Source organism: Rhipicephalus microplus, unplaced genomic scaffold, assembly GCF_043290135.1.
Source record: "Rhipicephalus microplus isolate Deutch F79 unplaced genomic scaffold, USDA_Rmic scaffold_22, whole genome shotgun sequence".
NCBI lineage: Eukaryota > Metazoa > Arthropoda > Arachnida > Ixodida > Ixodidae > Rhipicephalus > Rhipicephalus microplus.
Genome location: NW_027464595.1, coordinates 9,421,221 through 9,683,348, shown reverse-complemented (window position 1 = coordinate 9,683,348; position 262,128 = coordinate 9,421,221). Strand labels below are relative to the sequence as shown.

Sequence of the window (262,128 nt, the reverse complement as noted above, 5' to 3'; positions counted from 1 at the left end):
TTTGGAATTGGGGCATGCACAAAATGGTTGACTTTCTAGCACGGGCGCTTAAATGAATGATAAAATGAAGGTTAATATGGTCGTACAAACCAGCTGGGATTTTCATTTTTGAGCACTTTACAGCTGCGAAAATTTCCATCTCAGAGCAGATTAGAGCAGCTAATTTTGCATCTGGAAGCACATTAAAGCAGCCAACTTCACATCCTCATCAATATGACATACATGAAACTGGCTGCAAGTGCGAAGTCTCTTCCATGGACTTCCCCAAATAATGGTCTTTAGATTATCATACCTGAACACCCGAACCTGTAGATAGGCGGCCAAAACTGCACAAGCATTTTTCTGTCTCCCTCTACTTTCCCATCTCTCTCACTGCAAAAATGCATGCTCACCACAGGGCACAAACTATTTTCTGTGTCAGAGGCATGCGAAGGCCTGTCCTGTAAACAGTGCCCTTTGTTGGAGTCATCATATCTACGCTGCAACACATGCTTTGTTTTAGAAAGTTTACGTTTCACCATTTATCCATCCTGTATTCCCTTGCGATGAGAGACAATATTTGTACGTACGGCAAAATTCTAACTCGCTGTTGTAAAGCTTGCCAAGAAAAACGAGAACCGCACTTCCACCAAGCCCTTCATCATGAAGTTCTTAAGCGGCCCTGCAACACTTTTGGAGCATGGTCAGAAAAAGCTGCCAATTGGAAGTAGAGGCTTCCAAAAACACGCGAGCCAAATGTTCTAGCCCATCACGCGGCCTACAATTCTCAATTAATTAAAAAAGTCAGTTAAAAATTGCTTTCTCTTCCTTCGGCAAATTATGAAAGACGCTCGAAAATCACACATGGCAAGCCTATTTATTAGCCGTTGGCTGATTTGAACATGGCACACTCGGTCGTTATAGAGGTTGCAAACGGCCACGACTTGTCCACGGGTGCGCGCATGATCTCATTGAAAAACCCACAAAAAAAATTAAAAAGTGCTCAAAGTCACGAAGCGCGCGTGACATACTTTGTTTGCCGCTCACATTTTTGCGGCATTGAATTTCTGAGGCAATGAGCTCTTCCAGTGAATTAATTTCATGATGACTCAAAAAAGTGTTTCAGGGCCCCTCAAAAGAGTGATTTTGCATACGAGAGAAAGCAGAAGAATGAGTGCTTGCTAATACAAGTTTCCTACAACTAGACCTTTTCAACTATATGTGAAAGCTTAGGTCCTCTTGTGTCGCTGTGTCATTGGACCTGCTTTTTCCTAGCATTGTCAAGAAGAGCTTAAAAACAATGGGGCACACAAACATGTCTTACCAAACCAATAACGATGCACTTTGCACAGGCAGCTACAGCTGCCACGACGATTTTCAAAAAGGACCTTTGTCAGTGATTCAAACTAGGCCGTGCATAAGCAGGATTTCACTGGTTAAAGTGCGATTTATTTTAGATAAATTAAGAAGTACACTTTGTACAGCTCCAAATTCATTTTTATAAAGTATGTAACAGGTGCGGTAGGACAAAAAATGATTGTGAATTATTTCGAATGCATGTGCAAAGTCAGCGTAATTTTCACACCCCCTTATAGAAGGTCTAAAATTGCAAAAACAGTATGCAAATAAGTACAATGATTAACCTGTTTCTACTGACAATAAACATTAGGCTGACTTTAGCACTAATCGCACTGCACCTTCCTCGTTCAGCCAGCACTATTGACAGCTTCGCATTCAGTCAGTGTGAGGTCAAAATATGCCTACGTGGAGCAAGCAGAGCTCAGCATGCCCGACGAGGGTCTTGGGCCAAACACCGCAAGACGCTTCTGAAGCCTTGCGAGTTTTTCACGCCACAGCCGCCATGCGAGTGCGTCACGCCGCTGCCGCCGTGAGGGTGATCTACGCCGCAGAAAGACAATCGGATGACAAGGTTGTCAACCAATCTTCTCAAACAAAAGCCTTGCAGACTACATGACACTAACATAGCGAAATGGTTTATTCTATTTAGCAATCAGTACATTACCACTCCTGATAAGAAACAGTATGGTACAGTATTAAAGTAGTCAAAAAGTTAGCACATGCTAAAACACAGCTGAATCGTATTGAAAGAAGGGATTTGTGAGGCTTCATTTTTACTTTACCCAACCATTCTGAAAGCAAGCAAATCTCAGAGCAATAGAAGGTACAGAGAATGTTAACTGTACTGTGTAATGTTAAGTGTACTATGTTGACTGTACAGAGCTAGATAACATTCAGCATAACGAAACCAGATTTCTGTTCCTTCTACATACCTTCCCGCTCTCTCTTCTATTACACAGCTTGGCAAAAGCGATCCCTGCGCCACAGGTTTTATTTCTCTTCAAAAAGAATTGAAAGCAAATTTTTGTACATTAAATACTATGATTATACACTAAATCTCGTGAAAATAATTATGGACAAACAATTATAAAGAAAAGAAGCTTGATGAATTATTTGAAAATGCTTGGGAAAGTTCTCTCCTCGTGGTACTGTCAGCTCTAAAAAGGTGAGTATGAAGTAAGAAATGTTTCAATTGACATCAGCAAGCAGGTGGCGTGCAAGCACAGCAGGCCATTCATTACATTGCATGGCCACAAAAAGCCTTGATCGCCACGACAGATTTCATGTAGTCTATGCCCATGCTCCTTTCGTATGCTGTCTGCAAGCCGCTAATAGTGTCCAGTGTGTTTCTTTTTTTCCTGCTGATATACTGTCAGACACCAGCTGCTTGACCTTACACCTGTGTCCCTACATTCGCGAAATAGAAAGTGTCGGGGTACCAGCACACTCTGGAGACTACTCGCCTGAATGCTCGAGTTTTTTTTTTTGTCAATCGGACAGGTGAGCCATTCATTTCAGGGAGGCTTGCAAGAGATTAGCTGGTCTGTTTTCACGACATCCCCAATCATCATAAACTAGAGTGGAGGGCTTACTTCCCCCCTGCACAAATAAGTCAACCAAGGCACAGGAATGCATCGGAAGAAAACTGCAGATGCAATTTTTCCAGCCCATATGTGCTGAGCAACATATCACCGGAAGATATTAAGCCAAATGCAAATGGTGCCACGGCCGGATACTATGCGTGATTGTTTCCCCGGGCAGTGGGAAGTTGTTGACCAGCTCAGATCCAGTAAGACATGGGTCGTGGAATGGGCAACACAGGTTGCCATGAACAACATGGAATCATCTGCACCTACCTTCTAATGAAAATTTTCCGTCGAGCCTTCTTACACCAGCAGACCACTACGACACTAAAAGCAGCTGTTGTGGTACAAGTATAGCTTTGAACCACTTTCCTATATTCGAGCCACCCATGCACGCAAAGCCGCTCGTGGTCGCCTTCTGGCCTCCCAAGAAAACCAACAGCGTCGATAAGATCAAGGACACCGCTATGTGCACTTTTCGCCCGGTTCGTTGGTTCTGCTCTGGTCTCCCACCGGGCAGGTTGGCCTGTAAAACTGCTCCCTCAGTACACAGGACCATACAAAGTGCTTCGTGAGGTGACTCCCGTCACTTATGAAATCGCTCCTGCTGCCTCGTTTTCATCCACCCCTCGAAACAGCGAAATCATACATGTCACACATCTGAAGCAGTACCACTCTCCCACTGACGTCCAGATGCGCCGGTACGGCACCTTTACCGACGGTAGTTCTACATGTAGGCTGCCACTGTGCAAATTGTCAATGCACGTATGCATCCGACGAATGAAGGTCGCTTGCTGCTCGAGCGACGAGCCAGACTGGCCAGTGCTGCAACCACTCTTGCAAATATATTTTGCAAATATTGTGGGCATTTACAACACACTTCTTCATTACCTTTACATAACCATCATCACATGGTGTTCCTCATCTTCATCGTTGGTGCATATAACCTTTGAGTCTGTTCTGTGCCTCGATGTGACAGTTTTTGGCCACGTCTACCAGGCCTAAAAAGGCGTGTAAAGGACTACATCTCAAGTGATGGAGGTTACTCCTCGATTCCCTGTCCCCGCTCACCCGCTTTACTTCTTGGAGCTTCACTCAAGTCGTCGTTTGGGCTACGTGCCCACCAGCACGCCACAGGACGAACCCTCAGGTGCTTCTCCCTTTAACCCTCGGGCTACGACTGCCACAGCTACTCACTCTTGAATCGTCAGTGGACCCCCTTGCGAGCCCCCTCTGTTTTCTGGACTCTGAAATGAGGACACGGACTGGCTACACCAATATGACATAGTGAATGCAGCGAACTGTTGGGTCGATCCACACAATCTCCGCCACATCTCCTTTTTATCTTACTGGCATGACGAAGACTTGGTTTTTTAATTACCAGATCGACTTTCTCGACTGGGACGTCTTCAAAGAACATCTGCGACAAGACTTTGCTAGTCCAGCAGTTCGAGCCAGCCTGGCAAAGAGAACTCTTGATGGTCGCAAACAACTACGCGAGTCTTATACCGCATATATTGAGGATGTTCTCTCTCTTTGTCAACGTGTCAACACCTTCATGACCGAGACAAAGTGCACCATCTGCTCAAAGGCATAGGTTCTGTTGCCTTCAATGCTTTGGTCGCAAACGACCCAACTACCGTTGCTTGATTGATGTTTTATTTTATTTATTACATACTGCCAATACCTTTAGGAATTATTGCAGGAAGGACACAAACTATAAACAAATAAGGAAAAAAGACAAAACAAAAAACACTGCGAAATAACTTTTTTTTTCTTTTTTTCCCTTTTTTTGTACTGAATGGCAAAGTTAAGATAAACAGGAAAATGCACATCAGCTAAACATTTATACACAACTGTGAAATCTGTTTAGTGCTGACACATATCATTATACTTGCGATTATACAATCATAATTACACATTAGTACGTAAGCTTTACAAAAAATACGAAAAAAAAAAATACATTCTATGCACAGGTAGTGGAATGTAGGTAGCAGAATAAATACCAATAGTAGTATACATCGCTAAGGAAAAAGGCAAAAAATTTGTAGTTTTATGTTTGTGCATCATGTAAGTAACATTCAAGTAGTGATAAAAAGGTAGTTAGTGAGGTGGTATTGGTAATAGTAGAAGGTAAGTCATTCACTGTCATATGGCTAGTGGAAAGAAAGTATTTAAAGCAATTTGTATGAAAGCGATATTCATTTAGGGTGTATGAGTGCTTTAGTAGAGTTATTCTTGTGTCAGAAATAGAGATATACCGTATTTACTCGCATAATCCTCGCACTCGCATAATTCTCGCAACCCCCCACATCGCCCTAGAAAAATACGAAAAAATTTTTTCCTCGAGTAATTATCGCACCCCCGAAAACTGCCGCAATAATGTCTGCTCGTTCCAGCCACTGATGATGATAGCGCGCGCCATTTGGCGCCATCTCTTAAGCATCAAGCGTACTATTGCACGGAGATTCAAACCAATCCAAGCCAAACCGAAGTGGCCGGTGCGCGTTGCGGCGTGTTTTGTATGTTGCGTCGGTTATCTTGGCACGTTATGGGGCGATACTGAAGCCACACGGCTGCTTCAAGTTGCAAGTGATAGATCATACGCTAAACAACGGCAACAGGGCCGCCGGTAGGCCTTTCGGAGCCTACGAGTTTTGTGTTCGCTACTGGTGACGGCAGCTGAAAGCCACCAAGACGCGTTGGGCCTGCCGTGTGCCTAAAACTGGGTTTGATGGTAAATTAGAAGTGTGGCAGCTTGGGCTAGTTGGTATGGCATGACGATAGTTATAGCGCGAGAACAGAACGACGACGCAGAGACAAGAAGGACACGAGCGCTAACTTCCAACTGAGTTTATTGCGCAGAGCACGAAAATATATAGAGGAGACAGTAACCATGTGATAAAAACCATATGGCACAAAGAGCAGAACATGAATAAGAAAAAAACCAAAAACAAACGCAAAAACAAAGGCACTGAAAAACAGCAAAGAAAAATCTAGAAGAAAACGAAACAGAAAGGTAAAGATAATATAACTACCTGCCCGCACCGAAACCTTCGAGGAACCTGCGTTCCTTCTCGGACAAAGCCACGGAAGCCTTTCTAACACAAGGCACCTGTTCGCGTGCCATCTGCGCGGCCTCGACAATGACTCGGGTGCTTTCATCTCTGTGGTTGTACAGCGTCGCTGTGTCCCTCTACCTCTAGTCAGTGATCTTCTATTGGTAAAAATGGGCAAAAAACTGCAGCAAAAGTTAGAAGGCTCGCATGTCGTCAAAATATTCAGATACGTGGATGATTTCTTGGTTCTTGTAAATTGTAATTCTTCTATGTTTCACTCGTTTGCGACTCAAACTATAGGTGTGTTCGAAGATTGTTTAAAGCCTCTTGTGTTGACACATGAAATACCCGATAATGACAAGTTACGCTTTTTGGATTTAAATCTGGTTTTTAGCTCACAGCACATTTGTTGGTGTTATGAACCACGTGCGCAGAAACCTCTACTTCCCTTTTCTTCCGCTCACAGTAAGATAGTTAAGCGAGGCATAGCACGAACCTGCCTTGAGAATGCTTTAAATAGGTCGTGCGCCCACAATATCTCTGCGAGCTTCAAAGCTCAAGTTTCCCGGCTTAAGGCTTCAGGTTTCCCCGAGGCGTTTATCGCGTCTGTTGCAGAGACGATCCTGCGAACTAATAAGGCAGAACAGAGGAAGCGACGGAATCTGCGCAACACTGATACGAAACATGAAAGGATAGCCGTGATTCCATACATACACCAGATAACACACAGCCTCAAAAAAATTGGAAAAAGAGTTGGAGTTCGTGTCCTGTTCTCGGCACCATTCAAAATATTCAGCCTCACCAAATCTACAAAGCCCCTGAAAACGCAGTCATCAACGGAATGCAGAGTTCAACATCGAAAAACAGGTATGCGGCCTGCTCCTGGGAAGTTGTCTATAGGACCCCCCTTTCATGTGGTGCTTGTTATGTCGGAACGACCGGAAGGTGTCTGAACGATCCGCTGAGAGAACACGCGAACAGTGTTAGAAACAGGAAAGATGGTTTTCTTGCCCAGCACGGCACTGAGTGCAATTGTGTTCTCCTCTTCAAGGACCCAGCGACGCTGTACAAACAGAGACGAAAGCACCCGAGTCATTGTCGAGGCCGCGCAGATGGCACGCGAACAGGTGCCTTATATTAGCAAGCCCTCCGTAGCTTTGTCCGAGAAGGAACTCAGGTTCCTCGAAGGTTTCGGTGCGGGCAGGTAGTTATATTATCTTTACCTTTCTGTTTCGTTTTCTTCTAGATTTTTCCTTGCTGTTTTTCAGTGCTTTTTTTTTTTTTAACTGATGTTCTGCTCTTTGTGCCATACGGTTTTTATCACATGGTTACTGTCTCCTCTATATATTTTCGTGCTCTGCGCAATAAACTCAGTTGGAAGTTAGCGCTCGTGTCTTTCGTGTCCTTGTTTCTGTGTCGTCGTTTTGTTCTCGCGCTATAACTATCGTCATTGATGGTAAACTTTATTTCTTCAGAAGAAAACTTTTCAGAAGTATGCTTCAGCCTCGAGAGACTGTGGTTTCATTTTCAAACTATGAAAACACACCGTTTGGTGTAGAATAGTGGAAATAGAGCAGGCTGTAGCACTATCGATCATTCAGCACAGCTGTTACATCACTGCCTTCTGTCACAGCCCTTGCGCTAGATGGCAAATGAGCTGTAGCACTTGACGCATTATCGATAACAGATTTCTATAAAGAAAAACTATAGAATACCATTGAATGTTCAGATATCTCTAGCAAACACATGAAAAGTGAAGCAACATCACTGCAAAATAAAATAATTTAAAAACAATATGAAAGAATACATACGGAGAGTCCTGTACAGATGACTCTGGGCTGTAAAGGCGACGCCCACACCAGCGCGACGACGGCCGCCCTAAGAAAAAGTAAGACCGCAAGTTCAAGATGCTAAGCTGCACTGAATGACGAGAATGCTTTGACGACATGTAAAAAAAAAAATGTATTACATGATGTTCAAGCAGCCCACTTTTCTATTGTTTGAAGAGGTCAATTTCTTCGTTATTATACAGGCGACAACTTAGGTGCATTAGAGTTGCTGACCACAGGTGCCCTGTCTCTGCCTTGCTATTCCAGGAGAGAGCGAACAAAAAAAGGTAAGAAAGAAAAAAGGTCGTGAGTGTGTTCTACACTAGACTGTACAGACACAAGCAACACTGTAGTGTAGACCACAAATCATGCTGGTAATTGTCTACAGACATAACTTACAGCTACTAATGCACCATTCTAAAAAAATTATCAGTGAATTAACAAGGCACAAATACAGCCATAGTCTTCATGAGGCAAGCCGTCCTCATCGAAGTTGCTAGTTGCACCCGGACCACTGGTGGCACAGTGTTCTTTGCACGGCAGCCATTACGCTTAAGAAGGATCTGTAGCAATGGTGAATACAGAGTGAAATTTCAATGCAACAAATCTCAAAGAACCGCCAAATATTATCCTTTATTGTGAAGTTTTTTTTAATGAAAGTAATAAAACTTTGCACAAAAATAGTAAAGATTAACACATGAGCCGCATACCCATGCTGTGTATACATTATCGAGCAACCACATTATGCTCAAATAAGTGTGAAAAAACAAACTCGAAGTAATACAGAACCAGTGCACGTTTATTTGAAAAAGAGGGCAGTCTATCTTGATGTGAGCAGCTCGACTGCTGGAAAATAAACTATTACGGTAAGCAGGCGCGTCCTTCTTACACACTGCGAAATGTTAGCAGTTAATACGAATGCTTCACGTTGGTTTGCGTACACCGTTTCAACGTCGTCTTTACTCTCGTCGCAGTTTCCTTACCACAATGGATGATACGGATCTTATCGGTCATTAGCCAAGTTCACATGCACGCTTTGTTGAAGCACTGTAGGTTGTGTGAACGTTAGTACAGCATGAACGAGTTATCAGAGACTTCAACCAATAGGTCTCTCGTATTGCGTTTTTAACCGTCTAAGCATTCCTCTCATGCTGTTTCCGTAGCTCATCTTGAATGTTAAACCACCAACAAAAAGGCTAGAAACCAGCCCACATGTCAAGCTGCCTGACAAAAGCAAGGATGACGGGGCAAAGCCTAACTTGAAAAGCAAGTTCCAGACGATGATGATGACAACAGGGCTATCGCACAATTGAATAGTGCAGGCAAAGAGAAATATGTCAGCATTCTCATCATGACGAGAGTGGCAGCCACGGGACTGGGCATAATGTTTACAGCCGTGAATAGCTTCTTAAAGTCGTCATTCATTATTTTGGAGTGTTCTGAAAATGTAAGGGAGATAAAATTCGATAAATTATTCTGAAACATGCAATATTCTGAAATTTGTAGTAGTGAAACATTTTTACAATTAACCAATGAACATTTGGAGGGGAATTTTCGAAAAAAACCATTATATTGAGGATTGCTACAACGAGATTCGACTGCATAGTGTAGTACTTTCGGAGAAGTGCTAAAGGTTGATAATTTGAACAACCATGAAAATAAGAAGATTCAAATGAACAATCCACAAAATGAAAGTAAGCTCATGCTATGCAGACAAATAACAAAGAATTAAGGTAGATCCCCACCAAGGAGCCTTTGCAACAAGGTAATCAAGCCTGCCTCCCAACACACAAACAGCAGTATAATAAAAATTCAAAAGCTCAGTTATTACGAAGTTTTATAAGATGTCCATGGGCAATACAGTAATTTGACAATGAAAAGTGGCAAAGGACTTCATACTTTAGCCAACAGATGATTCATTGGCACAGTCATTTCCCTTCTTCCTTGTATAATGTGTTTTGCAAATTTTACTTGCTCTATTATCGCAGCAGCAGCGCAATATCTTCTTATTTTCCAGCATTGGTTTACACTTGCACTCTGAGCACTGGGTGGGTAGGTGCCCATTTGTATGCATTTCTTTTACTGAGAAATCATGTTCACGCGTGCACATGTTGGCACATCTTTCCATTTGTGCCACACAACTTTAGCCACATGACAAATGTATTTCATATACCCCTTTAGCACTGCATTCTGCATATGATTTCGTGTAGTGCTTCTTGCACCCTGTTTTCGTGGCCACCTATGAACGTGCACAAGACTGCAAGCTCCTTAAGCATCAAAAACTTCACCTCAACTCCATGTCGTTTCCCAACCTTCTTGTGGTGGTACAGCATTGTATACACATGGGCCACAACTATATATGTCTTATCGACCTTCACCCTTCGAGAAGGAACATTAGAGTTTCTGGCCTTCGACAAAGCCCCTGCACCCTCGTAGCACAAGCACAGCCAAACTTTTTGAACTGGGCATGCGCAAAGGGGCATTGTCTAATACTGCTACAACAAAATTTCCTCCACGATGAATAATTTGCGATTCCCTGTCAGCTGCCCATCAAGTGCACACCGGCGATGGGTCATCCTAACCCGCTTGACTTCTTCGCTACGCAGTTCTTCGTGCTGCCCTGGATCCTGATGCTACTGCAGAACTTCGACAAGCCTACTCGGTCTCCACTACCATGCGGCGCTGACCACCTGCATGTGAACGCGTCACCTCGCCATGACGGGGTGCGCCAGCCCGGCCTGTACTGTGCACTGGAATGCGCATCACCGCCAAACGCTATCACTACGGTTGCCTCGTGGTCATCAGCTGGCATCTTGGATTTCGGGCACGCTATCTTCTGACAGCGCCACCGTTCCTTGGAGCACCAATATAAACCCTGGGCAGACGCTCACTGTGCCTAGTGGGCTCGGCGGCACACCAGCGATGGGTCATCCTAACCCGCTTGACTTCACTACGCAGGTAACGAATGACCACTGCCTTTACGCTAAGCGAACTGGATGCCGATCATTACTTGTTCTGCTGAGCCCACGGCGCTCCATCTCTGTAGTTCTCGGTTGTGCCAAAATGCTGTTGAAATTGTTATTAGCAGGTGATATTGAGACTAATCCTGGACCTAGGAATGAACACTGTGTGGTGTCTAAGTGGTGCCTAGTGACATGCTTGATATACTGAAGACGTTGCAATCTGGGCAGTCTGAGATGCTTGAGCAGTTAAGTTCAATCAGATCAACCCTTGATGAACATGAAAAATGTTCAATGACCTGAGCTCGCAGTTGACCAAAATAGAATCCGACTTATAATCACTTTCAAGGGTTCAGTCTCAGTTTGAAATCATTGAAAGTGTTGCCACTAACAGCGGTGCTCAGGTAACTAGGCTGTCTGACCGGATTAGCCACATGGAAAGCACATCCCGAAGGCGCAACCTCATCTTTTACGGGTTCAGTGATGTGCGAAACGAGGCGTGGCGTGTTAGTGAAGAACTGGTTACTGATCTCTGTCACAAAAGCCTGGGCATGACTATTCAAAGTCGTGACACAGAAGGTGCCCATAGACTCTGAGCTTATCGTGAGGGGAAATGGCGTCCGATAATAGTAAAATTTGCCCACTTCAAGGATAAAGAAGCACTCCTTTCGTCTAGCAGTAAACTGAAAGGCACAGAATACCGCTTCAGTGAAGACTTTGCCCCGGAAATTCGTGTAGCCAGAAGGCGCCTTATCGAATTTGGAAAAGCACAGCACTCCCCGTTTAAGCTCCGTTATGACAAGCTTATCTGTGGCAGAAAAACGTATGTTTTTGATCAGGCTAAGCAGTTGGTTGTCGAACCTCAGGCCTAGCAACGGGCGCAAAAGCCACGAAGACCGAATCAGAGTGTTAAGCATGATCTCTCACTGCTTTACACTAACATTTGCAGCTTGATGCCAAAACGCGATCCGTTATGCACCTTGATCTCTTCTTCTAGCAACGTCATTCTGTTGACGGAAACGTGGCTAACCTCTAACATACTTGATTCTGAGATTCTTCTTGATCTGCCATATTTTGATATCTTTCGCAAGGACCACTTTGATGATAACCGTGGGGGCGGTGTGGCGATTGCCACACATCGCTTGCTTAAGTGCTCTGCTGTAAATGTTAAAAATTCTCTGGAAATGGTTTGGACGTGCTGCCACGCCACTTCACCGCACATGTTAATCGGCTGTTGCTACCGTCCACCAAGTGCCGATAGCTCCTTTTTTTCGTCTTTTCACGAAGCATTGTTAGAACTAACAACAACCTATCCCAACACTCTCGTCTTATTATTCGGTGATTTCAATTTTCCTTCAATAGATTGGAGTAATGTTGTGTCATGTCTTGCACAAAATAACATGGCTGCAGAATTTGTAAACATAAGTTTGCTTTTTCGCCTCTCACAGCTGGTCAATAAACCTACCCGAGTAACCCAACACTCGTCAACAAGTTCGGACCTCCTTTTCACGTCACACCCCGATAATGTGCCCCCCCCCCCTCTTACGTATATCCGTGGTTTTAGTGACCACAACGTCATTCATGCAACATTTCCTTGCAACGTCTTAAAAAGCAAGAAATCTAAAAAAGTACTCACGCTATACGACAAAGCCGATTATTCAAGCATCAATCGTGAACTTTCTGTTTTTCTCGAGAAACTTGCCCTTACATATCGGCAGCATTCAACTGAGAGCATTTGGATACTATTCAAAGCCGAAATGCTGCGTTTAATGAATCTCTACAGGCCAACTATCGCTATAAATGAAAAAGCCCGTTCCCCCTGGTTTAACAAGTCTTTAAAACGCCTACGTAATAAAAAAAGCGATTATTTCGAGTTGCTAAACGAACTGGGTCATCCTCGGCCTGGCAAAAGCATAATAAGGTCGTTAAAGAATACAAGTCATTAAAAGCACGCGCCAAGCGTGACTACTATTCGACTACCATACCAAATATGTTGCAATCTAACCCGCGCCATTTTCGGAAAATGATTAGGCCTGATAATAGAAGTGCCATTTCACTATGTGATAACATGGGGACACCCATTACTGATTCCGAAGTTCCCGACGCACTGAATCTAGCGTTTTGTTCAGTGTTCACAAAACAAGTACAGATGCATTACCACACTTTCCATATTTCAATTTTCCTCCAATGGAGGGTATTGAATTCAGGGCAGAGGGCATTGTCAAGGTCATTGACTCCCTGAAGTGTTCTTCATCCTGCGGTATTGATGGAATCAACGCTTAAGCACTAAAAAGTACAAAATATGCGTGCAGTGCGATTCTTTGTATTATCTTTCGGCACTCACTTGACACAGGTACAGTGCCAGATGATTGGAGGACAGGGAAGGTCATTCCAATCTTCAAAAAAGGTGACCGGTTTTCCCCTGGCAACTACCGTCCCATTTCCCTCACCAACATATGCTCCAAGATCATGGAACACGTCATCTACTCTTAAGGGGAGATGCGAGTCGAAAAATTGAGTTTTTAGCAAAATTTCTGGTATTTCTGATTTTTATTGCTTTGTAATCTTCAAACCTTCTTTCATCTGTGAAAATTTCAAAACTAAATTCGAACCGCAAAATGCAAAAAATGTATGAAGGCATCGCGGTGGCTCGAAATTTCGTGAATTTGCGCCGATATTGGCCATCTTTGACTGCGCGCTGCTCCCCGTCGCAGTGCCGCCCGCCATCGCGATCACTTGGGAAAGTTGCGTCCGGCCTTCTTCGTACAGCTCCGACGACCGCCAGTTTCGTACGTGGGCAAAAAAAAAAAAACGAGGCCTTTTTATTACGTGGTTTGAGCGGTTTGAAACGCGCGGCACCCTAAGCCGCATCGCCATTGGCTACCGAGTCGTTGTCAGCTGTGTTGGTGGCGGCCATTGGCATTTGGTCCGTCTGCTTCTCTGCGCGTCTACGCATACTTCCGGGATGACAAGCCCTAAAAAGTGCAACCTGAGACCGCAGAAGTTTCGAACAAAGCACAAGTTCAAGGGAAGGCGGGGTTTACGCCCAGAACGACGGCGACGAACGAGAACGCGCCTACGTGTGCTAGGCCTGACGGCGACAGCGACGAGTGCACGAGCGACAGTGGCTGCGATGAAGAAATTGACACTGCGCTTTCTTTCGTCAGTGCTTCGGAAAAGAAGCTCGGCTTCTTCGAAAAAGACGAAAGACAGCGCGATGAGGTTTGTGCAACGACAGTTTTGTGCGACACCCTCTTGCTGACGGCACTTGTGGCAGGTGGGGCATGCCCTGCTTGCGGTATTCAAAAACTTTTCGTTCGAGAGCCGGCAGAAAAGTGCAAGGGACTTTCCTCGCTCCTCAAACTTCATTGCGAAAACAGCTAATGCTCAGCGACTGTTCTTTCGCGCTCCTATACGTCACTGCGTGTTACGGCGGACGGCAGCAGCCCAGTGAGCCAACGGTACGACAGTGGGAACTCCCGAGATAGTTTCGCTGTAAATGTGAAGGCGGTGGTGGCTGCACGCAATGTCGGCATCGGTCATGAGCAATTGTCGAGATTTTGCTCTATTATTAAACTCCCAAAGCCAATGCACCACCGAGGATTTTTTTCGATAGCAAAGAAGGTGCACACCGCTGCCATGGCAGCTGTGAGTGAAAACTTGCGCCGATCCAGAGAGTTGACGAAAGAAGTAGCAGGCGAAACTGATGTGGCTGTTATGTTTGACGGCGCTTCGCAGAAGAGGGGCCACAAAAGCCACAACGGGATTGGTGCAGTTATCTCCTTAGATACTGGCCTCTGCTTAGACTTCGAGGTCATATCAAATTACTGCCTGACATGCAGTAGGCACAAGGATATGGGCCCAGACGAGGAACTGTGGCAGGCATTTCGAGGCCCAGTCTGTGAAAACAATGCAGACTGTTCCTCCCATGCCATGGAAACGGAGGCTGCGATGCGCATTTCGCAGAGAACATTGACTTATGACACGCCACTGCATTTCATGACATTCTTGAGTGACGGTGACAGCAAAGCATATAGTGCAGTTGCAGGGTCAAAAGTCTATGGTGCTGTCAATATAGAAAAAGAAGACTGCACTAATCATGTGGCCAAGAGACTTGGCACCGCGCTACGGAAGCTGCATGTGCCATTACCACGAGGGCAGAAAATGAAAGAGCCAGCCATGCAGAAGCTCCAAACATACTATCAGATTGCCATAACAAGCAACAGGGGGAGTGTACGGGATATGTACACTACAGTATGGGCTTCGTACTTCCACTCATGCTCTACCGACAATGCTGGCAGCCACAAGTTTTGCCCTGCAGGAACAGAGTCATGGTGCAAACATCAACGCGCTGAAGCGCTTGGTGAACCTGCACCACGTCACACACCTCTCCTGACAAAAGCACAGGGATTGGCTGTTTTGCCCATTTATAAGCGGCTAACGGATGAGAAGCTCCTCGCTCGATGCATCAAAGGGAAAACCCAGAACGCATCGGAATCCCTGAACAGCAAAATTTGGCTACTTTGCCCCCAAGTCTAAGTTTGTCTCCCGAACGGTTGTCGAGACTGCCGCAGCTATGGCAATCCTGTGATTCAACAAGGGTCATGCTACTTTCGAGCACATCCTGAAAGAGCTCAACATACTGCCATCTAGAGATATAGTTACTTTCAGTGATTCCCGCGATGCGAGGCGCATCAAGAAAATGTCTGAGTGTCTGACAGCAGAAGCAATGGCCCATTGTCGTCGAGGAGTGAAAAGGGCACGGCTAGAAGAGAGTGCTCGCAAGGACCGTGAGAGCACAACCTATGCTGCAGGACAGTTCTGTAACTTGCAGTGCTTTTCAAAGTTCTGTTGAACATTATGGCCAAAGATTATGCATTTCTAACAACTCTGTGATAAAAAAAAAAAAGGTTTCAAACTTTCAAATGCGTTTTTCTCCTTTTGCAGTTTTGTGTGATCTGTGCTTCTTATACACGCTAGTTTGTATACTTAGAATTGTCATACCTCTATGAAATTTTGCACATAGCATGATGAAGGTCCAGAGAGTGCAAGTATCTATTCAGATTGTCAGTGCTGCTTGATTATGTTTTTCAAAAATTACATAACATCGAAAGCCTTTGGCAACTAGAGCCATAGTAAATTTTTCTATTTTATTATTGTATTTCACCTTTTTACACACAAAATTAATATAGTTTTTTGCCCTCTACAGTTCCAAAGGATCATAGCTATATCTGCATGCTTTATCTCGAATTTTTATAGGTCAGAATTGTTGCATAACAATGGCCATAATTTTGCAGTATCTGACCTGCAGAAAGAAAACCAAGATATCTACATGAAAATAAATGACGTATTTGAAAAGAGGAGAAAAACTCTATTAGCATGCCATTTTGTGTTAAATTCAGACTCTTATTAAAGAAAATCGTATTTCGAGTAGCATCTCCCCTTAACACCAAGAAATGTACCTTTGCTAGCAAGACAATCAAGGTTCTCGGCTACCTTGTCAGTAAAGAAGGAATTCGGTCCGACCCCGAGAAGCTTGCCGCTGTCCTCGATTTTCCCCGTCCACTACGTCTAAGGACCTGCGCAGCTTTCTTGGGTTATCTTCTTACTTCCGGCGCTTCATACGTGGTTTTGCGGAACTTGCGTCTCCGCTTCATCAACTCCTCGCAAAGAACGTCCCCTTCATTTGGTCCAAAGACTGCGAAAGCGCTTTCACGGCATTGAAGCAAGCCCTCACGTCGGATCCGGTACTGTGCCACTTCGATTCCACCGCACCCACCATCTTTCACACCGACGCAAGTTGTCATGGTCTTGGTGTGGTACTCTTCCAGCGTGACAAAAACTCACGCGAACGCGTCGTTGCTTACGCAAGTCGTGCTCTTACCGCTCCAGAAAAGAACTACACTATCACCGAGCAGGAGTGCCTTGCTGTTGTTTGGGCAGTGCAAAGATTCTGACCATATCTTCACGGCCGTCATTTTACCGTCGTGACCGACCATAACGCTCTATGCTGGCTTTCATCGCTGGAAAACTTATCGGGTCGCCTTGGTCACTTCGCTTGCAGGAGTACGATTTCGATGTCGCCTACAGATCTGGGAAGAAGCATCAAGATGCTGATGCTCTATCGCGCTGTCCTTTGCCCAGCGGAAGCGATTCACCATTACTCCAAAACCACAGCACCTCTCCAATCGCAGCGCTAAGTTAATCACCTGCCACCCTATCCGTCCTTGTTTCACAACAACGTGTCGACCCATACTGCCGCACCATTGTTGACCGCTTGACCGGCTCTACTACTCCTCCACACGGCAGACTCCGTCGACAACTTAAACAATTTAAGCTTGTCGGTGATGCTTTATGTCGCTACATTTACCACATCGATGGCAACAAGTGGGTACCCGTCATCCCACATTCTCTGCAACGTGAAGTTCTGGAAGCCTTTCATGATGATCCAACCGCTGCTCATCTACGCTACCACAAGACTTACGACAAAATTCGAAGTCGTTTTTTTTGGCCTAGCTTCTCTTCAGCCGTCACTAAGTACGTCGCCTCCTGTGTCCATTGCCAACGGCAAAAACGACCGACAACTGCTCCGGCTGGCTTAATGCAACCTCTTCCTTGCCCGCCTCACCTTTTGAAGTCGTTGGAATTGACTTGTATGGCCCTCTTCCTATATCATCCAATGAGAATCGCTGGATTGTCACGGCAGTCGACCAGCTTACCCGCTACGCAGAAACAGCTTCTATACCATCTGGGACTGCCACTGAGATCGCCGATTTCTTTCTTCGCCACATCTTTTTGCGTCATGGAGCTCCACGCATTCTCCTCAGTGATCGTGGCAAAGTCTTCCTATCTTCCATTGTCGAGCAAGTTTTGCGTGCCTCGAACACTGTTCACAAGACCACTTTTAGCTACCACCCGCAGACCAACGGATTGACTGAAGGGTTTCATCGGGCCCTATCGGACTTGATCGCCATGTACATTCACCCCAACCACACCAACTGGGATGCAATTCGACACTGACCTTCGCCTATAATGCGGCTGCTCAACGCACTACCAGCTTTTCTCCCTTATTTCTAGTCCATGGTCGCTCGCCGAGTTTCGCTCTGAATGTCTCTATCCTTTCGGCCCCTGCACCCTCGACGGCTCCTTTCTCTGAAGAATTTCTATCTCGTCTCGCACACTGCCGTCACCACGCCCGTGTTAACACCGGCCTCTCTCAAGACACTCGAAAATCTCGCCACGACTCGTATGGCCGTGTTGTGAGTTTTTCACCTGAGCGCCAGTCCTGATCATCGTTGCCGAGAAACAGAGATAGTGCACGTATCTCCTTTAAAGCCTTATGCGCGATGCATTTCATAATACTGTCAAGCGACCAGGCAGCCGCTTTCACCGCGTGGGGGATTTAGTGTGAGCGCGACAAGCGAATGACTCTTTATTCTCTTTGTAATCATCATCACCTGTACATCTTTTTCATCTAAAAATATCACCAGCGTGATTTACCTCGAGCCTGGCCGAATAAACCGGTTTCTCACAATATTACTAAGTATTACGAAATTGGAATGTGACGATTGTTCAGCTGTGAAGGGACTAACTTTCACTTAGAAACAGGCCATATTTCGAGCTGCAATAAAGCCTGCAGCTGACAATATGCAGCTCGAATCAGGCTTATTGTCTGCTTTGTTGCTTGGAGGTGTGCTCCATGTTGGCGACTTACAAATCTGCTCATTGGTCCCACTGTAACTCGTATTACTAACTTATATTACTAAGTATTACAAAATTGGAATGCGACGATTGTTCAGCTGTGAAGGGACTAACTTTCAGTTAGAAACAGGCCGTATTTCAGCTGGTTCAAGCTGCAATAAAGCCTGCAGCTGACAATATGCAGCTCGAATTAGGCTTATTGCCTGCTTTGTTGCTTGGAGGTGTGCTTCATGTCGGCGAGCTACAAGTTGGCTGACTTCGCGCTTTTTCCGCGCCAAACTGTTGCTGTTACACACGAGCTATCGTGTTCATCTTGGTCTCGTTTGGAAGGGTCGTTTTTCATCTTTAATTTCCCGCCACCGCTGGCTCACCTTGCTCATTAGTTCTTTAGTGATAACGCATCATCAAAAGCACCAGCGCGTGATTCAATTGGCTGCTTGGGGCACGTGAGGCATCCGATTGGCCAAGGGGCGCTTTCGGCGTCTGCTTCACCATCGTGAGGCGCACAGACATGCGCCATTTTGTCATGATGCTACTGACTGCTTGCGGAAGTAAAGAAGTTCCGTGCTACAGTAATTTGTGACGCGGGTTTGGCGGTGGTTCGTTCGCTGTGAACTTCAGAAAGATCCCCGCTATGGCTCAGGACAACGAGGATAACGAACTCGACGCGGTAAACGGCGGTCGCCCAATCACCGGTGTAGGCCTAACGCACGTACGAGCCCGTTGGTTGCCGACAACGTTACTGAGAACACTTGTGTTTTGCAGCGTCATCAGTTAAAGGACGGCAAGTAAAAAGCAGAAGTGAAGCTACCAGAGATATCAATCTTTGTAGTGACAGAACGGAAGTGCAGTCTTATCGCTAAACCCGCCGATGTTGTGGTTCCCCCCCGCCTGACGAAAGGACCTTGAACTGCGCGACGGGTCGTCAGAGTGGAATACGCCGCGCGTCGACGAACAACAGAAAGTCAATCCGTTCGCAGTGATCATGCTCGCGGTCCTCGCAATGAAGGCTACTGGCAACAGGTAGACTGCTTTTAACAATGTGTTCGCAACGTTGTCGCAATCTCCGCCCGAAAATGCGGCAGTCTACCGTGAAAAGGAAACTAACACCTCGGCACTTGTGTAGCCTCAAAATTGATGAGCGAGGGAGCAACTTTGGTTCGCCACACTTACTCTGGACAAGCGGGAAAACATCGTTGAGTTATTCGACAGATCGTGGATGACGCACGCACATTTGTCGCACATCGCCGTCAGTACAGTCACCGAACTGATAAGCGGCCTCGCGGCAGACGAGCACACGGCGACAACTTGCTACAGGACTAGAAGAAACGACACGCTCGTACAATCAGTCCTATTACATTCCCGGTACATATTAACCGACTAAACGTATGTGTGCCATGATTTTTTTCCTTAAAACTGCGAAATTAAGTTTTAACAGCATTATTCTCGAAGCACAGATTTTGACCACTTTCTTTTGCATGTTCGGTAAAAATGGACCTAGGACAGCTCGAGCTGTAATTGTTTTTGCACAATGTAGCTAAATGTGCACAAAAAACATTGCTGGGAGCCTATTTTTAATGGGCAGCTACATTTTTTTTTATTTTATTATAAAAATTTCTGTATTCGGTTACATGCAATAAACTTTACTGTGCTGTAATTCGAGAAGTACTCGTTCAATTTTCGATCAACTTGCACCATTGCACTCCTTAGGCTTTCTAGCATTCATTTATATGTCAATGGCTGTGTAGTTACAAGCGCATACATTTTTACAGTTAAAAATGTTACAATTCTTTGTTTTCTTTATGTTCTCAAAATGGCGATTTTGTACACCCTGCATGAAAATTACTGCAATATATCTGAAACTATTACAGATAGCAGAATATATTATTTTGCAGATGAAGCTATATGTTTGGAGCACACAACATAGGAAGCAGATTTTCGATTTCTCTTGATGCAAATTTTTCAAACTAGTCTTTTGTATGCCCACACAATGGCCACATTCAGGGCTGTGAAGTTTAGTGTACTGTAAAGTAAGAAATATAGACCCATTCGAAAAAGTGCTTCTTATGTTGCATGTCTTATGCTTTCTACTGTCAATCCCTATGTTATTTATAAATTTTTGACAGGTGGTTATTTTTCCATTCTGGCAAGAATATAAATTGTTATCTTGATTATTTATTTAACTAATGAAGCTACAGAAAAAATAACTACATTTTTAGAAACCAGAGAACAAACTAAGTAAGCATGCCAACTTCTGTCACACTTGGCTCAAAAATAAATGAGAGAGCCCTAAGAACCTTGGTCCCCCCTTAAAAATGAACCAGACCGTTACACACGATAAAAAAGCATTTATTCTCAGAACAAGTGAAACTCCGCAAAATTCCACCATCTGAAAACATCATTTTAATTATATTCGAAATGAATGCACTAGAGCAACAGATGTGACCATGTAACTTTCATCATCCACTATACTTCTGCTTTGACCCCGGAGTCCTTCTTTCTGTAGTCTCCATCAAGTGTCACAGTTCGAGAGGAAGTTGCTGTGATTTCACGATGACAAGTCACAAGTCACCTCGAAGGTCAGGTTTGCCACTTGCATAAAACTTGCGACAGATGAGACGACCTCACCTGCTAAATTGTTGTATCGGAGCTTTGTGCCTTTCTGATGGCTCTTCAAGGCAAATTACCCAATTGTTGCGATACCAAACATCTTCTACAATACAGTGGAACCCTGATTACACAACTTTCAAGAGACCAAGTAGAACAGTCATATAACCCAGGCGTCATGTAATCGAAAAAGAAACCCGCCCGCATTTTCTTACGGGGGGAACTCCAGTAAGTGCGTTACAAAGTGGAGGGGGGGATCGCGTGAACATTGCGCAATTGGGTATAGTTTGTGAATGTTTAAAGGGGGACGCGGCTTTGGGATCGCGAAAAATGGCAAAAAAATCGATTTTTTGAAACTCAAGCTTTCAGTTTCTGGAACCCTTTTTCTATCTGGTTCCAAAATATCTACACTGAAAACCGCACAGAAGTGCTTCGGAAAATTCGTTTCACCCACCTAGGTAGCAAAACTTTTTTTGGAATTGGCAAGAAAACGGCGATTTTCAAAAAATTATAGCTTCGCGATGTTTGGGCCGGGAGCAGACTTCTTGGGCTCACAGGAAAGAGCATTTCTCAGTGTTTAACTTTCCTGCCTCACCTGGCTCCTTCCTTCAACAACAAGCGAGCCAAAAGCAAATGTTTGAAGGTCGTTTTGAGGCCCTTGATTGGCCGTGGCCGCCATGTTGCCTCAGCTCGCCTCGCCATTGGCCCGATGCTCGCTCCGGGAGATTGTCGTCTGCTGCTTGTGCGTCGCGAGGACATGGCTCTCGAAAATCACCACTTCGTGACGTGTTCACGGCTTGATAATCACTTAAGATATAACTACGCTTTAGTTACGAGCACCAAGCGGATGCGCGATCATGTTACTACGAGCGGGAGCGCAGTCTACGAGCGCCGCGCGTCATCGGAGTCGTCTTTAGCCCCAACTCCGCCGACAGCGAGACTGCGGGCAGGAACGACGCGCTAGCGCATTCGTGCCGACGTGCTTCTTTGCAAGCAATGAAGCTGAAAGCGGCGGCCCAATCTGATTGCTACGAGTGGCCGCACCGGATGCACGATCAGATTACTACGAGCGGGCGCGCGGCGGTCTACAAGTGCGGCGCGTCATCGGAGTCTGCTTTAGGCCTAACTCCTCTGACAGCGAGACTGCGAGCAGGAGCGGCGCGCAAGCGCACTCTTGGCGACGTGCTTCTTTGCAAGTAATGTACCACATCACTCGCTAGCTCCTCTGAATCACGTACGCATCGCGTACGTTTTACGCATCGGCAGCGGACAACACAGTCAAGCTCGTCAGCCCCCCCCCCCCCCCCCCCTCACTACCATGGATTGCTCGGAACAGCGGCTAGCAGTTTCGCGCGTCGTCATTCGAAAATGCGATGCCAATGCAGTGCGTGCCGATTTTTTGTCTTCGTAGTTACACATTTCGCACATCGTCATCGAACGCCGCCGGCAAGTGCATTACGCGCCGGCTGCACTGTCCGCGCGGCCGCGCACCCCACGGTCATATGGAGTGCTGTCAATAAGCTTTTGTGATGCGATTCAGACGTGCTTGGAGCCGTGCTTGATATCGCCACGAACGTCTATGAATGTTCCGAGGTTAATGAATTGCTGTAGATTAGAGTTTCCGCGACCGGCTGTACGATGATGCGTTTCACAGCTAGAGCGGCAAAAGAGCACGTATGAATCAGGGGAAAGAATTTTTATATGCCCGTTTTACGTCATTAAATATACTGCTAAAAATTCCTGTGCCACCAGTTTTCTGCCCATAACTGTTATTTGGAAAGAAGGCATGGGCTGTCATGGTGTGATCCATTTTTCTGATGCAATAAACCTCTCTCTAAATAAAGAAATGTTCAGTGGATATTTATAATCAAGAACGTAATTACACTAATTACAACTTCGGCACAAGAATATGTGTAATCAATTCAGTATATGGTCTCATTCAATTACAATCTTTTCTGTCATGCCTATCACACCACTCCTTCATACAAAGAACTTGGTTTGAAATCCATACTTGTTCTTTGTAAAACATGAAAAGGAAATTATGGGGGAAAAAAAAAGGGCAACCAAGGCACACTGGTCAGAGACCAGATACCTGGAAAGTCAAATATCACAAGACAAACCTAAGATCACAATCTTAAGGTGTTTTAGAGACGTAAAAAAAAGTTGAAACTTTAAATGCAGTTTTCTCAATACTGTTTTTTTGGCATTACACTCAGATCGTGGAGCAGATATCTGGGCAACCACTGTACGGATTTTGATTCCGTTTATTTTTGTAATGCTCCTTGAACTGTGCTTCAGGGGGCTGCGATCCTAGTTTTTCATTGTACTTCTTAAAGAATTTTTTATAGAGTTTCTTGTTTGTAGTGCAAGTGTGCTCATTGCAGTGTCGCTGGAGAAAACATAAACTACAAGTTTTAGTGTTGCAAATAAGTTATTTTGAGAACGCAGCCCCCTTCAACATACATTTGGCAGTGGATACAGCAATTACCAACTATTTTTGTCATTTTATAAATCCTCCAGCCCCTCCACAAGGTTCAATTGAAAAATAATTTGTCTCTCATTAAGTATTTGTGCTATCGCCTCGAAATTTTTTTGGATGCATGGTGAGGCCATTCTTAGTGTCTGTGCCGATTTTCATCATCATCCGACCAGAAACAAGAAAGTTCGTTCTCAGAGGCACGTCCCCCCTTAACCGTTATTACACCTTTGTTGTTCTTATTCATTAAATGAAGGAGAGTGGTATGACGCTGATGTTGGCTTGTGCCCCACTACTGATTGAAGGTAATGTTGCTTCCATCACATCTACTCGAGTCAAGGAAAGCATCAAGTCAAGCGAAAGCCAAGTAAAGACTCCCTTGTTTGAGTGAATTCCGAATGCACGATCCAGTGCCTAGACATACAGGGTGGCCAGCGAACGGTTTTGCAGGGCAAGCGGTCCATTTTTTACTAGCCGACACTGCCTGCGTTGGCCTTGTGAGAGGAGAGAAGGGGAAAGAAGCGAGTTTTGCGGAAGTCTTCCTGGGCCGGCACAAATTGTGTGCATGCGGCACGACACGCGAGCATGCGCAGTGGGGGTGTGGACGGTGCAGTTGCCAAAGCGCGACATTGTGTAATTAAGAAATGATCCGCATTTAAAACTAAGCTTTAGGCAGCGACACTCAGCCTTGCCCAAAAAACTGGTACAGACTAATTGTATGTTGCTAATTGTATGTAGGCTAATTGTATGTTGTTCAGCAGCGTTGGCGGCCACCCACCACGGAGCCCAACGAGGGGACGCTACAAGTTTGCGGATGCTGAAACCTGCAGACGCCAGCCGTACAACGCCACTATAACCCAATGCGCCTAGACCAAGGTAGGCTATTTGCACAGGGTTAACCCTAGCCGCCGGGAAGTTTGGAAGTAAGCGGAAGAGAGTAGAAGACAGGACAGATAAACACTAAGAGATAAAGACGAAGATGTAGGGAGAAATAGATAGGAAAAGGCGACTGCCGATTTTTCCTGGGTGGGTCAGCCCAGAGGTGCCGTCTACGTGAAGCCGGGGCCAAAGGGGTGTGTTGCCTCTGCCGGGGGGCCTTAAAGGTCCAATCACCCAGCGTCGGCTCAACCCCCAGGATCCCCTTTTCCCCGGACACGGCAAAGCCACGCACGGCTAGGCGTGGGAGGGAGCCGAAACCCCCCCGTTAGCTCGGGTCCGTGGTGTCACTACACACCAAACACTTACTTGCGCAGGCGCCCCTGCGGGCAACGATATTCAGTCAGCTGTGGTAAAAAAATATAGCATCTATCCTTACACGGTCCGCTCGATCACGCATACCTGCAGTAAGGGAGGCAGCGGCTGCAATCGCCGTCACGCTTTCTGCGGTTGCGAGGTCTTTCGCAGCAACAGCGTTGTCCGAAGTCAGAGTCACAAGGGGTGACATTGTTTCCTGGCTGATCATTGAAGTATTATAGTTGAGCCCGCTTATAACGAAACTAAGCATGACGCGGCATCCGTTTGTTGTATCCCTAAGTTTGTAGTAAATGAAACCCAGCTTTTAAAAAACGTTGCGAGTGAAAACACCAACGTTTTTTGGCTGAAAAAGTTCGTGATGCACGTGTTTCGAAGAGCAGAAGTGATAAGGACGGTCTCGAATTCATTCAAAATGGCAGTGTGCTCGTTCACTGAGGTCCGTGCCATAAGCTGCACGAGGCCCTGGCTCCAAAGTTGCGTGTTCTCACAATCCGATTCCTCCAAATCCCTCTCTCCACGTACTTCATTCACGATGCCCCAATCCATGCACGGTTCCGCAGTGTCGGCATCATCATCAACCGTAATTAAACAATCGCAACAGATGTCCAACCCGCTCTCCAAGGTCGGAGTCGACGACGCACTGCCACAAATTGCCGCCGTAGTTTGGAAGTTTCAGACTCGGCATCGGGCCCAATGTCGACGAAATCGGCCTCGCAAAAAAAGTTTCGCGCGCATGTAGTCGTCACCGCCGCACACGAAATGTTCACCATCTTCACAGCTGAATACCGAGACTCCCGAAACGACAAGTTGGTTGCTAGGTGGTCAACAGCTATGAGCAAACACTCCGCAACGTGGCACCTAACGTGCGGATCACGCTCAAGCCAAGTAGTCACACTTTTGACGTTTTGTTGAGCGGAGGAAAAAAGCGTGCTAGTGCTCCCAACGGCCATCATGACCACACACGCCCGACACACATGACGAAACGCGTGGAACAGCTCTGGGCTCGTTTCTAGTCAGAAAACGAAACTGATTCAAGCCAGTGTGGCAGGCGTCGCGGAGCGGCGGGAGGAGACGGGCAAAGGGGTTGTGTTCAAGAGAAAAGAGGAGAGCAGACTTGTGAGAGAAGGGCAAGAAGTTGCGATAAAGAGAGAGGAGGATGCGGCGGGAGGGTGACCTTGAAAATCAAAACACACGAGAAGGAGGCAGGTTGGGTAGCTTGCTTGAAAGGTCCGCGAAACTCGCACGTAGAAAAACTTGGAAAAAGTGCCTGCGCGTGCAGAAGTTAAAATAAAGCATGGCCGCCTGGATTGTGGGGCTCAGCAGTGTTCGAAGAATCGGCGGTCGTGCGTGGCCTCAAGAACTTCAATATTTCGCGATTTGCTCCGCACAAATTAACAGCAGTTTTCGCGCTTCCACACGCGAACGGAAGGCATGCTGAGTCGAGTGCGAAGTGAGGGAGAACAAGTCCTGAACACGAAACGAATCCGCTGTAACCGATCAGCGCCACTGATCTTGTTCCTAGTGGTACTTCAAACACTTTGTGGATGAAACCTTATCGAATTTTCTATCCACCCACAACGTGGCCTTAAAGGGACAGGTGCAGTAGTGTGTGTGCCTTTGTACCGATGAACCGGCTTTCAACCACGGAGCCATTACGATATTCACATATTCTGACGCCCATTGGCAATGGACGCTTGTATGATGCATTATTACTGCAATATTTCATGTTGCATTGTGAAGCATGTATACAGGATGCGTGTGTTTCTGAAGTACAAAAGCTACTTTCACTGCATTTCCAAGCAGAGGAAGTTCTTTTCAATGTTTTAACAAGCTAAGGTATGGCCGTGTGGCAGAACATCCGCTTGCCACGCAAACGACTCGGGTTGAATCCCCAGTTTAGCCCAAACAACCCTGGTTCGGTCTCCACTCTGCTCCAAAACTTTTTATCTTCATTTTTTTATTTGCATTGTTGTGGATTTTTCGGTCAGGCATAAGATTTTTCGCTCACAACCAATGACGCTGACACATATGCCAGAATTTCTGCAAAACAAGCTCTTTAACGCTGTCACGTTAAAATGTGTTCTGTCAAGTAGGAGCTTTGCTTGCCAAGAGATAAGCAGTGAAACACGATTCCCAGTACAAAACCATTATTAGAGGCAGTTGTTCTATTTCAGCAGTATTACAATTTGAAGAATTTCATTTAATGAGAGTCTACTGTATATCTCCATGCGTAGAAAACATTTTTCATCTCTCAGCTCACCCATTGGCTGTTTGCTCCCTCTTTATTTTCTTGTGATGTTCCTTTCTGTTCTGTCACACAACACACACAAAATAGCACCCGAACTAGCTAGACCAACTTGGTTTCAAAGAGCACGACTTGTGAAAAAAAAATGCACACCTCTGGTGTCTGTTGCAGCAAGTTTCCTGCAAGATAGCGTGGGAGAGAGCTCCTCTTGCAGGGTTGCACGACTGGCCTCGTCCAGCTCAGAAACGGCTTGATGGGGAGGTGTCCTACGGAGGAACCTCGAGCACCCTGAAGGTCCCGCCTGGTCGCCTATGTGGCTTGGCCTGCGGCCGAGGTAACCCTGCGGCACGGGTGCACCTTCGTAGCCCAGGCTGCAGCTGGAGGAACTGCCACCAGTGGTTGACAGTGAGGGACCTAATAAACCGTTGGTGTCTGCATGCAAAGAGTGGAATGAAGCGTTTGATGTATGCAGTCTTATCAATGCGGCCACTGCAATTTTACATACATGAAGTATAAAAACAAGCTGCTCAATAAGTTGCCCTTTTGTAGTGTTGTCTGGTTTTCGTGTTGTATCTCGATATTGACATAACGGTGGCGACGAGTGAACCACGCAAACATGAGTGCTGGGCAGCCACCCAAATTAGGAGGTGCGGATGGTATCTGGCCAACGTATCGTGTTCGCCTGGAGGTTTACTTTGAAAGGCATAACATCACAGATACTGTCGAGCCCACATATAACGGCCCCACTTAAAACAAACTTTTGCTTAAAACAAACAATATCCGCGTGACCGTAAAAATATACATTGGTTCAATGGCACAAAATCGCACTTACAACGAACGTCTCCCAGCGCCACTGATCGGTTACAGCGAACGGAGTCAGCGGTGTGCCGACTTCCCAAGAAACCAATTTCAACCAACGATCAGGCATCGGCGACGTGCCCATACATTCTTATTGTGAAACGCCGATTCTGCCTCCGCGCCCCTCTAGTTGCTGCTCTCCCCAACCGCTTTTTGTTACGCACCCCTCCGTCCTTTGTCCCCCCACTACTTTGAGCACCCTGCATCGCCGGACGAGGCCTGTGTTTTCACACTGCCACCAATCTTGGGAAGACCAGTCCGCCACGTACCCCATTTTTGATGGCTGGTACTGTCGTTGACATTGCCGGCCTGGAGTGACCAGACCATTTGCCGAAATTGTCGGCTACTGACTGTATCCGATAGTCTGCGTCTAGTGCACGTGCGTACGCTACCCCACAGATTCTGACAATTTGCTATCCGTTCCGTGTTTAGGATTTGTCCTCGCTCCCTTCACACTCGACTCGGCATTCCCTTCGCACGCGAGCGGAAGCGCAAAAATGGCTGTCCATTTGTGCGAAATGAATCGAAAAATATCGAAGATCGTGAGGCTACGCAAATCCGCCGGCGCAACAAGGCGATTTTTTTTATCACAGCCGCCGATTCTTTGAACGCCACCGCGCGCACCGAACGTGCCGACCATGCTTTGACGGCTGCGCACACTGGCACTCTTTTAAAGTTTTTCTACAGGCGAGTTTCGCGGACCTTTCAAGCGAACTACCCAACCTGCCTCCTTCCCGTGTCTTGGTTTTCAAGGTCGCCCGCCCGCCGCATCCTCCTCTCTCTTTATCGCACGGAGGAAGGAATTTTCATTCCCCCGTGCTTAATCGCAACTCCTTGCCCTTCTCTCGCAAGTCTGCTCTCCTCTCTTGATCACAACCCCTTCACCTGTCTCCACTGCTCTGCGACGCCCGCCACGCTGGCTCGAATTAGTTTCGTTTTCCGAATGGAAACGCGCCCAGAGCTGTTCCACGCGTGTGCGCGTCTTGCTCGCTCTTGGTGTGTGTGTGTGTGTGTGTGTGTGTGTGGTCATAATGGCCGGCGGGAGGACTAGCACACTTTTTCGTGCCGCTCAACAAAACGTCCAAAGTATGACCGCTAAGCTAGAGCGTAATCCGCGTGTTAGGTGCCGCGTTGCGAAGCGCTTGCTCATAGCTGTTGACCACCTGGCAGCCAACTTGCCGCTTCAAGAGTCCCGGTATTCAGCTGTGGAGATGGTGAATATTTAGTGCGGCTACATGTGCGCGTAACTATTTTCGCGAAGCCGACTTCGTCGATTGTCAGGCCCGATGCCAAGCCTGAAGCTTCCGAACAGGAGCACTACGGCGGCGATTTGTGGCAGCGCGTCGTCGACTCCGACCTGGGAGAGCTGATGGGACATGTGTTATAATGATTTGATTTCGGCCGATGATGATGCTGACACTGCGGAACCGTGCTCGAATTGGGGCATTGTGAATGAAGCACGTGGCGAGAGCGATTTGGAGGAATCTGATTGCGAGAACGACGAAGCTTTGAAGCCAGCGCCTCATGCAGCTTATGCCACGGGCACAGAGATAGTGCACGTATCTCATTTAAAGCATTATGCGCGATGCATTTCATAATACTGTCAAGCGACCAGGCAGCCGCTTTCACCGAGCGGGGGAATTAGTGTGAGCGCGACAAGCGAATGACTCTTTATTCTCTTTGTAATCATCACCACCTGTACATCTTCTTCGTCTAAGAATATCATCACCAGCGTGATTTAGCTCGAGCCTGGCCGAATAAACCGGTTCCTCACAATATTACTAAGTATTACGAAATTGGAATTTGACGATTGTTCAGCTGTGAAGGGACTAACTTTCACTTAGAAACAGGCTGTATTTCAGCTTGTTCGAGCTGCAATAAAGCCTGCAGCTGACAATATGCAGCTCGAGTCAGGCTTATTGTCTGCTTTGTTGCTTGGAGGTGTGCTCCATGTCGGCGAGTTACAAATCTGCTCATTGGTACCACTGTAACTCGTGTTACTAACTTATATTACTAAGTATTACAAAATTGGAATGTGACGATTGTTCAGCTGTGCAGGGACTAACTTTCAGTTAGAAACAGGCCGTATTTCAGCTGGTTAAAGCTGCAATAAAGCCTGCAGCTGACAATATGCAGCTCGAATTAGGCTTATTGCCTGCTTTGTTGCTTGGAGGTGTGCTTCATGTCGGCGAGTTACAAGTTGGCCGACAGCCTGCAACACTGCGCTGGAACCACCAGCTACTGGTTCCATCAGCTGCTGGTTCTATCATCTGCTGGTTTCAACACCTGCTGGAACCACCAGGTACTGGTTCCATCAGCTGCTGGTTTCAACACCCACTGCAACCACCAGCTACTGGTTCCGTCACCTGCTGGTTCCATTACCTCCTGGGAATGTTCTAATAGACCAGCACTGCTGGCAGCAATAGCCAATCAGCAGGAAAGTTTCACCTGTGTCCTGATGGTATGTGAAGCTCTGCAGGTGGTAACTGTCCAGAAGCTTCCACCAACCTTTACAGCAGAAATATTCGCATCACCGTACGAGATGCTTGCTGCGATTTCTAACCAAAATACAGCTGCTTGCACTAGTTCTGAAAAAGCTTGACAAGTTTTTAGAGCACGAAATTTGATGACATCAGAGCGAAAGCTCATTTATTTAAATTCAAAACGTGCTTCAGTGTTCCTCAAAAGCGAGCAGCCATTCTGATGACTTGCAGTGCAAAACATTTCAGCCGGTCATCGCTAGGAACATGGTTGACCAGAACGAATGTTATACGAAAGATGTCCTCTCACCATGAGGCGGTCCCTGGCTGCGACGCTGGCCAGGACTGGCTGCCTCGGGATCCTCGGCGGGCTTGGCCTGCTCGGGGGGGCTCTCCAGGCGCCCCCTCTTGCCACTGCTGTTCTCCTCACCGCTCGAGCCGCTGAGGCCCACCGCTGGGGCTGTGCTGTGGGAAATGAATGTGCACGTTTTTCTTTTTCTGCTTAACTCCGCTCGAGCAAGTGAAACTGCAATGGCAGAATTTTGCTCTTTATAAACAGGCTCTCTCTCTTGCACTGGGTTTACTTAGCGATAAAAGATAACAAGTTTAAGGTCCGACCCAGGTAAATGACCAGCTTTAGAAAAGTACAGACGTAACATTTTCTGGAAGGAGCAAGTTTAGCACAATTATGCTAGCATGGCTACCATGGTAGATAAGTTCCTACCACACAGACTAAAACAGCATCGACATAAAAATGCCGAATGTTTTTTCGATTTGAAAGCAAGGATTGCATCAGCTGCCCACTGCTGATGCAGAGTGCAAATGACTTCATTGCGATGGCAGTCCTCTCGTGAGAATCGATCTACTTAAATGGGAGGCTACCCGGGATACCTAACTTCTACGAGCTAAGCTCCCTAAGGCATGGATCTGTCCATCCCTTGTATGTACCCGACCACCTATAGTTCCACCTTTGCAAACTTCCCACTACTTCGTACTTGCAAAGATCCCACAACACCCCATCACCAATCGACCACTTCATCAACCATGAAGCCGTTATAATGAAGGCGGAACAAAAGCGACATATAGCTACCACTTACAAATATTAAGATTATTTGTATAAACATATACAGTGTGTCACGTCTTTTATGATGTAGTGGGCGATATTGGCGGATGGTTCATGGTTTAGCGAAGAAACCCTCCAGTACTTCACCCCACTCATCATTCACTCCTTGGATATGCGGTGATTTTTTTATTTGCTAAGATATCTTTATAAAGCTTTTGGGGTATGTTCATACATTAACACTAAAGAAAGTGCACCTTTTCATAAAATTCTGTTCATTGGTTGTAGAGTTACTGAAGTCTAGCCCAATGGTTCACAAGTGTGCCTGATAAAAAGCCGGCACAAATCCCTTAATGTAACAGCTTGCAAACTGGGCTAGATTCACAATGATAGGGCTACTTTCACAAAACTGGGCAAGTTTTGTGCTTTTTTACAATAAAACGTGACTGCAGATGCACTGCCATGGTCATATATAAGAACACAGCAATGTGCAACTTTAATATTGCTAACATCACACTGTGGTCCCAAACTCTAGACTCTAAAACACGGACACAAGCAGAGAAATCAGTAAAGTCTATGTTGCACAAAAAATTAGGACGACTGTGGCTCGCCGTATACCAGAGCTCCGATTGCAAAAAAAAAAAAGACTCTGTGAAAAGCTTTTTATCAGTGTTCCTCAGCAATCAAGCTAACACTGAAGAGACTCCTTGCAGCAGGAATTCTGTCGAGGAGAGCATGCCACTCATCATTGCTGATGACTAATGCGCATGTCTCAAACCCAACAACACCTCGCCCCCACTATACAGTAAAAAAGCTTTTATGTAGACAGGGCCACACACAACCTCGTGCCCACGAGTTGCCATTGATGGATTCATTAAGAGCGTGCTGTGGTGCTTTCCTAATTTGTATCTGCCAGCCCTATGATCACCTTTCCATTCAATCAGTGGGAATCCCAAAATGTGCTCACGGTGAGAAATACTGTCTTGGCACTGACTGGGCAGGTGGAGTTGCCTGTAGGGTGAACAGGTTCACGACACTACCCTGAATAGCAAACCATCTGGAAGAGCCTGGCCTTCCAGATGAGGCGCACGAGCCAGGCGAGGCATTCCTGTGCATGCATGATGGGCTGCAGAGGGCCAATTGCGTCACAGGACCGTCAAAACAACCTTTCTAAATAAAAACACTGCGAACTATGAGAGCACTAAGTTCACTGTTTCTTATACTGCGCAAACCAACACATACCGTACCATTTCCATTATTAACAATACGGAATGGCGATAAAGTGGTCAAAAAGTCAGCACAGGCTATTAGTTGCTATAAGTGGCTGGCCAGTGAAGAAAGGGCTAATTTCTTTCTGGAACTACATTCCTTCCATGCCAATAGCAGAAATGCCATAATGCAAGCCATCACACAGGATGAACATGCCTCTCAAGAACTCACGGTCAGGACAAGCTGGCAGGCAGCCTTACGATCCTTCCTCCAGAACGAACTCCCACCAAATGTATTCGTTTAGATCACTACTTATGGATACCATAATCTCGCTACATTAGTAGGGCAACTGCCAGACCCACGTTGAGGCTTCAGTACCTTTATGCTCACATACTTCCCAGGGTTGGCCTGTAACTTATCGGCCCACAGTGGACCACGCCGAATGACATCAGGAATGTAGGGCCAACCTGGAATCCCTCCAAATAGCCTGACAGGAGCTTCGTTAACTGCCTGAAGCTCTCTCTGAAAACCAATCGCACTCTTTAGGGAAGCACAAACACACTCCCTGCCGAATTACTTTACATTGCACAAAATACAACAAACTCCAAATAGACCTCATCGCCAAGCGTACGGTTCCATACCAACTGGCACTGTCCCAGAGCCAATGATCCACAACGTCAATCACTCCAGTCTAACATACATGGGAGGCCTCGGTTAAGAATCTGGGCTCCAAATAGACCTCATCGCCAAGCGTACGGTTCCATACCAACTCTAACTGGCACTGCCCCAGAGCCAATATTCCACAACGTCAATCACTCCAGTCTAACATACATGGGAGGCCTCGGTTGAGAATCTGGGCGAAAAAATCCTCTTTGACCATATACTAACCATCTAAGGGGAGGTCAGTAAAGCCTCACTCTAGACGTGTGGCGGGTTGAGCTGATTGGTATGACATGACGATAGTTATAGCGCGAGAACAGAACGACGGCAAATAGTCTACTTCTTGTCCCTTTGTCATTTTCCCGTTGCCACGCTATAACTATCCTCACTCTAGAACTCAAACCCAAACAAGGCTTTCAAAATATGTTTTTTCTCTCTCTCCACAAAAATCTGAAAATAATGAAGCCAGATATGGTATAGGGCACATTAATTGTACAGTCTAAATGTTGTTTCGCAATTGGGATATGAGTGTGCGGAAAGTAAAGTAGAGGAGAACATCAGTGACCATGCAACCATTGGCCTCGACAAACACTACCAGGCTTGCATGAACATAAATGCCATATAAAGTGGACAATTACAATCATGGCCAGCGCTTGTATTTTACCACACCGACTAAACTTTGGAATTAGGGCATGCACAAAATGGTTGACTTTCTAGCACGGGCGCTTAAATGAATGATAAAATGAAGGTTAATGTGGTCGTACAAACCAGCTGGGATTTTTCATTTTTGAGCACTTTACAGCTGCGAAAATTTCCATCTCAGAGCAGATTAGAGCAGCTAATTTTGCATCTGGAAGCACATTAAAGCAGCCAACTTCACATCCTCATCAATATGACATACATGAAACTGGCTGCAAGTGCGAAGTCTCTTCCATGGACTTCCCCAAATAATGGTCTTTAGATTATCATACCTGAACACCCGAACCTGTAGATAGGCGGCCAAAACTGCACAAGCATTTTTCTGTCTCTCTCTACTTTCCCATCTCTCTCACTGCAAAAATGCATGCTCACGACAGGGCACAAACTATTTTCTGTGTCAGAGGCATGCGAAGGCCTGTCCTGTAAACAGTGCCCTTTGTTGGAGTCATCATATCTACGCTGCAACACATGCTTTGTTTTAGAAAGTTTACGTTTCACCATTTATCCATCCTGTATTCCCTTGCGATGAGAGACAATATTTGTACGTACGGCAAAATTCTAACTCGCTGTTGTAAAGCTTGCCAAGAAAAACGAGAACCGCACTTCCACCAAGCCCTTCATCATGAAGTTCTTAAGCGGCCCTGCAACACTTTTGGAGCATGGTCAGAAAAAGCTGCCAATTGGAAGTAGAGGCTTCCAAAAACACGCGAGCCAAATGTTCTAGCCCATCACGCGGCCTACAATTCTCAATTAATTAAAAAAGTCAGTTAAAAATTGCTTTCTCTTCCTTCGGCAAATTATGAAAGACGCTCGAAAATCACACATGGCAAGCCTATTTATTAGCCGTTGGCTGATTTGAACATGGCACACTCGGTCGTTATAGAGGTCGCAAACGGCCACGACATGTCCACGGGTGCGCGCATGATCTCATTGAAAAACCCGCAAAAAAAATTAAAAAGTGCTCAAAGTCACGAAGCGCGCGTGACATACTTTGTTTGCCGCTCACATTTTTGCGGCATTGAATTTCTGAGGCAATGAGCTCTTCCAGTGAATTAATTTCATGATGACTCAAAAAAGTGTTTCAGGGCCCCTCAAAAGAGTGATTTTGCATACGAGAGAAAGCAGAAGAATGAGTGCTTGCTAATACAAGTTTCCTACAACTAGACCTTTTCAACTATATGTGAAAGCTTAGGTCCTCTTGTGTCGCTGTGTCATTGGACCTGCTTTTTCCTAGCATTGTCAAGAAGAGCTTAAAAACAATGGGGCACACAAACATGTCTTACCAAACCAATAACGATGCACTTTGCACAGGCAGCTACAGCTGCCACGACGATTTTCAAAAAGGACCTTTGTCAGTGATTCAAACTAGGCCGTGCATAAGCAGGATTTCACTGGTTAAAGTACGATTTATTTTAGATAAATTAAGAAGTACACTTTGTACAGCTCCAAATTCATTTTTTATAAAGTATGTAACAGGTGCGGTAGGACAAAAAATGATTGTGAATTATTTCGAATGCATGTGCAAAGTCAGCGTAATTTTCACACCCCCTTATAGAAGGTCTAAAATTGCAAAAACAGTATGCAAATAAGTACAATGATTAACCTGTTTCTACTGACAATAAACATTAGGCTGACTTTAGCACTAATCGCACTGCGCCTTCCTCGTTCAGCCAGCACTATTGACAGCTTCGCATTCAGTCAGTGTGAGGTCAAAATATGCCTACGTGGAGCAAGCAGAGCTCAGCATGCCCGACGAGGGTCTTGGGCCAAACACCGCAAGACGCTTCTGAAGCCTTGCGAGTTTTTCACGCCACAGCCGCCATGCGAGTGCGTCACGCCGCTGCCGCCGTGAGGGTGATCTACGCCGCAGAAAGACAATCGGATGACAAGGTTGTCAACCAATCTTCTCAAACAAAAGCCTTGCAGACTACATGACACTAACATAGCGAAATGGTTTATTCTATTTAGCAATCAGTACATTACCACTCCTGATAAGAAACAGTATGGTACAGTATTAAAGTAGTCAAAAAGTTAGCACATGCTAAAACACAGCTGAATCGTATTGAAAGAAGGGATTTGTGAGGGTTCATTTTTTACTTTACCCAACCATTCTGAAAGCAAGCAAATCTCAGAGCAATAGAAGGTACAGAGAATGTTAACTGTACTGTGTAATGTTAAGTGTACTATGTTGACTGTACAGAGCTAGATAACATTCAGCATAACGAAACCAGATTTCTGTTCCTTCTACATACCTTCCCGCTCTCTCTTCTATTACACAGCTTGGCAAAAGCGATCCCTGCGCCACAGGTTTTATTTCTCTTCAAAAAGAATTGAAAGCAAATTTTTGTACATTAAATACTATGATTATACACTAAATCTCGTGAAAATAATTTATGGACAAACAATTATAAAGAAAAGAAGCTTGATGAATTATTTGAAAATGCTTGGGAAAGTTCTCTCCTCGTGGTACTGTCAGCTCTAAAAAGGTGAGTATGAAGTAAGAAATGTTTCAATTGACATCAGCAAGCAGGTGGCGTGCAAGCACAGCAGGCCATTCATTACATTGCATGGCCACAAAAAGCCTTGATCGCCACGACAGATTTCATGTAGTCTATGCCCATGCTCCTTTCGTATGCTGTCTGCAAGCCGCTAATAGTGTCCAGTGTGTTTCTTTTTTTCCTGCTGATATACTGTCAGACACCAGCTGCTTGACCTTACACCTGTGTCCCTACATTCGCGAAATAGAAAGTGTCGGGGTACCAGCACACTCTGGAGACTACTCGCCTGAATGCTCGAGTTTTTTTTTTGTCAATCGGACAGGTGAGCCATTCATTTCAGGGAGGCTTGCAAGAGATTAGCTGGTCTGTTTTCACGACATCCCCAATCATCATAAACTAGAGTGGAGGGCTTACTTCCCCCCTGCACAAATAAGTCAACCAAGGCACAGGAATGCATCGGAAGAAAACTGCAGATGCAATTTTTTCCAGCCCATATGTGCTGAGCAACATATCACCGGAAGATATTAAGCCCAATGCAAATGGTGCCACGGCCGGATACTATGCGTGATTGTTTCCCCGGGCAGTGGGAAGTTGTTGACCAGCTCAGATCCAGTAAGACATGGGTCGTGGAATGGGCAACACAGGTTGCCATGAACAACATGGAATCATCTGCACCTACCTTCTAATGAAAATTTTCCGTCGAGCCTTACTTACACCAGCAGACCACTACGACACTAAAAGCAGCTGTTGTGGTACAAGTATAGCTTTGAACCACTTTCCTATATTCGAGCCACCCATGCACGCAAAGCCGCTCGTGGTCGCCTTCTGGCCTCCCAAGAAAACCAACAGCGTCGATAAGATCAAGGACACCGCTATGTGCACTTTTCGCCCGGTTCGTTGGTTCTGCTCTGGTCTCCCACCGGGCAGGTTGGCCTGTAAAACTGCTCCCTCAGTACACAGGACCATACAAAGTGCTTCGTGAGGTGACTCCCGTCACTTATGAAATCGCTCCTGCTGCCTCGTTTTCATCCACCCCTCGAAACAGCGAAATCATACATGTCACACATCTGAAGCAGTACCACTCTCCCACTGACGTCCAGATGCGCCGGTACGGCACCTTTACCGACGGTAGTTCTACATGTAGGCTGCCACTGTGCAAATTGTCAATGCACGTATGCATCCGACGAATGAAGGTCGCTTGCTGCTCGAGCGACGAGCCAGACTGGCCAGTGCTGCAACCACTCTTGCAAATATATTTTGCAAATATTGTGGGCATTTACAACACACTTCTTCATTACCTTTACATAACCATCATCACATGGTGTTCCTCATCTTCATCGTTGGTGCATATAACCTTTGAGTCTGTTCTGTGCCTCGATGTGACAGTTTTTGGCCACGTCTACCAGGCCTAAAAAGGCGTGTAAAGGACTACATCTCAAGTGATGGAGGTTACTCCTCGATTCCCTGTCCCCGCTCACCCGCTTTACTTCTTGGAGCTTCACTCAAGTCGTCGTTTGGGCTACGTGCCCACCAGCACGCCACAGGACGAACCCTCAGGTGCTTCTCCCTTTAACCCTCGGGCTACGACTGCCACAGCTACTCACTCTTGAATCGTCAGTGGACCCCCTTGCGAGCCCCCTCTGTTTTCTGGACTCTGAAATGAGGACACGGACTGGCTACACCAATATGACATAGTGAATGCAGCGAACTGTTGGGTCGATCCACACAATCTCCGCCACATCTCCTTTTTATCTTACTGGCATGACGAAGACTTGGTTTTTTAATTACCAGATCGACTTTCTCGACTGGGACGTCTTCAAAGAACATCTGCGACAAGACTTTGCTAGTCCAGCAGTTCGAGCCAGCCTGGCAAAGAGAACTCTTGATGGTCGCAAACAACTACGCGAGTCTTATACCGCATATATCGAGGATGTTCTCTCTCTTTGTCAACGTGTCAACACCTTCATGACCGAGACAAAGTGCACCATCTGCTCAAAGGCATAGGTTCTGTTGCCTTCAATGCTTTGGTCGCAAACGACCCAACTACCGTTGCTTGATTGATGTTTTATTTTATTTATTACATACTGCCAATACCTTTAGGAATTATTGCAGGAAGGACACAAACTATAAACAAATAAGGAAAAAAGACAAAAGAAAAAACACTGCGAAATAACTTTTTTTTTCTTTTTTTTCCCTTTTTTTGTACTGAATGGCAAAGTTAAGATAAACAGGAAAATGCACATCAGCTAAACATTTATACACAACTGTGAAATCTGTTTAGTGCTGACACATATCATTATACTTGCGATTATACAATCATAATTACACATTAGTACGTAAGCTTTACAAAAAATACGAAAAAAAAAATACATTCTATGCACAGGTAGTGGAATGTAGGTAGCAGAATAAATACCAATAGTAGTATACATCGCTAAGGAAAAAGGCAAAAAATTTGTAGTTTTATGTTTGTGCATCATGTAAGTAACATTCAAGTAGTGATAAAAAGGTAGTTAGTGAGGTGGTATTGGTAATAGTAGAAGGTAAGTCATTCACTGTCATATGGCTAGTGGAAAGAAAGTATTTAAAGCAATTTGTATGAAAGCGATATTCATTTAGGGTGTATGAGTGCTTTAGTAGAGTTATTCTTGTGTCAGAAATAGAGATATACCGTATTTACTCGCATAATCCTCGCACTCGCATAATTCTCGCAACCCCCCACATCGCCCTAGAAAAATACGAAAAAATTTTTTCCTCGAGTAATTATCGCACCCCCGAAAACTGCCGCAATAATGTCTGCTCGTTCCAGCCACTGATGATGATAGCGCGCGCCATTTGGCGCCATCTCTTAAGCATCAAGCGTACTATTGCACGGAGATTCAAACCAATCCAAGCCAAACCGAAGTGGCCAGTGCGCGTTGCGGCGTGTTTTGTATGTTGCGTCGGTTATCTTGGCACGTTATGGGGAGATACTGAAGCCACACGGCTGCTTCAAGTTGCAAGTGATAGATCATACGCTAAACAACGGCAACAGGGCCGCCGGTAGGCCTTTCGGAGCCTACGAGTTTTGTGTTCGCTACTGGTGACGGCAGCTGAAAGCCACCAAGACGCGTTGGGCCTGCCGTGTGCCTAAAACTGGGTTTGATGGTAAATTAGAAGTGTGGCAGCTTGGGCTAGTTGGTATGGCATGACGATAGTTATAGCGCGAGAACAGAACGACGACGCAGAGACAAGAAGGACACGAGCGCTAACTTCCAACTGAGTTTATTGCGCAGAGCACGAAAATATATAGAGGAGACAGTAACCATGTGATAAAAACCATATGGCACAAAGAGCAGAACATGAATAAGAAAAAAACCAAAAACAAACGCAAAAACAAAGGCACTGAAAAACAGCAAAGAAAAATCTAGAAGAAAACGAAACAGAAAGGTAAAGATAATATAACTACCTGCCCGCACCGAAACCTTCGAGGAACCTGCGTTCCTTCTCGGACAAAGCCACGGAAGCCTTTCTAACACAAGGCACCTGTTCGCGTGCCATCTGCGCGGCCTCGACAATGACTCGGGTGCTTTCATCTCTGTGGTTGTACAGCGTCGCTGTGTCCCTCTACCTCTAGTCAGTGATCTTCTATTGGTAAAAATGGGCAAAAAACTGCAGCAAAAGTTAGAAGGCTCGCATGTCGTCAAAATATTCAGATACGTGGATGATTTCTTGGTTCTTGTAAATTGTAATTCTTCTATGTTTCACTCGTTTGCGACTCAAACTATAGGTGTGTTCGAAGATTGTTTAAAGCCTCTTGTGTTGACACATGAAATACCCGATAATGACAAGTTACGCTTTTTGGATTTAAATCTGGTTTTTAGCTCACAGCACATTTGTTGGTGTTATGAACCACGTGCGCAGAAACCTCTACTTCCCTTTTCTTCCGCTCACAGTAAGATAGTTAAGCGAGGCATAGCACGAACCTGCCTTGAGAATGCTTTAAATAGGTCGTGCGCCCACAATATCTCTGCGAGCTTCAAAGCTCAAGTTTCCCGGCTTAAGGCTTCAGGTTTCCCCGAGGCGTTTATCGCATCTGTTGCAGAGACGATCCTGCGAACTAATAAGGCAGAACAGAGGAAGCGACGGAATCTGCGCAACACGGATACGAAACATGAAAGGATAGCCGTGATTCCATACATACACCAGATAACACACAGCCTCAAAAAAATTGGAAAAAGAGTTGGAGTTCGTGTCCTGTTCTCGGCACCATTCAAAATATTCAGCCTCACCAAATCTACAAAGCCCCTGGAAACGCAGTCATCAACGGAATGCAGAGTTCAACATCGAAAAACAGGTATGCGGCCTGCTCCTGGGAAGTTGTCTATAGGACCCCCCTTTCATGTGGTGCTTGTTATGTCGGAACGACCGGAAGGTGTCTGAACGATCCGCTGAGAGAACACGCGAACAGTGTTAGAAACAGGAAAGATGGTTTTCTTGCCCAGCACGGCACTGAGTGCAATTGTGTTCTCCTCTTCAAGGACCCAGCGACGCTGTACAAACAGAGACGAAAGCACCCGAGTCATTGTCGAGGCCGCGCAGATGGCACGCGAACAGGTGCCTTATATTAGCAAGCCCTCCGTAGCTTTGTCCGAGAAGGAACTCAGGTTCCTCGAAGGTTTCGGTGCGGGCAGGTAGTTATATTATCTTTACCTTTCTGTTTCGTTTTCTTCTAGATTTTTCCTTGCTGTTTTTCAGTGCTTTTTTTTTTTTTTTTAACTGATGTTCTGCTCTTTGTGCCATACGGTTTTTATCACATGGTTACTGTCTCCTCTATATATTTTCATGCTCTGCGCAATAAACTCAGTTGGAAGTTAGCGCTCGTGTCTTTCGTGTCCTTGTTTCTGTGTCGTCGTTTTGTTCTCGCGCTATAACTATCGTCATTGATGGTAAACTTTATTTCTTCAGAAGAAAACTTTTCAGAAGTATGCTTCAGCCTCGAGAGACTGTGGTTTCATTTTCAAACTATGAAAACACACCGTTTGGTGTAGAATAGTGGAAATAGAGCAGGCTGTAGCACTATCGATCATTCAGCACAGCTGCCACATCACTGCCTTCTGTCACAGCCCTTGCGCTAGATGGCAAATGAGCTGTAGCACTTGACGCATTATCGATAACACATTTCTATAAAGAAAAACTATAGAATACCATTGAATGTTCAGGTATCTCTAGCAAACACATGAAAAGTGAAGCAACATCACTGCAAAATAAAATAATTTAAAAACAATATGAAAGAATACATACGGAGAGTCCTGTACAGATGACTCTGGGCTGTAAAGGCGACGCCCACACCAGCGCGACGACGGCCGCCCTAAGAAAAAGTAAGACCGCAAGTTCAAGATGCTAAGCTGCACTGAATGACGAGAATGCTTTGACGACATGTAAAAAAAAAAATGTATTACATGAGGTTCAAGCAGCCCACTTTTCTATTGTTTGAAGAGGTCAATTTCTTCGTTATTATACAGGCGACAACTTAGGTGCATTAGAGTTGCTGACCACAGGTGCCCTGTCTCTGCCTTGCTATTCCAGGAGAGAGCGAACAAAAAAAGGCAAGAAAGAAAAAAGGTCGTGAGTGTGTTCTACACTAGACTGTACAGACACAAGCAACACTGTAGTGTAGACCACAAATCATGCTGGTAATTGTCTACAGACATAACTTACAGCTACTAATGCACCATTCTAAAAAAATTATCAGTGAATTAACAAGGCACAAATACAGCCATAGTCTTCATGAGGCAAGCCGTCCTCATCGAAGTTGCTAGTTGCACCCGGACCACTGGTGGCACAGTGTTCTTTGCACGGCAGCCATTACGCTTAAGAAGGATCTGTAGCAATGGTGAATACAGAGTGAAATTTCAATGCAACAAATCTCAAAGAACCGCGAAATATTATCCTTTATTGTGAAGTTTTTTTTAATGAAAGTAATAAAACTTTGCACAAAAATAGTAAAGATTAACACATGAGCCGCATACCCATGCTGTGTATACATTATCGAGCAACCACATTATGCTCAAATAAGTGCGAAAAAACAAACTCGAAGTAATACAGAACCAGTGCACGTTTATTTGAAAAAGAGGGCAGTCTATCTTGATGTGAGCAGCTCGACTGCTGGAAAATAAACTATTACGGTAAGCAGGCGCGTCCTTCTTACACACTGCGAAATGTTAGCAGTTAATACGAATGCTTCACGTTGGTTTGCGTACACTGTTTCAACGTCGTCTTTACTCTCGTCGCAGTGTCCTTACCACAATGGATGATACGGATCTTATCGGTCATTAGCCAAGTTCACATGCACGCTTTGTTGAAGCACTGTAGGTTGTGTGAACGTTGATACAGCATGAACGAGTTATCAGAGACTTCAACCAATAGGTCTCTCGTATTGCGTTTTTAACCGTCTAAGCATTCCTCTCGTGCTGTTTCCGTAACTCATCTTGAATGTTCAACCACCAACAAAAAGGCTAGAAACCAGCCCACATGTCAAGCTGCCTGACAAAAGCAAGGATGACGGGGCAAAGCCTAACTTGAAAAGCAAGTTCCAGACGATGATGATGACAACAGGGCTATCGCACAATTGAATAGTGCAGGCAAAGAGAAATATGTCAGCATTCTCATCATGACGAGAGTGGCAGCCACGGGACTGGGCATAATGTTTACAGCCGTGAATAGCTTCTTAAAGTCGTCATTCATTATTTTGGAGTGTTCTGAAAATGTAAGGGAGATAAAATTCGATAAATTATTCTGAAACATGCAATATTCTGAACAATTTGTAGTGGTGAAACATTTTTACAATAAACCAATGGACATTTGGAAGGGAATTTTCAAAAAAAAACATTATATTGAGGATTGCTATAACGAGATTCGACTGCATAGTGTAGTACTTTCGAAGAAGTGCTAAAGGTTGATAATTTGAACAACCATGAAAAAAAGAAGATTAAAATGAAGAATCCACAAAATGAAAGTAAGCTCATGCTATGGAGACAAATAACAAAGAAGTAAGGTAGATCCCCACCAAGGAGCCTTTGCAACAAGGTAATCAAGCCTGCCTCCCAACACACAAACAGCAGTATACAAAAATTCAAAAGCTCAGTTATTACGAAGTTTTATAAGATGTCCATGGGCAATACAGTAATTTGACAATGAAAAGTGGCAAAGGACTTCATACTTTAGCCAACAGATGATTCATTGGCACAGTCATTTCCTTTCTTCCTTGTATAATGTGTTTTGCAAATTTTACTTGCTCTATTATCGCAGCAGCAGCGCAATATCTTCTTATTTTCCAGCATTGGTTTACACTTGCAGTCTGAGCACTGGGTGGGTAGGTGCCCATTTGCATGCATTTCTTTTACTGAGAAATCATGTTCACACGTGCACATGTTGGCACATCTTTTCATTTGTGCCACACAACTTTAGCCACATGACAAATGTATTTCATATACCCCTTTAGCACTGCATTCTGCATATGATTTCGTGTAGTGCTTCTTGCACCCCGTTTTCGTGGCCACCTATGAACGTGCATAGGACTGCAAGCTCCTTAAGCATCAAAAACTTGACCTCAACTCCATGTCGTTTCCCAAACTTCTTGTGGTGGTACAGCATTGTATGCACATGGGGCACAACTATACATGTCTTATCGACCTTCACCCTTCGAGAAGGAACATTAGAATTTCTGGCCTTCAACAAAACCCCAGCACCCTCTAGGCACAAGCACAGCCAAACTTTTCGAACTGGGCATGCGCAAAGGGGCATTGTCTAATACTGCTACAACAAAATTTCCTCCACGATGAATAATTTGCGATTCCCTGTCAGCTGCCCATCAAGTGCACACCGGCGATGGGTCATCCTAACCCGCTTGACTTCTTCGCTACGCAGTTCTTCGTGCTGCCCTGGATCCTGATGCTACTGCAGAACTTCGACAAGCCTACTCGGTCTCCACTACCATGCGGCGCTGACCACCTGCATGTGAACGCGTCACCTCGCCATGACGGGGTGCGCCAGCCCGGCCTGTACTGTGCACTGGAATGCGCATCACCGCCAAACGCTATCACTACGGTTGCCTCGTGGTCATCAGCTGGCATCTTGGATTTCGGGCACGCTATCTTCTGACAGCGCCACCGTTCCTTGGAGCACCAATATAAACCCTGGGCAGACGCTCACTGTGCCTAGTGGGCTCGGCGGCACACCAGCGATGGGTCATCCTAACCCGCTTGACTTCACTACGCAGGTAACGAATGACCACTGCCTTTACGCTAAGCGAACTGGATGCCGATCATTACTTGTTCTGCTGAGCCCACGGCGCTCCATCTCTGTAGTTCTCGGTTGTGCCAAAATGCTGTTGAAATTGTTATTAGCAGGTGATATTGAGACTAATCCTGGACCTAGGAATGAACACTGTGTGGTGTCTAAGTGGTGCCTAGTGACATGCTTGATATACTGAAGACGTTGCAATCTGGGCAGTCTGAGATGCTTGAGCAGTTAAGTTCAATCAGATCAACCCTTGATGAACATGAAAAATGTTCAATGACCTGAGCTCGCAGTTGACCAAAATAGAATCCGACTTATAATCACTTTCAAGGGTTCAGTCTCAGTTTGAAATCATTGAAAGTGTTGCCACTAACAGCGGTGCTCAGGTAACTAGGCTGTCTGACCGGATTAGCCACATGGAAAGCACATCCCGAAGGCGCAACCTCATCTTTTACGGGTTCAGTGATGTGCGAAACGAGGCGTGGCGTGTTAGTGAAGAACTGGTTACTGATCTCTGTCACAAAAGCCTGGGCATGACTATTCAAAGTCGTGACACAGAAGGTGCCCATAGACTCTGAGCTTATCGTGAGGGGAAATGGCGTCCGATAATAGTAAAATTTGCCCACTTCAAGGATAAAGAAGCACTCCTTTCGTCTAGCAGTAAACTGAAAGGCACAGAATACCGCTTCAGTGAAGACTTTGCCCCGGAAATTCGTGTAGCCAGAAGGCGCCTTATCGAATTTGGAAAAGCACAGCACTCCCCGTTTAAGCTCCGTTATGACAAGCTTATCTGTGGCAGAAAAACGTATGTTTTTGATCAGGCTAAGCAGTTGGTTGTCGAACCTCAGGCCTAGCAACGGGCGCAAAAGCCACGAAGACCGAATCAGAGTGTTAAGCATGATCTCTCACTGCTTTACACTAACATTTGCAGCTTGATGCCAAAACGCGATCCGTTATGCACCTTGATCTCTTCTTCTAGCAACGTCATTCTGTTGACGGAAACGTGGCTAACCTCTAACATACTTGATTCTGAGATTCTTCTTGATCTGCCATATTTTGATATCTTTCGCAAGGACCACTTTGATGATAACCGTGGGGGCGGTGTGGCGATTGCCACACATCGCTTGCTTAAGTGCTCTGCTGTAAATGTTAAAAATTCTCTGGAAATGGTTTGGACGTGCTGCCACGCCACTTCACCGCACATGTTAATCGGCTGTTGCTACCGTCCACCAAGTGCCGATAGCTCCTTTTTTTCGTCTTTTCACGAAGCATTGTTAGAACTAACAACAACCTATCCCAACACTCTCGTCTTATTATTCGGTGATTTCAATTTTCCTTCAATAGATTGGAGTAATGTTGTGTCATGTCTTGCACAAAATAACATGGCTGCAGAATTTGTAAACATAAGTTTGCTTTTTCGCCTCTCACAGCTGGTCAATAAACCTACCCGAGTAACCCAACACTCGTCAACAAGTTCGGACCTCCTTTTCACGTCACACCCCGATAATGTGCCCCCCCCCCCTCTTACGTATATCCGTGGTTTTAGTGACCACAACGTCATTCATGCAACATTTCCTTGCAACGTCTTAAAAAGCAAGAAATCTAAAAAAGTACTCACGCTATACGACAAAGCCGATTATTCAAGCATCAATCGTGAACTTTCTGTTTTTCTCGAGAAACTTGCCCTTACATATCGGCAGCATTCAACTGAGAGCATTTGGATACTATTCAAAGCCGAAATGCTGCGTTTAATGAATCTCTACAGGCCAACTATCGCTATAAATGAAAAAGCCCGTTCCCCCTGGTTTAACAAGTCTTTAAAACGCCTACGTAATAAAAAAAGCGATTATTTCGAGTTGCTAAACGAACTGGGTCATCCTCGGCCTGGCAAAAGCATAATAAGGTCGTTAAAGAATACAAGTCATTAAAAGCACGCGCCAAGCGTGACTACTATTCGACTACCATACCAAATATGTTGCAATCTAACCCGCGCCATTTTCGGAAAATGATTAGGCCTGATAATAGAAGTGCCATTTCACTATGTGATAACATGGGGACACCCATTACTGATTCCGAAGTTCCCGACGCACTGAATCTAGCGTTTTGTTCAGTGTTCACAAAACAAGTACAGATGCATTACCACACTTTCCATATTTCAATTTTCCTCCAATGGAGGGTATTGAATTCAGGGCAGAGGGCATTGTCAAGGTCATTGACTCCCTGAAGTGTTCTTCATCCTGCGGTATTGATGGAATCAACGCTTAAGCACTAAAAAGTACAAAATATGCGTGCAGTGCGATTCTTTGTATTATCTTTCGGCACTCACTTGACACAGGTACAGTGCCAGATGATTGGAGGACAGGGAAGGTCATTCCAATCTTCAAAAAAGGTGACCGGTTTTCCCCTGGCAACTACCGTCCCATTTCCCTCACCAACATATGCTCCAAGATCATGGAACACGTCATCTACTCTTAAGGGGAGATGCGAGTCGAAAAATTGAGTTTTTAGCAAAATTTCTGGTATTTCTGATTTTTATTGCTTTGTAATCTTCAAACCTTCTTTCATCTGTGAAAATTTCAAAACTAAATTCGAACCGCAAAATGCAAAAAATGTATGAAGGCATCGCGGTGGCTCGAAATTTCGTGAATTTGCGCCGATATTGGCCATCTTTGACTGCGCGCTGCTCCCCGTCGCAGTGCCGCCCGCCATCGCGATCACTTGGGAAAGTTGCGTCCGGCCTTCTTCGTACAGCTCCGACGACCGCCAGTTTCGTACGTGGGCAAAAAAAAAAAAACGAGGCCTTTTTATTACGTGGTTTGAGCGGTTTGAAACGCGCGGCACCCTAAGCCGCATCGCCATTGGCTACCGAGTCGTTGTCAGCTGTGTTGGTGGCGGCCATTGGCATTTGGTCCGTCTGCTTCTCTGCGCGTCTACGCATACTTCCGGGATGACAAGCCCTAAAAAGTGCAACCTGAGACCGCAGAAGTTTCGAACAAAGCACAAGTTCAAGGGAAGGCGGGGTTTACGCCCAGAACGACGGCGACGAACGAGAACGCGCCTACGTGTGCTAGGCCTGACGGCGACAGCGACGAGTGCACGAGCGACAGTGGCTGCGATGAAGAAATTGACACTGCGCTTTCTTTCGTCAGTGCTTCGGAAAAGAAGCTCGGCTTCTTCGAAAAAGACGAAAGACAGCGCGATGAGGTTTGTGCAACGACAGTTTTGTGCGACACCCTCTTGCTGACGGCACTTGTGGCAGGTGGGGCATGCCCTGCTTGCGGTATTCAAAAACTTTTCGTTCGAGAGCCGGCAGAAAAGTGCAAGGGACTTTCCTCGCTCCTCAAACTTCATTGCGAAAACAGCTAATGCTCAGCGACTGTTCTTTCGCGCTCCTATACGTCACTGCGTGTTACGGCGGACGGCAGCAGCCCAGTGAGCCAACGGTACGACAGTGGGAACTCCCGAGATAGTTTCGCTGTAAATGTGAAGGCGGTGGTGGCTGCACGCAATGTCGGCATCGGTCATGAGCAATTGTCGAGATTTTGCTCTATTATTAAACTCCCAAAGCCAATGCACCACCGAGGATTTTTTTCGATAGCAAAGAAGGTGCACACCGCTGCCATGGCAGCTGTGAGTGAAAACTTGCGCCGATCCAGAGAGTTGACGAAAGAAGTAGCAGGCGAAACTGATGTGGCTGTTATGTTTGACGGCGCTTCGCAGAAGAGGGGCCACAAAAGCCACAACGGGATTGGTGCAGTTATCTCCTTAGATACTGGCCTCTGCTTAGACTTCGAGGTCATATCAAATTACTGCCTGACATGCAGTAGGCACAAGGATATGGGCCCAGACGAGGAACTGTGGCAGGCATTTCGAGGCCCAGTCTGTGAAAACAATGCAGACTGTTCCTCCCATGCCATGGAAACGGAGGCTGCGATGCGCATTTCGCAGAGAACATTGACTTATGACACGCCACTGCATTTCATGACATTCTTGAGTGACGGTGACAGCAAAGCATATAGTGCAGTTGCAGGGTCAAAAGTCTATGGTGCTGTCAATATAGAAAAAGAAGACTGCACTAATCATGTGGCCAAGAGACTTGGCACCGCGCTACGGAAGCTGCATGTGCCATTACCACGAGGGCAGAAAATGAAAGAGCCAGCCATGCAGAAGCTCCAAACATACTATCAGATTGCCATAACAAGCAACAGGGGGAGTGTACGGGATATGTACACTACAGTATGGGCTTCGTACTTCCACTCATGCTCTACCGACAATGCTGGCAGCCACAAGTTTTGCCCTGCAGGAACAGAGTCATGGTGCAAACATCAACGCGCTGAAGCGCTTGGTGAACCTGCACCACGTCACACACCTCTCCTGACAAAAGCACAGGGATTGGCTGTTTTGCCCATTTATAAGCGGCTAACGGATGAGAAGCTCCTCGCTCGATGCATCAAAGGGAAAACCCAGAACGCATCGGAATCCCTGAACAGCAAAATTTGGCTACTTTGCCCCCAAGTCTAAGTTTGTCTCCCGAACGGTTGTCGAGACTGCCGCAGCTATGGCAATCCTGTGATTCAACAAGGGTCATGCTACTTTCGAGCACATCCTGAAAGAGCTCAACATACTGCCATCTAGAGATATAGTTACTTTCAGTGATTCCCGCGATGCGAGGCGCATCAAGAAAATGTCTGAGTGTCTGACAGCAGAAGCAATGGCCCATTGTCGTCGAGGAGTGAAAAGGGCACGGCTAGAAGAGAGTGCTCGCAAGGACCGTGAGAGCACAACCTATGCTGCAGGACAGTTCTGTAACTTGCAGTGCTTTTCAAAGTTCTGTTGAACATTATGGCCAAAGATTATGCATTTCTAACAACTCTGTGATAAAAAAAAAAAAGGTTTCAAACTTTCAAATGCGTTTTTCTCCTTTTGCAGTTTTGTGTGATCTGTGCTTCTTATACACGCTAGTTTGTATACTTAGAATTGTCATACCTCTATGAAATTTTGCACATAGCATGATGAAGGTCCAGAGAGTGCAAGTATCTATTCAGATTGTCAGTGCTGCTTGATTATGTTTTTCAAAAATTACATAACATCGAAAGCCTTTGGCAACTAGAGCCATAGTAAATTTTTCTATTTTATTATTGTATTTCACCTTTTTACACACAAAATTAATATAGTTTTTTGCCCTCTACAGTTCCAAAGGATCATAGCTATATCTGCATGCTTTATCTCGAATTTTTATAGGTCAGAATTGTTGCATAACAATGGCCATAATTTTGCAGTATCTGACCTGCAGAAAGAAAACCAAGATATCTACATGAAAATAAATGACGTATTTGAAAAGAGGAGAAAAACTCTATTAGCATGCCATTTTGTGTTAAATTCAGACTCTTATTAAAGAAAATCGTATTTCGAGTAGCATCTCCCCTTAACACCAAGAAATGTACCTTTGCTAGCAAGACAATCAAGGTTCTCGGCTACCTTGTCAGTAAAGAAGGAATTCGGTCCGACCCCGAGAAGCTTGCCGCTGTCCTCGATTTTCCCCGTCCACTACGTCTAAGGACCTGCGCAGCTTTCTTGGGTTATCTTCTTACTTCCGGCGCTTCATACGTGGTTTTGCGGAACTTGCGTCTCCGCTTCATCAACTCCTCGCAAAGAACGTCCCCTTCATTTGGTCCGAAGACTGCGAAAGCGCTTTCACGGCATTGAAGCAAGCCCTCACGTCGGATCCGGTACTGTGCCACTTCGATTCCACCGCACCCACCATCTTTCACACCGACGCAAGTTGTCATGGTCTTGGTGTGGTACTCTTCCAGCGTGACAAAAACTCACGCGAACGCGTCGTTGCTTACGCAAGTCGTGCTCTTACCGCTCCAGAAAAGAACTACACTATCACCGAGCAGGAGTGCCTTACTGTTGTTTGGGCAGTGCAAAGATTCCGACCATATCTTCACGGCCATCATTTTACCGTTGTGACCGAACATAACGCCCTATGCTGGCTTTCATCGCTGAAAAACTTATCGGGTCGCCTTGGTCGCTTCGCTTGCAGGAGTACGATTTCGATGTCGCCTACAGATCTGGGAAGAAGCATCAAGATGCTGATGCTCTATCGCGCTATCTTTTGCCCAGCAGAAGCAATTCACCATCGATACTCCAAAACGACAGCACCTCTCCAATCGCAGCACTAAGTTCGCAGTGATCATGCACGCGGTCCTCGCAATGAAGGCTACTGGCAACAGGTAGACTGCTTTTAACAACGTGTTCGCAACGTTGTCGCAATCTTCGCTCGAAAATGCGGCAGTCTTACGAGAAAAGGAAACTAACACCTCGGCACTTGTGTAGCCTCAAAATTGATGAGCGAGGGAGCAACTTTGGTTCGCGACACTTACTCTGGACAAGCCGGAAAACATGGTTGCGTTATTCAACGGATCGTGGATGACGCACGCACATTTGTCGCACATCGCCGTCAGTACAGTCACCGGACTGATAAGCGGCCTCGCGGCAGACGAGCACACGGCGACAACTTGCTACAGGACTAGAAGAAACGACACGCTCGTACAAACAATCAGTCCTATTACATTCCCGGTGCATATTAATCGACTAAAAGTATGTGTGCCATGATTTTTTTTCCTCAAAACGGCAAAATTAAGTTTCAACAGCATTATTCTCGAAGCACAGATTTTCTCGAAGCACAGAAAACGGCGATTTTCAAAAAATTATAGCTTCGCGATGCGTGGGCCGGGAGCCGACTTCTTGGGCTCATAGGAAAGAGCATTTCTCCGTGTTTAACTTTCCCGCCTCAGCTGGCTCCTCCCTTCAACAACAAGCGAGCGAAAAAGCAAATGTTTGAAGGTCGTTTTGAGGCCCTTGATTGGCCGTGGCCGCCATGTTGCCTCAGCTCGCCTCGCCATTGGCCCGATGCTCGCTCCGGGAGATCGTCTGCTGCTTGTGCGTCGCGAGGACATGGCTCTCAAAAATCGCCACTTCGTGACGTGTTCAAGGCTCGATAATCACTCAAGATATAACAACGCTTTAGTTACGAGCACTAAGCGGATGCGCGATCATGTTACTCTGAGCGGGAGCGCAGTCTACGAGCGCCGCGCGTCATCGGAGTCGTCTTTAGCCCCAACTCCGCCGACAGCGAGACTGCGGGCAGGAACGACGCGCTAGCGCATTCGTGCCGACGTGCTTCTTTGCAAGCAATGAAGCTGAAAGCGGCGGCCCAATCTGATTGCTACGAGTGGCCGCACCGGATGCACGATCAGATTACTACGAGCGGGCGCGCGGCGGTCTACAAGTGCGGCGCGTCATCGGAGTCTGCTTTAGGCCTAACTCCTCTGACAGCGAGACTGCGAGCAGGAGCGGCGCGCAAGCGCACTCTTGGCGACGTGCTTCTTTGCAAGTAATGTACCACATCACTCGCTAGCTCCTCTGAATCACGTACGCATCGCGTACGTTTTACGCATCGGCAGCGGACAACACAGTCAAGCTCGTCAGCCCCCCCCCCCTCCCCTCACTACCATGGATTGCTCGGAACAGCGGCTAGCAGTTTCGCGCGTCGTCATTCGAAAATGCGATGCCAATGCAGTGCGTGCCGATTTTTTGTCTTCGTAGTTACACATTTCGCACATCGTCATCGAACGCCGCCGGCAAGTGCATTACGCGCCGGCTGCACTGTCCGCGCGGCCGCGCACCCCACGGTCATATGGAGTGCTGTCAATAAGCTTTTGTGATGCGATTCAGACGTGCTTAGAGCCGTGCTTGATATCGCCACGAACGTCTATGAATGTTCCGAGGTTAATGAATTGCTGTAGATTAGAGTTTCCGCGACCGGCTGTACGATGATGCGTTTCACAGCTAGAGCGGCAAAAGAGCACGTATGAATCAGGGGAAAGAATTTTTATATGCCCGTTTTACGTCATTAAATATACTGCTAAAAATTCCTGTGCCACCAGTTTTCTGCCCATAACTGTTATTTGGAAAGAAGGCATGGGCTGTCATGGTGTGATCCATTTTTCTGATGCAATAAACCTCTCTCTAAATAAAGAAATGTTCAGTGGATATTTATAATCAAGAACGTAATTACACTAATTACAACTTCGGCACAAGAATATGTGTAATCAATTCAGTATATGGTCTCATTCAATTACAATCTTTTCTGTCATGCCTATCACACCACTCCTTCATACAAAGAACTTGGTTTGAAATCCATACTTGTTCTTTGTAAAACATGAAAAGGAAATTATGGGGGAAAAAAAAAGGGCAACCAAGGCACACTGGTCAGAGACCAGATACCTGAAAAGTCAAATATCACAAGACAAACCTAAGATCACAATCTTAAGGTGTTTTAGAGACGTAAAAAAAAGTTGAAACTTTAAATGCAGTTTTCTCAATACTGTTTTTTTGGCATTACACTCAGATCGTGGAGCAGATATCTGGGCAACCACTGTACGGATTTTGATTCCGTTTATTTTTGTAATGCTCCTTGAACTGTGCTTCAGGGGGCTGCGATCCTAGTTTTTCATTGTACTTCTTAAAGAATTTTTTATAGAGTTTCTTGTTTGTAGTGCAAGTGTGCTCATTGCAGTGTCGCTGGAGAAAACATAAACTACAAGTTTTAGTGTTGCAAATAAGTTATTTTGAGAACGCAGCCCCCTTCAACATACATTTGGCAGTGGATACAGCAATTACCAACTATATTTGTCATTTTATAAATCCTCCAGCCCCTCCACAAGGTTCAATTGAAAAATAATTTGTCTCTCATTAAGTATTTGTGCTATCGCCTCGAAATTTTTTTGGATGCATGGTGAGGCCATTCTTAGTGTCTGTGCCGATTTTCATCATCATCCGACCAGAAACAAGAAAGTTCGTTCTCAGAGGCACGTCCCCCCTTAACCGTTATTACACCTTTGTTGTTCTTATTCATTAAATGAAGGAGAGTGGTATGACGCTGATGTTGGCTTGTGCCCCACTACTGATTGAAGGTAATGTTGCTTCCATCACATCTACTCGAGTCAAGGAAAGCATCAAGTCAAGCGAAAGCCAAGTAAAGACTCCCTTGTTTGAGTGAATTCCGAATGCACGATCCAGTGCCTAGACATACAGGGTGGCCAGCGAACGGTTTTGCAGGGCAAGCGGTCCATTTTTTACTAGCCGACACTGCCTGCGTTGGCCTTGTGAGAGGAGAGAAGGGGAAAGAAGCGAGTTTTGCGGAAGTCTTCCTGGGCCGGCACAAATTGTGTGCATGCGGCACGACACGCGAGCATGCGCAGTGGGGGTGTGGACGGTGCAGTTGCCAAAGCGCGACATTGTGTAATTAAGAAATGATCCGCATTTAAAACTAAGCTTTAGGCAGCGACACTCAGCCTTGCCCAAAAAACTGGTACAGACTAATTGTATGTTGCTAATTGTATGTAGGCTAATTGTATGTTGTTCAGCAGCGTTGGCGGCCACCCACCACGGAGCCCAACGAGGGGACGCTACAAGTTTGCGGATGCTGAAACCTGCAGACGCCAGCCGTACAACGCCACTATAACCCAATGCGCCTAGACCAAGGTAGGCTATTTGCACAGGGTTAACCCTAGCCGCCGGGAAGTTTGGAAGTAAGCGGAAGAGAGTAGAAGACAGGACAGATAAACAGTAAGAGATAAAGACGAAGATGTAGGGAGAAATAGATAGGAAAAGGCGACTGCCGATTTTTCCTGGGTGGGTCAGCCCAGAGGTGCCGTCTACGTGAAGCCGGGGCCAAAGGGGTGTGTTGCCTCTGCCGGGGGGCCTTAAAGGTCCAATCACCCAGCGTCGGCTCAACCCCCAGGATCCCCTTTTCCCCGGACACGGCAAAGCCACGCACGGCTAGGCGTGGGAGGGAGCCGAAACCCCCCCGTTAGCTCGGGTCCGTGGTGTCACTACACACCAAACACTTACTTGCGCAGGCGCCCCTGCGGGCAACGATATTCAGTCAGCTGTGGTAAAAAAATATAGCATCTATCCTTACACGGTCCGCTCGATCACGCATACCTGCAGTAAGGGAGGCAGCGGCTGCAATCGCCGTCACGCTTTCTGCGGTTGCGAGGTCTTTCGCAGCAACAGCGTTGTCCGAAGTCAGAGTCACAAGGGGCGACATTGTTTCCTGGCTGATCATTGAAGTATTATAGTTGAGCCCGCTTATAACGAAACTAAGCATGACGCGGCATCCGTTTGTTGTATCCCTAAGTTTGTAGTAAATGAAACCCAGCTTTTAAAAAACGTTGCGAGTGAAAACACCAACGTTTTTTGGCTGAAAAAGTTCGTGATGCACGTGTTTCGAAGAGCAGAAGTGATAAGGACGGTCTCGAATTCATTCAAAATGGCAGTGTGCTCGTTCACTGAGGTCCGTGCCATAAGCTGCACGAGGCCCTGGCTCCAAAGTTGCGTGTTCTCACAATCCGATTCCTCCAAATCCCTCTCTCCACGTACTTCATTCACGATGCCCCAATCCATGCACGGTTCCGCAGTGTCGGCATCATCATCAACCGTAATTAAACAATCGCAACAGATGTCCAACCCGCTCTCCAAGGTCGGAGTCGACGACGCACTGCCACAAATTGCCGCCGTAGTTTGGAAGTTTCAGACTCGGCATCGGGCCCAATGTCGACGAAATCGGCCTCGCAAAAAAAGTTTCGCGCGCATGTAGTCGTCACCGCCGCACACGAAATGTTCACCATCTTCACAGCTGAATACCGAGACTCCCGAAACGACAAGTTGGTTGCTAGGTGGTCAACAGCTATGAGCAAACACTCCGCAACGTGGCACCTAACGTGCGGATCACGCTCAAGCCAAGTAGTCACATTTTTGACGTTTTGTTGAGCGGCAGAAAAAAGCGTGCTAGTGCTCCCAACGGCCATCATGACCACACACGCCCGACACACATGACGAAACGCGTGGAACAGCTCTGGGCTCGTTTCTAGTCAGAAAACGAAACTGATTCAAGCCAGTGTGGCAGGCGTCGCGGAGCGGCGGGAGGAGACGGGCAAAGGGGTTGTGTTCAAGAGAAAAGAGGAGAGCAGACTTGTGAGAGAAGGGCAAGAAGTTGCGATAAAGAGAGAGGAGGATGCGGCGGGAGGGTGACCTTGAAAATCAAAACACACGAGAAGGAGGCAGGTTGGGTAGCTTGCTTGAAAGGTCCGCGAAACTCGCACGTAGAAAAACTTGGAAAAAGTGCTTGCGCGTGCAGAAGTTAAAATAAAGCATGGCCGCCTGGATTGTGGGGCTCAGCAGTGTTCGAAGAATCGGCGGTCGTGCGTGGCCTCAAGAACTTCAATATTTCGCGATTTGCTCCGCACAAATTAACAGCAGTTTTCGCGCTTCCACACGCGAACGGAAGGCATGCTGAGTCGAGTGCGAAGTGAGGGAGAACAAGTCCTGAACACGAAACGAATCCGCTGTAACCGATCAGCGCCACTGATCTTGTTCCTAGTGGTACTTCAAACACTTTGTGGATGAAACCTTATCGAATTTTCTATCCACCCACAACGTGGCCTTAAGGGGACAGGTGCAGTAGTGTGTGTGCCTTTTGTACCGATGAACCGGCTTTCAACCACGGAGCCATTACGATATTCACATATTCTGACGCCCATTGGCAATGGACGCTTGTATGATGCATTATTACTGCAATATTTCATGTTGCATTGTGAAGCATGTATACAGGATGCGTGTGTTTCTGAAGTACAAAAGCTACTTTCACTGCATTTCCAAGCAGAGGAAGTTCTTTTCAATGTTTTAACAAGCTAAGGTATGGCCGTGTGGCAGAACATCCGCTTGCCACGCAAACGACTCGGGTTGAATCCCCAGTTTAGCCCAAACAACCCTGGTTCGGTCTCCACTCTGCTCCAAAACTTTTTATCTTCATTTTTTTATTTGCATTGTTGTGGATTTTTCGGTCAGGCATAAGATTTTTCGCTCACAACCAATGACGCTGACACATATGCCAGAATTTCTGCAAAACAAGCTCTTTAACGCTGTCACGTTAAAATGTGTTCTGTCAAGTAGGAGCTTTGCTTGCCAAGAGATAAGCAGTGAAACACGATTCCCAGTACAAAACCATTATTAGAGGCAGTTGTTCTATTTCAGCAGTATTACAATTTGAAGAATTTCATTTAATGAGAGTCTACTGTATATCTCCATGCGTAGAAAACATTTTTCATCTCTCAGCTCACCCATTGGCTGTTTGCTCCCTCTTTATTTTCTTGTGATGTTCCTTTCTGTTCTGTCACACAACACACACAAAATAGCACCCGAACTAGCTAGACCAACTTGGTTTCAAAGAGCACGACTTGTGAAAAAAAAATGCACACCTCTGGTGTCTGTTGCAGCAAGTTTCCTGCAAGATAGCGTGGGAGAGAGCTCCTCTTGCAGGGTTGCACGACTGGCCTCGTCCAGCTCAGAAACGGCTTGATGGGGAGGTGTCCTACGGAGGAACCTCGAGCACCCTGAAGGTCCCGCCTGGTCGCCTATGTGGCTTGGCCTGCGGCCGAGGTAACCCTGCGGCACGGGTGCACCTTCGTAGCCCAGGCTGCAGCTGGAGGAACTGCCACCAGTGGTTGACAGTGAGGGACCTAATAAACCGTTGGTGTCTGCATGCAAAGAGTGGAATGAAGCGTTTGATGTATGCAGTCTTATCAATGCGGCCACTGCAATTTTACATACATGAAGTATAAAAACAAGCTGCTCAATAAGTTGCCCTTTTGTAGTGTTGTCTGGTTTTCGTGTTGTATCTCGATATTGACATAACGGTGGCGACGAGTGAACCACGCAAACATGAGTGCTGGGCAGCCACCCAAATTAGGAGGTGCGGATGGTATCTGGCCAACGTATCGTGTTCGCCTGGAGGTTTACTTTGAAAGGCATAACATCACAGATACTGTCGAGCCCACATATCACGGCCCCACTTAAAACAAACTTTTGCTTAAAACAAACAATATCCGCGTGACCGTAAAAATATACATTGGTTCAATGGCACAAAATCGCACTTACAACGAACGTCTCCCAGCGCCACTGATCGGTTACAGCGAACGGAGTCAGCGGTGTGCCGACTTCCCAAGAAACCAATTTCAACCAACGATCAGGCATCGGCGACGTGCCCATACATTCTTATTGTGAAACGCCGATTCTGCCTCCGCGCCCCTCTAGTTGCTGCTCTCCCCAACCGCTTTTTGTTACGCACCCCTCCGTCCTTTGTCCCCCCACTACTTTGAGCACCCTGCATCGCCGGACGAGGCCTGTGTTTTCACACTGCCACCAATCTTGGGAAGACCAGTCCGCCACGTACCCCATTTTTGATGGCTGGTACTGTCGTTGACATTGCCGGCCTGGAGTGACCAGACCATTTGCCGAAATTGTCGGCTACTGACTGTATCCGATAGTCTGCGTCTAGTGCACGTGCGTACGCTACCCCACAGATTCTGACAATTTGCTATCCGTTCCGTGTTTAGGATTTGTCCTCGCTCCCTTCACACTCGACTCGGCATTCCCTTCGCACGCGAGCGGAAGCGCAAAAATGGCTGTCCATTTGTGCGAAATGAATCGAAAAATATCGAAGATCGTGAGGCTACGCAAACCCGCCGGCGCAACAAGGCGATTTTTTTTATCACAGCCGCCGATTCTTTGAACGCCACCGCGCGCACCGAACGTGCCGACCATGCTTTGACGGCTGCGCACACTGGCACTCTTTTAAAGTTTTTCTACAGGCGAGTTTCGCGGACCTTTCAAGCGAACTACCCAACCTGCCTCCTTCCCGTGTCTTGGTTTTCAAGGTCGCCCGCCCGCCGCATCCTCCTCTCTCTTTATCGCACGGAGGAAGGAATTTTCATTCCCCCGTGCTTAATCGCAACTCCTTGCCCTTCTCTCGCAAGTCTGCTCTCCTCTCTTGATCACAACCCCTTCACCTGTCTCCACTGCTCTGCGACGCCCGCCACGCTGGCTCGAATTAGTTTCGTTTTCCGAATGGAAACGCGCCCAGAGCTGTTCCACGCGTGTGCGCGTCTTGCTCGCTCTTGGTGTGTGTGTGTGTGTGTGTGTGTGTGTGTGTGGTCATAATGGCCGGCGGGAGGACTAGCACACTTTTTCGTGCCGCTCAACAAAACGTCCAAAGTATGACCGCTAAGCTAGAGCGTAATCCGCGTGTTAGGTGCCGCGTTGCGAAGCGCTTGCTCATAGCTGTTGACCACCTGGCAGCCAACTTGCCGCTTCAAGAGTCCCGGTATTCAGCTGTGGAGATGGTGAATATTTAGTGCGGCTACATGTGCGCGTAACTATTTTCGCGAAGCCGACTTCGTCGATTGTCAGGCCCGATGCCAAGCCTGAAGCTTCCGAACAGGAGCACTACGGCGGCGATTTGTGGCAGCGCGTCGTCGACTCCGACCTGGGAGAGCTGATGGGACATGTGTTATAATGATTTGATTTCGGCCGATGATGATGCTGACACTGCGGAACCGTGCTCGAATTGGGGCATTGTGAATGAAGCACGTGGCGAGAGCGATTTGGAGGAATCTGATTGCGAGAACGACGAAGCTTTGAAGCCAGCGCCTCATGCAGCTTATGCCACGGGCACAGAGATAGTGCACGTATCTCATTTAAAGCATTATGCGCGATGCATTTCATAATACTGTCAAGCGACCAGGCAGCCGCTTTCACCGAGCGGGGGAATTAGTGTGAGCGCGACAAGCGAATGACTCTTTATTCTCTTTGTAATCATCACCACCTGTACATCTTCTTCGTCTAAGAATATCATCACCAGCGTGATTTAGCTCGAGCCTGGCCGAATAAACCGGTTCCTCACAATATTACTAAGTATTACGAAATTGGAATTTGACGATTGTTCAGCTGTGAAGGGACTAACTTTCACTTAGAAACAGGCTGTATTTCAGCTTGTTCGAGCTGCAATAAAGCCTGCAGCTGACAATATGCAGCTCGAGTCAGGCTTATTGTCTGCTTTGTTGCTTGGAGGTGTGCTCCATGTCGGCGAGTTACAAATCTGCTCATTGGTACCACTGTAACTCGTGTTACTAACTTATATTACTAAGTATTACAAAATTGGAATGTGACGATTGTTCAGCTGTGCAGGGACTAACTTTCAGTTAGAAACAGGCCGTATTTCAGCTGGTTAAAGCTGCAATAAAGCCTGCAGCTGACAATATGCAGCTCGAATTAGGCTTATTGCCTGCTTTGTTGCTTGGAGGTGTGCTTCATGTCGGCGAGTTACAAGTTGGCCGACAGCCTGCAACACTGCGCTGGAACCACCAGCTACTGGTTCCATCAGCTGCTGGTTCTATCATCTGCTGGTTTCAACACCTGCTGGAACCACCAGGTACTGGTTCCATCAGCTGCTGGTTTCAACACCCACTGCAACCACCAGCTACTGGTTCCGTCACCTGCTGGTTCCATTACCTCCTGGGAATGTTCTAATAGACCAGCACTGCTGGCAGCAATAGCCAATCAGCAGGAAAGTTTCACCTGTGTCCTGATGGTATGTGAAGCTCTGCAGGTGGTAACTGTCCAGAAGCTTCCACCAACCTTTACAGCAGAAATATTCGCATCACCGTACGAGATGCTTGCTGCGATTTCTAACCAAAATACAGCTGCTTGCACTAGTTCTGAAAAAGCTTGACAAGTTTTTAGAGCACGAAATTTGATGACATCAGAGCGAAAGCTCATTTATTTAAATTCAAAACGTGCTTCAGTGTTCCTCAAAAGCGAGCAGCCATTCTGATGACTTGCAGTGCAAAACATTTCAGCCGGTCATCGCTAGGAACATGGTTGACCAGAACGAATGTTATACGAAAGATGTCCTCTCACCATGAGGCGGTCCCTGGCTGCGACGCTGGCCAGGACTGGCTGCCTCGGGATCCTCGGCGGGCTTGGCCTGCTCGGGGGGGCTCTCCAGGCGCCCCCTCTTGCCACTGCTGTTCTCCTCACCGCTCGAGCCGCTGAGGCCCACCGCTGGGGCTGTGCTGTGGGAAATGAATGTGCACGTTTTTCTTTTTCTGCTTAACTCCGCTCGAGCAAGTGAAACTGCAATGGCAGAATTTTGCTCTTTATAAACAGGCTCTCTCTCTTGCACTGGGTTTACTTAGCGATAAAAGATAACAAGTTTAAGGTCCGACCCAGGTAAATGACCAGCTTTAGAAAAGTACAGACGTAACATTTTCTGGAAGGAGCAAGTTTAGCACAATTATGCTAGCATGGCTACCATGGTAGATAAGTTCCTACCACACAGACTAAAACAGCATCGACATAAAAATGCCGAATGTTTTTTCGATTTGAAAGCAAGGATTGCATCAGCTGCCCACTGCTGATGCAGAGTGCAAATGACTTCATTGCGATGGCAGTCCTCTCGTGAGAATCGATCTACTTAAATGGGAGGCTACCCGGGATACCTAACTTCTACGAGCTAAGCTCCCTAAGGCATGGATCTGTCCATCCCTTGTATGTACCCGACCACCTATAGTTCCACCTTTGCAAACTTCCCACTACTTCGTACTTGCAAAGATCCCACAACACCCCATCACCAATCGACCACTTCATCAACCATGAAGCCGTTATAATGAAGGCGGAACAAAAGCGACATATAGCTACCACTTACAAATATTAAGATTATTTGTATAAACATATACAGTGTGTCACGTCTTTTATGATGTAGTGGGCGATATTGGCGGATGGTTCATGGTTTAGCGAAGAAACCCTCCAGTACTTCACCCCACTCATCATTCACTCCTTGGATATGCGGTGATTTTTTTATTTGCTAAGATATCTTTATAAAGCTTTTGGGGTATGTTCATACATTAACACTAAAGAAAGTGCACCTTTTCATAAAATTCTGTTCATTGGTTGTAGAGTTACTGAAGTCTAGCCCAATGGTTCACAAGTGTGCCTGATAAAAAGCCGGCACAAATCCCTTAATGTAACAGCTTGCAAACTGGGCTAGATTCACAATGATAGGGCTACTTTCACAAAACTGGGCAAGTTTTGTGCTTTTTTACAATAAAACGTGACTGCAGATGCACTGCCATGGTCATATATAAGAACACAGCAATGTGCAACTTTAATATTGCTAACATCACACTGTGGTCCCAAACTCTAGACTCTAAAACACGGACACAAGCAGAGAAATCAGTAAAGTCTATGTTGCACAAAAAATTAGGACGACTGTGGCTCGCCGTATACCAGAGCTCCGATTGCAAAAAAAAAAAAGACTCTGTGAAAAGCTTTTTATCAGTGTTCCTCAGCAATCAAGCTAACACTGAAGAGACTCCTTGCAGCAGGAATTCTGTCGAGGAGAGCATGCCACTCATCATTGCTGATGACTAATGCGCATGTCTCAAACCCAACAACACCTCGCCCCCACTATACAGTAAAAAAGCTTTTATGTAGACAGGGCCACACACAACCTCGTGCCCACGAGTTGCCATTGATGGATTCATTAAGAGCGTGCTGTGGTGCTTTCCTAATTTGTATCTGCCAGCCCTATGATCACCTTTCCATTCAATCAGTGGGAATCCCAAAATGTGCTCACGGTGAGAAATACTGTCTTGGCACTGACTGGGCAGGTGGAGTTGCCTGTAGGGTGAACAGGTTCACGACACTACCCTGAATAGCAAACCATCTGGAAGAGCCTGGCCTTCCAGATGAGGCGCACGAGCCAGGCGAGGCATTCCTGTGCATGCATGATGGGCTGCAGAGGGCCAATTGCGTCACAGGACCGTCAAAACAACCTTTCTAAATAAAAACACTGCGAACTATGAGAGCACTAAGTTCACTGTTTCTTATACTGCGCAAACCAACACATACCGTACCATTTCCATTATTAACAATACGGAATGGCGATAAAGTGGTCAAAAAGTCAGCACAGGCTATTAGTTGCTATAAGTGGCTGGCCAGTGAAGAAAGGGCTAATTTCTTTCTGGAACTACATTCCTTCCATGCCAATAGCAGAAATGCCATAATGCAAGCCATCACACAGGATGAACATGCCTCTCAAGAACTCACGGTCAGGACAAGCTGGCAGGCAGCCTTACGATCCTTCCTCCAGAACGAACTCCCACCAAATGTATTCGTTTAGATCACTACTTATGGATACCATAATCTCGCTACATTAGTAGGGCAACTGCCAGACCCACGTTGAGGCTTCAGTACCTTTATGCTCACATACTTCCCAGGGTTGGCCTGTAACTTATCGGCCCACAGTGGACCACGCCGAATGACATCAGGAATGTAGGGCCAACCTGGAATCCCTCCAAATAGCCTGACAGGAGCTTCGTTAACTGCCTGAAGCTCTCTCTGAAAACCAATCGCACTCTTTAGGGAAGCACAAACACACTCCCTGCCGAATTACTTTACATTGCACAAAATACAACAAACTCCAAATAGACCTCATCGCCAAGCGTACGGTTCCATACCAACTGGCACTGTCCCAGAGCCAATGATCCACAACGTCAATCACTCCAGTCTAACATACATGGGAGGCCTCGGTTAAGAATCTGGGCTCCAAATAGACCTCATCGCCAAGCGTACGGTTCCATACCAACTCTAACTGGCACTGCCCCAGAGCCAATATTCCACAACGTCAATCACTCCAGTCTAACATACATGGGAGGCCTCGGTTGAGAATCTGGGCGAAAAAATCCTCTTTGACCATATACTAACCATCTAAGGGGAGGTCAGTAAAGCCTCACTCTAGACGTGTGGCGGGTTGAGCTGATTGGTATGACATGACGATAGTTATAGCGCGAGAACAGAACGACGGCAAATAGTCTACTTCTTGTCCCTTTGTCATTTTCCCGTTGCCACGCTATAACTATCCTCACTCTAGAACTCAAACCCAAACAAGGCTTTCAAAATATGTTTTTTCTCTCTCTCCACAAAAATCTGAAAATAATGAAGCCAGATATGGTATAGGGCACATTAATTGTACAGTCTAAATGTTGTTTCGCAATTGGGATATGAGTGTGCGGAAAGTAAAGTAGAGGAGAACATCAGTGACCATGCAACCATTGGCCTCGACAAACACTACCAGGCTTGCATGAACATAAATGCCATATAAAGTGGACAATTACAATCATGGCCAGCGCTTGTATTTTACCACACCGACTAAACTTTGGAATTAGGGCATGCACAAAATGGTTGACTTTCTAGCACGGGCGCTTAAATGAATGATAAAATGAAGGTTAATATGGTCGTACAAACCAGCTGGGATTTTTCATTTTTGAGCACTTTACAGCTGCGAAAATTTCCATCTCAGAGCAGATTAGAGCAGCTAATTTTGCATCTGGAAGCACATTAAAGCAGCCAACTTCCCATCCTCATCAATATGACATACATGAAACTGGCTGCAAGTGCGAAGTCTCTTCCATGGACTTCCCCAAATAATGGTCTTTAGATTATCATACCTGAACACCCGAACCTGTAGATAGGCGGCCAAAACTGCACAAGCATTTTTCTGTCTCCCTCTACTTTCCCATCTCTCTCACTGCAAAAATGCATGCTCACGACAGGGCACAAACTATTTTCTGTGTCAGAGGCATGCGAAGGCCTGTCCTGTAAACAGTGCCCTTTGTTGGAGTCATCATATCTACGCTGCAACACATGCTTTGTTTTAGAAAGTTTACGTTTCACCATTTATCCATCCTGTATTCCCTTGCGATGAGAGACAATATTTGTACGTACGGCAAAATTCTAACTCGCTGTTGTAAAGCTTGCCAAGAAAAACGAGAACCGCACTTCCACCAAGCCCTTCATCATGAAGTTCTTAAGCGGCCCTGCAACACTTTTGGAGCATGGTCAGAAAAAGCTGCCAATTGGAAGTAGAGGCTTCCAAAAACACGCGAGCCAAATGTTCTAGCCCATCACGCGGCCTACAATTCTCAATTAATTAAAAAAGTCAGTTAAAAATTGCTTTCTCTTCTTTCGGCAAATTATGAAAGACGCTCGAAAATCACACATGGCAAGCCTATTTATTAGCCGTTGGCTGATTTGAACATGGCACACTCGGTCGTTATAGAGGTCGCAAACGGCCACGACTTGTCCACGGGTGCGCGCATGATCTCATTGAAAAACCCACAAAAAAAATTAAAAAGTGCTCAAAGTCACGAAGCGCGCGTGACATACTTTGTTTGCCGCTCACATTTTTGCGGCATTGAATTTCTGAGGCAATGAGCTCTTCCAGTGAATTAATTTCATGATGACTCAAAAAAGTGTTTCAGGGCCCCTCAAAAGAGTGATTTTGCATACGAGAGAAAGCAGAAGAATGAGTGCTTGCTAATACAAGTTTCCTACAACTAGACCTTTTCAACTATATGTGAAAGCTTAGGTCCTCTTGTGTCGCTGTGTCATTGGACCTGCTTTTTCCTAGCATTGTCAAGAAGAGCTTAAAAACAATGGGGCACACAAACATGTCTTACCAAACCAATAACGATGCACTTTGCACAGGCAGCTACAGCTGCCACGACGATTTTCAAAAAGGACCTTTGTCAGTGATTCAAACTAGGCCGTGCATAAGCAGGATTTCACTGGTTAAAGTACGATTTATTTTAGATAAATTAAGAAGTACACTTTGTACAGCTCCAAATTCATTTTTATAAAGTATGTAACAGGTGCGGTAGGACAAAAAATGATTGTGAATTATTTCGAATGCATGTGCAAAGTCAGCGTAATTTTCACACCCCCTTATAGAAGGTCTAAAATTGCAAAAACAGTATGCAAATAAGTACAATGATTAACCTGTTTCTACTGACAATAAACATTAGGCTGACTTTAGCACTAATCGCACTGCGCCTTCCTCGTTCAGCCAGCACTATTGACAGCTTCGCATTCAGTCAGTGTGAGGTCAAAATATGCCTACGTGGAGCAAGCAGAGCTCAGCATGCCCGACGAGGGTCTTGGGCCAAACACCGCAAGACGCTTCTGAAGCCTTGCGAGTTTTTCACGCCACAGCCGCCATGCGAGTGCGTCACGCCGCTGCCGCCGTGAGGGTGATCTACGCCGCAGAAAGACAATCGGATGACAAGGTTGTCAACCAATCTTCTCAAACAAAAGCCTTGCAGACTACATGACACTAACATAGCGAAATGGTTTATTCTATTTAGCAATCAGTACATTACCACTCCTGATAAGAAACAGTATGGTACAGTATTAAAGTAGTCAAAAAGTTAGCACATGCTAAAACACAGCTGAATCGTATTGAAAGAAGGGATTTGTGAGGGTTCATTTTTACTTTACCCAACCATTCTGAAAGCAAGCAAATCTCAGAGCAATAGAAGGTACAGAGAATGTTAACTGTACTGTGTAATGTTATGTGTACTATGTTGACTGTACAGAGCTAGATAACATTCAGCATAACGAAACCAGATTTCTGTTCCTTCTACATACCTTCCCGCTCTCTCTTCTATTACACAGCTTGGCAAAAGCGATCCCTGCGCCACAGGTTTTATTTCTCTTCAAAAAGAATTGAAAGCAAATTTTTGTACATTAAATACTATGATTATACACTAAATCTCGTGAAAATAATTATGGACAAACAATTATAAAGAAAAGAAGCTTGATGAATTATTTGAAAATGCTTGGGAAAGTTCTCTCCTCGTGGTACTGTCAGCTCTAAAAAGGTGAGTATGAAGTAAGAAATGTTTCAATTGACATCAGCAAGCAGGTGGCGTGCAAGCACAGCAGGCCATTCATTACATTGCATGGCCACAAAAAGCCTTGATCGCCACGACAGATTTCATGTAGTCTATGCCCATGCTCCTTTCGTATGCTGTCTGCAAGCCGCTAATAGTGTCCAGTGTGTTTCTTTTTTCCTGCTGATATACTGTCAGACACCAGCTGCTTGACCTTACACCTGTGTCCCTACATTCGCGAAATAGAAAGTGTCGGGGTACCAGCACACTCTGGAGACTACTCGCCTGAATGCTCGAGTTTTTTTTTTGTCAATCGGACAGGTGAGCCATTCATTTCAGGGAGGCTTGCAAGAGATTAGCTGGTCTGTTTTCACGACATCCCCAATCATCATAAACTAGAGTGGAGGGCTTACTTCCCCCCTGCACAAGTAAGTCAACCAAGGCACAGGAATGCATCGGAAGAAAACTGCAGATGCAATTTTTCCAGCCCATATGTGCTGAGCAACATATCACCGGAAGATATTAAGCCAAATGCAAATGGTGCCACGGCCGGATACTATGCGTGATTGTTTCCCCGGGCAGTGGGAAGTTGTTGACCAGCTCAGATCCAGTAAGACATGGGTCGTGGAATGGGCAACACAGGTTGCCATGAACAACATGGAATCATCTGCACCTACCTTCTAATGAAAATTTTCCGTCGAGCCTTCTTACACCAGCAGACCACTACGACACTAAAAGCAGCTGTTGTGGTACAAGTATAGCTTTGAACCACTTTCCTATATTCGAGCCACCCATGCACGCAAAGCCGCTCGTGGTCGCCTTCTGGCCTCCCAAGAAAACCAACAGCGTCGATAAGATCAAGGACACCGCTATGTGCACTTTTCGCCCGGTTCGTTGGTTCTGCTCTGGTCTCCCACCGGGCAGGTTGGCCTGTAAAACTGCTCCCTCAGTACACAGGACCATACAAAGTGCTTCGTGAGGTGACTCCCGTCACTTATGAAATCGCTCCTGCTGCCTCGTTTTCATCCACCCCTCGAAACAGCGAAATCATACATGTCACACATCTGAAGCAGTACCACTCTCCCACTGACGTCCAGATGCGCCGGTACGGCACCTTTACCGACGGTAGTTCTACATGTAGGCTGCCACTGTGCAAATTGTCAATGCACGTATGCATCCGACGAATGAAGGTCGCTTGCTGCTCGAGCGACGAGCCAGACTGGCCAGTGCTGCAACCACTCTTGCAAATATATTTTGCAAATATTGTGGGCATTTACAACACACTTCTTCATTACCTTTACATAACCATCATCACATGGTGTTCCTCATCTTCATCGTTGGTGCATATAACCTTTGAGTCTGTTCTGTGCCTCGATGTGACAGTTTTTGGCCACGTCTACCAGGCCTAAAAAGGCGTGTAAAGGACTACATCTCAAGTGATGGAGGTTACTCCTCGATTCCCTGTCCCCGCTCACCCGCTTTACTTCTTGGAGCTTCACTCAAGTCGTCGTTTGGGCTACGTGCCCACCAGCACGCCACAGGACGAACCCTCAGGTGCTTCTCCCTTTAACCCTCGGGCTACGACTGCCACAGCTACTCACTCTTGAATCGTCAGTGGACCCCCTTGCGAGCCCCCTCTGTTTTCTGGACTCTGAAATGAGGACACGGACTGGCTACACCAATATGACATAGTGAATGCAGCGAACTGTTGGGTCGATCCACACAATCTCCGCCACATCTCCTTTTTATCTTACTGGCATGACGAAGACTTGGTTTTTTAATTACCAGATCGACTTTCTCGACTGGGACGTCTTCAAAGAACATCTGCGACAAGACTTTGCTAGTCCAGCAGTTCGAGCCAGCCTGGCAAAGAGAACTCTTGATGGTCGCAAACAACTACGCGAGTCTTATACCGCATATATCGAGGATGTTCTCTCTCTTTGTCAACGTGTCAACACCTTCATGACCGAGACAAAGTGCACCATCTGCTCAAAGGCATAGGTTCTGTTGCCTTCAATGCTTTGGTCGCAAACGACCCAACTACCGTTGCTTGATTGATGTTTTATTTTATTTATTACATACTGCCAATACCTTTAGGAATTATTGCAGGAAGGACACAAACTATAAACAAATAAGGAAAAAAGACAAAAGAAAAAACACTGCGAAATAACTTTTTTTTTCTTTTTTTTCCCTTTTTTTGTACTGAATGGCAAAGTTAAGATAAACAGGAAAATGCACATCAGCTAAACATTTATACACAACTGTGAAATCTGTTTAGTGCTGACACATATCATTATACTTGCGATTATACAATCATAATTACACATTAGTACGTAAGCTTTACAAAAAATACGAAAAAAAAAATACATTCTATGCACAGGTAGTGGAATGTAGGTAGCAGAATAAATACCAATAGTAGTATACATCGCTAAGGAAAAAGGCAAAAAATTTGTAGTTTTATGTTTGTGCATCATGTAAGTAACATTCAAGTAGTGATAAAAAGGTAGTTAGTGAGGTGGTATTGGTAATAGTAGAAGGTAAGTCATTCACTGTCATATGGCTAGTGGAAAGAAAGTATTTAAAGCAATTTGTATGGAAGCGATATTCATTTAGGGTGTATGAGTGCTTTAGTAGAGTTATTCTTGTGTCAGAAATAGAGATATACCGTATTTACTCGCATAATCCTCGCACTCGCATAATTCTCGCAACCCCCCACATCGCCCTAGAAAAAAACGAAAAAATTTTTTCCTCGAGTAATTATCGCACCCCCGAAAACTGCCGCAATAATGTCTGCTCGTTCCAGCCACTGATGATGATAGCGCGCGCCATTTGGCGCCATCTCTTAAGCATCAAGCGTACTATTGCACGGAGATTCAAACCAATCCAAGCCAAACCGAAGTGGCCGGTGCGCGTTGCGGCGTGTTTTGTATGTTGCGTCGGTTATCTTGGCACGTTATGGGGCGATACTGAAGCCACACGGCTGCTTCAAGTTGCAAGTGATAGATCATACGCTAAACAACGGCAACAGGGCCGCCGGTAGGCCTTTCGGAGCCTACGAGTTTTGTGTTCGCTACTGGTGACGGCAGCTGAAAGCCACCAAGACGCGTTGGGCCTGCCGTGTGCCTAAAACTGGGTTTGATGGTAAATTAGAAGTGTGGCAGCTTGGGCTAGTTGGTATGGCATGACGATAGTTATAGCGCGAGAACAGAACGACGACGCAGAGACAAGAAGGACACGAGCGCTAACTTCCAACTGAGTTTATTGCGCAGAGCACGAAAATATATAGAGGAGACAGTAACCATGTGATAAAAACCATATGGCACAAAGAGCAGAACATGAATAAGAAAAAAACCAAAAACAAACGCAAAAACAAAGGCACTGAAAAACAGCAAAGAAAAATCTAGAAGAAAACGAAACAGAAAGGTAAAGATAATATAACTACCTGCCCGCACCGAAACCTTCGAGGAACCTGCGTTCCTTCTCGGACAAAGCCACGGAAGCCTTTCTAACACAAGGCACCTGTTCGCGTGCCATCTGCGCGGCCTCGACAATGACTCGGGTGCTTTCATCTCTGTGGTTGTACAGCGTCGCTGTGTCCCTCTACCTCTAGTCAGTGATCTTCTATTGGTAAAAATGGGCAAAAAACTGCAGCAAAAGTTAGAAGGCTCGCATGTCGTCAAAATATTCAGATACGTGGATGATTTCTTGGTTCTTGTAAATTGTAATTCTTCTATGTTTCACTCGTTTGCGACTCAAACTATAGGTGTGTTCGAAGATTGTTTAAAGCCTCTTGTGTTGACACATGAAATACCCGATAATGACAAGTTACGCTTTTTGGATTTAAATCTGGTTTTTAGCTCACAGCACATTTGTTGGTGTTATGAACCACGTGCGCAGAAACCTCTACTTCCCTTTTCTTCCGCTCACAGTAAGATAGTTAAGCGAGGCATAGCACGAACCTGCCTTGAGAATGCTTTAAATAGGTCGTGCGCCCACAATATCTCTGCGAGCTTCAAAGCTCAAGTTTCCCGGCTTAAGGCTTCAGGTTTCCCCGAGGCGTTTATCGCATCTGTTGCAGAGACGATCCTGCGAACTAATAAGGCAGAACAGAGGAAGCGACGGAATCTGCGCAACACGGATACGAAACATGAAAGGATAGCCGTGATTCCATACATACACCAGATAACACACAGCCTCAAAAAAATTGGAAAAAGAGTTGGAGTTCGTGTCCTGTTCTCGGCACCATTCAAAATATTCAGCCTCACCAAATCTACAAAGCCCCTGGAAACGCAGTCATCAACGGAATGCAGAGTTCAACATCGAAAAACAGGTATGCGGCCTGCTCCTGGGAAGTTGTCTATAGGACCCCCCTTTCATGTGGTGCTTGTTATGTCGGAACGACCGGAAGGTGTCTGAACGATCCGCTGAGAGAACACGCGAACAGTGTTAGAAACAGGAAAGATGGTTTTCTTGCCCAGCACGGCACTGAGTGCAATTGTGTTCTCCTCTTCAAGGACCCAGCGACGCTGTACAAACAGAGACGAAAGCACCCGAGTCATTGTCGAGGCCGCGCAGATGGCACGCGAACAGGTGCCTTATATTAGCAAGCCCTCCGTAGCTTTGTCCGAGAAGGAACTCAGGTTCCTCGAAGGTTTCGGTGCGGGCAGGTAGTTATATTATCTTTACCTTTCTGTTTCGTTTTCTTCTAGATTTTTCCTTGCTGTTTTTCAGTGCTTTTTTTTTTTTTTAACTGATGTTCTGCTCTTTGTGCCATACGGTTTTTATCACATGGTTACTGTCTCCTCTATATATTTTCATGCTCTGCGCAATAAACTCAGTTGGAAGTTAGCGCTCGTGTCTTTCGTGTCCTTGTTTCTGTGTCGTCGTTTTGTTCTCGCGCTATAACTATCGTCATTGATGGTAAACTTTATTTCTTCAGAAGAAAACTTTTCAGAAGTATGCTTCAGCCTCGAGAGACTGTGGTTTCATTTTCAAACTATGAAAACACACCGTTTGGTGTAGAATAGTGGAAATAGAGCAGGCTGTAGCACTATCGATCATTCAGCACAGCTGTCACATCACTGCCTTCTGTCACAGCCCTTGCGCTAGATGGCAAATGAGCTGTAGCACTTGACGCATTATCGATAACACATTTCTATAAAGAAAAACTATAGAATACCATTGAATGTTCAGGTATCTCTAGCAAACACATGAAAAGTGAAGCAACATCACTGCAAAATAAAATAATTTAAAAACAATATGAAAGAATACATACGGAGAGTCCTGTACAGATGACTCTGGGCTGTAAAGGCGACGCCCACACCAGCGCGACGACGGCCGCCCTAAGAAAAAGTAAGACCGCAAGTTCAAGATGCTAAGCTGCACTGAATGACGAGAATGCTTTGACGACATGTAAAAAAAAAAATGTATTACATGAGGTTCAAGCAGCCCACTTTTCTATTGTTTGAAGAGGTCAATTTCTTCGTTATTATACAGGCGACAACTTAGGTGCATTAGAGTTGCTGACCACAGGTGCCCTGTCTCTGCCTTGCTATTCCAGGAGAGAGCGAACAAAAAAAGGCAAGAAAGAAAAAAGGTCGTGAGTGTGTTCTACACTAGACTGTACAGACACAAGCAACACTGTAGTGTAGACCACAAATCATGCTGGTAATTGTCTACAGACATAACTTACAGCTACTAATGCACCATTCTAAAAAAATTATCAGTGAATTAACAAGGCACAAATACAGCCATAGTCTTCATGAGGCAAGCCGTCCTCATCGAAGTTGCTAGTTGCACCCGGACCACTGGTGGCACAGTGTTCTTTGCACGGCAGCCATTACGCTTAAGAAGGATCTGTAGCAATGGTGAATACAGAGTGAAATTTCAATGCAACAAATCTCAAAGAACCGCGAAATATTATCCTTTATTGTGAAGTTTTTTTTAATGAAAGTAATAAAACTTTGCACAAAAATAGTAAAGATTAACACATGAGCCGCATACCCATGCTGTGTATACATTATCGAGCAACCACATTATGCTCAAATAAGTGCGAAAAAACAAACTCGAAGTAATACAGAACCAGTGCACGTTTATTTGAAAAAGAGGGCAGTCTATCTTGATGTGAGCAGCTCGACTGCTGGAAAATAAACTATTACGGTAAGCAGGCGCGTCCTTCTTACACACTGCGAAATGTTAGCAGTTAATACGAATGCTTCACGTTGGTTTGCGTACACTGTTTCAACGTCGTCTTTACTCTCGTCGCAGTGTCCTTACCACAATGGATGATACGGATCTTATCGGTCATTAGCCAAGTTCACATGCACGCTTTGTTGAAGCACTGTAGGTTGTGTGAACGTTGATACAGCATGAACGAGTTATCAGAGACTTCAACCAATAGGTCTCTCGTATTGCGTTTTTAACCGTCTAAGCATTCCTCTCGTGCTGTTTCCGTAACTCATCTTGAATGTTCAACCACCAACAAAAAGGCTAGAAACCAGCCCACATGTCAAGCTGCCTGACAAAAGCAAGGATGACGGGGCAAAGCCTAACTTGAAAAGCAAGTTCCAGACGATGATGATGACAACAGGGCTATCGCACAATTGAATAGTGCAGGCAAAGAGAAATATGTCAGCATTCTCATCATGACGAGAGTGGCAGCCACGGGACTGGGCATAATGTTTACAGCCGTGAATAGCTTCTTAAAGTCGTCATTCATTATTTTGGAGTGTTCTGAAAATGTAAGGGAGATAAAATTCGATAAATTATTCTGAAACATGCAATATTCTGAAATTTGTAGTAGTGAAACATTTTTACAATTAACCAATGAACATTTAGAGGGGAATTTTCGAAAAAAACCATTATATTGAGGATTGCTACAACGAGATTCGACTGCATAGTGTAGTACTTTCGGAGAAGTGCTAAAGGTTGATAATTTGAACAACCATGAAAAAAAAGAAGATTCAAATGAACAATCCACAAAATGAAAGTAAGCTCATGCTATGCAGACAAATAACAAAGAAGTAAGGTAGATCCCCACCAAGGAGCCTTTGCAACAAGGTAATCAAGCCTGCCTCCCAACACACAAACAGCAGTATACAAAAATTCAAAAGCTCAGTTATTACGAAGTTTTATAAGATGTCCATGGGCAATACAGTAATTTGACAATGAAAAGTGGCAAAGGACTTCATACTTTAGCCAACAGATGATTCATTGGCACAGTCATTTCCTTTCTTCCTTGTATAATGTGTTTTGCAAATTTTACTTGCTCTATTATCGCAGCAGCAGCGCAATATCTTCTTATTTTCCAGCATTGGTTTACACTTGCACTCTGAGCACTGGGTGGGTAGGTGCCCATTTGTATGCATTTCTTTTACTGAGAAATCATGTTCACACGTGCACATGTTGGCACATCTTTTCATTTGTGCCACACAACTTTAGCCACATGACAAATGTATTTCATATACCCCTTTAGCACTGCATTCTGCATATGATTTCGTGTAGTGCTTCTTGCACCCCGTTTTCGTGGCCACCTATGAACGTGCATAGGACTGCAAGCTCCTTAAGCATCAAAAACTTGACCTCAACTCCATGTCGTTTCCCAAACTTCTTGTGGTGGTACAGCATTGTATGCACATGGGGCACAACTATACATGTCTTATCGACCTTCACCCTTCGAGAAGGAACATTAGAATTTCTGGCCTTCAACAAAACCCCAGCACCCTCTAGGCACAAGCACAGCCAAACTTTTCGAACTGGGCATGCGCAAAGGGGCATTGTCTAATACTGCTACAACAAAATTTCCTCCACGATGAATAATTTGCGATTCCCTGTCAGCTGCCCATCAAGTGCACACCGGCGATGGGTCATCCTAACCCGCTTGACTTCTTCGCTACGCAGTTCTTCGTGCTGCCCTGGATCCTGATGCTACTGCAGAACTTCGACAAGCCTACTCGGTCTCCACTACCATGCGGCGCTGACCACCTGCATGTGAACGCGTCACCTCGCCATGACGGGGTGCGCCAGCCCGGCCTGTACTGTGCACTGGAATGCGCATCACCGCCAAACGCTATCACTACGGTTGCCTCGTGGTCATCAGCTGGCATCTTGGATTTCGGGCACGCTATCTTCTGACAGCGCCACCGTTCCTTGGAGCACCAATATAAACCCTGGGCAGACGCTCACTGTGCCTAGTGGGCTCGGCGGCACACCAGCGATGGGTCATCCTAACCCGCTTGACTTCACTACGCAGGTAACGAATGACCACTGCCTTTACGCTAAGCGAACTGGATGCCGATCATTACTTGTTCTGCTGAGCCCACGGCGCTCCATCTCTGTAGTTCTCGGTTGTGCCAAAATGCTGTTGAAATTGTTATTAGCAGGTGATATTGAGACTAATCCTGGACCTAGGAATGAACACTGTGTGGTGTCTAAGTGGTGCCTAGTGACATGCTTGATATACTGAAGACGTTGCAATCTGGGCAGTCTGAGATGCTTGAGCAGTTAAGTTCAATCAGATCAACCCTTGATGAACATGAAAAATGTTCAATGACCTGAGCTCGCAGTTGACCAAAATAGAATCCGACTTATAATCACTTTCAAGGGTTCAGTCTCAGTTTGAAATCATTGAAAGTGTTGCCACTAACAGCGGTGCTCAGGTAACTAGGCTGTCTGACCGGATTAGCCACATGGAAAGCACATCCCGAAGGCGCAACCTCATCTTTTACGGGTTCAGTGATGTGCGAAACGAGGCGTGGCGTGTTAGTGAAGAACTGGTTACTGATCTCTGTCACAAAAGCCTGGGCATGACTATTCAAAGTCGTGACACAGAAGGTGCCCATAGACTCTGAGCTTATCGTGAGGGGAAATGGCGTCCGATAATAGTAAAATTTGCCCACTTCAAGGATAAAGAAGCACTCCTTTCGTCTAGCAGTAAACTGAAAGGCACAGAATACCGCTTCAGTGAAGACTTTGCCCCGGAAATTCGTGTAGCCAGAAGGCGCCTTATCGAATTTGGAAAAGCACAGCACTCCCCGTTTAAGCTCCGTTATGACAAGCTTATCTGTGGCAGAAAAACGTATGTTTTTGATCAGGCTAAGCAGTTGGTTGTCGAACCTCAGGCCTAGCAACGGGCGCAAAAGCCACGAAGACCGAATCAGAGTGTTAAGCATGATCTCTCACTGCTTTACACTAACATTTGCAGCTTGATGCCAAAACGCGATCCGTTATGCACCTTGATCTCTTCTTCTAGCAACGTCATTCTGTTGACGGAAACGTGGCTAACCTCTAACATACTTGATTCTGAGATTCTTCTTGATCTGCCATATTTTGATATCTTTCGCAAGGACCACTTTGATGATAACCGTGGGGGCGGTGTGGCGATTGCCACACATCGCTTGCTTAAGTGCTCTGCTGTAAATGTTAAAAATTCTCTGGAAATGGTTTGGACGTGCTGCCACGCCACTTCACCGCACATGTTAATCGGCTGTTGCTACCGTCCACCAAGTGCCGATAGCTCCTTTTTTTCGTCTTTTCACGAAGCATTGTTAGAACTAACAACAACCTATCCCAACACTCTCGTCTTATTATTCGGTGATTTCAATTTTCCTTCAATAGATTGGAGTAATGTTGTGTCATGTCTTGCACAAAATAACATGGCTGCAGAATTTGTAAACATAAGTTTGCTTTTTCGCCTCTCACAGCTGGTCAATAAACCTACCCGAGTAACCCAACACTCGTCAACAAGTTCGGACCTCCTTTTCACGTCACACCCCGATAATGTGCCCCCCCCCCCTTACGTATATCCGTGGTTTTAGTGACCACAACGTCATTCATGCAACATTTCCTTGCAACGTCTTAAAAAGCAAGAAATCTAAAAAAGTACTCACGCTATACGACAAAGCCGATTATTCAAGCATCAATCGTGAACTTTCTGTTTTTCTCGAGAAACTTGCCCTTACATATCGGCAGCATTCAACCGAGAGCATTTGGATACTATTCAAAGCCGAAATGCTGCGTTTAATGAATCTCTACAGGCCAACTATCGCTATAAATGAAAAAGCCCGTTCCCCCTGGTTTAACAAGTCTTTAAAACGCCTACGTAATAAAAAAAGCGATTATTTCGAGTTGCTAAACGAACTGGGTCATCCTCGGCCTGGCAAAAGCATAATAAGGTCGTTAAAGAATACAAGTCATTAAAAGCACGCGCCAAGCGTGACTACTATTCGACTACCATACCAAATATGTTGACATCTAACCCGCGCCATTTTCGGAAAATGATTAGGCCTGATAATAGAAGTGCCATTTCACTATGTGATAACATGGGGACACCCATTACTGATTCCGAAGTTCCCGACGCACTGAATCTAGCGTTTTGTTCAGTGTTCACAAAACAAGTACAGATGCATTACCACACTTTCCATATTTCAATTTTCCTCCAATGGAGGGTATTGAATTCAGGGCAGAGGGCATTGCCAAGGTCATTGACTCCCTGAAGTGTTCTTCATCCTGCGGTATTGATGGAATCAACGCGAAAGCACTAAAAAGTACAAAATATGCGTGCAGTGCAATTCTTTGTATTAACTTTCAGCATTCACTTGACACAGGTACAGTGCCAAATGATTGGAGGACAGGGAAGGTCATTCCAGTCTTCAAAAAAGGTGACCGGTCTTCCCCTGGAAACTACCGTCCAATTTCCCTCTCCAGCATATACTCCAAGATCATGGAACACGTCATCTACTCTTAAGGGGAGATGCGAGTCGAAAAATTGCGTTTTTAGCGAAATTTCTCGTATTTCTGATTTTTATTGCATTTTAATCTTCAAACCTTCTTCCATCTGTGAAAATTTCAAAACTAAATTCGAACCGCAAAATGCAAAAAAAAAATGTGTATGAAGGCATCGCGGTGGCTCAAAATTTCGTGAATTTGCGCCGATATTGGCCATCTTTGACTGCGCGCTGCTCCCCGTCGCAGTGCCGCCCGCCATCGCGATCACTTGGGAAAGTTGCGTCCGGCCTTCTTCGTACAGCTCCGACGACCGCCAGTTTCGTACGTGGGCAAAAAAAAAAAAACGAGGCCTTTTTATTACGTGGTTTGAGCGGTTTGAAACGCGCGGCACCCTAAGCCGCATCGCCATTGGCTACCGAGTCGTTGTCAGCTGTGTTGGTGGCGGCCATTGGCATTTGGTCCGTCTGTTTTCTGTGCGTCTATGCATATTTCCGCGATGACAAGCCCGAAAAAGTGCAACGTGAGACTGCAGAAGTTTCGAACGAAGCACAAGTTCAAGGGAAGGCGGCGTAAAGCGCCCCGAACGATGGCGACGAACGAGAACGCGCCTACGTGTGCTAGGCCTGACGGCGGCATCGACGAGTGCACGAGCGACAGTGGCTGCGATGAAGGGATTGACGCTGCGCTTTCTTTCGTCAGCGCTTCGAAAAATAAGCTCGGCTTCTTCGAAAAAGACGAAAGACAGCGCGATGAGGTTTGTGCAACGACAGTTTTGTGTGACACCCTCTTGCTGACGGCACTTGTGGCAGGTGGGGCATGCCCTGCTTGCGGTATTCAAAAACTTTCCGTTCGAGAGCCGGCAGAAAAGCGCAAGGGACTTTCGTCGCTCCTCAAACTTCATTGCGAAAACAGCTAATGCTCGGCGACTGTTCTTTCGTGCTCCTATACGTCACTGCATGTTACGGCGGACGGCAGCAGCCCAGTGAGCCAACGGTACGACAGTGGGAACTCCCGAGATAGTTTCGCTGTAAATGTGAAGGCGGTGGTGGCTGCACGCAATGTCGGCATTGGGCATGAGCAGTTGTCGAGATTTTGTTCCATTATTGGACTCCCAAAGCCAATACACCACCGAGGATTTTTTTCGATAGCAAAGAAGGTGCACACCGCTGCCATGGCAGCTGTGAGTGATAACTTGCAGCCGATCCAGAGAGTTGACGAAAGAAGTAGCAGGCGAAACTGATGTGGCTGTTATGTTCGACGGCACTTCGCAGAAGAGGGGCCACAAAAGCCACAACGGGATTGGCGCAGTTATCTCCTTAGATACTGGCCTCTGCTTAGACTTCGAGGTCATATCAAATTACTGCCTGACATGCAGTAGGCACAAAGATATGGGCCCAGACGAGGAACTGTGGCAGGCATTCCGAGGCCCAGTCTGTGAAAACAATGCAGACTGTTCCTCCCATGCCATGGAAACGGAGGCTGCGATGCGCATTCGGCAGAGAAAAATGACTTATGACACCCCACTGCATTTCAAGACATTCTTGAGTGACTGTGACAGCAAAGCATATAGTGCAGTTGCAGAGTCAAAAGTCTATGGTGCTGTCAATATAGAAAAAGAAGACTGCACTAATCATGTGGCCAAGAGACTTGGCACCGCGCTACGGAAGCTGCATGTGCCATTACCACGAGGGCAGAAAATGAAAGAGCCAGCCATTCAGAAGCTCCAAACATACTATCAGATTGCCATAACAAGCAACAGGGGGAGTGTACGGGATATGTACACTACAGTATGGGCTTTGTACTTCCACTCATGCTCTACCGACAATGCTGGCAGCCACAAGTTTTGCCCTGCAGGAACAGAGTCGTGGTGCAAACATGAACGCGCTGAAGCACTTGGTGAACCTGCACCACGCCACACACCTCTTCTGACAAAAGCACAGGGATTGGCTGTTTTGCCCATTTATAAGCGGCTAACGGATGAGAAGCTCCTTGCTCGATGCATCAAAAGGAAAACCCAGAACACATTGGAATCCCTGAACAGCAAAATTTGGCTACTTTGTCCCAAGACTAAGTTTGTCTCCCGAACGGTTGTCGAGACTGCCGCAGCTATGGCAATCCTGTGGTTCAACAAGGGTCATGCTACTTTCGAGCACATCCTGGAAGAGCTCAACATACTGCAATCTAGAGATCTAGTTACTTTCAGTGATTCCCGCGATGCGAGGCGCATCAAGAGATTGTCCGAGCGTCTGCCAGCAGAAGCAAGGGCCCACCGTCGTCGTGGAGTGAAAAGGGCACGGCTAGAGGAGAGTGCTCGCAAGGACCGTGAGGGCACAATCTAAGCTGCAGGACAGTTCTAGTAACTTGCAGTGCTTTTCAAAGTTCTGTTGAACATTATGGCCAAAGATTATGCATTTCTAAGAACTCTGTGATAAAAAAAAAGGTTTCACACTTTCAAATGCGTTTTTCTCCTTTTGCAGTTTTGTGTGATCTGTGCTTATACACGCTAGTTCGTATACTTAGAATTGTCATACCTCTATGAAATTTTGCACATAGCATGATGAAGGCCCATAGAGTGCAAGTATCTAAACAGATTGTCAGTGCTGCTTGATTATGTTTTTCAAAAATTACATAACATTGAAAGCCCTTGGCAACTAGAGGCATAGTAAATTTTTCTATTTTATTATTGTATTTCACCTTTTTACACACAAAATTAATATAGTTTTTTGCACTCTACAGTTCCAAAGGATCATAGTCAGCTATATCTGCATGCTTTATCTCAAATTTTTATAGGTCACAATTGTTGCATAACAATGGCCATAATTTTGCAGTATCTGACCTGCAGAAAGAAAACCAAGCAACCTACATGAAAATAAATGACATATTCGTAAGGAGGAGAAAAAACTCTATTAGCATGCCAATTTGTGTTAAATTCAGACTCTTATTAAAGAAAATCGTTTTTCGAGTAGCATCTCCCCTTAACACCGAGAAATGTACCTTTGCTAGCAAGACAATCAAGGTTCACGGCCACCTTGTCAGCAAAGAAGGAATTCGGCCCGACCCCGAGAAGCTTGCCGCTGTCCTCGATTTTCCTCGTCCACTACGTCAAAAGGACCTGCGCAGCTTTCTTGGGTTATCTTCTTACTTCCGGCGTTTCATACGTGGTTTCGCGGAACTTGCGTCTCACCTCCATCAACTCCTCGCAAAGAACGTCCCCTTCATTTGGTCCGAAGACTGCGAAAGCGCTTTCACGGCATTGAAGCAAGCCCTCACGTCGGATCCGGTACTGTGCCACTTCGATTCCACCGCACCCACCATCTTTCACACCGACGCAAGTAGTCATGGTCTTGGTGCGGTACTCTTGCAGCGAGACAAAAACTCACGCGAACGTGTCGTTGCTTACGCAAATCGTGCTCTTACCGCTCCAGAAAAGAACTACACTATCACCGAGCAGGAGTGCCTTGCTGTTGTTTCGGCAGTGCAAAGATTCCGACCATATCTTCACGGCCGTCATTTTACCGTCGTGACCGACTATAACGCCCTATGCTGGCTTTCATCGCTGAAAAACTTATCGGGACGCCTTGGTCACTTCGCTTGCAGGAGTATGATATCGATGTAGCCTACAGATCTGGGAAGAAGCATCAAGATGCTGATGCTCTATCGCGCTATCTTTTGCCCAGCGGAAGCAATTCACCATCGATACTCCAAAACGACAGCACCTCTCCAATCGCAGCGCTAAGTTCATCACCTGCCACCCTATCCGTCCTTGTTTCACAACAACGTGTCGACCCATACTGCCACACCATTGTTGACCGCTTGCCCGGCTCTACTACTCTTCCAAACGCCAGACTCCGTCGACAACTTGAGCAATTTAAGCTCGTCGGTGATGCTTTATGTCGCTACATTTACCACATCGATGGCAACAAGTGGGTACCCGTCATCCCACGTTCTCTGCAACGTGAAGTTCTGGAAGCCTTTCATGATGATCCAACCGCTGCTCATCTAGGCTACCACAAGACTTATGACAAAATTCGAAGTCGTTTTTGGCCTGGCCTCTTTTCAGCCGTCGCTAAGTACGTCGCCTCCTGTGTCCATTGCCGACGGTGAAAACGACCGACAACTGCTCCGGCTGGCTTAATGCAACCTCTTCCTTGTCCCACCTCACCTTTTGAAGTCGTTGGAATCGACTTGTATGGCCCTCTCCCTATATCATCCAATGGGAATCGCTGGATTGTCAAGGCAGTCGACCACCTTACCCGCTACGCAGAAACAGCTTCTATACCATCTGGGACTGCCACTGAGATCGCCGATTTCTTTCTTCGCCACATCTTTTTGCGTCATGGAGCTCCACGCATTCTCCTCAGTGATCCTGGCAAAGTCTTCCTATCTTCCATTGTCGAGCAAGTTTTGCGTGCCTCGAACACTGTTCACAAGACCACTTTTAGCTACCACCCGCAGACCAACGGATTGACTGAAGGGTTTCATCGGGCCCTATCGGACTTGATCGCCATGTACATTCACCCCAACCACACCAACTGGGATGCAATTCGACACTGACCTTCGCCTATAATGCGGCTGCTCAACGCACTACCAGCTTTTCTCCCTTATTTCTAGTCCATGGTCGCTCGCCGAGTTTCGCTCTGAATGTCTCTATCCTTTCGGCCCCTGCACCCTCGACGGCTCCTTTCTCTGAAGAATTTCTATCTCATCTCGCACACTGCCGTCACCACGCCCGTGTTAACACCGGCCTCTCTCAAGACACTCGAAAATCTCGCCACGACTCGTCTCGCAGTGTTGCGAATTTTTCCCCTGGTGACGAAGTTCTTCTATGGACTCCACTACGCGTCCCCGGCCTATGCAACAAATTCATCAGTCGCTTCATTGGGCCATAAACGGTGGTCGAACAGACATCTCCTGTCAATTACCGCGTTTCTCCTCTTAGCGCTAGTCCCGATCATCATTGCCGAGGAACAGAGATAGTGCACGTATCTCATTTAAAGCCTTATGCGCGATGCATTTCATAATACTGTCAAGCGACCAGGCAGCCGCTTTCACCGAGCGGGGGAATTAGTGTGAGCGCGACAAGCGAATGACTCTTTATTCTCTTTGTAATCATCATCACCTGCACATCTTCATCTAAAAATATCATCACCAGCGTGATTTAGCTCGAGCCTGGCCGAATAAACCGGTTTCTCACAATATTACTAAGTATTACGAAATTGGAATGTGACGATAGTTCAGCTGTGAAAGGACTAACTCTCACTTAGAAACAGGCCGTATTTCAGCTTGTTCGAGCTGCAATAAAGCCTGCAGCTGACAATATGCACCTCGAATCGGGCTTATTGTCTGCTTTGTTGCTTGGAGGTGTGCTTCATGTCGGCGAGCTACAAGTTGGCTGACTTCGCGCTTTTTCCGCGCCAAACTGTTGCCGTTACACACGAGCTATCGTGTTCATCTTGGTCTCGTTTGGAAGGGTCGTTTTTCACCTTCAATTTCCCGCCACCGCTGGCTCACCTTGCTCATTAGTTTTTTAGCGAAAACGCGTCATCGAGAAGCACTAGCGCGTGATTCAATTGGCTGCTTGGGGCACGTGAGGCATCCGATTGGCCAAGGGGCGCTTTCGGCGTCTGCTTCACCATCGTGACACGCACAGACATGCGCAATTTTGTCATGGTGCTACTGACTGCTTGCGGAAGTAAAGAAGTTCCGTGCTAAAGTAATTTGTGAAGCGGGTTCGGCGGTGGTTCGTTCGCTGTGAACTTCAGAAAGATCCCCGCTATGGCTCAGGACAACGAGGATAACGAACTCGACGCGGTCAACGGCGGTCGCCCAATCACCGGTGTCGGCCTAAGTCACGTACGAGCCCATTGGTTGCCGACAACGTTACTGAGAACGGCTGTGTTTTGCAGCCTCATCAGTTAGAGCACGGCAAGTAAAAAAGCAGAAGTGAAGCTACCAGAGATATCAGTCTTCGTAGTGACAGAACGAAAGTGCAGTCTTATCGCTAAACCCGCCGATGTTGTGGTTCCCCCCGCTTGACGAAAGGACCTTGAACTGCGCGACGGGTCATCAGAGTGGAGTACGCCGCGCGTCGACCAACAACAGACAGTCAATCCGTTCGCAGTGAACATGCTCGCAATCCACAGGTAGACTGCTTTTAACAACATGTTCGCAACGTTGTCCCAATCTCCGCTCGAAAATGCAGCAGTCTTACGTGAAAAGGAAACTAACACCTCGGCATTTGTGTAGCCTCAAAATTGATGAGCAAGGGAGCAACTTTGGTCCGTGACACTTACGGGTAACTTATTCTGGACAAGCGGGAAAACATCGTTGCGTTATTCGACAGATCGTGGATGACGCACGCACATTTGTCGCACATCGCCGTCAGTACAGTCACCGAACTGATAAGCGGCCTCGCGGCAGACGAGCACACGGCGACAACTTCCTACAGGACTAGAAGAAACGACACGCTCGTACAATCAGTCCTATTACATTCCCGGTACATATTAACCGACTAAACGTATGTGTGCCATGATTTTTTTCCTTAAAACTGCGAAATTAAGTTTTAACAGCATTATTCTCGAAGCACAGATTTTGACCACTTTCTTTTGCTTGTTCGGTAAAAATGGACCTAGGACAGCTCGAGCTGTAATTGTTTTTGCACAATGTAGCTAAATGTGCACAAAAAACATTGCTGGGAGCCTATTTTTAATGGGCAGCTCCTTTTTTTTTTATTTTAATATAAAAATTTCTGTATTTGGTTACATGCAATGAACTTTACTGTGCTGTAATTCGAGAAGTACTCGTTCAATTTTTGATCAACTTGCAGCATTGCACTCCTTAGGCTTTCTAGCATTCATTTATATGTCAATGGCTGTGTAATTAAAAGCGCATACATTTTTACAGTTAAAAATGTTACAATTCTTTGTTTTCTTCATTTCCTCAAAATGGCAATTTTGTACACCCTGCATGAAAATTACTGCAATATATTTGAAACTATTACAGATAGCAGAATATTTTATTTTGCAGCATGAAACTATATGTTTGGAGCACACAACATAGGAAGCAGATTTTGATTTCTCTTGATGCAAATTTTTCAAACTAGTCTTTTGTATGCCCACGCAATGGCCACATTCAGGGCTGTGATGTTTAGTGTACTGTAAAGTGAGAAATATAGACGCATTCAAAAAAGTGCTTCTTATGTTGCATGTCTTATGCTTTCTACTGTCAATCCCTATGTTATTTCTAAATTTTTGACAGGTGGTTATTTTTCAATTCTGGCAAGAATATAAATTGTTATCTTGATTATTTATTTAACTAATGAAGCTACAGAAAAAATAACTACATTTTTAGAAACCAGAGAACAAACTAAGTAAGCATGCCAACTTCTGTCACACTTGGCTCAAAAATAAATGAGAGAGCCCTAAGAACCTTGGTCCCCCCTTAAAAATGAACCAGACCGTTGCACACGATAAAAAAGCATTTATTCTAAGAACAAGTGAAACTCCGCAAAATTTCACCATCTGAAAACATCATTTTAAATAAATTCAAAATGAATGCACTAGAGCAACAGATGTGACCATGTAATTTTCATCATCCACTATTTTTCTGCTTCGACCCCGGAGTCATTCTTTCTGTAGTCTCCATCAAGTGTCGCAGTTCGAGAGGAAGTTGCTGTGATTTCATGATGACAAGTCACCTCGAAGGTCAGGTTTGCCACTTGCATAAAACTTTCGACAGATGAGATGACCTCACCTGCTAAGGTTTTGTGTCGGAGCTTTGTGCCTTTCTGATGGCTCTTCAAGGCAAATTACCCTGTTGTTGCGATGCCAAACATCTTCTACAATACAGTGGAACCATGATTATACAACTTTCAGGGGACCAAGTAAAACAGTCATAAAACCCAGGCGTCATGTAATCGAAAAAGAAACCCGCCCGCATTTTCCTACGGGGGGAACTCCAGTAAATGCGTTACAAAGTGGAGGGGGTATCGCGTGAACATTGCGCAATTGGGTATAGTTTGTGAATGTTTAACCGTTATTACACCTTTATTGTTCTTATTCATTGAATGAAGGAGAGTGGTATGACGCTGATGTTGGGTTTGCCCCACTACTGAGTGAAGGTAATGTTGCTTCCATCACATCTACTCGAGTCAAGAAAAGCATCAAGTCAAGCGAAAGCCAAGTAAAGACTTTCTTGCTTGAGTATATTCCTAATGCACGATCCAGTGCCTAGACATACAGGGTGGCCAGCGAACGGTTTTGCAGGGCAAGCGGTCGATTTTTTACTAGCCGACACTCCCTGCGTTGGCCTTGTGAGATGAGAGAGAAAGAAGCGACAGTTTTGCGGGTGTCTTCCTGGGCCGGCACAAAATGTGTGCATGCGGCACGACACGCGAGCATGCGCAGTGGGGGTGTGGACGGCGCAGTTGCCAAAGCGCGACATTGTGTAATTAAGAAATGATCCGCATTTAAAACTAAGCTTTAGGCAGCGACACTCAGCCTTGCCCAAAAAACTGGAACAGACTGCCTGAATAGGCCCACGGCATGACCATGTGCCGATGCAAGGAAGGTATATTAAATTATTCTTGCCAAGTGGCAGCTAATGGCAGCATTGCTTAGTTCAAGGAGGTAAAAGGGAGTCCTTATTCTCAACCTTACAAAAAAAAACAAAAAATAGAATTCAACGCGTATATTTATATGATAAACAGTCCGAAAATCACCTGCCCATCAGAAGAGTGAGACACAATGTCATCACTATTACACAATAGTGATAGACCACAAGCTTGTCTAGAATGCCTTCGTGCGCGACTTGAGCTGTGTGCGTTGTAATTTGTTGCCCTGTGAGGTACTACTAGTGGTTTCTCCCTTTTATGAATGTTGACGTCGAGCGAAAGTGATTTTGCATCATGAAGACAGCTACGTCACACTCTTATGAGTGTACAAGCCTCTGACTGCGAGTGCGACGAAGACACGATATCAGTTGTATGTTGAGTAGGCAAAGTTTCTACAAACCGACAACGTGAAAATATCGGCTTTTTGGCTGGCTGAAACTACTCCGAGTCGCTGGACCTCAACCATGTAACGACCCCAGATACGTACGCATGTGATCGGGGCTCATGTAGCATGAACTTCCAGGAGAATAAATTTTCCATCTTAAGAAGACATCCTGTCTCACTCGCTACTTTTCCAATCATGAATCTAGGGAAATACAAGTTCATATTTTGCACTCGTGAATATCAGAGTCAATGTTTGATTCGAGTGAAGGTGTTTTTTTTTTCCCTTTCGGATGAAATCTGAGGGTTGCAAGATTTGAAGTTCGCATGAAACTGGGCTTTTGAATACTTCATTTCTATGGGGGATATTGTCGGGACTACACCGATTCGTCGTAAAGTGCCGGTCGTCGCCAGACCGGGGGACGTATAATTGACATTCGACTGTATTGTGATCTTGGTTGGATAAGGATCACTTGATTCCGATCGCACTAAGTTGCGATATACCGTATGATGAAGCCACGCAAGCTGGAACCAGAACTTTCCACCTGGAATTTTTTTTTAAAGAAAACGTACTATGTAGTAGGTGAAATTGCACACACAAGCCTGACAGACAAAGTACCACTCCCTAGTGTGCCCAGTGCAGGTGTCGTGATGGCACAGGGAGCGATGCCTGCCATCGTCAAGCGCTGTGCTATGAGGCCATGCCAGTCAATGGACAATCTTCAACGAGTCTCCTCTTTTTCCCCCGATTATGAATGAGATTCCCCCCCCCCTCACCCCCCCCCAAAAAAAGAACAGAGCAGAAATGAGTCTTCCATGTAGGAGCACAATATTAAAAAATTTAGACATGATGCGCCACTGATTCCGCGTGCACAACTTCTACGGCACTCGCTACAATGGATGGCAGCACCACCTTTACAGCTGTGGACATGGCCTAGCTCCAGAGTGCACAAAGATGGCAGCATATAGCCTATTTAGAAACCATGGCGCGACCAAGCAATATGACTGATTACATTTAATTTCCGATAGATAGACTTTGTCTAGTCTGTGATATTTCATGAACACCCTTTTGTCAACACAGCTTGCTTTCATTGTCATTCTTGAGCAAAAGGGGCGTTTGAAATGAGCTAGAGGTTGTTACACAGCATTTCCAAGAATTACAAGGAGTTCAGGGCATTCAACAAGTTTCAAGGGTCCTGGAACTAATATTGTCAATATCAATGATATTGAAGAATTTCAAGGGGCTGTGCGAACCCTGAGCAGAGCAAGCAAAAGTAAATCGACTACAGAAAGAAGGCTTAAAAAAAATGTAGTGTGTGTCACTGAGATGGCTTTACCAAAAAGAAAAAATAATAAACAGTGAAACTTCATCACGGTTCATTAAACAGTGTGTTATATAACTATGGATGCATATGAAGTGTTTAGTTCTTAAACAAAACTTATTGTAAATAGAAAAGGCTTCTTTGTCCCTCTCAAGGGTAGAACAGTGTACATAGGCTTGGGAGTAGTCCTAGGAGCAGGCAAATGTGCCTTTTGTAGCAAGCTTTGAGGAGCCACAATGGCCTTCTTGAGCAGTCAGAGAGAACAGTCAGAGCATATGTCGCCCCATTTCACAGCACATAATAAGCAACATTTGTCGAATGCTTCATTTTTTTTTGTAACACTAAGGTGAATTGTGCAATAACCTTATTGTTACAGCAATATCAACACACTCAACGGATTTCTGCAGTCGCTGCTACATCCCATGTCAAGCCAAAACTGATAACATGCCATCACCCATCGTATACACTACCCACAGAGAAATGCGCTCGTGCAGGGACGATGAACGCAGCTGAAACAAAGATATTACTAGCTGGCCCATCTTTAATGCTCAGAGGGCGCATGTAAACACCCCGCTTGGGAGGATTGCTGTCCAAGCAGAGGGGAAACAACCTGCCAGTCTTGAACAGACACGAAAAGACGAAAGGGAAGGGGTGAATTTTGCTTCTAAAGGCACTGGCGTGCGTCCTAGTTCAGCAGCCATCAGTGGGCAGCTCAAACACACTTCGAAGTAGAGTGTGCGAAAAGTGTTGCTCTTTCTGAAGTGGCTTTCTGAAGAGGCGAATGCCTCGCAGGTCTTAAACAAGTAGTAAGGGATATGGAGATTGGGCAGAGGTCTCGCTCCTGAAGCAATCGTGAATTTGAACTCTACGGGCATGCGTACTACCTCAACAGGCATCAGCAGTTGGCTCGTATACCCTGCTACGTGTTGCACTGTCTACACGGACGCATTGTGTAAAAAAAAGCATCTCTCCACGAAGAGCCTGCATTCGCTTACACTAGCACTTTCCGGTGTTTTGTGACATCACATTAAAAAGAGTTAGCTGCCAGCCTTACTTTGTACAGCATTTCGTTTCACTGCTATTACATTCAGTTCTTCACCCTTGAGGTAAAACTGAACTTTTTTGTTGCCAATTGATGACAACACTGATTGTTCTGATGGCATTCGGGAAGCGCATAAGAGTTCTTTGTTTGTGGCTGGCCATGTGGTCCACGGTGGCTTGCCACCTAAGTTATGCCAGCTTCACAATCAAGCCGCACGAAAAGTGCTTGGACGTGCTCAAGCAGACATTGCAACTCATCATACCAGATGAACTAAAAGTGGGCATCATTGCCTTGGCTTTATTATAGACATAATGAAGAACATTGCCCAGTGTGATAAAGAGACATGTACTTTTTTTTATATCATAAAAGCTTTTGAACACACGAGTCTCCAATGCCAATACCGTATTGACTCGCATAATAGGCACACTTTTTTTTCAGAAAATCCAGCTCGAAGTTAGGGGTGCGCCAATTACACGGGGTAAAATTTTCGAAAATTTTTTCAACTCGGTTCTCGCGCTTTAAATCTGCACAATTGTCAAGTAAAAGGCGACTTTATCGTTTACCAATTAATTCAGCATAAAACAAACATACCTACGTACCTTTTAATGAACAAGCGAGAGCCGTCAACTGCACACACACACACATAAAATTTATTTACACAAAAGTCGTAGCTGTTCCTTCTTTTCCCTATTCGGAGTCCGAGTCGGAGATCACACATTCATCCTCGCCGAGCGGGGATTCGTTTTCGGTGTCCGAATCATCCGCACCCCACAACATGTCATCCTCACTCGCATCCAGTGCGTTCGAGATACCCGTCTACTTGAAGCTTTTCCTGACGACTTCGTCGGAGATCGCCTGCCACGCTTCCACGATCTAAGCGCACAGCATTTCCACAGGCGGCCTCTTAATCTTACCACCTGGAGTCAGCTGATGTTGTCCTCCAGCCATCCAGGTGGTGTACAGCCTTCGAACATTGTCCTTGAAACGTTTATTCAAGGACACGTTCAAAGGCTGCAGTATCGATGTGAGGCCGCCCAGAATCACTGCCAGATCTGTGCGCAGCTCTTTGAGCTCATCTCGTACGCGGTCTACTAGGTGCCCACGAAAACTGTCCAGGACAAGCATGGATGGCAACAACAGACCACCCGGCCGCCGACCCCTGACTGTTTTCACCCAATCCACCATGAGTTCCGCGCTCATCCAGCCTTTTTCCTGGACTCTGACGTAGATGCCTTGAGGGAATTTCGCCTTTGGGAGCGTCTTACGTTTAAAAATAACGTAAGGTGGTAGCTTACGCCCATCCGCTGTCACCGCCAGCATTACGGTGCATCGTTGTTTATAAGCGCCAGACGTTCTGACGATGACGCTCCGTGCACCTTTCTCCTCCACTGTCGTGTTTCACGGCATATCAAACCAAAGGGGGGTCTGATCAGCGTTGCCGATCTGGGACAAAATGAAGTCTTTCTGCTGTCGGAGCTTTATAACGAAACTGTGGAAGTCCACCACTTTGTCCTCATATGCTGCGGGCAAGCGCTGGCACAAGGTAGTCTGCCTTCGCAGTGCGAGGCCATGGCGCCGCATGAAACGAGTTGTCCATCCGGAGCTGGCTTTGAACTCTTGCTTCAATGCCCTGCGCTTAGGCTATTCTGCGCGCCTCAGTCTGCACAATATCCAACGACACAGCACAGCCGTCTTGTCGTAGCTCCCGTATATGCCGGACCAGTTGCTCTTCGACGTTCGGATACCTGCCGGTCTTGGCACCGCGGAAAGCCCGTCGTGTCTTCTTCGTCACCTTACGTTTTTCTTCTTGGTCCCTCCAGTACCGAATACTGGTTTCTCCAATGCCGAAATGCCTGCTTGCAGCCCGGTTGCCGTGCTCCAGCGCGTACTGCACTGCCTTCAGTTTAAACCCAGCCGTGTAGCTCGCGTACTTCCCCATGGTGGAACCAAAGTTCAATACACGACCACAACATACGCACACCGCTTGCAAAATGGCGTTTCTTTTTCTCCGATGGTGGTGATGGCGATCGAGCCCCCGACGTTGTACACGTGACCTCCAAAAAGCGCGGCGATTTGGGGGGTATCAGTAATTGATGGAACAGCCGTTTTTTTTTTCGCTCATGGACGCCTTTTTTTTTTCAAGTTTTATTTCGACAAACATGTTGGTTAGGTCATTGCACTTCGAATTTTTTTTATTTGCTCGTCGATTTGCCTTCTTTTTTTCTTCAGGGTACGGGGACCGCGTTCCAACTGTACCGCTGGGGGGTAGAACCGTTTCTGATCACGGCCAAGTTCGGGGTGCGCCTATTATGCGCGGAATTAAAAAAAAATCGAATTTTCCGCGACCAAACTAGGGGTGCGCCTATTATGCAAGTGCGCCGATTATGCGAGTAAATACGATATGTATTTACTCGCGTAATAATCGCACTCGCATAATGACCGCACCCCTAAACTTTGTCGTCTAAATTCAACGTTTTTTTTTTTTTTTCCGTATAATGATCACAACCTGAACTTGCCGCATCGACATGTCATGTGCGAAGTCTAGCTGAACGCACCTATCATTGTTTCTGTGATCTGAAAGCGGGCATCACTATGCTAATGCCGTAAATTTACGTACTTAAATGAAAGCATTCCTGATTAAGATGGAAGAAACTGTTTTCACGCGTGTGACGTACTCACAACCTCCATAACTGACGCAAAGAAGAAAAATAATGCTGTGGCTTCGCTTCGTCAGCCGCCATGTTTGTTTTGACATCCCACTCTGTTACAGCGGCGGCCGCCTGTTGGTCGACCTGTGTTCATCCCGCAGCAATGTTTTTTGTTTCCTGAAACCACTTTTTTTTTGTGTGCTTTGTGATCATCTGTTGAAGCGTTGTTTCACCATGGGGCGGTATGCGAGCTTCACTGCGGCGTTCAAGCTGAAGGCGCTTGACTACGCGCTAGGGCACGGGGACCGCGCTGCCGGCAGACATTCCGGCGTAGACGAAATCCGGATCCGATATTGGAAAAAACAGCGCGACATGCTCATGGCTACCAACAGCACGCGATGGGCTTTCCGTGGACCCAAATCTGGCAAGTTCCCAGACATTGAAAAGGCAGTGCTCGAATATGTGAAGGACAAGCACAAGAACAGTTATGCAGTGTCATTAGACATGATACGGACGCAAGCGTGCAGTTTCCCGGAGGCTCGGAATAGCCACAAAGGACATCCGCGCCAGTTCCGGCTGGACGACAAGCTTTATGCGGCGGAATGGACTGTCGCTGGCTTTTACAACGCGCTCTACGGCATGGAAGATGACCCTCTGTGGGAGAGTGAAAACGGTGCCGGTTCCGACAGGTAACCGTGCGGCGACGACACTGACGCCAGTGATGCTTCAGAGTCTGAATGAACGTTAGGGGGGTAGGAGAGGTAAAAAATAAAAGGGAAGTGTGCCATGCATGTAGCTCCTGCGTAATGCGTGCATTTTATTACAATGTTAAGCCTTAATTTACTTTTATTTTTGGTTATGTTCATGATAGCTACTGTAAGCATTCTGATTAGCGACTTTTTCGCGTTTCCGGTGCTCAGAATACATTTTCACGGAAAATTTACCCCGCGTAACGATCGCATCCCGAAGTTGGAGTCAGTTTCTTGAAAAAAAAAAAAAAAAGTGCGATCATTATGCGAGTATATACGGTACCTGTTACTGCTTGTCTGTGATGGCTACATTATGGGACGCGAAGTGACTTGTGAACGATATGATCACTTCTCCACGCCTTAATGTCAGTTCGCTAACAAATATGTGCAATTGTTGACGGCATGTTCATCTTTCAACAATGGCGATGTATGCAGTGGCGAAGACTGATTAGGCTGAATATATTGTGACAAAAAGTGGATTGCTGAAATGGATTGAGCATCAGGGCACTTTGGAAAAGCTGCATAGTGTTTGTCGTGACAAGAAATATTTTTGGACTATAAATGGTCTACAATGTTGTGTAAACTAGAAGAGTTGGGGGACTTTTGTGCAGTTGGTGCAAGCTTTACTCGAATATGCGCAACAAGGCACAGGAAGATTGCACTGTACCTAAATGGCACAATTAGCACCACTGTTCTTTCCGATGTCATACAGTGGAAAACATTTTAGTTCAACATCACTAGCAACATGATTGACCAGAACAAATGTTATACGAAATATGTCCTCCCACCGTGAGGCAGTCCCTGGCTGCAATGCTGGCCGGGACTGGCTGACGCCGAATCCTCCGTGGGCTGGGCCTGCTCAGGGGGGCTCCACAGGCACCTCTTCTTGCCACTGCTCTTCCCCCTGGCCTCCAGCTTTCGCTTCTCGGCAACATGCTCGTGCGAGACCTGCCGAGCATGGCTTCGCAAGAAATAGCGAGGCGGCTCGCTATCTGCCCGAGCGTTCACTGGGGCTGGGCTGTGGGAAATTAATGTGCACATTTCTCTCTTTCTGCCTAACGTAAATTTGAGCAAGTAGAACTGCAATGCCAGAATTTCGCTCTTTACAAACAGGCTCTCTCTCTTGCACAATGTCAGCTTACTGAAAGAAATGACAAGTTTAAGCTTCAACCCCGGTAAATGATCAGCTTTGCAGAAGTACAGACATCACATTTTCAGAAAAGAACAAGTTCAGCACAAATGCTATACCAAGCTTGATAAATCTCAATGGCTAGGCGGGTGTGAATCAATGTATGCAGTTTCCTGGCATACTTTCTTTGGCATCTAAAGAGCAAACTGGAACTAATGAGCTACAAAGTGAGCCTAGTGCTCCGATGTATCTGATTTAACTGCCATATTGTAGGGCCACACCGAAAATATTTTCTTTGTAGAAGTGCACAAATATATGAAATACTTTTCTAACAATTTTTGCTACCCTGTTTGACTGGCACTAGAATTGTACTATTCGAAGTATTCGAAACACAGTCGAGCCCGCTTATAATGAACCTGAGCGTGACGTGGCATCCGTTCGCTGCATCCTGAAGTTCATAGTAAATGAAACAAAGCTTTTAAAAAAAGTTGCGAGTGAAAACACAAACTTTTCGGTTCAAAAAATGCGTGACGCTTGTGTATCGAAGAACAGAAGCGATAAGGGCGGTCTCGAGTTCATTTAAAACGGCAAATTGCTCGTTCGCCGAGGCCCGTGGCATAAGCTGCATGAGGCACTGGCTCCAAAGTTCAGTCGTTCTCGCAATCCGATTCCTACAAATCGCTCTCGCTACGTACTTCATTCACAATGCCCCAACTTGTGCACGGTTCCGCAGTGTCGGCATCATCATTGGCCGTAATTAAACCATCACAACAGACGTCCCCCCCCACTCTCGCAGGTCAGAAAATGCTAGAGGGAGCCGATTTATGCGGTCGTCTAAACATCGGCTCCTGCTTGTTCACCTTTTTTTTTCTGTGAAAGTTAGCTATGTGTTTGATTCCTTTTGCTCCAGTTGACGCCCGAAGTCTTGAAGACGTGTAAACAATTTTGTCACGGGGATGGATCTTTTACCGAATTTTGAAGGACTTTTTTGTTAGACCACACTGTGGCTTGCTAGGCCTAAAGTTAGGCTTAGCTAAGCCTAACGAACGGCTCAGCACATTTCAGCTTTCAAGATAGCTATGCAAGTCACTGTGCAAGGGGAGGACATTTCTCCTGAAGAATTCCAGTGTTCTGGATGGACAACGGCGCTTTGTAAGCGTAAGTCAACTAAAGCACTCAGGGCGGGCGCTGAAGTTCAAGGCCCACCATACAGCAAGAACGCTGACACCCGATCTGCCGCCAACGTGAAGAAATGCCTACCCAAAGCGTCAAGGCTGCCTCATCTACCAAGGAAGCATTTTCAAATCATTGTTAGGCCTTGGGGAGGCCTGAACGTCAAGAGTACCAGTAACGTCCGGATTTCTCAAGCCCTCTCGACAGCGGCGCATTTCCCAGCTGCGGATATCGCAGAATACATCGTTTGTCGTAACGCTGTGCAGAACATTGTTGTGATTAGTACGCCATCGCAAGCCAACGCTAAGGCCTACGCAAGTCTAGAGACCATCACCGTTATCAACGCAGGGTATGAGGTTAGCTCTTACATTGCTGCGCCCGACAACACATGCATGGACATTAGAAACATTGATAGGGAAATTGAGGACGAAGAGCTCAGAAGACTTCCTATTCAACCGAGGAATCTGTTCTCGAAGTGTGGCGAATCAAGAATTCTACCACAGTCGTTATCCTCTTTGAAGGACTTCCGAGTCCCAAATTACGTCATGTGTGGTTCCAGCATAGTCAAGTGCACCCTCTACCGACGGCATACTGACGTCTGCTACACCTGTGGTAGATTAGGCCACAGAGCTGAAGTGTGTCCCACTCCAGGAAATGTTATCTGTCGAGGTTGTGGAATCACCTCCCCTGGCGACCAGGACGTTTGCTCACCGAAGTGCGCCTTCTGTGGAGGGCCTCATCCAACGGCCGACAGAACCTATACACAAAGATTTGAGATACCTTAAGGGGGGACGCGGCTTTGGGATCGCGAAAAATGGCAAAAAAAATCGATTTTTTGAAACTCAAGTTTTCAGTTTCTGGAACCCTTTTTCTATCCGATTCCAAAATATCTACACTGAAAACCGTGCAGAAGTGCTTCGGAAAATTCGTTTCACCCACCTAGGTAGCAAAAATATTTCTGGAAATGGCGAGAAAACGGCGATTTTCACAAAATAATAGCTTCGCTATGCTTGGGCCGGGAGCCGGCTTCTTGGGCTCATCGGAAAGAGCATTTTTCCGTGTTTAACTTTCCCACCTCAGCTGGCTCCTCCCTTTGACAACAAGCGAGCAAAAAGCAAATGTTTGAAGGTCGTTTTGAGGCCCTTGATTGGCCGTGGCTGCCATGTTGCCTCAGCTTGCCTCGCCATTGGCCCGATGCTCGCTCCGGGAGATCGTCGTCTGCTGCTTGTGCGTCGCGAGGACATGGCTCTCGAAAATCGCCACTTCGTGACGTGTTCATGGCTTGATAATCACTTAATTTATAACTACGCTTTAGTTACGAGCAGTAAGCGGATGCGCGATCAGGTTACTACGAGCGTCAGCGCGGTCTACGAGCGCCGCGCGTCATTGAAGTCGTCTTTAGCCCTAACTTCGCCGACTGCGGGCAGGAACGACCCGCTAGCGCATTCGTGGCGACGTGTTTCTTCACAAGCAACGAAGCTGTAAGCGGCGGCACGACCTGATTACTACGAGTGGCCGCACCGGATGCACGATCGGATTACTACGAGCGGGCGCGCGGCGGTCTACGAGTGCGGCGCGTCATCGGAGTCTGCTTTAGGCCTAACTCCGCAGACAGCGAGACTGCGGGCAGGAACGACGCGCAAGCGCACTCTTGGTGACGTGCTTCTTCGCAAGGAATGTACCACATCACTCGCTAGCTCCTCCGAATATTGTACGGGCATTTTACGCATCGGCAGCGGACAACACAGTCAAGCTCGTCATCCCCCCCCCCCCCCCCCCTTCACTGCCAAGGATCGCTCGGAACAGCGGCTAGCAGTTTCGCGCGTCGTCATTCGAAAATGCGATGCCAAGTGCAGTGCGGGCCGATTTTTTGTCTTCGTAGTTACTCATTTCGCGGATCGTCATCGAACGCCGCCGGCAAGTGCATTACGCGCCGGCTGCACTGTCCACGCGGCCGCGCACCCCACGGTCATATGGAGTGCCGTCAGTAAGCTTTTGTGATGCGATTCAGACGTGCTTGGAGCCGTGCTTGATGTCTCCACGAACGTCTATGAATGTTCCAAGGTTAATGAATCGCTGTAGATTAGAATTTCCGCGACCGGCTGTAAGATGATGCGTTTCACGGCTAGAGCGGCGAAAGAGCATGTGTAAATCAGGGGCACGAATTTTTATATGCCCGTTTCGTGTCATTACTTATAGTGCTAGAAATTCCCGTGCCACCAGTCTTCTGCCCATAACTTTGTTATTTTGAAAGAAGGCATAGGCCGTCATGGTGTGATCCATTTTTCTGATGCAATAAAACCTCTCTCCAAATAAAAAAAAAAGTTCAGTGAATATTTGTAATCAAGTACTTAACTATGCTAATTACAACTTCAGCACAAAAAAGTATGTTTAATAATTTCAGTATATGGTTTTATTCAATTACAATCTTTTCTGTCATACTTATCACACCACTCCTTCATACAAAGAACTTTGTTTGAAATTCATACTTGTTCTTTGTAACTCATGAAAAGGAGTAAATCGTGAAAAGAAGTCAAATATCACAACACAAACCTGAGATCACAATTTTTAGGTGTCTTAGAGATGTAAAAAAAAGTTGAAACTTTAAACGCAGCTTTCTCAATACTGTTTTTTTTTTTTTTGACATTATGCTCAGCCCCTCCACATGGTTCAGTGAAGAAATAATTTGTTTCTCGTAAAGTATTTGTGGTATCGCTTCAAAATTTTTATGAAAGCACTGTGAGGTTATTCTTAGTGTCTGTGCCAATTTTCATCAATATCCAACGAGAAACAAAAAAGTTCATTGAAAAAAAGCCTGTCGAAAACTTCGACAGGCTTTTTCTCACAAGTGTGTTTTGGACATTGTGCATTGCTCGTGGAAAGAGTAGCACGAGAATGACTGGACCGATTTTGATTCTGTTTTTTTTCCCTGAATCCCTGAACACTGCTTGTGGGTACAGCAATCTTCAATTTCTGTTTTGTGGCCCTGTTATTTTTCTAGATGATTTGTCCGTGCCATTGTTTCTGACAATGTGTGTCGGCAGCCATGATGATCTCTAAAAAAAAAAAAACGAGAACTTATTAAAAAATTTTGAGAGTGTCATACCCTGTAGCTTTCTTTTGAGTAAAGATCAACATCATTCGCAGCTTCCTGGCATGTTTTGTTGCAGCGCTAGGCTTTCCACGAGCAGACCATGTAATTGGATTGTGTAGCATTATGTAACTTGAGAACTACTGAAGCTATCATGATGAAACTGCATATTTTCCTATTCTAGACACTTATGAGTATGCATGCCGAATTTCATTGCTGTAGGTCAACAAATAAAAAAGTTTTTTTTCAAAGCCACCTCCCCCCTTAAATCGTCAGACTGTGCAAGAGAGAGAGACGCGACTTTGCCAAGAACTTCCCACCGATACATGAGCTGTCCGAATCGACCAACAAGTCCAGGTCCCAGTGCAGGAGCTCGAGGGGGCGCTTCCGATACAGGAGTGGTCCCCGATCCACAAGCATTTCTCAGTCCCGGAGCTGTTCCCGATCACGGGGCCCGGCCGTCAGCATTCAGGTGCCTGCTGCTATAGCGACCGAGTGGGCTGATCGCGTCAAAAGCTCCCAGAAACAGGTGATGGGGGCATGCTGCCAGAGCAGAAATATGATATAATTTTTCAGCTGGAAAGGGAGAATGCTGCACTAAAGGAGGCGACCGCGCAACTTAGAGTCGAGATAGTCGCACTTAAGAATGCTAATAACGCCAAGAGTGAGGCTCCACAACCTCCTCAGGTCACTAGACTCGAAACGCCCATTGAAACACCTATGGATTGATTGATGTGGGGTTTAACATCCCAAAACCACCATATAAATATGAGATGCTGTAGTGGAGGGCTCCAGAAATTTCGACAACCTGGGGTTCTTTAACGTGCACCCAAATCTGAGAACAAGGGCCTACAACATTTCCGTCTCCATCGAAAATGCAGCCGCCGCAGCCGGGATTCAATCCCGCAACCTGCGGGCCAGCAGCCGAGTACCTTAGCCACTAGACCACCGCCACTAGACCACCGCGGCGGAGGAACGCCTATGGAAACGCCCGTGGAAACGCCTATAGAAACGGCCATGAAAACGCCCGTAGAAAAACCCGCGGGGACGCCCGTTGAAACACCAATGAAAGTGCAGTGTACTGTTGTCCAACGAAAACAGGGCTTTGACAAGGCACGCACTTCATGAGGAACTGCAGTTTTAAAACTGAGATCAGAGACATGTTCCAGTCACTTAGCCAAACAGTCGCATTGGTTCATGTTAAGGTCGATACCTTAGCGGACAAATTCAGCGCACTGGATGCTAAGGTCAATACGTTGGATGCTAACTTCAGTGCGTTGGACGCTAAGGTCAACGTGCTCGAACGCAGGCACATATTTTTCGAGCCTAACCAGGGCGCGTCCGCCTAAAGAATTCAGGATTTGGCAAGGGAACTGCTGGGGATTTACCTGCAAGAAGGCAGTTCTTCAGCAGTTCATTCGTTCTCACTTTGAAAAGCCGCACGCCATTTCGCTTCAGGAGACGCTTTCGGATTCTGCCATGCTGCCGGGTTACACATCTCGCGCACTTCATGGAGACAGACAAAGGGGCATTTGCATGTTTGTATCTAAGGGATACACCAATATCTCGCATGATCTTTCAATGAACATTAGTAAGGTGGAACACTTATTGGTGGAAATTATTTGGGGGGGGGGGGGGGGGGGGGTCATTTCAACAGTAGCGTTTTCATTCTGTATATATATATATATATATATATATATATATATATATATATATATATATATATATATATATATATATATATATATATATAGTTCACGAAATGACTCGAGACAAATGTTTGCGGCACTCTCGAGTAGGGCTGTCACCAGGGCTGGTATCTCCCCGCTTGTGGTTGCGGGTGATTTCAACACTCCTCATCAGGCTTGGGGTTATCTGCGGTCATCCTGTAAAGGTGAGGATTTGTGGCAAGCAGCGGCGAACTTAAACCTCACCCTGGCCACGGACCCAGATGATGATGATGATGATCATATATGTGGTTTAATGACGCCAAGGGCCATTGATGGCCAAAGAGTGCCAGGAAATGATATCGGATGAGAGCAATGGTTATGTTAAATGGCTGTAAAAGGGCCTAAGATTCTGCGCTCTAAAGGTGCGTAAGACATATTTATTAAAATCATGAAAGTGAAGTGAAGCATGCCAGGTGAGAATGAGTCTTACATTATGATGACGCCATAGAATAGGAGTGTTATATTAGCACCAATACCTCGCAAGCGCCCTTGGTCCCAAGGGCTGGGAGACAGGTGCTCTCTTTGGATGTAGCATCCGCAGCAGCAGCCTACTTTCAGAGCCTGTGCTACTGATCACTTGAGTAGATAACATGGAAAGTTTTTACTTCCTTTAAGAATGCGTTCAATGCATTATATTTAAAAGGAGGTTCGCGACCAATAAACATAGCTGGGTGAAGGGGTATGTGTTCCTTGTACGCTAGTGGAAAATGTTTTTTCCTGTAAGCCTCTAGCTCAGAGCATTCAAGGAGTATGTGGGGTACGGTAAGTGGACGACCACATCTGTGACAGCTGGGTGGGTCACCACCGGACAAAAGGTGTGCGTGCGCGCTGTGTGTGTGTCCTATTCTAAGCCGACAGAGACTGACCTCTGTAGGGAGTGTTTTCGACGTGGGTAGCCAGTTACCGAGATATGGTTTAATCAAGTGTAACTTGTACGAGTTTGTAGATCCCATAACTTCTGCCAGTAAGCCCTGCGCTTTTTTCGTATGTTTGGTTTTAGGTCCATTATAGGGACAGCAACTGAAGAGTTGGCAGAGCTTCCGTTAATTGACGTGGCGAGCTGGCCGGCCAACAAATTTCCTTCTATCTCGCGATGTCCTGGCACCCAGCACACGACGATATGTTGCTTGGAAGTATACGCCGCGCAGAGTACTGAATAGAGGGATATAATTATAGGGTTTCTGTGTTTTGCAAGATTTTTCAACGCTTTTACGACACTCAGGGAGTCTGTGTATATAACTACCCTTAGCGTATTCAATTCTTTGATGTGTTTAACGGCTACAAATAACGCGTAAGCCTCGGCTGTAAAAATGCTTGTGCTGGCGGACAGAACGCCGGCATCCGAGAAGGATGGGCCGACCGCCGCATAGGACACGCCAGTATGGGACTTGGATGCATCAGTATAATATTCTGGACAGTCATATTTATGTTGCAGCTCTAAGAAGTACATCCGAATGTGTATGGGGGAGGCATGCTTTGTGACAGCTACAAAAGATGTGTCACAGTCTATGACCTGCCACTGCCATGGCGGGAGCCGCAGAGCGGGGGGGCTGAGGTGGTATACAAGCAGTGGGACATCTGTTTCTTCAGCTAGGTCTCTGACACTCAGCGAGAAAGGGCATGCCATTGCGGGTCGATTGTAAAAAAACCTGAGAGCTGGACAGGTCTTCGATGGTGGAATATGCGGTTGCTCACTGTTCGCATTTACTTTAAGGAAATATATGAAGGAAGAATATGTTTTCTGCAGATGGAGTGACCACTCGTCCGATTCTACATAAAGGCTTTCAACTGGGCTTGTTCTAAAGGTGCCTGTGGACAGGCGGATGCCTTGATGAACAGGGTCCAACACTTTCAGAGCGCTTTTCAGAGCAACATTTTCAGAGGCAGAGTGATAGACTATTGCCCCATACTTAAGGCGTGAGCGTATAATACCCCTGTCACACGGGCACTTAAATGTGGTGCATTATATGCACCACATTTCTTGCGGATTTTCATTCTAACTATTGTTGTTCTATACGTGCCTTGTAATTCTAGAAAGATTCGGAGTAGTGTGAGGAGCTCGATATGTGTTTGAAATGTGTGCCAAGAAAGTTGGCTTAATCCTCCAAGCTTTCCCCGAGGCTATTTACTAGTGGAAGGGAATACGTTTGTTGGCCCTTAATTTTCTTTACCCGATTCCACACTTTTCCCTCATCTGTGTACGAGTTGATACTCGATATAAACTTTGTCCAGCTCTCTCATCTAGCTTGTCGACGCGTTCTCCTTGCCTGCGATTTGACCCGCTTGAAATTTTTCAGGTTTTCTGCTGCAAGGGAATGGTGAAGCAATGCCCATGCTTTGTTCTGAGTGGTCCGTGCTTTCCTGCATGCGTCGTTCCACCATGGGACTCGCCGTATAGAAGACATGCCGCTCGTTTTGGCAATACATTTAGATGCGACATCAAGTATAAAAGCTGCAAAATACGTGACAGCCTCATCTATGGTCAGGGCAGACAGCTCAGTCCATGTCATGTGTGTAAGAGTTCTATACCCTTCCCAATCAGCTGAGTCAATCTTCCATTGAGGAACCTGCGGGGTAATTGACCTTTGTTCAGCGCACTCAGGATGATTGGAAAGTGGTCACCTCCCATAAGGGTTTTTAAGAACGTTCCACTTAAAACAGGTAAAAGGGACGGTGATGAAATGCTAAGATCTATGGAGGAGTACGAGTTGTTTGCAAGGCTAAAATACGTAGGCTCCTTTATATTTAAAAGACATAAACTAGAAGAGAAAAAGAGCTGCTCAATGAGACGTCCTCGCGCATCACAGTGAGCATCGCCTCACAGGACATTGTGTGCATTAAAATCACCTAGAACCAGAAATGGCTCTGGGAGTTCATCTATTAATGATTCCAGATCACGTCTGTGTAGCTGTTGATGTGGTGGTATGTACACAGAACATATGGTAATCAGTTTATTAAAAAGTACAGCTCGAATGGCCACTGCCTCAAGGGCCGTTTGGAGCTTCAAGTGCTGGCATGCTATACTTCGATCAGCTATAATGGCCACACCACCAGATGACAGCATCCTCCCGGTCTTTTCGGGAAATATTATATTGCCGTAGGAAGACCTTGTGCTTAGGAGTTAAGTGCGTTTCTTGCACACATAGATAGCACTTTCGCGTTAAACTTACTCAGAAGTTCTTGGACGTCATCTAAATTTCTAAGTATTCCCCTTACGTTCCACTGAATGATTTTTCCGTAGTGGAAAAAGAAAAAAGGGAAAAAGTGCTGTGTGCACAGAAGACGGAGATTAGCTCGTTTTACAGGGCCTTTGTCAGGCCCTGTAATCGGCGTTCCGTCCTTTTTGGAGCGATCTAGAGAAGCTCGCCGCTCCTTCGGCGCTTCCTGCGCCGTTTGGCTTGAACTGGTGTCCATAGCCTCTTGTGAGACACTGGACGCCCGCTCTAAAAACCGATCTGTGCGTCGCTTAGACTTCGCCTCGATCAACGAAGTCTTTGTCCCCACCGAGCTGGGGGTCGATGAAGCCCCCTTGGCCTCGTGATTGCCCTGGCTGCTGCCAGAGCTTGTAGAGGTCACTGGTGTGGACAGGCTGAATGTGGGCAGGGCAGCGCTGGCTGCTCCCGCCATAGGGGCTTGTGGCATTGGCCTCGGCACGCTAGGCGCGGTCCGGGCAACTGCCAAGGGCCTTTGTGGTGCCGCCCCTCGTTGCACCACTTCGGCAAAAGGTGTTTTTAGTGCCAATGATAACGACACCCGTTGTGTTGCTTCCCTGAATGTGATATTTTACTTAACTTTTATAGTTATTATTTCTTTTTCTCTTTTCCAGGCTGGGCACGCTCTGGAGTATGCGAGGTGACTGCCTTCACAGTTAGCACAGAGGACGTCGTCATGACTACATTTATCAGCACTGTGGCCGGTTGTGCCACACTTAGCACACATTAGCTGTCCTCGGCAGCTCTGGAATGCATGACCAAATCACTGGCATTTGAAACAACGCCTCGGGTTTGGAATGAAGGGTCGGACATGGATGGAGTTTTACATAGCCAGTTTAGACATTCTCAGGTGGGTGGGTGGGTTGAGTTGAAGGTGAGTATCAAGTGCTTTGTTGCTATTTCATTGTTGTTACGTCCGATTTTGATGCGCTGGACATGCATTACACTTTGGTCCTTCCATCTATCAAAGAGCTCTTCTTCACTCAGTGTCGTCAAATTTTCGTCCGATACCACGCCCTTCACTGTATTCATGGTAGGGTGTGCGCTCACAGAGACGGGGATGTTACCAAAGGCTACGAGGTGCGAGAGTTTATTGTACTGTTCCTTGTCTTTTAATTCGAGAAGCAGATCTTCACTTACCGTCTTCGTGGCCTTATAACCGGTTCCAATGGTCTTTCTGAAGCACTTGGCCACAAGGAAGGGCGAGATTGCTCTACCTATGGTAGATGATTGTTCGCAGTGGAGGACATGGTATTTTGGGAAAGTTTCTCTGTTTTGGGGCCAAAGTAGTGAAGTTTCGTCAGTGCGTACCCTTTTCGAAGCACGATCAGTTAAAGAGGGGGTCGAGGATCCCATAGGAAAATGTGTATTTTTCGGTAACGGCGCTATCCACCCACCACGGAGTCCAACGAGGGGACGTGGCAGAGCATTTCTGCACAACACCAGCAGTACGCAGTTACTATAACCCAATATGGTTTACCCTAGTTTGGATGGGCACACAAGGTTAGCCCTTGCCACCAGGAAAAACAGAAGTAAATTGAAGAGAGGAGAGATCAGGAAAGATTGAAAGTAAGAGGGAAAGACGAAGATGAAGAGAGGCAGAGACAGGAAAAGGCGACTGCCGGTTTCCCCTGGGTGGGTCAGCCCAGGGGTGCCGTCTACATGAAGCCGGGGCCAAAGGGGTGTGTTGCCTCCGCCGGGGGGCCTTAAAGGTCCAATCACCCGACGTCGGCTCAACCCCTCGGATCCCCTTTACCCCGGACATGGCAAAGCCACGCACGGCTAGGCGTGGGAGGGAGCCAAAACTCTCCCCCCCCCCCCCCCCCCCCCCCCCCCCCCGTTCGCTCGGGTCTGTGGTGTTGCTACACACCAAACGCCTACTTGCGCAGGCGCCCCTGCGGGGCCCCGGACCCAGCATTCCCGACCAGGATGTGTAACTCCTGCACGAGGGACTCCACGCCCGATCTTACCTTTGTTAAAAATGTTGAATCTGCTACTTGGCACGAATTATACGTGGATCTGGGTAGTGACCATAATGTCCTAGCTACCCATATCAGTGTAAAGGGCGAGCCCGTAAGAGAGTTTAGTTTCACAGATTGGGATTACTTCCGGCTTATCAGAAAAAAATGCCCGCAAGTTGGAGACTCAACCCCTAGCCTGGATCAATGGGCCGAACAGCTCAAGGGAGACGTTGGTGAGGTGACAAAAAAGATACACACGAATTTTGAAAAGGATAGGATGGACAGTTGCCTTGCGCACCTCCTAGAGGCCAAGAAATCATTTCTCAATAAGTGGAAGCGGCAGAGGCTCAATCGTTGGCTTCGCGAGAAAATTGCAAAACTTAACCGAACCATCGAGAACCACTGCCAGACGCTCTCTAGGCAGCAGTGGGATGAGGTGTGCAATTCTGTTGATGGCTAATTGAGAATAGGAGAGAAATGAATTTGCTAAAGCACCTTTTGAACAAGTCACATTCAAAGAGTAATCAAAGGCAAGACATTGCAAAACTCATACACGCCGCCAGACAGTTTGATTCTGAAGACGCTATACCGGATGGTTTGGCTCACAGATATTTACCCATGGGCTCCTCAAGCTGTTCAGACTACTCGCCTTACACTGAACCCCCATGCACTGAGCCCGGAGAGCCCTTGTCCACCAGCGACGCTTGGGAAGTTCTTCAAAACCTTAATGAACGATCAGCTCCGGGGCCTGCTCAAACATCAAATCAGACATCAAGCTGCTCAAACATCAAACCATAGACGTGAACACAAGCGACGTAACAGGCATCCTGGGTCTTGACTTGGAAACAGCGTTTGACATCATCTCTCACACGCACATCTTAAACTCCATTTCGGAGCTTGGACTGGGTGAAAAGCCTTTCACAGATACATCAGCTCTTTTTCGAATCCAGAAAGGCCACGTTCAATATCTGAGACCTCATAAAATCGACCCTATAAATCTGGCGATCGTCATCATCCAAGCTGCTAGCTTCAAGGCAGTCATCTGCGAGCTGTTCAACAACAGCATTGATGACTCTGCCTTCCCCATACTCAGCAACAGATTTTACTGGCATTGAAGCGAAGGCTACAGAGCCAAATCACATGCATCTTATCGCCATGAAACGTAGTTACGCAAAAGTACACACATTTTCAAAGTGAAATATAAAAGTTCCTTTTTTATTTTCTATGTGGAACAGTTCGAAACAGGATGCAGTGCACAGCAACAAGACAGTTGTATTCATTTACCTTAACGGGGTTCCGACACGTGAAAAGCCCTGTATCGTCGTCTTTTTACGAATACCTCAAAGACTAAGCGGCGCCCGAGTCTGCGTATACATCAAACGCTGATGGTGTGCCTCCTGCCACTTTTCATCGAGATTACGAGATGCATTACGAGATGCGCGTAAATTGAATTACTTCATGTAGGGCTACACGGGCAGAAATCTCCGCCCCCGTAGCATTCCTTTCAAGGACAAGAAAAGTTTTTGCCGAGTATAGTGGCCTCTTTCCTGACATGGTGCATGTATGGCTTCGTAGATGTGAACACTCCACAAGCGTGCTCAAGAGTGCCACAAACAACAAACAAGGACATAGTACGCACTCGGTGATGCTGCCTGCCCTGCCTGCCCTGCCTGCCTGCCCTGCCTGCCCTGCCTGCGTCCGTCCGTGTCTGTGTCTGTCCGTGTCTGTCCGTCCATCTGTCTGTCCGTCTACCTGTCTGCCTGTCCGATTGTCTGTCCGTGTGTCTGTCTGCCTGTCTACGACAACGGTCATGGACAAACAGACGGGGTGGCTACAACAACGGAGGGAGGATTGAATCGCAGCATAAGTGCATGAGGCTCGCTGCGACGCCATGTTCTCAAAGTATTCGGATAGTGAAAGGTGCAAAGCGCTTACATTTAAATCCGATCCAAGCCACCTCGTAGCTATTTAAATCCATCCGTTTTGGACGATTCTTCAGACCGTTCCTTCTCCTCCGCATGAGAAACGGACGAAAACTGACGCGCGACACCTTGGCTCACGTGACATAGAAGGTCACGGCATTCGTCACGGCTCAAATGAGCCAATCCCGTGCGACTCGATGGAGCGAAACGCCTCTGTCCGTCACGTGACGCTCTGTCACGGCATTTCCCCCGGCTCAAATGTGCCAATCACGAGTGACTCGATAGAATAGACCGCCTCCGTCCGTTTTTTGAACTCATATAAAATTGCACCACTAGTTCACGCTGTGCATGAAAGATGGCCTTCCAAAATCTCACACCCACAACGAAGCACCCAGCACCCAAATTTGGTTCCACGTTTGCTGCTCTTGATTAAGCTCGCCAGTGCGATTTAATTTGCACCCGTTATCAAGTTTTCTAGGACAAAGTGCCCGATGCAGCACGCTAAGTTGCAAGACTGCAGGCAAGGCCTAAGGAGTACTAACTGCAAAACCTCTTCATAGTGGTTACAGATGTGCAGTATGGTCCCGAGGGATAGATAGTACAGAGAAACCTTTCAATTATGAATGCACAGCCTCGCATCGTTTACGAAACCGAGAGCGTACATGTGCAAAATTCGAGTTCGGGTTCGCGGTCAGCATGGGTTTCGACATCGCGCATACAGCAAGCAGAAATTCAGTTGCCATGCTGCAAAGAAATCTGGCACATAAGTGAGGAGCTTTGAAATGCAAGTCGGCAACTTTCTGCAAGGTTAATTTTTTTTTTTTTGCTGCATTCTTTTTCTCGGCAGAGTACTTTCACAACAAACCTTAGGTTTTGTACAGTTGAAAACTTAAGGCAATAATTTACTGAATTCTCAATCAATTCTCTCAATTCTCTGCTGCCGGTCCTACACGTCTTGCACATCAGGGCTCTCTAAATATCAAAGTGTACATGTTTGCCTTCAGCGACTTGCATTGTAAGTAAATGGTTTATGATGCAACGGAAAAGTGGTGCGGCTACCAGTGTGCAAGCGCATTCGTTTTCCTTGATCTACACATACAACCACGGCAGCATGGTGCATGCACATGAGGACAGATACATGCGAGTATGCTTCAGCCTCGAGAGACTGTGGTTTCATTTTCAAACTATGAAAACACACTGTTTGGTGTAGAATAGTGGAAATAGAGCAGGCTGTAGCACTATCGATCATTCAGCACAGCTGTCACATCACTGCCTTCTCTCACAGCCCTTGCGCTAGATGGCAAATGAGCTGTAGCACTTGACGCATTATCGATAACAGATTTCTATTAAGAAAAACTATAGAATACCATTGAATGTTCAGGTATCTCTAGCAAACACATGAAAAGTGAAGCAACATCACTGCAAAATAAACAAAATAATTTAAAAACAATATGAAAGAATACGTACGGAGAGTCCTGTACAGATGACTCTGAGCTGCAATGGCGAGACCCACACCAGCGCGACGACGGCCGCCCTAAGAAAAAGTAAGACCGCAAGTTCAAGTTGCTAAGCTACACTGAATGACAAAAATGCTTTGACGACATGTAAAAAAAAACGCATTACATGATGTCCAAGCAGCCCACTTTTCTATTGTTTGAAGAGGTCAATTTCTTTGTTACTATACAGGCGACACCTTAGGTGCATTAGAGTTGCTGACCACAGGTGCCGTGTCTCTGCCCTGCTATTCCAGGAGAAAGCGAACAAAGAAAGGCAAGAAAGAAAAAAGGTCGTGAGTATGTTCTACACTAGACTGTACAGACACAAGCAACACTGTAGTATAGACCACAAATGATGCTAGTAATTGTCTACAGACATAGCTTACAGCTACTAATGCACCATTCTAAAAAAATTATCAGTGAATTAACAAGGCACAGATACAGCCATAGTCTTCATGAGGCAAGCCGTCCTCATCGAAGTTGCTAGTTGCACCCGGACCACTGGTGGCACATTGTGTTCTTTGCACGGCAGCCATAACGCATAAGAAGGATCTGCAGCAATGGTGAATACACAGTGAAATTTCAATGCAACAAATCTCAAAGAACCGCTAAATATTATCCTTTATTGTGAAGTCTTTTTAAAGAAAGTAATAAAAATTTGCACAAAAATAGTAAACATTAACTCGTGAGCCGCATACCCATGCTGTGTATACATTATCGAGCAACCACATTATGCTCAAATAAGTGCGAAAAAACAAACTCGAAGTAATACGGAACCAGTGCACGTTTATTTGAAAAAGAGGGCAGTCTATCTTGATGTGAGCAGCTCGACTGCTGGAAAATAAACTATTACGGTAAGCAGGCGCGTCCTTCTTGCGCACTGCGAAATGTTAGCAGTTAATACGAATTCTTCACGTTGGTTTGCGTGCACTGTTTCAACGTCGTATTTACTCTCATCGCAGTTTCCTTACCACAATGGATGATACGGATCTTATCGGTCATTAGCTAAGCTCGCATGCACGCTTTGTGGAAGCACTGTAGGTTGTGTGAGCGTTTGTACAGCATGAGCGAGTTATTATCAGAGACTTCAACCAATAGGTCTCGTATTGCATTTTTCACCGTCTAAGCATTCCTTTCGTGCCGTTTCCGTAGCTCATCTTGAATGTTTAACCACCAACAAAAAGACTAGAAACCAGCCCGCATGTCAAGCTGCCTGACAAAAGCAAGGATGACGGGGTAAAGGCTAACTTGAAAAGCAAGTTCCAGACGATGATGATGACAACAGGGCTATCGCACAATTGAATAGTGCAGGCAAAGAGAAATATGTCAGCATTCTCATCATGACGAGAGTGGCAGCTACGGAGCTGGGCATAATGTTTATCGCCGTGAATAGCTTCTTAAAGTCGTCATTCATCATTTTGGAGTGTTCTGAAAATGTAAGGGAGACAAAAGTCGATAAATTATTCTGAAACATGCAATATTCTGAACAATTTGTAGTGGTGAAACATTTTTACAATAAACCAATGGACATTTGGAAGGGAATTTTCAAAAAAAAACATTATATTGAGGATTGCTATAACGAGATTCGACTGCATAGTGTAGTACTTTCGAAGAAGTGCTAAAGGTTGATAATTTGAACAACCATGAAAAAAAGAAGATTAAAATGAAGAATCCACAAAATGAAAGTAAGCTCATGCTATGGAGACAAATAACAAAGAAGTAAGGTAGATCCCCACCAAGGAACCTTTGTGTGTTGGGAGGCAGGCTTGATTATTTTGTTACAAACAGCAGTATACAAAAATTCAAAAGCTCAGTTATTACGAAGTTTTATAAGATGTCCATGGGCAATACAGTAATTTGACAATGAAAAGTGGCAAAGGACTTCATACTTTAGCCAACAGATGATTCATTGGCACAGTCATTTCCCTTCTTCCTTGTATAATGTGTTTTGCAAATTTTACTTGCTCTATTATCGCAGCAGCAGCTCAATATCTTCTTATTTTCCAGCATTGGTTTACCCTTGCTCTCTGAGCACTGGGTGGGTAGGTGCCCATTTGTATGCATTTCTTTTACTGAGAAATCATGTTCACACGTGCACATGTTGGCACATCTTTCCATTTGTGCTACACAACTTTAGCCACATGACAAATGTATTTCATATACCCCTTTAGCACTGCATTCTGCATACGATTTCGTGTAGTGCTTCTTGCACCCTGTTTTCGTGGCCACCTATGAACGTGCACAAGACTGCAAGCTCCTTAAGCATCAAAAACTTCACCTCAACTCCATGTCGTTTCCCAACCTTCTTGTGGTGGTACAGCATTGTATACACATGGGCCACAACTATATATGTCTTATCGACCTTCACCCTTCGAGAAGGAACATTAGAGTTTCTGGCCTTCGACAAAGCCCCTGCACCCTCGTAGCACAAGCACAGCCAAACTTTTTGAACTGGGCATGCGCAAAGGGGCATTGTCTAATACTGCTACAACAAAATTTTCGCCACGATGAATAATTTGCGATTCCCTGTCAGCTGCCCATCAAGTACACAGTTCGCCGGTGTGCCGCCGGGCTGGTGGGCTCGGCAGCACACCGGCGATGGGTCATCCTAACCCGCTTGATTTCTTCGCTACGCAGTTCTTCGTGCTGCCCTGGATCCTGATGCTACTGCAGAACTTCGACTAGCCTACCCGGTCTCCATTACCATGCGGCGCTGACCACCTGCCTGTGAACGCGTCACCTCGCCATGACGGGGAGCGCCAGCCCAGCCTGTACTGTGCACTGGAATGCGCGCATCACCGCCAAACGCTCTCACTACGGTTGCCTCGTGGTCATCAGCTGGCATCTTGGATTTCGGGCACGCTATCTTCCGACAGCGCCACCGTTCCTTGGAGCACCAATATAAACCCTGGGCAGACGCTCACTGTGCCTAGTGGGCTCGGCGGCACACCGGCGATGGGTCATCCTAACCCGCTTGACTTCACTACGCAGGTAACGAATTACCACTGCCTTTACGCTAAGCGAACTGGATGCCGATCATTACTTGTTCTGCTGAGCCCACGGCGCTCCATCTCTGTAGTTCTCGATTGTGCCAAAATGCCGTTGAAATTGTTATTAGCAGGTGATATTGAGACTAATCCTGGACCTAGGAATGAACACTGTGTGGTGTCTAGTGACATGCTTGATATACTGAAGACGTTGCAATCTGGGCAGTCGGCCATGCTTTAGCAGTTAGGTTCAATCAGATCAACCCTTGATGAACATGAAAAAACGTTCAATGACCTCAGCTCGCGATTGACCAAAATAGAATCCGACTTACTATCACTTTCAAATGTTCAGTCTCAATTTGAAATCATTGAAAGTGTTGCCACTAACAGCGCTGCTCAGGTAACTATGCTGTCTGACCGGATTAGCCACATGGAAAGCACATCCCGAAGGCGCAACCTGATCTTTTACGGGTTCAGTGATGTGCGAAACGAGGCATGGCATGTTAGTGAATAACTGGTTACTGATCTCTGTCACAAAAGCCTGGGCATGACTATTCGAAGTCGTGACATAGAACGTGCCCATAGACTCTGAGCTTATCGTGAGGGGAAATGGCGACCGATAATAGTAAAATTTGCCCACTTCAAGGATAAAGAAGCACTCCTTTCGTCTAGCAGTAAACTGAAAGGCACAGATTACGGCATCAGTGAAGACTTTGCCCCGGAAATTCGTGTAGCCAGAAAGCGCCTCATCGAATTTGGAAAAGCACAGCACTCCCCGTTTAAGCTCCGTTATGACAAGCTTATCTGTGGCAGAGAAACATACGTTTTTGATCAGGCTAAGCAGTTGGTTGTCGAACCTGAGGCCTAGCAACGGGCGCAAAAGCCACGAAGACCGAATCAGAGTGTTAAGCATGATCTCTCACTGCTTTACACTAACATTTGCAGCTTGATGCCAAAACGCGATCCGTTATACACCTTGATCTCTTCTTCTAGCAACGTCATTCTGTTGACGGAAACGTGGCTAACCTCTAACATATTTGACTCCGAGATTCTTCCTGATCTCTCAGATTTTGATATCTTTCGCAAGAACCACTTTGATGATAACCGTGGGGGCGGTGTGGCGATTGCCACACATCGCTTGCTTAAGTGCTCTACTGTAAATGTTAAAAATTCTCTGGAAATGGTTTGGACGTGCTGCCATGCCCCTTCACCGCACATGTTAATCGGCTGTTGCCACCGTTCACCATGTGCCGATAGCTCCTTTCTTTCGTCTTTTCACGAAGCATTGTTAGAACTAACAACAACGTATCCCAACACTCCCGTCTTATTATTCGGTGATTTCAATTTTTCTTCAATAGATTGGAGTAATGTTGCGTCATGTCTTGCACAAAATAACATGGCTGCAGAATTTGTAAACATAAGTTTGCTTTTTCGCCTCTCACAGCTGGTCAATAAACCTACCCGAGTAACCCAACACTCATCAACAGTCTTGGACCTCCTTTTCACGTCACACCCCGATAATATGCCCCCCCCCCCCTTCTTATGTATATCCATGGTTTTCCCGACCACAACGTCATTCATGCAACATTTCCTTGCAACATCTTAAAAAGCAAGAAATCTAAAAAAGTACTCACGCTATACGACAAAGCCGATTATTCCAGCATCAACCGTGAACTTTCCGTTTTTCACGAGAAACTTGCCCTTACATATCGGCAGCATTCAACCGAGAGCATTTGGATACTATTCAAAGCCAAAATGCTGCGTTTAATGAATCTTTACATCCCAACTATCGCTATAAATGAATAAGCCCGTTCCCCCTGGTTTAACAAGTCTTTGAAAGACCTAAGTAATAAAAAAGCGATTATTTTGAGTTGCTAAACGAACTGGTTCATCCTCGGCCTGGCAAAAGCATAATAAGGACGTTAAAGAATACAACTCAGTAAAAGCACGCGCCAAGCGTGACTACTATTCGACTACCATACCAAATATGCTGCAGTCTAACCCGCGCTGTTTTTGGAAAGCGATTAAGCCTGATATTAAAAGTACTATTTCACTATGTGATAACATGGGGGCACCCATTGCCGATTCCGAAGTTGCCGACGCACTGAATCTAGCGTTTTGTTCAGTGTTCACAAAAGCAAGTACAGATGCATTACCACACTTTCCATATTTAAATTTTCCTCCAATGGGGGGTATTGAATTCAGGGCAGAGGGCATTGTCAAGGTCATTGACTCCCTGAAGTGCTCTTCATCTTGCGGTATTGATGGAATCAACGCGAAAGCACTAAAAAGTACTAAATATGCGTGCAGTGCGATTCTTTGTATTATCTTTCAGCACTCACTTGACACAGGTACAGTGCCAGATGATTGGAGGACAGGGAAGGTCATTCCAGGCTTCAAAAAAGGTGACCGGTCTTCCCCTGGAAACTACCGTTCCATTTCCCTCACCAGCATATGCTCCAAGATCATGGAACACGTCATCTACTCTTAAGGGGAGATGCGAGTCGAAAAATCGCATTTTTAGCAAAATTTCTCGTATTTCCGATTTTTATTGCATTGTAATCTTCAAACATTCTTTCATCTGTGAAAATTTCAAAACTAAATTCTAACCGCAAAATGCAAAAAAATGTGTATGAAGGCATCGCGGTGGCTCTAAATTTCGTGAATTTGCGCCGATATTGGCCATCTTTGACTGCGCGCTGCTCCCCGTCGCAGTGCCGCCCGCCATCGCAATCGGTTGGGAAAGTTGCGTCCAGCCTTCTTCGTACAGCTCCGACGACCGCCAGTTTCGTTTGTGGGCAAAAAAACAAAAAATGAGGCCTTTTTATCACGTGGTTTGAGCGGTTTGAAACGCGCGGCACCCTAAGCCGCATCGCCATTGGCTACCGAGTCATTGTCAGCTGTGTTGGTGGCGGCCATCGGCATTCGGTCCGTCTGCTTTTCTGCGCGTCTACGCATACTTCCGCGATGACAAGCCCTAAAAAGTGCAACGTGAGACCGCAGAAGTTTCGAACGAAGCACAAGTTCAAGGGAAGGCGACGTAAAGCGCCCCGAACGACGGCGACGAACAAGAACGCGCCTACGTGTGCTAGGCCTGACGGCGGCATCGACGAGTGCGCGAGCGACAGTGGCTGCGATGAAGGGATTGACGCTGCGCTTTCTTTCATCAGTGCTTCGGAAAAGAAGCTCGGCTTCTTCGAAAAAGCCGAAAGACAGCGCGATGAGGTTCGTGCAACGACAGTTTTGTGCGACACCCTCTTGCTGACGGCACTTGTGGCAGGTGCGGCATGCCCTGCTTGAGGTATTCAAAAACTTGCCGTTCGGGAGCCGGCAGCAAAGCGCAAGGGACTTTCGTCGCTCCTCGAACTTCATTGCGAAAACAGCGAATGCTCAGCGACTGTTCTTTTGTGCTCCTATACGTCACTGCGTGTTACGGCGGACGGCAGCAGCCGAGTGAGCCAACGGTACGACAGTGGGAGCTCCCGAGATAGTTTCGCTGTAAATGTGAAGGCAGTGGTGGCTGCACGCAATGTCGGCATCGGTCATGAGCAATTGTCGAGATTTTGCTCCATTATTGGACTCCCAAAGCCAATGCACCACCGAGGATTTTTTTCGATAGCAAAGAAGGTGCACACCGCTGCCATGGCAGCTGTGAGTGAAAACTTGCGCCGATCCAGAGAGTTGACGAAAGAAGTAGCAGGCGAAACTGATGTGGCTGTTATGTTCGACGGCACTTGGCAGAAGACGGGCCACAAAAGCCACAACGGGATTGGCGCAGTTATCTCCTTAGATACTTACCTCTGCTTAGACTTCGAGGTCATATCAAATTACTGCCTGACATGCAGTAGGCACAAGGATATGGGCCCAGACGAGGAACTGTGGCAGGCATTTCGAGGCCCAGTCTGTGAAAACAATGCAGACTGTTCCTCCCATGCCATGGAAACGGAGGCTGCGATGCGCATTTCGCAGAGAACATTGACTTATGACACGCCACTGCATTTCATGACATTCTTGAGTGACGGTGACAGCAAAGCATATAGTGCAGTTGCAGGGTCAAAAGTCTATGGTGCTGTCAATATAGAAAAAAAAAGACTGCACTAATCATGTGGCCAAGAGACTTGGCACCGCGCTACGGAAGCTGCATGTGCCATTACCACGAGGGCAGAAAATGAAAGAGCCAGCCATGCAGAAGCTCCAAACATACTATCAGATTGCCACAACAAGCAACGAGTGTACGGGATATGTACACTACAGTATGGGCTTCGTACTTCCACTCATGCTCTACTGACAATGCTGGCAGCCACAAGTTTTGCCCTGCAGGAACAGAATCGTGGTGCAAACATCAACGCGCTGAAGCACTTGGTGAACCTGCACCACGTCACACACCTCTCCTGACAAAAGCACAGGGATTGGCTGTTTTGCCCATTTATAAGCGGCTAACGGATGAGAAGCTCCTTGCTCGATGCATCAAAGGGAAAACCCAGAACACATTGGAATCCCTGAACAGCAAAATTTGGCTACTTTGTCCCAAGACTAAGTTTGTCTCCCGAACGGTTGTCGAGACTGCCGCAGCTATGGCAATCCTGTGGTTCAACAAGGGTCATGCTACTTTCGAGCACATCCTGGAAGAGCTCAACATACTGCCATCTAGAGATCTAGTTACTTTCAGTGATTCCCGCGATGCGAGGCGCATCAAGAGAATGTCCGAGCGTCTGACAGCAGAAGCAAGGGCCCACCGTCGTCGTGGAGTGAAAAGGGCACGGCTAGAGGAGAGTGCTCGCAAGGACCGTGAGGGCACAATCTAAGCTGCAGGACAGTTCTAGTAACTTGCAGTGCTTTTCAAAGTTCTGTTGAACATTATGGCCAAAGATTATGCACTTCTAACAACTCTGATAAAAAAAAAGGTTTCAAACTTTCAAATGCGTTTTTCTCCTTTTCCAGTTTTGTGTGATCTGTGCTTCTTATACACGCTATTTCGTATACTTGGAATTGACATACCTCTATGAAATTTTGCACATAGCATGATGAAGGTCCAGAGAGTGCAAGTATCTATTCAGATTGTCAGTGCTGCTTGATTATGTTTTTCAAAAGTTACATAACATTGAAAGCCCTTGGCAACTAGAGCCATAGTAAATTTTTCTATTTTATTATTGTATTTCACCTTTTTACACACAAAATTAATATAGTTTTTTGCACTCTACAGTTCCAAAGAATCATAGTCAGCTATATCTGCATGCTTTATCTCAAATTTTTATAGGTCAGAATTGTTGCATAGCAATGGCCATAATTTTGCAGTATCTGACCTGCAGAAAGAAAACCAAGCAATCTACATGAAAATAAATGACATATTTGCAAAGAGGAGAAAAAACTATTAGCATGCCAAATTGTGTTAAATTCAGACTCTTATTAAAGAAAATCGTTTTGAGTAGCATCTACCCTCAACACCAAGAAATGTACCTTTGCTAGCGAGACAATCAAGGTTCTCTGCCCCCTTGTCAGCAAAGGAATTCGGCCCGACCCCGAGAAGCTTGCCGCTGTCCTCGATTTTCCTCGTCCACTACGTCACAAGGACCTGCGCAGCTTTCTTGGGTTATCTTCTTACTTCCAGCGCTTCATACGTGGTTTCGCGGAACTTGCGTCTCCGCTCCATCAACTCCTCGCAACGAACGTCCCCTTCGTTTGGTCCGAAGACTGCGAAAGTGCTTTCACGGCATTGAAGCAAGCCCTCACGTCGGATCCGGTACTGTGCCACTTCGATTCCACCGCACCCACCATCTTTCACACCGACGCAAGTGGTCATGGCCTTGGTGCGGTACTCTTGCAGCGTGACAAAAACTCCCGCGAACGCGTCGTTGCTTATGCAAGTAGTGCTCTTACCGCGCCAGAAAAGAACTACACTATCACCGAGCAGGAGTGCCTTGCTGTTGTTTCGGCAGTGCAAAGATTCCGACCATATCTTCACGGCCGTCATTTTACCGTCGTGACCGACCATAACGCCCTATGCTGGTTTTCATCGCTGAAAAACTTATCGAGTCGCCTTGGTCGCTTCGCTTGCAGGAGCATGATTTCGATGTCGCCTACAGATCTGGGAAGAAGCATCAAGATGCTGATGCTCTATCGCGCTGTGTTTTGCCCAGCGGAAGCAATTCACCATCGATACTCCAAAACGACAGCACCTCTCCAATCGCAGCGCTAAGTTCATCACCTGCCACCCTATCCGTCCTTGTTTCACAACAACGTGTCGACCCATACTGCCACACCATTGTTGACCGCTTGCCCGGCTCTACTACTCTTCCAAACGCCAGACTCCGTCGACAACTTGAGCAATTTAAGCTCGTCGGTGATGCTTTATGTCGCTACATTTACCACATCGATGGCAACAAGTGTGTACCCGTCATCCCACGTTCTCTGCAACGTGAAGTTCTGGAAGCCTTTCATGATGATCCAACCGCTGCTCATCTAGGCTACCACAAGACTTACGACAAAATTCGAAGTCGTTTTTGGCCTGGCCTTTTTTCAGCCGTCGCTAAGTACGTCGCCTCCTGTGTCCATTGCCAACGGTGAAAACGACCGACAACTGCTCCGGCTGGCTTAATGCAACCTCTTCCTTGTCCCGCCTCACCTTTTGTAGTCGTTGGAATCGACTTGTATGGCCCTCTTCCTATATCATCCAATGGGAATTGCTGGATTGTCACGGCAGTCGACCACCTTACCCGCTACGCAGAAACGGCTTCCATACCATCTGGGACTGCCACCGAGATCGCCGATTTCTTTCTTCGCCATATCTTTTTGCGTCATGGAGCTCCACGCATTCTCCTCAGTGATCGTGGCAAAGTCTTCCTATCTTCCATTGTCGAGCAAGTTTTGCGTGCCTCGAACACTGTTCACAAGACCACTTCTAGCTACCACCCGCAGACCAACGGATTGACTGAACGGTTTCATCGGACCCTATCGGACATGATCGCCATGTACATTCACCCCAACCACACGAACTGGGATGCAATTCTACCCTTCGCGACATTCACCTATAATACGGCTGCTCAACGCACTACCGGCTTTTCTCCATTTTTTCTCGTCCATGGTCACTCGCCGAGTTCGCTCTGGATGTCCCTTTCCTTTCGGCCCCTGCCCTCTCCACGGCTCCTTTCTCTGAAGAATTCCTATCTCGTCTCGCACACTGCCGTCACCAGGCCCGTGTTAACACCGGCCTCTCTCAAGACACTCGAAAATCTCGCTACGACTCGTCTCGCCGTGTTGCGAGTTTTTCCCCTGGTGACAAAGTTCTTCTATGGACTCCACTACGCGTCCCCGGCCTATGCGACAAATTCATCAGGCGCTTCATTGGGCCATACACGGTGGTCGAACAGACATCTCCTGTCAATTACCGCGTTTCTCCTCTTAGCGCCAGTCCTGATCATCGTTGCCGAGGAACAGAGATAGTGCACGTATCTCGTTTAAAGCATTATGCGCGATGCATTTCATAATACTGTCAAGCGACCAGGCAGCCGCTTTCACCGCGCGAGGGAATTAGTGTGAGCGCAACAAGCGAATGACTCTTTATTCTCTTTGTAATCATCATCACCTGTACATCTTTATCTAAAAATATCATCACCAGCATGATTTAGCTCGAGCCTGGCCGAATAAACCGGTTCCTCAGAATATTACTAAGTATTACGAAATTGGAATGTGACGATTGTTCAGCTGTGAAGGGACTAACTTTCACTTAGAAACAGGCCGTATTTCAGCTTGTTCGAGCTGCAATAAAGCCTGCAGCTGACAATATGCAGCTCGAATCAGGCTTATTGTCTGCTTTGCTGCTAGGAGGTGTGCTCCATGTCGGCGAGTTACAAGTTGGCCGACAGCCTGCAACACTGCGCTGGAACCACCAGCTACTGGTTCCATCACCTGCTGGTTCTATCAGCAGCTGGTTTCAACACCCACTGCAACCACCAGCTACTGGTTCCATCACCTGCTGGTTCCATTACCTCCTGGGAATGTGCTAATAGACCAGCACTGCTGGAAGCAATAGCCAATCAGCAGGAAAGTTTCACCTGGGTCCTGATGGTATGTGAAGCTCTGCAGGTGGTAACTGTCCAGAAGCTTCCACCAACCTTTACAGCAGAAATATTCGCATCACCGTACGAGATGCTTGCTGCGATTTCTAACCAAAATACAGCTGCTTGCACTAGTTCTGAAAAAGCTTGACAAGTTTTTAGAGCACGAAATTGGATGACATCAGAGCAAAAGCTCATTTATTTAAATTCAAAACGTGCTTCAGTGTTCCTCAAAAGCGAGCAGCCATTCTGATTACTTGCACTGCGAAACAATTCAGCCGGTCATCGCTAGGAACATGGTTGACCAGAACGAATGTTATACGAAAGATGTCCTCTCACCATGAGGCGGTCCCTGGCTGCGACGCTGGCCAGGACTGGCTGCCTCGGGATCCTCGGCGGGCTTGGCCTGCTCGGGGGGGCTCTCCAGGCGCCTCCTCTTGCCACTGCTGCTCTCCCTGGCCTCAAGCTTTCGCTTCTCAGCCAGGTGCTGCCCCTGCAAGAGCTGCCGGGCATGGCTTCGCAGGAAATAGCGAGGCAGCTCGCTTCCTGCATCAGCCTGGCCCACCGCTGGAGCCTTGGCTGCTCGAGCGTTCACAGGGGCAGCGCTGTGGGAAATGAATGTGCACATTTTTCTTTTTCTGCTTAACTCCGCTTGAGCAAGTGAAACTGCAATGGCAGAATTTTGCTCTTTATAAACAGGCTTTCTCTCTTGCACTGGGTTTACTTAGCGATAAAAGATAACAAGTTTAAGGTCCGACCCAGGTAAATGACCAGCTTTAGAAAAGTACAGACGTAACATTTTCTGGAAGGAGCAAGTTTAGCACAATTATGCTACCATGGCTACCATGGTAGATAAGTTCCTACCACACAGACTAAAACAGCATCGACATAAAAATGCCGAATGTTTTTCGATTTGAAAACAAGGATTGCGTCAGCTGCCCACTGCTGATGCAGAGTGCAAATGACTTCATTGCGGTGGCAGTCCTCTTGTGAGAACCGATCTACTTAAATGGGAGGCTACCCGGGATACCTAACTTCTACGAGCTAAGCTCCCTAAGGCGTGGGTCTGTCCATTCTTTGTATGTACCTGACCGCCTATAGTTCCACCTTTGCAAACTGCCCACTACTTCGTACTTGCAAAGATCCCACAACACCCCATCACCAATCGACCACTTCATCAACCATGAAGCCGTTATAATGAAGGCGGAACAAAAGCGACATATAGCTACCACTTACAAATATTAAAATTTTCTGTATAAACATATACAGTGTTTGTCACGTCTTTTATGATGTAGTGGGCGATATTGGCGGATGGTTCATGGTTTAGCGAAGAAACCCTCCAGTACTTCACCCCACTCATCATTCACTCCTTGGATATGCGGTGATTTTTTTATTTGCTAAGATATCTTTATAAAGCTTTTGGGGTATGTTCATACATTAACACTAAAGAAAGTACACATTTTCATAAAATTCTGTTCATCGGTTGTAGAGTTACTGAAGTCTAGCCCAATGGCTCACAAGTGTGCCTGATAAAGGGCCGGCACAAATCCCTTAATGTAACAGCTTGCAAACTGGGCTAGATTCACAATGATGGGGCTACTTTCACAAAAATGGGCAAGTTTTGTGCTTTTTTACAATAAAACGTGACTGCAGATGCACTGCCATGGTCATATATAAGAACACAGCAATGTGCAACTTTAATATTGCTAACATCACACTGTGGTCCCAAACTCTAACAGCAATGTGCAACTTTAATATTGCTAACAACACACTGTGGTCCCAAACTCTAGACTCTAAAACACGGACACAAGCAGCGAAATCAGTAAAGTCTATGTTGCACAAAAAATTACGACGACTGTGGCTCGCCGTATACCTGAGCTCTGATTGCAAAAAAAAAAAAGACTGAAAAGCTTTCTATCAGTGTTCCTCGGCAATTAAGCCAACACTGAAGAGACTCCTTGCAGCAGGAATTCTGTCGTGGAGAGCATGCCACTCATCATTGCTGATGACTAATGCGCATGCCTCAAACCCAACAACACCTCGCCCCCACTATACATGAAAAAAGCTTTTATGTAGACAGGGCCACACACAACCTCGTGCCCACGAGTTGCCATTGATGGATTCATTAAGAGCGTCCTGTTGTGCTTTCCTAATTTGTATCTGCCAGCCCTATGATCACCTTTCCATTCAATCAGTGGGAATCCCAAAATGTGCTTACGGTGAGAAAAACTGTCTTGGCACTGACTGGGCGGGTGGAGTTGCCTGTAGGGTGAACAGGTTCACGACACTACCCTGAATAGCAAGCCATCTGGAAGAGCCTGGCCTTCCAGATGAGGCGCTCGCGCCAGGCGAGGCGTTCCTGTGCATGCATGATGGGCTGCAGAAGGCCAATTGGGTGACAGCACCGTCAAAGCAACCTTTCTAAATAAAAACACTGCAAACTACGAGAGCACCAAGTGCACTGTTTTTTATGCTGCACAAACCAACACATACCGTACCATTTCCAATTATTAACAATACAGAATGGCGATAAAGTGGTCAAAAAGTCAGCACAGGCTATAAGTTGCTATAAGTGGCTGGCCAGTACAGAAAGGGCTCATTTCTTTCTGCAACTACATTCCTTCCATGCCAATAGCATAAATGCCATAATGCAAGCCATCACACAGGATGAACATGCCTCTCAAGAACTCACAGTCGGGACAGGCTGGCAGGCAGCCTTACGATCCTTCCTCCAGAACGAACTCCCACCAAATGTACTGGTTTAGATCACTACTTATGGATACCATAATCTCGCTACATTAGTATGGCAACTGCCAGACCCACGTTGAGGGTTCAGTACCTTAATGTTCACATACTTCCCAGGGTTGGCCTGTAATGCTCGAGTTTTTTTTGCCAATCGGACAGGCGAGTCATTCATTTCAGGGAGGCTTGCAAGAGATGAGCTGGTCTGTTTTCACGACATCCCCAATCATCATAAACTAGAGTGGAGGGCTTACTTCCCCCCTGCACAAGTAAGTCAACCAAGGCACAAGAATGCATCGGAAGAAAACTGCAGATGCAATTTTTCCAGCCCATATGTGCTGAGCAACATATCACCGGAAGATAATAAGCCAAATGCAAATGGTGCCACGGCCGGATAATATGCGCGATTGTTTCCCCGGGCAGTGGAAAGTTGTTGACCAGCTCAGATCCAGTCAGACATGGGTCGCGGAATGGGCAACACAGGTTGCCATGAACAACATGGAATCATCTGCACCTGCCTTCTAATGAAAATTTTCCATCGAGCCTTACTTACACCAGCAGACCACTACGACACTAAAAGCAGCTGTTGTGGTACAAGTATAGCTTTGAACCACTTTCCTATAATCGAGCCACCCATGCGCGCGAAGCCGCTCGTGGTCGCCTTCTGGCCTCCCAAGAAAACCAACAGCGTTAATAAGATCAAGGACATCCCTATGTGCACTTTTTGCCCGGTTCGTTGGTTCTGCTCTGGTCTCCGACCGGGCAGGTTGGCCTGTAAATCTGCTCCCTCGGTACACAGGACCATACAAAGTGCTTTGTGAGGAGACTCCCGTCACTTATGAAATCGCTCCTGCTGCCTCGTCGTTTTCATCCACCCCTCGAAACAGCGAAATCATACATGTCACACATCTGAAGCAGTACCACTCTCCCACTGACGTCCAGATGCGCCGGTACGGCGCCTTTACCGACGGTAGTTCTACATGTAGGATGCCACTGTTGCAAATTGTCAATGCACGTATGCATCCGACGAATGAAGGTCGCTTGCTGCTCGAGCGACGAGCCAGACTGGCCAGTGCTGCAACCACTCTTGCAAATATATTTTGCAAATAACGTGGGCATTTACAACACACTTCTTCATTACCTTTACATAACCATCATCACATGGTGTTCCTCATCTTCATTGTTGGTGCATATAACCTTTGAGTCTGTTCTGTGCCTCGATGTGACAGTTTTTGGCCACGTCTACCAGGCCTAAAAAGGCGTGTAAAGGACTACATCTCAAGTGGTGGAGGTTACTCCTCGTTTCCCTGTCCCTGCTCACCCACTTTACTTCTTGGAGCTTCACTCAAGTCGTCGTTTGGGCTACGTGTCCACCAGCACACCACAGGACGAACCCTCAGGTGCTTCTCCCTTTAACCCTCCGGCTACGACTGCCACAGCCACTCACTCTTGGATCGTCAGTGGACCCCCTTGCGAGCCCCCTCTGTTTTCTGAACTCTGAAATGAGAACACGGACTGGCTACACCAATATGACATAGTGAATGCAGCGAACTGTTGGGTCGATCCACACAATCTCCGCCACATCTCCTTTTATCTTAGACGAAGACTTGGTTTTTTAATTACCAGATCGACTTTCCCGACTGGGACGTCTTCAAAGAACATCTGCGACAAGACTTTGCTAGTCCAGCAGTTCAAGCCAGCCTGGCAAAGAGAACTCTTGATGGTCGCAAACAACTACGCGAGTCTTATACCGCATATATCGAGGATTTTCTCTCTCTTTGTCAACGCGTCAACACCTTCATGACCGAGACAAAGTGCACCATCTGCTCAAAGGCATAGGTTCTGTTGCCTTCAATGCTTTGGTCGCAAAAGACCCAACTATTGTTGCTTGATTGATGTTTTATTTTATTTATTACATACTGCCAATACCTTTAGGAATTATTGCAGGAAGGACACAAACTATAAACAAATAAGGAAAAAAGACAAAGGAAAAAAACACTGCGAAATAACTTTTTTTTTCTTTTTTTTCCCTTTTTTTTGTGCTGAATGGCAAAGTTAAGATAAACAGGAAAATTCACATTAGCTAAACATTTATACACAACTGTGAAATCTGTTTAGTGCTGACACATTATATCAATATACTTGCGATTATACAATCATAGTTACACATTAGTAGGTAAGCTTTACAAAAAATACGAAAAAAAAATATACATTCTATGCACAAGTAGTGGAATGTGGGTAGCAGAATAAATACCAATAGTACTATACATCGCTAAGGAAAAAAACGCAAAATATTTGTAGTTTTATGTTTGTGCATCATGTAAATAATTTTCAAGTAGTGATAAAAAGGTAGTTAGTGAGGTGGTATTGGTAATAGTAGAAGGTAAGTCGTTCACTATCGTATGGCTAGCGGAAAGAAAGTATTTAAAGCAATTTGTATGAAAGCGATATTCATTTAGGGTGTATGAGTGCTTTAGTAGAGTTATTCTTGTGTCAGAAATAGAGATATACCGTATTTACTCACATAATCCTCGCACTCGCATAATTCTCGCACCCCCCACATCGCCCTAGAAAGGTTGTCAGCCAATCTTCTCAAACCCGAGTCATTGTCGAGGCTGCGCAGATGGCACGCGAACAGGTAGGTGCCTTGTATTAGCAAGCCCTCCGTGGCTTTGAAGGAACGCAGGTTCCTCGAAGGTTTCGGTGCGGGCAGGTAGTTATATTATCTTTACCTTTCTGTTTCGTTTTCTTCTAGATTTTTCCTTGCTGTTTTTCAGTGCCTTTGTTTTTGTGTTGTTTGTTTTTGTTTTTTTGCTTACTCATGTTCTGCTCTTTGTGCCATTAGGTTTTTATCACATGGTTACTGTCTCCTCTATATATTTTCGTGCTCTGCGCAATAAACTCAGTTGGAAGTTAGCGCTTGTGTCTTTCGTGTCCTTCTTGTCTTTGTGTCGTCGTTTTGTTCTCGCGCTATAACTATCGTCATTGATGGTAAACTTTATTTCTTCAGAAGGAAACTGCGGACGATTCTGTTAAATAGCCATCAGCCCAATACTGACGTCCTACGCTTACCTTTGGAGGGCTCCTGTTGAGCGCCGACCGCTACCGCTACGCCCGCAACGCCCACAAGCTTCGCGTATAGTATTATAATTCTCGACTATTTGCTTCCACTTTTCGTCTCAAATAAATCTTGCCTTGTGTTGAACCTCTGCTTTTATTGTTGAGGTAAGTTCTAATTAGTACTTTGTAAAGCTTGCTGTAAATTGCTGGTGTGAGAATCCCGATTTGCGGCCACTTTGTTTTTTTTTTCGCTCTCTTTGTTTTCGTGGAAAGTTTTCCCCGCTTAATTCTCGCACCCCCCAACTTTGCATCAGGTTTCTGGCAAAAAAAGTGCGAGGATTATGCGAGTAAATACGGTACTTAGAACTATCAACATTTAACTTGTTATGAATTAATTGATGAAGCAGTTTCAATCGGGCGAGCATAGCGCGGTTTTCAATTGCGAGTAATCCAGCCGATTTGATTAAAGCACTTGGAGAGTATGAGAGTTGATATTTATTGAAGATTAACCTTATTGCTTTTCTATGCACTCCCTCTATAATGGTGATTAATTTGTTAGTCGATGAACGTTATGCTGGGGTAGCATATTCTAATACTGATCTAACGAGTGTATTACAAGGTAGTAATTTAGTCTCACGGGGCGCTTGACGAAGGCGTCGCTTAAGAAAAAAGAGCCGCCCAAGTGCTGTTCAAGTGATGTTCACATGGCAATCCCATCTAAGGTCAGACGTTATTGTTAGTTCAAGGCAATTGTGCTGCGCGACTACTGTTACCGGGTCATCGTTTATGGCATAAGAAAACTCATGTACGTGCCGTTTTCTTGTTATTCGCAAAAGAACTGTTTTTTTAACATTAAGGCTCATTTGCCAGTTAGCACACCATGCGAAAACCGACAGTGCACTATTCAATGCTACATGGTCAACTGGAGAAGTAATTTCTTTGTAGAGTATACAGTCGTCAGCAAAAAGACTTTTGTTGACTGGGATGTCCGTGGGTAAGTCATTGATAAAAATGAGAAATAGTGCAGGAGCCGAAACGCCACCCTGAGGAACACCAGAGGTGACATGATAAGTTTAGAACTGGTGTGGTTAATTTGTACAAATTGCGTCCGGTTGGATAGGTTGTTCTTTAACCATCCACTATGTGGGGTTTAACGTCCCAAAATTACCATATGATTATGAGAGATGCCGTAGTGGAGGGCTCCGGAAATTTCTACCACCTGGGGCTTTTTAACGTGCACCCAAATCTGAGCACACGGGCATACAACATTTCCACCTCCATCGAAAATGCGGCCGCCGCAGCCGGGATTCGAACCCGCGACCTGCAGGTCAGCAGCCGAGTACCTTAGCCACTATACCACCGCGGCGGGGCAACTACTGTTGCTGACAGTGTGGCTATGTGCCAGCGCCTAGATGAGCTCGAATCCGCACGGCTGCAGCTGGACAACTCTCCTGCAGCCATCCCCGACAACCCTGCTGCCAACCCCTCGTTACAAGCTACGATACGCGCAATGATATGAGAAAAACTGCAGTCGCTCGGTTTTTCAGCACGTCAGCTTCCTTCAGACACCCCTAGTACAAATTTACGGGGCGTCGTTAGGGAGGAGTTGGTGGCTATGACTGGTAATGCGTCCACAGACCCTCACGCCTCCAAAGACCCACTAACGTAAGCGCAAGTCGCCGCACTTACTCCAGCCTTCGTTCCATCGATGCTAACGACAACACACCAGCCTACCCGACGTCCCTGGCGCCCAGCAAGCCAAACCATCCTTACTATGCACGACCGGCACCAGTACACCTGGCTTCCATAGTTCCCAACCCAATGAACCGACTTGCCCAACAAATCACTCTGCCAAATACCCAATCCTACTATCAGCCATGGCGCCCGACAAGACCTGCCTGCTACTATTGCGGATATCGTGGACACATCGCACGTTTCTGTCGCAAGCGTCGGCGAGACGAGCATTGTGGGTTTGACACTTATGACCGGAATGACTTTGCCACTGCGACCACTTTCCAGCACTGTCCTTACGCTATGCTTCCCGATCGCTCCTGCTCACCATCACCGACTCCTAAAATGGCTCCTCGCTACCGTAGTGCCAGGCATCGCTTGCCATCTCCTCTTCATCGCCACTTTTACCTGTCTCAAACTAAATTACGCAGCTTCTGGGAAAAAAGCTGCATTTAGCGAAGTTCGAAAGATTCCTCCAGAACATCCTTATAATATAATTATCTGTTTTAGTAGAAGGCATAGAAGTGGAGGCATTAATATACACTGGTGCTAAATTCACAGAGATTTGTGTGCACGGCTCTGCAATGTTACTACGCCCTACGATGGACCGATTTCGCTCACTGCTCAAGAAGATGCCATTCGACCTTCTGCTATGTGCACTGTTTGCGTCTACATTGTGTACAATGTGCAATGCTTAGTTTGTGTGCTCAACAGCTAATATTAGGATGGGACTTTCTTTCAACGGCAACCGCGTTCATCTGCTGCCAGCAATGTGTTATCCACATGAACGATACCTCCTATTTGTTTAACGCAGATGACGCCACTTTGTTTTTATGCAGAAGAAGACACTGAGATACCTTCGCACAGTCATCGAATTGTTACACTTCCGTCTGATGTCACCGACAGCGGCGATGTGCTGGTACAACCCTCCGTACACTGCGTCCACTGCGTCACCAGAGGGATAGCTTTCGCATCAGGCCTGGTACGTTTGGACGATACCTTCGCATTCGTTTGCGCATCAAATCTGACGTCTGGAAAAATTCTGCTTCAGAAGGGCTTAACGTTGGCTTGCGTTGCTCCACCAGATCCTGCTGAACGTTTCCCATTCATCTCCACCCTCAAAGCTACCATCAGTTCCAACCCGACCCCTTTGCAGACTCAACAGTTGCTTGCCTAACTGACTAAGCACGAAGCTTCGTTTGACGCCCATTCTCCCTATTGAGACAGACGTGCGTCACCACGCATCGGATTGAGACTGACGGTACGTCCATTGTTCGTCGTCAGCCATATCGCGTATCTGTAGCTGAGTGAAAGGTTACTGAAGAAAACGTTGACATGTTGAGACGGAACGTAATTCGCCCCTCTGCTAGCCCTTAGTCATCACCTGTCGTCTTAGTTTGAAAAAAAGATGGTTCTGTGTGGTTCTGTGTGCTTCTGCATTACCGTGTGCTGAACTAGATCACGCGCAAGGATGTATGCCCTATGCCACGTATAGATGATACCTTAGATTCGCTACAGGAAGCTCAATACTTCTCGAGTCTGGATCTACATTCGCGATACATGCAGATACCGATGCATCAGGATGATAAAGAAAAGATGACGTTTTCGACACTAGATGGACACACCCGCAACATCAGAGTGCATGATTGACACCGTTCTGCATGGCCTGAAGTGGAAGACTTGCATGTGCCATTTGGACGACATCATTGTTCTCTCGTCAAGCTTCTCTCAACACTTACACAGTTTAGACGAAGTCCTTATGTGCCTTGGTACCTCTGGCCTTCAGCTGAACGCGAAAAAGTGCCGTTTTGCCGGCAAGACAAGTAATGTTTAAGGCCACATTGTGAGTACCGATGGAATTCGTCCCGATTTCGATAAAATATCGACGGTTCTTCTTTTTCCTTGTCCCGAAAGGACATAGGACTTGCACAGTTTTCTCGGGCTGGCTTGATACTTCCGCCGATTCATACGAGACAATTGTGTCGATAGCGGCACCTTTGCACAAATTACTCGATTGCGGTGTTCGCTTTGAGTGGTCTCCTGCCTCAAAATGAGCCTTTAGCCATCTTAAAAAATGCTCTCACATCTGAACCAGTACATTGCCATTTCGATGAAACAGCACCCACACTCCTGCATACCGACGCTAGCAGTTACGAAATCGGAGGTATTCTACTGCGATGAATCTGTGAAAGGGTCGTTGCATATGCAAGCCGCGTCCCGACCAACGCAGAGAAGAATTACACCATTACTGAACAGGAGTATTTAGCTGTCGTGTGGACGGTGCAGAAGTTTCGACCTTATCTACATGGCCGTCATTTTACTATAGTTACAGACCATCATGTCTTATGTTCGCTTTACATACTCAAGAATTTATCAGGATACCTTGGTCAATGGATTATACATATTCAAGAATATAACTTCACTATTACCTACAAGTACGGTAAAAAGCACCAGAATGCAGACGCACTTTCTCGCTGCACACTTCCTACACTGCCGTCCAGTGGTTCCGCTAATAACTTCAGCAATGAACACTTGCATAGTCCTACATATGTTTCGTCCTTAGCCCCCATTAATAAGACCCCTCCTGATGACCATGGCTCCATCATAATGCATCAACTCGCTGACGCTTACTGTAGACACACCATAGATCGCCTTCAGGAAAAATCACGACCGCCTAATGCTTGCTTTTGGCGATAGCTCACACAGTGCAATCTCGATAACCGCGTTTTTTATCGTCACAATTATCACCTCGATGGTCAACGCTGGGTGCAAGATGCTCGCTTACCTTGCAATGGTGAAGCCTTTGCTATTAGGTGACCGACGGGCTGACATCAACACACGAGGTGTCGCTTTACTTCTCATCTTGCTTCAGTCTGAAAAATTCGCTTGCCATCAGTTGAATGTGTATTGCGTCCAAAAACACAGCAAAGGAATATCGCAAGCACATTATGACTGAAACCACGCCATAAATGTAAAAAATAAAGTGCTAAATGTTGCGCATGCATATACAGCTGTCTGCACATGTGCACTAAACAAACTATGCAAGACACAAGAATGACTACCAAATTAGGCAACACGAAAAGGGTATTACTCCCATAACAAAAGCATACCTACAGAATACCTAGATAGGATGCTTAGAAATAATATGAAGCGATTTTAAGCAACTATGACCATTAATTTATAGAAGTGGCACAACACCTGTCCCACTATCTCACAAGCACACCAACCTGTAATCCATTATAGAATACAGGCTAGGAGGGGGCGAGTTGGTCTGGGTTCATACTGATGTATTACTACAGCATGGTAATAAATACAAAAAACGATATATGGACAGGACATGTACTATACTCACATCTTCCACATCAAATCTTTATCTTTTCCTTCATATACATTATCTCGCTGCAGTAATACATCAGTATGAACATTTCTCACACGAAAAGACTGAAACGAAGTAGTACAGAGCTATCTATGTCCAAATGTGCAAAGACAAAAGATTCTAGCAGAACTCACTTCCAGTCAGGATATACACAATACGCACCCATTAAGGTGTACAAGCGGCACAGCCTGACCTCTCTCGTACACCAACCATTCTAGTTCTTTTCTGTCTCTTCTGTCACTGCAGATGAAAATGGCCACCCAAGTTATGCAAATTTCTGTCCCTATACAAGATTGTGCAAGCCACATCAGTGTGACATCACCAAATGCACTGAATTTGGTAAACCCTGTCTCAAGGTGCTAACTTTTCACTTAAATATTGTATATTCGTGGTCTCCCTTCCAGACTGTAGAGCACGACATGGCAAGCTACAGTTATCAGGGCAGTTTTGCGCGGTCCACCCCCCCTCCAATCAACCTCCCCCACTCCACAACGATACGATAAACACCTCCACATCTTTCAGAGCCTGTTGACGAGCGATCTTGATGTTGACGTTTTCACGAGATGGCTACAAATGTTGAGTACCGCGATTCACATTACATGAGTGGTTTCTGTTGTTGCTATATCATGCCCAATATTTGCAACCTTGTGACATGTGTGCTGCAAAGTTACGCCTTATATTCCACTTTTGAATGTCATAATCGACAATTTGCCAAAATTTTTTTTCCCTGCAAAGTGCACATCCTCACCCAATTTTGCTGTGCACCCTACGACCATGTGGGCTTCACGCAACTCTGCCCTCTACCTCAAAACGTTGCCGACCTCTTGTCTAAAACATTGATCGCTTGATTATATTAAGGGTGAAGCTCCTAAAGCTGCGAGTCTGTCAATGCATGTTTTTTGCGACCAGTTCATAATCACCTGGTTGTATGACTCACTAAGAGGTGGCGCTAGTGTGAGTGACAGAACGAGAGAGACGGATAGAGAGAGACGCGCTTTTTCGTCGTCTGTTCTGAGCTCTCCGACTTTACGGTGCAATCATGCGAACAATGGCCGGCGACGACGACATCCTCGCAACGCTCAACGTTACCGTGATGGCGTGTCTGCTGTTGCTTCAGCGTCGCCGCTCTCGAAATGCGCCGCGAAGTGAGTGAATAAAACAGACAATTCATTTGCGCTCAACACGCAATGAGCCACGCAATCCCCACTTACCTGTCAATCCAAACATAGATCCTATAATATCCCATCTGATCATTTTTGCTTCCTTATCTTTATAATCAGGCATCGTTTTGTCATATAAGAAGGGGTAGAGTCTAATCTCCTCTAAAAAGCGTTCGGTGTCCGTGGTGCCGTTGTCAGCGTGCTTCAGAAACTGACGGCGTGAGAAAAATGACAGACAAAAAAAAAAAAGAAAACAAGCTCCGTGCATTGCTATGGCGACAACCACGCATGTCGCTGATTGGCACTTTGCTTCGGCTTTATCAGCCAATTGGGCTGATAAAGACATTAGGCCCGAAGTCTAAGCAGGCTTTGAGAGAGGCAGCGAGCAAAATAATAATCGATGGTGAAGTTCCCGATGGATGGAAACTTAGCAGAAGGAGCATGATCTATAAAGGAAAGGGGGACAAAGCTGACATAAACAACCATCGTCCCATAACAGTGACATCAGTGGTCTACAGGCTGGCGATGCAGATTATAAAGAAAAGACTGCAGGCATGGATAGAGGATGAGGGGGTGCTGGGGGAACTGCAGAATGGGTTTCGGAAACACAGGAGGTTGGAAGACAATCTGTTCTCACTGACGCAGTGCATCGAAATAGCAGAAAAGGAACACAGGCCCCTGTGGCTAGCATTTTTGGATATCAAGGGAGCGTACGATAGCGTGGTTCAAGAGGAATTGTGGGGAATACTGGACACACTAGGCGTGGAACATGTAGTCACTAATCTTTTGAAGGGCATCTATAAAGGTAACAAGGTAGTTATAAAGTGGGAAAAAAAGGTATCCAAGCCTGCAGAGGTAAAACGGGGGCTTAGGCAAGGGTGCCCCCTGTCACCCTTATTATTTATGATGTACCTACAAGGATTAGAGGCAAAATTAGAGGGAAGTGGACTGGGCTTCAACCTCTCTTTAGTCAAACAAGGAAAACTTATTGATCAGGCACTACCAGCATTAATGTACGCAGATGATATAGTGCTAATGGCCAACAACAAGGAAGATTTGCAGAGATTGATGGACATCTGCGGTAATGAGGGAGATAGGTTAGATTTTAGATTCAGTAAGGAAAAATCAGCAGTCATGATTTTCAATGACAACGAAGGTAGTGAGCTTAGAATACAGGAGGTCACGCTAGAGATAACAGATAAATACAAATATCTGGGCGTATGGATAAGCAATGGGACCGAGTACCTGAGGGATCACGAAATATACGCGACGACTAAAGGTAACAGGAATGCAGCAGTGATGAAAAATAGGGCACTGTGGAAAAATGGGGCACTGTGAAATAGGCCACTGTGGAAACAGCAGGTGGCCAACCCAAAAAGAACTATCGGTTAAAAAGAAAGTGAAGGAAACGAAGACTGACATGTGGAGAATGGACATGATTAAGAAGTCCACACTATAGATCTATCGAACTTTTAAGGAGAAAATTGCCAAGGAAAGGATCTATGATAATACTCGGGGTAGTTCTCTACTGTTTGAGGACAGGACGAGAGTATTGCGAACCAAGACATATCGGGCCAAATCGAAGGGGTAGACACAGTATGCAGTGCGTGTGGAGAGGAAAAAGAAACTGCCGAACACTTGATAATGTTCTGTAAAAGGCTTCACCCTATAGTCCTGGATGATGGCGCAGAGTTTTTCAAAGCACTGGGGTTTAGGGACCGGGAGGGTAAAATAGACTAAGCGGGTAGACTTAACTAGAAGGAGGTTATGTGATTGGTGGCTAAAGTCAAGGCACGAGTGAAAATTAAACTCTTCACTGCAAAGTACGAATCCTCAAACTCGCTTTTTAAGGGAAAAAAAATATAGTGTTTGGTTTATTCAGTATTTCGGCTTGGTGGCGCTATCCACCGCCCGATCTAAAGAGTACAGCCATATCCATCCAGCGGCAGAAATAGCGCAAGGAGCGATTGGGTCGGCGGCAGATATTCCTCTATGCTCGGCGGGAGAGAGAAAAGCGGCGCCGCTAGTGCGTTCGTGGCTTAACGCCGATTCCCACTTACGTGGGTTATGTCGATTTTTTTTTAAGGCCACACGTGACAACTTCACTGTACAACAACTACATCAGCGCTGATATTTTTCAAGAAACCAACGTCAAATCACCTGCAGATATACAGCATATTGAAAAGGCATTGGTCATGATGTCGTCGATAGGTCTAAAACTCGTTTGACAACCTTACGCTAACGCTACGCCCGCAAGCTTTGCGTGCTATGTGCTGTTCAAATACCCATTCTTCTCAAGTTTGGTGCCTGCCGCAAATGAACTGTCTCGGCACTTGATGGACTAAACTTCGGGTAGCGCAGAGCATGCAGTCAAACACGCGACTGCCATTTCGTCTGTCCTTCTGCTGCTATGGGCTACAATTTTGTTCAAAAGTCGTGAACCTACAAGCCCGAGTGAGTGAGTGAAACAACTTTATTGACGATCCGGCATAAAGGGGGAAGGGGTAGGGGGATTAAAGCGAGACACTAGCGTGCTCGGACGTCCCAGAGCAGCAACCTACTCGCGTCAATCCCGTGGGGGCGCCGCTTTCGGCCACTGGCGTTCCAGGATGCTAAGCACGTGCTGGACCACGTCTCTTTGGTTGCCTGGCTCTCGACTGATGATTTTGCTGCTTATGGCAGTTGGCATTACTTCTTGGTTACCCGGCGGTGGTGCACAGTCCCAGAGGAGGTGTCTCTGGGTGGCTCGCGCCTTCTTGCAGTATTGGCATACATCAGTAGTGTAAACCTCCGCGCAAACGTGCTTTGCCCAGACGGGGGTCCATGTGGCTTGTACTTGCAACTGCCGTAGTGTGGCTGCTTCTCTGCATTGTAGGTCTCGATGAGGCGGTGGGTAGAGGCGTCTGCTTGTTCTGTACCACTGCAGAACGTCGGCGTAGGTTGTGATAAAATACTCTCCGTCTTCGGCATCGGGTCGTTGCGGCTCCGAGGAATGCGTTGACAGAGACCCACGGCCAGTTAGCGCGTGTGCCTCCGTATCTGCTTCCTCGTTGCGGTTCGGGCCCACGTCCAGCTCCCCGGCGTGCGCAGGGAACCACTTGACGGTAATGTTGGTTTCCGGTCTTGCTATAGTTGAACATACTCTTGCAGTGGTTCCATGGACGTTGTTTGTAGCAAAGTTGACTATTGCCGTCTTCGAGTCGCTGAGGGCCGTGCGGAAATCCGGGATCGCTAGTGCCAGTGCGATTGCAAACTCCTCGGCTTGCGTGGGCGACTTGCACCGTATGCTTCCCGACGTTGCGAGTACTCCAGTGTCTGCTGCGATGACTGCTGCTGCGTACGTGCTTGGCCGGTGGGGATACTTTGCCACGTCCACGTAGTACGCGCGCGGATCGTTGGCGTGACTATTTGTTGACACGCTGATTATGAAAGTGCTTTCACGGGGCTTGCACTTCCCGGTGACGATTTCGACCGTGCTGTGCTCGATGGCACCGTTGGGTAGCAGCTCGTGATCTATTGAAGTTAGATTCTTCTTTACCAAGGTGCAGACCCCCTGCCCTGCGGCTTTCCTAACTGTTCGTGCACAAGGGGGCTTCACAAAGGATCTGTACTCCTGTAACGTCGGTGGGGTTTCACTGTGCGTTTCTTGTATTATAACGTCGGGTCTCTCTGTGCTTTGCTGTATGTACTGTTGTAGCAATGCTTTTCTACCCTGTATGCTGTTGGGATTCCACTGCCATATGAGGAGATGATGCTGTTGTGTCTGTGCTCTGTTTCTGTGGTTAGCAGTGCCCGTTGCCATTGTCCCGTCCATTATTGCGGTAGGGTGAAGGCCTGTTGTGGGATTAGTCCCGACGCCATCAGCGCGTGTATTAGTGCATCCAACTTAGTCTGTATTCCTTGTATGGTAGACTGCATGCCATGTACGGGTGTCACCAATGTGTCGAGGCGTGCGTTGGTTGCATCGAGGCGATCATTAGTAACTTTGATGGCTTGGCTCAGGATTTCGTAGTTGGCTTTCATGGTCTGTTCTAGTCGATCTTGACGTTCTTCTAGGCTGTCCAGCCTAGCGTTGACTCTTCGTTCACGTGCGTATTCGAGCGCTCGCTTCTTGGGTGCCGGTTCGCTTGTCCTAGCAACGTCGATCGTTTCGGGTTCTGCGCTGTTAGCTTCCGTAGGAACTGGGGCTTGTACCTCCATGGCTGAGTGTGTTGTTTTCCGTTGGCGTTGGGGGTCTTGGTTGAATCTGCAGCGGCGACCTGTTGCTGCTGCACCTGTTGAGCAGTCACCTGTTGCTGCTGCTGCTGTGCATTGACGAGTTCGTTCAACTTAACGTTCATCTCTTGCATTTGAGCTCTCTGTTCAGCGATACATCTCTTGAGCTGGGCATTTTCATTGCGTAGTGACTGGATGGTGTTGTCCTTCGCTTCAGCTACGTGGTTGAGCGGATTGCGGTTCGCTGCTTGCGGGTTGACTGCCTGGGCCTCATTTATCACGTTGCCCGGTCGCTGCTGGTTGCGGTTGTAATTCCCTGCGCTTGCTGTCGGTGCTTCTGCCGTGGCTCGCCAATTGTCCCCTGCTTTTGTCCCGCTTCCTCGAGCGGCTGCGTCCTCTATTTGATAGACGTGCTTCGTTCTGTTGTTGCGGTGGCAGCTGCTGGAAGTCTTGCGACGAAAACGTTGACGCCGCGTTTCTGCGCTCCCATCTGCGCCGAGTAACTACGAAGGGCACCTTGTACTTGTTCGTACAGCCTTCCGTGCCCGTGGCGTGGGCTCCATTACACAGTTTGCAACGTGGCTTGCACCGCGACACGTGGTCTGCCGCCAGGTTAGGCGTGCCACACGCAAAGCAGATCTTGGTTTCCGGCGTGGGGCATACATCGGCTCGATGGCCGATTTTGCCGCATGTCTTGCATACGTTGTGTTGTCTGTATAATCCACACTTTACTATAATGGAGCCGTACTTTATGTAGTTGGGAACCTTTGTTCCTGCGAACAAAATGACGATGGAGGTAGTGTTTCCAATCCTGTGCGCTTCGAGGGCCTGCGGGTTTCCTTGGTTAACGATATTCTCATGCAGATCTTCGGCAGTGTTCTCTACTGCGATGCCACGGATTACTCCTTTCACTGTGCCGCGAGGCGCGGTGCAGTAGGCATGCGTTTCGTAGCTACGGCCCCCAATGTACAGGGAGCGTACGCTTGCGTAGTAACGTGCTCATCCTTCATCGGGCTTGCTGATCACAATGATGTTCTGCGTGGGATTAGTACAAATCGTATCCGCTTTCACTGCGGTCTTGGGAACGTTGGCTGCTGTTATGACTGCGGGCATTACGATGTCAGCTTCGATTTTCGCTAGGAATAGCCCTCCTCTCTGTCGTATTACAATCTTCTGCTCTTCCCGCGGCAAATTCAGCGGCATGCGGGACGCTTTAGCGATTCTCGCTATCATGCGTTTTGCTTGAGTTTCGCTAAATTGCGGAGTTGGCTTGCTGCTTTGGGTAACTTCGTTAAGCTGGGGCTTATTAAGTCGTTGGCTTACTTGTTTTCCGGAGAATTTCCATCCCGCGATGTCGCTTGGGTGTAAGTCGTTGCCGCGCACCGCGACTGCGGTGCGGCCGGTGCTGCTTAGCACCTCTTGGTCGTTTATCGTGTCGATGGTCGTAGTCAACGTTTTTAGATACTTTTCAGTTTGCAAACTCGCTTCGAGAGGCGGTGTCGTTTTGTCGCCCTTGCGAAAGGTGGCGCTGGCATTCCGTTGAGATCAGTTGGGAAGCAGTGAGTAGCGGTGACGCTTGCTTCAGACACGTGCTTTTGGTGTGTTGCTGGCGCTCGCACGTTCATCACGCCTGTACTTCCAGCTTGGACAGGTTCTACAGTGGTATGAACTCTTTGCAGTGGATACCGTGAAGTGTCAGCGCGGATTCTCGACATGCCGACGTGCAGCGCGCCCGGCTGTCGTTCGGGGTATGCTTCGGCAGCTGCAAATCCCGGACCGCGACTTTTTTTCAAGCCCCCAAAGGACCCCGACTTACAGAAGGCATGGCAAAACGCGATTCCACAGAATAACTTTAAGGTAACCCCAAAAACGTACGTCTGTGACATTCATTTCGAGCCTGTAGACATCATAAGCTACTACGAGCACACAGTGAACGGTCAAACCGTAACGATACCGCGAGGCAGATGGACACTGAAGGAGCGTGCTGTACCTCGAATTTTTCCGAACGTACCTAAGCATCTCTCAAAACCAACGGTGCCGAAGTCGGCAAGAAAGCCCCCCAAAGCGAGGTCAGTGGTTTCCGCCCAAGCTTCTTCCTGCGAAAGTGATAAATATTTGTATGACGAAACTGACGCATGTGATGGCATGGATGTTGATGAATGCACCGATGTTATCACGCTAGGAACTGCGCCCTGGCTTGCTGTTGTGCAGGGCAGCCCGACATTTGATTCGTGGAATGTGAGGACTTCTACCATCCAAGTTATCTTCTACAATCTCGAAGAGTCTGGGGGCGTTGTGTACATTGAAAAGGCGGTTGTAATCCGGCAAGACTTGGCGACTGAAATTAGTTCAAGAGGTGTGCTTGTTCCGCCGTGCAGCTACATCGAGAAAGATGGAAACATTCCGACCCTGCTAACAAGCCAGAAGAATTTAACAATGTTTTTTCGCTACATCGATGCGCTCAAGATTTGCCCTGGGTGTAAATGTGAGCTGTTTCCAGGTATTTTATCGTCAAAGGCAGCCATGAAAAGGCAGGGTGTAGGGCGAAACAAGAAATGCATGGTGCTGTCAGGTAAGCACTTGTGCCCTCCATGCAAAAAAACAAAAAAAACTTTGGTGATAGAATGAAGCGTCGTCCTAAAAAAAAGCACAAAACGGAAGGCTGAACGTGAAACTCAACCTAAAGAAAAAGGCCATCAGGGCCAATGTGTTTCGCGAAAGAGCTAGAAGAGAAGCGTCTACACCGAGACGCTGTTTGTCTAAAGTTTCAGCGAGCAAAGTTGAAAAAGCAGTGGAAAGTCTTCCGCAAGCACAGCAACTTGCTTTTAGGTCAGCATTGAAAGTCGCAAAGGCGAAATCGCCGCGAGGAAGGCGTTATGAACAGGAATGGCTCACGACTTGTCTTCTATTGAGAATTTCAAGCCCAAGAGCTTATAGACTAATGTCAAAAATGAAGCTCATGCCACTTCCAACAACCACAAGGCTGAGACAAATGATGAAAGGAATGCCATGTGAATTCGGCTTCAACAAGGTATCTCTTGACAGTATTGGGGCCTTTATGATGAACAAAGCAGGAGTACAATGCTACGGAACGCTAGTACTGGACGAGATGAAGGTGCGAGAGGTTGTCGCATTTAACACGAGTACTTACAAGGTTGATGGCTTCGTTGATTATGGAGATGGTCATGACTCGGAAACAACAGCCGACCACGCTTTGGTAGTCATGTTTGTGCCTTTATTTCACTCCTGGGTGCAACCAATTGCAAGTTTTGCTACGAGACATGCAGCCGCTGGAAGAGTGCTAGCTAGGCTTGTTTTAGAAGCCATTTTGCAGTTACACAAGCACAATGCAACAGTCGCTGTTATCAGCGATGGTGCCAGCACCAACAAGGCCATGTGGTCATGTTTTGTTATCAAAGGCAAGCTTCATGAACCGAAACACAGAGTTGACCATCCTTGTGTACCTGATCAGCATCTCTACTTCCTGTGCGATGTACCGCACATCATCCAGTGCATAAGGAACAATCTCATGCACCACAAGTATGGCATGGTAAGTAGATTAGAATGTTTTTACTTATTTTTCATGCGTGAGCAACTCTGAATTAAGGAGTGGCTTCTGCAATGAAACACCTTTCTTCGTCTCATTGTTGTTTTTAAACATTGCAGATCGGTGAACATAAAATAAACTTTGACCACTATCGAAGACTCCAAGAAGTAGATGGGAAACAGCAGCTTCAGGTGGTTCCGAAATTGACAAAGGAGCACGTGAGCCCAGACAGTCTGCAAAAGATGAACGTGAGTCTGGCTGTACAGGTAAACAAAAATGCCCTATCTACCATATTTAGATGCCTTTCATAGTTGACAACTGCTTGTTTATATGCATAAATGTTTGTTTATAAAAATAAAGCCGCAAATTTTTCATATATGTTGTTCTCAGCTTTTCAGCCGAAGCACTGCCATTGGGTTAAAAGTGTACCAGCCGTTAGAGGAGTCTGACCTGAAAGACTGCCATGGAACTGCTCAATTCACCCTCATGGTGAACAACCTGTTCGATGCCCTGAATGTGAAGCTTCCGAAGTTTGGAATAACAAGTTCGTCAAAGGAAGTTGAGGTAACGATAATACTTTACAGCATCTGTTGCACTGTTGTGAAATAGTACAGATAATGCTTCATAACATCTGTTGCATTGTTGTGAAATTAATTTGCTCACTGGCTTATTTTGAAGGTCATCCAGGAGTTCCTTGATGCTGTAAATAAGACCAAGGAAAACCATATCACCAATGGGACAGTGATGTTTACATCGCAAGTTACAATGGAGTCGCTTCGTGTTACGCTTGCATCAGTACGGGACCTCATAACGGATCTCTCTAAAGGAGCGCGTTATGTGCTCACGGGCAAACTAAACCAGAATTTTTTAGAGGTAAGCCGTTTGTTCTTTTTGTTTATCACGTTTATGTTTGCACACATTGCTTTTATAAAAAAACACGTCTTCCTTTTTTTTCAGAGGTTTTTTTGATTTGACAAGAAGTTATGGAGGGGATGAGGATCACCCTACCCTAATCAGCTTTGCACACATATATAGGCTTCCGAGCCTGTATACACCAATCAGCACTTGTGTCACTGGGAACGTGAGTGATGAGCAGACTTTTGTGCTTGCCACTGTTGCAGACAGCATGAAAAGGGGAAGAAAGGACACACTGTCGTCCCACGAAAGACTCCAGGAGGCTATTCGAGCAAAGTTGGCTGAAATCTCTTCTACTGCACAGAATGAAACACCGACAGCACCTGATCATGGGTACTCCACACCAGCAGCACAGGACTGTGTTATTTACTACTTGTGCGGCTATCTTGTCCGCTCTTACCTCAAGCATCAGAGGTGTTCTGACTGTGTATGTAATATCCAGTCCGAAAATGCGGAGTGCCCAGAGGCATTTCTCACTTTGGAGAGGGAATTTAAGCACGGGAGCCTCAAATTGCCTCTCAAAAGCACGGGAGCCTCAGAGACATTTTGGAGCCTCCTCGACGCTCTTGAGGACTGCGACATTACTAGTGTGGGCTGTTCTGTTCACAAGGTCACCACTACCGCAGAGCTGCTTCTCTTCTGTATGTTTCGAGGCATCTAAGCCAAAATTTCGGATGAGCTGCAAAAGAACCGGCTCTGCTCGGAGACATTTAGGAGCCTCCTCGACGCTCTTGAAGACTGCGACATTACTAGTGTGGGCTGTTCTGTTCACAAGGTCACCACTACGGCAGAGCTTCTTCACTCCTACATAGTGCTAACACTGCATTTCGCTGCCAGAGATACTTGTAAAAGCTTGAGCTCTTCAGAAAAAGTCGCATCTGCTAGAAAGAAAGTGAAGCTGATGTGAAGGCTTGCAGTACAACTCTGACCACTTAACCCTTGTAAATATGTCCCTGTAAGTAATGCAGCTGCTGCTTTCAGTTTCACGATGTCAAATAAAAATTACAAAACAATTTTTTTCTGGCTTCCTTGCTGGTTCTTGATTTTCTAAGCTTTTCAGCGGATTTTGGCCGTGTAACACATGTTCCAGTAAGGTTAGAATATCGCTGAGCATTACGGGATCCTGGGGTGATTTGCACATATACTGGCCTAAAATAAACGCCGGCTACAACGCGAACAGGAATGAAGGTAAGCGCGCTGTACAGTTTGCCTTTTCTTTTTGTCATGTCTTACGTGCTGTTTGTTTCTAGTTATAATGTTGCGAAAAAAACGAAAAAGCTCTTTTCCGTAAAGGTTAAACGCGAGCGAAGTTTCACTTCTGCTCCTCAAATAAAAGAGTTAACCACTGCGGTAGTCTCCTGTCGGCACCTTTCCCGTTGTAGCAGTAGCAGACGACGCGCCGAGATCGATCCTAACTAAGGTCCCTAGATGAAACAAGTTTCCAAGGTAGCGACACCTTTCCCTTTCCTCTTCGCCTATGTTCCTGAAGTGCCCCCTAGAAGGTTTAAAACTTTCATTCAAAAGCGAATGTTTCGATTCTGTTGCTAGGGTGAATAGATGTAAATGAAACAAAATGGAACGAAATAAGACGTAGAATAAACAGTTACCTTTATGAACATATGAACATAAACGGCACAGCACAAGAGCAAGCGGGATGTGCGTTACTCAACCGGCAACGTTGTGCAGTTCTATACTGTACACCACTAGCCATGGCATCTCCCGTAGTACATTTTAATTCCACGGCCGCGGTATTTCGTCTAGTTTTAACTAGTCCACTTCTCAGATTGTGTTTTGTTCGTCTGTGACACAGTGAACGTGCTTCTTGCTGGATCCTGTAAGTGGACACAGGGTGCGACGTTGTGACGATTGATTACAACCGGCTTGTGCACACGCAAGAAAAACTACGACCAGACTGGTACGAACACTTGTGCAGCAGCACTGCGATGACGTTTTTTTTTTTTAAATGTGCCCATTTGGACAATGGTGATGCCAAGCGATTCTGATACGGTGCTGGGAACTTCCTGAAAAGTGGGAGTTCTACTGGCGCGGTGTCTCGAAGCAGCGCGTTTCGGCTCAAGCGGGAACTGGTCAAGAGTGAAATGTTTCTGAAGGTGCGTTGATTACAACCTACAGCTGCTCTGTATACGTGCATACCCACATGTATTTGTACCAACTGGCATGCACTAGACACGCATTAGACGCGCGCCTGGTGTTTCAATAAAAACCAACAAGTGAACTCGCTTCGCAGATCCGCGTCGACATACGTTGACGGAGTTGCACGAAAGCATTCGCGTGAAATGGTTCATAGTTGCACTTCATGGTGCGCTTCATCTTGGAAAGCACGAGGTAAGTTGAACAGAGCGAAACCATTTTCTGTTGTTTACGGCAACGCAACATTGCTGAAAAACGCAGATGTTGCATTGAACGAGCATGGCGAAACAATCTTGGTCGACTTAGCGCGCACCGAAACGCTCCTGCTCTTCAGTTTATGTTCTGGCTACGATTTTGTCTTTGGTCACGGCGAGAATCTGGCTGGGGCCATATGCGCATGCGTGCTCGCTTTGAACCTTTTGCATAATAATAAATAACACCACCAGCCATTTGCAAGATCACGTGCAAGTAATGCACCAATTACAGACGCGGGGATGGCAGAGAAAAAGAGGAGTAATCGAGAGAGTGAGGAGGACGGATCGAGAACAATGAGTGACGCTACCTTGTTTCATCTAGGAACCTTAACTCTCCTTACCGCGCCTATTCAATTTCGGTCAATCTGATCGATGGGTTCAAGTTGAAATTCCCGCGCCCCAACGCGCCTAATGGACATGAGGCACCATCTGAAATGAAGCTCAGGAAGCACACAACCCGTGTCAGTTTCGGTTTCGGTTTCCGGAGACCCGGTGATTTTTGACCTTGCTTGGAAGATAAGCGAGCGTCTGGCGATAACGGCAGCCATGGCGTCGGCGTCGCGCGCTGGGTCTGAAAGGAATCTTATTTCTCGTTATTCTAGTGTTGTTACAGTAGATTTTTCAGATGAAAGTGGTAGCAGTGGCCCTGAAGAAGATTCCCTATCATCGGAGTTTAGCACAGACAGCGATGAGGCCCTCAACACACCGGGAACGTCTTCGTCAGCTCGACGGCGAGTTTTTTTTACGGGATTTATCGCGTTGTTGAGCGCCCGCGAGGGGACCGAGCGTGTTGTCACAGTTATCTCTATCCGCAGGGTCTCCAAGTCCTATGGGCGCGATTCAATGCCTCCCGCTGCACAGCGCGTGCAGTTTTGTCCAAGACGGAAACCGGGAGTTGATCTGGGCATGGCGCGACGGAGCAGCGCTAGTCGGTTTCTTCGAGCCCTGGATGTTTTTCACAACGGAACTCGTCACAGCGATGTGAGAGAACACAAATAAATACGCCTGGGCGCACAACCTCGAGAAACCAACGTACTCGGAACGCGACGGATCGTGGAAAAATGTTTCCCCAGATGAAATGATGAAGTTCATCGGACTCCTCATCTACATGGGGATAGTGCAACTGCCTCGCCTGCACCTCTATTGGAGCACAGCAGAGTTGTTTTCTGGGCTAATCCCACGTGGGGTTATGCCAAGAAAACGTTTTTTTCTCCTTCCTCGGTATGCTGAGCGTGACGGATCATGAAGCTACCAATCCCGCTACAGACGGCAAGCTGCACCGAATTGCTTTTTTACTTCGGCACATCAATGATGCATCTGCGCTCCATTTTCAGCCAGACCGTTACGTTTCCGTCGACGAAAGAATGGTGAAATCTAAAGGCCGTTCGGGAATACGACAGTATCTTCGCGACAAGATTGTCAAGTGGGGATACAAGCTGTGGGTCCTCGCCGACTCCAATTCCGGCTATACAGTGCAGTTTAGTGTCTACACCGGGAAGCGCGAGACATTGAGCGTAAATGGACTCGCATTTGATGTCGTGACTAGCCTGTGCGAAATGTATTTTGACCAGGGATACACACTATTCATGGACAATTTTTACACGTCCACGTCTCTTTTTTTACACCTCCTGGAGCGGAAGACTCTTGCTTGTGGAACGACACGGAAGGATCGTCGCACGTTCCCTGCGGAATTGAAGGACTCCACATGGGAGAAAAAGGCCAAGAGGGGAGATGTTCGCTGGCTGCGGCATCAAGGCGTCCTGTACCTTCAATGGAAGGACAGACGCGCGGTGCACATGATGAGCACTGCCCATACTGCGAACAGCCATGTGACTGCAACACGGAAAGTAAAGATCGCTGGCCAATGGAAGAAGGTCCCAATTAGGAAACCAAGACTAATTGAAGAATATAATGCAGGCGTGCTTGGAGTAGACAGGTCAGACCAGCTCATCGCATCGTACAATGTGTTGATGAAGTGCATCAGATGGTGGAAAACTTTGTTCTTCCACTGCATCGACATCGCTGTTGTGAACAGTTTTATTCGTTTTGAGGCCCATAGGAGAGAGCACCCCGAAATTCCAGAACTGCACCGAGCACCTCGTTATGACCAGCTTGCCTTCCGAATTGAGCTTGTAAAGCAGCTACTGGGAATTGAAGCCACAGGTTTTGGCAGCGCCCCTCCCCCTTGATAGTCTGCGCACAAGCCAAAAGTGATGGAAACGAGGCGCAACTGCAAGCTCTGCTATGCGAGCCGCAAGGTTGAGCACAAGACGAGTGTCTTTTGTGAAACGTGTGGCGTTTACTTGTGCTTCATCGCGACCAGAGACTGCTTTGGCGAGTGGCACCGCCACTACAAGGGATAACATTTTTGTGTGGTCTCACAGTTGTTTACGCGTACTCTTGTAACCTCTGTGGTCTTTAGAAGTAACTACTACCTAACCAGTGTATATTCAGAATTTGTATTGCCATCTTTTCGCTTGTTACACCCACTTTTTTTGAAAAAAAAAAAAAGAAAACTTGTGTCCTTGAGAATTTTTTATTTTTTTATTCTTACTGTGTAATAAAAACTTGTTCTAAATTTATTGAAATAACTAGACCATTCATTCCTCTACATTTTCATGGGCTGCAGAACATCTAAAATATTTTTTATCTGCGGATAAATTTTTTTTTCTTGCACCCTCAGAAAACTGTCCCGTAATCACAAGTGCTAACTTTTTTCTCTGCTGTGCTAACAATTTTTTTATGTGTACTGTCGAAACTTTTAGGATAGTTAGCTATGTAAATATGCCACAAAACGCATATCTTGAATTTTTTTTACCGAGATATTTGTGCCCACCATGCTTACTTTTCCACTTTTTTTTTTTTTGCGGTGGTTGCGAAAAATTTGTTGTTTGGGATTTTTTTTTCTGCTATTGTGTTGCAAACACATGTTTTGTATTTATATCATTAAAAAGCGCATTTATTTGTATACATTTTGGTATACTACAATTAACAAAAAAAACATTGTTATATAACGATAAACTTTTTTTTCTGCACCACATGACAACGGGTCTTTTCCTGGCGGTAAGGAAAGAGTTAATCCTAACGCTACCGCAGCGCCACCACCTGGTTGGCGATTGCGGTAAGCCGCCCCACACCAGTGGAATGCCGCGCGCTTTGCCAACTGAAGCTATCTAGGCAAGGTTCCTTTTGGCGTTGCTATAGTGCCTAGAATATACTGGCTAGTGCGCGGAGCGCGCGCATTCCGTACGAGAGAGGGTGGCCCCGCACGTGATGACTGCGCGCAGTGGCCGCAAGTGGCGCTGCCGGACGAGTGGGTGCATGAGAGCCGCCAAGCTCCTGTCGTCCCATGCTTTGCTCAGCGTTTGACAGCTGTCAGTGTTCGACCTGTTGTAGTGTCAAGTTCGTCGTCGCAAAATGTGGGCAGCAACGTCCTGAGATGTTGAAGGCTAAGCGGCAATGCAAAGAAAGGACGTGTTTTGTGCCGCTGTGCCGGAGCGGATATCGTTCGAACGAGGAAAAGGTGTCTTTGTTCACCGCACCGACGGACCCAGCACGGCTTGCAGAATGGGAGAGCAAAATCAAGAGGGCAGACAGGAGACTGACGCCGAAGGCTGTCGTGTGTGAAAGACATTTTGAGAGTGGCTACATCGAACGATGCTACGACGGAGGACGCTACGCTTCCCCTAGCTGTGTCAGCACAAGACATATCGTTCAGACTCGTGTATACATGCGATGAATAAGCGTTCCAAGGCTGGTTAATCGGGGTATGTCTGATATGCTACAGCTATGTATGTCTGGAAGGCGAGCGATCACCTCCATTAATCGAAGGAAAGGGTCTTTCACGATGAGACGTGCAACGACGAAGTACGTCTCGAGAGGCAAAAAAAGGAGCCTTGCCCCTGTCTACCCTGCATCGTGAATGTGCCGCGGAGCTGGGACAGCTAGCTGTTTTCTGCAACCATTGTACCTGAAGTGTGGGTCTGCTCGTTTTTTTGCCGGGGCGATTGTACGTGACGACTTACTGCATCCTGGTTCACCATAATTAAGCCGAGGTCCTTGCAAATTCCCCATCACTCGGATGTCGGCGGCCGCTTCTGTGCTGTTCCCGACTGTCTGCAGGTCGAACTGCCGCTCAAAGCGGTGGCGTCTTCGACAGTCCAATAGCGCGCGGTCCCGTCGTAGCGCGCGGTCGACGCGACACGATCAGCTGAGAAAGGAAAAAAAAAGTAAGAGGGAGGGGGGCAGCGCATCACCTCCTGTGACTCTATTCAGTGTTCCCCACAATCCCTAATACTGAGACGCGATATCTTAATCGCACAGCTGCGCACACAGCAAGAGAACACGCCTCAACTTCTGTAATGGGCGGTTCATTCCGTTAATTAAAACGGCCTCTTAATTGCGCAGCAGCGCCGCGCTCGACTTCTGCTAGGCGCGGTTCATTCCTTAAATAAAACGAATTCTGTTGTGCGTGGTTCCTTCCGTTAATTAAAACGGCCTCTTAATTGCACAGCCGCACCACGCGCGACTTCTGCTAGGCTCGGTTCATTCCGTCAATTAAAACGGCCAGCGTCGCTCATGCACTCGCGAAATGCACCGCGGACAGCACCAAACTTTTATGGAAATGCCACAACTACAAGAGAAAAATTTTCAGCCAAGAAATGCACCGCGGATAGCATCAAACTCTTACGGAGAAGCCACAACTACAGGAGAAAACTTTTCGGCCAAATTTAGCGGCAATTTGGCAACAACCACCCTTCCAGTCTGGCAACCACTTATACAACGCCAAAAGGAACCTAGCCGCTATCTAAAAACGTTGGCCGTAGTGTCGTTGCCGCCAGCACAAAAGTCCATGTCTTCCGTAGCAAGGGCCGCGAAACGGTTGTGGGAAACGGCGTTGAGCTGCGATGAGGCCGAGGCCATCTTCGGCGATGAAGAGTCGGGCCGGGCGGCCGACGCAGCTGCGCGCCGCGGCCGTACTCGTGCTAAGCCTAGGCGTGGTGCGCTAAGCCTAGCGTCGCACAAGTGAAGAAAACGTCGAAAATTGACGAAAAGTCCGGTTGACCGGACCAAAAATGGTATCAATCGAGTCCAGGGATGCTCACGGACACTACAGTGATGATTTCCAATCGATTGGAAGCAATTATACTCCGTTTCATAGATCAGGTGCAACGCCGTGAAGGCTAGGCAAGTTGTCCGTAAAGAAAACACATGTTGCTCCGCGCGGTTTCGTAGTCGACAATAAAGAAAAAAAAAGCGGTTTCGTAGTCGAGTGGTCTGACGCGTCGCTCCGGAGAGTTCACCGTAGTTTTGAAGTGCATGGGTTCGAATCCACGTGGTGCCATTTTTTTTATAATTTTAGCGAGTTCAATTCGAAATCTCGTTTTTTTTTTTCAGTAACTTCAACTCACTTGCACGCGGAAGTGAACTGCACGTATCTATTCCTTTGTAGCATACCGTGTTCCCTTGTGAGGGCCGGCACCTGCTGAGCTGGCACCGAGGTTTGACCAGCATGGCGATTTTGTCGCGATCATACCGCATTGTCGGTTTACCTCGTTGATGTGAGCGAGTGCTGCGTGTAAGATGACGTTAATTCATAGATTAGGTAGCATTTTTTCGAAGCAGTTGTGCCACAACAAGTAAAAAAAAAACGGCGGCGCGGAGAGCGAAAACCTGATACGAAAGCGACAAACATAAATTACCAACTCGCATATTTGGATTGTTTATCCGACAACACAGGAGTTTGTTTTTTTAACATGATGACAAATATGTATGCTTAGAAGTTTCCCGAGAAGCATGTATTGATTCTCGTACACCCCAAGCGACGCACTACTTTTTCGTCGCGGCACTACACAGCGCAAACAAGAGCGCTAGCTTTGACAGCGTTGCACATGGTTTATGAAACGGAGAATAGGGCGGCACAATTAGCGAAAACTGCGAAGCTCATTCGCAGCACGTCTGCTCAGCTCGGCGACCCCCCCCCCCCCCCCCCTACAAGCCCGAGAAAACGTTTCGCTACATTTAGGGACTGCAGCCGGATTGCTGATGCGTCCATCCCACGTGCACATAGGCCCTCGCTACATGTTCACATAGGCCCTCGCCATTTCGAAAGGTAAGTGACCACATTTTCTCAACACTTGGGCATTACTGCGCACATGCAATGAAGTAAGAGGCACTGGTACTCACAGCCGAGTGTTGCGTTGCTTTGTCACAGAGCGCTAGAGACCCGCGTCGATTACGTTGACACAGACAATGACTCCACCGACCACAACCACAAAATGTTGTCGAATGAACCTGGGCGGTGAAACTTCGCGGTTTTTCTGTCCCGAGACCGCAGCGATCCTAACGTTTGAGAGCTGTACTACCTAAATGAACGTTCTTGTTCTATTTTATATTTATTACTAGGTTACTCATTAGCTCCGGAGTTTTTACTACACAAGTGAACCTAAAGGTTGCAGTTCGAGATTACGAAAATAAGAGCGTCACCCGAAGTGGAAAACGGGAACTGCGCAGCCGTCCTATCTCTCACGGCGAAAAGGGGGCGTTTCTTTTCGCGCGCCCATGTATGCTACAGCCTGCGGTGTCCCGAAGGCCGCTTTTACCGCTGTAAAGTTTGTTTTAGCGAAACCCATGCAAGATTCAGCCAAACAGACGCATCCATGGATTCTCGCCGTCATCACAAATCGTGCTGCGCTGAGTGGTGTCGGAATTCTTCACGACACACCGGCATAAAATTCTTTCGGATCCCGGCAGACGAAAGGTACGATCTGCATGCTGCTCGTTTTGTCTTTCTACACTTCCACGGCATATCAGGATGCGGTTGCTGCAGTAGCTGTGTAATTTAATTGAGCTACACGTACATGATTTATTCATTACATTCTGATTGCTTTTCGGCTTCAATTATACATGACATGCACGGTAGAGCATCTGGAAATTATTCCAGCGAATACATTTGCTATGCACGATTGTTTATACTTGCGTTTTCAATTAAATGCGTTTCGATCGTGCATTGCATTTCGATGTTGCACTTTGGCTTAAGGCAATGCAAGGCATGGCACAAATGTACTGTAGCAGCATATACAGTAACTAATAGAACAGTGTAAGCTTATCCGCACTGTTTTTATTACCTTTTGATTGCCTGCGTTCAGTCTGTTCTCGTTGCATGCGTTATTATTATTCTTGAATATTATCAGCCTATTTATGTCCATAGCTGGAGGAAGGTGATTCCCATAATCTTTTGGCTATAAGGGAGGGTCCATATACGTTCATAGCATGTGTTGTTAGTACTATGTTAATTAAGTACTGAGTACATAAATTATTACACTTGGGAGTTTAGACGGATGTTATTACATTATTGCGTTTCAATTGTGTGTTTTCATTTTGGCCTCGCGTAAATCCACGGCATATTGCAGAGGAATTTAGCAATAAATTTATACAGTAATAATTTATAATGTATACTTCTATTTCATGTTTTCAGTTTCAGCCTTAAGTACAATTACGATATATTTACAAGAATGCAATTGCAGCTAAAAGCCCATAAATAATTGGACAATGTAAACTTACGTGTTCTACTAATTTATTACCGGTTTTAATAAGGTTTTTATGAAAGATTTGCAGCAGGGCACGAGAAATACCAGAGGAATACGCAGTGCGCGAGGGTATATATGTACGAATAGTTGTTTAGAGATTTTGGTGTGGGATGATTGCTATTGTCTGCAAAAATATATTTTGAATTAGGAGGAAAGCTGGGGTCGTTGCCACCAAACATTACTATCGCGCAAGTAGAAGCATGTATCCGCGTCTCTTAATAATAAAGACAGATTTTATTTTAAAGTTTGCTTTCAGGATTGCTATCACAAGTCGTCTTGGTTACAAAAATTCAATTAAGAAAGGAAGATGAGAAATGTATCAAATAACGCTTACTTCGAATAAAGATGCCAGTTTTCACTCAAAGCTATCCATCTACGTCTGAAAACAGAAATAAATTCATTCTAACCCAAATACTACACACGCACACATTGATTTTCCAGATCTTGCGCTTGGCTTCAGTATGCGAGACGGCAGGACCTGGCTCATTTACCACCTCGTCAGATCTACAGCAGCTACCGCCTGTGCTCTGCCCATTTCACCAGCAGAGACTACGCAGACCCTGGACAGACAGGGCTGCTAAGATGTGCTGTGCCAACAGTTTCCATCTTTGGCGATGGGCAGACACACGTCCAAAGTCCAGGTGGGAATACTGTAAAGTGATCATACAACAGCACAAACTTTCATGCCTCTACATCTATTTACAGAAATGTCTTAATACTCAATATGTGTACCTGTCCGAGTTATCATGACTCAGTATTTTTAAGATTCTCGCGCAGATTACACCAACAATACCAATGCATGGTGTACACAGCATCCATGGATTCGCCGGCATGATTTTGCTGGTAGATATAACTAGCTAAGTAAAAAATTTGCCGGCTTCACAATCGTTAAATTTAGAGCAAACGCGTCACTCAGAACGCTCTACATGTAACCTCCTCGATTCTGATTCAGTTGTCCCTGCTATTTTACCTGTGGTGTAGAGTTTTACAGGAAAAGGCAAAAATGACCTCATAATTTGAGAGAGTACTCCATGTGGCACGTTATCAGCTATTTCGCACATGGCGAGTGAGTAGCGGCCAACTTGGTGTCGCTGTTAAAACAATTGCGCGATAGCTCTGACAGTGGGAGCAACAAAACTGGCCTTTTAAATATATATATATATTCTACGACACCCTAGTTCAAAGTCGCTCTTAAAATTAAGAATCCAAAAGGTACTTTATCTTTATCAGCTTTATTATTACAAAATTACTTTTATTTTCAATGGGCCAAATAAGTGTAATTGGCAAGAATTCGGTTACGCGCTAGGTCATCACGGGCACCACGATGTTAACCTGTTCTAGGCACATCGCATTAAGATTTTTAAAATATTGGTTTAGGATAGTTGGGACACCCATATATTTAGTGAGTGACACGTAGCGTTCTCTTTTTGTGTGTTTACACTTTTTTTATTACTCGTACTGAAACATAATACGCGAGGAGACCAATTAATAGTGAGAAAACGCCCTGAGTGATTGTAATTGCAAATATTTAATGTGACGCCTAATACCAGCTGTGTGTATGTCACGCTGAAATCTGTGCTCCGCCAATTTCTCTTCACAGGCTCTCGTCGGCCCGCGAATACCACTGCAATGCCCGCTTACAGCGCCGATGAAGAAGTTCAACAGACTGAGCCCTCATGTACGCAAATTGTATTGCTCTCTAAGCTCTTTAAAACTATTCCAGATAAATTAATGCCCTGCAGCTATCGTTTTAATGTCACGTACCATTTAACAGATCCTAAAGTGCACTAGGGTGTCAGCTGGGCGAGCTAGTTCATTGCTAGGGTACGAGAACCAGAGCGATGTATACCGAAAGGCAGGACGAGACGAGTGCTTGTCCGATCCTTTCTTGCTTGTTTGTTGCCTCCCAAGAGGGATTAGTGCCCCGCCGCAGTGGTCTAGTAGTTATGGCGCTCGACTGCTGACCCGCAGGTCGCGGGATCAAATCCCGGCCGCAGCGGCAGCATTTTCGATGGAGGCGAAAATGTTTGAGGCCCATGTGCTTATATTTAGGTGCACGTTAAAGAACCCCAGGTGGTCGAAATTTCCGGAGCCCTCCACTACGGCGTCCCTCATAATCATATCGTGGTTTTGGAACGTTAAACCCCAGATATTATTATTATAAGAGGGATTAGTGTTTTTTAAAGAAGACTATGAATTCGTTGTTTTTTTCCTAAACATACCATTTTAAACGTATACCCAATAATGTTTGTTAACAAGGAGTATGCTAATGATTAGGAAAAATTAGTTGACGCTTCATGTTGCCCACGATGCTTATACATGCCATTAGTAGGCTCAATGCCCAGCAGTGTGCTTATCAGAGGCCTGTTCCCAATGCCCCAAGTTTGAATAAGTGAAGGATCGAGAACTAAATATGACCAACTGATTACTCATGGAAGTAATCACTTCAATTCTAAAAGCCGCTAGAACTTTTACTAGGTTTAAAGATCATGGTCAGCTTTCACAAAAACACAGTATAAATGAGCTTTTTTTCTAAATCTTTCAGGTTCCAATCCAGCGGGTCGACAACACAAGCCTTCTAGGTGCTCACCCCGGACAGCCAGAAAAATGAAGAACCTGGAGAAGATAAATTCAAGGCTTCGGAAGGCACTGTCAAGAATTGGCAAGAGAAAGGTTAAAAAGCTTTCCCAGTCCGAGGCGTTGAATGCTATCAGGCCCTACGTCCGCAAGACATTCTTTAGATTGCTTGAGACTCAAGTTAAAATTAATGGCGTGAAACGTAGAGGACGGGGGTGGTCGCCCGAGCACCGCCAGTTCGCTTTAAACTTATACTTTCATGGTCCGAAAGCGTACAGACATCTGTCAAGACTGCTTGACATGCCAACTGTGAGGTCGCTAAAGCAGTGGTTATCAAATATTCCGATGACTCCCGGAGTTATTTCAACCGCTATTGAAGCCCTCGAAGAAGCTACCCGAAATAGGCATTTAACAGATCGTGCGTGCACATTAATATTTAACGAAATGTCCTTGAAGGAACATCTGCAGTATGATGCAAAGCATGACATTGTGATGGGATTCTCCGATGACGGTAGGCAAAGAACACCAGCCGTGGCAAATTCAGCGCTCCTGATACTTGTGGCAGGCATTTCAAAAACGTGGATTCAGCCTGTTGCTTACACAGTATCAAGGACCAAAACGCCCGCAGATACTCTTCATCATCTGATCATAACATTAATCAAGCAGCTGCAGGGAGCCCGGTTGTTTGTGAAGGCGCTCATCTGCGACCAGGGGGGAAGCAACATCACTTTGGCAAGTAAGCTAGGTGTGACGCCTGAAGAGCCGTTTTTTGTGCTTGAAAGCCGCAAGATTTATTTCCTATATGACACACCACACTTAAATGCACAAGGAATAATCTCCGCGCACCTCACAAGCTCCATATCGGGCAAGAAATTGTGGATTGGTCTTTCATCACGCAACTATACGAAAGCTCGCATCCTCTCAAACTCAAATTGGCGAAGAAACTAACCGACAACCACATTTACCGGAAGCCTTTCAATAACATGAAAGTTAAATATGCCAGCCAGGTGATGAGCGAATCGGTCTCAGTGGCCATTGATGTATTCATTGCTCTTGGCGTGTTGCCGGCATCCGCCAAACCAACAGCTGATTTTCTCGAGAAGATAGATAAGTTATTCGACTGTCTGAATAGCTCTTCTGTAAAAAAAGCCAATGACAAGTTACGTTATGCAATTTCGGAAGGGTCCGAACACCTAGCCTTTTTGCGGGAGTGCCTGTCGTGGGTTGAAAGGTGGAAATTTGACGGGCCTCGGCAACCACACACAGTTGAGGCATGGAAGGTCACCTTAAAGGCTACCCTTCTCCTCTGGGACGACCTCTTCCAAGATTTTGATTTTCGTGTTCTCTTGACTCGCTGGCTACAGCAGGACCCCCTGGAGAACCTTTTCGGGCTTCTTAGGTTAAAGCATTGCTGCAATGACAACCCAAATGTGCTTCAGTTCACATCAGGTCTGAAACACATTTCTGTTGGCAAACTGGTTGCCCTTTTTCCAGAAGGAAACTGTGAACAGGATCGCAGCACTGTGTTGGCACAAATGTCAGAGCCACCTCATTCGCTTCCTACTACTTGTGATGCAGCACCAACAGTCGATATGCTTCCTGATGAGGAACAGCCCATTAGCCATGATATAGTAGAGGATAACGTTCTCTACTATGTTGGGGGCTATCTCGTACGGCAATTTTTGTTGCATAGGCCTCCACACTGTGTGTGCAACACCCTTTTGAAGAATGCCGACCGCCAGCTTTGTGCATCACACCAGTATTTTGCTATGTTTAAGGCAAGCAACATCTCCTCAGATTTATTTGGCAATGTAACAATGTTTTCTGACGATTGCTTTCAGGATATTAAGGCCATGGAAGCTTGCTTTTTGGAATATATCGGTGTTGTGGCGCACCTACCTAATGTGAGTGGAGTTTTGGCAGGCATTTTGCACAGTTGTATGGGAAGGCAAAAATTCTGCTCTGAAGAATGCAAGAAAGCCTTTGTGCACCTCTTTGCAAGGATTCGCCTGTTGTGGCATATTCGCTTCGTGAACATCTCCTTGGCTAAACAACGCACCAGAAAATCTGCTGCAGCACGAAAAATGCGGAAGTTTTTGTAACTTTTAGGATTTGTTTGCATATTTGAGGTCTTGAAAAACTGAGCGCTCAGAAAACACAGACGACAAAAAGACACACATATGCGCAAAAGTAGGCGCTACTTCCATATTTTTGAGTCACCGCTACTTCTATAGTTGAGCTCACCATTTTCTGCCTCTGAAGCGGACATGTGTGTGTACTATTTATCTGCTTGTATTTTGTTTTTGTTTTTTTCATTAAGCAATATAGGTATGTTACGCTGAAGAAAGCATAAACCCTTCGTGTTATTTTATAAGAACACTCTATAGTGGCTTCAGTATTTTGTAAATTTTTGCTTAAGCTTTTATAAAGAAACCTGATGCTGAATAGAAAATGTAGAAATGTCTAACTCCGGTACCTTATGGTTTTTGTATCATTTCCTCTTGCATCCTAAGTGTGCGGTGTGCCGTATTATCTTGTCCCACTCATGGGATGATTTTATATCGGGATACGTGCTGTGAACTTGTGTATAGTTATTACTGTTTTTCTTTTGTCTTTGTATATACGTATGTGTGGTGATGTGCACTGGATTGATACTAGGTTATTAGCATGCTGGCATGTGCGGTCCACTTTTGTATGCGACCAAAAACGTAAAACATTCAAGTTGTATTTGTACTGCATAAACCGTACGTTTAGGCAATAAAACATTCAAACAAACTCTGCTCTTTATTCTTGTCTAATTTATGTGTACACGTAAACAAAAACGTCTTACTTAGACTAAGTAGTGCACAAATAGGTGGATGGGCAGACCATCAATCAGAACGCAATGATGGCCGTTTTCATCATGTGGCGGGTTGCGCAACAGGAAGAAGGTCGCGTGCTCGCCATCTGAATACCTTCCACTCGCTCAATTTGGCTTGCTGGTGCATCCCAATTGAATTTGGCGCTAAATCCCCCCCCCCCCTCGCCACTCGGATCCTCAGTTCTCATCAAGATGGCGTCCCCCAGTGCATGTCTGCAATGCGCCGCCATGTTTTCGTACCGCCCCCAAACACAGGCGTTCGTCCGGCGCTGCGAGCGAATATCGCGTTCCATGGAGGGTATAGGAAGCACAGAACGAAGATAAGAGAGGACACTCCGCCAAACCTGGCCTCGGGAAGTGCGTCACGACAACGTAACGAACTAGTGCTCTTACCAAACGTCAAAGGACGCAAGCGCAAAAAAACAAACAGTTATAATCAATGCAACCGAATTGTTTTTACAAAATAATAATTATACGCCCAAATTTGGCAGGTTTTTTATACATAAAAACACTTTATTCAACACACCTTACGCGATTATTTTTCTTCAGCCGTACTGTCATAAACACCATGCACCCAGCGACAAGCCCATGCATGACTGACTGTGCTATAGTGAAGCTTGTGTTGTTTTCCGCAAGCGCACATTTCGGTTGACCACGCAACTGTCTTTTTTTTTTTCTCTCTTCTCTCTTTTTTTTTTTTTTTTTTGAGCTGGAAGTAGCGAAGCTGGGACGCTTCAGCTGCCACTCATATGTATTGCTTCGTTGCATTTCTTTGTCGCTCTTAAGGGCCGTCCTTTCCGAAGATTCGCAGCGAAATCGGGAATGGGCACATGGCACCCAAAGTTTTCGAATTAACCAGACTGGTCCTGACCGCCGCTTCAAGTTATCTGCTCACATTTAGATTGAGAAGTACGGGACCACCGAAGTGTTTCGAAATACGTGGGATTTTGAAATAACTGAGTTCCAATTAATGAGGTATTACTGTATAACAAACTTTTTTTGTTTGTAGTATGGAACTGTTCTAATACAGCTTTATGTTGTTCCAATGGACAGAACTGCCATGCGCGCTTTATTCATTTTTTTTTTCGTGTGTGCATTTCTCAGTTTTATTAGCGCATTTATGTTGTTCCAGTGAAGAGAACTGCCGTGTGCATTGTATTAGATCATTTATGTTTTTTGTGTGTACATTTTTCAGTTTTCTTAGCTCATTGATGTTGTTCCAGTGAAAGGAACTGCCATGTGCATTTTATTAGATTATTTGTTGTTTTGTATGTACATTTTCTTTTTTTATTAGCTGATTTATGTTGTTCCAGTGAAGAGAACTGCCATGTACCCGTTTTTTGCCTTAGTCCATACAGTCAACTGCCGATTTTTCGGACACCTGAATTTTCAGACATGCCCGATAATACGGACATCTTCGCGGCACCACCACGAACCCCATGGAATCAATATATAAGGAAGTCTGAAATTTCGGACACTCGAACCCCCCGGAGTCCGATTTTCCCGACTTTTTGACGCGACGGAAGGTCGGAAACCATTACTGACCTCCAGTGGAAACCACCACAACTTTGTCACACACGATTACGATCGCATAAATGAGCGCGCCGGTCTACTGTGCCGGCATCTGTTGCTTGGACCTGTTGATCGTTAGCGAAGAAACGTACACGGCCTCAGAGATTCCTAACACTGACCGTGTTTATCATGCAAGAGTGCTTCGCTGACAATCAAAACTGTCCACTCGAAAAGTTTTTGGCACCAATAAAATTCCTTTTTCTTTAGCGCTTGTGCTCGTGCGGCTCTGGCTTCCCACGCAGCGCTTTCGCGAAGCGTTTCACCACTTCGAACTAGAACTAACCGTCACACACCGATTTGGCCTGGCCACGCTGGCTATCTTGAATGTTTACCAGCACGGAGGTTCCTTCCTCCGTGGTTTACCAGTGTCACCTCCAAAGTACCAAAGGCACCGTCGCGCTGTTTTGTTTACGCAACCCACATGGTGTTTGGCTAGCCTAGTGCGTGGTTGTGCGATTGTGTGAAGTGTGCTCTGCAATGCTAAGCCTAGGTGCTTCGACGCTCGTCAGCAAACTCCTTTGTTAACATCGTGAGGATTTCGCTTGCCTGCGATGGCTCCCACTCCGCCTTCGTCGTCCTCGCCGATGGCATCGAAGCGCGCAAAACAGTACCGTCGGTTAACGATGGAGAAGAAAGCCGCCATTATTAAGTTAGTGAAGAGTGGCCGATCGCAGGCTGAAGTGAGCAGGGAGTTCGGCATTTCCAAGCAAACAGTTTCCGATTTCCTGAGGAACAAAGACAAGATCTTGGAAGCGGCCGAAAAACCGTCTGGTGCCCAAAAGATGAATGCAAGCCGAGGTGTTCATCCAAAGCTTGAGGACGCTCTGGTCGTGTGGCTTAATTCAATGATTGCCAAGCGGTTTCCAGTCTCAGAGCTGCATCTTGAAACAAAAAGTAGAAACTCTCGCGCTTCGAATGGACATCACGGATTTTAAGTTCAGTGATGGATGGCTGAGAAATTTTAAGCATCGGAATGACCTCAAGTTCAAGAAGATGTGTGGCGAAAGCGGCGCCGTCGACAGTGCAGTTATTGCGGAAAACTCCAGTCTTTGTTGCAGCAGTTCTCTGCTGACAACTTTTTTTACTGCGACGAAACTGGCTTGTTTTACAAGCTGCTGCCGGAAAGAACACTCGCTTTTGCTGGTGACGCATGCCATGGTGGCAAGCATAGCAAAGAATGGCTGGCCGTTCTTGGTGGCAGCAACATGTTTGGCACCAAGAAACTTCCTTTGTTAGTAATCGGGAAGTCCAAGAGCCTGAGGTGTTTTAAAGGTGCAATGCTGCCAGGGTTATACGAAGCCAACAAAAAGGCATGGGTAACACAGCAGTTGTTCAAGAGTTACGTCCGCAGGTTGGACAGAAGTTTGAACAACAAAACACAAGTGTTCTGCTCTTCGTTGACAACTGCGTTGCTCATGGTCACATCAATAACTTGAAGGCTATCCAGTTGGAATTCATGCCGCCCAACACGACTGCGATCCTCCAACCGATGGACCAAGGCGTTACCCGTAATCTGAGTCTTTTGTACCGTTCACGTATACTCAACCACGTGGTGCTGTGCTCGGAAAGTGGGGAAGGCTACAGCATTGACCTTCGGTCTGCTGTCGAAATGCTTGCGGACGCATGGAAGGCAGTAAAGCAAGACACACTTCGCAACTGCTTTCGCACACGGGCTTCGTATTTGACACAAAGGCTGCAGACTTGCCTGAAGAAAGCGACAGCGTGACTGACTTGTGCCTCTCATGGATGATATTATCAACGATCTCCGCCCTGCTGGTGCTTCCATGCCCACGGAAATAACTTTTGAGTGGTTCGTCGACGCTGACGAGCTCGACTTCTGCGCAGAGCTAACCGACGACGAAATAGTCAGTCAGGTTATGGCGGATTCAGACGACTCCGATGTCGAAAATGAGGAACCAACGCCTGCGCCACCTACGACCGCCGAATTGATGCGAGCATTGATGACGCTGTCATCGATGTACAGTGATGACATGACCCTTGCTCAGATCGAGGCGAATGTGATCACATGCAAGTGGAACGCCGTTCAAAGAAGGATCAAGTTTTTCAAGCCACTGCAGCTCTAACACCGGCTGCCCTGACGGCACCCGCGGTCAGCTGCATGCATTTTTTTTAACAGCTCTTTTCAGAGCCACCCCACTGATGCTTCGGCAGAGTTCCGGAAGTCTGGTACTTCGACCTTGACCCTCTTGATCCGTGAAATATCAATGAAATGGTGCGTTTTTCGCTTGCATTGAGAAATAATAGCGAAATGGTGCGTTTTTTTTTTTGCTTGCATTGAAAATTATCAGTAAAATAATGTGTTTTTTTTGCTTGCATTCGTTTTTTCGGGCTGCCCGAATTTTCGGAGTTTTTCGCTGCTTAGAGGGTCCAAAAAATCTGCAGTTGACTGCACTCCGTTTGCCACATTTGCCAAGCCCGTTGTTACACACCCTGTCAAGCTTGATCTAAGACTTTTTTTCTTTACCCACCAAGCTCCATCGATTGTCTTTGAAGCTGAAAATAAATCCTTATTGATTGATTGATTGAGTGTAGTCCTGTTGACGAGCTGGCCTTGTCCATGTGCCAGTTCAGACTGCACAGTGCGCAGATGTATTTTTGACACTGGTAAAATCATGCTTTTTAAGTGGGCCGAATCTCTTGCTTGTGCCTGCTTTTAGGTCTGCATCAAGGAGTCAAATAGCGGTCCCACTGCCGTGTCTGCCACGTTTGGTGGTGTTGGACTGCTCTTCGGCTCCATTTTTTGTCGGCAGGCGCAGCCTCGGCTGCTGTTTCGATAGGGCAAGCCTCGATTGTTTTCGCACATTCGCTCTTGCAGGTGTGTCACTATATGGACTGCCGGTCTAAGAAGCAGCTGATAAACCGCTACCACTGGTCCCTGTATCCGAACATGCAGCGGGGCCGCTGGTCAGCGCAGGAAGATGTCATGCTGCTTGTCGCTGTGAAGCTGTACGGGGACGTTAGCTGGTCCAAGGTTAGCCACTTGTTTCCCTTAATTTTGCTGTGGACCGGTGGGCACTGCCGGTTCGCTTGCCCTGTGTGTACTGTAGAATCCCAACGATAGTGGCGATTCCACTCCTGTGCCAAATGAGATTTATTATGCCCTCTTTTATAGCAATAATGGAAATTGTGCCAAACTGCAGCTAAGTCTCGAGTTTGAGGCTAATCGCCCAGCCAAGCTCTGGAACAGCCGCACTGCAAAAAGGAAGTTTGTTCTTAGTGTATTGCGTACTGAACACTGTTATAAGTCGCTCTTGCCACAGTACACATGCGTAATGCAAAAAAGCTCTCTGGTTAAGAGCAACAAGCAGTTGTGGGACACAGCATGTCTTTTGTCTTTAATTATTCACAATTGCAAGTGCTGCATAATAATAAGTACTACTGCAACCCCTAATGTCTAAAACATTTACATGCAATCATTCAGAGCTGATTGCGACATTGCTGTAACCCTGAGAAATAAAAAACAACAAACGCTACACGAGTTTTTATGTTTCCCCTAGTCATATGTATGAGTTCTCTGATAATTCGCACAAAATCCTGGCGTCCTTTCGAGTTATGACCATCATGAACACACGGTTACGCTCTATCGAAGCCCATCAGTTCACCATTCTGAAGTGCACTCTTAATTAACCAGTGTCCTGGCCACATTTCAGGTGGCAAGCATGGTGCCAGGTCGTACACACGGCCAGTGCAGGGATCGCTACATGGACAACTTTGCCCAGCAGTTTGTCTTGGGGCCGTTCACTTCGGATGAGGACTGCACGCTGCTGCAGCTGGTGCAGAAGTACGGAGCTGGCCACTGGGCCATGGTGAGATCGTTCATCAGTTTGCTACGCTTGCAGGGGAGCTGGCGAATCCGTGTAAAAATTGTGGCAATCAAGGTGAGTTTAATGTTAATCAAGCAGAAGTGCTGCAACTACACTGTTCTCAAGCTCATTCATCAAGTCGCAATGACCTTAAGGAGCCAGGGTGCAACTGTGACCGGTTGTGATCCGCTGTGGAGAGGCATTGCAGCCGCACTAGCTCCAAGCATTGCCACTGCAGTAACACATGACTAAGCGAAGTGGCTACCTTGCCGGCCGGCACTTTGTTGGCCTAGATGCTTAGTACAAGCGTTCACTGCCATTGAGTGTACGAGCATGGAATTATAATAATGATTTAAACTTCCTGGCTTAAAGCCGGTCACCCACTACAGAGGCGCACACGTTGTTGCGCCTGTGCCTTTAACGGCCTTAGTGGCAGTGTAGCATGTTTTAAATGATTTCATTCACTAAGTTTTTAAAGTGGGCACTAGGGATAGGATATCGCCATCGCGTTGAACTCTCAAAGACGAAGCTTAAGGATCCCCCCCCCCCTTTTTTTCTGCAGTTTCGTTTTGAAGTTTTTAACAAATATTCTAGAAATATTAGACAAATATTTTATTCGATTAGCACTTGCACTTCAAATTCGCTTCACACACCAAGTTTCGCAATTCGCAGAGCTCCAGAAAAAGTCTCGACAGCCACTGAACAAGCTTTACTGTATGCGAATGAATTCCATCTCACTGCACCCATCACCGGAACAGTCGGCTGGCAGCCATTTGCCAGGGTGTTCTGAATAGGGCAGTCCTCAGCCATTCAAAAAAAAAAATGCAATTTTTCGCTTTTACAACCAGGATTTCGAACAGGCTACTCAACAATCGACCACATTCATACTATCAATCAGGTAACAGAGAAATGCTCAGAATATAACCAACCATTATACATAGCCTTCATGGATTACGAGAAGGCGTTTGATTCAGTTCAAATATTGGCCGTCATGCAGACACTGCGGAATCAGGGCGCCGATGAAGTATATGTCAACATCCTGGAAGAAATCTACGGGGGATCAACTCTTACCATAGTGCTTCATAAAGAAAGCAACAGAATACCAATCAAGAGGGGTGTAAGGCAGGGGGACACAATCTCCCCAATGCTATTTACCGCGTGCTTACAGGAGGTTTTCAGAAACCTAGAATGGGAACAGTTAGAGATAAGAGTTAATGTAGAGTACTTTAGTAACCTGCGCTTCCCCGATAGCATTGCATTGCTGAGTAACTCAGGGGACGAATTGCAACTCATGATTACGAAGTTAGACAACGAGAGCAGAAAGGTAGGTCTTAAAATGAATCTGCAGAAAACGAAAGTAATGTACAACAACCTCGGAAAAGAGCAGCACTCCGAGATAGGTGATAGTGCACTTCTAGTTGTAAAAGACTATGTCTACTTAAAGCAGGTAATAACTGCGGAGCCGAACCACGAGATAAAGAATAAGAATGGTCTGGAGCACATTCGGCAAGCGCTCTCAAATTATGACTGGTAGATTGCCACTATCCCTCAAGAGAAAGGTATATAACAGCTGTATCTTGCCGGTACTTAGCTACGGAGCAGAAACCTGGAGACTTACAAAGAGGGTTCAGCTTAAATTGAGGACGACGCAGCGAGCAATGGAAAGAAAAATGATAGGTGTAACCTTACGAGACAAGGAGAGAGCAGAGTGGATTAGGGAACAAATGGGGGTCAAGGATATCATAGCTGAAATCAAGAAGAAATGGACATGGGCCGGGCATGTAGCACGTAGACAGGATAACCGCTGGTCGTTAAGGGTAACTAACTGGATTCTCAGAGAAGGAAAGCGGGTTAGGGGGAGACAAAAGGTTAGGTGGGCAGATGAGATTAAGAAGTTTGCGGGTGTAAATTGGCAGCAGCAAGCACAGGACCGGGTTAACTGGCGGAACATGGGAGAGGCCTTTGTCCTGCAGTGGACGTAGTCAGGCTGATGATGATGATGATGATGATGTAGTTTATCGCTTGGATTACCTGTGTTTTGTGCATTGCCAAAGCTCGTAGTCGAGAAAGAAGGACGTAGTCGAGAATTCACCCGTCAGGCGCTGCAACAAGCCCCATTCAATTGGCTTTTAATGTGTAATTGTGCTTGCACAAATTTATTTTAAACATATCACTCCAATTTTAACCTATGTCCACTCTGTCATATACAATCTTTAGCTTAACCCATTCCTCGTATTTTGCATTAAAAAAAAAACAAAGCTTTTCGTACAATTCACACCGCCACTAAACAGGGTGCTCTGAAAAATGGCAGTGTGTGTCACTTGTTGCTGGTGCCATAAAGAGGGAGCTTTGAAAGTACAGTTACAATTGGTCTGTTTCAATAACATGCAATTTAGGGTTAATAACTACAGTCGAACCCCTTTATAAGAGATACTGGTATAAGAGGCACCAGTGTGCCAACAGTAAAGTACGGGTTGATAAGAAAATGCATATGGGGTACCCTGCTTATGAGAGACACCTCATATAAGAGACAAGAATTGCTGCCCGGAGCATGTCTCTTAGATAGGGGTTTAACTGTATAAGAAATTGAGTGCTCTTAATGCACGCGAATGAATCTGCATCAATGAGAAGGAGTTCACAAGAGAGTACAGGGTCTGTATTCAAAGTTGGTGGTATGGTCTTCACGCTGGCATGCTGTCCCATACCACATTAATGTATGTTACAGTCAACGTCCGATTTCCTGAACCTTCAAGAAACCGTGAAAATGTGTGGAAAATTGGGCAGTCCAGATAAACGAATGCATGTGAAAACGCACCTTTTTTTGTAGGTATTTTTCGCTAACTGAGAAGGTGACGGTGGGAGTACAAGATTCCGATTGCGATTCAACCAATGCATCGTTTAGATGGCTCTGAAAAAAGCCATTCATAAAAAAAAAACCGAGGTGGCTGGCGTTATCTCATACGTCAGCGCTTGGGGGCAAATAAGTCTCCTATTTTCTTTTGCACGGCGTTCCGCTTGCCCGCGATCATGTCCGCCTCAATTTCAGTCAACGTTGTGTTGCCACTGTACACCGATGACAGTGTCATCAGTGCTCACGTCAACTCCGAACTCGTTGGCTGTGTTCGATGGCTCTTAGTTTTCAGTGTTAGAGTCATCAGAGTCCTGCGTAACTTGAATGATTTTGTCATTGGTCAGGTCCGCACATAGCTCGAGGTCTTTGTCAGCGTCGGCGAAGCCCTCAAAGGTTATCCCGACTAAAATCGACTCGCCGGCAGCGCGCAGATTGTCGAGGGAACATCCGCGGATGGCAGTTCGTCACACACGCTGTCCACTTGGGGCGAGACGACCGTCTCGGCGTCGAGTCTGAAGCCCGCATTGAAAGAACAGTTTCGCAGAGTCTCTTGGGTAACCGCCTTTCAAGATTCCCCTAGCATGCCGACGGCAGACCTGAGGTCAACAGCGTAGCTTTTCCCATAGGGAACCTACGAGGGGACTCTGTGCGCTTCGAAGGCGCAGACAAAGACGAAGGAGCAGTTGGTGCCATCACTGGAAACGGTGAATCTGCTTGACGAAAAGTGCAGCAGGAAACAGCTAGTAACTCGGTAAATACTGAAGGTCAGGAAACGAGATCACTAAAGATAGCGCGCAGCAGGCAACGATCAACCGCAAACACGACCGCAAAGCTGACAAAACAACACGTGAACGAACTGAGTGAGGTTTGGCTTACCTAAACTGTTAAGCTATGGCTGGCAACGGATTGACATGTGCGGTTTCGAGGTTAAGGCAGCTGCGGTGCGGTGGTTGGTGACGCGAGGATATGAAAACAACTCAAATGGCGGCGTCTGTGGTGACTTTGGATCGGCGGTTCATAGTAAAAAGTCTGGGAAAATGGATGCCGAAGGCCATAAGCCTCCGAAATTTCTGACTTTTTAATACATTGACTCTATAGCGAACTTGGCAGTGCCACAGATGAGTCCGAGAAATCTAGCATGTCCGCAATTTCAGGCATCCGGGAAATCGGACGTCGACTGTATTTAGTTCGACCTGCGTCTGTACATCTTTATTTTATTGGATCTCGGAAATACGACAAATGCACTTCCCCGTTGTCGGTCACTGTTCTCGCCTTCAAAGCCTCTCCTTGTGACGCTTGTACAGGCGGCACGGGACATGCCCTGGCGTGCATCCAACACGCTGCTGATGCGCTACCGGCGACTGTACGAGACCCTGCGCACCAAAGAGCCCACAGTGGCTGACGTGGAGCGCTCCCTGGCGGTACCCGTGGCTCCCATGACTGCGGTGCGATGTGCCCGTCTGACAGGAATGGACAAGCGCATGGACCTGTACCGGCGCATCAGACGCCTCCTCAACACAGATGTCATGAAGCGTGCCGCCCTTTCGCTGGTCAAGGTAGCCACGGCCACTTCTTTTGCCTGTTTGGAATGACGGAGACAGAATATAGTTGCCGCTGCATGAAAGAGCTCTCTCTGATCATTTGTGTCAAGCACTGCTCGCAAGTGCTCTTTTCTTTAGAGCTGTTTGCCGTGATTCCACTTTTGCGCAAAACTGTGCTAAGCTGCGCGAAATTGAGTTTACTGTGTCATCCTGATTATATCAATATAGATTGTGCTGTACTGCACCGGAGTCTTGGGTTTGATGAGTCGGCTATCACTGTTTATCGCACCGCCAGCGCATCAAAAATGCAGCTTGACCTTGAGGCCACCAGTGTCACTACCAATGATCGAGCATTACTCCCGATTGAGCCACGCCACCACGCACAGTGCAGACACAGCTTTAGTTGTGCCAGTCGGTTGACTGAAGCTACATCAATACTTACAGTTAAACCTAGAGATAACGAAACTGATGCATTCCCCTCCAAAATTTCTTAAACACAAATTTTCGTTATATACAGTTTCAGTGTGAAATTTCGAAAAAAAAGATGCGCAAATAAAGTGAAAATGGAAGGCAGGTCTTTTATTTATTTGGCTATTAAGAACTGCATTATTATTGTGATAGAAATTATATAGACTCTCTCGGCGAATTTTCACTGTCATGTTTCATATAGAGTCCAAATCGATAGCATCCCCCTGCGCATCGCAAGTTGTACCCATGGGTAAAAGCGTGCGAGTGGGGGCCCAAAGTGGATGCTGATATTTCGAGGAGCACCGTGCACCGCTTCTGCTCTGTGGGGTCCTTGTCTCCGTGTTGTGAGGGGCACCGCCAAAGCGCGTGCTCTAAATCAAGTGTTCCCCCGCAGTTGCTTGGGTATAGATCGTACTTGAAAGCGGGATTCGGATAAGAAATAGTTGTAGCATTCTAAGAGACATTTCTCTGGCTAAACAGGTGGGGGGATTGAATAACTGCGTATTCTTGAGGAGTTCGTTGTATGGATGCTCACTATAGGCAGGTTTAAATGTACGTGTTGTCAGTTGAGTGTTGGTTATGTGGTGTTCACTGGATTTGACTGCATCATTTATTAGGTGCAGGACAAGCTCTGCAGGCGTAGGGTTTGACTGGCTCCATACGCAATTGTTGCATGTGCCCATGTGAAACAGCTGAGTTTTCTTGGCAGAACTGGAACGAGAATGTGAGCCGGGAGACGTGCATGAGGCTGTACCGCAAGATGCTGCAGTTTCAGCAGGGCACTCGCCCACCGAAAAACTCTCAGATGCAAGGCCGTTCCCTGACCAAGGTCATTGCCAAGTACGCGCAGCCCCTGCATCAACCCATGCTGCCCAGCCTGGCTGCCTGCGAGCACCAGGAGTGGCAAGCTGTGGCCAATGGTATGCATTACCTTCTACAGCACTCGTGTGACATTGGAGCATACGTGATGTTTCCAGCTTAGCATTGGTCACCTAAGGAGCTGGTTGTTTAGAAAGCACCGACTCTAAATTTCGAAGGCGAGATGAGTGAGATGAATTTATGTGGAGACATACATATCTATCAGATATCACAGGCAAGTATAGCCAACTTTCGACAACTTTCTGTAGCAGCACAGCCAAGGCTACGAAGCCCAAGCGCACCTTTTCTCGCTACGCTTCTGCTCGTAGTCCATGAACACTTACTTTGGTATGCTGCGTAGCATAATGGAAAATATAAAAAGAAGAGATGTGAATATTACAAGATTGTTCGAATTATTATTACAAAGCATCACCCGTGTAGGTTTTTTGTTCTTTGCTGTTTCTAGTTTTCTTGTTTTTTGGTGCCGTTTCACTTTTCTCTGCCCCAGTAAACAACATATGGCATTGCTCGGTTGCAGCAAGTTCACATCGAACCTTATGAACGAGCATCAGTGTGTGTTCATTAGGTGATCTGTATTCATCGAGCAGGGAGAAACGTAGACAGTAGTACGTCATAAAATATTTTGTTTCCCGCACATGCAATCACCGAAAATTTGTGTGCTATTGATATCATCAGCGAAAGTTGTACTCGGATCGCTATAGCCGCCATAAAAGTGACACTGGCGACCTGCCAGTCTTCAACAACACCAGCTGCTTGGAAGAAAAATTGCACTTGGAAACTGTACGTTAAACCAATGACCCTATTCCTAAATTGCTTTGCATACGTGGTCAGTGTTTCAGCTGGCTAATACTGTTGATACGATAACGCTGAAGATTGTGTACCGTAACATCGCTCCCGACTATGTCTACGGAGGTACCGTATTTACTCGTCTAATCCTCGCACTTTTTTTGCCGAAAAATCGATGCTAAGTTGGGGGGTGCGAGAGTTACGTGGGGAGAACTTTTCACGAGAACTTACCGAGCGAAAAAAAAAAAAAAACGAAGTGGCCGCAAACCGGGATTCTCACACCAGCAACTAACAGCAAGCTTTGAGAAGTACTAATTAAGAGTTACCTCAACAATAAAAGCAGAGGTTCAACACAAGGCAAGATTTATTTGAGACACAAGTGCAAGCGAATAGTCGAGAATTAGAATACCATACGCACAGCTTGTGGGCGTTGCAGATGTAATGGTAGCGTTCGTCGCTCAACAGGAGCCCTTAAAAGGTAGGCAAGGTTCCATTTGGCGTTGCATAAGTGGTTGCCAGACTGGAAGGGTGGTTGTTGCCAAATTGCCGCTAATTGTGGCAGAAAATTTTTTTCCTGTAGTTGTGGCTTCTTCGCAAGAGTTTGGTGCTATCCGCGGTGCACTTCTTGGCTGAAAATTGCGGCTCGTCGGCTGGGTCCCATTTACAGGTACGCGCAAGTCGCGCTTAGTTCACTCCATCTGCTTCGATAAAGAAGCCTTCCAGGCGTACATAGCTGTAGCATATCCGACGTACTCCGATTAACCAGCCTTGGAACGCTTATTCATCACATGTATATACGAGTCCGAACGATGTGTCTTGTGCTGACACAGCTAGGGGAAGCGTAGCGTCCCCCGTCGTAGCGCGCGGTCGACGCGACACGATCAGCTGAGAGAGAGAAAAAAAAATAAAAGTAAGGGGAAGGGGGGCAGCGCAACTCCTCCTGCGACTCTAATCAGTTTTCCCCGTAATCCCTAATACTGAGACGCGATATCTTAATCGCACAGCTGCGCACACAGCAAGAGAACGCGCCTCGACTTCTGTAATGGGAGGTTCATTCCGTTAATTAAAATGGCCTCTTAATTGCACGGCAGCACCGCGCTCGACTTCTGCTAGGCGCGGTACATTCCGTAAAGAAAACGAATTCTGTAATGTGCGGTTCATTCCGTTAATTAAAACGGAATTAAAATGGCCTCTTAATTGCGCAGCAGCGCCGCGCTCGACTTCTGCTAGGCTCGGTCCATTCCGTTAATTAAAACGGCCAGCGTCGCTCATGCACTCGCGAAATTCACCGCGGATAGCACCAAACTCTTACGGAAAAGCCACAACTACAAAAAAAATTTTCTGCCAAATTTAGCGGCAGTCTGACAACAACCACCTCAAAGTCTGGCAACAAACTTATGCAACGCCAAATGAAACCTTGCCAGAAGGTAAGCGTAGGACGTCAGTATTGGGCTCATGGCTATTTAACAGAATCGTCCGCAGTTTCCTTCTGACGAAATAAAGTTTACCATCAATCCCAGTTTTAGGCCCACGGCAGGCCTAACGCATCTTGGTGGCGTTCAGCTGCCGTAACCAGTAGCGATCACAAAACTCGTAGACTCCGAAGGGCCTACCGGCAGCCCTGTTGCCATCGTTTAGTGCCGTTGTTATCTATCACTTGCAACTTGAAGCAGCCGTGTAGCTTCAGTATCACACCATAACGTGCCAAGATTACCGACACAGCATACAAAACACGCCGCAACGCGCACTGGCCGCTTCGGCTTGGCTTAGATTGGATTGAATTTGCGTGCAATAGTATGCTTGATGCTTAAGAGATGGCGCCAAATGGCATGCGCTATCATCATTAGTGGCTGGAACGAGCAGACGACATTATTGCGGCAGTTTTCGGGGGTGCGATAATTACTCGAAAAAAAAAAAGAAATCGTATTTTTCTTGGGCGATGTGGGGGGTGCGAGAATTATGCGAGTGCAAGGATTACGCGAGTAAATACGGTAGTCGTTACTAGTGCTATGCCTGGGTAACAGACGCGTTAATGTATATTACCCTGTTGACTGTGAAAAAAAAAAAAAAACGGCGTTCTTTGCCGGGTAAAAATTGCATTCCAATTTGAATTTGCTAACATCAGACGCCCACTTATGACCAATCGGTGTCATGACTGCTGCTTCCCGTCGCTGCCTTTGCGTCCCTTAAAAAAATATTATGAGCTTCTCCAGCATGTTCTTGCGTCTCTTAAAGAAGGAAAACAATGATGCTGACCAAGTATGCACTGCAATTTAGGAAATGATGTCTTGGCTTTGCGTTGTTCCAATCGCCCAGAATCTGCTCAGCCATACCTTTCTTTTTCTGAAATAAATCGCAACGCTCCAAAGATTCGTGCTTTATGCCTTTAAAAATGAACATTTTATTTATTTCCTCCCCATAAAACTTAAGATTTTTTTATAGTGGTCGTGCGAAAAAGTGCATGTTGGATGCGCTTGCGAAACTGAAACCGAAATTGCATGAAAACGGACTACTTGGCATAATAACACATGTGCAGAAGCTTCACCCACGTAGCTTTGGCTGTGCTGCCCCTGAAAGTTGTCCCCGAGTGTAGTTGCGCATGCTTTTCAGGCCTGGTTATATCTAGATAAATGGGTCTGTAATTTCTGCGTCGTCGCACAATAAAACTGCACGTGAATACACTGCGGAAGTGACTAGCTGCGACTAGTTGAACTTACTGCATCACAGGAAAGGTAGCTTTACAATTATCATAGGGGTCTGTATAAAAAAAAAATTTTTAGAACTCTTTATTTTCGAATTCACACGCTATTGATGATTCGCCTCTCTACTTTTCACGCATCTTAGGTCATCGTTTTAGCCAGAGCATCAGTCGCTGAATTTTTTTCTTTGTTTCATTTCTCAGGCTTTTCACGGCACTTGAACGCTCAGTTACTAACATTTCTTGCTGTGTGAACACTGGGTGTTTGGAAAGCTCGAAAGTGTGTTAACTGTTATTTTTCAAGGTTTTGAATGTTTAAAGAGAGTGTAATTGGAGACTTACATTTTTTTTTTCTTCAGTCATCCCCAGTAAGGTAATGAAAGATTTATAACTATTGTTTTTCAAAAGCTAGAACCATAAAAAACTGCTTAACATACATAGAATCCAGGGACACTTAATACAGCAAGATCTGTGCTGCCACTTCAATAAGAATCAGATCCTTATATGTTTTCATTAATTATTAACTTTCAGAAATTTAAGGGTACAATGTACATAAAAGCTTAACTTATATTTGGTATCAGTGCAACAAAATCTGTGCATGAAAAGTTCGAGTCGGTATAGGTCCCATTGAATTAATAGTGTGTGCTCCACACGCTCCTTGAGAGAACTAGTTAACAGAGAAATCTTGTGCAAGGACTTGGCGATACCAAAAACACTTATTTCATGAATGGCATTTGCTATTGGTTTGGTTGGCTCTTTTTATGTTCACCATGTAAGTAACTTGCTACGAGAGGCGCTCGGGTTATGCAGTGCAACTTTTTTGGGACCTCAGTGTAAATTCTTTATCATTTAGAAGAGACTTGGCCTACATGCACTCACAGAACACAGCATTAAATTTAGATATGGTACTTAGACCTTGATTTTCTCCTCTAATAGTAGACTTATTGATGGTAAGGTTGACATTAGAGTTCCCAGAGAACACTTGATTAATCTAAACCAATTTATTGTTTCACTTTGGTTTGTGGGGGTAAAATGGAACCTGCTCGCACAAAGTAGGGTGACCTGTAAATTATTGGGAGAGCCCTTCAGTCTGTAGGGGATGCTAGATATAAAAACAGGCTGACGATGATTACGCGTGGTGCGCTCAACGTTTGGTGTGCGTGGCTTTTGCCTTCCTCCTCAGTGCTGCACGACCTCCACGGCTTGTCGAGACCACCTCCGAACCCAGAAGTTGAGGAAGTGGGCACCGTGCCCATCTTTGAAAAGTTCTTCTCTAAGGAGGTGCTTGGCGTGCCAGATGCATTCGAGACCAAAGAAGGCTGCCTCGTGCTTCCGCTGCTGCCGCCCAACGAGGTATGGTTAGGCCGCGTTGTTTTGCTTGAAACGATGGCTAGAGAAATAGAAATTCCTTGCAGCTCGAAAAATAATGAAATAAAATCGGGAAAGTTATAATATGGCTTTATTACTTTATTATAGTGTAAATTAGTTCTCGAGCTTGCGGTGCGAAGAAAAGTGCATAAAAAAGGGAAATTGTCATTTGTCATTCAAGTGTATTTTGATACATATTGAATGCATATGAAGTTTCATATGTACTTTCGTACACATGGCATTCATATGTGTTAAACGCAGATTTCATGCAAATTATATGAATGGTTATTCATATGGACTTCTCAATAAGAAAACTCACATGGTTGGTCTTGTGACCACGGGTGGAACAGCTGCGCCACGGTGTGCCAAACTTGCTTACCTGTGCCTTCTTGCGCCGAGCCTCCCCTGCTGTGTCAAACTTGCCTACCAGCACCTTACTGCACCGCAGCACCAGAATTTAGCCGCAAAGTATGAAAGCCATCAAGCACCCTGCCCGGAAACGTGGCTGAAACGTGGTCTTTTCAGTTTGATCGTAATGGCTATAGTTTCGGTTTCGTGAACACTGTGATCGCTCCAGGCGCAGCTGTGGACTTTAATCACATGGGCATGGTTGTGATCGCTATGCGTGCGCGATCCTGGCAGGCATCAGCGGGAGAGGCTCGTGGACCCTTGTGCATGCTGGGATCTCAACGCAAGCACACTGCGAGGAGAGCATCACTCCCTGGCAGGGCTGTGTTTTCTTACACCAGCATTTTTATAGAGTTATGCGATATCACATCTAGAAGAGTTGGCTGCCAGCCTTACAATTTGTTGCTGTCCCATTCATTGCTTCGCCATTCCAGTGAAGCTGTCTTTCTTTCATAACTTTACGGCAGTGTTTGGAAAATAAATAAACGTTGAAAGTAACGGTGCTGGAAAAATTAAGGCTGGTGTAAGTTTCCGGGAACAACTTAAGGCTGCTCTGCAGACCGTACTTTTTTATTTTTCAAGATATCTGGATGAAACTTTCAGGGTATGTTGGCTACACTAAAACTAGCGGAACTGAATAGTTGCATGCAGCTGCGTTCTTTAGTTCCAGATTTATGATATTGATATGATTTATGAAATTGATATGAGTGCAAGAGGCAAAGTGCGACGAAGAAGACGCCGGCCGAGGCAAATAACAACGGGGCGAGCGAGCGTCATCGGAGGAAGCGACCACCCCCACTGCTGCGCAGCTACCAATGACGGGCGTGCTTTCTCTCGCAAGATATGAATGCGCTGCTCTAGCCAATTAGCACACCTCATTGCTTCATGGGAAAATGCCAATACCGTCTCAACCATGCTGACCACGCCATTCTGCAAGACTGCAAACGAAAAAGAATTCGCACTCAAAACAACACCAAAACGTTGCCATGCCCTGTATATATATGTGTGTCACAGAAAAGCAACAAAAAAATTCAGTAAAGTACTTTCTGGCGCGCGGAAGCGGACGTGCAACCTTTTGCTCCTGAGCGCACGGCATTAGTTACTGAGCCATGAAGGCACATGTCCCTCAACCCTTACACCACTTATCATTGCGGTGCCGATCTTGTGGGAAACAGCGTATTTTCAGTGTCATCGGCAAAATGGCAGAAAGGGCACACTCGGCGCCCTGCTCATTGCGACGCGGGGGCACACGCTCATTTTCCATGCGTAAGTTGCCCATCTGGGAGGAGGGGTGGGTGGGAGGTAGATGTTTGTGTGTGCGCAAGCTCATCTCGCTGCGGAGGAAAATCGCACACCTTGGACTTTCACCAGGACGATTGTGTTGTAGTTATCGGGTGCACAAAGGTCACTTCGCTCGCTGCACAGTGCCCATTTGTGAAAACATAGAGCTTTTCAGACACAGCGAAGTAATAACTGTGACACTTTTTATGTCGAACTCATCTGTACTTATGAATATGTGCATCATTTCTGCGTGAGCAGGGCACTGCACGTTTTGATCGGCTTACCATTCTTCGAGCGACATTTTAGTTTGTTGCTATAGTAAAACCCCGTTAATTCGGACTTCACGAGACCGGAGAGAATGTCCGAATTAACTGAAGGTACGAATTATCGCGAGTACGAACAAAATACTTCAAAAATGTCTCCTACACCATCAAGCTTCTATTTCTTAAAAAAAGTTTGTGATCGCGGTTTGCTTCACGGACGCAATGTGCGATGAAGTCACAATTTTGCAAAGTTCTTGCAGGTGGCTTAGTCCGCACACAGTGTTCGAGGAAAACATGCATATGTCTTCCAAAACGGCCAACACATGCGCCACCTCCGTCATTGTGTGGCGTGGACGCGCGTCTGCATCCCTTGCGTCCTCGTCAGCTGGTTCCCTTTCGCCGTCCAAGACTTCGGCGACGATATTGCTGTCTTTCACTGTGCCAGCTACGGCAACATCGCTGTCAATTGCGAAATAATCGCCAAGGAGCACATCAGCTGGCATGATGCTCACATAGCGGCCGTCTTGCTCCTCGCCGGTTTCTTCATCAGCCACCACACCCGGATCAGCAGCGCCGTGCACGAAATCGCTATGCCTAAAGCAGTTTGCGACTACTGTAGGTGGTGTGTTGTTCCACAGGTATGTCAGCATGTGGATTGCGCTTAGCATGCTTACTTCGTACTGCTTGCTTGACTCCATGCAGAGCAACATCCGCTCGAGTACCTGCCATCAATAGCGGCTTTTCATGAACTGTATGATTCCCTGGTCCCATCGGCGGCAGGGAAGCCGTTGTGTTCGGAGGCAGGAATAGCAGTTCAATGCTTTCGAGGCCGGACACCTTCGTGTGCACACTGCAGCTGTCTAGCTTTAACAACACCTTCCGAGACTTGGCCACAGAGTGGCGGTCGAGCTGACGCAGCCAAGCTTGAAAAAGTTCGGCAGTCATCCAAGCCTTTCTGTTGAACCGGTAGTCGACAAGCAGCTGCCTAATATTCTTAAAACATCTTGGCTTCGCGGGCTTCCCGATCAACAACAGCGGCAGCTGCTCTGTGCCGGTCATGCTAGCAGCCAGAAGAACTGTCACGTGCTCTTTACTTCATTTTCCACCGATGCACGAGTCCCTCTTAAACACGATTGTCTTGTCAAGCAGAGCCTTATAAAACAGCGCTGTCTCATAAGCGTTGAGAATGTTGCTCGGCTCGTACGTAGAAAGGCGCGCGGATAGTGCAGATCACCAGTCCTGCACAACACTTTTGTCAACTGCACCTCTTTCACCACACACGTTGCGGAACACCAGCCCATGTCGCTTCTTGGAGCTGTCGAACCATCCTTCCGACGCACTGAAGGAGTCAATGTTTATGGTCACCACGCACTTCCCTGCTTGTGCACAGATGAGGGGGCCAGGCTGCAAAAGGCCAAACGCGCATCGCGCGAAATGGCAATCCAGCGCAACATCGCTTTTTCTAGTTTGGGACGCGCTGCCGTTCGAAGCCTTTTCCTTTGGTCGCCAAACATGTCCCCGTCATACGCTTGCATAATCTGCTCTTTGTTCTTCATGTAAGTGCTCAGCGTGCTTTTCTTCACATTGAACTTTTCCATCACTTCTTTTCGAGATGCTCCCGCTTGCAACGCCTTTAATATTTTCACCTTTGCAGCCAAATCTTTTGCTTTGTACTTAGCCCTTTTCGCTGCAGGAGTTAGGGCGGTTGGGGCCGCAGGAGACGGAGGGGAAGCCATTCTGGCGTTGCTCGCGCTGTGGTCACGCGCGCGTGCACGAAGTAGACAACACAAACACACACACAAAAAAAAGAATGCACTGTGATAAAAATGAAATAAAAACCGGCGAACTTGTCAAAAAACAACAAACAGTAAGACTGTAGATCGCACTGATCACTTACAGATAAATAATTTTAAGAGGGCAGACTGGTCATTGGGACTGAAAAGTAAAAAAAAATTCATTTTTCTATATAGGCACATTTGGTTTCTGCTAGTATTTTTCTATCTATCTGCAAATTTTCACACACCAGGAAGTGCTAATTTTTTTGTAATGTCATTCTAACTGTCCAGATTCTTGGTGCTGTTAACATGCAGAAACTGCAAAAAAATGGGGAACAGACTTTGAGGCTTCTATATAATTTGCCGGCACCTATGTTAGAAGCTCTGCTATGATTTCATGAGCCCCTTTATGAAGATTGCAAACATGCACACCATGATTGTTGCTTTTTGAAGAAGCTGTGTGTTTTCAATTCTTTCCATGTTTCTCAGAGAAGTAAATTTACGGCTGTTCAATTTTGAGGCCTCAATATCTCTGCAGCTAGGGCAGATATAACTATAATTCTTCTTGCAACCGAAACCTCTATGTGTGTAGAATGCAAGTACGGGAGCAGAATTTATAGCACGAGTCTTTTTAATTAATTACTCATCAAAATTGTAATATAAATTCAACTCCTTTTGAAGATGGATATAGTTTATTTTGTTGTAAACTAACCAAGAAAGGCCTAAAAACAAAAAAGTCTTGCATACTTTCACTCTATAGTCATTAGTCTATGTTGGAATATCTCAACTAGCACTTTAATTAGCACTTTTTTGTTCTATAGCAGCCTTAAACAATAGGGGATCAACTTAAGTTACCTCAGGAACAAGATGAGTTACAGAAAAACTAATTAAACATTTGAAATCAACAGAAAAAACTGCATAGTACTGTGCAGTTCGATCAAGATCACTGAAAAAATAAACAAAAAATGTCTAAGACCAGTCTGCCCCCTTAAAGCACACTAGAGGTGAGCAACCCAACTCAACCGTCATACAAACATGCTCGACGCGCAAGAAAAAAATGGAAAGGCAAATCCGTAGATTGCTCGTTACTGATGACAGTAGCGATGTACTGCCTTGTATTTTGGTTGTTTAAACCACCATGTGTGTGTGTGTGTGTGTGTGTGTGTGTGTGTGTGTGTGTGTGTGTGTGTGTGTGTGTGTGTGTGTGTGTGTGTTCTTTAGGGGGGGGGGGGTAGTACATCCTCCAAGATGTACTACCCATGGAGGAAGTTTAGAATCTCAGAGGCCACAATCTGATGCGAAAGTTAATTAGGTGTGCTGCCGTTTTGGCCAACAGATTCGGCTGCTGCTTCCCCGTCGAGACTCGACCGCGGTTGTGCGTTCGAATTAACTGAAGTGCGGCCGAATTTGTCCGAATGAATGAGACTTTTCAGTCATATAACAATGTACATTTTTGACAGGCCAGACGCCATGGCCAAATTAACCGAAATTCTGAATTAATGGGGTTCAAATTAATGAGATTTTACTGTATCGCATTCATTGCGGCTTTTTTCGTACTCCTCTAAGACGGGCGGAGTGTCTCCTTTCTATTCGATCATTGAATGCAGGCATTCATTGTTATTTTGGGTTTTCCCTCGCTAGCATCGTTGCAACAGCTTTCTGTCTGACAAGCGCTCATAAATGGGAAGTAAGGCTTGGCAGACATATGGAGGCAGCTTTCGACGATGTTTTGGAATGGGCTCCCCCCTGGCCTTTGGCGCATTTTGTTTGCTCCAGGAATTTGGACCATGTGGGCACATAGTGTGGTTCGCCACATCATCATTGGACGTGATGTGATATTAAGTGGCCATCACTGCTGTGTGCATAGCATCAACATCACCACTGTGCGTCTTCAGAGCCCACCCATAAGAATTGGTGAGCTTGAAGATCAGGTCTCCTGTCAAGCGGCCCTTTCCCCCAAGACTCTCAAGGCCAGGGCCTTTGTGTATTGCAATCAAGTTGCACAAAGCAGTGCCCATACACTTTTGGACATGATTAATGCAGTCCTCTTCTTCCACTGGGATATACCCATAAACCTTATCTTCTTGTAGCGCAACGTAACCGCGGCTGTGTCCGTCTGTGGGGTCTGACGAGGCGAGCGCCTCGCCATGCTCTTGGAGTGGACGGTCACAGCAGACGCGGTCGGTACAAACCAAACAATACACATACATTTATTTAACTACTTTTGAACGACGATATCGTCCGCCAAATCAATAGTAATCAGCCCACTAAGACATCCTTACACACAATCTCCTTACACTCGAAAACATGACAAACACACAATAACGACAAACACGCTAACACACCCAAGACGGCGTCGCCAACGCTTCACTTACAACGTGCCCCCCCCCCCCCCCCCCCCCCGGCGCGGAGTCCCCCTCGCCGAGAACCCACGCTAGACAAACCGTTCGCGACAGCCGCCACGCGCAGAAGAGGCTTCCTCAACTCTCGCCCGCCACCAAGGCCTGCCTTCTGCCAGGGGTCACCGCCGGTGCTACCACTCTACAAACAGTGTTACTCAACGCGAACACAACGCCATCTATCATCCCGCGGTTGTCACCCCCGAATTACGGCTTCTGTGCCAGACATGTGCGCCACGCGGCGCAAACAACATTACAGAGGGTGTTCCCCCAACCTTAAATCAAACCATATTCCTAAAAACAAAAATTAGCTACACAAGCTTTAGCAAAAAAAATGACATCGCGTGTCCATAATGTCCTTGCACCACGACACCGCTGCTGGTCGACACTGCTGCACTGTCCGGCTCGACTTCATCTCAGAACCAGCCCCACAACATCAACGTAGCCATCGGCGCGACGAATTGTCGCAAGCGCCGACATGTCTTCCAGTTGCGACCAGCACTTGCGAGGGCGCCGGACTGCAGGCAGTTGCGCAGGTCCCAGGCATCTCCATCGCCCGACCTTACGACCGCATTTCTGGCCAGCGACGCTGACGATGTGTAGAAGACAGCCGGCTGTGGATGACATTCCTCCCTCTTAATAAATCAAAAAAAAAAAATCGAAAGAAACAGTGGAGCAGGGCCTAGGGAAGGGAGCATAAGGCTTTTCGGCCACATGGTACGATGGTCACTACTGCTAGCTAATACATCGGCGGCGGCCGAGACGCCCATCAAGATAAACTAAAGGTCACTTTTCCTAATTCGTGCACCACAAGATAAAAAAAAGTGAGGGAAGCAGAGCGCAGCACCTCAACGCCACGATCAACCTAGTTGTGCCACGTGCGACAGGCAGCTACGCAGAGCCTTAGGCTTAATGAGTCGCTCGACTACAACCGGCATCCACCCAGCACCCAGCTTAGGCGCAGAAGAGGCAGCCACGAGGAAACATCCACTCTGTGAGATGGCCCTATCACTCGCCGCACTTAGGAGCTTACCGAGCGATCGGCGTCCACCGCCCCGGGCGGTGTCACGACACCCCGGCGTCGAGCCGCAATACAAGTCAGCAACGACACCCGGCTCCCTGAGCCCAAAGAGGTAGAAGAAGCTATTTACAGAAAAGTCGGACCACTCACGAGGCTTCCGTACTCACTCGCTTCGGGCTTGGCCTACAAACCACGTGCTCTAGGCGTTGCTCACCCCAGGATGCATGGCTCTCGTCCCAAGACCGCATGGCTCTCGTCCCGATTCAACAACGGTTTTGAAAACTAACGACAACAACAAAAAACACTTGCAAGCAGAAAAAAAATAAAACTCAACATGCCACTAAACTCAACGGTGTCCCGCGCCGAGAACCCACGCTGAAGACAACTGTTCGCGGCAGCCGCCACGCGCAGAAGAGGCTCCCTCAACTCTCGCCTGCCACCAAGGCCTGCCTTCCGCTAGGGGTCACCGCCGGCGCTACCACTCTACCAACAGTGGTACTCAACGCGAACACAACGCCATCTATCGTCCGGCGCTTGTCACCCCCGAATCACGGCTTCTGTGCGAAACACGTGCGCCACGCGGCGCAAACAACTTTACAGGGGGTGTCAGCACACCCACACGTCGCAAAGCACCGTGGTGTAGTGCAGGTTGGGCCGCTCAAGTGACCTCCTGAAGAGGATGAAAGCAGCCTGAACGTCCATTTCCCCAGCCTTCTTGTCACTGTTTTTCTGACACTGGTGATGTTCCTTCCACACTTCATAAGAAGGGTCACCTTCCTTTGGGCCCGACTCGCATCCAGCACAAGAGTTGCTCAAAACAACGAAGTCAAGCACCAGCCCACTGAACAATTCAATTACGGTGCCGAGACCGATACGCGACGAACGACCGCGAGTCATCAATGACCCATCAAACGACACCGCGATGTTTCCCATGTGGACTATGTTAAGTTCGGCGTAAAGTTCGCAAACCGACCGCGTGCAGCCGCTTGTCCAATTGCGTGCAGCACAATCAGCCGCGGGTGCCAACTTTGTCTTCACGTAGTGTTGCGACGTTTTTGTGTGAAGACCCCAGCGGCTGATGCCCATCAACGAGAACACAAATTCAGCACGGTCTGTATGTTCCCCGTTGCCTGCATTGCATGCGCGGCCAAAACGTTCACAGCAAAAGGTTTCATGCGTTCATCGCTACGTACGCGCCCCGAGCTCCACGACGAGGCAGTCTCCCCACAGGTCGAACACACAAAACGCAACTTCACGGCGAGTCTGAATTTCCAATGGTCGTGGACAATCTGCAGTTCTCCATTGCATGCCTTGCACTTTGCAAATGCCAACAAAGCGCTGTTCACTGCGTCCAAATCCATAATTGTGAACATGGTTCCATCAGGCGGCCGAGCTGCTTCGTCGACACCGTCAACCACGAATGCGTGTTTCCGCTTCGTCGCTGCAGCGGATGACAACTTCGATAACTTATCTTCAGCTTTAGCTCGCTCCTCTTCCAAGTCAGATTGCTGCCGATAGATTGTATCTAGACGCACGCGACCACTGCTCGAAGGCTCCGCGACTGACAGGGACTTTGCACAAGCTCCGTGACAATTGATGGGGTAGCTAGGCCTTCCGTGGTAGCGTCGACGACTTGGCCATGGGACGCGGAGAGATTAGCGTCTCGGGGGTTTCGCTGTATCACGGAGCACTTATTGAAATTCGCTACTAGCGTCCTTCGCACCTTTTTCGCACCAAACTTGTGCTGTGTGCGGAATTTGCGCTCAAGATTTGACATTGTGAAACTTCTCTGCTGACACTGAGGCAAAATGGCGCGCATGGACGCGCGCCTCAATACCCGGAGCAGACGAAGCCAGGAGCCTTCACCAATAAGGAGGCAAGCTCAAGTCACGTGCGCAAAGTAGCGAATAGGAAGGTGCTCTGATACATTTTTTTTTGCCGCTTATTTTACAATCCTCCAATTGTTAAATTGGACCCATTCTGGTGGGAATTTGAAGGCGAAAGACGACTCTCTCAAATGAGACCAAGCGGGCCGCGCTGGCACACATGAAAGGGCAGGGTGCGCGTCACGGAAAATGTGCGATTTCAACATCGGTTTCGGCTCAGATTTAGCTAGAAATTGCAAAATAAAGGGTCTTAGCAGCTAAAATAATATTATAGGCATGAAATTCACGATATAAGTGCACTTGTAGCTGTAGATTTCAAAAATGCAATAAAAAAAAAGTTTTTTTGCGATTTTTCGGTCTCCACAACCTGTGTCCTCCTTTAAACTTGCTCAAGAAAGCCCTTCTGGCTGCTCCAAGCTTGTTATAAGAGTGGAACTCTGAACAGTACCCTGTTCCACCCCAGTGTGACTGTAGGTATAACTGTATCTACAAGTGTCTGCCCACATGGAATGGAGTTGTTCAGTTTTCAGTCTTTACCCCGCCTTGGATATGAGCAAGATGGCTGGATTTGCAGCATTTGCCGTATAAAAAAAAATTGCACTATATCCACGGAGTCCATGATTATGAGTGGGGTGAGGCATACATCTGTCCGTTTATTTTTGCTTCCGTGCGTCCATCAGGGCATCTGTCTGTCTGTCCATCCATCCATCCATCTAGTGAACATTCCAAGTACTGCCATCTCGCATCTTTTCATCATATATTCAGCATATAGAAGTACCGCCATCCAGCGGACGTTCCAAGGACTAATCAAGAGGTGGCATCGCGCACTTTCTTACGGCCTGTGCTCCGTGCCTACTTCTCCCCTTTCACCACCTCTAGTTCATGGCTATATACTTGTTCACTATATTCATGGCACTGGGGCCCAACCCTCGCCAATTGCCAAAACCAAGGAGGTTACGCACAGAGTTTGCCATCTGCTAGTCTGTCTGTCCGTCTTTCCGTGTGTCCATCTAGTGACCACTCCAAGTACCGCCATCTCGCATCCCCTGTGGCACATAACCGCTCTAGAGCGGGTATGTGCCATCGGTGGCTAGTACCTACTACTACTACATACATTGTGGACGCACGACCCACGCTTTAAGGAGCTTCGCCCCTAAAGGCATGTTTACAAATTACATGCTGTTGCTAAGTCGCTGTAAATTGTGGGAGCGGCGGCCACAAGCATTAAAAAGAACAGTGCAGCAGCCGCTGGCAGCAGGTGGTTGGGGCCTGTGTTCCGAACAGTAAACATGGTTTCTGTCGGTCTTTGCCTCTTTCCTGAGGGTGTTTCGTGCTAGCCTCAGCCTCAAATCCCTTCAAAATTTATTCTGCACGCCACGCAACTGAAATTTTTACAATGCCGACTGAACCGAGTAGCAGCCAGCAAAGCGATCTTGCATCTGCAGTCTGAGTGGATTTGGTGAAAAGTCAACTGAGTCTGCTTCACCGTACACTCCTGCACTTTTTTCTGCCGACATACTGCATGCTCGATGCTCGGCATAATGGACGCCCTTTCTCTTCGCACGAGGCCCTAAATAAGCTTGCACTGCATGATCACGCTTACCCACTTACACACAACGCGGGCGCAGTAGACAGACAGATGAATAGTGGCACGTGTGTGAAGGCTCTAGTAGCCGTTCATGGTGCTGGTGGCGGGCCAGCGCAGTGAGCGCACTGTTTAACCACCAGTAGGTACTGAATCGTTGTCATCCTTGGCATAGAAAACCAAGTTTCTGTCGGACGAAGTGACAGTGTAGTCAAATAAATTTCCAATTCTACCGACATCAGTTAACACAGGTTTAAATGCACTTAATCCAAATACATCTTTGTTAATAAAGGAAGTTGGGAATTCTTGCCTGCTAGGCTAGATGGTTCATTGATATTGAACAGTTGCCATGAACCATGCACCATAAATGAAAGGCCAGTGATAGAAACGGCGCTGCTTGTGAAATTCGGGTCTCTGTCATCATTTATTTATTTTTTCATACTGCTTGTTTCATGAATGTTTGAAATTGTGTGTTTTTCAATACGTCTTGAGTGCCTGCTGGCGTTGCAGAAGAGAGTGGTGAAACGAGGAAAAAAAGAAAATACAGTAGACTCTCAGTAAACGGAAATCTGTTAAACAGAACTACTGCTTAAACAGAATGATTGCCTCTGCAATGCTTGGTTTCGGGCTTGTATTCTGCACCAATGTTCACCTCTCAGTAAACGAAGCTCCTGTTAAATGGAACACATTTTCCCGATCCCTTCAGGTTTTGTTTACTGAGAGTCTACTGTGTGTGTATATACATGTATGTATGTGTGTGTGTGTGTATATATATATATATATATATATATATATATATATATATATATATATATATATATATATATATATATATATATACATATATATATCTGTAGGAAAGAAGACGCACGTACGAAGTGATTTTATTGACGTTGCGGCCGCGGGTCCGGCCTTCATCAGAATACAGTTTATGGCACGAGTGCTATCTATATACATGTGCATATCAATAAGATACAAATATGAAAACCGGCATGAAAGGCGATATATGGGCATATATATATGCAGGTCACACAATTTGAAGGGCACCTGATACACGAGTAAAAAGATATAGTTTCCATGCGCGAGCACGTGGCGAGCACATTGTTTACAGATGAAACGCATAAAAGATAAAGCGTATAACATGAAAAGTAGTCCGACCGGTAGACATTTAAATTACTGGTCGGACTACTCTTCATGTTATGTGCATGAAACATCATGCTTGCAGTACGGCCTTGAGATGCCATGCTTAGTTTACTTGGCTCGGCTGCCTAGCTAGACCCCATGAGGTAAGTTTGACTGCAGTTACCAATGGCTGACGTTGCTATCCTTCTGTTTTATGCCTTTTTTTTAATGAGACGTGATTGGCTGTATTTCCACAGTTTGCACTCAGCCCGTGAAGCATACAGAAACTTTTCTGTCCCCCCTTTGTTGCAGACAACGGTGGCTACCTATGGGAGGCTGTTGGATCGCTTTGACAGCGGTAGCATTGTGGAATCGTTGCTTGTGGGCAACAACAAGTTTCCCGAGCTCTCCGCAGCTTTCAACACCGAAAGCGCCGAGTACATTTGCTGCACCGAGTGCGTGTCGCGAAGCCTCCTGGAGATCTCGTCCGGCGCTCCGGTGCCCTGCAGTCGGTGCAAGGATGTGCGGGCCATGCGAAAAAGTTACGATGTTCTGCAGGCACGCGTCATCTCGTACTTTTTCTGGCCCGCTGTCTTGGACTCCATGAACGTAGCGGAGACCGTGGAGCTCCCTGCGGAGCCTGCGAGGAAGCGTGCCAAGATCTATCGCAGGAAGGCAAAACTAAAAAAACCCTGGGTGAAGGCAAAGTGGATGCAGCGCAAACAAGCGGCTGCTGAGGCGGCGGCGGCTGGTGCGACAACACAGCAAGTCAATGCTCCAGGAGAGGACGGCAGCGCTCGACCCTCTCGCACTTGAGTGTACCTGCTGCTTGTTTCAAACACAGAAACATTATGTTGAGTTCGTTCGTGGCTGTGTCATGAAAAGAGACCGGATATTAGGCAAATGGATATTTCGTTTTTTGCGTGCCTATCGTGCCATTTTGACATATGAGCATGAATCTGAGAGCTTTTGTAGTGTTTTGGTGCCCATAAAGGCCTAGTTTTTGAATGTTTGCGCCCAAATTTTTAGATAAGTGCCTAGAAATGCCTATTTGTAAAATTGGTGCCTTCATGAACGCTGTTTACTTTTCATATTTAGCTTTTGGGTACAACTGGAGACAGTTATTCATGTTCCCAGGTAAAATTGAGCTTTTGGAACACTGTGGGGTGCAACCAATACTCCCATCTCAAAAGTTTTTTTCAGCACTGTCATAGCTAAAAGGCTTCTTAACCAATGGAAAGGCCGATTAGCCTCTGCACATGTATTCATTCGCGCCGCGTCGTCTGCTCGATATCTCGGCGCTTACTCGCATGCGTATGGAACGGGAGTTGCTTCTGTGCAGCCGCAGGACAATGAATAACAAATGCGAAAACGTGGAGTGTGATAAGAGGAAAAAGAGTGTAGATAAAAAAAGTCCACGTGGTTTTTGTTTTGTTTATCATTTACTTAGCGGCACTTCACTAGGTCGCATAAGAATTTTTACGTGCACTTGAAGTTGTTGCATGTCCAATGAAAAGCTTTGCAGCACTATAATCTATATAATATCTTGATTGGTTCACTACAAGCTTCGAAAGCAAGATGTGAGGAGGTGAGCTTAAAACTTTTGCCTCTCGTACGCTGTGGATTTCGCTACCCAAATGGCTCCCCTGCCCTCTTCGGTATCGTAGCATCTCTTAGCCAGAAGGCCAAACGACGCAGACATATCAACACATCATGCGCAGGCAAGCACAGATCGTGCACGCAATCTATGTGTTAATTTCGACATTCTCTGTATTGTACTGCATGTTTCTATTGGATGGAACTATCTATGCGCGCACGTTTGGAGAGGCTGCCAGGATCGTGTACCCTCACGACGATACACAGCGTCGCACCACTAGAACTGCTATAAAGGATGATGCACCAAAAACATGCCAAGCATTGTGAATGCTGGCACCTGCACTATGCGAGCATGGTGAGAACTTTAACGCAAAGCAACTTGCTCGATACGAAGTTACAAATAATAATAGCGCGCGTTGATTCCGTTTGTATGCTTTAAAGTATTTCTGCCAACATTCATACTTCTAGGCAGGCAGCAGTGTATACACAAATTACTCACGTCGCCTTGAATAATTCTCGGTGTCACGTACTACTTGAACGTGCTTGTATGCAACACCACCCCCATGTTGGGGCTGCGCCCGTGAGATGATGGTCAAGCAGCGTTGAATCTGACATTTCACCTTTTCCGGGGCGTGTAGCATTTGCAAATCTTGGCGGATGAGACTAGGAGAACGCATCGCATGCATTCCTCTTGCCTGCTCGAAGCTCTCAAACCTGGTTGAGGGCCCTTTAAGGTGTTCACAGATAGAAGAGAAATTAACTCTGTGCAGTTAAACCAAGTTAATACAAGGCAAAATGGCCTTTCTGTCCTATTGGCGCTCTGGCTATTTGCTCCTGTGTTGCCCTTCTCAGCCATGCCGAAAAGAAAGACCCAGGAGCGTGTTTATTCGACGGTTGATACTCAACTTGCCATGCTAGACTAGAAAAAGGGAGACCATATTTTTCGAACTCTGTGGGAAAAACATTGCACGGCTATGCTAAGCTATGCACCATTGAACCGTCACAAACTAAAATATTTATGTTTGCTTTTTTGTTGTAGACACAGGTCCCGCACCTATTTCTTCAAAAATGTGAATAGTGTCGAAATTCATTGCGCCTATATTTATGATTCCAGAGACCTAAAATAATGTTTTACCCGCCTATTCATGGCACCTGAAATCTAGTTCTTTAGTGCCTATGATTCCGGCTTCTAGTAATGAGACAGTCATAGTTACTGGTTGAATGTGATATTCTTTGAAGCCCGAGAAGTTTTTTCCGTGATAGTTTAGTGTAATTACGGTTGATTCATACATTTGTTCATCACTCTTCATGCAGTGTTCCTCCAAATAAATTATTCTTCTTGGTGTTACAGTGCGAGTTGAGCGTTATTCCCTCTGCGAATTGTTGTAAAGCCTGCCAATCGCCAATAGCAGCACTTCCCACTGCCAGGAGTGTTTAGTGTGTCGAATGGTTACGTCCCGTACAAGGGCTGGGAAGGCTGGAAATTCGAGACAGGAAAGAGCGCCACGTGTCTTTTGTTGATGCAATATGTCAAGTATCACGTGCGGCAGATCGTAGACGCTAAAGTTGAAATTTGTGAAGGAGGCATCGCATAAGAAGTGCAATAATGACACGGGGGATGAAATATTTAGGATGTGAAACTCCCATTGGATCGGGCGCACGCAGGTGTCCAAATAATGTCACATAGAATATATAAGTAACATGATCAGACGGAGACATTCCCGTTGACGGCGCAAAGTTGCAACCACGACACATGCAAGTTTTTGTTGAATTCTGCCAGTTTTCTTTCATTTCTCGTGAGTAAAATTCTTCTGTTTTCTTAGATGCTCAAGATCAAAATAATACAGAAGTTTCAAATAAATTGACCTGAAATTGCATTCTTGGGTCTCTGGAGGGTCAGGCACCCCATAAAGTCGCCGCTTGATGAGGCATAACCGTGGCAAATTATCTACACTCACAACTCGTAAAGCATCTTGCACAGAAGTTTATTATATTCAAAAATTAGTTCTAAAGATATGGCGCTAGCAGAGTATCGAATTCAAGACTATTTTTCATTCACTTCGTTATAACCAATATTTCGTTATATCGAGGTTTCAGTGTATACACGTTGAAATCTGTATCTTAATTCGAGCTATGTATATTGTAGATCAGTAATGATATGTGTTTTAAATGCTGCTGCTGCCTCAGAAATGATTGATTCCCGAGATATCGGAAACACATTATTTCAGATGGCGGAGAATGGGGGGAAATTTTGAGCAACTTTTTGTGCCTCCTTACCCACGTAAACTTCCTTCTCTGTCCCAGCCCTTGTGGGAGTAAATGTCTTCACTGCAGCCCTCTAGTTGAGATGGGTTTGAGGCACCTGTAATAGAATAGGAGGAGGAGATGACAGAAAGGAGCGAGTTGTTCAGTAGCAAGAGGGTGATGTGTATGCGCTGAGAGCATTTACAAGTTGCAAACTAAGTCACTGAGGCATCGGTGGGATGCAAAAGCATGCTCTTGGAGGATGTTTTCTTCTCAGGGGGGTCTTTCATCGCTCCCCCTTTCCGAGCTCCCTGACATGAAGAGTACTATGTGTTGTCTTCGCGGCGTCGTTGAAGCACAAGAAGCATCGTAAAAAGGAAAGATAGTTTACTTAAACACAACACAAGTGAAGTTGTGCGTGTGTGTTACTGCGCGTGTTGTTAACTAACCAAGTTTTTGTATATTGTCTAAGTTATTGAGTTGTTGAATAGGATGACTGAGCATTTTTATGTGAAGTCGGTCAAGACCTGTGGCACAACAGCCTTTGCGAGGACGTTAAGCTTTTCAGGATGGCCGAATGTTGGCGAATTGCTTGCACGTCCACGAGATGTACGTACCTTCTTATAACTAGTGAAAAGACTGGGTAAACGAAGAGAGTTGCTTAGTTAGCCTGTGTTGCATGCGAGTATCTGTGTTTAAGTAAATAATCCTTCCTTTCTATGACGCTTGTCTTCAACGACACCTGAAGACAACATACGCTGTGGTTCTCGAATGTGCATTCTGTGCAGAAGATCCCTGAATTGCTTAGGCTCTCATCTATTGCCAACAGACTGTTGGCCATTCTGTCTTGCAGCTATTTCAAAGAGGCCCACTCCTTTTCCTTTGAGGCTTTTAAAATTAGGATCATGGGGAATTTGCTCCCTCCAGTAATATGAAAACTCTCCACCTATGCAGTGCAATTTCTCATTTTCCATGTTCTCGTTGAATTACCTTTATGATCGAATTCTTGTGAGATGACAATGCAAATTACATGCCTCTGTGGCAAATATAAAGCAGTATAATGAGTTAACAAGTATGTTGGAAGGATTGGGTACAACAGGGTAAGTGCATGCATCACATTATGTACGAGTGTCCCTTAAATTGCAACTAAGACTCCAAAGCTTTGCAACAAGCTATGAGGTTGCTTAACAGACTTCAAAACCTCAACCGAATGCATTAAAACAAGCACTTTTATTGATGTATTTTTTTTTTAATTTCTCTTCGATCTTTTAAATTGCGTGTTGTAGCTGTGGATCTATATTCACGACCTCGCACCCTGCTCCCCAACACTGATGCTGTGCTTTGATGGTGTTGAAACTGCCAGTGGTGTTTTAAACTGCAATGTAAATCTTGACAAACTGAAACATCTCTCTGAATACCAGCAGTTCGATGAATTTTACATTATTTTAGCACTGTAAAGCGTGCACTATTGAAAAGTATAAGGTTGCTTTGTGGCATGTACTCGTCAACTACGAGCCATTGTTGCTAAATCTTCATATGTTCACCCAACGGAAATGTGAGTGGTGGTGGTTGTGGTTAGAGGAGGAAGGAGGCACCTAATTTCTGCAGCTTGATAGGGAGCACGACGCAGTGCCTGCGGGGAATGGAGGAAAAGCGGATAGAACTGATGACTCGTGAATAGTTTAAGCGAATCGATAAATGTTCTGACTGAGCTTATAAATGTTTGCAGACATTCCTATCAAAGTAATGCAGGCATGTGCAGAATTGCAGTGCACAAAAATTTGGACAGCTGCCCGCTGTTGGTGCAATGACTGAGGTACGTAAGAGTGGCCTTCCCTTCTCCGATACTCGCATTAATCCTCCTCACTCCCCTTCCCCTTGTCCACTGTATACATGCTACGCTATGATACCCTTTCCCCCTACTCAACGTCGGTTACATTGCACACACCAATGCCATAGAGTTTCATACAATAGTATTATTGTATGAAACACTATGCCACATTGCTATCGCAGCTGAGAAAAAATTGGCTGCGTATCTGCATCGCATTTTCAGCACAGCGTAGGAAACGCTAGGGTCTTTAGGATTGCATATTTATGCACTTTCTAGTAAAGGAACACACAACCTTGTAGTTACTTATTGATGTTGCACGTCAGATATGCGTAACATTTGCTTTTTGATCGAGAATGCTCCCCGTTCAAGATGTCTGGGCGTTGCCGGGCGGCTGAATAGTGTGGCAGACCAACGCCTCCTCTAAAAGATGCCTGCCGCATTAGAAGAAAAACGGCTGCGACATTCTTTCCCTCCTTTATTTTAAAATGTTCTTGGTCGCTAGCGTCACTTATGGGGGACTATGCAACAACGCAACACTTTGCATAGCCTCCGAAATAGTGGTGTACAGTTGCAGGTCTCGAACAACTCTCAACTGACGCGCCCCTTTGGGCCGCAGATGAGAAACGCTTAGCTGGTACGTGGCCTCCGCGATCGACTGCCGGCGGCGCGCCGTTGCTCCGACCGTCCCATTTGGCGCGGAGGCAATGGGAGCGGTGTAATTTTGCTAACTCCTTCACATGCCGCGAGGCGGCGCCGTTAGCCTAAGGCAAGTTTGGAAAAAACAGGTTTAGCTGGTTCAACTGTCGCAAGGCCCAGTTTCAGCGAGGTAGTGGTGGGGCTGGGAGGGGACAAAGCAGCCGGCGTCACAGGTGCGAGTAGCCCCCAGGTGCAGGACGCTCCAGCTTAAAAGTCACAGCATGTGATAATCGCTGGGGACTCGAATTTAAATCGATGCACAGAAGCCATCAAAGAGAGGGTAAGAGGTGACAAGAGGGTTGCAGTAGGGGCGTTCCCAGGACGCAAGCTTCAAGCAGTCATGAGGCAAGCGAGTGCAAAACTCAAAACTACAGCTGATAGACGAAACCTCGTGGTAATTTCAGGTGGTTTAAACGATGTCTTAAATGAAGATACAGCAGGACTAGCAGCCACACTGGCGAAAGGCGTCGATGACATGCGCGCCACTTCTCCTAAGGTACAGGTAGTGATATGCACGATACCAGAGGTACCGGTATGTGATAGCAACCTGCAAAGAGCGGTTGTCAACGCAAACCAAGAGATATGGCGGATGAGTCAAGAGAAAGGCTTTGAGGTGGTGGAAATAAACAGAGAGGTGCATAGGTGGGGTGGTTTTCAACGAGACAGAATTCACTTCGATGGGCGGCTAGGTCATGAGGTGGGTTGGCGACTTGCAGGACATGCAGTAGCTTTTTTGGGGGGCAAGCGAGCCATTCAGGGCGCAGGATAGCTAGTAACGAGGAAAACAACCAGGGAGACTCTTCGACAGGTGATATGGACAGATACGATTCCAAACTGGCGCCAATATCTAAGATAGGTAGAGTCCGAGGCAGAAATAGACGTAGCCACGAGCGCCGAGCCAATTCCGACATAGGGTATATTAACATGCAGGGTGGTAGGAACAGGCTGAAGTCAGAAGAGATAGAAGAACCGCTAAGGGAAGAGAGGCCGATGGTATACGGTTTTGTAGAATCACATCTCGGGGACATAGAACAACCTCCGAACAATCCGGACTACGCGTGGGAATATTGCAATAGAACAGGAGGCAGCAGAAAGGGGGGTGGTATTGGGGCATTCATTCATAAAAGTACAGACTGGCAAAGGGTCAAGCAGGAGTGCAAGGAACATTTACGGCTAAAAGGGAAAGTGGCAGGTCAAATGACACTCCTTGGTTTTGTTTACATGTAGACGGGAGCAAAGGCCAGAGAGGAAAACCAGGCAATGGTAGAGTGTATATCAAAGGACATTCAGGAGTTAGGAAGAGAGTGCGAGATAATTATACTAGGAGACATGAATGTGCACATAGAAGATATAGATGGGTATACCGACCCGACAGGCAAAATGATCATGGATATGTGTGAAAGGCTTGATTTGATCATTTGCAACAATACTGAGAAGTGTGAAGGGCAAATAACGTGGGAGGTAGGAAGGCTTCAGTCGACGATAGATTATGCTCTGATGTCACATAGGATGTATGATAAGCTCAGGGGAATGCACATAGATGAAGGTGGCTCCAGAAGTCTGGGTAGCGATCACAAACGTATCAAGCTAAGTTTTGGAAGAGTAGTGAAAGTGGGAAGGAGACATGATGAGCAACTACAGGAAAATTTTTATTCAGAAAGGCAAATTGAAATAGGCACTAAACAAATTGAGAAAGTACTCACGAAGGATAATAAGACAGTGTGGACATACACGAATCTAATTAGACTCTTTGAGCTAGAGCTTGCTAAGACGCGTGACAAGTCATTCTGGAAAAGAAGACACAAACCCAAAAGTTGGTGGGATGAGGAAGTTAAGAGAGCCATAGCAAAACGTCAGGAAGCCTCTAGGGAACACAGACATGCTAAGCGCGGGATGAACCGACAGATGATGTTGAAAGAAAATGGCAACCTTTCTAAGCTGTAGGAGGGATGCATCCTTTCTGATCAATGAAAAGATTAGAAGGAAGGGAGCTCAGTGGCTGGCAGAAGTACATAAAAAAGATAGAAAGGCAGCTGCGAAATTTTGGAACCATCTAAACTCCCTAAGGAATGAGACGAGCCTAGAGCAGAGTTTTATAACTACAGCCCAAAGTGCTAGGCTAGAAGGGGACGAAGCTATTGAATATATAAGAACAAGGGTGACAGAAAAATTTCAACAAAGAAGTACTTTATGCACCACAATAGACAAGAACGAATCAAGTGGTGCAATGGCTCCATTTTCACAACAAGAGTGGGAAAGGGCTGAGAAAAGGATTTCTAGTAGTACATCAACAGGCCCAGATGGCATTCCAATTAGGCTGATAAAGACATTATGTCCGAAGTCTAAGCAGGCTTTGAGAGAGGCAGTGAGCAAAATAATAATCGATGGTTAAGTTCCCGATGGATGGAAATTTAGCAGGATGAGCATGATCTATAAAGGAAAGGACGACAAAGCTGACATAAACAACTACCGTCCTATAACAGTGACATCAGTGGTCTACAGGCTGGCGATGCAGATTATAAAGGAAAGACTGCAGGCATGAATAGAGGATGAGGGGGTGCTGGGGAAACTGGAGAATGTGTTTCGGAAACATAGCAGGTTGGAAGACAATCTGTTCGCACTGACGCAGTGCATCGAAATAGCAGAAAAGGAACACAGGCCCCTGTGGCTAGCATTTTTGGATATCAAGGGAGCGTACGATAGCGTGGTTCAAGAGGAATTGTGGGGAATACTGGACATACTAGGCGTGGAACATGTAGTCACTAATCTTTTAAAGGGTATCTATGAAGGTAACAAGGTAGTCATAAAGTGGGAAAACAGGTATCCAAGCCTGCAGAGGTAAAACGGGGGCTTAGGCAGGGGTGCCCCCTATCGCCCTTATTATTCAAAATGTACCTACAAGGATTAGAGGCAAAATTAGAGGGAAGTGGACTGGGCTTCAATCTCTCTTTAGTCGAACAAGGAAAACTTATTGATCAGGCACTACCAGCATTAATGTACGCAGATGATATAGTGCTAATGGCCGACAACAAGGAAGATTTGCAGAGATTGACGGACATCTGCCGTAATGAGGGCGATAGGTTAGATTTTAGATTCAGTAAGGAAAAATCAGCAGTCATGATTTTCAATGACAGACAACGAAGGTAGTGAGCTTAGAATACAGGAGGTCACGCTAGAGATAACAAATACAAATATCTGGGCGTATGGAAAAGCAATGGGACCGAGTACCTGAGGGAACACGAAATATATGTGACACTAAAGGTAACAGGAATGCAGCAGTGATGAAAAATAGGGCACTGTTGTGAGAGGAATATGGAAAGGGGTCATGGTTCCTGGGCTGACATTCGGCAATGCGGTCTTGTGCATGAGATCACAAGTTCAAGCAAGATTAGAAATTAAGCAACGTGGAATAGGTAGGCTTGCTTTAGGAGCTCACGGGAATACACCAAATCAGGGAGTACAAGGTGATATGGGATGGACATCATTTGAGGGCAGGGAAGCTAGCAGCAAGATAAAATTTGAGAAGCGAATAAGAGAAATGGGGGAAGAGCATTGGGCTAGGAAGGTTTTCAGCTACTTGTACATGAAGAATGTCGATACAAAATGGAGGAAGCGAACCAGGAAGTTGACTGGTAAATACTTAGAAAACAGCAGGTGGCCAAACCAAAAAGAACTATCGGTTAAGAAAAAAGTGAAGGAAATGGAGACTGACATGTGGAGAATGGGCATGATTAAGAAGTCTGCACTAGAGATCTATCGAACTTTTAAGCAGGAAATTGCCAAGGAAAGGATCTATGATAATACTCGGAGTAGTTCTCTACTGTTTGAGGCCAGGACGGGAGTACTGCGAACCAAGACATATCGGGCCAAATACGAAGGGGTAGACACAGTATGCAGTGCGTGTGGAGAGGAAGAAGAAACTGCCGAACACTTGATAATGTTCTGTAAAGGGCTTCAACCTATAGTTCAGGATGATGGCACAGAGTTTTTCAAAGCACTGGGGTTTAAGGACCGGGAGGCCAAAATAGACTTTAAGCGGGTAGACTTAACTAGAAGGAGGTTATGTGATTGGTGGCTAAAGTCAAGGCCCGAGTGAAAATAAACTCTTCACTGCAAAGTACGAATCCTCAAACTTTTTTTTTTAAGGAAAAAAAAAATATAGTTTTTGGTTCATTAGGTATTACGGCTTAGTGGTGCTAGCCACCGCCCGATCTAAAGGGTACAGTCATATCCATCCATCCATGAACGAGGCTCATTTGACCGACAGTGCCTGCAATTTCAGGTGTTCGCCAGTCTTCGTTGTCGAGTTTTCACTGCAGACAAACCTTGAGTATGCGCTCGATGTGTTTGTACTCGTTCCTGCGAGCAGTACAAAGTTAAGATACGTACGTTTTTTAAAAGACTTCGTTAAAAAAGTTTGTTTTGCTGCAGCCGGTGTGGTTACGTGAATCGAATGAGGCAGCCCAAACTCCTTTCGCATTTCCTGCAGATTGAATGCCAGAGTGCTGAATTGTTTTGTCACTTTTACGGCCTTTTCGTGAGCTATCACGGCGGTTCACCTTGTTATGCCTTGCCGGCTGTTTCGAAAGTACTTGGCCACAGTGAGCTGGGCTATTTTGTGTGTGAGTGTGTGCGCGCGTGTTGTTTCACGGCGCGTGTGCTTGCGTGGGCGTTCGCTGCGCACGTGTGCATGTTACGTGGTGTGCGTGGGGGTTCGCGCGCACGTGCGTGTGTATGTGTGGGTGTGTGCATGCGTATGTGAATGGGTTCGCGGCGCGTGTTTATGTGAGTGTGTGTAGGTTCCCACGTGCGTGCGCGCGTGTGTGCGTGCGCATGTGGGTGGGTCCGCGGTGCGTGTTAATGTGTGTGTGTGTGTAGGTTCACACGCGTGCGCGTTGAATGTGTGTGCATGCGCGTGTGTGCGAGACAGAGTGAGAGAGAGCAGCGTAATATCGATAAGCGCTCAAGTGTTGTTTATAGGCAGGTGATTGCAATTGTCGAAAGCTCTAAGCTAGTCTTCCGCGTGAACGAAGCGACCACGCGTACGAAGCGACAATTTTTTCTGGACTCTTGGTTTACTATCACGTATATGTTGCAGGTGTGCTTAGCGGTCTTACGTAGCTATCGCAATTTCGCTGCCTCATTATTTGCTGTGAGTGAAAATTACACGGTTTTCTGGCGTGCATTACACACCGCTGTCCGCTCTGCTTCTGTATTTTTTCAGAAGAATGTATTGCAGCATGCCTTTCTGCAAGTCGGACAGGAAAAGAAAGCTCGGAATAAGTTTTCATGAATTTCCTACGAGCGATGACCGTCGCCAAGCGTGGCTGAAGACGATATCAAAAAAAGATTTTGTCCCAAATGACAAATCATCGAGCAGTGTCGTCTGCAGCCTTTATTTTGCGGATTCAGATTCAGACTACACTTTGGGGTCCACAAAGCTTCACCGCCTCAAACGGGATGCTGTTCCGAGCGTATTTTCGGGATACCCAACCTACATGCACCCGCAAAAACCACCAAAACGGCGTAAATTGGAGCGAAAGATACAGGACTTCCCTTCAGACAAAAAAAAAGGCATCAAGTTTATCAAGTTGCCATGCCAAAATGACTGGTTCAGCCTGTGACAGTGCAACCACCCCAGGCCATTCGTCAAATTCTGATGGCTTGTTGCCATCAGTCCCTGAAGAAAATACAGAGGCGAGTTTTCAAGGTGCGGGCCATCACGGAGGCCATCTGCCGCAGACTTCTGTAAGCCATGTGTCAATATTTAGCCCCAAGGAGGATCAGGTGGCTATAGGGGCGAAAACAAGTGCACAAGATGCAGTTGGTGAACTGCAGCGGCCTACTAACTCAGTTGAATGTTCAGCGCAAACTTGTGATGAATTCCTTCCACGCAGGCAGTCAGATGCAAGGGTAATCAACAGAATGAGGGTGCAATTGTTTAGAAAAGCAGATACTGTAAGGAGACTGCAGCGAGAAAACAGCCGCCTAAAAAAGAAGCTCAGTGGTTATGAGAACAACACCGTCCACTCGGCAATCAGAAAATGCTTGGAGAAGGTTGGCACGGCCCAGTTCTGCCTAGAAGATTGCTTAGTGGAGCAGATCACCAATGCAACAAGGCAACGACCCGCATGGTCGCCAGACTTTGTGCGGGAATGTGTACTATTGTACTACTTGTCCCCCAAGGCGTACCGTTACATACGCAACCGAGGCTTGCTTAAACTGCCGTCGAAAAACACCCTCCTTCGCTATGTCGGGAAGTCGAACGGTGAAAGTGGGGTCACACCACTAATGAAGGAACGCTTAAGGCAAGAGGTGGGCAACCTGAAAGAGCAAGCCCGGCTTTGCTCAATTATTGTAGATGAGATGTCCATCAGCTCCAAATACATATATGATCGCAAAATGGATTGCTTTTTCGGGCAACAAACGGCGAAAGAAAACAGTGTAGCAGCAGAGAACACCAGCAACATCATGCTTGCCAACAAGGTGCTATGTTTTGTTGCTACAGGATTGTCCACAGCATACAGGATACCTTGCGGCTTCTTCTTCATGAACCGTCTAAGTGGCAAGCTTTTGTACCATCTTACAAAAGAGGTAATCTCTGAAGTTGAAAAGTGTGGTATGTGTGTGCTCCGGATTGTCACAGATAACCACAAAATTAATGTTACGATGATGCGTCACCTGGGGAACGGCTCACTCAAGCCTGTTGTCACTCATCCATGTGACCCAGAAAGAAGCTTATTTCTGTCATTTGACCAGTGCCATATTATAAAAAATGTGCGAAGCCTTCTGCTTGAGGGGGAGATGACAGACGGAAGCCAACCAATAACGGGACAGTTTGTCAAGCAGCTGTATGAGCTACAAAAGAACGAGGTTGTCAAACCAGTTCGCTTCCTCACGCAGAAGCACGTAGAACCAATGAACTTTGAGAAGATGCACGTAGGCAGAGCAGTGCAGCTGTTTTCAGACGATGTCATCTCGGCACTTTCCTTTTTGAAGGAATACCCGAGTCGCCACCCTCAGGCAGAGAAGTTCAGAAATGCAGAGGCGACAATCTTGTTCATGAAGATGATGCAAAAGTGGTTCGCCATCCACAATGTAGCAAACTGAACTGCGCATGTGCACATGAGACAGCCTGACCAGATGCACTTCTTTTGCACGACTGACCAACGCCTACAGTGGTTGGAAAAGGACTTTCCAGACTACCTCGAGGCTCTCAACAATGCCTGTAAAAGGAGTGGGAAGAAGTTTATAAGCGCAGAGACTTATGAAGCTATTTTGCTGACGAGCAAGTCTACGGTTTTGTGTGTAAAGTTCCTTCTCGAGAGCGGTTTCTTTTATGCTTTGACGAGGAACCTCTCAAGCGACCCTGTGGAACTCCTCTTCAGTTCTCTACGGCAAATGGCCGGTGGCAATGACTGCCTGGATGCAAGAGCCATGACGTTCAGCCTGGAGAGGATCTTGAGGACTGGCGACCTCTGCCCATCCCAGTCTTCAAACGTCGAGAACGGGCAGGCTGTCTTGAGGTAGGTACACCTGATCTGATGCTTTAGGGCAAGTGCTCATGGTTGGGCAGGTTGCCTTTGCTTTTAACAGGACCCCCATAATTTTTCATGGCCTCACACAACGCATAGCACGCGTTGTGTGCAGCTACTACTGTTGTAGCCTGCCTACTGATTGAGATTGTTGTGTTTGAGCCACGTGAGCACTCAATGTCATCTGCTCATATAGACAATGTTTCAGGAGTATAGAGGACTGCTGTTCACAAGTGATTGCGTTTATTTTACGTGTGTTTTGCAGCATGCATGGCGCTTCCATGAGCGTGACGTCCCCTGTACTGGATGTTCCAGCTGAAGCAACAGTACAAGCTGCCACACTTGTTTCGACTGAGACACCTCAAGTTGCCCTAGCCAGGTATGCCGCATCAAATGTTTTCAAGACTTAATGCTTGCTTGCCTGGCTGTTCTTCTTTTCCAGCCAGCAGCCTTTTTTCTAATACATGTTTTGCACATCTTTTTTAGTTGCACTGTACCTGAAGACGTTGTGATGGAAATCGACGGGCTGTTTACACCACTGAAAGCACTGCCTCGTAAGTAGATGAGTAGAGGCTCATTGGAGTATTATTAAATGTAAGATAAAACAAAAAGCCACCATCTTCACTTGCTTTATCTGAAGGTTATCTGCTGATTGTTAGAAACGCAACAAAATTTATGTTGATGAGGGCTGGGTGGAAACAGTGATGCATTTGCATTACACACAAGATCTGTCTTTATGGGCTGTCTAAAATTTGCTCTGTTTACATTACTGCCAAACACAATTTTTATGCTCTCACTGGATACTTTTTATTCTGGTGTTTCTTTTTATATCTGCTTATTTTCTTTTTCAGTGCAGCGCCCACCGTCAACCATAGTGAATGCTAGCATTGCTTACATAGCCGGGTTTGTGGCAAAAGCAGTCGAGGAGCGGAGAACATGTACCTTCTGCCCTTCCCTCCATCAATCAGATGGATCCAGTCTTGTGCTAATGGGGCTAATTAGCCTGAAGTCAAGGGGTGGCCTAACTTTCCCAAAGCCTGAATTTGTCATGGTACTTGTGACCATTAAGAAGGCTGTTGACATTGCCCTGCCACACATAAAAAAGAGCAATGTACGTCAGCAACTGGCTGAACTGATTTTGCCTCACCTTGAATAGTGCCCCCTTTTTGTATGCCCGGCAAGAGATGAGCATGGTGCGAGCACAATGTCAGTGGTCTTCAACAAGTTTATTAAGCCACTCTTGTCCAATGTCGGTGCGGCTGTGACAGACAGGGCAGCTTACCGGAAAAATGCTTGCATGTAAGCCACTGTACCTGAAAGTGCTGCGCGTGTAAACTTGTGCAACGCATCAAAAACATGGTGCATACTATGTGCCTCTGTTTTTGGGTTGTTTCTGTAAATGAAGTCTTATGTATAAACTTGTGTGTAAGTCACTACTCTGCAATGTGCTCCGTGAACAGAATTGTGCAATGAAGAAAAACATGCTGCAAACCGTCCTTTTTTTTTCTTGCTGTAAATAAAGTATCATGCATCCTGGAATGAGTTTGTTTGTCCTCTTTTCGAGATGTAGCTTCGGTGCATTAGCCTCCAATGTTTAGGGCAACCGCGGTAAAAATTTTCTGCTGAGTTCAAGGACGCGGGTTTGACTCGCGGCCGCTTTTCTGCTGGAGGCGAAAGCGAAAGCGGCCCGTGTCTTCCAGATTTCGGCGCTCGTTAAAAATCCCCAGGCGTATGGGCGCCGAGGGGAGGGTGTGCAAAAAAAGGCACTTGCTCCCCCCTACCCCCCCCCCCCCAAATCATTTTAACACTTTACCTCATGCCCTCTCCCTTTTCCTTCGCGCAACAATAGATTTGCCCCCTCAAGGTAAAATCCTGCCGGCGCCCATAACCAGGTGGTCACAATTAATCCGGCACCCTCTACTACGCTGTGCCTCATCGCCTATGTAGCGTCGACGCGTTAAACCTCATAATAAAAATTGACCCAGTTCCAGCCAGGCAACTTCAACGGTAAGCATTGCAGGAAGTTTGTCTTACCCAACACTGGATTGTGACAACGCTTTGTAAAACACCTGCGCGCCGTGAAAGATTACACTCCACTTAACAATTTTTCTCTTAAATGAATGCGAACAAAAAAAAATGATATCTTTGGTACACACAAAAAAAAGTGGCACTGCGCTCTTTCTTTGTATCACGCGCTCTTTTACGTACTAAAATAACAAATACAAGCTTTCCAGAAATAAAACAAGACGGCTTATCTTTTTTTAAAAATGCGTGACCTTGAGCAGTGGGAGTCTGCGCTGACCAGCTCGGCGACGAAGCATATAAGTGGTTATATCAGAAGAAAAGAAAAGAAAGGTGCCGACCCGTAACTGTCTCTCCTTACGAGGACACCTCAACAGGTCAGCAGAGGAATGGGATATGGGGAATAAAAGATATAGGGAAAAAGAAGGAGGGATAAAAAGAATAGAAGGAAAAGACGGAGAAGAAGCCATCCAGCCAACGAGAGGAAAAAAGAAGGAGATAGGAAAGTGGGGATCCGGTCGAAGCAGTCCAAGGGCGGGGTGCGACAATGCGAGAGCTGCACGGCTTCAGGAGACCGCGGAGGGCGAACCAGTCGGCGGGAGCTACGCTGAAGTCGGAGATCGCGAGCGCACAACCGTCCAGCTTGAAATCCTGCGAGCGAATGCGACGGAGCATCAGATCGCCCTGATGCAACGAGCCCTGCATTCGGCGCAGGATCGCGGCCTCCTGGAAGTAGGAGGCTGACGTCCCTTTCCAGCCCCCTTGGCTGCTCAATAAAATGTTTTTGCCACCACCACCACCACAAAAATGAAAACTACTGATGTGCAATGAATTCACTTACGCTTCACAGCGGCCCTAGTCTGCGTCAAAAATTAAACGGCTAAATGGCACCCGTAACTACTTCTATCTACTGCATTGATGAGCGGTTGTAATTTTTTTTATTAAGCGTCTCACACAGGCTGCGAAGGCTGAGTTTGGAAGTGTTTCGGTTCTCCCGGTGGCACGAACCTTTTCGAGGCAAAAGTACAGTCTAGTACACTGTAGCAAAAGCGTTCGGTTCACCCAATAGCCGCTTAAAACCGGCGTGACTTGGCCTAAAATGTATGAGTAGATAGCGCTAGAATCGGTGTGTTGGAAAAAATTTTTAGGCGATTTGGGCGTTCTTTATTCAGTGGTTCAGGTAGAGTTCCTCACTAGCTTGTGACACACAGTCTGTGGCGGGTTGTTGTTTTTTTCTCCGATGTCGGTGTTGGATTGGACTGTAATCTGTTTGAAATGGCGAGAACCACCTCTGCCCGTGGGGTCGTGGTCGCTCACTGATCTCCACTAGGGTTGCTGGATGGCGCTTCGCCGCTGTCGCGGCTAGAGGTGTGCGCCGAGGCGGTTTTGACCGGCGGCGGCGTGGGGGTCGTCCAGAGTCGGCGGCGGCGGCGTTGTCGGCGCACGCCGGTTTTTTCATCGGCGGCGGCGTGCGGCCAATTTTCGTCGGCGTCGGCGGCGCAGAAACCGAAACTGAAAATTCAAAAGGCTCTTCCACCACAGGTTACTGAATAAGTGGAAATTCAGGAATTTTAATCCAAATAGCATAAATGACACTACACAGATGTGTCGACATCCCGATGAATGCAAAGCGTTTTGTAAAATAGTTTTTATTTCGCTTTCATGAAAAAATAACACGTATTTCAATCTATGTCCATGTTCTACGGTAAATGTGCAGCACTTTGCTTTTTTTAATTTAAGATGCATCAGTTTGTTGTTGTTGTTGTTGGCAACGTCATACTTAATGAAACCTTTTTTCATTGAACAATGAGCAAGCAGTGACGCACGTCACTCATTTCGCTTTTTCCGGATCTGATCTTACTTTTACAATGTACGCTGCACAAAAGAAGAAGCACCTCTGCTTCGAGTTTTCTTATTACGATTGCATGAAACCGCTTTTTTGAGTATCTGACATGCTTTGAATGTAACTTTCCTTCAAACGAATCAAAATACCTACTTTTCACAATGTGAGAATCTTTTATGCAGCGGTATAGGATGCGGAAGGAGACAAATCTGCGCATTTATTCAACTAGTTCTCAGCGCGGTGTTCAATGAATGAAGTGTAGACATGGGCGTGGGCGAGGCGGGTGGTGCAAAAAGGACACTTGAACCCTTCAAGCTCCACCAGCACTTGCTACCCACTCTAGCGACACCAACACGACCTACTCCCTCAGTCGTGATGCATGTTGAAAGAGGGCTTTGCATCCCCCCAAGACAAAAGCCTGTCGATGGTTATATATGCAAATGAGAGCAAATGCAATATTTGCTCAGATAGACAGCCCATACTGGTCACGAGCTGGGCGTCCGTTGACCACGCCTGCAGAGAACGTTGACTCCCCGACCCCTTTGTGTTTGGTTAGGGCAGGGGGACACCCCTTCCAAGTGGGCCCCATTAAAATTTCTCTTTAAAAACGTCACAAATAAGAATGCTTGATAAGTATGTCTAAAACATTCAACTTTTCAATGCTTTTTTGTAGCGTGTTCACGTGCTCAATACCCATAAGATGTGTAAGAAATCGAAATAGCAACTGCCACTCTCGACTTGTTCCGGAAAAGACACAATAGAACAATGCAATTACGAGTGCTGGGAACCTTTGTTCTTTTGTATATTTGATTTCTAGGCATGATTTGAATTCTTATATAAACAAAAATAAAACCTGCAACATATTAAAAAAAGGCTGCTATTGCAAGATGTGTGTTGCAAGACGTGATTTTTCTAGACTTAAGTCTCTGCAAGGCACATCTGGTGTCACAAACTTGTAAGTGTCCCCCCCTTTTCCCCACGACATCTACCGATTCCCCCCCTCTAATAAAAAGGCACCAATGTGGGCCTCCGTAGGCCTCCGTGATTGCCTACTGGCGCGCGGCGGGCCATTCCGGTGGCTAGATCCAACAGTGGCGATTTCGACTTGCTTTATTGGAGGTGCTGAAGGATCAAGAAAAGGCCGATATTTGTAAATTTCTTGAGAGTTCAGTGATAGTTTCTTCATGAATACCGTGGATTATTGGACCTCACTTTGTGTATATTGCTCCAATGAAAAAAAATGGTTTCATCCTGTGTCACTGCAGAGTCAGAAGCCATCACATGTGCAGGCATCATTAAGCTTCTATATGACATTGCTAAGGTTCAGTACATTTGTACAAATAATTCTCGTTAATTGAACATTTTGAGTATAATCCTTGCTTGGGTTAGTATGTGTGAAACATAAATTTGAGATTTAAAATTATCATTGTGGGTTTCTGCAGCAAAGACACATTGATTAAAACTGATGACTCCGGAGCTACGGCAGAGGTAACATTCGTTCTGTTTTTTTTTTTTTTGGTTACGGTAACGGTAATGCGTTACCTTTTTTATGTATCTATATAACGTGGAGCCGTGAAACGTTCCCCTTTTTTCTTATTTGAGTAACTAGTGAGGTATTTAGTTACTTTTTACTGTAACGGATACATCACTAAATAGACTTACAGGAGTGATGTCGGCCCACACCGTTAGTTGTTGCGGTCTACAGGCTGGCTGTAAACATCACATGGAGATATATTCCTTTCATCCAGAAGGGTTGACAATTAAGGATATGCATATCATCCCACCGAAGCGTGCACTTCGTTTCGCTAAAGTTTACAGTCAACGTCAGTGCGGTCGTCACGCGGTATGTTTTAGGTAGCAACTTAGCCTTCTCAAAATACCCAAAGACGTCGATCCACCGTGCAACGCGTGGCCACCCGATGACAGTTCTGTATGAAAATGGCATCCACAGTGAAACATGTTGCATCTGCTGAAATTTTATCACAACATTATTATACTGCCACGCTCGCTTGTATTTTTATGTCACAGTCTTGCGCAAAGGCACTGCCGTAGTCGTTCAGTAGCTAAGGTACTCGGCTGCTGACCCGCAGGTCGCGGGATCAAGTCCCACCTGCGGCTGCTTTATTTTCGATAGAAGCGAAAATGCTGTACGCCTATGTGCTGCGATTTGGGTGCATGTTAAAGAAACCCAGGTTGTCAAAATTTCCGGAGGCATCTCTCATAATCACGTGGTGGTTTTGAAACGTTAAACACCACATATTAATCAGTTGCCTTGCGCAAAGGACGCTTGGCTGTCTGCGAACACTCTAGATTATTTTAGAATTTTCTGATAAGCTTGAGACACCTACGATATGGATGCTACGTGTATAAATGGCGACGTACCTTCGCGCAGATCATATTACCAACGACCAATGCTCTGATTACCTCTATCTGTGTAAAGCACGAATTTCGAGCACTTTGCACTTTCCTATGCACATGTTCACTCAATAAAAAGTGTCGTCTTGAGCAACCCACGTACCATCTTCTTTGACGTCGCAACCACGCGGCAATACCGTAAGTGAAATGAGAACGCTGAAATGATTGATACAAAACAGTGAGATGGGGCGTAAGTGCATGGCCAAGTTTTGTTTAAGATGCGTATACGACAAGCTATTGTCTTCTATAGAACCATTTTGATGCGGATTTGTTAAAATACTGTGAAGTTGAATGTCAAGAAAGGAATAACATGAACTTAGAAAGAGACAGTGGAGACGAAAAGTGATAGGTATCGACGTAAAGTTTGATCGGTCGTTCCCCGCAAAACGTCCTAAACGTTTTGTCGACTATCTCAGGTGTATTCGAAAAAAAAAGTCGGGCTGATTTACTCCATTGAAATCAGTCTATCGCGAAAATTCTTTCGAGAGAAAAATATTTTTGGTGACCTATATGTGACCGAAATTTCAGCTATAGGCTGGGCCCTATATTGAGTTTTAAGATAAAAGCCTATTTACTGAGAGAGTCTATGTATAGGCTCCATTTATTTTGCCTACCTATGGTTTCGAATATTTAAAACCTCCCACTGTGGCGTGCCTTGGTGTCGTATTGACGTTCTGGCTTGTAAAGCCGAAAACTTTATTTTTCAAATTATAAACTGTTCATATCTTCCCCCCCTCCCCTCCCCGGCACTCGTTCTAGGGTTGGTCCTTTGATAAACACCAGTCACATATCTTTAAAGAAATGCTTGGATATCAACTATTCATAACTCTCATTTAAAGATGTGGAAATGAAATGACGTCACTAAATTACCCATGAGGTGAAATATTAACTTTAAAAGCACAGTAAACGTGACTAAACAGCTAATTCAACGCTAAAACAATGTAACCTTAGCTAATAATGTCACCACACTTCTAAAACCTCATGAAATGTATATTGCATACCTGCAAGGTGCAGTTATTCGAGTGCTTTTTGCAGGGAAATTTGGCCATAGAGTTAATCTCGTTCATGGCAGTGCTATTTCTACATTTGACGTTTGAATATCTAACGAGGCTTACGAGTTTATTTCGGTGAAATCCGCGTTTTTTTTTTTGGCGATGTAATTGAGCATTTTATGCATTGTGCTGGCACGAAGTTTATTGTAGATGATGCGTTTATAGAGTACACCGTTCAACGACTGTGGTGAAATAGAAACAGCAATTTATGTTCATTCATGCTACACAACTCTAGTGATATGCTCCCAGAGAACAGAAAAACGCATAACGAAGTACATTACTAACGAACGGAAGAATTAAATATTTCTTGGTCTTTTCATGTTGTTTCTGTAGTCCAATCTACAAACGTTCGTATTAAACGAGCATGACGGTACGAAGGCATGAAATTGGGTTCTGCAGCATGTTGTGACACATGTGCCACTCCAGGTCACCTTTATTACATGACATCGGAATCCACACTGAGCTTGATCTATGATTATGTACCTAATCAACGGAGAATAAGAGCTAAGCTCCGGATTCATTATTAATGTGGCTTCAAAGACGAGAAAACAGCATGATTCGCGAGCAATCGAGCGCCCGTTCTCTCTCTCTATTTCGTTGAACTGCTTGTGCCCTGAGATGCCACTTCAATTTCTTTTTGAATAAATGTGGCGATCTAGAAAGTTGTGAGCGCCAAACAAGGCGCTAACAAGAATGAGAGAGACAGGACGGGTGCTTGTGAACGTCGCGTGGAGGCATTAGTTAGTGCTCGAAATTTCCCGATAGCAATGCGCCATCTGGCAGGATTTCAAGTTTTGTTAAAATGTAGCGATGACACAGATCATGGGTTTTGTCATGTCATTTGCTACCAATTAAACAGTGGCTGCGTAATTTAGGTTATCATGAAAATTGTCGCGGCCATATTTCAAGAAGCAAGGAGGCAGAAACGCACCGTTCATGCCATACGTGATCCTTCATCACTCGTGGAAATCAATTTATTCAAGCTGTAACGTGATTGAAGAATTCTGTTACTTCTCGGCAATCAGAGAGGCTTTTAATTCTCCAGTCTCTTTATGAGATATTGCTGCCATCTTTTTCCAACAGGCTTGCAGTTCTGTTGCACCGACATAGCAACACCCATGTTTTTGATGATTTTTTCATTCCCATTCAAAACCTTTTCTATTCATAGTCATTTTTGAAGCGCATAAGAACTGAATTCCTGTCGTTCGTCACCCCTCACTGCGTTCGTCCAGTACACACTGCAAAAGGCTTGATAGCAAAGTCGTTTTCTATGTTCAAGTTCCTTGTACCCAACCTTTCGCGCTTTTTGTGCACTTCAAGGAATTCAGAAAGACTACAATACAACCCAACGAGCTGTACACCGTGCCGTCGGGACTGGTATGCATGACGCAAATATGTTGCGAGTGGTCTCGCAGTGTTCTGCCATTGTGCTTCGTTCCCTGTTCCGTGAGCTCAAGTTTGGTCGACACGTGGCGTCGTTGCGGCGCCATTGGTGATGTGTTTCCCGTGTCTTTTCTTATACACAGTGTTCTACGAAGAAATGACTCTGTGTAGCCGCTGGTGCCGAGGTCGCGAATTACGTTTTTGCTTCTTTCCTTCCGCAGCTGTGGTGACAATTGGTGGTTAGGTTATCGGTTATTTCTTTACTTATTTTAGCTTTCTCGTTTAGCTAGCTTTCTGTATTCTTGCCCAAGAAAGGTGATCCAGATTTTTTTTTTCGTGGGAATGACCATAGGTATCTGCGTACATGGTTGCAGCTCCACATTTCCAAGTTGTACGACTCGGACTGCCCTGCCGATGGCCCCTATTCTCTTTCTGCTCTAGCAGCCATGACCGTCACGTTCTTCCAAACCTTCTCCTCCTACCTACTTCTAAACTATTTTCTCCACTCTCCCCTTTCCCTTCAAGGGACTGAGACGTGGTCTCGCAAGGAAAGATAGTGTCTTTTTCTTTTTTTTTTCAACCACACATTCATCCATTCAGGGGAAGCTTGCATGCAGTAACTGGTTTGGAAAGCAGGTAAGGCTCGCGGAAAGTCACCTCACCTACCCTGATTTGTTCCGGGTCAATGTTCTCGAGGTGCGCCAAAAGAGGCGACAACACGAAAGTCATACTTCGAATTCTTTAGGGCTGTTGGCTCCCCTCCTCAAAAACTCTTTGGACACGCCTGACTGACTGACGGCCTAGGAAGAGCTGTCGGAAATCGAGGCAGCTTGATTTGTTCGACGTGCCACGAGACGCGCTGAATAATTAGCCGAGAGGTTGGGATTCGTCGTCAGGTATGTTTCGCACACTCTGTGGTGCTTTTAAGTCTTTCACTCTCCCAAGCCCTAGCCTGCCTAGCGCTGCAAGCCCTATTCTGCACTGTGCTGTGTTGTGCGTATTATTGCATTATGACCTACGTTGTGTTTCTCTCTCGCCGTGTGACGAACTGAACGTGCATCCTTTCTATTTCCTGGGTAGAAAAGAAGGCAGTGTTTGACTTTCTCTCTATTTCTCCTTCTCTTTTTTTTTATCTTTATTCGCTGCGCTGTGCTCCCTGCTGGGCTGCAGAAATTATGCGCCTTCTTCTAACCACTACCCCCACCATTTGGGGGACGGAGATGAAGACGACAATTTATTTGGACTGCCCTGATGAGCCAAGATCTCCTAGGAGACAAGACAAGACAAGACTGCCCTGGACTGAATGGACATGCAGTCTGTCCATTTACAGTGATCTGCAAGGCGGCTTTCCTGTAAGGTTTATTTTCTAGCCAAAAACTATCGTTCACAGACTGCTTTTCTCTCTCATTGTGTCTTTACCTCTTCGAATTCCAGCGAATGCACGTGAGTACAACAAAATGTCACCTCTCCAAATTCCAGCAAAGGCACGCGAGCACAAGATCTCAAAAAGGTGAATGGCAAAAACAAAATGAGCGAGAAAAGCAGTCTGTGAACGAGAGTTTATGGTTGGAAAACTAACCTTACCGAAAAGCTGCCTTGCAGATTATTGCAAACTGTCTATTGTTTTCTCCTGCAGAGAATTTTAGGAAGATCACGGCTTAAAACGCGAGCACCGAGACGCTCTGAACCAGCTCTCAGAAGCTCTCATCAAGCTTCCATGACGCTACCTTTAGTGTGTAAATAGTGAACATAAACGTTGCTCTTATCAGCCCCGGCTACTCTGCTTGACTTCTACCTGAGACTTGGCTAGCTCCTTCGAACACATCACGAGCAAGCAAAAGGGCACGGAGTTGTAAATATGAAAATGTGCAACATCACATCGCTTTTATTACGTGACATATTCGTTCTCCGCCGCATTCGCCCGATCGTGTCCACATATAACTTTCCCGTTTTATAGCGACGACACACCGTTGATTGCGGTCACGCCATTGAATGTCATTTAAACAGCGGTTGCATTATTTATTTGCAAATTACTTCTTCATAAAGTATGGTGAAGTAATTTATTATTTGGCCACCTGAGGAGCTTTCTAACTTGACTTGTTTTTTTATCAAGACTTGAATATAATGTTAAATTTTATTTGGTTGACTCTGAGCATTACCTTCGCAACAGAAGTACATCTGTCAGCGACAATCATTCTTAACCTCTCCCAGTGCCAGTAGGTCCGTTCAAGTTACGTGATGAAAACCAGTTTGCTGAACTATGTTATATATGACATGTGGCTCAAATGTCGGTCTCTGCATTTTTGATGAATCCAGCCGTCTTTTGTAAATTGTCTACTGGCAAGTTTTTTAAAATTTTGTTTTGTTCTTTTTAAAACTGGTGGTCTCAGACAAGCTTATTACGCCTCTTTTCACCACTGGATAGCCGTTGTTACGCGCGGCGCCTGGGCCGACGGGGGAGGGCCGCGTTCTTTGTTCATCAAACAAGTCACCGAAGGGCTGCCAGCCTGCTGTCCGCCGTGTACTGTCCATCTTAGCCGGGAAGTGAGGTGGCATTCCGACACCATAAGACGTTCGACGAGACGACCACAATGGTTTCTTGGTGTCACAGGTGCAGTGTGGTGGCCACGCCCTAATCAAAGACCTTGACTTGAGCGAGTGTGAGCGGCACCGTCAGAAATGGTGTGTGTCCCCCATGATTCAACAGCGCATTCTGGACCGATTCCCTGATTAAGTCAAAACGTACACTTTATAGTGAGCCACCCAGCTCATTCGCAAGAGACCTCTCGCCCTGTCTGTACAGAATGTAATAAGTACTCTGTTAAGTTTGCCATCTTACTCCTGAGTGCACATGCATTTTCTTTTCTGTCTCTCTACACGCCCTTTCTTGCCCCTATTTCTCAACCCTCAGTGCTAGGCAGCAAACCGGATGCCAAGATATGGTTAATCCCGCAGCCTTCCTTTCTCTCTCTTGCCATCTTACTGCCTTGGCATCTTCATCCCGGGTATCCAATGTCTTAAAAAGCCGGTACAAACAGACAAGTTAATAAAACAGATGGTGAATGTTTTCTGCAGCATGTTCAGACGCTGCATATAAGTGGTCATCCTCGAAAATTATCAACTTTAACACCGCGGACAGGTGCTGATATACCCTGAGTAGGTTCGAGCATGTATTATGCCTCGACGCTTTTAATCTTCATTAAACTTCTCCCTTTCAATTTCATCCTTCGGGGTTTTGTGTAGTTCTTCATTTAACGCCTAACCTCCATGTCCTTCCTAATTTATTCCTCCTCCTCCCTTCATCTAACGCGCTGCATTCGTGCTGCATTGCTACCACTTCATTTTTTCTTTATGTACGCCCTGTTTCGGGCACAATTATAGGCTGCCATCTTGGACTGATAATGATGCCGTTTTCCATCCGTATGAATATTTGAATTGTGCTATGGCGAACTCGCACGCATCAAAACGCTGGGCCATTACATTCAACGTCGTATCACCATAATCATAGCTAATTACGACACAAAAAACAGATAAGTTGCTTCTAAGCCTAAGATGGCAGTGTCTATGCTTTACTATAACTGTTACATTTATTTTTTGTCAATTTGTTCAATATGTCATTTCATGCAGCGGCCGCCGAACTCGTTCCGCTGTTCATAGTGGTACTCTCGGTCTCTGAAGCTGGATGAAGATAACTAAGAAGCCTGGTTTTTACTGGCTACATAAAATGTGAAACGAAGCTATAAATCACGATGAAAAAGAAGACAAATCTGTGAAAAGTCCGTACTGGCGCATAAATGGCGCGCCGATTGCGCCGATGAAAAACGTCGGCGGCGGCGGCGGCGGCGCGCCGATCAGTTCGCGTCGGCGGCGGCGGCGCGGCGAAAACTATTGGCGGCGGCGCGCCGACCAGTCGGCGCCCACCTCTAGTCGCGGCCTGGCGCGCGCACGGCCACCGGAAGTTCAATGGCTTGTCCCGGAAGTTGAGCGTCTGCTACGCTTCTCAACCGCTGATCAGCGTTCCCATTGACGCATTTTGCATTTTGTTCTCACTTAATTGCATTTTGGTGATACACATCGCGTTCAGATCACAACTTATGCTATACCGAAACATGCGACGTTAATATGAAGCAGTTTATAATTGCGAAGGAGAACAAAAATGTCACTTAGGTATCGGTTCGAGAGGAGACGACGCAGCTCGAACGGGATTTATGCTGGCGAGTGGACTTTATGATTCGTGTTAGGATGCACGTCTTACAATAAATTAACAGTCATGAAGGGGCTTGTATTAGTCGAAAACAATAAATCAACAGCCGTGAAAGGCCTTGGATTATCGGAAAATCAACTAGCTAAGCGAGTTTGATAACAACGCGGAGGAAGCTACCTGAAATAGAATAACCGATTTGATGTTTGCTACGTGCCGGCCAAAAAAAAAAAAATCCTGAATTGGCTGTGCGCAGCTTGCTCCTGTTTTACCTTTGAAGGTTAGTACATCGGAACCCTTTACAATATGAATTCAAGCATATATGTGTAACCAGCAGGTCAAAGTAAATTCTTTTAAAACGCGCTTCCTCATCATTGCCTGACAAAAAGTATCGCCCTTTCTCTTGAAGGAAAATTTCTAGCTTATGAACACATTTATTGCTAGTTTTCAGGGACGCCCACCCATTGCGCACACGCAGTGCCTAATGCAAACTGGTCTATCCAGATTTAGATTTGCCTAGTGGTTACGGCTTCAATTGGACATTTTAGTGTAACCCTTAAAGAATGATAAAGGAGGACGCGTGGAACTGCTTCATTCGAATTGAGAGGCCTACAATTGTACGAAAAACTCATTTACTCAGAACGTTTGTGCACGTGTCCTTGTTACTGACAATGCAGTGCCTGGAGATGGTTGGCAATAGTGCATGCAGGTTAATATTTAAGTATGCTTGCTGCCTCGCCATTGAAAACAAAACAGGCATACATGTACAAAGATGGATTTCACGTGTTTATTGTACTCGAAGCACTTAAGAACTGCCACGTCACGTCACTTCACTGGTGACTGAAAATAATCAACTCTGCAAGTCGCTTGAAGCACTTAAGAAATGCCACGTCACATCACTTCACTGGTGACTGAAAATAATCAACTTTGCAAGTCGCTTGCGAATGTTTGGTCCTGTTATCTTTGCAGTAGCTTGCTTCGCGGCATGGTGCATCCTGATCTTCACGTAGCAGCCGATGACACATTTAACAAGACGCACAAAGTGGTTGGAGTCAACTGCTGATTCGAACATATGGCCATGCAGTTCCGGATAGAGCTTGTTCGTGCTCAGCACTCCCGAAAGTTCTGCCATAACCTTGGCTGTCACAGTGTCAGCTGCATTCTTTTTGGGAAGGCCTCCGTCGTGAACCTTCTCCTGCAGTCGAACAGCTTTTTCAGTCAGCTGACAGATGTACGTTGTCGATGACGACGGCTTGGAAAGACCTCCACGGTTTTTTCTGTTCAGGAGTGCCGAACCACATGTCTCGGCAATGGTGGCCGAGTAGCATACTGCGCAAGGTATTTTACGTTTGACCATTCGGCAAACGAACCCTGCGATGTAACCAACGACGTTTCCAAGGTACGGAGACAGTGCAGGGAGATCCTCAACTATGACATCCAGCTCGCTCTCGTCGGGTAGGTCTATGCCTTGCATGAGGTCTTGTGTGCCGCTTCGCTTTGCTGTGGCCATGTCGAGCTCATCGTTGGAGCAAAACTGACTGCTCACGTACAGTATGCGCGTATTGTCAAGAGACTCACAGTTCCCTCGCCCACCCTTCACCTGGTTGTGTGTGACAAGTCGCTTGTATGCCGCCACAAATTGTGAGACTGTGGGATTGTTATTCCAGCCCCCTTTAGAACGCACAGCGGCATAGAACAGTTCAATATGGTCTTGTGAAAGCTTGTAAGTAAGAAAGTAACGGAGTGGAGCATTGTCCGAGAGGAGGAGCGCGGATGCCAGACCGATGACACTTTCAATGGTCACCAGAAATCCTAGAAATGGAGTTCTTCTGGGCGTCCTGAAAATGGGAACACCTGATCCGTCAGTCAGCCCCCTAATGTACTCCTTGGCTTCTTCGAAGAAGTTCATCCAGGTTCCCTTGTTGCTAGGTCGGAGCGGCGCTTTGAAACCATTGGCCACTGGGTTGCGTGAATTGAGGAAATCAAACAGTTTATCGAACATTCGAATAAATTTCACAGTTCCTTCTGAATTTTTGAACTGTGGGAGTTGCAAGTCTTCACGACAAAAATCTATGGCGTCAGCCACACTAGTTCTTAAAGTCTGGACAGCAAGGTTGGCTTTCATCTTCTGTTTCTGCCACTGAATGTGTGCAGCACGTAGTTTTGTTGCTGCATGCAGGCCTTCTTTTTCTTGAAGTTCTTGTAGCTGGACAATGTAGTCCCAGCTCACCGATGCGCCCGATGCGTCCCTGAGGCACCCAAGAGCAGAAAGAGCATTTCTAATTAACTTGACCATGTGACATGCGTCTAAAAGGCAGTACACCTTTTCTTGTGTTACAGGGTGAGGGAATGATGTTGACATCGCTGATGCATCTTCAACTGAAGCCCCCAGGTCTTTGAACATTGTAAAGTTACAACGGAGACCATCACATGTCAATGATGTCACGTGCACTCCTGTCTCATGCAACTTTGTCAGACAGAGCTTCACAATGTTCGCACGCTCTTTTCCTGAAAGACCATTGATCAAAAAATAGCCACATGGTACCTTCCAGTGGGAGTCCAGAGATACGAGCATGAAAACAAGGGCTTCAGACGCAACTGCGTTACTGTCATCGTCCACTTCATTGCCAATATCCACGTAGCCTCAAAATTTTTTGCCGTCCCATTCAAGGTGCTTTCTAATGGCCATTTCATCAACAACAAGGTTGCAGAGAAGCTGTTTGTTGTTCTTCTTAGCCTCATTGGCTTTTGCTCGGATGGCGTTGATTGCTTCGCTTGTGAATCCAGGTTCTCCGTTAATGGAGCTATACCATTTAGTTATAGTCGATGGATGTGGCAAGGAACATTGAAATGTTTCTCTGACATAGTTATATGCCTTTGTCGAGTAAAACTGTAGCGTGAGTGCAAATGCACGCAGTGCAGGAGAATATTTGTCTCGGCTTAACTTAACAGACGACTTGTCGCCTTCACTGGATGTTTGCTTGAGCAACCGTTTCGTAACTTCCAAGGGGATCCCCATGAAGCACCTTTCAAGCATTGCCGAGGCATCTTCTGAAATGAGCTGCTTGTGCTTGAGGTCATCAATTATTTCATTAAATGAGCTGACCTTCCTTCTTAACCGACGTTCTCGTTCAAGGCTGAGCTTCAGCTTTCTTTTCACTGTCGCCGCTGAATCTGTGCAAGCATCCAGTTTCCTCTTCAGTGTTTTTGGCGTGTCAAGGACTGCATAGCTGTGCTCGGCGACCTGAAAACAAAACAGTGAAAGTTAAAGCTGTTGAAAAAGACACCTTTCACAAAAACCACTCATCATATGACAGTCTTTGTAAAGCAGGCATCTGTTCGTAGCTTACGTGGTTTAACGCAGAAAATAAGCAACCAGGTGCACAGGGGAGTTTAGAAATTAACTTTGTCCCCTTCATTTACCGGTGCACTCGAGAAATGCCACATCAGACAGGAATTTCAATATTTTCCCTGGATTAGAAAAACTGGTGCTGCAGCCATGAATAAAACCGATGTTCTGCTATGACTACAGAACATACCAGGACTACTAACTTGATTCAAATTGGATGCTATCCTAGTGTGCGTAATGTATACAAAGTTATCGTGTTGGTTACCACGAGATTACAAGAAAGTGGCCTGACTAACATCGGACTAGTTACATTCAACCGAGGACGGACCAAGTAGCTGCACTCGGGCAGCGTAGTACAAAAAAACGGCAACTTGCATGGGCTGAGTTCTCTTGCACCGTGGTTGGAGTGTTGTCGTTTGGCTGTTCCACTGGGGTCACATCCACAATGGCAGTTCTCTGCTTAGGCGGCTTTCTCTCAGCAGTCCTCTGAAACAGCCGTGTTTCATTCACAGTTATGCTAATTTATTACTGCGAGTGCAAAATGCTGTAAGTAAAAAAATATGCTGGCGTCAAGCATATTATAGCAGTCTAGCAGTTTCTGAATTATACCACTAGCATCTTAGACAGCTATCATAGCACCACTGAGATATATAACGCCGATAGGAGCATTTCAGAAATTGAAAGAAAAAATTGGGCACTTAAAATTCAAGACCTCGCGCTTTGTAACGTAATGGACATGTTTTTTCCAATTCCGTTTCATTGCTTACAGTACATGGTTTTCAGCGTAAGTGTGCCAAACAATTTCTCAACCACAGCTTCTCACAGCTACATGTAGATTTTATTGTGCTCCGAGCTAATTTGTAGGGCGTCATTTTTAAAGTGACTCAGCAGATGAACTACGAAAGAAGGTAGCGCCCATTCAGGCGATTTCAGTGTCTAATAAACGTAGCATCAACTAGTTATACGAACGCTAAACAAGCGAACTGCGATGGCCGAACAGTATGCTTTTTTTTTTCCGGGCCGCTATACCAAAATGCCGAGATGTCGTACTATACCTTTTCCAGGTGCTTCGGAAAAGAAAACAAGGTGGGCACGGCGTCAGGCTGTAGCCGAGTTCGTGCGCCCGTTCTGTCAAAACAGTTGTCAGTCTGCTACCTGGGGATGGAGTCCATTTGTCCCTTCTTAAGTTTACCACCCAACGCCGGTATAAATCCGGCTTAGAGCGTGGGAACCTGCGTAACAAGAGCCACAACTTAACAACGACACTGATATGACGTTTGCGTTTCGCTGCGTATCACGCACGTCGCGCAGAATATTGTAATACTTACAAGTGGAACGTCTTCCCAGACGACTTCTCTGGTCTGCTGGTGCAGTTGACGGCGCAACAAGCAGGCATATTTAGCGGAATGCGCGCGAAACCAGCCCATACGTAGCACGCGCTATGCTGGAACGGCGGCCATTTGTCCGACTTCCGGGACAAGCGCTCGAACTTCCGGCGGCCGCGCGCCGGAGAGCTCGAAGCGCCATCCAGCAACCCTAGTGGAGACCCTAGTGGAGATCAGTGTGGTCGCTTTCTGTTGTTAGAAAGTGATTCATACGCAAGTCGCTGCCGCTTTTCTTAATTCCTGTGATGTCACCGTGTTCAGGGGCTTCTTATCCGTGTTTATCGAGTAGTTAACGTCATTCGCCCGAAGCACAGAACACCTACCACCCCGAAGTGTTTGCCACCAAATCTACAAGCAATGATAACGGGCATAAAATAAAGGCCTTTGGAACGCGATTTGTGAATGTTGGTCTGACGCATGTATTACGCGGATGTGTGGTAGGTTCATGCGTGTTGCTTGAGGACCGATCATACAGCTGGTGTCACTTGGGAGGAAGTATATACTGCGCCAACGCTTTCGTTGAAGCTTGTTCTTGCGTAAGTGTGCGAGATAGGTACGGAATACACAAGTTGGAATTAGAGATTGTTCTTGTCCGAGTGGCTTTATTAAGCAGTCGCAGATGATGACAATTTGTTTGCTTAGCAGAGTGTGTTTAGATTGGGGTAACCAACAGTGAAGGTAGTTGTGTGTGGGTGAGGAAATTAGTTTTCTTTGTTGCGGTGCCTTCCAAACAAATCCGTTATTTCTTCTCTTCATTGCGTCGGTCTCTTGATGTGGCACTAAATTTTGCTATGTGTTCTTCGTGACACTTCCTCTCGCTCTAGAATGCTCTAGTAAATGTTGACGCTAAAGTTCAGCTGAAGTGTTTAAAGTTCTTTGCAGCTAACCACAGCAACGTTTCTTTGTCTATGTGCTCAGTTGGACGCACGTTATTTGGCATGCCTTTTATAACACAAAACGTTTCTTTTCTTTTTTTTTTTCGTTTACTGAACAGTCCGGAAAAAATCGGGGACATCTGTCCCGACTGGGACAGCGCGGGCAAAGACTTGGACAGTCGAGCAAAATTCGGGACGGCTGGTAACACCAGTTTAGTCAAGTGTATAAAAATTTAAAAAAAATGTAATAAAATAGAAATTTTATTGCTGGGAGCACTGTCGAGCTTCAATTGCTAACCCGTAAAGGTCTTTTTAAAAGTTAACATTGCCGCAATACAGCACTGTCATGGGGTGAAGTGCTTGCAGTGTATTGCAGTAAAGCATACATTATGCGTGCGTGTGTGTGTGTGAAATGGAAGCGTAGCACTGCTATTAGTCCTAATGCGATGCGCCGTGTTTTGTCTCATTACTGGTCATGCGACAGACAGCATCAGCACCAACTTCAACCTTTGTAAATAGTCCATATGTTCCCCCATAATTATTTTTTTTAATTGTGGCAAGTTATTCACACTGCAGTAAACTTCTAGTATATCGCATGAATAATTTAAAATTGTTGCAAGGCCCCCAATAAAGAAGTGAAAAATACCTGTGACAGACTCCTTGGTACTCCAGATTTTGTGCCATCAGATATGTGCTCTAAAATGAAAATGATCATTATTAGTGAAATATATACTCAGGCTAGGTATTGGAGATGATTGTGTATGTTTTGCAAATTTCCTTTTAAAAGCTCATGCTTCACTTTATCGGGCTTTCTTTAGTTATCAAGAAAAATAGCTCCCCAAGAATGGTCTAAAATTAAACACACAGTTTGTCATGGGGCAAGTTGAGCTTAACAAGAAAATGATTTATGAAAACCATTCTGTCGCACAACTAACAGCAAGCTGGTTTCAGGAAACATGTTGACCTGAGGTGATAGCACGTGTTCACGCATCTTACAAAGGCTGCTTGTTGTTATAATGTGGCTGTGATTGGACAAATGTCTGTCATCAGGTGTGGAGATACATCGCATCTATGATGATCAAATTTTTAAAGAATGGGTTTTCAGGGGATGCTAAAACTTTTTTTGAAGGGGTGAGCATTAGAGAGCATTACTTTATTAAAGTCTCCAATTTCATTAGGTTAGCACTGTGGCTTGCAGGTATATTAAATGAGCATGGTCACTTGAGTAACACTCAGAAGTAATAATTATAGGGTGAACAGCAAGGTATGTATGAAACAGGATTATGCAAATTGCAGAAATAGACATAATGAAGTTGTTGAGAAGACTTTGTTAACAGTACATTTACAGGCTTCATGCAGAATTTGCTTTCCAGCAGGGTGAATTTACTTTTGCAGATGCTTCCGATGGCATCATTGCACTTCATAAGCACTGGTTTTATGCACTGCACGTGATGATCTTGTTTTTTCAAGGTTTATGTACTGATTAAAAAGTATAGGATCAAGAAACTTACATGCTGTCTTAAGGCATAGTCAGGCTCACCATAGAGGTAATTGGTGACATTTTAGTGAGTTGTATGTGGGAGGTCTGTGTACATAACATCATAGTAATCTTGCAATGCTGTAGCTTTATTTGTGTAACGAGTGAAGCTTCTTTTCTTGTTAAAAATTTCTGCCGAGCAAACAAGTGCCAACAGTAGGATTTGCCCTTGGGTAAAGCAGGTGGTATGAGTGAGCTTATTCAGAAGCCCTTCAAGAGTACCCACTGAAGGAATTAGTACCTATAGGGCAAAAATTCCAGTGCACCAAGAAGGGCAAGGGAGGACGGTGCAGGTTAACATTTCAGGAGGGTATCTCCTGGACATCATCCTTCTCTAGCCACAAGCTTGTATGGCCAATGTTTAGCAGACTCCTACTAACATAAACTAGGTATAAATGTTGCTTCTCTATTGTAAGATGACAACATATACCTTTTGAGAATCTCCTCACCACAAGCCCTTACATTAGCCTAAAATATTTTTTATACAGTGCCCTTTTTTTGTCCTAAACAGTTGTCTGAAGCAACAATATGCACATTGTGACAGTCTAGCTGGTGACCACAGAGATGGCTCCCGCCATCACGATGTATACTCCACTCAAAATGTAAGACACTGCAAAATCATAGTCCGGTGTGCGTACATACGACCTTGAACATGCAAGCAGTGACCACTTCTCTTGTGTTCTCTGTACTGGAGTATGCTTGTTGCACACCTGTTCAAGATTGTGACAGTGAAATTAGTTCTGGCAATGCTGTCTCAGAGGTAAGACTGTGTACACCCTTAGGAACACCATGGTGGAGCGAGCAGAGATTCATATCAAATGTAGTAATAAACTGGCAACACCATGGTGATATAAGCACACTTGCATTAATTTATTACATCTTTACTGAGGCAGACATCACACAGCTAAGCCTAGTTGTGATCTCTTTTCATTATTGTCTACATAGTTTTCCCGTTGGTCACAGCACAGGAAGAAAAATTTCTCTGTGGTAGCACCATATTTTAAGCTTGCATGACTCCAATGAAGCACTGTGCGAACAGATATATTGAAAATGTCAATACTTCGGGTCCTATAAATGATGAACTGGTTGTCACATTCAGCCAGTGATCCTGCAGGAGCTTTAGCATATACTCTAAGGTCATTTTGCATCAACAATGCCACATACAATAGTTTAACAATGGTTGTTAATGGGCAAGATGATGCATAGCTTCAGGGAGGTAATTAAGCTAAGGGGGAAAATTATACATGCCTAAGCACCACTGGAAAAATGAAAAAGCACAGAAAAAGAGCATCAGTCGCAGCTGAACTACAGAAAATATTTACACTGCCCCACACATTCGCATCGTCTAGAATTTTCCCTAATAATGTTATACCAACCTGTCTAGCAACAAGTACTTCTAAGGTAATAAAGTGCAGAATGACACTTGCATAAGACAGGAAGCAAAGGACGCGAGTTAACTGCCATCTATATTTGTTTGTGGCTTTGGTAGAAAATATATAAGGAAACAGGCACATGTGCAGAGTGACAGTGTGCAATGTCACAGTCATCAAAAACATCACTTAACATTGCCTGCTCAGAAATTTTCCTGGTTTTCGAAGTTTCAACAAATGTGTCATAATTAAATACACCACTTCTTTTCCAGCTTGAACTGCTTCCAACAGTTCACATCTATCAGGACCGCTGCCTGTAATCTTTGTCTGATATTTAATCTGAACTGACATTCCCTAATACTTACACACAATTAGCCATATTTGTCTATCTACCCTTAACAGCCTGTAAGTCCACATGTAACAACACACGCTCCACCCTTCTAGTGGTCATAGTCCATACGGGTCATTATATCATTCAGTTAGCTGCCTAACTTTACTTTCATTCATTCACTTTATATTTCTTGAAAATAGAGATATGTGAACCCTACAACTGCTTTGCGAAAAACAAATGAATTACAAGTATAACACTTGCTATGATGGCTTAATTAAAAAAAATTATTTCACGATGATGGCCCAGAAGCTTTCTCTAGAAAGCATGTAAAGCCCATATGGAGAAGTATGTGTCCCAGGGAAATTCTGCAACTGCCAAATTCGAAGGGTGTGCAAAATATTCTACGATTTCACATACCAAGTTGAATACTGTTCTATTTGATTCAGTCGCCATTATTTGTAGAACTAAACATTTTTTACTAGTTTAATAAAATTTAAAATGTTAAGTGCACTGAAATAAAGAGAAAATGTGTAAAAGTATCATAAATTTCATCCCTGGCAGGTTATGCGCATTAAACATGACAGCTTATCTAGTGCAGCTGGCTGCTTCGCTCTAGGAAAGTGATTTTGCTACCTATACAATTGTCACTTACCCTTTCTTAACACTTCTGTAGACTTTAAGGGCTTGTTGTTTTCGCCAGATACTCGATTCCTACTTTTAAAATTTTTAGGAGTCCTTATTATAGCTGCAAAGGGAGATACAGCCAGTATTTGATGTACTTGTTTTTATATTGCAATGAAAATAATACATCAACTGGGAAATAGCGATGAAACATTTTGTGTTAAATTTTATTTCAAATTCGTTCTGCTGCACAACTTGTGTACCAAACAGTGACCGACAACCATTGGGTGTATTTGCGCCATGCTCTGCCATGACGAAGCACATGCATGAAACTTGAGAGACACGAGCTCATGCATGCAGGTGCAATTATTATGTAGTCGTCCCTTGAAACATCCTTGGTAATTTTAAATACTTGGCTGGGCAGATGTCTGTTAAATTATTCTCGAATGTCCAGGCTGGCTACAAAATGAGCAATTCTAATATTGTTCTTGGCTTGTGCCACAAATTTTTTACCACTCATTCTTTAAAAATATTTCCTAACGCTGTTGTTGTACAACCAAACAAGAATATTTACATGCTCTTTAGCACACTGTTATTCACAAACTAAATGTCAGTTCATTAAAACACAAGATAGTTAAACATTCATATTCCATAATTACGATCAAACTGCAGGTGAGTTACCACAACAACCAATCTTGCACTGATGTCATTATGTTTTCATTATGAGTTTAGTAATTTGCATGCTTGCTTCTTTTTCACAGAGTATGCATATTATTATACAAGACACCACAACTAACTCATTTATCAACTTCAGTATTTTATCACTTTCAATCAACCATCTTGCAAAGTCTTGAAACAAATCACTTTTAAGACCCACAAGTTTTCTTGTGCCCTTACAGTGCATCGAAGGCCCTGAAGTGTCAAACAGGCCAAAAGGCATTGGTAAGGCTTTTTCATAGGCATCGGACAAATCTGTTTACAAAATGTGTTAAAGGCACATGCGTGCACATGTTTTGGTTTGATTGTACGTTAACATTAAGAAAAGAAGGAGTGGTGTGACATTTCTGGCACAAGCCAAGCATGTGGTTAGCATAGCTAACTTTCACTTAACTTTATTATCTTAAAGACCCCGGTGAGGGGGTATTACATAAGGGGTGGGTTAACAAATGGAGGTTACAGAGAGTGATCTTCTGACAAACAATATGTATTTATGTTTTGCGCAAACGTTGATGAACACGTGATGGCTGCAATGTCACGGGGAAGGCCATTCCAGTCCACTGCTGTTTGAAGAAAAAATGAGGCAGCAAAAGTAGTAGTGCGAGCGCATGCGCATGCGATTGAATAAGGATGGGTTGTGCGGTGAGATATGCACGTTGGTGGGATAATGTAAGGTGCTTGATTGAGGGAACTGTGAAAGAACTTGTGAAACAAACAGAGGCTGGCGATGCGGTGATGCACAGAAAGATTATCAATATCAATGTCATGTTTTAGGGATGATATGCTTATGTCGTATGAATATGAAGAGTGAATGAACCTAGTGGCACGATTTTGTACAGATTCTATTTCGTTTATTAGGTATATCTGGTGCGGGCTCCAAATGGGCGCTGCATATTCCAGTTTAGGTCTGATGAGCGATTTCTAAGCCAGAAGTTTTATGTCTAGTGGTGCATGACGCAAATGACGCTTTAGGAAACCGAGGGGTCTATTCGCGGATGATATGATGTTGTTTATGTGAGTGTTCCAGGAAAGGTCAAATGTTAAGGTGGCGCCTAGGTATTTATGACTGAACTTGTTCGATAGTGGAATTAGAGATTAGGTATGAGAATGATAAAGGATTACGCTGACGTTGAAATGAGGCGAGTTTGCATTTAGTGGAGTTAAGCTTCATTAACTAAAGATCACACCACTGTTGCACGAGATCCAGATCCTGTTGGAGTGTAGTTTGATCAGAAATGTTAGTAACTGTGCGATAAATGACACAGTCATCGGCAAATAAACGGATATGGGAAGATACATGAACAGGAAGATCATAAATATATATTAGGAACAAGAGGGGTGCGAGTACAAATCCTTGGAGGACGCCGGATGTTACTGGGAGGGAGCTAGAACGGGTATTTTTAATGGAGACGAACTGAGAGCGGTTAGTAAGAAATTGTGTGGTCCATGCAAGAATGTTGGGGTACAGGTTCAGCTGGGAAAGTTTTAACAGTAGGCGTTTGTGCGGTACCTTATCAAAGACTTTTGCGAAGTCGAGAAAGATTGCATCGGCCTGAAAGTGATGGTCGAGAGAAGAGTGTATATAATGAATAAATATAGCAAGTTGGGATTCACAGGATAATGATTTATGAAATCTGTGCTGGGAAGAATGAAAAAAATTGTTGGTGTCAAGAAAGTTCATGATGTGTGAATATATGATATGTTCCATGATTTTGCAGGGGACGCTTGTTAGAGAGATGGGTCAATAATTTAGGGGGGACTGTCTGTTACCTGATTTGTGGACTGGAATGACCTTTCCCTCCTTCCAGTCGTCTGGTAAAATTCCTTGTCAATGAGTGATGAAATGCCACTAACGGATAACACAACAGGGGCCATCACTGGTAATGTCGTAGTAGGTGGCGTAAGAAACGGTACGTTGGCTTCTTTAGTGAACACTGATAAGAACGCGGTGTTAAAGATATTGGCACAAACAGTGTCGCTTACGTCTTCATTTTTATCGTTTGTAAGCGTGATGTCTCGTGTTAGTTGCGAGTTTATGATTTCCCAGAATTCCCTGGGGTTAGATTTCAGAATTTTAGATAAATAATTGTGATAGAAGATATTGGCACAAACAGTGTCGCTTACGTCTTCATTTTTATCGTTTGTAAGCGTGATGTCTCGTGTTAGTTGCGAGTTTATGATTTCCCAGAATTTCCTGGGGTTAGATTTCAGAATTTTAGATAAATAATTGTGATAGAATGTCTGTTTCGCTTTTCTAATTTCAGCATAATAAGCATCTTCTCCAGCATAGTACTTGCCCCATGCGCACGCATTACCATTAAACTTCGCAGCTCGGAAGAGGCGCTTTTTTTTATTTTCAAGTGTTTTCAAACTTTTGGAAAACCATGGTTTATTTTTATTGGCAGTAAAGCTCACTGTGGGGATGAATTTTTTAGTCAAGTCAGTTATCTTGTCCTTAAGCATTAGCCAGCTGTCATTGAGAGAACAGGAACCGAGATTGAGTTCGAAGTACGGTAGGAAATCTCGTAATTCACGATTAATTAATTCATAATTACTGTTATCATACAAGGGAATCGTTTTGCGGAAAATGGAGCGTATTTTCGGGGTGAAGTTAAATATGGTATGGATGACTTTGTGATCACTGATTTCCCGTAAGTATGCAGTAGATTTTAAGCTTTTGGGGCTATTTGTTAATACCAGGTCTAAAATGTTTGAGGATTCACTAGTGACGTGCGTTAGTTCGGTTACCTGTTAGATGAGGTTAAAGTTGAGGCAAACATTGACGAATTCTCTTGCTTCAGTATTTCTCGAGGTTGGTGAAACCTGATTGAGCCAATTAATGGAGGGAAAGTTAAAATCCCCATAAAGCAGAACACGTGCGTTAGGGTGTTTATTAGTTAGCTGGGATAACATTTCGTAAAGTTTGCGGGGGAAGTCTGGGTCAGTTCGAGGGGGCCTATAGCATACGCCAAGTATTATTGCTTCGGGAGGGGCATGGCATATTACCCATAATGATTCTAGTTGTGAAGATGTGCTGATTAGAGAGCATGATAGTTCTTTTTTAGTGGCGATGAGTATGCCTCCTCCACATGCATTTTTGCGATCGTGACGAAAGGATATGGTATTTATCCCGCACTAACTTTATAGTTAGTATGGGAGTTTCAGATTAATTCCAGCCTATTTTTTTAGCAATATATCTATAACATGTGGTACAATAGTTTCTGTTCGTAATTTCACAAATGACAACACTATTATCAGCAAATCATGATGAAATTTAGATGTTAGCAAGGAAGGGGCATCGGCAGTTAAAATAAGAAATAAGCTGGGCTTAGCTGAGCACAAAGTGAGTTCAATTTCATGCGAAGCATTCAAAGTACTAAACTTTGTTCGGTAGTGCCAAGGTCCAGATGACTTAACTTTAAAGTAGATGTTTATGACTGACCTTGTGAAATGTGTTAGAAACTTCTAAAATAATTCAGTCTATGAATTACTCCATCAAGAGAATGGCACATTTTATGAGTAAATAAGTGGAGTCTAACTTTGAAGCGTAGTTTTAAATCTATACTGCGTAGTGTTGTATGAAATGTAAGGTGATATAGAGGTACGTAGCTGCTGAATAAGCTTTGTTAGAATATAATAATAGTAGTGGTATTACAACATATGTGCAAGTTAAAATGAGAAAAAATAATAATAAATTTTTTTAATTCCAGAAGAAAAAAAGAAAATTAAAAAAAAATTACAGCATATTCATGGAGTCATTGATGATGAGTGGGGTGAAGCGTCCGTCCATGCATGCGTCTATGCGTTCAATCGCGTTCGAGAATGCAGATGACGCATGGGTAACACCAATGAGACGCGTGCCAAAGGAGCCGAGCGCAAGCGTCTTTAACGTGCCCACCACTCTGCTTCGTTCATGCCCCACCAACGATCCACTACGTATGATGACTATAAAGGAGACTGAGAGATCCGCTCGTTCTATGCATATCCAGGCACAGCCCCCCATGCAGCCAATCCGAGAGTAGGGGTACAGCGCCATCTAGTTATCTTTACCCAACTGCAGTTTCTATGTAATTCTTCAGAAAGCGCTGTCTATTATACTGTTCGGCAAATACTGCTTTCCTTTCTCTGTTTTCTCTCCTCTCGGTTATGCGTGATGCTTGTACCATATCTAAGGACACAGTGAAAAATGAGGCATCAGTACCAAAAGGACCTATTTGGTTTGCATTCTTTTATGGTTTGGGGCAAGTATGAATATTTATAGCAACTTGATTTAAAAGTGCATTTATTATGTGTTTGTGAGTGCCTGTAATGTGTTAACTTAAAACTACTGAAAAAAGTTGCTTTTGACGTCTCGATGTTTATATCACTATGAATTAATTGAAACAAAATCTTTAGTCTTGCTATTTTTGCCCTACCTTGTAGTGTCAATAGACCAGCTTTCGTTTGCAACTCAGTAGGATAATTCGTTAGATTGAATTTGGTATAAATATACCTCATTGCCTTCCTGTGCACCCCCTTTTAATCCTCGCAATCAGTTACTTTGTATGTGGAAATCCCACAATACTATTATAATCATGTTAGTAATATATTCATTATTATTATTATTATTATTATTATTATTATTATTATTGCATTAATAACATTGCACTTGATTTGCAGTTTACTCATTAAATCTGTATTTCACGGTTACACTGTTCAAGGCAGTATTTATAATGTCCTTACAAAGACCTACATATTTTAACTGCATTTAATGGACTCAGATATATCAGCCAGTATTGTGGCACACCCTACAGGACAAGAATATTTCCGTCATTTCAGGACATCCTGGGGATGTTTTGGATTTTTGAAGGAGGTACGTATTAGGGAATGACTGATGCACGGCTAGCTGTTTTTCATGCAAACTTACCTTATCTCCAAAAGATCAGGTGATGGCAGTATGAGGCAAAGCAGTTAGACCTTTTCAGAGTAGCTTTATGCCTTCCTATAAATAGCAGTGCCATGTCCTCCTCTGGCAGAGAGGTGCTAGGCAATAGGAGGTAAGGGAGTGCCAGACCGTTTAAACTTCGATGCAGCACACAGCAATATTTGGTTGTGCATATGTCCTGTGCTTTACACAAACTGTTTTTTAGTTGTTTGCACTGCTTGAATTACACTGTGCCTTTTTGAAATGAAACTTGTACTGGCATACAATGAACTGTAAATGTTGTCAGCATTAGATGTACAAAAAAAAACCATCATGAAGGCAATGAGCCCTTATCACTTATTTGCCTTGCACTACAGCTATTCTGGGATGAAGAGAATGGCCATAAGGAAGATAATAATAATAATAATAATAATAATAATAATAATAATAATAATAATAATAATAATAATAATAATAATAATAATAATAATAATAATAATAATAATAATAATAATAATAATAATAATAATAATAATAATAATTCACACCAACTGGTTTCATTATAACAAATGATTCCAGCTGATTCCATTTCCAGGCCAGCTTGTTTCATTTTCAGTCTCGAGTGGTTCATGCTGAGACCAACTGGAACATGTTGCTAATGTGTTGGCTTGTACTTAGTCCCAGCTGTATACAGCCATGGTTTCAGTTAAAGTGAACTGAAACCGTGGAGTATTTTCACCTGGAAAGGAAAGAATGTAGAAAGTGAATCATCCAAAGGCAGAAAAGAAAACAAAGAGGAAAGATAAAACATGGAACAGAGCAAGAAAAAAAAGGCGAGCTCTCAAAGAGAAAGAGAGAAGAAAAGAGAGAAAGAAGGAGGCACACGCACACAGAACTTCTCTCGCCCTCATTTTTGAGTGCTCCTCGTTTTTTCCCTATGCGTCACTTTTTTACCATTACCTGGCTAAATTTTCGCTCCTATACACAGATCGACTGAATTGATGGCGCACTCAGATTTAGCGTACATGCTCGTTGTCACATCCTGTCCCAAAATTCTAATGCCTATCGTTCCAGAAAACAGCTTTGCAATGCAAATCACTATCGTGCAGCTGAGGAGCTGTATCATGCACAGATCATAATGTAAGCCTCATTGCACGAAGTAACGGTAATAACTTAGTAGTACACCATGCATAACACAAACGCTCAGTGGGCCCTTAAGTTATGTCGTCTTAACTGCAAAAGTGCAAGTTGTGCTTTGCCAGCATTTTCCTCAACTGTGAGCCATACACTACAGCTGTGTTTTGTATGAATATAAAAGAGAGTACTGCCTGAAATGTTAAGTACACTGACTATACAATTAAAACTAGGTAATCGGTATTTCTAAGGGTTACATTTTCTTGTAAAAAAGTGACACATACTTATGTCAAGATTCGTGCCGAAAGTACGTCTTGCCCAAGGATATTTCTGAAAAATTCAGCATATTCCACATAACTCCGGAATCGGCATTATGCGAAGCATGCGGAGGCATGCTTAGCGTGACCATGTTGTGATTTTTTATAGCGGCACGTCATGAAATTATGCCAAATATTTGTCCAAATGTTCCACACACAGACATACATTGAAGAATTCCAAGTGTTTATATAACCAGTTGTTTGCACTTGTGCAATGATGCAAACATGAACTTGAGCATTAGGAACACCAGAATCAATAAGCTGGTACGAAGTACTGGTGCTAGTGAGGATGGCAGCCCTGGACGCTGCTGCATAAATCAACTTCAGTGCATGGCACCTAGCAACAATTGACGTTAACCCGATATCACAGCTGCATCATAGGAGTACATATGTAATGTTTATAAAGCTGGATTGCCACCACTGCTACCACTATTAACATTTCATGACCATATTAAGGTATTAAGCTATTTGAAAAGTAGGTCCGAGATCTGGCGTGGCTTTGTTGTAGAATATGCTTGAGTGCCGCGCAGAATGCTTGGGTTCGATTCCTGATGGGACCGCGACATTTATTCTTTGCATTCGTCGGGTCAGCGCTGCCGATGTAAGGCTTTTTAGATGCGAAGCATCTCTGACTCACGTGTTTAACGCCGTACGTACGTTCGTGCGGACGCACCACAGCGCGTTTCTGTCGCCGCAGGTATTGGAGCACTGCCAGGTAGGTCAAGTCGCAGCTGCGCGTTGACGTCTCACCCGCAGCAGCTGCCGGCTCCTCCACCCGCTCATAACACACATCTCTCCCACTTCACCCTCTCCACCACCCGCAACGCTCGACCACACGTCGAGTGGAAGCACTTTTTTAGCTCGTTATCTGCGATGAAACTTACACGAAACCCAACCTGCCTCCCATGTCTTTGCGTTTCAAACAAACCTTTACTCGAGTAAACATTACACCTAGTCCGCTTCCAGCCGTTCTTCCAGCACCCGCGTCGACGCCTGTTTCAACTGGGTTTAGGGGTCTAAAACAGTCGCATATTACTAACATGTATTTTGGGAGTGCTTTTAAAATCTCTTAGCTGTTGAGAGAGAGCGAACACCTTGTACTCAATGAATGTTCATCATGGACGTTATATTTCTTCATCGCTATGAGAACTTCATTCTTCGGGGCTTACGTTATGGAGGGGTTCAACTGTAAATGTGCTCCTCTGTGTTCTAGTTGTTGGGGTGCCTGCTACGTGCAGCCATCAAGCAAGCAAACAAGGACCTTGAGGCAAGCCACAATGGAGCATTACAGCAGCAGCACCAGAAAGAAAAGGACCACAAGAAGCTTCGATTCCAGTACAGTGATCAGTCAAAAGGGCTGGCACAGTATTGGAATGATGTAACTAATTTCCCAGCTTTTTCCACAGACCCTATGCTTGTTGTAGCCCCTGCATCTCCATGCAAGGAAATGTGGTCGGACGTTGCATGGAAGTCTGATTCTGCTACCATACAATGTCACAGTGCGCTGTCAGTGACACCTAAGGTCGCAGAAACAGACACTGCTCATGGGTACCCTTCACTGCCAATAACTGCAGTGGCATGCACCAGGGCTCCAGCTGTGACTGTTTTCGCTCAAGTAAAACGGCACCCCGTGCGTGCTCCTGCACTTGTCGGTGGTGTATGGATGCAGCACAAAGTGAAGAAGACTGGGCGTACTGCCGTGCCACTGTTCTCTGCTGCTTTTGAGCAGAGCCCACCTTCTGACTGTGGGCCACTCGACGCCTGCGGCGTAACATCCACGGTGAGCCCCCAGTCAGAAGGTGTGGTTCTGCGCAAGGGCAGCACTGCGGCTGACACCAGCGCTTCCACACCTCGTGATGATCCCCGTGTAGAAAAGAAGGTTAGAGTCGAAAATAGGAAAGGGCACAGTAACGAGAAACCAGTTTCTCCTGCTCTTGTCAGTGGTGCGAGTGTGCACCACAAAGCGACGAAGACTGGGCGTACTGCCGTGCCACTGTGCTCTGCTGCTTTTGAGCAGAACCCACCTTCTGACTGTGGGCCACCCGATGCCTGCGGCGTAACATCCACGGTGAGCTTCCAGTCAGAAGGTGTGGTTCTGTGCAAGGACAGCAGTGCGGCTTACACCAGCGCTTTCACACCTCGTAGTGATCCCCGCGTAGAAAAGGGGGTTAGAGTCGAAAATAGGACAGGGCACAGTAACAAGAAACCAGTTTCTCCTGCTCTTGTCAGTGGTGCGAGTGTGCACCACAAAGTGACGAAGACTGGGTGTACTGTCGTGCCACTGTGCTCTGCTGCTTTTGAGCAGAGCCCACCTTCTGACTGTGGGCCACCCGACGCCTGCGGCGTAACATCCACGGTGAGCTTCCAGTCAGAAGGTGTGGTTCTGTGCAAGGGCAGCAGTGCGGCTGACACCAGCGCTTTCACACCTCGTGGTGATCCCCGTGTAGAAAAAGGGGTTAGAGTCGAAAATAGGACAGGACACAGTAACAAGAAACCAGTTTCTCCTGCTCTTGTCAGTGGTGCGAGTGTGCACCACAAAGTGACGAAGACTGGGCGTACTGCCGTGCCACTGTTCTCTGCTGCTTGTGAGCAGAGCCCACCTTCTGACTGTGGGCCACCCGACGCCTGCGGCATAACATCCACGGTGAGCCCCCAGTCAGAAGGTGTGGTTCTGTGTAAGGGCAGCAGTGCGGCTGACACCAGCGCTTCCACACCTCGTGGTGAGCAGAAAGCAACTTCAGCAAAATTGTCACACAGCCATATTTGCACAGGCGGAGGAAATCTTTCTTTAGGGAGCGCATTCAGCACTTATAAGGAGTTTAAAGCTAGCTTTGAAGGATGGAAAAGTGAAGGATTCCATCCGATGCGTATTGAAAAATCAAATAAAAACCCATTGTGTACTGAGAAAGATTTAAACAAAGCAGACTTTCCTTATGTTCGAGTTAAATTTGTCTGTTGCCACGCAGGGCATCCAAATCCGAGGGGACAAAATATTCGACCCAATCAACGCTTCAGCGGTACAGGTTGCAACGTTGAACTTAAGCTTGCGCTGCGGGTTTCTCTACAGCCCTATTATGAAGTTGTAAATTTAGCGGATGTGCCCAACCATAAAATAGGTCCAGAGATTTTTGTATGGTACAATAATAATCGAGCATTAAGTGCTTCTGAAAAAGAGCAACTTCGGGAGTTGATTTCTTGTAATGTGAAAGTTAAAGGATGCCATTCTGAGGAAAACGGGAAAACATGTTACTTCTCGTGATATTATAAACATGAAGCATAGAACAGTCCAAAAAAATTCAGGACAATGCTCATCATGGAGCCCTTCTGTTAGAAAAAATCAACGAATTGTTTTCAGAAAACTCTGGGTGGAAGGTTCATATTGAAAAGAATACAGAAAATGGTCTCTTGTACATATTGCTTCAATCAGAGTATATGGCCCAGTTACTAGAGAAATACCCTGAAGTGTTGTTCTTTGATGGTACGTATAAAGTTAATAAAGAAGAGTATATCTTGTATTCGATTCTGTATGAAGATGAAACAAGCCATGGGAGGCCTGTATGTTATGCTTTGTTCAGCGGGAGACATCAGAAATATCTAAGTCTTTCCTAGAGACATTCCTTTGTTTCAATCCTGTCGTAGAGGAGAAGAGCAAAATTGTGGTAATGGACAAAGATTTAAATGAAATGAATATAATTAAGCAGCTTCTGGCCAAATGTAGAATCTTGTTGTGTTCATGGGACGTGTTAAAGTACTTACACACGAAAGTGATGCAGCATAAGTCAAACAGTTTAGATAAGAAGTATATTAAAGATATAATTACGAAACTGGTTTTTGCACATACCGTAGATATATATCAAGGGCACTTGCAGGACTTGGAAAAAGCACTTGAAAATGACAAAGCCCTTCTGCAGTACTTTTACAAAAATTGGCTCAGCTGCAAGATCATGTGGGTTCATGCTTATCGTGCAAACGCGTGTAGTTTAGGAATTAATACTAGCAATCAAATGGAAAGCCATAATCAAAAATTAAAAAATTATCTAACACGTGACATGCACTTAGTGGAAGCAGTGAAAGTTCTGATAAGGTATGTGACCCACGATGCTCTAGCACTCAGCCATACGCAATATAAAGAAATGAGAACTTGCATTGACACCAGTAAGACTGATAAGTTTTGCATTGAGGTGTAAGCAAAATGCACCGATTATGCTGGCAAATTGGTATGTAAAGAATATGGGCTGTTTATGAAATATCCAGGAGACTGTGTTGTCTCTGATGGCAAATGAACCGTTTTTGTTGGCAGTAAGCTTTATGAAGTTACTAATAATATGAGGACATGCATACGCACATTTAATGCGCAGTACCAGCTGCCCTGCAGGCACATTATTGCAGCTAGATAAAAAAATAATATGGAACTGTTTGATGAAAGTTGTGTGTCAAAGCGCTGCCTTAAATCTGATTTTGTGCAGACCGACCAGACAGTGTCACCAGACAAACTAAGCATTTTAACTACAAGCATGATAAATAAGGTACAGCCAAAACTTGATAACTCAGAGGCCAGATATAAATATGCATATGCACGTCTGTTGGAACTTTCAAAGGAAGCTGCTAATGTACTAGCCCAATGTAGCGCAACTGAACTTAGCGAAAAATTGAGCGAGTGTGAGGACTTTTTCCAAAATCTTGTTACTTACCCTATAAATAAGAAACATGATTCACCACTTCCTAAAATAGCACAAAGTAATGAACAAGTTAGTGGGGAAGGAAAAGGCTTAGAAAAGTCAAAAGAAGTAAGTAATTCGTGGAGTATAGACCTGAACGACTATCTATTGGCCAAGTCTGTAGATGATGACACTATGAAAAAGGGCTCCACAGAAGATAAATCGGAACTGAAAGTGCAATCTGGTCAACTTAAATCTGATTCAAAAGATGAAATTAGCTTTACTATAGCCTCGCATGATGATAAGGTATGTCAGGTTCTAGCAAAGACATCGGACACTAGCTCTTCGCCTAGTGATTTTGCACAGCAACTGACAGCGCTTAGCATACCTCTAGTTAAATCCGCTCGCGGCCGACCACGTAAGAGATGTACACATGATACGAAGCGGGGAGAAAAAAGACTATATTAGCATGTTTTGAAAAACTCTCAATTTAAAGAGAAGGCACCTGTGACAGTCATTGGTAGAACAGTGGAAGAAATTAGTGACTCTATAGCTGACGCGATTTGTGGTCCAAACAATTGCAAACCATACAAAATAAGTTCCTCTGATTTAGTGGCCTTACGAGGCACGGGATGGCGGTCAGATGCAATCGTAAATGCAGTGCAATTTATTATTTCGCGTCAGTTTCCTGGTCTGTGCAATTATCAGGATGTTCTTCTTGGGGAGAGCTTGACATTTAAGAAGCGAGACAACTTTATTCAAATTCTGCATATTCCTGGGCATTGGGTTACAGTGACAAATTATGGTGCCCCTACAAACAGTGTTTTTCTGTATGATTCGTTAGACCAGGACATTATGCCAAGTGGTGCAACTCAAGTTATGAACATAATGAGTCTAGCTTCTAATACTCTCACCATTCACGCCAAGGCAGTACAGCGTCAAGAGAAATGTTATGACTGTGGCGTTTTTGCCATTGCTAATGCATTCACCATTGCATCTGGCATCGACCCGTGCACCGTTGCTTTTGATAAGACCTTAATGCGCAGGCATTTAATATCATGTTTTGCAGACAATGAGATGGTGCATTTCCCTATTGCTCTAATGCAAGTGCCCAGGGTAAAACCAAAGTCAAGTTGCTTTTTTGTTCCAAAGTAATATTACATGTTTAAACCATTAAAAACATCAGCCTTAAACTGAAACCATATAGTTCTATAGCTGCTGATTTGAGACTATCTATAGATTCCAACTCTAGGTTATTAATATATTCGGTCATCATCATTAGCATTCTTAGTTCTTCTGCCCCACAAAGAATTTTAAAATGACATTCTTTGGTCCGTGTTAACCAGCAAGATAACTTTCTACAGGCGTTATTTATCCAGAAAATAATGCAAACCATTATACTATATGAACCTTGCTTTTAAAAACTAAGTGGTCTGAGGAAAAGTTGATAAATTTTGATGCCTATCGGTCTATAAAATGAACAGTGTAAATAACGCAGACCAGAAAGTTATTATTTTTGCGGTATATTTTAGGGACCATGAGCATCCTAGCGTGTTGCAACCTTTTTAGATGTTTAAGTATATAAATGTATGAAACCTTTTAAAGGGGCCCTAAAGGCATACTGTTGGTGCACTGTTTGTGGTGCACTGTTTGTTCCGTGCTAAGAAAATGCCTTGTTTAAAAAGAAGTTATATATTAAGTGGTCAGCATGCTACAACTGGTATTTAAACAACTTTCCAAGTATGTCTTCTTGACATTTTGTCCCTTAGGTGGCGTGAAATACAGTAGTAGCAGGCGTGGTAGAAGGAAAGTTTTGCTATTATGAGCAGACACCGGTCAGTAGCTTAGGAGAAGCTTCTGTGGCACAGCTAGGTAATTTGAGAGAACTTTCACTGCCCCCCCCCCCCAACGTTTTTGGGGGATTTGAAGCTAGCCATGAGTCTTGTCGGCGGCTCTTAGTTCAAAGAAAAAAATAGAAAGAACCAAGCAGCATTTCATACCAGATTTGGGCGCACGTTAAAGAACCCTAGGGGGTAGAAATTTCCGGAGCTCTCCACTACGGCGTCTCTCATAATCATATGCTGGTTTTGAGACGTTAAACGTTACTTATAAAAAAATAAGCATTTCATACCATATTTTAATGCACTGAAATCGTCTTTTCTACTGTGGACATTTTCAGTAATTACTTTATCTGGGACTCGACTACGTCATTTTATAGAGTTACAGAGTTTGCAGAATATGGCATGGGTGACTGGAGCCTTATCATACATTTACTTCTTTCTTGGTGAACTAAGCCCTGTAGATAATACTGACGTTTAGGCATTCTTAAACTTTCACTCATCATTCGAACAAGAAAAATTTTTTGCCTTTAGCGTCCCTTTCAGATGAAGAAAATTTGTTCCTTTGTGATTGAATGCCTGACTTCATTTTCTAAGCTGTGCTCTGTGGAAACACATACTTCGGCAAAATGAAAGCTAATGCGGGCAGCTGGTGAAAATTTACTTTTCCAACTGTAAATAAATTTTATGTGATTGTATTACAATGTAAGATGTTCCTAATGCATTAACAAATAGTTCATATTCTGAACATTCCCTAGAAAACAGCATCATTTCTCGTAAAAGTCTAAATGTTTGCTAAGGCAAAGTTTGATTCCATTAGACTGGCTGCAGTTTGAGGCAGCAGTTCAGCATGGCCTGTATTAGTTTCATGCTGTCTAAGTCTCTGGGCAGAGCCTGACCGCTACAGAGCGCGTTCTCGGGTGGCGGATAGAGAAACGTTCCATGATGTGAAGTTGCACAAAGCTGCTTCATATCATGGTACAGGCAGTTATGCCCGCGGACCAACAGGCATATAGTCATGGTTTATATTAGTGACAACAATATTTTTGCTGCTGTTAGCGGCCAGTAATTTTTACACATCACCCAAATTTAAGTCAGTGCATATACTTAAACATTGTGATGTGCGTGTAACATCAGTGCAGTGCTCATGTTGGTTACCATTCACGAGACCATAACAAGGACCTGCTGCCAGCCATCATGTCCTGGTCCTGACCTGCCTTTGGGAGGCTGACTCAGCCGTCTAGGTTGGCGAGGTGGTTCCTGCCACGATGGTGCAGTGACCAGCCACCATAGTGCATGCGTGGGTAGATCTGTCTGATATAAAGTGTTAATGCAGGCTTGTTAATACGTCGTGAACTTGCTATAAACAGCACTACAACTAGACAAAGAAAAAAGAAACAGAAGCTGCAAGGGACATCCTGTCTCTTGCAGCTCTATCTATCAGATGTTTTGATCTCTCTGCTCACATTTGGAGATTGTTTTCACACTGTGACTGAAGCACTTCTGCCCATGACTTATGGGTGAATTGGGCTTCTCATCTGCTTCAGCCAACAAATACACCTGCAAAGAATGAGTCTGCCACTGTGGGTGACACCAGCATTGGAACTACTAGTGACTGTTTTTGTTTCAAATGTTCAGCAGAACTTCATTTAATTACAAAGCTTTGTTTGTCTTAGTAGTTTGGTAATGGGTGCAGTTTCAGTGTGATTGTTTTGCTTTTATTTAAAATTACTTTTATTTTAAATGTTTGACATTTGTGTGTGAAAAACTGGCTCATCCTTTCCTGAAACGAGACCCTGCCTCAGTAAAACGATCCTGCATCGCAGGCATGAGGGCTGAATGGCTGCAGCTGCTTCAATGCTGCCCAAGGATTAAGTGTTGATGTTTGAGAGCAGCAGCCATAGGCCGGTAGAAAAAGTGGAACCTATTTAAACTCACCCAAGAAATACGTTTCACCATGGAAACTCACTTGGACTCAAATTCACTTAAACTTAGCTCTACAGAACTAATTGGGACTCGCTAAACTGTTTGTCAACCACTCTCACTCAGGCTCAAACTTACCAACATATTACTCAGTACGGCACGCTCACACTAGCGATTTGACCTGTGTCTGAGTGAGCGAACAGCTGTCACTAGTCGCAATCCAATAAGAATATTTTTATAAAATATGCAGCTCACATCAGAAATTTTTGCCATGAATGTCCCATGAGCGAGTTTGTGAAGGGAGGTCTTGGTGACCCCCTTATCTCCTAACTTGCGCCTATGAGCAATAACCGCATGAACGGTTGTGTGTTGATGTATGCTTGAACAGACTTGATTAGCAATGTAAGCAAATATGACGTCGATAGTTATGCTGATAGGCGGGTATATAGGAACATAGGTCAGAAATAAAATGTGATGCTCACTAAGGCTCACCCAAAAAATACACGTTGAGCTTAGGGCTCACCACCTCAGACTTGCAAATATTTTCCTCACTCGGATTCAAGCTCATTAAAATTTTCCTTAGCCACACTCACTCTAACTCAAACTCATGTAATATTACTCAGCTGTACTCACTCAAACTCACGACTCGATCATAGTCCAAGTGATCCTGGCCTCATTAACGTCCAATGTGCCATGATCGAATCAGGCAATCGCTGATACAGTGGCTGTAATGGGTAATTTTTGAGCTTGTAGCGCAATTTGTCGAGTGAAAGGAAAGCAACTTTCAGGTGAATTTGAACATTTATTGAGAAATTGTGGCCATGTGCTGCACAACAATATTTGGCTCACGTGTTCTCGGAAGTCTTGACTACCGATTGGCCGCGTTTTACGACCATATTCAATAAGAGTTGCAGTGCCCCTTAAACTTTGAAGAGGTTTTGCGGCAGTGCGAATTCTCTTGGATAGGTGCTTTCACAGCATAGCACTCTATGCTTCAGTGAAATCACCTTCACAGGAGGTTATGTGCAGATCAATGTTAACTATTTGTTCATTGCAAGTACTTCAAAATTTTAATAATTTAAAATCGAGTCGAAGTGAGTTTGAATACAGTACTGTTCCTTCAAATATTCGAAGCATTCGAATATTTGCACAACCCTGCTTTTTTAGTTAATATATTTGTATTTTTTGCTCTTTCTACGCAATTGGTTTCTCCCCTTGTTTTTTTCTCTTTCTCTTCTTTCTAATGGTTCTCCCATCTTCTTTTTCACTCTCTCCTTTGCATCCTCCCTTGCCTTTCCGACCCCCTATACTATTTACTATTTAAGGCTATGATTTCTTCTGTCACCATGCATAAATAGCTGAAGAGTTATTATGCTCAGCTTTCAATTCGCTGGTTCGAATATTGCCTCGGGTAAGCAAAAAAAAAAACAAGAAGTATTCTTGTTTTCTTTTCTTCTGCTGCTAGGAAGTGGTTCATTGCAGATGGGACCCGTCTTCTAAAGCTGCACAGGTTCGGAGGTGCCAGTTAGCTTGCCAGTATTCATTCAAATGTTATGACTGGCAGTGCAAGGACCAAGTCTGCAATAGACGCTCATTGGCGTACCAGCCAAATGTGGTACGCGTCCAGCAGAAACGCAAGAGGTGTCTGGGTGTGCTGCAGGGAACACGCATCAGCGTTGCTGGGACAGACAATTTGTGTTTGAGGAGAGGCGCATGCACGGACCGAGGATATGAAAAGCGCGTTGCGTGTGCATTCAGGGCTCTCTCTGTGGCTTTCGTTACGGCCAGTCCTGTCTCCTGTAAAAGCGCATCTCGACGCCTTGTGTTTTTTACAATTGTAAATATGTAAATAAATCGTGTGTTTCTGTCGTCAAGAAGCCTCTCAAAGGTGTCTTCTTCCTTGGCACCTGGGTGAAAGCCTGTGCCCCTAACCTCGGTCACATCAAGGTGTGCTTCCCAAAAGTATCGCTGTGGTATGTATTGTGTGCTCACAATTGACAACAATGAAGGCATGGCTAAACTTGTTCCTGGTTTATCAAAAGCCTTCTTGCAATATGTGCCTGTTTCAAATATATGAGGACTAGGTTTTCTTTTTTTTCAAGTCCAAATTTGCTCGAGATAAAACTACAGCGAATTCAAGACGCTCATGTTTGGAAGATTTAAGTAGACTTTCCAGCTGCCCCTTTGCATAGTTGCCACTGCAATTAAGGCATCTGTTTTGGCCCTGTAGCAGTTTTTTTATGCCTCCCCCCCCCCACACACATTAAAGACAGCCAAGTCAAATCTGTATGCCACTCACTGTCTGTAGATTGTTGTCTACCCAACCTGCTTCAATATTTTTATACTGTTTTCACACTTTGCGGCCACCAGGGTTGCCACCTTTTCTTAAAAAAAAACAGGCCCTTCAACGAGGGAAAGAGGGAGGGCCGAGGATACCTGGAGATTAATGTCCTACAATAGACACCATGTCAGGTCTTTGGCATACAGTGCCATTTGAAAATAATATTGCTTTCCTTGAGTCAAATAAACCTGATATAAACGCAAAAATGGCTCACTGAGCTAACCTATTAGTCTAATTGCTGGCATAAAAATATTCATGGTTAGAATAATGCTTCATCACTTAAAAAAGAAAAATTGAGCGATCCTTAAAGTTCGCTTTCAAGAATTGAACATGATAATGATACCCTGGCCCTAGTGCGTACTTCAAGCACTTGGTGCATGAAATCTTTCCGAACTTGGTATGCACTCACTATGTGGTCTGAAGGAAATGTGTGCAGCAAAATGTGTGCATTTTGTTATGGCTGGCCACCTTTTAACTATGAAGTCCTTAAGATAATCACATGTTCTGATGCCTGATTACAATGCACACTGGTATCAAGAAATATTACTGTGATATTAGATATTGAATTGTGAAGGCAGTATACAGGACACATGTGTTTGCAAAGCCTAACATTATCTTCACTGCATTTTCAAGCAGATGAAGTTATTTTCCTTAATTTTCAAGCAGATGTGTGGCTGTGCGGTAGAACGCCTGCTTGCCATGTAAACGGCCTGGGCTTGATCCTTCCGCAAACTGGGAAATTCTTTATTACTTATTTATTTGCATCTTTCTTGATTTTTCCGGTTGCTCACAAGGTTCATCACTCACAATCAACGATGCCCACGAGATTTTTAAAACTATCGCGTTAAAATTGGCATAAAAGGGTAACAATGTATGACTGATTGAATAAGCTTTTACAGCTTATGCCAAATCACATTGATGTGATGTTGAAATCCCTAGGTCCATTGTTAGACTACCAAATCTCATGGCTTTCACTTTTATGTCTGTTTAGGGGTACAGCAATTAACTGGCAAGGAAGTGTAAATAGATCTTTCTTTATTTGGAAACATGCTGAAGTATGATAAAGTTAAGCTCCCTTTCCCCTGAGTAATTTGAGTTGTATATGTATTTTGAAATGGTGTTTGAAAATCACAGCAGCTGTGCCATTACACCGCTTCGTGGCAAAAGCTTAGTATCGAGTTATGGAGAATTTCTGCACGTTGCCTGCTGCAGCTCAGAGAATTGTTAATCTAGCTTAAAATTATATAGTATATATATTGCATTCTCACTTTCAATTTTGCTTTTTATGCAATTGAACTTACCCTTCGTGAATTCATCGATATTTTTCACATAGTAACAGAAATTTGCAGAACTTCATGCCTAAAAATAGCGTGACACAATCTTCACTAAAATATGGCCATCAATTTATGAGAAAAAAGTGGGACGCATGTGGCTCATCGACCCATGAAGCATCTTTGAATAAGTGGGGCAACACATGTCACATTGTCTCATAAGGGCACTAAGCTGTAATTCTGCTGCCAAATTTCTCGCCCAAAAAGGCCCAATGGAAGCAGTACAGAGGAACACTTCTAAAACTGTGGGAGAAAAATTGCAGTGAACCTTAATTTCAGATTTTCTATGCAATTCTGCGCCTCTGCCTGTGACATTGAGTCTAGCGGCTCTGTCCCAAGGTCTTCACATACAGGTACCCTTTCAGCTTGTGTCTGTCTTGTCGGTAGGTGGCGATAATATTGAAACTCATCGAAAACAAGGAGAAAACAGCAGGCATAGATGAGTGCACGCATTCATACGAAAACAAAAAAAAAAGGAGAATATTGCTTTTCATTCACATTTAACGAAGCTGTGTCTATGCATGTCTTGTCTTGTATCTGCAATGGATAAGGGTGAACATCTCAGTTAAGCCTGCATTTTTGCAAATAATTAAAATTGTGGTAATGAATTATGGCAAGCCACTTTGACGTGGTGTCAATGCACTGAATGCTGTAAGTGTGTTGACAAAAGCTGCATCATATTCATGAACTCTATTCAGGTGCGACATATTTGCTTTTCTCATATATCTTGCATGATTTGATGATCTTGAAAATTCGTGTTCTCTTTGGCTTCCTGGCTGTATGAAGCAGCAATTTCGCCATATTTTTCCTTTGGCCCAAAATTTTAGCAACATTGTCTTAGCCACAGCTTTTAGTCTTATTGCCTCTCCTCATAATGATAAAAAATATCAAAGAATGTGCTGTTTTGTGGCATCCATCAAACACGAAAAAACAGTTATGCATGTATGCTATGTTGTTAGGTGGACGAGCGAATCATACAATAAACATATTGTCACGGGGTCGTGACGTGGCCGAAGACAGGAGACTTCGTGTTAGGATTTAACTGTTTATTTGGGCGAACCTGTGCCCGGTAAACTGAAAGTCCAATTACAGCAGCAGTCTCGCACAGATAGCAGTCTCGGACTGATAGCGGCGAATGGAGCGTCGGCCTTCGATCAACAACTGACAAGCGGCGAAGCGCGTCGGCATTTATACCCTTGCCGTCGAATGTTCTAGCGCTATCGCTGGCGGCGGCGTGCGTTCCAGAACAATCTGTACTATTCGCACAGTGGGCGTGATCTTATCGAAATGATCTACTACAGTCCGGAACCCTCTAGAAAACTACAGGCGCGGTTTGCGCTGAGAATCGTGTGGTGTTTTGGGACGATAACAAAAACTTGGGAAATGGAACGTGGCATTGCCCCCCTCTGAAAAAGGCATCGTCTCGATGCTTTAACTAAAGATGAAGGTACAATAATAATGCAAGAAAGTACAATGAATAAATTACGATACAACAATAATACAAAAAAAAACACTGGTTCAGTTTGTTAACGCGCATGAAACGGCTTGAGGCGCGCGACATGGACGACTTCAGGTCGCGATCGGCGTCGTTGAGAGTTCGTAATGCCGTCGGGGACAACCTCGTAATCAAGTGGGCCGAGACGTCGAACCACCCTGTACGGTCCGAAGTACCGTCGCAGAAGCTTTTCACTTAGTCCACGTCGGCGTATCGGCGTCCACACCCAAACACGTTCACCGGGCTGGTATTCCACAAAGCGTCGTCGAAGGTTGTAGCGGTGGCTGTCGGTCGTCTGTTGATTCTTGATACGGAGCCGCGCAAGTTGTCGGGCTTCTTCGGCGCGATGAAGGTACTCGCTCACATCGATGTTTTCTTCGTCGGTGACGTTGGGTAACATGACATCGAGCGTCGTTGCCGGGCTCCTTCCGTAGACCAATTTGTATGGAGATATCTGCGTCGTCTCCTGCACCGCCGTGTTGTATGCGAAGGTCACATACGGAAGAATGGCATCCCACGTCTTGTGTTCGACATCGACGTACATTGACAGCATGTCGGCGATCGTCTTGTTAAGCCGCTCGGTGAGGCCGTTGGTCTGTGGGTGGTACGCTGTCGTCCGGCGGTGGTTTGTTTGGCTGTATGCCAAGATCGCTTGAGTTAAGTCGGCAGTGAATGCCGTTCCTCTGTCGGTGATAAGGACCTCCGGGGCGCCGTGACGTAGGACGATATTTTCGACGAAGAACTTAGCTACCTCGGATGCACTGCCTTTTGGCAGGGCTTTTGTCTCGGCGTAGCGGGTGAGGTAGTCGGTAGCTACCACGATCCACTTTTTTCCGAAAGCCGACGTCGGGAACGGCCCCAGTAGGTCCATACCAATCTGCTGGAAAGGTCGGCAAGGTGGATCAATTGGCTGCAGAAGTCCCGCTGGCCTTGTCGGCGGTGTCTTGCGTCGCTGACAGTCCCGGCATGTCCTCACATAACGAGTGACGTCGGTGGTAAGACGCGGCCAGTAGTACCTTTCTTGTATCCTCGCGAGCGTGCGAGAAACACCGAGGTGCCCTGCCGTCGGATCGTCGTGAAGGGCTTGCAGGAGTTCTGGTCGCAGAGCTGAAGGCACCACAAGGAGATACTTAGCCCGAAGCGGTGAAAAATTTTTCTTTTGTAGAAGACCGTTTCGTAGAAAAAACGACGCAAGTGCGCGCTTGAATACCTTCGGGACTTCGGCGGTCCTGCCTTCGAGGTATTCTATTAGGGCCTTAAGTTCCGGGTCGGCCCGCTGTCGTTCAGCGAAGTCGTCGGTACTTATCGTTCCCAAGAAGTAGTCGTCATCCGGGTCGTCGGGTAGCGGTTGGTCGACAGGCACACGAGAGAGACAGTCGGCGTCGGAGTGTTTTTTGCCGGACTTGTAAATGACAGTAATGTCATATTCTTGAAGTCTCAGGCTCCATCGTGCGAGGCGACCTGAAGGGTCCTTCAAAGTGGCTAGCCAACACAAGGCGTGGTGGTCGCTTACAACTTTGAAGGGCCTGCCGTAAAGGTATGGGCGAAATTTCGACGTAGCCCAGATGATGGCGAGGCACTCCTTTTCTGTTGTGGAATAATTTGCTTCTGCTTTGGATAGCGATCGGCTGGCGTAACTAATAACCCTTTCCAGTCCGTCGGCCCTCTGCACAAGAACGGCGCCAAGACCTACGCTGCTTGCGTCAGTATGTATTTCTGTCTCGGCGAATTCGTCGAAATGGGCAAGTAACGGAGGCGTCTGGAGGCGATGTTTAAGCTCCTGGAAAGCGTGTTCCTGTGGCGTTTCCCACTTGAACTCCACGTCGGCCTTCGTAAGGTTAGTGAGAGGATCGGCGATGCGGGCGAAGTTTTTCACGAACCGCCTATAATAGGCGCACAGGCCCAGAAATCGGCGCACGGCTTTCTTGTCAGTGGGCGGCGGGAATTCGGCGATGGCGGCTGTTTTCCGTGGATCAGGACGAACTCCAGACTTGCTGATAACGTGCCCCAGAAACAAGAGCTCTTCATACGCAAATCTGCACTTTTCTGGCTTCAGTGTAAGTCCGGAAGTCTTGATGGCTTGAAGTACAGCTTCAAGGCGCCGAAGATGCTCGTCGAAACTCGAGGAAAACACGACGACGTCGTCCAAGTACACAAGGCAAGTCTGCCACTTCAATCCTGCCAGTACTGTATCCATAACGCGTTGAAAAGTTGCAGGCGCTGAGCAAAGGCCGAAGGGCATCACCTTAAACTCGAAGAGGCCGTCCGGTGTTATAAACGCCGTCTTTTCTCGGTCTCTTTCGTCGACTTCGATTTGCCAATAGCCAGTCTTGAGGTCCATTGACGAAAAGTACTTGGCGTTATGGAGCCGATCAAGTGCGTCGTCTATTCGTGGGAGAGGATACACGTCCTTTCTTGTGATTTTGTTCAGGCGGCGATAATCGACGCAGAAACGTAGGGTCCCATCCTTTTTCTTCACTAACACCACGGGGGATGCCCATGGGCTCTTGGACGGCTGGATAATGTCATCCCGCAGCATTTCATCAACTTGTCTCTTCATGGCCTCACGTTCTCGCGTCGAAACCCTGTACGGACTCTGACGGAGTGGTCTGGCATTTTCTTCGGATATGATGCGATGTTTCGTGATTGGGGTCTGCCGAATTTTCGATGACGACGAAAAGCAATCTTCGTATTGCAGAAGCAGGGCCTTGAGCTGCTCTTGCTTATCGTTCGGAAGTCTGGGATTGACGTCGAAAGCTATGGGAGGGGCTTGGTTCCTCTGAGCAGGTTCCGCAGAATCGGCGAGGGCGAAAGCACTGGTGGCTTCGACAATTTCTTCGATGTATGCGACCGTTGTTCCTTTGTTCACATGTTTATACTCATTGCTGAAATTTGTGAGCATAACTGTTGCTTTGCCTCCCCGCAACTCTGCAATTCCTCTTGCGACGCAAATATTTCGGGTGACCAACAGATGCTGATTGCCTTCAACGACGCCTTCGAAGTCAGGTGATTCAGGAGCGCCGACTGAAATAATGACGCTTGAGCGAGGCGGAATGGTGACTTGTTCTTCCAGCATATTCAAGGCATGGTGTCCAGACGGCGTGCGCGGCGGTAGTGCTTCTTCTGTGGATAACGTTATCGACTTTGTTTTTAGGTTGATGACAGCACCATGGAGGCATAAGAAGTCCATGCCAAGGATGACATCTCTCGAGCAACGCTGTAGGACTAGGAAGTCTGTTGGATAAATACGGCCGTTAATGGTGACTCTCGCTGTGCAGATTCCTGCAGGCGTTACGAGATGACCTCCGGCTGTGCGGATTTCAGGGCCTTTCCAAGCTGTCCTAACTTTCCTTAACTTCGCGGCGAACGACCCACTGATGACAGAATAGTCGGCTCCAGTATCGACGAGAGCGGTCACACTGTGGCCGTCGATAAAAACGTCGAGGTCGCTAGTTCGCCGTCTCGCATTACAGTTAGGGCGTGGCGTCGGGTCACGGCTGCATCGGCTTGTTCCGCTGCTTGCATGTTTCGTCGTCAGGCCACCTTCGGTAAGTGAGCTTTCGCCAACAGGGCTTTGCCTGGTTGTCGCACAGCAACCGCACCTCCACCGGTTGCTGCCCTTAGTTTCCCGGATACGGGCTAGGAGACCGGCCCCGCATTGGGCCAGAGTAATGTCGGTGGTGCGGTGACGTGCGGCGGCTGGGCGACGGCGAACGCGAAGGGCTTCGTGGTGTCCACCGAGATCCTGTCAGGTAGTCGGCGATGTCACGTGGTCGTTCTCCTGGCTGTGGGCGCGGTGCATTGACGGCGAAGCCACGCAATCCCATCTGTCGGTACTGGCAACGGCGGTATGTGTGTCCGGCCTCGCCGCAGTGGTAGCAGAGCGGGCGATGGTCAGGGGTGCGCCAGACGTCAGTCTTCCTCGGTGCACTGCGCTGGGCCGCTGGCGAACGGTATGACGTCGGTGGGGGTGGTGGCGGCGGTGGCGTCTGTCGACGGAAGTGCGATGGGGCGGCGGTTTGGCGTGGACGGGGAGGAGCGTTGTGGCGCAGTGCAGCGGCGTAGCTCATAGCTTCCGGCTCGGGCAGCGGTGCGTGGGGAATTTGAAGCGATTGCCGAACTTCTTCTCGCACAATGTCGGCGATCGAATCCACTTGAGGTTGCGCCGAAGGCAACAGTTTTCGCAGCTCTTCCCGCACGATCGCTCGGATCGTTTCACGCAGGTTGTCGGAGTCACTGGCTTGAGCAGCAGCGCATTCTGGAGTCAGGCGACGATTATATTGTCTGGTGCGCATGTCCAGGGTTTTTTCGATGGTGGTCGCCTCGGATACAAATTCTTGGACGGTGTTCGGTGGATTCCTCATTAGTCCCGCGAAGAGCTCCTGTTTGACTCCTCGCATGAGGAAACGAACTTTCTTCTCCTCAGGCATGTCTGGGTCAGCGTGACGAAATAGGCGGGTCATCTCCTCTGTAAAAATTCCAACCTTTTCGTTTGGTAGCTGTATCCGGGTCTCTAGTAGAGCAGCGGCCCTCTCTTTGCGAGCGACGCTCGCGAACGTTTGAAGGAATGCGCCGCAGAAAACATCCCACGTTCGGAGCGTGGACTCCCGATTTTCGAACCAGGTCCTTGCGGTGTCTTCCAAATAGAAGAACACACGACGCAGCTTTTCTTCATGGTCCCAGTGGTTGAGGGCGGCCACACGGTCGTATGTCTCCAGCCAGGACTCCGGGTCTTCGAACGATGACCCATGGAAAATTGGTGGTTCCCTGGGTTGATGCATGACCATCGTGGGCTGGGACGCTGAGGTTGTCATTGTCGCTGCAGTCGCGGTCATGGCCTTCGTCTTCCGCGCCTTGTCTGGTAGAAGCCCGTACTCCGGTGGTAGCCCTTGCTGTCGGCGGCTTGTTCGCTGCTCCTGGTTGGTGTCGGTGTCTTCTCCGCGACGTGGGCTGGGTTCACGGCTTGACGGGGGCGTCCGGTACATGAACGAAGCAGCACTTCCACCAGATGTCACGGGGTCGTGACGTGGCCGAAGACAGGAGACTTCGTGTTAGGATTTAACTGTTTATTTGGGCGAACCTGTGCCCGGTAAACTGAAAGTCCAATTACAGCAGCAGTCTCGCACAGATAGCAGTCTCGGACTGATAGCGGCGAATGGAGCGTCGGCCTTCGATCAACAACTGACAAGCGGCGAAGCGCGTCGGCATTTATACCCTTGCCGTCGAATGTTCTAGCGCTATCGCTGGCGGCGGCGTGCGTTCCAGAACAATCTGTACCATTCGCACAGTGGGCGTGATCTTATCGAAATGATCTACTACAGTCCGGAACCCTCTAGAAAACTACAGGCGCGGTTTGCGCTGAGAATCGTGTGGTGTTTTGGGACGATAACAAAAACTTGGGAAATGGAACGTGGCACGAAACAAGTTGCACGAATGATCCATAGAATAACATATCACAAACAGGGCATGAAGGAAGGAGACACAATTAGATTAGTACAGGCACTTGTACTGTGTAAGGTTACGTATAGTCTTCCTTTCCACGTGTTAAACAAATCAGAAGAAGTAACCATCGAGTCCATAATTAGGGGCGCCTACAAAGTGGCCATAGGGCTACCGGTGAGCACACCAACCCAAAAGCTTTTGGACCTCGGTATATATAATACATACCCTGAGCTGAAGACAGCGGTACTGACTGCGCAGAGAAACCGTCTAAGTCAAACGAAAGCGGGGAGAGAGATACTTTCTAGGGTGGGCTTTCCGCCATACCCCTAGAACATGGACGAGGTTCTTGTAGAAATCCCGGATCCCGTCCGCAGCAAGATCTCGATCTCACCGCTGCCCAAGAACATGGACGTAAAAACAAACAGAAAGCGCAGAGAGGAGAGAGTGCGATGGCTCCGAAAAACATTCAAAAACAAATCAAATGTTTTGTATGTGGACGCTTCAAGGTACAATTTTAAACGGTCAGTTGCATCGGTACTTAGCAACGACAACTGCATGGTGACATGTGCATCACTGTACACGTCCTCGATCGCCAAGGCGGAATGCTTTGCCATTGCCCTTGCAATCAGGGCGCAGGAACAAAGAGATGAACCGCAGACAATTATCATTTCCGACTCACAGGAAGCGTGCCGTTTCTTTTTAAGAGGCCGCCTTCCGTTAAAAATAAGCAAGTTCTTAGGCGGGAGCTTGAAGAACAAATACAGACTGATCTGGTGTCCAGGACACGCAGGCCTGGAGGGGAACGAAAGTGCTGACGCTTGTGCTCGAGGGCTCACGAACCGAGCAGAGCTTCGACAGCACATTCAATCCTTTGAAACACTCCAGGAGGAAGCTATCGAGGAGGATAATGACCCATCCAGAATGGCCCCTCGCGAAATTCTTGCTAACCAGCGAGGCATGCGACAAAAATACAGCGCCCCCCACAAATCATTAGAAGGGGAGGACGCAATTGACCTCCACCGAATTCAAACGGGAGTCTTTCCCAATCTTCAAAGGTTACACAAAATTTTTCCAACGCTGTATGGGCGTGCTTGTCCGTGGTGTGGCGGCTCGCCATCGCTCTACCACATTTCGTGGGGATGCCTAAAACGTCCACCAAATTTAGATACCTTTCTAGGTCAGTACAAGCTTTGTAATACTTTCGAGCAATGGGAGGCACAGCTCGCCAGCTCTGACCCAGAGGTGCAGCTTGCACTTCTGCGGCACGTCAGACAGACGGCGGCAGCCAGTGGAGCCCTGGACTTGGGGCCCCACCCATCAAGCTCATGACCCCTGTCCCAAACCCTTGCAAATAAAGTTTTTCCTTCCTTACTATGTTGTTAGGCTATGCAAGGAACTGCTTCATTTTTCATTCGAATGCACTTCCACAATGGTTTTAGGCAGATATAATTTTTGCAATTTAAAAAGAAAATCTATAGTTGCACGCTAAAATTCTTTAAAAAACCTGAACAGAAGAATACCATAAATTTGAAACTTTAGCTACCTGGTACGCAATATGACACCGGCTGAAAAAAATATTAACAGAATAAAAGATTTTAAACTCAACGTATCACTGATACCATGCATTGTAAATGTGCAATATATAGTTTCTCAGTTTCCTTAATGTTTCTGGTACACCACAACTGGAAGGCATTGTGCTGATGGCAACGTAAAGTGGCAGAGAGAGTTTTACTGAGGAAAAAGTGGGATGCATTCATCCTATTAACCATCAAAAGGTTAAGAAATTGATGCTCAGCAGTGGAGCTTCCTCCACAGCAACAAAAAACCTGCATTGAACCACAGTGCATGCACACACCATCTCTCCAGCACTTTGCTCATGCACTCTGTCATGGCAGAGTTTGGTACCAACGCAGTGGACAGCTGTAGGCCACTGTTTTCAACATGTGTTGCATATAAGACTCCATCAGCAACAACATTTGGTGAAAACTGTTTCATTGCCTTTTTTGTCTTGCCAATGCGTGATTAGACATTCTGAATTACGAGCTTTCCAGTGACATAAAATAAATGTACAGTAAAAAAATTGATTGGCCGTAGGAAATAATCAGGCCCTCAAAATCCACAGAACCGTTAAGAAAGGGTAAGTATTCCTTGATACAAGCACATTCCTGGAGCTGAGTAGCCAGCTGCGCTACACAACTTCTCAAGTCTTTTCTTTTAATGTGCCAGGGCGGATGCTGTGTATCATACTGTTGCACAAGTTTTCTTTTATTTTGGTGTACTTGACATTTTAAAACATTAGTAAACTTTTAAAACATATACAGTTTTGCAAATCATGACTGTTGAATCGAACACAACAAAATTAACTTTGGAGTGTTAAACCACTTAATATTTCTAGAGATCGAATCACACTTGTCTAAAACACCCAGCCGACTGCTCCAGTTGCTGTTTTCTGCAGAAATATCTTAATGCCAACGCCGTATGAATATCTAACATGGCATATGGCGTGCTAGGCCTTTGTGCGATAATTTAAGCGTGAACAGAAGCATGTAGCTAAGGTGACGTAGAAGCCCTCACTAACAAGAGCCATGCGCTTCGCTGCTCTGGACAAGTGTGATTCCACCTGTACAGCTGCAGTGTTGGCATTTTTTTGGTGCATGAAACTCTCCATGTTCACTTTACACCTGGTATATTATATAAAAACATGGAAATAAAAAGAATAACAAATAAAACCTTCTAGGTCTGAGTGAGAATAGAAGCCAAGCTGCTTGTGTGGCAAGCAGGCATTCTACCACAAAGCCACGTGCCTGCTCAAAAATAATTTTCATGCTTTACAAATACACGCGTCTAGTATACACGCTTCACAATACAACATGTATTATCGCAGTATATTATGGTACAAATGTGCATTGCCACTGGCCATCAGAACGTGTGATTATCATAATGACTTCGTTGTTTAAAGCAGCCACGAAAAACAAAAGGCACAAATGCTACTGGAGTATTCTCTTAGGACCATGTACTGGGTGCATATCAAGTTTAAAAACATTTCATGCACATAGTTGCTTGTCGTTTAAAGAATACTACCCAGTACCTGTATTGCGTGGTCTATCTTGCGTCCCATCTCTGTGCTCTTCGAAGTAACTATGTGTACGTATCAACAAGCTCGCTTGGCCATCATTTAGAAATCTATTACGCAGACTTCAACTATATGCGAAACCCTTACTAGCACAAGCCACTTTAAACATCGATTACATAGTAATAATCTGCAGTATAAACTTTTCAAGTAATGTTACCCTGCAAAAGTATGTACTAGGTGGTTGGGGTATGCACTAGGGATAGGATATCACTGTTGTGTTCTACTCAAACCTTGAGGGTCCCCTAATTTTTTTCACCAAACAATTGTAAGATTCATAGATAGTAATGTTCCACAAGCATGGTATTGTAAGTAATCACCCTTTTGGCCTATACTAGAAGAGTGGAGGGGGTGCTGTTAGGAGTGAATTTACAGGCTGTTAAGAGTGTATGGAAAATTTGACAGATTGTTGTGTAAGTATGCAAGCATTACGGCATGTCAGTTCATATTAAATACCTGAAAAAGATCACAGGCAGGGGTCCTGATAGGACTCTTGAAAGCATTTCATCCTAGGAAAGAAGTGATGTGTCATTGACACATCTGTTGAAACTTGGAAGGTCAGAAAAGTATTTCAAGCGTAGGTATGTGACTTTTCTTGACAATACATGACTGTGACATGACACACTTCCATACTGCACATGTGTCTGTTTCCTAACATACTTGCTAGCAAAGCCACAACAGGGTGTTTATCAATTTAATTTTTTCAAATTTAGTAATTTTTCCAGGTTTTTCACATAGATTAAAAGCAAACTCCATGACCATAATGTCTGCTTGGAAAAATGTGCGGTGGAAAGAACACTTTAGCAGTAAAAAATAAAATAAGAGGCACTCATATAAAACAAATGAACACATTTTACACACAGACTCATAATGTTGTGAGTGTATGTGGTAAATATGAAAAAATGTGTGTAACTGGTGAAAACAAAACTTGTGACCCAGGCACTGAGGAAGTTGGCTGTTTGGTTTTTGGAACAACCAGAACACAACCACACAAATAAAATCAACTGCAGCTGCAAGTTTGAAGGAGCCTGCGATAGTCCAACAGTGCCGCCAATGCTGCTAGGAAACAAAAAGGTGGCGCTATCTCGCGGCATTCGTATAAAACAAGGATGCAACAGCCCGGCCAGTTGGCTTACTGGAGCACATTCTAGTTCACTATAATGGCTATAGCCTGCAGGCCATTTAGGATTGGATTAGATTACCTTGACCTAGACTGCTGTATTTACTAATGATTTGCATCCCCGTCTCATTTGTACATGTCTAAAGTATACTTTTCAGCAAAAAGGAGTACTTACGTATTTTATGCGACCTTGTCTTGACAACGACTAACACCAATGTCGCAACAACGAAACCGTACAGCAAAATTTACTTTATCTTTTCTTTCACTCTCTTTTTTTTTACACAATGCACACATGCTTGTTGATGTTTTATTTCTCTGGGTTCTAACTCGTGGAGCACAATGAAAGTACTCAGACACCTGCAATAAAAGCTGCGGTAGCATTTGAAGCGCTGATGTTTGAATATGGGATAGAAAAAAGGAATCTGTCAGACCGCAACAGCTTCCCCGATTCCATAGGTAAATAAAAGATGCAGAATCGTGAGTTAGGCAAATTGGTGAGTGTTCACCGTAGAATATTTTACAAAGGAACGGGTTAGAAGCAGTCAGAGAGGATCACAGCGCTGATTTCTCAACTGAAATTTATTCGAAAAAGGAAAGAACATATATAGAAAATATTGACTCATTAAAGCTATGCACATGTACACATGTGTTACAACACAGAATGATTCATGTCTTCTCTAAGACCTTATGTTCTTCATCTAGACAAGTGTTACATGAAATACTTATGCACTTGTTGTTAGATCTAATGAAAATGCTTTGGCTACTTCACACATGTGCTAATCAACATGTCAATATTTGATATTTGTTTTCTACAAGTGGGGCACACAGGGCTGGGTAGTATCGCAATAACATTTAAGAGATACTTTTGAGTGTCTGTATTGCTGTATCGAGGCACTTTTAAAAAATGTATTTGTATCTCAGTAGTGAAATACTTTTACGGTGTATCGCATGTATCGCGATACTATCCAGGACACGGGTATCTTGTTACTTTCTTTTTTTTTCGTGAATGAGCTGAGACGTGTTGACAATGGGGAAAAAAATTTCTGCTGTGACCTTGGCAGTCCACGGCAAGATATCCACCCACCATTTCTACATTTCTGCTGAGGGCAAAACTGACTCCTACCTTCTTGAAAGCGAGCTAGTTGCTTTGCTACCCGCATCCCATGATGTGTTTGAATGATGGCCTGCTTCAGCGTGACAACAATCTTATACTGTTATATTGAATTCCAGCACAGATATTTACATTGTGAGGAGTATTGTATACTGCACAATGGGCGCCATTTTTTAAATGTATTTCCTCATGCCAATTGAACGAGTAGTGTTTGTTTTTCTCGTTTTTTTTCACTTTTCTTTTGCAGTGCCCATTTGAAAAACTGGAGCTTATTGCGAAAGCCACAAACCACCCAAAGAGAATTTGGTGCCGTGTGCCATCTATGATACTTCTTTCTGCAGAGCATTTCTGAAAAACGCCAGTATGGCCAAACAGCGATTCTAAAGAGGTCTTTTTGAGTTTCCTTTCGCATTCCTTGTTTTGTCCGTTCTTAATTCTTTCTGCCTTTTCTAAGATGTTTCTAGAAAACACTAAACCTTCAACTGGAAGTTCGTTTGTTTATGGTTCCAGCACTTCGCTTGAACTATGCTCCTTCTAGCATAACTAATAGTGTTGCTGTTGAGTTCCGGATTTCAGTGTACAATGCGTGTGACTGATGCTCTCATATGGCATAGTTTTTTATTGCAACTGATATCTGTAAATATGTGGTTATTAACAATTATGTGCAGCGTAAGCATCCTTTGTAATGCCTTAATGACACTCGGAGAATGGCGAAAATATAATAAATCAATTTCATTTGCAAGTTTCAATGTGCTGCACATTTTAAATATTATGCTGCACATAACAAATGTTTGTATGGGGTATAACTATCCCCGACATAGACAGACAAAAGTATTTTAGTATATGTATTCTGGAATACTTTTTTGTCTTTTTGCAAACGTATCTCTGAAATATCCTGTCACATGAATTACAAATTTATCCCAGTATCTGTATTTTATGCTTCCAAACCACGCATTTCGATATCTGCATTCCAGAAGACTTTTTCGGGCCTCTCTGCCCAGCCCTGAGCACACATCCACATGGCCTACAACGAGCTGCCAAATTAGACGTGATTTTAGCATCTGATAGCATTAGCCCATGCTCTCTTAAGCACACGTTTATGTAATGCCCCATTTCACCTAAATATTCACAGCCACAAGACAGTGGAATCCCATAAGCCACGCCAGTAGTGCAAGGAGCATATCTGTGGACATGACTGGAGACACATTTGTTCCCTTTCCCTGGCTGCTGACACAATGCTCTATCCACCAAAGTACACACATTATGTACTTTATTACGTGCTGAGAATGACATGTTTATGCAATAACGAGCACCAACATTTTTCAAACCATGTGCTATCCTGTGTATGTATGGGATAACTGCCTGCCTCTTTTTCTTGCTTATTTCTAGTGCACTAGAATCACAATGATAAAACTTTTCGATCTTTGAAATAGGTTTTTCTGACAAGGAGCAAATCACGTCACTCGGAAAGCCAGAATTGGCAAGGCGAGCAACTTGCGCATCAAATGCATGCGCCATAAGGTGCTCCCGTAACTTCTTAAGAGCGGCACCCAGCACAGTTGTCGCAATGGCTCCCTGTACGGTTTTGAGTGGCCAGAATTAAAATTCAGAATTGGCTTTATGAATCTAGGCTGGTATTGCTGTATATGTGATCTTTGACAAAAGCCTGTCTTAAATCGAGAAACTGTAGCTCATCAATTTTTTTGAAACTCCAAAGTGAAACGCTGACATTTCGTTTTCCTTAACATCTTTCTCTATATTAGCAACCAGTAAAGAGCAATTGTTAATGTCCAGTAGAACTAAGAAGTCATGGACATATCAAACAGCATGTGATGATAACCAATTCAAATGCTTTTGCAGCTGCCCATCTACATACCCAAAAAAAATATAACTAATTACAGGTATATTCATGATTCAATGCAGATACCAGATTTTTGGACAAAATTATTTCCCTTCCAAGACACAATAGTAGAATTTAGATGGCCTGCATGAGCTCTAAAAACGACGCAATAGAGATGCCACACTGGCACTGAAACAACAACTCATCATTATCTTCTCTCATGCACTGCTTTATACACTTCAAATCTTCACATTGGGGCAAACCATAATATAAATCTTTTACGTCTATACCGAATGCATTACGCCACAAAGAAGGTTGTTCACTTAGTGATAAGATGATGGATTCTGAGTTAGAAATTCTTAGCGGATCACAAGTCTTGAAACGCTCCGAATTTCTTTGAATATACTCTTAAACATTTATTTACCAAGTGTCTTTTTCTGAAACAACAGCTCTTAGTGGCAACATGAATGTTCACTGAAATAAAAACTGATAGTTTTTGCCTTTTTGCTTTTTTCACACTTGCCGCTACGCATTCCTGATTAAGCGTTAGTAACAGGGCATAAACTTATTCGTTCAGTCACCCGCTTTTTGCATCAACACTTTTTTTTATTAATATATACCCTAAAGGCCCATTCAGGCATTACGCAAGGGGTTTTAGTTATATAATAAATTTGCAAATAAGAACATTGCCATTATAAAATTAAAGTGGTAAACAATGTAAAATACAGTTCCATAGACAAAGATGCAAAAGGAAAAAAAAATTGTGGCAGGAATGAAAACTCAATAAGAGAGACACAGCTATAGTGCAAAAAATATATATATACAGAAAATTGCCATGAAAAAAATTGCCTCCTATCTGCATATTTGACCAAAAATGTCGTCGAAAGACTATTGTATTTCGCCTGAAAAGAGTGAATAGACAGGAATATTTATTTGATGTTTTGCACGAGAAAACTGGTGAATGGGATTTTGGAGGTGTTGCGTGAGACTTGAGTGCCATCTGGCGGTAATTTCAGAAAACGAAAGAATGGCCTATGTTATAGCGAGCACGCAGCACGCAGCATGCGTGCAATCTTGGAGGCCATATTTTGTAGATTTCAAGACAGGTAGCAGCACAGTATAGTCTTAGCAAAGCGTAGGAGATGCCTTTCCATGCGAAGCGTCGCATTGTCAGCTGCAGTGCTTAGAATTACTTATTTATACCTTTTCTAGTATAAATAAACACAGTGCACAATATCGACATGTTGATATTGTGCCTCAAATATGCTCAATATTTGCTTTTTATTGACAATCGTACAAGTATGAATGCAGAAACTTGAGCAATACTGGTGGATGCTTTGGATGTGGTCGTACTTGAGCCTTTTTGCTGACAGACAGACCAAAATTTTTGCGTTGGAGTATCCCAAGCAAGACTATCATCTTTAAGGAGAAAATATATTTACAATGAAAGAAGAGTAAAAATAAGCACATACATGCACTTACAAACTCACACAGATAGGTAAGTCATATGTCCAAGAAAATATCGAATCGGTTTACAAAGGCGGCACGATCAATGAATCAAGCGATGTCGCCCGGCAGTGTGTTCCAGTGATGTGTGCTTCGAAGTAATGGTGAGTGTTGATACATAATTGTGCATGCCAAAAAAGGGTGTATTTTGAATTGGTGATCAATATGTTTCAAATTATTATGAGGTGTGTTTGTACAAGCTTCATGAAGGCACATTTACTATGATAAAATGTACGAAAATGCAACAACAGTGACGACAGTCTACGTTTTTCAAGAAGGGGTAATGAAAGTGAGTGTGTAATATCTGTAGTGCTGCAGTTGCAAGCGAGAATACTACTTGGTGATAAATCCTGCTGCTTCATTTTATTTTAATTCTAGTTAATCGATGAGATATGATTGATGTGGGTTCTAGATGATGGATGCATATTCTATTTTTGAACGGACAAGTGTAGTGTATGCTAGCCTTTTAGAGGTATAGTTCACCAAGTAAAGGTTTCTTTTAATAAATCCAAGTGCTTTGGACACCTCACTAGTTATGATATCGATGCGCTCATTCTAAGGCAGGTCAGAAGATAAATGAATTCCAAGATACTTAAATAGGGATACTTTTTCAATGGGGAGATCTTGAATTTCATATTGACTCATTTCTGTTTTATGTGCTCTTGTAAACGTCATGGCCTTTGTTTTGGAAGTGTTATTTGCCATGGTGACACCGAAATGCGAGTTTATTAGGGTCCAACTATAATGACTCGTTAGCTTGGGCGCTGTCAATTTTTCTATAAATGATGTAGTTGTATGTAAATAATTTGATAGTAGATGACAAACCATGTCCAATGTCGTTGATGTAAATGAGAAACAAAACTGGTCCCATGATTGATACCTGGGGAACACCAGACTTTGCATGTGAAAGTCAAGATGCATGTCCATCCACATAAATTGATTGGCTGCAGTTGCTCAGAAAATGATTTATTCAGCTTTTTTGCAAACCAGTGGCAACCTTATCATTATACATAGAGCCATCTAGAGTTGAAAAGAAGCCTTTCTTGTCAGCAACCAAAACATGCAACTTAGCTTCCAGATGCATATGAACATAATGATAAAAAATACTCATGGATTTAATAACACCATCTCAAGGAAATGAAATGAGAAGAGAGGGTGCTACTCTTGAAATATCTGCAATAAGTGCATAGCTGAGGACGTTTGCAGCTGCATCGCCAATAATAATAATAATAATAATAATAATAATAATAATAATAATAATAATAATAATAATAATAATAATAATAATAATAATAATAATAATAATAATAATAATAATAATAATAATAATAATAATAATAATAATAATAATAATAATAATAATAATAATAATAGCCATAAGATTATACAAGGCAAGACATAGCTCAGCAAACCTCTTGTGATGGCAGTTCTAACATAAGCACCAAACTAAAAGGCCTTCAAGGCAAGCCGAATTTGTGGCCACGACAAATATGCACAAATTTACCGATGTGAGAAATGCTGTGCTTGGAAAGTCAGATATGATATGTAATATGTAGAAGGAACATACATCAAAATAGTGCATGCACCAACATGGAAGCTAAGGAATGCTTTAGTCAATGGGAAGAATAAGCTGTCGAGCGGAACTTTCTGTAGTCTTCTTTACACTGTAGTCTGCCACGAGTGTGACAACATGTCAGTCTATGAGACCTGCGATTTCAATGAAAGAGTTAAACAACACAAGAGTTCAAAATGAAGTCACCAAATCATGGGTGGCCTTGGATGCCCTCGCTGAACATGCGGAATATACAGGCTTTAAAATTGACTGGTCAAGCAACCGTGTTCTGGTCGAAGAAAACAAGCTTGCATCATGCCAGCACCTAGAATCCCTGCACATTCACACAGCTGCACATATACTCAATAAGATTTATGGAACGCTGACCATATACTTTTGGTGCTTACATCACGCACCTAGTCATACTTAAATACGATGTACCTTTCTTATGGCTGTCATTCAGAACAATATCAGGTGCCCAAACATCGATAAACTTTGTGTTATTTTGGTCAGTGTATCCATTTGTTTGTACAATAAGAAGAAACAGTTATGCATTGCCTTTTTTTAAGGCCTCTTCTAGCTGTTCACTGTAGTGGCAGTCGAAGGAGTGACTTTTTGAGTACTGATCAAGGGTAATGCTTATTTTTGTGATGGTGGCACAGACTGCCGCCAGTTTCTATGAATTAGCCAGGTTTTACCAAAGTTCCTACAGTTTTCCAGCAAGGCCCCAATTCCCCGACTTTCCCAGGTTGGTAGACACCCTGCACAAACAAAGATAGATGGCAGTTAACTCGCGTCCTGTTTCCTGTCTTATGCAAGTGTCATTCTGCACTTTATTACCTTAGAAGTACTTGTTGCTAGGCAGGTTGGTATAACATTATTAGGGAAAATTCTAGACGATGCGAATGTACGGTGCAGTGTAAATATTTTCTGTAGTTCAGCTGCGAGCGATGCTCTTTTTCTGTGCTTTTTCATTTTTCCAGTGGTGCTTAGGCATCTATAATTTTCCCCCTTAGCTTAATTACCTCCCTGAAGCTATGCATCATCTTGCCCAGTAACAACCATTGTTAAACTATTGTATGTGGCATTGTTGATGCAAAATGACCTTAGAGTATATGCTAAAGCTCCTGCAGGATCACTGGCTGAGTGTGACAACCAGTTCACCATTTATAGGACCCAAAGTATTGACATTTTCAATATATCTGTTCGCACAGTGTTTCATTGGAGTCATGCAAGTTTAAAATATGGTGCTCCCACAGAGAAATTTTTCTTCCTGTGCTGTGACCAACGGGAAAATTATATAGACAATAATGAAAAGAGATCACAACTAGGCTTAGCTGTGTGATGTCTGCCTCAATAAAGATGTAATAAATTAATGCAAGTGTGCTTATATCACCATGGTGTTGCCAGTTTATTACTACATTTGATATGAATCTCTGCTCGCTCCACCATGGTGTTCCTAAGGGTGTACACAGTCTTACCTCTGAGACAGCATTGCCAGAACTAATTTCACTGTCACAATCTTGAACAGGTGTGCAACAAGCATGCGCCAGTGCAGAGAACACAAGAGAAGTGGTCACTGCTTGCATGTTCAAGGTCGTATGCACGCACACCGGACTATGATTTTGCAGTGTCTTACATTTTGAGTGGAGTATACATCGTGATGGCGGGAGCCATCTCTGTGGTCACCAGCTAGACTGTCACAATGTGCATATTGTTGCTTCAGACAACTGTTTAGGACAAAAAAAGGGCACGGTAGAAAAAATATCTTTAGGCTAATGTAAGGGCTTGTGGTGAGGAGACTCAAAAGGTATATGGTGTTATCTTGCAATAGAGAAGCAACATTTATACCTAGTTTATGTTAGTAGGAGTCTGCTAAACATTGGCCATACAAGCTTGTGGCTAGAGAAGGATGATGTCCAGGAGATACCCCCCTGAAATGTTAACCTGCACCGTCCTCCCTTGCCCTTCTTGATGCACTGAAATTTTTGCCCAATAGGTACTAATTCCTTCAGTGGGTACTCTTGAAGGGCTTCTGAATAAGCTCACACTTACATCCTGTTTTACCCAAGGGCAAATCCTACTGTTGGAACTTGTTTGCTTGGCAGAAATTCTTAAGAGGAAAAGAAGCTTCACTCGTTACACAAATAAAGCTACAGCATTGCAAGATTACTATGATGTTATGTACACAGACCTCCCACACACAGCTCAATAAATTTTAACCAATTACCTCTATGGTGAGCCTGATTATGCCTTAAGACAGCATGTAAGTTTCTTGATCCTATACTTTTTAATCAGTACATGAACCTTGAAAAAACAAGAACGTCACGTGCAGTGCATAAAACCAGTGCTTATGAAGTGCAATGATGCCATCGGAAGCATCTGCAAAAGTAAATTCACCCTGCTAGAAAGCAAATTGTGCGTGAAGCCTGTAAATGTACTGTTAACAAAGTCTTCTCGACAACTTCATTACTTCTACTTCTGCAATTTTCATAATCCTGTCTCTTCATACCTTGCTGTCAACCCAAAAATTATTGACCTATGAGGTGTTACTCATATGACCATGCTCATTTAACATACCCGCAAGCCTCAGAGCTAACATAACAAAATTGAAGACTTTAATAAATTAATGCTTTCTGCTACTCACCCCTTAAAAAATTTTTTAGCATCCCCTTCAAACCTGTTTTTTTAAAGACTCAACAGGCACAGTGACGTGACTCATGAAAGGCATATCCGGAGCTTGTGGTGCAACTAAAATCTTTTTGGAGCAGCATAAAAGCTGCGTGAAGTTTTTAAGCTAGAGCTGTTGCACCACATGTTACAGGGAACTAGTTCATGAACATATGCATGCATGTTCACTTGGACTTCTGCTCAACATAAACGTAAGCTTCTTGTTTTTTTGCAGACATCCCCAATTTATATAAAGCTACCTAGCACTTTCCGGGAATTCAGATGGCATTTGTAAATGACTCTGGCTTTCAACGATAGTTTAGCTACAATATTGAATCACGGACTGGTAAGACTATTTATGCATTGTATTTACTTTCCAAAAAAAAACGAGTCTGATTATATTAATGCTTTTATTAGTACAACCTAATCGTTCAATCTGTGGAGAAGTGGTTGCTGTCATCGTTTATATACAGAATTGTTAGGTCCCTGATTAATGAGCACTTAATAAAAAAAGGGTTTTGTAACTGGTCCTTACTGCCAATTATTTATTATGGCTCGACAAAATTTAGAGTTATGGGGGAGTAAGTAGTTACACTTGGCAAACTGTTTGACATGTACAGTCGTCGAGGTCGAGAAGCCCAGCCGAGACATACCGGAGTAGTGGAACACCATGCTTTCTAGGAGAAGTAAAAGTGATTGTACAGCATGCAATACTGCTGATAAAATTTGCCCACTGTATGGACTTAAAACTTAACCACCTTCTATGAAATATTTTGAAAGTAAACTGTAACAAATAGGACCACAAATAAAAAAAAATAACTAAGTGGTCAGTTCTATATGCAGGTACTAAATTACTGTATTTTAATACAGTAAAGCAAGACTGTTGTCCAAGCACAACTAGCTCATTATTACTTTTATCTGACAGTAACCACAACAGTTAGAAACTATTTGGCTGAAGTCACGCGGTAACTCTTGTAGCATAAGCGGGTTCAGATTGTTAAGAAAGTTGGTGCTCAGCATTGTTTTCAACTGCATTGCACGTTCATGTCCACTGTGATAACATCTTCAAATCGCAGGAGTAACGTATGAATTTCAAGCGTATGCCATATACTTGCTCCCTGAAAGAACACAACAACGAAGAGTGCACGCATGCTTGACACAAATAATGAAATTTATGAAAAAGATGTAGCAGGTTTCGTCTCTTGGTGCAGATCCCTGCAGGCACTTACCTAATTCCCACCCCATTTTGCCAACAAGCAGCCCATGTAAAACGTTCGAACATGTGCTATTATGTCGGGTCATAACCAGTTTCCTGTAACCACCTTGCACTTAGTTCTGGCACGACATATGTTTCAAAGATCTATTTTTTGCAAACTGTGTGAGTAATTGTAGACCATTCTTCAACAGTTATTTTTGTGCTTACTTGATAGGAAAACATGAGCTACAAATTTTCTAAGTTTCTAAAATATGAATGGTAATTGAATTGTGAATGGTAATCTACACCCAGCCTTGGCATATATTTCCTTTTTAATCATTTTCAATTTGAGGCATGGCACAAATTTTGAAGTACGACTGAAGCCTCTCATATGCATGTTTCGTTTATTTGAAGGTGCCATTTAACAATCTTGAATTAATCCTGCAATGAACTAACATCTGAATGCCTTGCGAATTGCCTGCCACAAAATATATTTTACTAGGTAAATTGTTCTGTGCTTGTTACACAAGCTGAAGACGATGACGATACTGACTGCCGCATCGTCACTGATGAGGCAGAGGATAGCGCGTGTACAATTTAGGTGCACACACGAGGCCCAATGTCAGTGCTACATTTCCATTTTAAACACGAGCGCGTGCAATATGTATGCTTTACCGCAATACACAACATGCACTTCACCGCAAGGCACGACTGCCTTACGGCACTGTTTAATTTTAAGACGTTTAAGGCGGCAATTTTGAGCGAATATTTATAGTGCTCCCAGCATATCTTCAACTTTATTTCTTTTTTTTTCTTTGTATACACCCACAAGAAAAGACATAGCTTAGAAAACCGATTATCGTAATAGGCGACAACATATTTAAGCCACTTGGAAAATAACGTCGTGTGAGCGCCTGGTAATATTCCATCACTTCCAACTTGTGCATTTCGTATCTGTCTCACGCAGTTACGCAAGAAGAAGCTTCAATGAAAGTTTTGGCACAAGCATACACTTCACCGAAGCGACACATCGATCCTTACGCTACACACGCACTTACCAGACATACACGTACGGCATACATCCACAAATAGCATAACACACGGTGTTCATGATCGGGCAAGTCGTTACCACATTGCTTATAGACAGTATTAGAGAACGAAACCACGTATCCATGCGCAGAGGCGATTTTCGCGAATGCATAAGGCTCCCGGCCAAGCAAAGACCACGGATGAATAACCACCGCACGGTAAAGATCCTCACAAGTTAGTGAGGAACTTTAGACCTTTCGTTCCCACCACCTGAACGTCCCCCCAAAAATGTCCAAGACGGCGATTCAGTCGCCGTCTATTCATATGTTTTCAGCCAAGTCAAGCCGGTTTTAAGCGGCTATTGGGTGAACCCACGGAGGTGGGGTGAACCAAACGCTTTTGCCTGGAAAAGGTTCGTGCCACCCGGTGGCAGCAGACGCAGCCGCTGAGTTTTCGTCCTCTGCGCCCGCCTGCGCCAGAAAAAGCCAGAGAAAGCGATGGATGGATGGATGAATGAATATGGCTGTACCCTTTAGATCGAGCGGTGGCTAGCGCTACCAAGCCGTAATACCTAATGAACCAAAAACTATATTTATTTTTTTTTCCTTAAAAAGTGAGTTTGAGGATTCGTACTTTGAAGTGAAGAGTTTACTTTTCACTCGCGCCTTGACTTTAGCAACCAATCAGATAACCTCCTTCTAGTTAAGTCTACCCGCTTAAAGTTTATTTTTCCCTCCCGGTCCCTAAACCCCAGTGCTTTGAAAAACTCTGCGCCGTCATCCTGAACTATAGGGTGAAGCCCTTTACAGAAAATTATCAAGTGTTCGGCAGTTTCTTCTTCCTCTCCACACGCACTGCATACTGTGTCCACCCCTTCGTATTTGACCCGATATGTCTTGGTTCGCAGTACTCCCGTCCTGGCCTCAAACAGTAGAGAACTACCCCGAGTATTATCATAGACCCTTTCCTTGGCAATTTCCTGCTTAAAAGTTCGATAGATCTCTAGTGCGGACTTCTTAATCATGCCCATTCTCCACATGTCAGTCTCCGTTTCCTTCACTTTCTTCTTAACCGATAGTTCTTTTTGGTTTGGCCACCTGCTGTTTTCTAAGTATTTACCAGTCAACTTCCTGGTTCGCTTCCTCCATTTTGTATCGACATTCCTCATGTACAAGTAGCTGAAAACCTTCCTAGCCCAACGCTCTTCCCCCATTTCTCTCAATCGCTTCTCAAATTTTATCTTTCTGCTAGCGTCCCTGCCCTCAAATGATGTCCATCCCATATCACCTTGTACCCCCTGATTTGGTGTATTCCCGTGAGCTCCTAAAGCAAGCCTACCTATTCCACGTTGCTTAATTTCTAATCTTGCTTGAACTTCTGATCTCATGCACAAGACCGCATTGCCTAACGTCAGCCCAGGAACCACGACCCCTTTCCATATTCCTCTCACAACATCATACCTATTGTAATTCCACAGTGCCCTATTTTTCATGACTGCTGCATTCCTGTTACCCTTAGTCGTCACGTATATTTCGTGTGCCCTCAGATACTCGGTCAAATTGCTTATCCATACGCCCGGATATTTGTATTTATCTGTTATTTCTAGCGTGACCTCCTGTATTCTAAGCTCACTACCTTCGTTGTCATTGAAAATCATGACTGCTGATTTTTCCTTACTGAATCTAAAATCTAACCTATCGCCCTCATTACCGCAGATGTCCATCAATCCCTGCAAATCTTTCTTGTTGTTGGCCGTTAGCACTATATCATCTGCGTACATTAATGCTGGTAGTGCCTGATCAATAAGCTTTCCTTGTTTGACTAAAGAGAGGTTGAAGCCCAGTCCACTTCCCTCTACTTTGGCCTCTAATCCTTGTAGGTACATCATGAATAATAAGGGTGACAGGGGGCACCCCTGCCTAAGCCCCCGTTTTACCTCTGCAGGCTTGGATACCTGTTTTTACCACTTTATAACTACCTTGTTACCTTTATAGATACCCTTTAAAAGATTAGTGACTA

General features: G+C 45.4%; 4 protein-coding genes across 7 annotated transcripts; 3 read left to right on the top strand and 1 right to left on the bottom strand.

Annotated features, from left to right (window-relative positions):
- Positions 1 to 27,058: 27,058 nt before the first annotated feature.
- Positions 27,059 to 148,165, bottom strand: LOC142786344 (uncharacterized). Its single transcript, XM_075883973.1, has 14 exons — positions 148,005 to 148,165; positions 128,986 to 129,073; positions 119,007 to 119,272; positions 107,598 to 107,664; positions 92,701 to 92,930; positions 71,710 to 71,776; positions 65,663 to 65,797; positions 60,622 to 60,776; positions 57,123 to 57,401; positions 41,797 to 41,863; positions 35,743 to 35,877; positions 30,701 to 30,855; positions 27,206 to 27,484; positions 27,059 to 27,117 (listed from the first exon to the last, which is right to left on the bottom strand). The coding sequence occupies exons 2-14, from the start codon at positions 129,060 to 129,062 to the stop codon at positions 27,059 to 27,061; spliced, it is 1,971 nt and encodes a 656-aa protein (XP_075740088.1). The 5' UTR covers positions 129,063 to 129,073; positions 148,005 to 148,165.
- Positions 142,725 to 144,292, top strand: LOC119184393 (piggyBac transposable element-derived protein 4). The gene is given in 3 exon segments (XM_037433929.2): positions 142,725 to 142,746; positions 142,805 to 143,022; positions 143,024 to 144,292. Coding segments are annotated over 3 exon segments (1,398 nt in total). The 3' UTR covers positions 144,182 to 144,292.
- LOC119179928 (uncharacterized) lies at positions 147,802 to 185,517 on the top strand. 4 transcript variants are annotated; one of them, XM_075883976.1, is made up of 10 exons: positions 148,344 to 148,578; positions 149,849 to 150,048; positions 151,008 to 151,085; positions 151,953 to 152,080; positions 159,253 to 159,408; positions 160,088 to 160,243; positions 164,396 to 164,647; positions 165,810 to 166,020; positions 170,647 to 170,816; positions 182,884 to 185,517. In XM_075883976.1, exons 1-10 carry the CDS (start codon positions 148,478 to 148,480, stop codon positions 183,385 to 183,387), a joined length of 1,956 nt encoding a protein of 651 aa, XP_075740091.1. In that variant the 5' UTR covers positions 148,344 to 148,477; the 3' UTR covers positions 183,388 to 185,517. The 4 variants fall into 4 exon arrangements, with proteins under 4 accessions (XP_075740092.1, XP_075740091.1, XP_075740090.1 ...); XM_075883975.1 differs by having other exon boundaries at positions 160,088 to 160,315; XM_075883977.1 differs by lacking the exons at positions 148,344 to 148,578; positions 149,849 to 150,048; positions 151,008 to 151,085; positions 151,953 to 152,080 and adding an exon at positions 147,802 to 147,930 and having other exon boundaries at positions 160,088 to 160,315.
- A 3,280-nt stretch (positions 185,518 to 188,797) lies between these two features.
- LOC142786346 (uncharacterized) lies at positions 188,798 to 199,440 on the top strand. The gene is made up of 4 exons (XM_075883978.1): positions 188,798 to 196,464; positions 196,739 to 196,852; positions 196,960 to 197,027; positions 197,325 to 199,440. Exons 1-4 carry the CDS (start codon positions 196,064 to 196,066, stop codon positions 197,627 to 197,629), a joined length of 888 nt encoding a protein of 295 aa, XP_075740093.1. The 5' UTR covers positions 188,798 to 196,063; the 3' UTR covers positions 197,630 to 199,440.
- The last annotated feature ends 62,688 nt before the right edge of the window (positions 199,441 to 262,128 follow it).

Coding starts and splice junctions, on each gene's coding strand:
- LOC119179928 (XM_075883975.1), top strand. CDS start 148,478: ATGGATTCTCGCCGTCATCACAAATCGTGCTGCGCTGAGTGGTGTCGG. Junction 150,049..151,007: donor GACACACGTCCAAAGTCCAG/GTGGGAATACTG, acceptor TTCTCTTCACAG/GCTCTCGTCGGCCCGCGAAT. Junction 151,086..151,952: donor TCAACAGACTGAGCCCTCAT/GTACGCAAATTG, acceptor TAAATCTTTCAG/GTTCCAATCCAGCGGGTCGA.
- LOC142786344 (XM_075883973.1), bottom strand. CDS start 129,062: ATGAGAAGTAAAGCGACACCTCGTGTGTTGATGTCAGCCCGTCGGTCA. Junction 107,665..119,006: donor CAGCCAGGGACCGCCTCATG/GTGAGAGGACAT, acceptor ACTTTTTCTTAG/GGCGGCCGTCGTCGCGCTGG. Junction 35,878..41,796: donor TCATCTGTACAGGACTCTCC/GTATGTATTCTT, acceptor TCTGCGGCGTAG/ATCACCCTCACGGCGGCAGC.
- LOC142786346 (XM_075883978.1), top strand. CDS start 196,064: ATGAGACAGCCTGACCAGATGCACTTCTTTTGCACGACTGACCAACGC. Junction 196,853..196,959: donor CCTCAAGTTGCCCTAGCCAG/GTATGCCGCATC, acceptor CATCTTTTTTAG/TTGCACTGTACCTGAAGACG. Junction 197,028..197,324: donor ACCACTGAAAGCACTGCCTC/GTAAGTAGATGA, acceptor TTTCTTTTTCAG/TGCAGCGCCCACCGTCAACC.